The 241,821-nt window shown below is 44.1% G+C and overlaps 5 protein-coding genes across 9 annotated transcripts; 1 reads left to right on the top strand and 4 right to left on the bottom strand.

Moving 5' to 3' along the window:
• Nucleotides 1–17,166: 17,166 nt before the first annotated feature.
• Nucleotides 17,167–140,340, bottom strand: Mub (poly(rC)-binding protein mub). 4 transcript variants are annotated; one of them, XM_076902273.1, is made up of 10 exons: nucleotides 140,038–140,340; nucleotides 112,474–112,637; nucleotides 88,762–88,798; nucleotides 61,058–61,315; nucleotides 46,499–46,555; nucleotides 42,744–43,127; nucleotides 41,699–42,103; nucleotides 29,935–30,031; nucleotides 29,507–29,786; nucleotides 24,342–24,945 (listed from the first exon to the last, which is right to left on the bottom strand). In XM_076902273.1, the coding sequence occupies exons 4-10, from the start codon at nucleotides 61,136–61,138 to the stop codon at nucleotides 24,567–24,569; spliced, it is 1,683 nt and encodes a 560-aa protein (XP_076758388.1). In that variant the 5' UTR covers nucleotides 61,139–61,315; nucleotides 88,762–88,798; nucleotides 112,474–112,637; nucleotides 140,038–140,340; the 3' UTR covers nucleotides 24,342–24,566. The 4 variants fall into 4 exon arrangements, with proteins under 4 accessions (XP_076758390.1, XP_076758388.1, XP_076758387.1 ...); XM_076902275.1 differs by lacking the exons at nucleotides 24,342–24,945; nucleotides 88,762–88,798; nucleotides 112,474–112,637; nucleotides 140,038–140,340 and adding exons at nucleotides 17,167–17,738; nucleotides 73,497–73,692; XM_076902272.1 differs by lacking the exons at nucleotides 88,762–88,798; nucleotides 112,474–112,637; nucleotides 140,038–140,340 and adding an exon at nucleotides 73,497–73,693.
• A 60,571-nt stretch (nucleotides 140,341–200,911) lies between these two features.
• On the top strand, nucleotides 200,912–202,008 carry LOC143428629 (uncharacterized). The gene is made up of 3 exons (XM_076903662.1): nucleotides 200,912–201,184; nucleotides 201,573–201,842; nucleotides 201,919–202,008. The coding sequence occupies exons 1-3, from the start codon at nucleotides 200,912–200,914 to the stop codon at nucleotides 202,006–202,008; spliced, it is 633 nt and encodes a 210-aa protein (XP_076759777.1).
• Nucleotides 202,009–205,339: 3,331 nt separating this feature from the next.
• On the bottom strand, nucleotides 205,340–206,604 carry LOC143427816 (glutathione S-transferase 1-1-like). Its single transcript, XM_076902283.1, has 5 exons — nucleotides 206,458–206,604; nucleotides 206,070–206,128; nucleotides 205,844–205,985; nucleotides 205,573–205,740; nucleotides 205,340–205,506 (listed from the first exon to the last, which is right to left on the bottom strand). The coding sequence occupies exons 1-5, from the start codon at nucleotides 206,596–206,598 to the stop codon at nucleotides 205,363–205,365; spliced, it is 654 nt and encodes a 217-aa protein (XP_076758398.1). The 5' UTR covers nucleotides 206,599–206,604; the 3' UTR covers nucleotides 205,340–205,362.
• Nucleotides 206,605–209,577: 2,973 nt separating this feature from the next.
• On the bottom strand, nucleotides 209,578–213,608 carry LOC143427815 (glutathione S-transferase 1-1-like). Of its 2 annotated transcripts, none has more exons than XM_076902282.1 (6): nucleotides 213,483–213,608; nucleotides 212,275–212,423; nucleotides 212,132–212,190; nucleotides 211,692–211,833; nucleotides 211,234–211,398; nucleotides 209,578–209,750 (listed from the first exon to the last, which is right to left on the bottom strand). In XM_076902282.1, the coding sequence occupies exons 2-6, from the start codon at nucleotides 212,413–212,415 to the stop codon at nucleotides 209,607–209,609; spliced, it is 651 nt and encodes a 216-aa protein (XP_076758397.1). In that variant the 5' UTR covers nucleotides 212,416–212,423; nucleotides 213,483–213,608; the 3' UTR covers nucleotides 209,578–209,606. The 2 variants fall into 2 exon arrangements, with proteins under 2 accessions (XP_076758397.1, XP_076758396.1); XM_076902281.1 differs by lacking the exon at nucleotides 213,483–213,608 and adding an exon at nucleotides 213,179–213,219.
• Nucleotides 213,609–222,942: 9,334 nt separating this feature from the next.
• Nucleotides 222,943–227,747, bottom strand: LOC143427820 (glutathione S-transferase D5-like). The gene is made up of 6 exons (XM_076902286.1): nucleotides 227,569–227,747; nucleotides 227,169–227,227; nucleotides 226,947–227,092; nucleotides 226,789–226,797; nucleotides 224,631–224,785; nucleotides 222,943–223,184 (listed from the first exon to the last, which is right to left on the bottom strand). Exons 1-6 carry the CDS (start codon nucleotides 227,707–227,709, stop codon nucleotides 223,029–223,031), a joined length of 666 nt encoding a protein of 221 aa, XP_076758401.1. The 5' UTR covers nucleotides 227,710–227,747; the 3' UTR covers nucleotides 222,943–223,028.
• Nucleotides 227,748–241,821: the final 14,074 nt, after the last annotated feature.

Below are 241,821 nucleotides of genomic sequence, written 5' to 3'. Positions count from 1 at the left end.
GATCGATTATTCTAAGGTTAGATACTTCTAAGAGCTCGTTTCCTCAATTCCGTTCACCGGCTCGATCTTCCATCGATCGCGTGTCCTACGATTATCACAATACAGTTTCACGATTTCTACACAATAGCTAGCGATTTCTCAGAGACCCACCGATGAACGGACAGCGAAATGATGGCAAGACTGCGCGCTGAGAGAAACTTATATGAATGGTTTCATGTTCGGATAGATCGAAGATTTGAAAAATGACAATGGAACATAGATTGTAAAGATAGACGACGCAAAATAGTCGACGTCGACGTGATCGAAGGGAGAAATGGTTATTTCAAAGATTCGATTGACACGAGTCAGACGAGTTTCTCCATTCTTCGAGATTTTACGATCGATGATCAATTTGTTTAACTAGCACCCCCCGCTTTTTATGGAGAAACAAATTTTGAAGCATTAATAACGACGCTACTCTATTATCTATAGCATATCCCTCTATAAGACTTTAAATACTATATACCTTTTAAGACCTTTATTACAACGCCAAATTGAGCACGTACTTTGCTACTTCACTTTTGTACATAAAATTGTACACTTCTTATTAACTTTCTATTAACTGGTAATGTATTGTCTTCTCTTATGAAATTATAATTTTCAATTCCTCGAGAGTTAATCGTTAATTATTACACGTTATCGATTGCTAATCGAAATAATACGTTAAAATCTCGAAAAATTTCACTGTTTCCGTTTTTCTTTTTCCCGGTTCTTCGAAGCAACCATTCTCCTCTTAAGACATCGCGCGATAAAAGTTCCTCGTAGACCTCGAGTCTCGAGTAAGAGAATTTCACAAGTACGATAATCTCGCGGGTGTACACGTTATAATTTTCTCTCAGCGTACGTGATCGAACGAAAGCGCTGCAATGACGGTAACAATCGAGAGTGTGTGACGAAGGGGATGGAAAAGATGCACGCGATCGTTACGGAGGAAAAGAATCGACGACGATGTCCTTTCGAAAGAGCTCTAGCCTCTCGTTACTTCCGTTACGGTGACTCGGATTTTATTGCAGGCTGGTCGAACTGATAACCGAGAATGGGACAGCTAACGATTTCGATCACGGAACAACTGGGTATACGGGATGATACAGAGTAGCGATATTAATGCTGGTTACAGTTGGTAGCACTGGTAAATAGAGTAGTAATAACTGGCGATACGAGTAAGTCCTTCTAGATCAGACCTGTGCAATTGGTGTCTGTGCGAGCACAGTTCTTGCTGTGATAACGTGTCTGTCTATAATAAAGGGTACCAATATTGGTCTCTTAAAGTCACACACGTATCCACAGTACATTTGCGTCGATTGATTAGACAGAACGATGCACTCAGAGTATGGATGTCGTTATTCTTTGAACAGATGAAAGAATTCGATTTTGAGTGGCACCCTTTACTGCCATTTTGGTTCACATATGGGACCATACGGACCATCGTTTTTCACGAGACGTTTACGCAAGCTACCCCATCGCAAGAGCTCTGTACGAAATGGGGAGACTCGAGTACGCGAGAGCTCCAATTGCACAGGTCTGAGCTAGACTTGGCGCATGGCTTGCATTTTGGGGGAGGAGGGTAGTTTCTAGACGAAGATTTGGCAACTTCGGGAGGACTGTCGACGACTACGTTCGAGCTGGACAGTTCGCAAAGAACCGGTCGACCCGAAATCACCACGAAGAAGGTGAGCACATCGTGACGTGCGGGTGCGGGGAGAGATCGATGGATCCGACGAGTAGCGATTCGCTGGCACAGCCTTGCCTCGGTTCAGCTGGAGGCTGTGCCGCGAATCGGTAAAAATACACCGGGAGATTCGTGCTCGGGGGGGTAAAACGATCGAGGAATCCTTGACTGAGGAGGGGACCTGATGCTAACTAGAGTCTGATATGTGGACTGACAGCTTATTTTCATTCGCTGGGGTCAGGTCTGGGTCGCTTGTGCAACACGTTCACGGGTCTACGCGCGCGTAATCGATCGCACAATCGACCAACGACGCCTCTTCTAATATTGGATTGTTCGAATCGCGCGATTGGTCTTGGCCGTGGATTTAAACGCACATACTCTACGCCTCGACGGGCGCCGCTGAATCGTCTGGCGGACAATGTTCTCGTTCACCAACGACTGCGTTGCAAAGATATGTAACGTCGACTACAAGGTATAGTGTGTATTTTTTTCTCTCTTTCTCTCTCTCCCTCATTCTGTATCTATCTATATTTATTATATATACCTTTTTTTCTTTTAATATTTATATATATATATTTATATTTATATATATATATTGTATCTCTCTCACTCACGCAGTCTCTAGGTTTTAAAGCACTCTCACGCCGGCTGAGACGATCACATATGAACACTCGCAAGCCTGTCCTACATGTACTAATGACGTAGAATACAGCTATATAAATTATATCTCTTATATGCTTACAGTAATTTTATATCGTTTATATATACACATATGCCTATATGTATATATACGTATGTACGCCGCCAGGCCAGGAATAGTAGCCTAAAAGCCTCTCCCAAGTCGCACTCAATTCCAATGCGCCCCTTGCACAACGACCACCCCCTTCTTATCCCAATTGGGCGCAACGGAAAATCTTTGCAACCGTCGATTAACTTGAAGACACTACTCTTGCATGGCACCGTATGCACCGTCAACCTACAGCACGTGCCTTGCTTCGTCCACCCCTATGCTTGCTCGCGCGTTAATCTTCGCGCGTCGAAAGAAATCTCACCCTCGCGCGAATTCAATCGTGTCGCGTAACTCTCTTCGTGCCACTCTTTTTTTTTCACGAATCCCCACACGAACAAACCACGTGCATCGAAGGATTTTTTTCTTTACAAAACTTTACCCTGGAATTGTGTAGTCTTTGATCGTCCGTGGTACCATCGAGTTGCCCCGATAATTGATCTTGTTGGTTCTCGATTAACGAGTTCGAAACATTGCCAAGATTACTCTACACCACCGTTACTACGGTTTTATTCATCGACACGACGTTGAATAGGTGGAAAGCAACGACGTGATCGGTCGATTAATTATCAGGGACTCGATCGTGCCATCGTGATCGATACCGCGATCAAGTGCGGTGTTCACCCTATCCCCTATGCTCGCAGACCTTGCTCAGTTTTGCACCTGCCCCTGCGACACAATATGCAGCTCTATGCGCGCATATACATACATATATATCTTCGCGGTAACACGTTATAAAAAGCGACGATTCGTCCTGTTGGCCAACGAAAACGCTTTGAAAGACGCAGTCGCGACGTTCCCCCTTTTACATACGCGCACCCCTTCGTGGCACTACGTCTATCTGTTATCTCTCGCTCTCTCACTCTCTCCCTCTCTTTCTCTCGCTCATCATTCTCAACTTTAATTTGTTCTGTTTTTTTTTTCTCTGTAAAAATTGTTTTACTCACTTTTTTTTCTCCCATTACGCCTCTTACTTAGTTTGTTCGTCGCACGCTACCACGCTTGCTGCTCTCTTTTCTCTCGTTTCATTTTTTCTCTTCGCCCAACTCGCCGCTTTTTGCTTCAATTTCTTATTACTTCTTTTTTTTTCATTTTTTTTTTTTGGATTTTCATCTCCTTTTGTGTTCTCGCCACTTTAATCGCGATTTTAAAAATTTAAAATACTCGTATTACACGTAAGTATTTGTATGACCCTGTTTTCGTAAAGGCTTCCTAACATAAGTCGATATCGGCCGAGGAAGATAAAAAGGAAAGGCGTCGAACGTGAAGGAAGAGAAGGAATCAGCTCGATGAGTGGTCGTTCGTAGCCTCTATGGTTGCGGGTGTGATGTGCAAAGGAAACAGGGGATGCCTTTTCGTGCGTTTCTTCTATCCTCTTTCGAGTTTCAATACAGGTGCTTCTGGATTGTTTCGTGCAGCGTCTTCTTCTTCGAACGATTATCGAAAGGACCAGCGTAGCATCGTGAATAGCGTTGGTTGCTCTCGACAATCCAAAATGTTCATTTCCAAAAGAATTTCAAACGTTTTTCACAAAATTTCTTGATCGTACCAATTCACTTGTAGCGAAGTGCGTATTTTCTTCTTTATCTCTTTAATAACTTTAAGTTCTGGTACATAGGTAAAGACAAGAGTTGCACATTCAATAAAACTGGTATAATTTAAGGATATACACCTACAATTAGTTTTCAGTTCAATTAAAAAAAAAAAAATACTTAATTTTGTTCACTATTATCCAAGCTGAATTACGATGCTAAAACAGCTTGTCTGCTTCGTATCTAATATTGAAATGTAAGTCGTTCCACGAGCACCTTAACTTATTTCGAGACGAGAAAAATTTTCGAACGATACCAACTATTCTACATGGTGGTCTCGTGCCAAAAAGATTGCGTACAAGGTCTATATTACAACGTCTTAAAATGATACTCCTGCGAAATCAATTCCTCCTAACTTCAGTACGATGGTCTTATCTAATACACGATATCTCGGGGTACATTAATTTTTTCTTCTAAACATTGATATGCGCGATGAAGATACAACGTGCGTTTCGTGTTCGCGAAGCAATTTCTAAAGAACAGCCTTTCTAATTTATTAATCAGACTTTTGTTTCACGTTTAGAAGATATCATCCCTTCTTCGTCGTGGATTGTCGAGCAACGTGCTTGTCGGATCGTCTCTTACGATAATCGCTCTCGCGCAAGTATCGAAGAAGTCGTGGATGAATAGGAAGGAACAGACAGGGTTGTGGGAATCTTACGAACCGGAGGAAGTGTTTCAGTTTGCTTGGTTCCTGCAACGGAAGCGCCGCCACCTCATTTTCTTCGTTAAATAACGCGAGGCGATCTTTCGAATGGATCACGAACATCGGATGCGAACAATTAAAGCTTCCAACGTTAAGGTACGTATCCTCGTATCATATCATTCGAACGTGTCAACGTGTACGAGGGTTGCATCGTATCATCCAATGTATCATGCAACGCGACGCTCGTCATTTGCGTTGATACGCAACGATGATACGACACGAGAATGCGCAACAAGTGAATCACCCGCTATCAGAAGGTGGTGCTTATTTTTTTAACGTAATCCCTGTCTTCTAGAACCCGTTCCCGGGCCACCTTAATTTACGTCTGTATGATCCGAACTATCGTCGAAAACGTATCGTTCTTTCTCTTCTACTTGAGGGTTGTAACTAATGAAATGTCCTTGCAAAGATGCATCGATGAGAATTTAATCGTATTTTAGCTTTTTGCAGACTTCTCGGTTGAAACAATTTGCTAGTTCGAATTTTCCTGATCTCGATTTGCCTCGACAGTCTACGGGTAAGTTACTAAATTAATAAGGAAGACTCGAGAACCCTGATTAAGGGAGTACGATGTTATTTGGCACAAATGGTAAAACTCCGCGATGAGAGATTTAAAAAGCAATAGTTGTACTAAATTTTACGTATGTTTTTCTCTTCTGTTCGACAGAGGTGTATTCAGAAAGTTGGCGACATCTACGAGACGGACATTTCACGAGTTGCATACCAAGTCGAGTCCCCTCTCGCGGTCGATGCCGATTTTCTCCAAGCTACTTGACCAACCCTACTCACGACCCCGCGCGTACAAAAATCCGCTACCCTCTCATTTTACAGACGACGAAATAAAACACGAAAAGATCTACAAACGTACGTATCCTAAATACGATCCATTCATTCACGGATCGAGGAATTCATCTACGCGGCAACAAAGAAGCATGGAGACACGCTGGCCCTCTCATTTTCTCTAAGTACGCGAACAAAAGGGGAACACGAAAGATCGGCAGGCAAAATAGCTCGCTAGCCGAGAACAGCTGCAGCGTTTACTACAATCGTACGTACTTGCACGCGTACGTCTCTCTTTCTACGTGTATCTGTGTGCATGTGTATGTCTGTGTACGTACGTATATACTTATGTAACGACGATTTGGCACACGTAACTAATCAGTCCGCGATTCTTTTTTACATAAAGCATTGGCACACGCTTTTGAGCGGCTCGCCTCGAATAATTCTCGTCATCTCGACGCCCGATCGGGCCACAGAAATCTGCACGCGCTTCTCGAATTTCAGTTTCCTCAAAGGGAAACAACAGTTATTAACGTTTTATACATGTTTCGTTCAGGCGAGAGTTAAAAATTGTAATGGATTTTGAAAAGATGCTGCTCCACACGATTTTACATAATTTTATATCCATCGAATTGTGCATAATTTGTCGTAATAATTGTATATTTGTACTCTGTCAAATCTTAGGAACCATCTACGACGTTCCGTAATTAAATTCGCTCAAATGAAATGACGTCTAAGTGAGGGTAATTTTGTTCATTCATTTTCTGAAAACTCTTGTTTATACTTCCTTTAAAAACGCCTGAAACTCTTTATATTCTTGATTAATTGAAGTTCGAAAAGGCGAGCAGATATCTGTCGGCGATCGTATATATTCTCCTTCTCCCTTTCTTTGTTTCTCGTTCTCTATCGTATTTCCTCTCCCACACGATTTCATCAGTTTTGGCACACGTGAAAAGAAGAACAATTGCACATCCGTCTCGCGCGCATCCATGCATCTCTGCGATTTGATTATCCCGAATACGGCTACCCTCGCCCCGTTCGAGTTCACCCCGATCCCTCGCTCGCGTTCATTACCGTTTCCCCACCGAGAAAATACGCGTTCGTCTCTTGCTTTCGCACACACAAACACACACGCGCATACTCTTTTTCTCTCTCCACCCACCCCCCTCAATCCTCGTTTCGCTTAATCGTTACAGAAAAATATGCCGCCCAAGATCGCGCTCGAGTCATTTTCCCACGCGCCCTTCAGACGAGAGAACTAAAAGGTCCGCTGCTTCTTCCTCTCGTATCTTTCACTTTTTTCTATCTCTCTCTCTCTCTCTCTCTCTCTCTCTCTCTCTTTTATTCTTGCCCTTAATTACGCGCCCTGCCGGAAGTAGGGCGCGTGCGCTTCAATATTCTATAAAAACTAAGTTATTTCTTAGCTGATTGCCTTGCGTTACGGTTAAGGTTGGACGCCTGGCACGGGTCGTCGCGGACCACGCGCCCTCGTTCGCCTCTGAACGCGTCGGTCCACGCTCGATCGACCGGAAATTTCAACCCCCCGAGTCGCTTCGTTCGCCTCCGCTGTCTCCGGCAATTTTTCCCTCGCGATCCTCTCTACCACTTATTCAACTACGTACAATTCGAGTTACGATACCTACGTGTATTCTAATTAAAATTATAAATATTGCGTAATTTACATATATATTTGCGTGACCCATTGTGTTATACGATGCGTTGTTCGAAACAATCGGAGGATCGATTTTTTATCGACACGTGCGTAAGAATTTTTATGATTCAAAAGGAAAGCTTTGACAATACTCCTAATTACTTTGAGCAAACTCGATAACGTTTCTTACGTTTCCTCTCGTGATATGTAGGATTGAAGTGTCTCTCGAAAGGTATCGATTCCATACGCTTACTCTATCATAATTAAGTCTAATAATAAGTTGTCTTTAGGAAAAGAGAACGCGACGTTCGTCGGTAAAAGATACGATAATACTGTCCGGTTGTAATTAATACGTTCAGAATTGCTCTCGATTACATTTTGAGCGTTAAGATACCTCCGCGGTAACGCGTTAACGTTCTCCAGCTGTATTTTTAACGAAATAACGAATGAATAAAACGTACGACCGTCGGAAATCGTACGGAGCGCTTTTAACACGTTGATCGTCGAGCAAAAAATATTGCACGCTTGCTCCTCCGATCGAGCGATTTATTGTGTCTTCTTATCCACAATAACCATGTTCCTCGTTTTTGTTCGCATTGTTTATGCATCGTACATAAAATATAAGGTTCCATCATCAGCCCTTCGGTTCCTGTCTCTTTTGGACACTAATCACGACATCTACCAGAATCTCCAGCACGAAATGATCTTCGAACTTCAATGTAAGAGCTACTGAAAATTTCAAACAGAACTAACTCTCGAATCTATCCCATTTCCCAAGCTCGTAAACTTCGTCTAAAATAATCTGCCTATATACTTCACGTATATAAATGTAACAATTACAGAAATATTCACGTGAATTCTCTCCTCCAATCGCTTTCGAACAACGCCCTCCAAAAACCATTACTCGCTCGTGGGACAGAAATTTCGCTGGTCGAGCTTTCGAAGTGGAGCGTCTCGCGATATTTCAAGACTGGCCGCCATTACGTGGCGAGATGGCCATTAAGTCGCGTGATCTCGCGCCCAGTCCCTGCCAGGGCCCGCGCAGTAAGGATAAGGCCCCTGCACTAACAGATTGCTCTACGCCACAACGATACGATCGCTTTCCTATCGACGTTGACGCGCGCAACGTCCTCGTTTATCTTCTTTTTTTTTTCTTTTTCGTCTATTAATCTTTTTAACGAAATTTCGTGTGTTCGAGGGCAAACGACGAGACGAACAGGGTTGCTAATTAATAGACGGTGACGGGGTCCACGGTTAATATTATTCTCCATGTACACGGGCACTCTGTGGAGAAACCAAAAAAGACCGACACACGATGCCTGTTTCTCCGATCAAGCTGCTCGTTCTTTGCGCTCGAACATCGCTGGAGCTCGTGTGTACAAATGTTCCGACGTGAAAAATGGCGGGAGGAGGTTCAGGATGCAACGATCCCGGTTTTGCATCGTGCAGACCATTCGACGATTGTCCGATTGTCGCTTTTCTAGTCGCTTCCTTCGACGGTAAGCAACGTCGAAATGGTCCAGTTCTTGCTCCAAGTCCTAAACTATCCGGGAGTTCGCAAGTTTCAGCTAGTCGTGGCCACGTTTGGAGCAGTGATCCTGGAGGAAATCGATCGCATCTTCGCGAGTTTCACGAATACTTCACGAGTCCACTCTCGTTGTGGTGTTCCTCCGATCCTACAATCACCATCTACAAAAGTTCGCGAACTCCCCTATAGTCTAGATCTTGAAGAAGCTTGAAATACTAAGGGTACAAGCTACTCCAAGTGCCATGGTCTAACGCAGAGCTGTCCAACCTTGTAACCCAGCCTCCCAAGAGGCAAACAGGTCGGTCTCGCTATCATCAATTGCACGTTTGCCACCGAAATATCGCCCATATTCCCCACTGTCGTCCCCACTGTCGCGATGTTCGATATAAGATGACTACAAGCTCAGAGCCAAGCTCGAAGGAGCAAGCAAACCGCAATTTCGCCTGCCCTGGACAGCTCTCGTCTATCTCCTTCGCCTCTCTGCTTGAATCGTTCCTCGAATCGCAGCGATTGCATTCTCGCACGAGCGATCGTCCTTGGAAAAAGCGACTTGAGAACGGTTAAAGAAAAGCTTCCTGGCACCTCTTTTTCATTTTGCACACCTCTGGACAAAATACACGCGTCGCGCGCCTCGCTCAACGAGCGGAACCCCCCCCGTTTCCGGATCGCCGAGCCGATCTGCACGGAAACGCGGCGACTTTTCATACGCGAGTCGATAACGTCACGAGTCACGACAATCTTAGCGGCTACTAGACACTACGAAAGGGCCGACTGATCCGAAGGTATACACGCTACGAGATACAGGCGTCCCGGGTAATTACAATTGCGTCGCGACGATACACGCCGGTTAAATACACGGGCTTGCTTATTACCGGAGCGGAAGAGAGATTAATTAGTTTCGTAGCCTAGTCATATGTGTCACCGGATATGCTTCTGGAGTACGTACACTTCGACGATGGTTCCCAAAGTCAGCTGGTGAATTCGCGGGGGCACCCAAAAGTGGGTCGTTCTTACTCTCGTCAGAAAATGGTTCGACAGAGGAACCATCGTCGAAGCTTTGGTGAAAATGGGTTTTCTTTTTTTTTCTTTTTTTTGGTTTTTGTTTTTTCTTCTCTGCTTTCGCGTTACATGGAAGATCGGTGAACAGTGGAGGCGATTCGTTCAGTGAAGAATATACGAGAGCGAAGAAACCGACGAGGTTCGTCACTGGTCACCGATCCTTCCGCGAGACGTCGACCATTCGAAATCACTGGGAAACACTTTGAAACACAACCAGCATTCGCTCGTCTACCTCCTTCTCGGGGCTCTTTTCACTCGACTCACGACTCCTCGTAATGTTCTCGCTCTCCATTTTCTCATCTCGTCGATCGTTTCTTCCTTTAAAAAATTGTTCGCCACCGTAGATTTAGAATTGTCTATCGATCGTTGCTTTCTTCGAAGCAGACCTCTTATTAAATAATACTTTTAAATGTAAGACTGTATACCAGACGTGCCGTTCTTCCGTGAAACATGTTCAATGTTCGCTAGAAAACTTATTCGTATAAAAGTATACTACCATTCGGAACACAGTGTTACTTTATATTGAGCATACGCATTTTATATGTAACGTACTTAAATTATTTCAAACAAACAAGAATATTTAAAATATCCCAAATAAATTAAATTAATAATTTAATCATCTTTTTTCTTTTCACAGCCTTCTAAGTAAAAATACTTAACTAAACAAAGATAACACGTACGTATAATTATTGAACACTGAATATAATCTTGACTATCGGAACACTTTGAAAGCACACGTTATACACGTGCCACGAACAAATTTCAAATCAATCTCGCAGACAACCTTAAGATCATCGAACGAAGCAACGTCGATCGATCGTCGTTAAAGAGTCAGTCGAGTTTCTCTTCCGAAAATGCGAGTCGAGTGAATAGATCACAGTTGCGCGGGGGATGTGTTAACCCTTTGCGTTTGAAACTCTTAGAAAAACGGTTCAAACGGGCGTCTAAGGGTTGCCTCTCGGGTGCAAAGGGTTAAGAGATACTTCTCTACGTATACGCGCGCGGCAATCGCCTCTCGTTAAAACCCCATCGCTGAAAAACACGGATTAACCTCGCTTCGATCTCTAGATCCGATGATCGAGGAGGATTACACGCACGCGCGCACGTACCTCACCCTTGATCCTTCGAAAGCGAAGGGAAAAAAGAAAGAAAACTCCCCCAGCGTTCACACCCTCCCCTTAAGACCGATTTTTCACCTTCCTTCTTCTCTCCGTCAACTCGAATCTACGATCCTTTCACCATTCTCTTCCTGTTGCTAAATCCCCCCGCTGTAGACACTCACGCACACATACACGCCCACGCATACTCATCGTCGTATTACCACGATGGTTTTAATTAATAATCATTTGCTCTTTCTACCATTGTTTTTCTTTTTTTTGTTCTTTTCTCTGTGACCACTCGCGTGCCTTAAAAATTGTCCTTAACTACTTACTAATATAATCGATTCTAATCACAGCAATTATTTATTGTTGATATACACAATCATACAGCATCTCTCGCTAACTTTACTTCAGCTTGTTTTCTCCTCGTTATATTATGTATAATTCGCGTGTGTCGCTCTCGTGAGAGGGAGAGCGTTGCTCGTTTCAGAAAGGAAAAGAACACCGCGGCATTCTTCCTCCGCCTTTTCTGTACCGATCTCCTACTTTTTTTTTCGGTTTTTCTTTTCAATATTTTTCACTCAGCGAATGCAACTTCTCCACGCCATTGCTACGTTATCTAGTTTTTTCTCGTTCTCTTTTCTTTCGACGCGTTCAACGACACGTCGTCATCGTACGTTCGACGATAGAGAGCAGGGGTAAAGGGGTTGCAAAGTACCGGGACGCGAGGGGAAATCGGCTAAAGTTTCATTGGACACCAATTCTTTGAAATTAATTTTTAAGCAAACGAAGTACAAGCAATGCTTGTATTTTTATGGATATTGTTTAAACGATCTTGAGACTTGTTTCCTCAATAATTCCGTAAGGAATAGAAATGTCTGATGTTTATATAAAAGAATGGTAATTTTTTAATGATGAAGACGTGTATTTATTAGAACAAGTGTCCATTGAAGCTATAGTCCGATGCAAAATCGTCAAGACGAAGAGGACAACGAGAAGATCCAGCGGAGGGTCGAAGGTACATTGTATTTTTCTCACTTTATTCCTTTCAATTTCTGGCCGTGGGCTCGACGTGTACACGTGTGCGAGTGTAAGTGTGTGATTAAACTGTGAGAAAAGAGAGAAATGCTACGTCGATGCATATGATCGAATTTATCATTTCGCCGTCGCAACCGTATCAACATTATAAATAATAATAACATTAATAATAACATAAAACATAGGTGAAAAAATAAGTTAGTTGTTTCTTAATGTATAGCGTATAAAAAAAAAAGAAAAGAAACAGAACAAACGATTAATCTTTTATACGTTTCCCAACAACGAAAAAAAAAACGAAACCGCTAAAGTGTAATTATAGAAACTTAACGTTTCTGATCGTATAAATATCGTGAACAAATTCCATACGAAACACTTCCGAGTGAATCCATTCGTACGCGAGTGTGTTCGATTCGACTGAAATCACATTAGAAAAGAAAAAAAAGAATAATAATAAAAACGTAATATATAATATATATATATATATATATATATAATGAAAATAAAACGAATAATAATAAATAGAAAGATGATCGCTCCTTCTATCGACGATTGATGAAATGATACCGTTTTCCAACGAGTGGGAATAGCGGTACGAATAAATCGATAAATATGTACAACGAATATTAAGTATTTACACAGATCGAGTCACGAAAGACTAATTAATAATTGTAAGTAAGAATTTTGAGCGATCGAAAGGGGCGAAGCTAAAAACATCGATCACAGACCAACCTAATTCGTGATTGCACGCCTTTCTCACGTCTTTAAAACGAACAGCCTACGCCTAGAGTGCTCGTAAAAGATTTGCTCGCTCGAGGACACACCTGTTCGTCTATGCACGCGCTCTAAACTATGGCTCCAAAGCTCGTGAACTACATTCGAGACATCTTCAGAGGTGTAAGGCCCCTCGCGAAGCTATTCACAATTAGTCCAATTGATACCAAATGATAATATCTACGGTAAACGATCGCATCGATCGTTCAGATCGTTTTACGCAATCGATAGCAGATACGTGTCCTCGAGCAGCGAAATCTTTCAGCCTCCGCTATAGACACAATAAAAATCGGAAAAGAGAATTTGATTCCTCTAAAGGCGACACGGCTAAACGTCTCTTTCTCCGCTAAAAGGAAAGCCAACAGAGCTCGTCTGAACGACGCACGCTGGGACAAACAATTGCCTAAAAAAATAGTCCGAATTTCAGCGAAGGGAACAGCGTCGATCATCCAAGAGGACGAGGAAGAACTTGCGAGGGTCTCGCGGACACTTCTACGGAGATCCCTCGAGGATTTCGCGCGTTTCACATCTTTGGCACACACTGGAAGATTCCGTCGAGAGGATATTCACCGGACAACGCGATTGGTCGACGCGGAAATACATCGTCCGACAGTCTTGCTTCGAATGCTGCACGCATCGCACAATTGTCGTCTAAACAATGGTTATCCATTGCTACGATACGTGTGTACGTACGCGTGTATGCTGACCAACGTACAGAACTGGTGGGCAAACGTGAAGCTTCAATTCCGAAGAGAAACAACTGATCTTCTGTCGTTCACTTGTTGCTGCGATTTTTTCCTTTGTATCCAATTATCCCGTCGTTTCCACACAGAAGAACCACGTCCAATGGGATCTGATAACGTGAAAGCCTCGCATTTACGATTAGACGATCCATTGGAGCGTCTACGATCATTTTACTTCAGTTCATCCTGGAGACTTCACGCTTGCTCGACAGAAATGCACGCCTTGCCAACATTGCACGCCTCGAAAGCTAACACCGCCGCTGAACACATGCGAACGACAAAACGGAAAGACCATGAAGAATCGAATCGAGCCGCCTCAAACACGGCGAGTATCGTTACCCCGTTTCCTTTTTTTTTTCTTTCGCCACGTACACTTCTTCTTTCCCCCCTTTCGTTATAGCTCGCCGTTTCTAGAAGACACTGAATTTACCCTGCAACGAATACACACATAGAGAATAATCGAAAAACGCCCGATTTGGCTTGCCAGTTGCCGTCGAAGCGAATTGAATCGAAGCAACACGCCCCAGGAGCTACGGGGCTGGAAAAAGGAGACCTAACAACGTCGCGGAAGAACAGCGCGGAGGGTCGGGTACGAAGAGATGAAGAAAAGGATGAAGAAGACGCCACCCCGATCGAAGCTGGGCTTTTTCACCTCGCACCTTTTCATCGCTAGTTTATCTCCTCTAATTGCATTTACCTTCTGTTTTTTTTTCATTTTTTAATCGTATAATAATATAATATATCGTTATTTATACTCCACGTAATAATTTCATTTGTTCATCCAACAGAAAACCGCGCCGTCGTCGACTCGCCAAAGAACACTCCCGATCGATTTACGAAACGATCGTAACAGATCGACGACTTTCTTTACAAGTCATAGTTCGACACTTGGCTGGAACGCGCGCTTTTTTTTTTTCAAACGACCCGCCATATCCGAGTCCAAATCGGTTCCAGAGTTTGAGGAACCAGTGAAACTCCGATGGTTTGTTTTAATTCCTCAAATAGGAACGCGACTGGGTGGTCCAACCGTGGACATAGTCACTTTCCAAAGAAATGCAAGAAATTAGAATACCTTCTCCCCTCTTCAGCGTCAATCTCGAAGTCGAAAACTACCGAACTACCGCGATTAGTTCTGCTAATCGTCACTTTCCATCAGCGTCCCGTCGGCCATTACGCTGTCGTGATCGATGCTATGCTGATCAATTCTCTGTCTGAAACAACAGTACAGCTAATTTAATTGAAGCGAAAAGTATCGCTAAAGGTTCTGGAAGTACAAGATTTTGACAAACTTGCCTCGTACGATAACAGTGTACGTTCGAGAACGATGCAACTAATTTTAATAATTGTACATAGGTACCTTTGTACCCTTTAGATGCTTTTCAAAATTTTTACGTGGAAAATTTGATAGAAAAATCAGCATAACATCATCGCGTGTAATAATGGCAACGGAACGAACGTTAGATCGAAGTGTACGAGGACGATAACGATCAGAAGCCAAGGAAATGGCACAATATCCGGATGCTAAAAAAAAAAGTCTAGGCTCCAGTCTGTCTGGGGCTCCGTGCGACAAGTTAATATTAAATCATGTCTATACGTATCTCTGATTGTTATCTGAATGCATTGAGAACTGCAGCCAGATGACGACTTCGTCCCAGACCTCCTCCCTGCCTTTCTCGAGAGTTTTCACTATCGCTTCAAGGAGATGAAGAACTTGGATACACCGAACACCCTGAAGAACAGTTGACAAGAGGATTACCGATTCGGAGGTTAATCAAGTCAAGACCCCTCTGCTTCGCCTCGATTTCTAGAGAAACAACAGAATCCGTTAGCACAAAACAACGCTTCAATTTGCGAAGAGGAAGAAATCAGTTGAAAAGGGGTGCCGCAAGCTTCATTGCTGCGATTCTACAGTGAAATTCCACCTAGTCGAGTTATTCTTATTAAAAAAAAAATAGCACTTTGCAGCAGAACGAAACTTCGTTTCTTTAAAAAAAAAAAAAAAAAAGGAATATAATTATTTTCAACGTTCTAGAAAAATTATTAACGAGATAATCCGAAAGCTGTTTCCTGTTGCGTCCATTAATGTGACATAATAGTAAAAAATTTCAATTATAGAATGGAATCATTAGAGTTCAGTTGAGTGGATCGCTTGAGACAGAATATCAATTTGGAAGAATAATTTCGAGGAATGAGATTGAACGAACGTCCAAAGAGGGGTCTCACCCATTTAGGGCGATTCGACGTTTTAAATTAGCTAAATGGGTGCAAAGGAAACCCATCAGTCTCCATTCCTTCGAATAGCCAGCAATAGAACGAACGCTAACAACCGGCCTAATAATATTATATATTGTTATTCAGCGTTTCACACATTCATGATTAATAATAATTATAATAATAATTCTCTCATACTATGCGGGCCAAAAATATGAGACCGCCTCTTCGCAATCAGCATCTCGTTTTTACGAATCGTTCTGTAAATTATGAAATACCATATCTCTTCTATGTCGAAGAAATTTAATTTCTATTCTAAAATTCTGCCAACATTCGCCATTCAGCAGTGTTAAACTGTGATTAACAATCGTTCACAATATTTTAATTATCGAAGAAGGATATTAATTCGAAAATATGTTTTTTTCGAGAAAATTATTATCAAATATCGAGAAGGGTACGCGTCTCAGGCTTGGCAATGCGTTTCGAATACAATTCTACGGCACAATAGTAAATATGCTTATTTTATAATACGCATTGTACTCCTCAGACGTATCGAATGATAATAAATGTAATTATTAATTATAGTTCAACATTCTGTTAAACGTAGCAACGTTTCGAGCTGTGTTCTTGCCTCTTACCGCACCAAATATGTTGTTAACAGAATTTTCAATAGAAACTTAATTTCGCGTTCCATTAAAAATACGATATTGCACAGGTTTGTCTTCCCGGTTCAAAGACGTCGACAATATCCCCACAAAGAGGTTGTAGAAGCAGAAAAGCCAACCCCTAAGCGGCTGGGCCCAGATTTCCAGCCGGCACAGTACTTTCCACCCGCCACTCTCATATTCTCATTTTGTGTTTTTTTTTCTCTCGTTTTTTTAAATATAAAAATGAAAACTAACATATCTTTGGCTTGTTCCCTTTACCAATCGGCAGCAGCCACCGTGTGTGTGTGACGGGCTGCGGCGTGCATCGTTATTAAATGTTCCATTTTTTTTTCTTTTTTTTTTGTTTCTTTTAATTCTTTTGTTAGCTTGTTTTGTTTCATTTTGTTTAAATATCTTTTGTACAGTTTTGTACACTCGATTATATATAATCTATATATATATATATATATGTATATATGCTACATATATATATATACATGTCCGTGTACGCGCGTGCGTGCCTTCTTCGTCTCTAACTTGCGTGGTATATTTTTCTTCGTTTTTCTTTTCTTTTTTTCTCTCTCTATCCATTTTTAATATCGTTATCGTTAAAGCGCGTGCTCGATTTAACATCCCTTTCCTCGCTGCGTTCTCGCTTCCTATGTACACACCCCTGTGGATTCTCTTGCCGAGAGCGCGCGCACAAAATATTCCCACGTATGTGTGTGTATGTACGTGTGTCTCCTCCCATATACATCCGCTCGAACCTGTGTACACGTGTATCTAAAACTTGTTACCGTACCGTGCTTGTATCCCACGTATGTACTTCCCTCTTTGTTTGACCATTTGTTTTTTTTTCTTTTTTTTATAACCTGCCTCTATATATACCTGTACTATATGTGTGTGTGTGTGTGTCAACGTGTGTAAGTGTATTACGTATAAGTCTCCTTTTCCCCTTCTGACGTGTGTTCCATTTTTGTAGTTCACCTTCTCGCTTCTGTGTACATGTGTATGCGCGTGTGCGCATGTGTGAGTCTATGTGTTTGTTCACCGTGTCTCTTTTTCTCTTCTTTTTTTTTCTGTTTTAAACGTCTGTAGATATACGTATATATATATCGTGTGTATGTGCGTAGATGTCCGCGTCTGTCTGTCTGTCTAACTGTTTTGCGTGTGATAGTCGTGTTACGTATTGGTGTTAATGCGTGTCGATTAGCAAGCTGGTTGAACACAGTGCGTGGCCCAGTCCCAGATGCCATTGACAGCTTCGCGTGCGTCGCGACGCCCCGCGTCCTTTCGACGACGACAACGACATACGTGTGTGTCTGACCACTTTTAGTGGATCGGCGACTTAACGATGTGGTCCGGCGGGATGAAGTGGTACGCGGGTATCGAGAGCCCCGTCGTTTCCTGCGATATCCTGAAACAGAATTGGCCGTGTCCGTCAGAACGGATGTGAACGGTGGGACCAGCAGCCTAGCGCCGTTTCCGCTCGACACTCGCGAGCCGCCCTCGGGGCGACCAAACGCGCCCGTTTCGAGAGATCACGGGAAATTCGTAAAATTTCGTCGATCTTTATTGGATACGCGTTATTGTTAATTAATACGCGGCATATTTCATAAAGATTGCTCGACTTCGGGAAGAAATGGACTTCGTGATTTCGAATGCGAACGTTCATTTTTCTGACCGGCGTTTTGTAGACATAAGAACGGAAACGGTTGATCAGAAATTTTAGAATTGTTTCCTATGAATAGCAATGACAGATAAGTACAATTTATTATTATTTCTAATTAAAGCTAAAAGGAAGCAAAGCATTACTTATTTGCCATGTAGCAATCAACTACTAAAAATACTACCAAAAAGAGATTATAGACACAGACTATTAAGTTATACTTTCTATACAAAGTATTACAAAATTATTTTATAAAACAAAGGAAACTTCTCAGATCGAATTTTTGTATTTGGAAAACAAGCAACGAGCGCGCTTGGTCGTTTACCACGATCTTCAGGTAACATGCGACGGATCTACGGAAGAAGATCCTCGATCATCGAGGCAATGATTATCCTCGACTTTCACTCTCTCGACCTGCACAGCTCGTTCGACGCATCTTTTACGAACTGCCACTGTAAAAAACCTCCCCTTAATGTAAAAAAAGAAAAAAAAAAATAAAGAACAAACACTACATACACTGTAAAAAAATAAACAGTGTCACGCGACCCTCGAAGGAAACAGTTGTCAGTTCTTGCAAAATGTTCGAACAACGCCATGCACGAGTAGAGTGTGTCATCGAGTCAGCAACAGTAATTCTCGTGGAATGATTCCCGGTGGGGTTCAGATGATCTGGTCAGTAAAATTGGTTCTGGTTGACGACTTGGTTCGTCACGATCATCGTCACGGGTACAAGTTTAAAATTAAAAAAGAAAAGAAAGACAAGATACTATAAAAAAACATTTAGAAAAAAAGTGAACTTCAAAAGCAAAAGGAATATATTAATAAAAAAAAAAAGAGAAACGTCTAAATTGAACAGGTATTAATAAAAAAATATTATCCGAAAATAAAGAGAAAAAGTATGAAATTAATAATGTAATATAGAAACAAAAGATCGTTCGTTACCGAAAAAACGGTTCGTAAAAATGGGAAGAAGAGTGTGTCGATTAACGGGACTACAAAGGAGCGGATGGTGCTTACCAAAGACGGGCAGGAGCCTGGGTCAAGTTGTTTGGATGGATACATCTTCTCTCTCTCTCTCCCTCTTTCTCTACATCTCTCTTTGTACGAGTCTCTCCACTCTTGGTACGTACTCTCTCTCTCTTTCTTTTTTTCTTTTCTTTTCGAAAACAATATATGCACGTATGTACACATAAAACAACGTATATGTGGCATGTACATGTACACTTTGCGCGCGTCGTGTTTGCTATACATAGAGATCATACGTCTGTGTGCTACACGCGGGGATGTTGCGATCAATATATGCAGATCGCAACAAGGGGTAGCAAACAGAAGAACGGGGCGCGTGAACGGGGCACGCAACGATTGTTACGCTCCTCTATTTTCGTTTTTTTTTTCTCTCTTCTTTTGGTTCGTTTTCACTTCCTTTTCTCACGGTCTCGAAAAAAAAGAAAGGAAAAAGATTCACCGTGATTACGATCTCTTCAAAGACGACGCTACCCTCTTTGGTTCGTTTCGGGGTGGTTCGCGGTCAAATCGAGCAAACGAGAATGGTGATATGGAAATCGAGAGGATCAGTTTTCGCTAATGCTCAAATGATGGTGCGGTAACGTTGCAACTTTTTCATGAGAAAGTTTTACGGTTTAAAACTGAGTTTCGCCGGGGAAACTTTTTCAGGGTGGACGCTTTCTCGTTATGGTTTCGTTCGAGTAAATTGGAATGGGACAAAATGAGGAAAATTAGTGAAATTTGAACAAATGGGATTGCTTTGTCTTTGTTGCTCCTTTTAGTATCACGTTAGTCGGTATTTGTTACTAATAAATGGTATTACTCGAATTCTACTTATTTTCACGATGATTATTGTACAAAAAGGGAATTTCCTACGTATCCGTAATAGGGACACTAAGATTATATTTCTGGATAAAAGAGAGTCTCGAATATTTTACAGATCAATGGGGATCTCTCCAATTTCTCAATTGCGACTATCAGACATTTTCTGTTCGAGCCTCTCGAGTTCCAGTATCGTTCGATTTGACGCAGACACCACGGAAGGAGGTAGCAATAATAAAATGCAGCACACCAGAAACGTGGTCGCGCAAGGTACTACAGAATTAGTCTCTTCCAGGGTGGCTGGATCGATGGAAATGTATAAATAACGGAAGAACTCGCGCGAACCACCGTCTATTTCCAGCCAACTATACCTGTGCCATACTTCTCTTACCTATCGAGAAGTATACTTATATAAATACCACTAGAATAATAGCAATAATAATACAGTAGCCTCGGGACGTGTGATCATAGAGCTATCATATCAACGCTTAATCGCTTTTTTCTATTATGCTTCCTGGCCTTTTTATCATACTGATTGCGAGTGTGATGCGCGACAGGAAATTTATATACGACACATAATTTTATTTACAGAGATATATATTTCCTGTTCATTTTTCATAAATCTATCATCATGGATTGCTGAGGTTTTTTCGATGGAAACAAGTCGTAATATAATCCAATAGAGTTTAAGTTTAGTTATCCATGAATTAGTATGAACAATTAGTTTCCTTTTATTCGACATCAGCTAGCAGATAATAGTCTTGTGACGATCTAATAAAAGTATTCATTTCTAGCGTAGTGATCGAACACCAAAAAAATAAAAAAATAAAAAATAGTATGATCACACACCCGGAAACTGCTGCAACCGCAGTGTATTGCGGGACCCCGTTCCAAGGAAAGCCGAAACAGTCAATATTTCTCATCTGTTCAATCTTCATCAAATTACTGATTTTTCACAATTATTATTATTATTATTATTATTATTATTATTATTATTATTATTATTATTATTATTATTATTAATTTTTTTGTATTAAACACGCCTAGCTTTATTTAACAAGGTGAGATACAGGGTAGCTAATGTCTTGTTAAGCACACAAGCTCTGCGACATCGTTTATAAGAGACCAATATACAGTTGAAGACTAAACATTACCTACAAAATCCTGTGTGTGTATACTCTTTGAATCTTGATATATTTTTCGTCAACCTCCGTTCTCGCCTTGACGATGAGAAAGAGAAAAAAGAATGATCGATATATATATATACATATATATGATCTCATTGTGATTCTCTCGTTCACGCTGCCTTTCTTTCATACGTCCTCCTCACGCACTCTGTTTCTCTTTCTCTCCTCTTCTTTTTTTTTTCTCTCTCTAACTCGTGGAATCGATCATTTCGTCGATCAGTTCTCGAAAAAATCGCCGCGAAACGTGAGAAATCATTATTGTCTCCAAGAGAGAACCAAATATATACGTACATATATATAAATGGGGCGAGACTACACACGGTGTACAGAATATGAAACGCAATATGAAGTATCGTTAATTACTCTACGTGCAGCTCGATCCAGTTCACGATTCATCTAACCCGATCGCGACACCGTAAATCAATTAGCGATTCGATCGCTGATTACCCGAACAGTTGTCCTCTTGTTCTTTTTCCAAGTATTTTCTTAACAAGTTCCACACTCTATGTACAATTATATTCACCGAAAATAACCGATTTATCGTTATTATATTTGTTATTAACGAAAGCTTTAACAAATCTTCACCGTAATTAACCCCGCTGCGCAATTTGTTGGATGTTGATTCTCAGTTCTTTTTCTGTTCACGATGCAGCCATGGAATGTGTTAAACAAGCGTGGAAATGAATTCATGGGTGTAGATAGATCGTGATCACGATGCAGCGGCAAAGAATCGGGTGTTCGAGCAGTTATCGCTCGACGATCGTAAGTCTAAACCCGTTCGATCTATGCAAAGGTATATCTCCTCTCTCTCTATCTCTCTCTCTCTCATTTTCTTGCTACGAACTAGAAATTGAGCACACAAACATTGATCTGGGAGCTCCTATGCATCAGATCGTCATTAAAAATCGACGTCCGTTCGCCGAGTCTTTTCTTCTTTCTTTCATCGACTCAATATTTTCAACCCCTCTGTTTATATACTTTCTTTTTCACGTGTCTCAATTCAATCTCATTTCGCAAACATCAGCTTTCCCATCGTCGTTTACTGCGGCTCCGTTCTACATCCGTGACTGTCGAGAAGAAAAGACGATCGATCCACGACGACTAACGATTTCGATTTCTCGAAAAAAGAAAAGACGATCGATCCACGACGATTAACGATTTCGATTTCTCGAAAAAAGAAAAGAAAGAACACGATCCCTTCCGTCTATTTTACCTTCCAGTGCCTGTATATATACATATATATGTATATATATATTAATCAGTGTGTACGTGTGTGTGAGTGTGTTGTGTCATGTAAGAGTTGGATAAGTGTGTATACGTATACGTAAGTATCTAAAAATGTTAGTTAACGCTAAATTAATCTGGATTCGTCTGAAAGAGAGAGAGAACCGTTCGCTTATTTCACTATTCTCGTTTCATTCATTTCTCGTGGATATAATTATGCTTCATTTTATTCGTATATGATCGATCGATCACTATATGTTAGTTGCATTTTTTAAATGTTTTTTTATTAATTAGCAGAATTAGTTTTTGTTTAACCACGACGATCGTTCGACGAAGCACACGCTGCCTCGTGTATCGAGGTACGAATAAGCTCTGATTACTCTCTCTCTCTCTCTTTCGAAATTTTTATCTTTCTTTCTCTCTTACAGTTGCAACAGACTATATTCTACGCAGGGTGTCTCAAATGTTTTCCCACAAATCCTGCCAATGTGCTCTTTGTCTAAAAACAAAACTTTCGCGAACGTTCCTCTTGAGTTTGAACAAAAATATGATTTCGGAAATAATTCTTGAAAGGAGAAAATCAGGTGTCTCTGGTAGTTAATGAGAGCTGACCGTCACGATGGATCGATTGCGAGCCGTTCGGGTCTTCGCGTTTTTCATGAAGAAATTTCCAATATTACACGCGCGATCGAAATTAATTAACTAATTTATTGCTGAAGATGAAACTGGATAGGTGTCGCGTGAATCTGCGTATGAAATTTGGTCCACGATCAATTTAATATTACGCTAATGTCTGAACCCGAGCATGATCCGCAAAGATGGCTGACCTAGGTAAATGTAATTAACAATGATCTCATATTTTCGTTAAAACTTTCTCCTCGCGCGAAACATTTTTAGACTCTGTCGTATGATATCGAACATTTTCAGTTCGTAGAACGCACTGGCAGTCTATATTATACGAAAATCTGTGGGACACCCTGCACTTCCGCTGTCGTTCCTAAGCACGGTTACATGATTACGGGCACGTTATATCTAAACGGTCCAATTTCGTCTTGTTTTCTCGTCCCATCGGCCACTCTCGCTCTCTCTCTCTCACACCCTCTTATTCGCGGTCACGCGTAAAGATAAGGACATAATCGGAAAATAAAGAAACCGTAATAATATATATATATATATGTATAAATCACTCACACGCCGTCCCTAAACTCGTATCCTCCTATATCTCGTCCTTCTTTACTAAAACCATATCGCACACTCGCACCATTTAGCTCGCTCGTTCGCTCGATTCAAGTGGTCGGCTATACAGCTACAAGAAAAAAATTACATCGGAATCCCCTAATGCTAGTGAGAAGAGAATCTGTTTTCTGCTTCAAACATTAATCAATTAATAATTCATCGTAATTATATTATATATATATATTATATATATATGTGTACATATATATATATAAAAAAGGCTGTCTTGCGACGGTGCACAAGCGGCCACACGTCCTCCGAGTCGTGTCACGCTGCTGCCCCCAAAGACGGGACACAACGAACGTTTATCGTACATTCAACTAGCGGTATCGTGCGATACTATAATTCTAAAAAAATCGATACTACTCGAGAAATAAAAAAGAGTAACAGACAAGCCTAAGGAAAAGAAAATACGAAACGAAAAAAAAAAAAAAAAACAGAAAAGCGATTACAAAACGCCGCGATGAAGCACGCGACAGGGGAGGGTAAAGACTCGTCGGACTCGGAGGGCGCGTGCCGCTTGGTGTAAAGGTCCGAAGACTTAGCATCGGATCTCGCCGTGACTCGATCAAAAAAAACTCCCTTCTTTCGAAACGAAGGGACCGTATAAAGAAGCGATCGCGGAAAAATGCTAGACAAAAGGAAAGAAAAGAAAAAAAAGAAGTGACTGGGGTGATGAGGGGAAAAAAAGAATTACAAAAAAAAAAAAAGGTGAAGAAAAAGTGTAACGAGGAAAAAAGGAAAACAATAGAGAGGAAGGTTCGAGCCGCGACCGGGCGATAGACAAAGAGGCACACGGTCGTCGCGCGTCTTACCCCTACTGAGAGTAAACTCGTCTGTTTTTTACGTATCACCGTCGCGATGCCTGGTGGCATCGTCGTTCGGTTGGTCCGATCCTTAGCCAAGTCTTGATCCCGGACTCGCGCTACCCTGGCGTCCGTACGCACTTTTCTCCGATGTAAACCTCGTGTTCCGTGTATGTATGATCATTGTCGTGGCGGGGTACTAGGTTATCGTGACGTTGGTTACTGTGATGATCGATGCGTGTACGTGTAATGATCTCCCTGTCGCTACGCTCCGTCGGCTGTCCATCGTCACTTGCTCAGTACGGGTTGTACTTGGTGCGCTCGGATTTGAATTTCCCGCTGTCGGTGGGCCCGGGTGCGCCCGGGCTACGTAGCCTCGGCGTGAACTTGTGCGAGCGGTGCACGCCGGTGGTCTGGACCGGTAGCGCGGATGCAGTAGCGCCAGCAGCACCACCTAGCAATTCCGTGAGTCCGCCGAGGGCGGTGAGGCTAGATAGGGCGTTGAGGGCGCCTGGCTTGCTTAGCAGCTGAGCCAAGGGAATGGCGCTGGCCAAGGGAGAGGCAGTGGTAGTGGTGGTAGAGGGAGAAGCACTGGCCCCGGATGCCCCGGGAGTGGTACCGCTGCCAGGGGTTTGGGTATTTTGGGCCTCTAGGTTAGCTTTCTGCAGTTCAACACTGGGGAAAAGACACAAAATGTAAAAAGGTGAGGGCGGGAACGTTCCTCTCGTTAAAAAACAGTAGTGTGTACGTTTTGTTATTGTGCGTGTAATATAAAATGCTTGGTGGTGTTTTCTTTTTTTTTTTTTTTTTTTTTTTGTGCGGGTGGTTCTCGGTGTGTCGCGGGGTTTCTATCACGCTTTTTTTTTCTGTTCTCCAGAGTTCTGTGTGAATGAGTAGAGAGAAGAAGATTGAAAAGAGAAAAAAAATGTATATATATATATCTATGTGCAGAAAGAATGTCGGAGACGCACACGAAACAGAGAGACAAGGAAACGCGCGATTTTTTGGTGCCAAGCGAGACGTAGTAGTATACAATGATTAAGTCGAGTCGCTAGAAGAACAGTTGTTGTTATATCGATTAACAAGAGACAGATTCTGACAGAGAACGTGGTAGTGGTGGTGATGGTGGTGGCGGTGGTTTGCTAAGTGTGGTATATGTAGGGTGAAAAAAAAAGAAAAAAAAATCGAGTCGCAAGGTTCTTAACAGGCTTCACAGAGAGAGTTATGCCACAGGTGTGTTCTATGGAGCGTGATACTCTCACGTACACCGGCTACGTGGTTGTTCGTGGGCGGTGGGGGAGGTTTTCCCAACATCGGGACGCTATTCTATAGGCGCCTCGAGGCACCGTGAACCGACCACTGGCGTCTGCCTGCGTCGTCTTCCTCGAACGACGAACAGGCAGTCACGTATCGTACGGTCCGTACGAGAGTGCCTCGAGAGTCGTTCGAAGAACGGCGTCCCGACGCGGAGGACCCGCTGCAAGGAGTTCTCGCCATCGAACGGACCGTGTACTCGATCGGACCATTAGAAATTTCTACTGGAAATCGATCGATACTATAATTCGATTCAAGCTTCTTAACTTTGCACAATTTGATCCCCAATGATGACCACGAATACACGGCGTCCATTTTTCCGGCGCGACAGAGCCATAATCCGTTACAGGTGGCACCGAATTCGCAACATTTCACGGGGTTAGAATCCGGCTGGTGAATCGGCACAGAATGAGTTACGTTTATCTCTTTAGATATGGTATCGCATCAAGGATACTTTGGCTAAGCGGATGGAACGCAGCATGGCTCTGCGAGTCACTGAAAAGCGGAAATCAAACTAAACGGGGCTCAGCACCTGCACTCTGCCGTGGCGACGGCCTAGCAGCCGTGTCGCTGATTTAGCGGATCGTGACGCGATAATTGGCTCGTAGATCATACGTGCCGTTGGTTAGAGAAGAGGAGAACGGTGTATTGGACGCGCGGCGGAGTGCAGATCTTGGCCGCGGGAGTGCTTGTGGGGGGCGGTTGGGGGGGTGGATGATAACACGATAATAATTATGACGACCAAGTGGTGAACAGGTACAAAGAAGTAACAAATCGGGATATATATGATGAGTATATATCGGTCGCTATTCAAATGCAGTAGTATAAAATATATATATGAGTGGCAATCTGGAATAAAATATAATATGGATTATAATTCGTAAAAAGGGGGAAGAAATAGAGTGTGAGGAGGTTACGACCCGCGTTCAGAACGGCTAAATATATATACTAGACACTCGTGGTGGGTAGTCGTGCTATTTCGAGGGGTAACGAAAGGGGGCGGGTTGGTAATTTGCTCGTTTTTAGAGGGGTTCGTTTGGACGCGCGCTATTGGACGCGTTACGATCGTCTCGAATCTCGTCGACGACTACGTTAGTACCTGAATTGTTCTCTTTTTTGTTTTTTTTTTTTTCTTTGTGGTTGTCAGTCGTAAGAGAGTGTCGCCATAAAAAGTAGTAAGAGGTATTAGTCCCATAGCACGATATCATTATATATAGTATACGGGGAGCTGCGTCCGTGAATGTTTATTGTTTCTATAAAGACGCAATGATCAGCAGCGAGGGAACGTAAAAATTAAAATATAAAAGATGCGACTGTGGGACACTTTTGGCGAAAGCTAAAGTGAAAATAATCTTCGTTTTTTAACGTAACGATTACGTTGTATTATTAATTCCAATCGCGTGATTTAATCTACTTTGTATGGAATGCATTTCCGTTTTTATTTCGACTGAAATGGCTCGCGTGCGTTAACCAATTGGGTACTCCTAACGAGTCTGATTCGTTATACAGTTTCTGTGCACAAACGAAATTGACTCAGTGACATGGTAAACTAAAATATAGGTCGATGTTCTCGTGTTTGTCGAATCTTATTCAGTGTATAAAAATATAGAAAGGAAAAGAAAACATAGACAGTTATGAAACATTTAGCGATACCCAAGTGGTTAGGGGTTGGGGTTGCATAAACCCTCTGTACACGTCCGTTCTAATTAAGAAAATAGAAAGTCAGACGTTAGCTAAGTTCAGACACGATTAAATCCGAACGAGCTTTCGCCAAAAACGTCACCGACCGAAAAGAAACTCTGTATCGTCGAAAATCGAACAATCGAGGGGGTGGTTAAAAGGGAATTGTAATTGTGATGCATAATTGCTTTCTGCGGGACACTTCGGGATAAAAATCGTCTAATCAACGGAACAACATATTGCTGGAATCGTTCGACTACGTGTCGTATCTGTCATCGTGATTGTATATATTCTTTCTTTTTCTCAAAAAAATCTTGTTTCTATTTCTTTTTTTTTTTTTTTTGTTGCTTGAAAGGACAGCCAGCGACAAATGGGAAACAGATGTTGAGCGGAGTTGTGTCTGCAGGATACTCAGGGTACTGGACCTGGAAAGCAGGACCTGGAAACAAAGGATTAAGATCCTCTTCCGTCGTGGTAGACGAAGATGTCTTCCGGCGACTCCGCGTAGACGGTGTGATAAATCCCTGGTACGCGTCGCTGCGACGTCTCTTCTCTGGCTATGTAACCTTACTTCGCTACGAGAATATCTCACCTGTATCGCTAGAGAGACCGAGGTGGCGGTCCACTATACGCGTTGCACGTACGACGGACCTAAAGTAAGGAGCACGAGTATTTTTCGGCCGCTCGAGGTCACCGTCAAGGTCACCGTTTATCGTGCATCTACGTTCACCGTCGGGGGACAGACACTAAAAACCGAAAAGCGGACACGGGGTTACTCGGGTGACCTTGAGTGGCTTGCATGCGTGGCCCGGACTATAGCCAGCGAGGGGTCCCCTCTTTCCTTCACTCGGACAACATTTACAGAGAGAAGACTCTCGTTGCTGCACCGCCACCTCTTTCGTGATACTTTTCTGGCGTCGATGCACCGGAGAGAACGACATACTCAAGCGATCACCTGTTTAAATCAAACTTATACGGTAACTTACAATTAGAGACAGAGCGTTTGCGCCGTCGCGTGTCTTGTCCCTGTGGACGAGGAGCACGCAACGTCTGTCTGCCCGCTCAGAATCCGTGCAGCTACAAAATTGGACAAAGATCAAGACAACCCCGTGTGGCAAAGATCGAACCGGGGAAAGAAGTATCCGCGGAGTCATTGTAACCAGCGCGTCGCCGCCAGAGGCAACAGTAACAGTAACAAACATGATGGGAGGTGTCGCGATGACGGCAATTCGACTATTCCCTTTAGTCTCACTGATCACCTTCAAGACACCAAGGCTAAGAAAGGTCGATTACGGTAGGAACGAGTGAAACACAAAAAAAAATAGACAGGCGAATCGGGGGTTTTTTTTGGGGGGGGGGGGCGGTTCTCGTGGTGTTGGTGAAAGGGGGTGGCTTTTTCTCCATCGTGGGGCGGCGGGCGGGGACGTGTAAAAAATGTTTACACCGGTGACATATACACAAGTCGAGGCGATCCGACGATCGTCCGTCGTCAGGGTCGAGAGGGAAAGAAACCAGATAGTTACGGGGACTTTTCTCTGGGGCTGGGTGATGGTGATGTGTCGCGATTAATCGCAAAACGTAGCCGGGACGAGTTCGACGTACGTACCGATGGGGATTAATGGAACAGTTCTTAAATAGTACTCCCTCGGACAGAGAGAGAAAGACGAATCTGATTGAAGGAACGTTGAACGATTACTACTGTACAGGATATATATCTCCTAGCATAGATCAGTATTTATATTTTTAGTTGCACATTTTCAGTCAGATATCTGAAGGGATTTCTAGAAGCAAACTCAATTTCTAGAAAACTATCAAGTCACGCCTTCAACCTGTAAGTGAACGATGACCAAGAGATGGCTCCAGACTCGAAACTTGGTCCTCCACTCTACTCCATTACCATCCATCATGAAACGACACTGGCTATGAACTCGCAAGTACGTTTCATATGGTAATGGTACGTGGATAAGCCTAAGAGAAGTCCCATCGCGGGACCCAAGCAATATCTGAACTGGAGGAACAAGTATTGCTTTCATCACTTGAGCAAGCTAACGTGGGTCCACGAAATACTTTTGCCTTGTCGATACTTCCGTTGCAACTAAAAATGAATCGAGTGGACTGATCTAAGTAGAAGACACCTCAGTGCACTGTTTAAAGAGCGAGATACGTTCAATGTTCCCCGTTTCTCTTTGAATACGACGGGGCAAACCGGAGCGACATCGAACTCCAGCGCCACGGTACTCACCTCATGCTGATGAGATACTGTGCCAATGCCACAGCGTCCGGATTTCCTGTAATAGTGATCGTGCGATCCGTTGCGCCACCCTCTCTCTCCTCGCAGTTGCTGATTCTGATCATGGCGCCCGAGATCTGACGGATCTCCGCGATCTTGGTGCCACCCTTGCCGATGATGCAGCCGATCAGCTCGTTCGGCACGGTCATCTCGTGCGTCTGATTGTTCGCCGCTGGCTGTTGCCTGTTCGTGTTGCTGGTGCGCAGCTGGCTACCAGCGAGCGCTGCCAGCGCTGCGTGACAAACAATTCGCGTGTCTCTTTTAACTGTACGTTCAAGTCGAAGTCTGCGCTTCGTTTCTTTTTTTCTTTTTTTTCGCGGTTTGTCGGATGTGTTTTTGGTTAAGAATGGTTGAACGAGGGGAAATGATTGTTCACGTACCTGCTGGATTTAGTCCACCGGTATTGGCAGGTGTGGCAAGGCCCCCGAGGCCAAGAGCCGCGAGCCCAGCCAACGGGTTGCTACCAAGCTTGCCCATCTGTAACAACGACGAACAAAATCCAACGCTCAACAAAAAAACACCAATCGCCGCAATGGATGATCGTATTAAGAAGTGCTTCAAGGGGTATACGAAGACACCGAGAAAATATATCTAAGAAGGAACGTATCGATCTGCCTGCTTCCTCGCGCGTCTCACATTCGAGGATCGTCGATTGGACAAGAAATGAAATAAATAATTAAATAAATAAAAATACAAGACCAATCAGTGGTAAAGTAGAGAATCGATAAGAAACGATCAACGAAATAAATAAGTGAGATGAGTTAAGCTATATCTATGTATGTCATCGTTCGTACAAATGAAATTGTAAAAAGGAGAGAAAGAAAAGAAGAGAACACGAAAAGAAAGAATTCTCTAGATTCATCCACCCCCTCGATGATCGATCGATCGTCTCGGATTCCAGGCTCGTGTTAACGCGCGATTCTTTTTTCAACGTCCGCTCTTCCACGGTCTCTTCGATCTCGACCAGCAGGGTGTCCCGACTTCCTGGGGCTCGATCCAAAGAAAAGCATCGACTTTCCTTCGTCGCCTCTCACGATACGTTCTCACGTCTCTCAATGCTCTTTTCGCTCCTCTTTCCTTCGTTTGCTTCGCAATCTGCACATAATACGTACTGCACGCACGTGGAACTAAAGACACGGTGAAATTATATCCGAAGAAACGCAAGATAAGTCCATGGTACGTTGACGCGCGCGACATTTATCGGATGAAGAGTTTTCCGGAGAATTTGACGAAAACTAAAAAATTCTGCCAATGAGGAGGTGATCGAACAAATCGATGACTAACAATAGAAGATTAATAGAAGATGTGATCGTATCACTCTCTAACTTCGCTTTCGTACGTATTTCCAGATGATTTTCAAAACCAGTAGAAGAATTAACCCTCTCTAATTTTCCACCTAACTTATGAGGCTGAAAATTGCAGTCGATTATAATTTCTTATTTTGGCACTCGAAAAGGGAATTCTTTTAACTGAGATTCAAATGTATTTAATAACGTAACTACTTGAACGTAACTACAAGAATTTCTGATTTTAAAGGGTTAGTTGCAAGTTACTTTTTCTAGCCAAAAAATTCAAATAAAAACGAAACGAGAGAAAGAGAACTACAGTTCACTATTGCGATAACAGAATGAATGTTTTCCAGTTCGAACAGTTTCCTTTATCGCTATTCTGCTAGCAGACTGGTCGCGAGCATGTTACACGGGCCTATATGTACAGCAATGTGCAGCTTGGTATTCTGGAGATCGCTTTGCGCTATTAGGGACCGGAAGCCGAGGAATCCAGGACACTTTGTGATCTGGCCGGAGAATACGTCTACACACGTACGACGTGGATACACGTCAGAGGTCGGATCGAACTCTCGATTCTCCCAGCGAATCCTCGCTGGGGAATTAGTCGATTGGTCGGCGGTGATATCGGTGGCTGGCTAAATTTATACGTTATCACGGGGCGAACAGTGTGGAACGACCTTTAAGGGGACTGGCTAGAGAGACAGACAGAGAAAGTAGAAGAGATGAGAAAGAGAGAGGAGAGCGCATCACAGCATGCATCTACGTATCTTCTCCAATTCGACCATTTTCATCCCCCTTATTTTTACGGTGGTTCGCTCGTTCGTTTTTTTTTTTGAAAGCTTCTCGCTAATTGTATCATTTAGAGAAAATTCGTGGAACAATTTCGAGTTGAATTTCAATTTTCGTTACGTTTGGAAAGAATGCAAGATTGGTTGGCTGCTTTTTGCTCGCAGTCGTCGATTACACGGTTGCTTTTCGATTTGAGCGTTCGAGTTCGAGCTTCGAGTCAACCGACCCATTTTTCTATTTATACTGGCCGCGTATTAATTATGCGAAACGAGCCGCAGTTCGGAATTATTCGCGCGATCGATAAGTTCGCTTGGGCCGCCTCGAAACTTCACCAGCCTCCAGCCTCTCGCCAGAGACTTGATGAACTTCCGCGAAATTTCATGCATACTACTCGTCCCACCTTTGGCATACTTGCGAGGAGCAGCTCCCGTTCGCTTCATATTTTCCGGCTCGCCAGTTCGAAGATGACTCGTCGTTTTCGCGGTGAATATCAATTTTTCCATTTAAGCAGAGGAATTAACGCGGGTCCTCTCGCCTTTCTTTTATTTAGAGAACAGCAGAGGATAAAATAGAAAGTCTAGAATGTTTCACGCTTCACCGATCGCGTTAACCGTTTTATTTTCGCGTGCAATAATTAGGAACAAAACGATCGCACGGTGCTCTCATTAATAATTCATCGTCCGCTAGAATTTTTTACGACTCGACTAAAAAACGCTTCGTACGAATCTCCAGAGACTTTGAAAGAGTATTTTTCGCGACAATCGAAGTAAAAAATAGTTTTAGAAGAATCTTGCCAATTTTCTACAAATTTCACCGACAATTTTGTTTTCCATCGCCTTCCACATTTCGTAAACATTTTAATCGCGATTAATCCAACGATCCATTTTCCATATTATTTCCAGCCACTCGATGGCTGCCTATTAAAACACCACTCATTATCCAGCCACTAGAATTTTCAAACCGTTCAAGCAGCAATTCCCTGACGAACTCATCGATCGTTCCGCGGTCCAACGAAACGGCGAAACACGCGAGGCAGATCGCACAGCGCGGCGAACCAACGTAAAATCCCGCTAATTACAATGGAATTTTCCTCCGTGAAACTCGACTAATTGCTACCGGATCGTAGAACGTGTCGTACGTAAATGCATACCCATGACGATGATACATATACAGTGTCAAAATCCAATATGTAACTCGCAAACTAAATTATGAGTTGAGAGAGAGAGAGAGAGAACAAAAAATTCCTCTTAAAGAAGAAAAACGAGGGGGGGAAAAAATGAAATAAAATAGAAAGTAATGCATTCTCTCTTGCTCCTCGTCGTGAACAGGACGAGATGTCTGGGGTTAAAGATCTAGGACTCTCTTCGTGTATATATAACTGTGTCCTAAAACATGAAAACCGCAAGTATGATTGGTCTTCTATCTGCAACATTATCTAGACTAGCCTACGGTGCACGCGATTGAAAGAAAAATTGTACATTTACGTATATTTATATATAATAACACAGTTTATCGAAATTTGCGAACACCATCGTTCCACTGGACGAACATCATCGACGATAGGAGACGTTGCTCGATAGTGTTCGCAAATAATGTACAGAGACGTTGAAAATAGTATTCGTGTGTCGTACACGTTGAATTGACTCTCTGTTTCTACTGAGGATTTTTTTTATCGCCACACTTGAATGCATATCGCTGAAATTTTATTCTTTTCCGATATGCACACGCTTTCGCAGGGTTTTCAAAGAATTCTCAGTGAAAATTAAGAGTTCCAATGTACGAATACCTTTTCCGGTCACTGTATATAGAGTACATCAGGACGAGTGGTAAAACTGGGCAGGAGATTATTCTACGCGTAGAAATAGGTCAAAAATGTAGAATAAAGCAGTTTCGTTCGAAGCTTCGTTTGCGATAAAATTGAAATTAAACATTTGAGCGCACCCGTGCATTTCGTTGACCTCAAAACGAACGCATTTCACTAGCGTTAACGAACATTCGTTGATTCCTATAATTAAACGTGAAATTTCCACAGCAGAAATTGATTAAGTATTAAAAACATTGACAATACAATTTCGCTCATCAGCTGTTCTCGAATGCACGCGAGTGCGACAAATTTCCAAATTTCTAAAAACCGCGACTTCGAACGAAAAAATGTTATTCCACGTTTTCGACTTACTCTTTCACATGGAACAACCTCTCGAAGCTTTGGAGCAACCACTCGCCCCCAACTACTCTGTATATTTCAAAAGAGACGGAGAGACAGAGGCAAGAAAAAAAATAATTAAAAATAAAAATACCACAAAAAAAAAAGAAAAAAAAGGAGTAGAGACTCAAAGACATGATGTATCGTCACGACGTTGAGAAAAACTTCTACCCTGCTTAAGATGGTGGAAACGTGATGTCAGGGCAGCCCACCCTCGCGCGAACTTCTTGATTCGTAGCTAAAGAGAGTGCTGGAAGCCATGCTGTTTTTCTAATATAGGACGGCGAGAGGACAATGGGCGACTGAGGACCAAGGCGAATAGAAACGTAAACGAAAACTGAGAAACGGAAGACTAAGACTTGAAAAGAGAGACGGAAAAGTAGAAATTAAAAGAAAGAAGAAAAAAAGGAAAAAAAAAAGAAAAAGACAGAGAGAAAGAGAGACAGAGAAATCGCAAACTAACATCGTAGAGATCGACGTCGCTCCTGCTCGACGTTGCTTCAATCGTGGGGGATCGAAGTAACGTCGGAGGAGGCGAGGTGTCGCCGGTCCGACCTCGAAGAACAGGGAAATTAGAGACAAAAGACGCACGAGCGTGTAAAAATACACGAAACGGGATCAGAAGGAAGTCTCTTGCGAAGCCGTGGTGAAGAAAGCGGAAGCGTGTACGTACTTCGAGAGATCGGTTCGCAGCCATTGTATACCTTCTTTGCTCGGGCTCGAAAGGGCCGAATAACGTCGCTCGACGCCGTTTACCCTCTTTACTTCTTGTTACAATACCTTCTTTATACGTCTAGAACGCGTTCTGCGTCGTTTGCGCACGGTCAATTCTTCGTTCTGTCTCTTTTACCAAGAACAATCGCAGAGAAGAAGAACAATTGAAATTGGCTAGATACTCAGGTGAAAACTACGGTTGAAAGGCTACTCGCGGTGCTGAAAGTGAGACGAACAGAGAAATTTTCATTTGCAGCGGTGCTTGGCAAGCGATAAATCGAGACTCTCGTTCGTTTGGCAATTTTTGTCGAGCTTTTTGATAGTGGGCGGACAAGCTTGTTGATGCTCGATCGTGGCAAGCTTGCGAGTAGACACGAACAGATTCGCAGAAGTGTTAAGCGAGTGCACGTACACGTTTCTGGTCATCTTGGCCGTAAAACGGCCTGGTGGTAAGTTAACCCCTTGATTACGATGTTCTTAGGTGAGAGAAGCAAGCTTAATTTATTAATTCATCATTTAATTAATTGTTGCCTTCACTGGAGACACATTGAGCAGATGATAACCGAGCAATTCTGAGGTTACATAAAATTCAAATATTTCGATGATCATTAATTGTTCGTCGTAAAATTAATCATCGTCAAGAGGTTAACCTGATCCAAGAAACCCTTCCAATCGACCCAACTCCATTCACCTAACTTATATCCGCGTCAAAAAACAAATACGTAGTTTTAAACACGTCCAACACATCTTCAAAGGTGGGACTCGTCGGGTTCTGAGGAACGGATCAGAAGTGGAAGACTTCTGATCAGATTTCGTCGAGAAGCACAGAACGTAAACAAGAGAAATCATAGAGACGGTTTACTAAGGACAAAGAAGCCAAGAATCGTAAATCGTGTTCTGTAAGCCAAGAGATACAGACAGAGAGTTAGAGAAAGAGATAGAGAGAAAGTAGATAATGGATAAAATAGAAAAGGCATATAAAGTAATGTATAGTAATTCGTATAGAGGTGTAGAGAGACTTGTCAACCGATAGAGAACTTAGAAAGATATGTATCGCAGAGAGACGGTGGTGATGGGGGTATCGTGAATAGAGTAGAGAAGATATAAAAGCGCAATGTAGTCAAAAAATAATATACCTATGTAAAAATCTACCTTTTCTCGTGCCACGCATGCATACTGGTCTTTGTATATTTGTTGTACAAACTCGCTCATATTGTTCACTGCGTGATACGTCGTGATCGTTCGAGAGACCAAACTCACCCCCGATTAGATCGACTGCGGAGGCGCGTGTCTCCCGTGAAGTGACACGCCTCGCAGGATAAAGGGGGACGCGGGTGAAAGAAGGAACGAGAGACCAACGAAATATGGGAATCAAGATAGAAAACGCACCAGAAACAATGACAAGAGAAAAAAAGAAAGAGGGGGATAGAAAATGAGACAAAAAAATCAGACAAGAATAATATAACGGTAAGACGAAGCACGGAAGATAGCGAAGAAAATTACCAGAACGTAGTAACAGAGAATAGAACAAAGTAGGAGAAACTGGCCCGAGCCCGCGAGTAGTGAAAAGGCAATGGAGCCGTGTGCGCAGTGAGACTCTCGTCGGCCACCTTCTCTCTCGTTTACTGTGTTTCATCTTCGTGCAGATTCGCAAATTTACTCGTTTCATCGTACATACGCTCTTGTCGTTCGCTATAGTCGGCGTTCTAGTTAATCTCGAGTACCGAATGATCGTGGAAGTCGGGCTCCCCGTGTCAGTCGTCGAAAAGCGCAGAGAAACAGAACGCAGGGCAGATGGTGAGGACACGAGTGCACGCCACCCTGAGCTAGGTTTCAACTACATATATAAACTATCTTCGTTAGACGCTGGCAATTTTCTAAATAAACTTCTAAACGACGATGCACTGGATCTACGAAAATGTTACTGCTCGACAGACGATCATCGATGGTCAAGCTTAAACTTTATACGATCTCGCCTCGCAAATGTCGAATCTAGCAACGTTTAATATGACTCTTTCTCGAGGATCGCCCGTTAATAGCAGATTTCATGTGAAAATATAAAAAATTCGCTAAAGTCCCGGCCTCTGTAACAATAAAGAGTCTCGCGAGCTCGTTTGCGCGGCGAGAGATCATGGCCCACCCCCCCAGAGCGAGTCCTCCGCGTCCCTTTGTGTCTGTTCCTTTTCATCCCCGCGTCGCGCAGCCAGTCGGACGCGAATTAAAAATTCTGACGCATACCCAGTTTGCCAGCGCGGCTCTGCTACCGGCTCGGACGGGAGGGAACCCCGAAACGCACCCTTTTAATAATTCAATCTGTCAACAAGCCCCGGGTAGCCTGGCATCCGCGTCGATGTGTTTGCGCGTCGTCCACGCACAAAAAGAGTTCCTAATTAGCAAACGTCGCCGTTAAAGCCGGTAATTATGTTTGCCTGTGCGGCGTTCGCGCCGACAGATAGAAAATTCAGAATCAATTGCTTTGGCAAACGAACCGAACGCGTGCCCCCGCCTCGACTACCCTTCGATTCCGCCCTGTTTTTTTTTTTTTTCACGTCTGTACGTCTGCGCGCCCCTATCAGTCTCGACGCCAGTCATCATCGAGAGGGAAAAGCTATCGTTTGAAGATCGACGCGTCAAAGCTCCCGGCTTTTGCGCGCTTTCTCTCGTCCGTCCGCGTCCCCTTTTCTTCTCTTTCTCGCGTTTCGCGCGCCGAGTTGCGTAATTAAAATGCGTTCCTTTCTGGATGATCAAGCGCTGGAGATTTCGAGGAGGTCTGCGGTATTCTTTGGCATCGTGCTTGGCGGATGTTTTTAATTTCATTGAATCTATTTGAAAATGCGGTAAACTGGAGTTTTTTTATGCACTTTGATTCTTGAATAGATCGTTGTATGATCAAATGTTTCGAGAGATTGAATTCCAGTGTCTTCGTTTTAAAACTACCCCATCGTCGAAACGATGCATTCAAAAATTGAATAAAAAACAGTCTTCAAAAATAATTATCTTCGATTACTCGAGATTTAACTCGTCGAAGCATTCCAGTGCATCGATTCGCCCCTTTTCTACCCCCAAACAACCTGCAAACCTCGTCAAGGTGGCGTTTCATGGCGTCTGCCGATCGACCAGCCGAACGGGTCGCTAATCGTCGTTCGCACGTTAATCGTCGACGGTTTGAACCGTTTTGCGTGGCCACGCGTCCGCGTTTGACCGGATCCAACGACAAGCCATGACGAAGAATCCATCGTGCGACCCGTGAGTAAGCGTTCATGCTAAAGCAGGCTCGATCAATCGTGAGCGAAACCCGACGAAACGCGTTCGTAACCACGTTTCAATCAGGTTCGTTCCACGGGAGTTCTTTCCAGACGCCTTCGCGATGATCGTACTTGACAGAACCAGGAGAAACGTAGCTCGATTACAAACGTGGAAATTGGGAAGTGTAATAACGATACTGAACGAAACGACACGGTGATCACATCGAAGGAACGAAAGAATCATTTCCTCGTTCATTCTCTCCGTCAATTTCATTTTGGTCGCGTTCCACGAGGACTGGTAGTCGTCGAATACGATTCTCGCGAGGAGTATTCACGAATCGACGGGACGCGCGATGACCAAGCTGTTGACCGATTTTTCACGCTGTTATTATTATTATTTTTGGCATCGTTGGTTTGCTTCGAGATTAATTTCTACGTGTTCTAATTGTGGAGCTACTTGGATTCACACGATGACGAGCAATGTCTGACGTCTGTCGAACGGTCTGTCGCAGCATCGAGCAAGCACGAAGCTTCGAGACTGGTCGGACGATTCAAGTAGAAGCACCGTTAAACTTCAAGCTCGATAAACTGGTTTCGATCGACCACTTGACGCTCTCTGTCGACGATTTGCATAATAACGCGGTAATGGCGATCCCGGTGCGGCACAAAGGAAAAACAGTTCGACCGCGATTATTACCATACCGATCGTGAGCTTGAGACCACACCTTGCTCCGTGGGCAAACTTTATGACGGTGGACGGATTGATTTATTCCTCGAGGATTACCGTCACCTATTAGCGGACAGACATTTGATGGTGTGCTGCACTGAACACGCTCGACAAGTGTCGAAACACCGTTTCTGTTCTATTCTCATTTTTCAATTCGTACACGTAGCACAAGCTGTTCTAACAGGTCTCAAATTTTAAACAATCTTCTCGTGTTTCCGTTGCGAAAGGAGTGATCTCAAATTTTAGCTCAGCGATGCACGGTGTTTTACGAACAGTCGTAAAATGGTGAGCAACGTCAGCAGGATTTTTCGAGAGGTTTCATGGTACTTTACAAATCTCAGCTGAATTAAATGAAATAAATATAGAAAACGGAAGACTCGAAGATGCAATCCGTGGAACAGTGTCCGACGACACGCGATCCTCTTCTACTTACTCGCTCGAGCAATGTTCCACGGTGTTACAAAATGAAACTGTCGAGTCGAATTCTTCTTGAACGACATCGAACGATAAATCAGAAACTGGATTGCACGTTGGGAACAATTTCAGCATTTTTTGCTAAAACTTGAGAGATTTATTATCGAGGATTACCATTTCTCAGTGTCGCGAAACGTTCCTGCATAATCACGCCTACGTGTTTCATTCGTCCACGGCAATCTGGCCCATAAAACACCGTGCTCAACGACACCAATGATGCGTTGTCAGTGACGTAAAAACCGTGCGCGAACTGCGATCGATCGAGCGCGATCGAGGAAGTCGATCGCGCGCGAAACGGAAGGGAGCCGGCAGCGGCAGCCGAGGCTTCTCGATTCCTCGAGAGCGTTGAAACCAGTAGAACCAACGGAGGCCCTAACCAGATAATTCGCGCGGCTGTGATCGCGATTATCACGCGTACCGTACGATCGTGTATATCATTTCTGTTCGACATGCAACGAGAAAATAAATTCTCTGTGCACCGTGAAGGACGGCAAGCGGTTCACAAAAGGCGACATCAACCCACTACCAATCGCAAGCACAAGAAAAAGAGGGAGACGTGGATAGATAGAGAGAGAAAGAGAGAGAGAGAGAGAGAGAGAGAGAAACAGACAGAGACAATGTGAGAGTGAGAGATAGAGAGGCACACACACCGAGACCACGACTGGGATGATTGACACAGAGTGGGGTGGACATTGAAAAAAATCGTCAAAGAAACGGAAACGAATGTACCAACGTAGAACAAGAAACAGTCGAGAAACGGCCGAGTAAACACGTAACATACACGTGCGGATCACATAAAAAGCAAAGCGCATACCGCCGCGCGACTTCGACGAGCAACGATCTCTTAATTACAACGGACTCCCATTTCTACATGGGTATCTAGACGCGGTTCTCATCAATCATTGATGAAATAAAGAAACTCGACGAGCAAGACAGTTGGAAATTAACGACGGATACTTAAGAGACGATTCCTCGTGAAGTCACGCTGCCAGGAAGAACACAACGGCGTGTGAAGTACAGCTTCGAGTTCCTCTTCTTGCAGAATAATCTACGTCAACCGTCGCGTTTGTACGTTCGACTATTTCGATCAATCCCGCCCCTCCCTCGTTCTCTATACATCGTGACATTTTATTCAACGTTGGTCCGCGATGTGTACACGATAATTCCGCTCGAAATCGTGCACACACTCGACGAGCTGACCAAATACAGCCTTTTATTTCCACAAACGAATCGAATAGTCAATGGCGGACTCGACTGGCTGACTGCGAGTCGCCTCGAATGCACGCGTGCCCGTTCGAATGCGATAAATAAAGAGTAAGCCAGGCTTCTCTCCGAGGAAGTGTCGCTCGAAGCTGCACTCGAGGATTTCGAGCAGAAAGCCAAGGTGTGTCTGGGTTGGTGGGTGTCGATGCGTGTACGTTGGACCGGGTTCGAGGGGTTGTAACAGGGTTTTCTGGGACGGGGACCAGGTGGCCTATACAACGTCGGAGCGCATTCCGGTACACGCGGGCAAACATTCTGCGCGACGCTACGGCATTTGGTGAAAATTGGATATCGAATGCTTCGATGGTAACCGAGCGAACCGCGGCCGCGTTCACTGCGGAATCCGGTTCCGAACGGGGCCTGTCGTTTGCGAAACATCGCGCGCTGTTTAATCGTAGCTGGCTCGCGGTTTTGCTCGCGGAACACCCGAAACCTTTGTCACATCGCGGCATTTTCTACTCTGCCATCGTTTTCGCTCGACAGTGCCTTCTACAGACACGCCGCTGTTGATTTCTCCGCAGGAAAATGAAACTGTACCCCTTTTACGCGTCAGTTTTCACGTTTTTTCAATTGTTACCAGATTATGGATAGTCAAATATATATCAAAATGTTATTTCGCTTCTAGTTCGTCCGCAGAATCATCTTTGAACACTTCGTGCAATACAGAGACTCGAGTGGACTGCAAACCGAGGGAATTTCACAATAACAATATATGCATGGTTTATTTATACTCTATGTATATACGGTTTTGGAAACAATCGCGAAATGCAACGCAAATTCTATAAAAAAAAAAAATCTTCTCTAATGAATAACGACTGAGCAAGAAAGAAACGACAATCGCGAGCCTCGCAGCGCCACCCATTCACCTAACCCACCCAACCTACCCCTATCCACCGTCTCTCCTCGGAGCGCGCCAGCTACGGACTTCCAGCCAATGTCCCAACCCTCATTTCCACCAATTACCGCGCTCGTCCGGAACGGAGCACGTAATCGACGAGTTAGAACGTAGAAATAGAGAGAAAAATAGATAGAATCAGAGCAACTTCGTCGGGGATGAGTACTCGGGGGTGGGTTCCGGGTATCCGATCGTCGAGAGAGTACCGGGGACCTGCGAGGGTAACCAGAGAGGTGAAGGGTTCGACGGTATACGGACGATACGTGTATTTAAAAAACTGGTCCGCTCGCGCGCTGCTCCGTACAACGTGTACGTGTATGCGTGTGTCACGTATAAAATACTCGAATGAAATACGTGTGCGTACCGGTTCATGAACTCGTTTCTTTTTTTGTTCGAGGAGTCTGGTGGTGGTGGTATATATCTCTTTTCTGGAGGTGTCGGTGGTGTTCTGGTATAAACTGGGAGGGTTGTTTTTGGCTCTGGTGGTGGTGGGGGCAGGTGTGGGTCGGGGGGCGGTGGTGGGTCACGAAAAACAAAAGACTTACGGCGTCTGCCACGAGGTGTGCGGGCGGGAGGGCTGCCTGCAAGTGTCCACTCTTCAGCAGGGGGTCGGCGAGGCCTGCCACGCTGGCGTGTAAGGGGCTCGGGTGGAGAGGATGATGTGGGGTCGTAAGGTGGGCCGTGGATAGGAGCGGATGCCCGTGAGAAGCGGCGAAGGCCGAGGATGAGGGGTGGGCCGCGAAGGGCGAAGTCGTCAAAGTTTGGGTGTTCAGCGAGGGCGGGGTGGGCCCGGCAGCGGGCGCGGGCAATGGCAATACTGTACTTACGTCCGAGTGGGCGGGCACCGCGTAATTACCCTGGATGGTGTAGGCTTGCCCACCAGCCAGGATCACTGGCCCACCAACTTGGGGTTTGGGGCGATAAGGGATCGTGGCACCTTTGGGAGGGGACTGAAACAGAAAGCAAACACATCGCACGAGTGCGAATACACCGGTCGAGATCATTCACGGCGAGGCTAAGAGATGGTATACGTGCTTTTCTCGTATATTCTGGAGGCTGTTGGTTTTTTGGGATCGGTTAATAGTCTATCGTGAAGCCGTCACCCTGTGTGTTCATCAATAGACTACGGATATTTCGATGTATTTCAGTTTACGCGAGTAGATTCAACAATATAGAACTCGCGGAGAGGTTTGCTTTCATCCCCTAAACGAGGACGAAGCAAACCATACGTATTACATAAACTTCACTAAGACTCTCCAAGTATCCGTAGTCTACAAACAAATTAATAACACCTTGCAATTTATTATTAATTTCTCTCCTATCTTAAAAACGATATCACTAAACAGTTGAAACTATATATCAATCAGAAGCCATTTATCAGCAAACGACTATTTCGTTTCCTCAACCCGTTTACAACCAAACAGAGTGACGTCTTCGAGGGTAGGTACCATAGTGGAGTCGACAAGTTTTGACTGTACAAGTTCTACAGAATATCTCGTTCAGCGATGTTCGTAATCACAAAAAATTGACGATGAATGACCACCTCCCAGCAGCCACAACTCGTCGACCCTGGACCATCGATGTACGTACCTCTAGCATAACACAGCAGATGTGGTATATGCACTGCGTGATGGCCTCGCTGGTGCCAGAGATGGTAACCGCGCGTTCCGTCGAATTCGGCAGCATGTCAGAGGCGACCTGGATCGAGGCGCCGGTCACCTCGCGGATCTCCTTGATCTTCGAGCCGCCCTTGCCGATCAGGGAGCCGCACTGGGACGCGGGCACGATCAGCCTGAGCGTGATCGGCGGCCTCGGCACACCGCCGCCACCTTGGATGTCGTGGAACTGCGAGCACCACTCCTCGAACTTCTTGCAGATCAGCGTGAACGCTTTGAAGATCGAGTTCGTCGGCCCGGTCACTGTCACTATTCGCTCGGGGCACGAGCCGTCGGATATGTTGATCTTCGCGCCGGACTGTGGACCAAAAAATCGAGTCAGTCTCGTTTCGAATCGTATTCAGAGAAGGCTCGAGAGAGATTGCGGGACGGATACGATCAAGTGATTCTGTATACTTCGACTCCGTTTAATGGAGTGGAATCTTGGCGATCGCTGGGTAATTCAAGCTTCTTGTCTGACTTCTATTACTGAATCTACTGTAGAGTTACTTGCGCGTTCAGATTAATGGATTTCTATTGTATATTGTATACGAGATGAAGTGAACTTTGTGTATAATTTTACTCGGTTTATCCACTTGCATACTTGTAATTAGTTACATTGTACGATAAATTTAGTAGCTATAAAAATAGTCTGAATTCTATGAACTACAATTGTTTAGAATATTAATAATTCGTAAAGTTTCGTCGATCGTTAAAATTCCAAGATACACCACCGAATTCGAGGAAGAAGAGGATCCGCGTTCACCAACCGACGCTTATCCCTACTGCTTGATTCCCCACATCCGACCGTGTCCGTATCGCGTTTAAACCGCTCGTTCGCAATTACAAAGTAAAATAAACGGCTGCTCTAAAACCGTGCTTTCGCGCGGTTCACGCAGTTTGCTTTTTCCAGCTGCACGTATACATTATTTATAATTTCGCCGCGGCGCTGTTCCGTGCGGTTGCAGCGAGTCATTATCGTGCGCGCGATAACCGACAATCGCGACGCGGCGCTTGTCGCGTAACTCTTTTCTTTTCTTTCTCTTTTTCCTCTTTTTTTTTCTTCTCCCCTCTACGCTGCATCTTTTATTCTGTACACAAGAGAGCGAGGCCCGCGTTCGTAGCCGCTCAAGTGATTAAACACCGGACAATAGGCGTTGAATTAAACTATTGAATACCCGTGTCATTGTTGGAAACCGTATTACGCTACCCGCGAGGAATCTGGATGAAGCGCGCACGGACCTTTTCCACATCCACGGACCGATTTAAACTTCATTGTTCCGTTTAAGCGCGGAGTAATGTTATTCGTTTATCCGGTGAACGTAAAAACAACGCGTACCTTCGACGATTTTCTGGATCTCCTGTAAACGATTTCGATTTTTCAAACTGGGGACAATCGCTTAGAAATTCTTCGCGACTCTTGAACTTTGTGCTCTGCGTAAGGGATGGAAAACGATAGACAAATATATCTGGTAAAAATAAAAGTTTTCTGTAATTATATTGCATAGAAGATGGATCTCCTAAAAACGATTTCGATGTTTCAAAGTGGGAACAATCGCTTAGAAATTCTTTGCGTCTCTTGAACTTTTGTGCTCTGCGTAGGGGGTGGAAAACGATAGCTTGACAACCATAGCGTAGATTATTTAAAATTATAGACAGCATTGTAAGAAAATGAAAAATGATAAATATATTTGGTAAAAATAAAAGTTTTCTGCAATTATATTGCACAGAAGAGAGTGCTATTGAAACGATAAATTTCCAAAAGCTTGGCAGGATGAAAACGAGAGACATGAACGAGAACAGTGGGAATTAAGGGAATGTGGAGCAGCAATGGTACTTCTCTCCAGAGATTTATGCAACAAAATGGAATCTACATAATTTTATTCTGTATCGATGGAACACGCTTACTATCATCCGCTATATTCTTCTCGATGAGACGATGTATTTCTTTATTTATCGCGCAGGAGAAGCTCTTTAAGCGAATACAACAACCTACGAATGTAGGTCGTTGCAGGCTATTTTAAATCTCTTTGTTACACCACCCTAACGCTGTGCCACCTGATGAATTTGTTGCGTCCGTTAGCGAATTAGGCGTGCATCGATTATACGGTGCTCGCAGACCGGAAAATACAGGATCGTTATTAAGAAACGTGCACAGAACCACGAAGAATTAAGAAAGCAACTAAACGATTGAAAGATCGAAACTCGTCGATTTTTGTTCACGTGCAAATAGTAAGGGAATATCGAAATTCAAGATGCGTCTCTTCAGAAACGAAGATCGAGCAAGAGGAGATCCAGAAATGCGCGACATCTTGTTTGAAAGAACATTGCAATTTGTCACGCTGCTTCTTTATATTAGATCACCCTTTGCGCGACTCGTATTCTCAATATCGAAGCGGGAACCTTTCATGCGACAGTAATAACGAAGAATTCAGTCGGCTTCACTGAATTTCCTGAAATTTTCTGGCCAATAAACAATATGTCGCATGAATAAGGCGCGAGGAACGATCGATCGTTAACGCGATCAATCGCTCGCGCGTCGCGCTTAATTAAACTCTGTGTGCTATAACTAATACATTGCAAAATTAGATGATACATCGCGCCACGCCGCGTTGTACGTGTGTAAATATTGCCCGAGCCAATTCTGTGTGAAATGTTCTTGTTTGGCAAACAATTAATCAATTAAACGTGAACCTTGTGCACACTTTGAAGAATACCGATTATACAATTGTTCGACTTCGCGTGGCTGCCAAAATGTGCGATCTGTGCATCCTCGAGGCTAAGGAATGAACGTGGTTAGAGGAGAAACGATCAAATTCGCGTGGTTAACAAATAACAACGAGAGAAAGAGACAAAGTGTGAGAGAGAGAGAGAGGATCGATTAATAGAAATTGACGTCTAAGTACGTAACAGTAACGAAACGTGACATTGGCAACGGTTTCACGGCGTAACGTGTAACAAATCGAGCCACCGAGCACGCTCGACGCGAACTAATTGCCACCGACGAGGGCTGCTCGCTGAGAGTGCAGTTTTCGGGGCGCGTACATCAAAACCAGGGGTGGGACCAAGGATGACCTTAGTTCGCAGACTAATCGCGAATCGGACCACCCACAGGTCTCTCAAACTTTGCAACGGAAAACGGAGCCACGGTGAGAAATGCTGCGACAGCCAGATAGCTGACTCGTTCGACTTAACAACTGAGTGGGCTCCCGTGATTCACGATGATTAGGCGTGTGTCTGGTCATCTAATGAAATGCCATTCCAACTTCCTTTATTGCAAACGCGGATCGAACTTTGAACGGTTCTGCGGCTTGTGAAGCGTTGGAAATTTAGGAATTCGATATGGTATGCTGTTGCACTGTTTGATGCGTGTGACTGGATCTACTGCCAGATTCTTGACGCCTAATCTACTGGCTGACGTTGGTGCAGAGCGTTAATAATGATTGACGATGGGAGGAATCGGTGTGATTTTATAATTGTACGAACTTATCTATTATAAGCGTCGCACGTATCGTGTAAATTAAATAAAATGGTAATTACTAAATTGTATAACAAGAATAACGTCCTTTTTCTTAATTTGAACTCGATAAACGATCAAATTGGAAGCTTTTTATGGCCAAGTAATGAACATTTTGGAATGGTAAATGTAAGGATACTTAACGGGTAGAAATAATAGAAATGATCAATTACCTCTTCTCGGAACCTCTTCACGATCTCCCCTTTCTTTCCAATGATGCTTCCAACCTCCTGCAACAAAGAGAACGGGAAGTACAGTTAGAAACGGGACCGATCTAAGCCGTAAACTTTACGACGGTTAAACGCAACGTGTTCGAACCATAAAGTTCAAAGCAACGCGCTCGATCGCCGTGCGCCGTGGATTACCACGGTAAATCCTGAATAACTGCTAGGAACGAGACCCCCCGTTAAACGCAACCGAGTTCGCCCCACCGTTGGGTCTCTGAACCCTTGGCTCTCGGTTATGCGTGTACCACGATTCGTATTTCATCGTTCCATATTTTCAGCAATTAACCCATTCGCAAAAGATTATCTTTATATCAAATCTCAGCACAAACATCTCCAAATTTATTCTGTTCCGTAGTAAAAAAAAGAAAAAAACATATCCGTTTCGCATGAGAATTGAAGGAATGTAAAGTTGACTCTGGGATCACACCCGTCTACTGATTTACTTATTTCTCAGAAGAGAAATTCCAAGGAAACGGACGTGTTTTATCGTCTGCCGGACAGTATCAGAATTTCGCTGGGAACAATGGTCGATCGTTCGAACGCGGATGTCGCGGGGCGTGCGAGCGATATCGAGGGCTCGTTTCCAGGCGATACGCGTGCCGGTGACACTTGTAATCGCTCGCCAACGTCCAGCTACTCGATTAATATATGCGGCATGCTCGCCAGCAATTAATTCAGCGCGCGTTCAATCAGAAACGATTTTCGCCGCTCGTTCCTGATGTCGTTACGCACGGTCCGTCGCTTTTTACGATTGACATTGAATCAACCCCCGTTTCATTATTACCAGGGTGGGTGGCACGCGCGTCGCGTGGTTCCCACCTCTCTTTCGATTCAATCGCTTCTCTATTCCACATCCAGAATATTCCATTTTTACTCTGCCAATCGTTGCTCTTCTCCAACTTATCGTTGCGCAGTTTTACTCGCCGCGATTCGATTTTATTCGAGCGCGTAATCTCGCAACTGGCGACGCCTTGTGCAACTCTCGCTCAACCCCGGGTGAAACCGAGCGACATTCCCTCGCAAGTGTACCGAACGGTCGAAACCTATAATTAGTCGCGCGTCCGTGGTCGATGTCCAGCCAGATCTCGTATCTTCGTTGACACGGTCTGACCTCACGATAATGTCACCGCTTAGGCTTCTGGGCGGAGCAGGTATGCGTGGCTGTTCCTCCGCTCCCTCTAAACTTAGACGCCGGCTAGAGAGAACGGCCGAGATGCCAGCGTCCCTCGTTCCGCGGGAGGCGATGCCACGAACGCTGCGCGTGTATCGTGCTGAATTCTTCATTTCTCGAGCGACGTCCCGCTGCGAAAAGCGGATCCTGTCTGAGCGGGACGACGCCTCCTTGCAAGGGCCAGGGGCGCGCTTTCGAGGGATGGAATCAGACGCGCGCAAGATTTCTCATTTTTTTTTCAGTTACTAATTGCGGTGTGCTAACGATATCGTTGATAATCGAGATGCTACGGTTTGGCGATGGAGCGATAAACGAGAGAGTTCCTAGAAGAAGACAATACCTCTGACGCGTAATCGCGTTGGTCTCAGTGTCGCGGTTAATCGAAAGCGGCTAAAATAATTACTCGAAATCCCGAGCAAATAACTAATTCCAAGCAAACTGAATTATCCTCCCGAAAAAAGGGAAATTAATGCGACCTTGGTAATTCGATGGCGACTTAATTGGGAGTTCTAAGGGCAAAGATTGCACTTAGTTGGCGTGGTAATTACGTTAAACAACTGTTTTGTGAGTGGAGAACGTGGTCCCTCGAGAGAATACTGTTTAAGGTTCTTCCTTGCGAATAAATTACACGAAGGAAATTACTTTTGCAGAGGGACTAAGTTTCGCGAATATTACCTGAACGTTTTCTTAAGCGAGCTCCTGTACAAGATGAAGCGAGAAAAAATCATTTTTTGTATCCTCTTTATAATTAATAATTGTTCAGAATTCTCTCAGTAGTTGGTGAAAATATTTAAGCTGACAATTAACGAAAATAAATTTCCGTTTGTTTATACGTTCCCTATTGTTTAACAATTTATCTGTTCATATTTTACCATTGCCTGACACTAGCAACAGAGGAACGAACAAAACAATCGCGTTACGCGTACAATAATACACTGTAACCGCTAGCATGCCAAAGTGAAGGAGCCATCAGTAGAAGTGAACCGCGTAAAGTCAGACATCGCGTCTGGCGCGACAAGATTTATTTCCTCGTAACAATTTCAAGTCGATCCACGTATCCATACTCCAAAATCGCACGTCTGGCATCCATCACGTTAGGCCTCGCACCAATAAACGGATCAACCCCTTCACCGCGTTATCAAAGTGAATACAACGTATAAAACCCAACGTCTCGAAGCGCATCGAGGCCGTTTCTCGCGCCTAGGAAGAGAAACACTCGAGAAGACACCCTGCTGCTATTCCACGGAAGGGCTCGAGAACCGTTTCAAAGACGCGGTTTCCACGCGAGCAACCCTGATCAACGACCGTTCCTTTGTCCCTGGAACCGTATCGCGAAATAGACCGCTGGCGAAGGGGAAATGGAAGACGCGGAGGAACCGTGCGGAGGCGCCAAAGCTTCGTAAATCATCGCGAGGCCTGTTCCCGGCCGTGTTCGCGGGGCTGGACAACGCGTCACCGTCGACGAATCCCCTTGGAGGCAAATATAGCTGGAACAAGAAGGCGCAGACGAGACGGTGCTGGCGAACGGCCAATTGGAGGTCGCGATCGAGCTCGCTCTGTGCGCTCCGTGGACGAAGGCTTCTCCTGCGATCCGAAGCGGCGTCGTAACGGAAATCGAGCATTAGGAGTGGTCTGGCGGTTCCGATGCTTCCGTGGGGCGCGAAAATCGCGTCGTCGTCGAATTATTAGGGCGATAGACGCCGTGGGATTGGATGGCGTCCAGACTTTTTCGTTGGAGAACGCGGAGGAAAAGGTGGATGACGTTTTGGGATGGGGTTTAAATGTTTTCGAAAGGGTGCAAGCGTCTCAGAGACATCCAAGTCGTGCTTTTTCAATTCTGTTGTTAATAACTTAAGACAAAAATCGAGACGATACGAAAAGAATGTAGGAAACAATCGTAAGTGCATTCGATCACACCTTTGTTACTTGATACGTCGACGAAACGAGGTACTTGTCCGATACAGACTTATTGAACGGCTGAGAAGTCTCTCGACGGTGTACGCGGGAGAAAAAGGAGGAAACGGATGTAAGAAGCGGAGCAGCGACAAGATAAGACGCGAGTCGTTGGATTTACGCCAGATATTTATGTCGATGCCACGCGATGGTACTCGCGTAGCGGAAGTAACCGTGACATTGCGGTGGTAACGGGAAAAATTGTCGGAGGTTCGGTCGTCAGATTAGATACAACGTAAGTTCATCGTCGATCGCGACGCGTACGATAGTCTTCTTCTTTGAACAGCCAGAGATAACAATACGACCGTACAATGGTCGTATTCGCGAGAACTGGAGCAAAAATAACGCGACGAACGCAGATCCACGCGCGTAAACGAATAAGAATTGACCGGTAACGAACAATTGGGTGCATTCAAAGTCCAGACGGGCGAGTAAAAACTTGTTTGACGCGTTGGAAAAAATCACTGTGCAAACAGAGGCACGTATCGATGAGAGAACAATGTCTGATTATTGTTAAACGAACTGCGTGCTCGCGTTCGTTCACGGCGAATAAAAAAGCGCCATTCCAACTACTGGCCCGTGACTTAAGGCTTAATTAAGTCATGCTTAGGTGGGTTTCACCAGTGCGTTTTAACTTGGGATTAGTTTTATGGGCAAAACGTGGTCAAACATTTGCTAACATTCAATGAACAGTGTATTAATCGTTGATTTAAATACCATTTGCTCTTTTTGCTTCTTTTTTTATAACTGACTCCTTGCATTTAATTTCTAATTTCGAAATAGCGAATTCGATCAATTTATCGACGAAAGTGGATTATCAATTTCGAGTGTCAACGAAGGAACGACACGATTTTTATTTTTATCTCGCATACCGCGTGCGTAGTCCAAATACGACGATTCGTGTTGCAATTTTCTTAGAAACTGGCCAGACGAGGGAGACAATGCCACGAAGTGAGCGACGAAAATAATTTCTACGCGAAAACGATGCAAAATTCAATTAAAAACGTAAACGAGAATGGGAAATATAATTTTACAGCTGGCGAGCTACGAAGCTGGCTGAATCAACAAACTTTTGCAGGAAAGTGAAAGAAATTTAAAACGTACGCTGCGCACACGTGTGCAGGAAATAGAATTCTGCAGTTGGCCAGGCGTGTTTAGAAAAACCAACGTACGAGAATGCCACGAAATCTTGCGTGTTCCTTTACACGCCTCGTGCGCGCAGAAACGAGCACCAAAATGTTCGATGATACCAGTTTCACGATAATTAAATCAGCCAAGAATTAAGCGAAGTACGACAGCGTAGAGTTGTCTCAGTCGTTTAAAGGGACACGCAGAAACTTCAAGAGCTACCTCAGAAACAATTTTCAACCCCTTCCCGCTGAACAAACACTGAAATGAATTTCGCCCGTTTTGTCAGTTCCACTGCCACTAATTCATGTCACAGTGGAGTACAGTTTATTAGCGAGTTATAATAATGTAACGGTAATCAAAACACGATTAGCTCCAGTAATTAATACCCCATAATTTTGATCGAATATTAATTCGATTGTGATGGTGTGCTGGATACTGGTTTAGAAATCAGATCTCACCGTGAAATTCATTATCGTATTTGATTTGATTTTCGAAAAATCCCCGCGCCACTTGGAACGTTAAAATTACAGAAAAACGCACGGTTGATCTTTGCTGATGATAAATACCTTATCTTCGTTCCACGAAACGGGGATGAAACTGAAATAAAACGCGTTGGTCGTTGTGTATTAAGATAATAACGAGACGGCAATTACTATCAGTGGAAATCCAAAGTGTAATCAGACTGAATACGACAGATAACTTTTTACGATGTTTACGAGCGCTCTCACACTTCTGTTAAGATAGCGCTTTATCGATAATACAAGTAAATATCGTTTTTCGGCTGTGAATAGGCGGTTGGAAATTTTTGAGCAACTTCGAGGGGGACTTTATACGTGTCGCGTGATTTCAATCACGATTTCGAGCGTCGATACGCAGAATAAACGATCGTTTTCTAAGTGTAAACTGTAACTCGAGGGAGGCTGAAGCCTCCCTCTCTAAGCTCTCATTAAAGATCAGTCTCCTCGATCGAGTTCGCGAGGGAAACGCGACTTCTTTGAAGCGAGGAACTTCCAGCGCGAAACTCGCGAGCAGCTCGCCGCTGGGTTTTAACGACCGACTGACGTGTAACGAATTAACGAGAACATCAAATTATTAATGCGACTCGCTGAGTGCATCTGCGTATAATATATGCGGGAGTTCTCGCGCTGCTACGCGGAGTTGTGCGTTTCCAGCGTGGTTAAAAATGAAAAAAAGATCCTCGAAAAGCAGAATCACGTAACATTTATATCTGCTTTTTCTACCTTCCAGTGATTCTAACGCAATTTCGAATTATTATGCGACAAGATGAAATGGAAGTAAAATCAGCGAACTGCTTCTACGTGTTTTCTCAATATTTCGTGATCCAATTACTATCATACACGTAACTTAGCAGCCTAACAAAACACTTCGAATTTCGAGCCACTGTTACACAGTCTACCGCTGAAGTTCTCCGCTTTACATCAACAAACTCTTCCGTTTACAATGCGATAGCAGTTTCTCTCTCTCTCTCTCTAAACTTCCACTGTTGTTGACTGGAAAATTTCGCGAACTTCGACGAATGGAAATTTAATCCTGCAAGACCCATCGAGACAGTGTAAAATGCTGCGAGGGTTAAGGAAGCGGAAGCTGAGGGCACGAGGAGGGTGAAAGGTTGCGCGAGACGTCTGCGAACCATCGAAAGGATAATGGAATCATGATAATTCGCGTCGGGGCAAACGATTGGCTGACAGCCCTGGCCGGTGTCCAGCCTGTCCTACGAGTTCGTCGTACATATTCTCCTAGCAGACATAATGGTTCTCCGGCCAAAAACGCGGCCAGACGTATTTATTTCGCGCGAAAGAGCCTGCCTACGTATCCGTTTACTCGGCTTGCGAGCCTTCCAAATCGACCATTTTGCAACACGCGTGGCTACGACATTGCCGTACCCAAAAAAGATCCTACGACACGTGTGGTCACTGTCCACTGTGTTGACGTCTTGCTCCACAAGTATAACATTATTATTTTTCATCCTCTGATCACCACTGCGCGTGAATTCGCCATGAAAATTGTTCTTAACGCTGAGGGTGTGCGTGTGTGAAGGCTAACGTGAAATTCGTATCGATTCTACAGCGTGGAGATGATTAATTGGACGATGGAAAATTATTGAGATTCTTTTTAGTGTATCGCTCGTCCTCGATATTATATTATACTTTATTTCACACTGTGCGCACGAACTATTTGGCAACTCTGGGCGCCGCGGACAGTTGACTATCGCGTGGCAATTGACTGTGAACAAGACGTATTTGTAATTTTGGACGTAAACGCGTCCTCAGAAAACGGAACACTGAACGCGGCCATGCGTCGCGGGAGCGTCGTGTAACGTGCTCGTGTCAGCGTCGAGTTTATTGGTGACGCGTCGCGTCCACCTCGATCAGAGATCTTGCTACAACCGCTCGCGTCCGGGCCGATCAAACTTCCCAAATGTTTCCACCATCGCGAACAAACCAAAGACGCCAGCAAATTCTCCGCAGCTTCCGCTTCCTTGTCTCGCCGCTGAACTCAAGGTACGATAAGAAGGTACCATTAAAAACAGAGAAAGGGAAACAAAAAAGACGAAAATTCAACCGTGGCAATTCACTCTGGCATGGTGCAACGCGCGCAAGAAAGAGAGAGAGAGAGAGAGAGAGAAAGGAAAGCGGGGAAGCCCCATCGACGTCGACAGCGTCGCCATCGGGGCATAAAAACGCGGGTGTAACGAGATTTGTCATGGAAGTACTTCCCGCGAGCACGAAGAAGCCGTGAGGGGTGCCAGGCGAAAGCATCTATAGGAACAGCCGCAACCAGAGAGAAGGAGAGCGAGCGAGAGAGGGAGGGATGAGAAGAGGGTCGGCGCGACGAGCTAGAGGGAAACCCTCCAAGAGGGTGGCTCCCACAGAGAGGGTGCGGAGGGCGCTCGCCGATAGGATAAAGGGAGTCTCTCTCTCTCCGGTCGACCAACCAACGAACCGTCCCTGGAAAAAGAGCCCTATGGAGCAGCGGAGCATCATCCAGATATGCAGAAACGTGCAATAATTTCCGTGCTACACTTCAGCACGAACCGTAGGTAGGTGGTATCGGATACGTGCGCGCAGGGGGTTGCAATTCAGAGGAATCTGTGTGCGCACCGGTGAGTATATCAGAAAACGGGCACAGCGTGGCTGTGTGCGGAGGCAGGAGGGGCAGGAAGACGATGGGCTACCGGTGTGGCCGTTCGGGGGTGGCGAGCGTTCGAGGCTCTCGCGTTCCCGAGATTCTTCGATGATTTCAATGTCGAGCGCACGGGAATTGGGATATTACTTGGAATTGCCGGGAACCGGAGAGATCTGACTGAATTTTTGGGAGTTTCGCGTGGGAGGACTCGAGGATGTCTCAGAGGCTTCTCACGGAGGGAGGATACACGAAGAAATAGAACTGGATATTTCTGTAGCGACAGCGATTACCTTTGCTAGATTTTCTATTACTGACTTACGATATTCAGAATAACCGAGCGAACTGAATCGCTCGGATCTAACGCTGGCAAAGATCGAGTGCGCGATGTATATCCGTACAAGGGAACCAGCAACAATCCTCGACGATTCTCCGAATAATTCGAACGCTCATCGCCGCCCAACTCCACCTAACCCAATAATAGAGACTCCGCGCCGCGTTAACCTCAAACCGGGTCCCGAAAACAATTCCAAATTCACCGGCTCTCGCGCAGCAGATTTAGCTCCGGCGTTCACCAGAGTACCGCGTAACGATCCCAACTATCGTTTTCCCCCTCGTCGACGTATCCGACGCCTGTTCTCCTCCTCTTCCTCCTCCTCGTGGCGTCTCGCGGAGCCAAGCTATCCGAGTGGAACGACACAATGCGAGCCGCAAAAAGATGCGAGGACAGGGCCAAGCGGCCGGTTCGACGTCTACCAGGAACGATTAATCGCTAAGACGGCGGACATTAATTGCCGGTGCCGCGACAACCGGCCGCGCGACAATTAATTACCAACGGGGACGGCGCGAACATGGCTGACGGCGACCAGGTGAACTTCGACACGGTAATGGGATCGTAATAGGTCGTGAAATCGTACGAATGCCTTCTAACTAGCCTCTTTCTCTGCGTATATAGTCGATGGTCCTGGTAGAGTTGCAACTAAGTGCGACTTGGGTGAAACATTCCGATGAATCACGCTGTGCGTCGTCCAAATCGGGTATTTTGAATAATGTATTGGTTCATGGTGTGCAGACGGTAGCGACCACGTTATGAATCACTGTTACGATATTTAGAAACAGAATGGAAGACTGTATAATTTTGACAGAGCGTGTCGATTGTTTTTTGATAACATTCATTTTTGACTGGGGGAGGCAGTGAGTAGATGGGAATATTTATGGGGCTGGTTCTAGATAGGCACACCATAATGGCCCGTCTCGTTTTCTAACGACGCTACCACGGACTAATACTTGCGAAATAGCTCGTCTAACGGGGCATTGTGATTTATTCATCGGCGAAAAAATAGAAATGGAAGGCCGCCGGATCGGCGAAGGGAAGGAAGTTCAAATTGTTGGCAGACGGTCAGATTCTCGGCGGATCACTCTCGCGTTCGCTCGTGCCGTTTCTCGACCAGTTTTCCTTCTCTCTTTTTCTTTTTTTTTTTTACCATCCATGCTTTTTACGTTCTTACCATACGTCGACGAGTGGTATTGTACGAGGTGGAACGTTGTATCGGCGGGTCTGATCAATTCGCGATTGAAAACCCTGCCAATTGACATCGAGAGAGCACTTAGGCGTTTTTACGGTTCAGATGGGGCCGCTGGGAATACGAGTTGCACATAATTAGCGCAGAAACGTGAGGTAGTAATTTATACCGAGTTATAAAAACCGTATACACGTACTTGTACGTTTCATTCACTGCGTTACCCGCTATTACCAACCTTTGGCCATTTTTGTCGCTATCGACGATTGCGCAATTCAGATTTATGCCACGTCATAGAATTCTTTGGTAGGATTCGATAAAAAATTTCAGAGCGATCGGAGATGTAAATTGCATTCGTGACGACTCCACGAAAGGTTGCTCGTCGCGCGTTTATCAGGTACGAAACAGCGAAACTAGACACAATGATTACTTTATCAAGCGAGGGAACGCAGAAATAATGGGGGAACGGTCTTGTTACTCGAAATTGCTATTATCTGAAACAACAGATCGGTATTTCGGTTAATTGCGACAAACATTATTGGAAGCGAAAGATAGAAACGCCATTTCGTACTCGGCCGTTTCTCATTTCAATTCGAAACACCGAGCTCCCTCGATCCTCCGCTCGTAATTGAAGTCTGCATGGGAAACGAATCGAGACCTAGCTATTTATCAACGACTCGTTCCCGTTCGTTTTGTATCACAGTTTAATTCGCCGTAAAAAGTTCAGGCGCTTGAATCGTTCGACTTATGCATTGAAAAAAAAAAAAGAATAATTTATCCCCAATTTCCCCTCTCCGTCTCTCCGTTAAATAAACGTGAAATTAGGCGAGTAATTACGGAACGGTGGCGTGTTTCGATTCTGCTACTTGACTCCCAACTGGCACGGTGAAATACTTGTTACGCAACGATTACCGTGGGGTCAACTTGACGTCAATTATAAAACTAGGTGAAACACGTGCCTATAGTTTATCAGCTTGAACACTTGGCTGTATTAACCAATCGCGAGCGATTAAACAACAGGAAAAAGCGTTACGAGTAAAACTTGGCTGTTAAAAAATGAAATCAGGCTGTGCATGAGGAATGATAAAGCAAGAGGAGTAACATGTGAAAAATCCGCAGACACCGATACGTACGTGTACATAAATTCTCGAGTCACGTGGCGATACACATGGTTAAATATAAAATTCTTCGAGCCGCGTGTCGCTGCCTCGAATTCTCGGCTGGCTCGGAGGTCGGACCGGAAACGGAGCCGCGGGAGGTCGATTTGCTTTTTTTCGCCGCGGCGTGGATGTCGACTCGGTCGTGCCTATCCATGACCCGAGTCAATAATAAATCGGTTAGCGCGTGTGCCAAGAAACGTCCTCCGACCCTCTTCGTTTCGCCATTTTATTCGCCGCTCGACGCGGGTTCGCGTGCTCGACTCGATCCAGCCGTCGCACGGATTGGCCCAAAACGGGGGCGGTGATTGTGGAGTAGAAAATAAGACGAAAACGAGGAATAAATAAATCGCGATCGTGTTTCAGTTGTCGAGAGACGAGAGTTTGAAAATCTACGCACGCGTCAGCTGTGGGTGAACGTTCTCGCGAGACAGTGCAGCGCGCGACGAAGCGCTAATCGCAAGATGGCGGTTGGATGGAACCTTCAAAGTCGCTTTTCTCAAAAACGAACCATCAACCGTAATTTTTCCATTCTTGACTTTAGTTTTATTTTGGCTTGTAGAATCATCCCCCCCAGTTTAATGCAATATTATTCTTAAGTCACTTTTTATTTTTTTTCATGAAAAACCCCATTCGTTTTCGTTTATCCGTGGTCGACTACTCTGTAGACTTGTTCACCCGTTTGACCCACGCGAAACTCGTTTCGTGCGTTCAACCCTTACTAGCAGTCGATACGCATCCCCTACTTGAGGCCGCGATATTATCCACCGGAACACGAAGAGAAGAACGCCGCGAAAGGACTCGCGTTTACACGCGGCAGGCCGCTTTTATTGCTGGGTGGAACCGCAGGGAGAACAAATGGGAGAACAAATGCAGTAGCCTGGCAAGTGCAATTTTGAGTTCCACGCTGGTTTTCGAGCAGTCGGATTCCAATGAACGGCTCGCGCGATTTAGAGTTTAGGATGGTTCTTCTGTAGCCGTTCGCATCTTCAGTCTCCGCATATTAGGGGTTGAAACGTTACGTCGTGCGTCGTTGAATCGACTGCTCCGAAATACGCGAAATTTTGTTAAGATTCCTCTGGTTTAAAATTAAAACTGCGACTTGTGTGCAGCAATTAAATTGCATTTGATGAAGTAAGCAACGCTAGAAAGACATGAGACGCGAGAAGAATCGAACTTAGAGGAGTCTTTTGAAGGACAATGTCTACAGCGATATCAATGATAAGACACGTCTAGCGTGACACGATTTGCATGTGGTGTGTTAGACGGAAACGTGACGGAAAGGGTTGCAACGACGTGCCGCGCAACTAGAATGCGAGGAGAAAATAATGCGAGGCGGATCGACGAACGACGCCGCAGGGATTTACGAGCGGCGACGCGAGCCAAGACGATACTACCCCCGCCGTCGCGGTGCTTCGACAATTACGATTTTTATTCTAGCGTCCGTCACACACAGGGAAGGCTATCAGGTATTTTCGTCGGACTTGGATTACCGTCCGAAAATAACGACCGCCGCGTGCACTCCGCCATTCCGTCAGCGTTGTAATTCGTGCCACGACGTGGTCAGCGATCGATGATCCGCTCAACCCCTTCGCTGCGCCGGAAGCGGTGGTTTAGACTGCGAGTGTATCAAGAAAGTGGGTACGTTGCTTTCTCAAAATAAAAAGTTTTTATTCCCTAATTTTTAACAGTCAGAATTGTTGTCTCTGTCGAAATTGAATAATTTAAATTATGGGTTAGAGCAGCTCTAACGGGTATTCCTCTGCACAAGGGGTTGAAAAATTTCGTCATAACTGTGCATTGAATATTTCTAAATTATGATTATTAATTAAAACACATTCTCTGTCTCTATGGAATGATTTGAGATATTTAAAATCGAAGAACGAAGAGGGAAATTATTTAAGTAAGGTAAAGATAAATTCAAACTATGCCGAGGAGTAAGGAACTTAACATTTTTTCCGCAGCGAATTGTTGGAATTTCAACGAACAATACCTAAGTAGTTAAGCTATCACAGTGATATATATTTTGGCAAGGATCGCGCTCTGTCTAACACTACAATTGTTCAGCTGATGAGTTTACGACGCGATGTAAATCTTATCGATACGGATCTTTCTCAACCCGCCACAATGAAGAAAACGCAAGCATATCTAAAACGAGCGTTTCGTTACGAAAATTGATTTGAAAACTAACACGAAACAACTTCAAAATTTCTTCGAATTCCGCCTCACAAGACTTGTGCGACTTGGCTCGCGACTTAATCTCAAAATCACTATGCTACAAAAAAAAAGCATCGCTAATTGTAACTGCGACGATACTAGATTCACGTTGAACTGATTTTTTCGACATCAACGTTTCCAATTCTGAACGATTCGCCTTAATCAGTGTACCTAAATTCCGATTTCTAACGCGGCAATGTTCTCGAACGGATATTAGAGGAATATTCGCAGGGATTGTGGACGGAAATTTGGCCTGAGAACGCTAATGACGATCTTTCGTACGGTTTGCACACGATCTGCGCACAATTCGCCCGACGGGGCACGCCAGTATGCACCGTGGGCATTGCTCACGGTCTTGATTCGCGTTGGAATTCAAGCAAGAGAGTCCAGGACCGAGTTATGTCTTAACGATGAAATGCTTAATTCCGGCAACAGTTTCTTACCACCGCGTGCAAAGCGCTGCGTCGTTTAAGGGCTTCTGCTTCGACGACATTCTGCCGCGAACTAGGGAAGCCCCTGAACCAGAATCGAGAGCATCGTGGATATAGTTTTCGAGGGGTTGATATACATCCGAGTACTTAGACAACAGGAACGATCGTTAAGGCGAATTTACACGGTCCATTTTGGTTACAGAATAAAATGAAACCAGTGCGAACAGTGTGGATTATTATTAAATTAAATTGTGATTTGTATATGCTGGATCTGTTAGTTTTATCATTCATCGATGGTCTTTTAATGACTCGATATCAATTTTTATCGACACGCCACATTTTTGATAAAAACTTTTTAATAAAAATGTACGAATTCAATTTTAGATAATGAAAGTAACCAAGAATTTATGGTTTCATTGAAAGCGCGTGCAGTATAGGAATTCAAGGAGTATGCTCGCATCGATATCGCTAATAATGGCCGCCACTAGCATCGACACACGTGAATCATTGAATAATTGTAATTATAACAGCAGCGCGGGCTCCGCGGGCTAAACGAGGAGTCGAGTGACAAATGCGTGTTTTTATGTAACATTGTGCAACACCTTACTCTCAGGTTCAACTTTGCAGCTCGTCTTCAATGTTAAATGAATTCTTGTTGAACGCGTCGTATATCATGTTGCACAATTACTTTGTTCAGCTGATAAAAAGAAAAAAATGTGCTGCCTTGAATCCGTATTTAATGCGAGCCAGTCAAAGTGCGGTGCTTATTCAGTAATTGTTGGAAAATATGAATAAGCAAAAAAAAAAAAAAAAATTATACAAAAATTCCAGTGTAAATTCTTCTTTTCTTGTTATTTACTCGCATTCGAAGAAGAATTTCACGGTACACGTTAACGCAAAAAATTGATAAAGATTAGACCAACAACGCATTCCTCACCGACCCCTTATTTACTCTATAAGCCCCAACCGGTAGGATAGAATGTCAGTTACGCAACCCAGCAGGATGCAGTCAAAAAACTAGGGTAACAGTCAATTGCTAATGATGAGTTTAATGTCTTGTAGGCGTTGTACGGACGGTGTGTACGCGTACCAAATAAATTAACCGGCGTGTTTAGTCGAGCCGCCAATTAAGGAGCAGGTTGTCGCAGGCTGGTAAGACGAAATCAACGTGAAACGCTATGAATAATCAACAAATCCCGTTCGTTGCATTTAGTAAGCCGACCCGTTTCTAATTTCAACTTCACCGAAATTACAACTAACGAGAGCGAGCATAACACGTCTATACGATTCCGTTCAAACTATTCCTTTGATTAACAATTCCAATTAAAACGTACAATACAAATTTCTTGCTCGAACGCATTAATAGCTACCAAACACCCAGATACCAACAAACTAAGAACGCTACACCCCTCAAATGAAACTACTTACAATCTTCTATACTTCCCACATTTCTACTCTAATCTCGACAAATAAAACGTCCATCACGCATACCAACGTTAACAAGAGATATCCGCATCGATGTAGCTATTTTTCTAAAAAGAAATCTGGTGAGAAAAAAAAAAAAGAAAAATAATAGCAAAGACACGGGTGATAACGATTATAATAAAAGAAGAAGCGAGGCGCATTATTCAGCGTTAAATTCCCGGCAAGATGATAGATGGATCTCAAAGGGGCATAAGCTTAACGAAGCAAGGCGGTAACGTTAATTAATAACAGCGCGTACCGTAAAGGGTTGGTGTGTGTGTGTGTGTGTGTGTGTGTGCGAGTGGGGTCTCTCTTACCTTGCCCTGCATAATCAGGCGGATGGTCAGGGTGACCGACGGGTCGTCGTTCAAAACTGGTTTGTTATCCATACTGTCCATAATGGAGTCACGGATCCTGCGATTTAGATGGTGGCTCTTCCTGAGAGTTGCGGGGGGAAGGGGGAGGATGAGAGGCAGGATAAGGTGGGCAGGGGAAAGGTTAGGCGAGTGATTTTGGTTGGAGGGGTTCTGAGGGACGTGCTCTTCAAACGCTCCCAGGTGTGTTCAGTCCTTGCACTGCAATCAAACGAGGTATTAGGTTATCGAGTGATCGTTCAGACATGAAATGTTACATTAAAAATAGTTGTTTAAAATTAGCGCTTCGCGCGCATTGATTTATTAATACAGGGGTGGCGCGAGACATCTTCGAGGGAATTTTCAACGAGTTAAAATAGCAGGACAATTGTGAATAATAAAATTGCGTTCAAGGTATCGTTTGCGATAGAAACAACTGTGATAGTTCAGGTGTCTGAACCAATGTACACACTTGATATATATAACTTCTGCCATCGGTGCACGCGTGCTAGATAAGTTTCCAAACTAATTCTTCTTCGAAAGAGAAAACTTTATATTTTAGTCTTATTTTTAATTACGGAGTCTTTTAAAGTTTTTGTTAAGTTTTACCAAACACTTTGTACCGTATATAATATAAATTTACAAGTGCGAATAAAGGAGCTCCGTCGATTAGGGTTCCGCGAGTCTTGTAATTAATCAAGGATGTCAAGCTGTTCCATCCATTAGATTATTGCGCTTGAAGCAGCATAAAACAGTCACTCTCGTCGTTCCCTCTCGATTTCAACAATCGTGGAAGCGATAACTATCAAAGCAATTGTCTTTAACTCCATCTCGCTGAATATGTACACCGATAGGCAACGTATAATAAAGAGGGGTATTTATGTAACCACAAAAGACTGGCAATGAGAATCGGATGTCAAGATTGCAATTATTCAGATAGCACTTAGCACTGGATATCTACTCGAATGCAAATGGTATTTCGAAAATAAATTAGTATCGCAACAAACTCCCACAGAGAGTGCTTCTGGGATCTCTGCGACTCTTTGGTTCTTTGCTATACTTCCCTGAAACTTGACGTTACCTTTCCAACAATGTTGCAATTGTGCGTTTGATTAAAGTTAAGAATGCAAAGTACGTGACACGAGAAATTGCGTAATTTGTTCGAGTTCATACAAATGCAATCGTTACATTAATTTTATCATGCCAACTCTCTAGCTGTACAGCACTATACATATGAGAGATAGTGCTATCTTAGATCGTAATTTCTCGACCCAGATAGTTGTGAAGAATTTCAAGATATCGAGCTGGTCTCTCGTATCTCCTTGATATGTTACAATACCAAAGATAATATCCTCTGCGAAAACCCTGTGGAAGCGCGCTTTCTAAAAGAGGGCACAGGCGTTCCTTTTGAATTTACAGCCAGCCGCTCGTGATTCACGAGACAGATGGAAATATTGCTAAAGAAAAACACGAAATCTCAGTCACGTTCGAATAATTCTAAACACTGTCGCAAGTTATACCTGTGCGCTCGTCGCGTTTAATATTCTCCTCCCGTTTTCTTTGTCAATCGAGTTACGTTTGATCAAAGCGGCGAGCATTTCGTTCCACGAAACTTTCTCAAGACGCACTTGACCAACTCGACGACTGTCTATCGCTAACTTTAGTAATTGCAATTCATAAACACCCTTTATTGCGTTATATCGAGACACCTTGTAAAATTACACACTGGAAATCAAACTTTTAATGAATTAACCGCTCCAGCGAACGATCAAATTGTTCTAATTGTTCTACGCGTCTCTAACTAACGTTGCACCAAGGCTCGCCACCAAGAAGTTTACGACAAAAACGTGCGTTTTACTTAAAAAAAAATGACAGAAACAACATTTCCAACGCGACGATTCAGAATTCTTCAGAACCCTAAGGCAACCGAGTTACGGAACCGATTCGCTAACAATAATCCACCGGGAAAACCCAAAGCAAAGCGTCGCAGAAATAAACAAACCAATTGCGTATAAGACGTAACGAAGTTTCCACGTATCCAACAGACTTAAATAATAGACCACGAGTAACGGCAACGTAACTCTTCCTAGCGTCTAGCTCGAGTTAGAGCTCTATTTTCGCGAGAGCCAGCAGCAACAGCAACAACAACGCAGCTACTCGAAAACGGGGCAATGGCCCAGCGTGATGCGCGCTGCATTTTGGGTGCTCTGGAATGCACGCGACTTGGTTCGCGTTGCCGTTACCCTCGCGTGGATAAAGAAAATTCCGTTTTAAATGGCGAGGACGTCGTTTCCAAGCGCTGGCTACCAGAGATCGCGTCGTGTGTCATTGGCTGGCTGTTCTTTGTTGCTCCTAACGAACCGCTTCCTCATTACGGGCACGTGTATAGAGGCCACTTAAATAGAACTTTCTGCCACAAAGAAACTGGCCGGCCGCGGGACCAGGAAAAATGTGTTCAATAACCGCCAGCTGGTCTGTTTATGGGTGCCTGTGCGCGCGAGGTATGGATGCGCCTTGGGAAAGTACGCGAGGGCTGTCGTGGAATGTCCATTTCCATCGCGAGCATGGCACTGAACGGTACGAGCGCACTTGTTTAATCGTAATAACTGACATATCGATTTATCAGCTATTAATAATACAAAACAATGATTACACGTTTAAAAAAGAAAAAAAATGATTTATATTATGCCAAGAAGATTTAATGAACCAAGTGTCTTGTGAGTGTGATAGTGTAGGCAATTGCGTATCGAGACGTTTTATTGGTAGAAAATTTCGAAATATTTCCTATTGTTAATGTCTAGCCAACTGGTCTCTATTTTTACAGTTTGTTCCAAGAAATTTTTGTCTATTCTAAATATCGACGGTTTGGTATACAAATTTGATAAAGAACGATTTAACTCGATCACGAATTGATTCAGTGGTATAGCGTTGACGTAAAATTAATGCTGCCAGCTACCTTGATGTAATAAAATCGATGAATTTAATATACATAGTAATTCGACATTACTTAACGCTGATAGCGCAAATAATTTCTCAATGATTCTAATTCTTTCGAAGGTATTAATAATTATGCCATTTCACGTCTCCCGTTGCAAGATTTTGATAGTCATTGTTTACGTACACGCGTGGCGTACCGTCTATTGTAATTAATGCATATGGTTACACATCGCGCTTTCTAATTAGTGTAACAATGGAGCACGCATAGCCGTGTGTACTGAATTATCCAAAATTTTCAAATATTTTCTTGTTTTACAGAAAGAAATAATTTGCACGTTGCGCAGCTACGTTACTTTGTATTTCTGTTTCCAAGTTACAGCACCGTAGCCTGTTAACAAAAGAATAATACGTACGCTCGGGTTGTTATATCATGGAATACATAAATTTGATTAATTCACGCGGTTCAAACCCCGGTGTCATGCATATATTAAATATTAACAGAATAAATGGAAACCTGTAATGGTAAATCTGTTTTAAATAATTCCTAGCTAGAGCCAAATGAATTTATAAATAGAGACGTATGAAATACTGTCCTCTATCGAGGATATCGAGATGGACGTGGGAGAAAAGACGAGTGGAAATCCTTTTCGAAGTGCAAGCAGAATTTTCCGATGGAAAATAAATTGGAATATTTACGATTCAATTATTTCATACAGAACGTATTTCTTGACATCACATTCGCCACTTAACATATACAAGAAAGAAATTACCATAAATTCATATATAAATAACAGGTTATTCAAATTTTATAGATTATAAAGCACTACAGTTAGAAAGAAACGGTGGTCGTAAAGTTCTCGTTACGCAAGACGAATCTACGATATTGTTGGACAAAAATGAATAATATTCCCCTCGGTTGCTCTAATGCGAAAACTCGCAATAGTAATTTCTATTTCGATCGAAATGTCCTAACGCAATTTCAAATAAAGTGTGTCAATAGTTATCTCGATATTTTCTAAATACCGTGTCCCACTTTAATCCATGCAGCTTCTCTGCGCGTGGATATAAAAATTCCGCGCCTACTCCAAAGCTGCCACGGTTCACCCTCTAAACTCGAAAACTTCTAAGCTCGTCCACGAATGAGGAGATCAGGTGGGTCGTCGTGGAAATTCCGCCGATGAAATGCTAATAAAGTCCGCGTAAAGGGATTCGCGGTTACGAAATGTTAGTAATTCCGTGGAAACCAAGTGTAATGCCAGCAGGTAGGGCTTCGCGCGTACAGTTTTCAGGTCAGACGATAAATACCTAAAAGTGCCGTAGCGATGTCTTCGAACGAGCAACGAAAACCGAGCGGGACGTAAACGTGGCGGCGCATCTACGCGATCTAATTTGCTTCTGGCCATACCACCTACGCAGTCCTGTTCCTTTGAGCTTCGACGAGCCTCTGCTGGGAATGGCACGATAAAGGTCAATTTCCCCTTAAGACGGTGGCTTTTGAACTACAAAGGTTGCCCCCGTCTACGTATTTCTTTTTACACGTAATAACCTTTTTTTTCTTCTTATTTACCGACTCTGTAAAATGTGTTGCCTTTAAAGCGTAACTTTGTATACGTATCTCCTTTGAAAGCTTGTCTACTTTTATCAACTCTTAATTATTCCCTTTAATAATAGAAAGTCTTTAGTACCTTATCTCGTGTCGCATTTTTCTTAAATTGCCATCTGTCAATTGATAATTAATATGCACGCTTTGACAGTAGATAGCTACCTTGAAACTCATTTAGAAAATAACAAAATATTACGCACGAACAGTCTCCAGTGAATTCAACAGGTTTTCATATGCGCTGTAATCCCGTCGTACCGAATAATTATCATTTAAAACGCCTCCTCTCTGCCAGCGATAAAAAGGAACGTTACACTCTAATAGAAACGTATCGCGAGTCGAAGTTTAATTATGTTCGAGCGCTTGTTTAGTAGCAGTAATTACCGAACGAGGAATTGTTTATTTCGATTCGCGGGTAAGAAAGGAAGACAGAAACGGAATTGCAACAAAACGACGAACGACTTTACGATCGTATCCATTTCGCGAACCAAGGGAGCACGTTACAGCCGGGTAACAATGCGACGATTTATCGAGCTATTGCCGCGATGAGCAAGATAATGAGGAAAATGTCAAACGACCCGTTCCAGGAAGTAATCTAAATATTTGCCAACAAGAATCTGCCGAATGAAATTCATCCTGGCAATTCAGAGAACTATAAATAAAGTTCTAACATTACTTAATGCCCCTTTAAGCAGTCTATCACGTACTCACAATTGGAAATCAAGTGAGTGGCGGTCTCGGCTGTTGTAAAAGTGCATTTCGTGCAATGAAGAATATAATACAGTGTATGATCGTTTCACTGACACTCGAGAAACGGGTGAAAATTCTTCTTAATCGCTGCGTGTCGCATTTTCATTGAGACTCGAATAAAATTTCTTGCTCGCGGACGTGTTCTACGTCAGCTGATTCAAATAATATCAAATTGAATGCAGTACTGAATAATTTTTTCTCTGGCCTTGATAATTTATAATGGAAGAATATTATACGATGAACAAGTTATGTTTGTCAAATGAATTGTGTATTCGATGATAAGAGACGAACGTGGAGCAGAAATGTTTCAGCTTTTCAGATGAACCGATACCATTAGCTCGAGCAAATTTATTATCCACAACAAATTAGATCAACGGCAACCGTGACACAGAGAAAGGAACTCTAGCCATTCCGAAGGACAATCCAGTTTCGATACACGGTGAAACGTTTGAAACGAGTCGACGAGGGTTCGCGTTTAACTTCGACAGACAGAGCGTGCTATCAAACGATACGTTAGATAGTTAGCCCTGCAATTAAACGACGACAACCGCGGCTGATTAGCGTCATTTTATCACGAGGACACGTTTCCATCGATGTCGTTTGTTCAGCCAAGCTCGCTGCGCTGTGTTCACTCGTTCAATTTCCTTCCTCGAAGCTGCTTTTCTTTCCTGAATGTAATTCCACCGTTGATATAATGTGTTTTCAATGGAGACGATTTTTAACGGTGCTTGGTTTGCTTTAAGAATGAGAGAAAAATCATTCGAGACCCCTCTCGGCGATTTTACTATCGTCATTGACAATGAATTACGACAATGGAAATACCTAAGTGTTTTCCTGCGTGTTAAGTGAAGATTTCCTTTCTGACAGATTGTTACAGCTGCAATCTGATCTCAGCCTCTAATTCTTCTGTTATTTACTACGTCGGATCGCGGTGATCAGGATGATGGTGTATGTCAAATTGACATTGTTATTGATGAACAGTAGATAATTAAATTCCAGTGTTTTTCATGCCTAGAAAATTTGTTTCTGTACAACTCTTCAATTTTAAAGTTATTGTACAGTCGTATGAACATTTCGTGTACCGAATGATCTGATTTCATCTTGATTGTTGATGACTATATTTGTGATTTAAATTATTACTTAAATTGGCATGCTCTATATCTATGCTGCTATATTTATTGCTGTGCGCATAGTGACTGAACAAACAGTTATATAGATTGTCGATATAAGAATGTTATTTAGTTTCATCAGAAATGGCCATTTTCCGTTTCCGTGGAACGCCGCGTATTTTGCTAAAAATTATTTATGACCGAACACGATTCATCTGTTTCAGAAATTGACAATACACGAGATACTATCGATAAACGACCGAGTTTTTCCCATTACCCGTTTCCTGGCCGTCTCGCTGAGTAAACAGCGAACCGATTAATCAAACAAAAATTAACGACGGGCAATAATACGGCAACGCAGGGCGCACTTAACTAAAATCCCGTTTTTATTTCCATTATGCAAATCCCAGTAATCTAACATGCCGTCGGCTATTTATTTAGAGACATATTTTATCGATTCGGCCGTCCAGAATTTATAGCTATTTGCGTCACTAATACGTAACAGGCTTATTGCTCAAATCGTTATTTGAACAATGCTGATACACAAACCGGTGAATTATTATTCGATTAAATCCTCATCCATAAATTATTCCGCCGATATAATTCCCTCTGTTCCTAACATCGACGATGCGATGCGAAGAAACATAAAAATTCTCAACCATCGATACAGATTTTTCACACGAATCCCCTTGACGCGATCGATACCTTCGAAATTGAAACTGTCTTCCAAAATTTAACGAACACATAAGTAAAATTTCGCTACGTGAATCGCTAACAAACGATCAGCCACTTATAAGACGCTGGTAGAACCGCCGCGTTTCCCACGTTAAACGCGGTCGACGACGCGTACCCCTTGCAACGTACCACCCGGTATACACGAGAACCGGTCGTATGTCGTACGTACACGAGCGATCCTCCATTCTCCAGAAACGGAAAGGGGCTCCCGCGTTCAATGCTGCGCCCCTGGCTCCCCCCTACGGGCCCCTTTCCAATGCAACCGCGCGCGCGTCGCTAAAAGTGCATCGGACGGGTTTCTTGCACTGTCCGTTGCAAACGCGCTTTTAGCTCGGCACGTCTGGCCGCTCTGCGTGTCTCTCGCAGCGCAGCACACGCACGCACGCGAAGCGAGAACACTTTGTTTCGACAAAGAGACAGTGGCCGTCGCACGCGCGCGTTCGCGCCCGACGAGGAGACGCGGTTATCTCGGCCAGACCTTTTTGCACGTCGTCGTGCCGATATATCGATCCGTAAAAGAGGGACGAAGGCGCGTTCCGCGTTTTCCTCTTTATTTTTTTTTCTTTTTTTTTTTTGCTTTCTTTCCCTCCCCTTTTTACAGCTGCCTGGGATTTTCGCGCAATAACGCCGCGTACGCGTTACGCGATATTACTTGCGCGCGCGTAATATTGACCCATGCTCCATTTCTGCGTAGAGGGACGCGCTTCGACAGCGGAGCTGTTGAACGAGACCGATTTTCGAATCGGACGCGCGTTCGACGGTGGCTGATGGAGAATGGCGGTTAATGAAATTGCTTTAGCCCTGCGTGAGCTACGAACCGACGCATAGGTTCGCGAGTTTTTCTCGCTATTGGACGAACCTGTGTACCTGATTGCTTTACCGCGTATTAGGCATGCGATTTATGTGTGCAGCAAAAGGCGTTGCAATAATTGTATGCATCACGGACTCGTACGGATGTTCTCCATGTCGGTTGTTGCTATTGCGCCTGGATGTAACAATGTATGCAGTAGCAACAAATCGTTCTTTTATGGTTCATAAATGTTGAGGCTGTTCTTCTTTGCGTTTCATTTATAAAAAATTCCAGACGTGATCGATCTTCTGTACTGTGCATGAAAAGCGACGTATTACTTAGCGTAGCAGGTGCTTTATTGGAATAGGGAAGCAGCACTCTAAGTATTAATAATTGAAGATGTGGATGTGAAGGATGGTTATCGTCTATGGTAAAAGAATGTTACTAAGAGTGATCGAAACTTCTCTGTACATTGAATCTTGGTGGCTACAAGAAGTGACGGTATCGCATATGATTTTGAAAGAAAAATTTGCTGAAAACATTCTTAAGCGACTTTAGCCATATGTGTCTAATTACTGATTTGCGAATGTGTTTACACTTATAGCCACTTAACGTGTGCAAAAAATGCAGAACGTGAATGCACTACCAAATACATTTGTTGCATCACTTTAAATACACATTAGGAAGACGTGTGATTTCTGTTTTAGGCATACACAACTTGCTACCCTGGTTAAAATAAATTGGATACAAATTATACTATCACTATATCATAAATCGATATACACATTCGTACAAATAATAAATTGTACGAAACAAGCGTGAAGATATCAAGCGTTCCAAGACAGAAGTGATCGATCAATCGAGATTTTAAACTAATTACATTTTTTCTTCCTGATGCGATTCGCCAGGTACGTGCCATCTGTTTAGATAATTACAAGTAACGATTATAATAATACGTTCGTACTCTGTAATTACTCAATTACCAAGGTGCAAAGTACAGTAAATAGAAACCGGTTAAACGTCATTAAAATTAATGAGCTAATCCGAGCAGTTAAAGAACGAAGTTGCACTTAATTTCGTGAAAAAGATTCACTCGCCATGCACACCCCGTAACCGCATTAAATCAAACGCGAGGGAAACACTCGCCCTTCTAACGGAGTCGAGCAAACGTCAGCGTAACCATCAATTTATAATTACGCGGGAATGAAATTACAAAAACCCCACAGAAATCAGCGAGGAGGGTAAAGAAATGCACGATTTGAATAATCAGGGACGCGCCAACGGGCCAGGCACTCGTGTCATAAATACCGCGGCTCGTGCTTGCTTCACACTGACCTGCCAGCCGTTTCAATACGAAGGGGCTTGATTAATGAAAATACATTCGCGGTCCAACTTTCATCCGGCACTGGCTTTATTCACCGAAATGCACGCGCTGGGACGACGATGACGACGACGACGACGACGACGACGACGACGACGGGCGCAGCGACGGTCTAACGCGCCGTACGCCGTTAATTACCGCAGCGACGACGACGCGACGCATCGCGGGATATCTGAATCGCAAATTGAAAAGCTCTGTTAACGCGAACGCGCTATATATTTAGCCTTCCCTGTCTTTCTAATCGGCCACGCGTCTGTACACTGCGGCGATTGTGACCGTTTCGCTCTCCCGCTATTCGCAATGCAATTGGACTGTGGAATTTAGTGCAATCTGCGTTCCGTTAGACGCGCGCGCGCGCGAGCGAGCGAGCGAGCGCGTTCTGCGTGCGCACAGCTTAATCCCCCGTAACCAGAATTTTATTTATTTCCGGCGAGAAAAACATGGTTCAACCAGACGAGTTTGTTTTGCTCAGATTTATCTTCCAATTAAATTTAACGAAACGTTGCTTGGAAATTTACGGTAATTTAAGGAAACTCATAGAAGTGTTAAAAGGATTATTAAAACATTAAGCGAGGTAATAGTATAAATGCTATTCCATCATCAGCTGCTACGAAATATGGTGCGAATCAGCGTTGCGTTAAAGCAACCATATTATTTGCAAATACTTTTCAGCCAATTTATGTTATTGAATTAAATTGACTGGAAACGAAAATGTAGAAATGAAATGTTATCGTAACACGACGTTAATCATGAATGGATGAACAACATTTTCTTTTTTCTAGCTTATTTTATCGCACAAATTTATAATATTGACTAATTGTTCCTGTTACGAATAACACTTTCGATCATCGATAGACACCGCACTAGCAGTTCAGTTTCTCAGAAGAATTTTGCTACGTATTTGCAAAAGGTCAGCAACCCCAACCCATGCGTCTATAATCGATACGCGATAATAATTTATAAAGTATGCGACTGTCGAGTTGTATTCGAAGAAACTGTCGACGAATTGTCCCTAATTGTCGAGTCGACGGAAGGAAATGTCGAAATGTTCCTCGAACGCGAGGGAACGAGAATACCAACTACGAACGTTTGAAACGCGACGGACAGGCGATCCTTGCGCCGCAACGTTCTTCCCGCTTTGCCCGTAAAAGCGTCGTTTTTCCAATGTAACGTGCGCCGGTCGTTGCACCGGACATTGCGTAACGTTCACGGACGATCCGCTGCGAGCAATTTCGAGCAATCACACGATCCGTCGGTAATCTGTTGGGATCCGGTGCTCGAAATCGCCACGATTTGTCAATCTGCATACACGCCTGCTTTCACGAGGCGAATCACATGCTCCGAAACGATCCGCGACGGTTATGAAATTGTACGACTGGACAAGAAACTCTCTGATTTTTTACCCTCTCCTTTCTATTCCCGTCTGACAATGCCGCGGAGCACGGTTTTGAGGTTATGAAATGGAACGGACCTCGTGGCTGCTTGTCACCGACTCGCTTCAAATTCCCTCTTTCACCGACGGTACACTCGCATCACTAACCTGGCAGTCTTTATATAACGCGTTAAACCTGCTTTTCCATAAACGCAACGCCCAACGAGTCTCGCGGCCCGATAGTTACCCCGCTTAACCCGCGCGATACGTGCACTATCAATTAAAAAGATAAACCGTAATCCGGGGGCGAACGAAAAAAGTATGGCGCGTTACACGGTATTCCGTTTGGTGGTGAAGCCTGGCTGTGTGTACGCGCGTGTACACGTTATCCCTTTCACGGGCTTTCGCGTTCCTCTAGCCGCGTACAGAAATTAAACGTGGCTAATGACGAGCCTCGTTTAAACGCAACGCTCGATGATGGACGCGTATCGCGTGGCAAATAATTTCGCGAGAACTCGATCGGGTGTCTGGAGAAAAACGTGTCCAAGCTGTAATACACGAGCGCGCGTAGCTGTTCACAGGTTCTTTGCTGAGGGAAGCGCACGTTCGAAAGAAACGTCTGTGTGTACAAATGGTATATCCTTTACTTTCGGGATCAAAAGCGTGAAGCGAAAAGCAGCATTGTTTCGGAGGGACGGTAGCACGCGGCTGATGCACGTATACGCGAGCATGACTCGTGTGCGTGTGGAAAAAGGTACGTAGATACAAGTCGACGACCAGAAGCAGTACAGTCAGAAGAGAAAACCAATAGCGAGGCTAGAACTGTCTGTCTTTCTCTCTGTCTCTCTCTCTCGCGCTCTCTTTCAGGCTCCCTCGCATACACGCACACAGAGGCACACATATATAGCCATTCATTCTCCACGTATCTCGCTCTGTAACTCTCCGTCTCTCCTTCTTTCGTTAATATCCGGCGGTAGGGGGGAAAACGAGAACCGATCGTTCGATTCGCCAGCACCAGTTTCCTATCCTCCTCGCTGGTTCGCTTCTACACGTTATCCCGTGCCCGTTTAAATTACGCAGAGGACGAGGCGTGTATACAACAGCCGCAGCGAGCAGAAAAGTACAACGCGAAGATACACGCGCGAGCGACGAAAACACTGCTTCACTGCCACCGTGCCGACGATAAGATAGCAAGAGAGAGAGAGAGAGAGAGAGCGCACCATTATTTTCGTGTCTACGTAACACACGTTGTCCGCGGGCACCGCGAAGGGCAAACGGTTTAAGCAGCGTGTTAACGCTCGCCGCTCCGTTCGCTCGCGAGAGAACCTCTACGATCGACGACGACGTCTCTTTCGAGCACGTACCGACATCGACGCGTCGTCACACCACGCTGCGAACCGTCTCTCCCTCCCGGCGGCACCGTTTGCTTTTTTATTTTTTTCTTTTTTTTTTTTTTCCAGCCGTGCACACCTCGCGTACGATTCCGGCGCGACACAGTAACGGATACGAGACGACAGCCCCCCGTATATTCACCAAACACTCGCAGGGGCAACGTCTGGCACGTAAATCTCGCGTTTAATCGCGTAGAAACGAGCCGATGGTAACGCCGGCGCGGCGTGTACGCTATGGTGGCGCACGGTAGCTCGCCTCCTCGTTGCCGAGGCGTCTCGAAAGGGACGAGGTTCGCATTTTAATGGGGCGCGGCCGTATGAGAATAATTCTTAATTACCTAAATGCACTCCTTAATCATGGGGGATGGGTCCGCTTCGCCTCACCGTGACGCACACTACACTTGATGCTCGGAAACGGGGGAAAGGAAGAAAAACACTACACTCTACGCGACACTGGAAAACTGCACCACCTCGGCGGAACGCGAACGAGTCTGCCTCGTTCTCTCTCACGTCCGGTCTCGCTTTATTCCGTCGATGCGCGGCGCTGTGCGCGCCGCTGCTGCGTGTTCGCCGTGCGACACTGGCGACACCTCGCGGCCACCACCGCGATCGCCGCGTAACACCCGCCACGCCATTGGCTGGCCAATCACGCGCGAGCTTCGACGTTAACCTTTGCTGCGCGCGGCAAATTCGAGCGTTCGTTCCTCGTCCCGGCTGTCCGCGGCACGCGATCCCACGAAATTATGATAGATTACGACTACGGCGAATAGTGTTAAATCACCACGATGGAATTCACGGTTGGATGTATTCGTTTGCATTTGGGATAATTGAATTGACCCATATCGCTGGTCAGATTGATGAGCTCGACTGCGTGGCTTCCCATCGCGTGATTTAAATAATGGAACGAAGACTCGGAAGGATTGTAAGATATAAAAATTGCTACGCTTCGAGGAACTTTTGTTTTCTAAAGGAGTGTCGAGCAAATTTCAGTAACAGTATCGTTCGTTTGTTATATATCAACGTCATTTTTTTTCTATGGAAGGAAAAACTTGTGATTACCTCAGAAGTTATAGCAAGGAACGTTGTGGTTCGCCTCAGCCATAATTCTGCTAAACTGAGAACAGCAATTAGTAGCAATTAAACTGCCATCTACTGGCCACTGTTTACGCTACCAAGTTGCATGAAAAATGACATGCTCCATCTTTTACGATCCCCTGTCGATTTAACATAATGTAACGTATCCAAATAAACAGTTAAACATACGAATAATCGATTCAACTTCGTTTGCAGAGCTTTGCAAACACCCGTACGACGATATTATAATTACACCTCAATTATTGTGTTAATTTCTCTGCGTAACTTCCACGAGCATAAGTTGTATGGGACGCGGATAATAAATAGGGGGAATTAAAGAAATTACACAGTTCTAAAATGAAAAGTCATTAACTGTACGATTATTAAATGTACACCTTTTCGCGGAAGTTAGCGACGTCTGTAATAATCGAGGCGATACAATGCCTGTAATAATCATCGTAAATCACATCTGCGACGATCACCGTGGAAACTCGTTTCACTAAATTATTAGGTGCCACTAATCACACGCTACTGACTGATTTCCGATGGAAACGATGGAGTGGTCCTTGTATTCTACTTGAAATATCATTCTGCTCGACATTCAACTTTTCTTCGTTCAACAAAAGTGAATGCTCGCCGAATCAGTGTTGATAATGAAAGGTGGAGCACGTGGTCGTCCCGGAAGACGAACAGCCCAAGATGAATGAGAAATCCTGACCTCGTACATACGTCTGGACCAACCGTGACGTCGTGTTTTATGTTCTCCTCTTCTTTTTTTGTTTCGAACTCGTCAGAGAGCTGAAAGTTTGTAGCGTACGGGTAGTCGAATTAGCTATTTTTAAACTTGATTGCCAAATCAATTTGAGTGCTTCGGACTGTACTCAGTTATTAAGTGACAATTCTCGGGAAATAGTTACTGCGTACGCGTTTGCGTGTCTACGGTTAGAAACTGAATAAGGAAACAGCATTCTTAGATATACAATAGTTGTATAACTCCTCATTCAAATCACCATCGCTAACACAGCTATGCACCTGACACAAACTACCAAAGCAGCCTTTTACAAACCTTAACTTTTCAAATTTCAATGAAACATCTCATCAGCGTATCTTTTCAAACCCCCAAACATCCCCCAAAAAGGTTCAACGAGGAACCCAGCGTATAATTTCGTTAAGAGTTCCATTGTGGACTTAAAGAATAATCCCTTTACGGGATCAAGCATCGAGTTCCCATTGTATCCGCTTCTGCTCGCGGTACAAAGCAGCGCGTTTTCCGCGAGCAAGCGCAACGTCAATGAAAATTAACCGCTCTGCCAAACAATTCCCCCGCGATTCGCAATGCGCGTGTCACGCGTCGCAAGTCGTCCGCGAAGTTGCGCGTCCCGTTTTACCGATTAAGGGCGATCCACCCTCTGTCCCGTCTCTGGGAACGATCGTTTGCGCGTCAGGTTTGCGGAATATAATGGCTACGACCACTGGCGACAAACCGATAAGCTGTCGTGCAATAACAACGCGCGATGGCTGCCGTGGGCAGAAGAGCCACCCTTATCCGCGCGATGGTTCCGTTTCGAGGGATGGTGGAGCAATCGTTCCTGGTAAACACTCTCCACGATTTGTCCAGCGAATTTTCTTTTCCTCCTCGCTCGGATCGGTTTTTCTCGAACGCGTCGACTGCTCGTGGATCGTAGTGGTAAACTGCCGGCGAACGGATAAAATAATAAGTCCGATTACGAAACCGAGCGCTGTTATTGCTGTCGTTGAAGTGGTTCCAGGGAAGAGGACCCAGTGTCCTTCTGTATCTTTCTCTCTTCTAAAATCAATGAAATTCGTAGAACTGCCACTTCGTTTTGTGATCCACGACTTGGTTCGTATCGAAGTGCACGCCTGAAGTGTCTCTCCACTGATCTGAACGGAGAAACGGAATTACAGTGAGACGAAGAGGAATCACCGTTCAACCGCGACACGCAGTTTGTATAATCTATTACGACTACACTTTTTTTCTTTATCCCCGCAGCTTAATGACAAACAAGCCCAGCAACAGTGCCAGCAACAGCCACCGGCTGTTCCACGGAACATTTACTTAACCGCCATAGTTCCTCGCGTTCGTTCGGCTTGAACAGAGGGGGCTCAAGGGGGTGGACGAGTACGGGGCTTAAAGCGGCAGTATATTCGTCGTCGCGGGGAAAAGTACTTCCTAATGAGCTCGCTCTTTTGCAGTCGAAGCATGGAAAGCGGTGGCAGCGGCGGTGGCGGCGACGGTGGTTGCCCGTCAGTTCACGAGCGCGGTTCCATTGGCCATTGCAAACTGAATTTCCGATAATTGCTTTCCGCGCCGCCTAAAATGATAATTAAATTCCTGGCCGCGCTATTACCCATGGCAAGCCATTGTCGTCGTAATGGCCTTTCACGAGGCGACCTAAGGGAGGCCGGCTGGCTACATTTAAGGATGTTCTACAAACAACGTCTGGTGGACACCCTCTGTTGGTATCGAGCGAAACGGCCCGCCGACTGACGGTCCCGGTACGCGCGAAGTAACGTTTAATTGATCGCGTATTCACCCGCTCGCGTATCGCCCGCCATACTCGAACAGCCTAACCGCGGCCGTTTGTAGTTAACTGTTGAGCCGTGCGTTGGGAATTGTGGCCCGCGCGAGTACTTTGCACGGGCTATTCGTGACAGTTTCTGTTTAACTCGCTGGAAAGAGTACAGCGGACATTTCACCGTGCAGTGGCGGTAGAAAACAGCGCCACGTGTATGTAATACGATCTTTGGTTTTTAATTGTTTCGCAAAATTTAGTGGACACCACCTTTGTTCCTATCCCTTCGACGAGTTGCACAATGTAATGGTAACATTCGATTGCGCACAACAATGGTAATTTTTGTCGTTCGCGAAGAAAATAGAAAATTTCATTGAACGATCCACGAGACCGATAGGCAGCTATTTAGACGATCGTGGTCAATGAAAAAGTTTTACACGCTTTCATTTATTTTCGTTCCATACATTGTACGGAATTGTATTCACTCTGTTAAAAAGTGGAGTACCGCATTGTGCGAAAGGGTCCCACAATGAATGACCTCTATTTCTTCGCAACGCCTCCGCGTAACACGAAGATATAATTGACTACACGCATTCGCCATTTAATAGCTCGAATAAAATCCAGCGAATTTAATGCGTGGAAGAGGGTTCTGCGAGCGACGAGAATAAAGAAAATGCTTCGGATAATACGACACGATTTTTCAATGAAATTCGCGAGAACGGATGGCAGAAATTAGCTTGGCGATGGAGGTTTGAGTAGATTGAAAAATAACGGGAATAACCATCGTAAAAATGATACGAATTTAGGCGAATAAAAATGAAATGGCACGATAAATCTGAACGAGGCGCGAGTCGTATTTTCGTAACTTGTCTGGCCATGATCTTTTCTCGCGGCTGGATCTACTTATACGATCGTCGTGCAGTCACGGAACTCCATATAGTATGCAATCGAGTGGAGCGTTTCGTACGTGCGAAAGTAACCATAAATTTGTGTCTTCCTTTGAAACAAATGAATTCGTTTGTACGAATGATGTACGTTCGTATACATAACATTCAATGCGATAGAAATTTTAATTATCCTTCAGGATGTAAGATAACAAGGACTAACGATAATCTGTTAAGCGTTGAGAGCAATTAATGCAAAATAATTGGCAATAAAAAAATGTCCGTTCAACAATAATTCACGAACGCTTCTTTATCTTCCTCGTTTAAGCGGAAGATGAGCTCGTTAGGAAGTACTTCTGCCAATGAGTACATATATACACTGCGTGTACTTCAAGTCTTTCATAGTAAGAAGAAGACGTAGTAACGTAATGATATGTTAATGGTCGACGATGAAGAATGCTATAAAACGACCTGGAATAAAAATTCCATAACGATTTACTTAGACGTATCGATCGATAATTACGTTTGACGTCTGTACGTGATATCATCGACGATATTAGTATTCCGTTAACGACGAAGATCACCACTATTAAAAACACCAGTTTACATCGCAGAGATTCGAAATATTTGAATTTCGATGGATTTCGAACAACTTTAATCCCAATCGTTCAAGATCGAAGTATCGTGAGCGCACAAAACGATTCGCATTCTCCTCCAACATCGAAACGAGAAACATCCCTCGGAGGAACAACCACGCGGGACATTTAAAAGCTTAAGGGTTAGACTCGTGGAGAATTTGAATTCTATTCGATCTCGCGTTCTGAAAAATTACGGACAGCCGTGTCTTCGTCGCGTCGAACGACGCCTCGTTCGAATCGAGGCGTCAGGACACAGGGGTGGCTGTGGCAGGGTGGCTGGGGGGATGGAGCGAACGTATAACATTTTCTGAATGGTTAGGAGCGGACGTGTGTGCCTCGCGACACAATTCCCGGGATGTTCACCATCGCGGGGCCACCGAGAATGCACTGCGGACTATCGCTTCTTATGTATTTTTCAATGGCGCGACAACCGGCGAAGAAACTATCGGCGACACGACAATGTCCTCCGTGATACGGAATCTTTCTGGTATCACTGCGGGGAAATGCCCCGATGAAACGTCGTTTCCCAGCAGTGCCATTTTTTGCGCTGATGTTTTCGTGCCCCCTCTTTTCTCGACTGGACGTTCACCTGTACTAACAAATGTGTCTACAGCAATAAAAGGCAAAATTTTATCGGAACCAGCGACGTGATTTAACGCAAACTGTTAATTGTTTCACTGCTGACAAATGTTAGCTGATATTCAAGAAACGGTAGCGATTAAACGAGCGATGAAGGGCATTAATAATAATCGCTATGATAATTTCATAGTAAAATAATATGGCTTATTAGGTGTAATTGAATTACGCGTAACAGCAATGGATGTTGTGTGTGGTTTAACGTTGATGGTATTATTATTATTAATACGCGCGAGCGACGGTGAGAATAATTTCTATGAAAAGGATATTTTGCCCGGTCGTTCGTTATTCCTCAACAGTTAATGCTGAAATTACGGCCTAGTTTCCATAGATCAACTTTAAACCTCGGCTAACTCCGACCGCGCGGTGGCATGCTGAAAGAATGCTAATCCAGGGGTTTAAACCTGATTCGAGTCCTGACAGCGTACTGCGCGGAATTATTGTCTACCTATTTCATCTTCCTTCATTTCTTTCCAGTACCACAGAGCCCTGGATAAAAGCTCGGGATTTTCCATGGTCAAGGGAAATGAAATTACGAGGTGTTCAAAAACTAGAAACAATTAAGGGCCACTAATATTATAACAGTTATTGTGTACATAGAGATAAGTAGATTAGAGTTGGTAGATTAAGAAAAATGTAATGAATTTCGTAAAAATTGTACGTTCGCGTTATTCGCGTGATGCTTTGCGACGCTTTCAACGACACGACTAGAATTCCACGGAAACAGAAAGCGGATTTATATTGTAAAATACTGGTTTTTGCCACAAATCGTTCATCTTCCCACCGATTGCGCAACAGCCCACCGCGGATCACTGTGCCTCTATAAATAAAGCGTGCACAAACAAACGGAACGATACGAACTGTACAAGAACTTGCAAATCGTCCTCATTACGCAAGCGCATTACGAAACCGCGAATTGCGTCCGTAACAAAGTTCAATCCCCGTTCCAACTCCGGGTTTCAATTTGCACACAGAAGACATAAAGCTGCCTGGGTCTGAACTTAAAACACCCTGCCGCGCGGCAGGCCACGAAGCTCCTTTGTCGCCGTCGAGAAAGAATCCGGAACGAAAGGGTGAACAACCCTCGAGGCATCGCGCGAGCCGCCCCTCTTCCAAGCCTGCCCCAACGATCACCGCGAAGCCAAGAAGATCTCGCGCCTACGCATCGAATCCCAAAGTCAGCCTCTCTCCGCTCGACCAGTAATTCTACGCTTCAACGTTCGAGCTGACCACCTCGTCGAGAGCCAGAGCGAAACAGACAACTAATGGCGTCACGCGACTTGACCGTAAGAAGAGGACCAGCGACAGAGAGAGAGAGAGAAGAGAACGGGGTTGAGAAGCCAGAAATGGGGCTGGGTGACCTCATCACCCTCCTCTCCCCTCGCAGTTTCCCTCTTCCGAACGCAGACGTCTCCTCTCCCATCCCTCGTGTTCTCTCATTGAAAGCAGCCCACGAGGGCTCGGTCGTGCACGCAGGGACCGCGTCGCGACGTCTAGCGAAGCTACCCCCTCGTCGCTCCTCGTGGTCGAACCTCTCTCCGTTTCACCCTCTCTTTCTGTCTCGCGACGTCTAGGCGGAATCCGCTGGAGAGGACGATCAGCCGGGACGGAAATGAGGCGGCGTCTGCGGCCGCGGTGAGATTTCGAAACGAAAGAGGACGGGGTTCGAGCCAGTCGGCAGTCCTCCGGCTCGATACGGGGGATAACGGCTGGTCGGCTGGTCGATAGGGGGTTAAGTAAGGGTTATTGGCGCCGCGGTAATCGGAACGATATCGAGAGCCAGCGAAACGGCAAGAATTACGTGTGAACGAGTGGTTGTACGAGTTCTTTTAATGCGTACGTAGAAGAGGTAGTGTTCAAGGATTGTCTTAAATCGCGAGTTGGCTTAAAATTGGGGACGGTTATTGTGTGAGGTTTGGTCTGAGGTTTGTGTAATTAGGTGTAGACTGATCCTGCTTTAAAATTAGAAACTCAGAATCATCTTCGATCGCTGGCAAAAATAGTTGCCGAATATATAGTAAGTGGAATTCTATTCAGGCTCGCTAAATGCTTTTTCCTTTAATTACACGGGGTTAGAGAAATAGAAGAGGAACGCGGACAATTACTCGAGTCGCTGTTACAAAAAAAGCGAATCGTCCCCGCGAGATAAACTTCGTTCACAATTACCAGCGGACAAAAAATCCACTATTCAACAACGAAAAGGCAGGAGGGGAGAATGAGACAGCCCTCGTTATTGCACCCCGCCGAAACACCTGGCTATAAAAATTCCTCAAGCAAACGTTTTCCTCCCCATTATTCCATCATCCACGGGTCCTCCGGCTCTCTAATTCCTCCACCGGAAACAGCCGTCTCAAAGCGGAGGGAGGATAAAAACGATGGTCACTGTTTTGTTTCAATTCGCTTGACTAATTGTGACCGTTTCGGTATCAGTCGGGACGAGCATACACGCGGGCACATAGACACTCCAGGACATAACAAAAAGAGAGAGAGAGAGAGAGAGAAAGAGAGAGAGAAACGAAGAGACAGAGAGAGCATAGAAAAACTCCACGTAGCCTGGGGCCTGCAAACTCTTTCATCCAGAAGCCATTGTTCTCCAGCGCTTCTTTGCCTTTCCTCTCCTCCTCACCCTTTCTATCCGCCTCGTTCCACCCCCTCGTTTCCTCCTTGTTTCTTTCTTCACACACCCTCTCCCCCACCTTTCCTTTTTCTTCTTCGTCCTCAGCACTGTTTTAAGGCGGCATCCACGGCCTCAGTCCGCCGGCACCTTGACCAACGAGCATGTAGTCACTTGTTTAATCAGGCCTCGTTAGAAACAACCCCGGGGCAACCTCGTCATCTACGCCCGGCGACCTCCTCTCTCCGCCTCTTCGAGCAGATGCTTCTAATGAAATTCTAACGAGCACGGATATCTTCTTCGTTAAGTGGATTATAATTCCCGGCGTTGTTCGCGTCTCCCATGGATCCGCGTGAAAACAGGTGGTTAAGTCTCAGTGACGGCCCCGATAAACGCTGTCGTCGGATGCCGCTGTAAATTTCAATCTGCCGTTGCTCATACGGTTTTTAACGAGCGTCGCGTTTTAATGGACCATGCGTCACTGGAAGAGATGAAGGAAAGAAATGATTGGCTTTGGGCGTAGCTGTGGCGAATCTTCTTGGCTTATCTCATTTCTGGGATCGATTTTTCTGTCAGCGTCTCTAAATTTGATAAACACAATCATTCTTTCAATATTGTGCTTTGCTCGAAATTTAAAAATTGACGTCTTCATCTTGCAAACGAAGCACTGAACGCCTGTTCCTCGTCAATCAAGACATAAAATCAGAAAACGATATTGTTTAACGTTCAAGTAAGACGCAAGAAACTACTTCCAAGTATTGCAAATTTTAATGCACTCGAATCGTCGTCTTGCGACGAGTAATTTGTTCGCTCGAAGCTGTACACGGCAACGCCATTAAAAACAGCCGAAACATCATTCTCTGCAAGTCGCACGCCGGCGAAGTTGAACATCCCTGTCGATAGCCGAAGAGGGAGGAAGGAAAATGGCAATTTTGCATTCTGTCCACGGTGGACTGTTTCATTAACGAAGCCGTTCCTCAAGGACCGTGTGAAGGTTTCCATTTATTCCCGGTCGAGAGGTCTAAGCGGGGAATTTTGACGGTACCCGGGTTTCCCGGTGTGGCAGCTCGGCCACCGACCTATAAATCACGCGATCCCCCCATCCTCCATTATGGTTAATCTCCGCGCGTACGCTCTGTCTCTCCGCGCGTCTGACTTCGGATTTCCATTCCGCGTCCGACGTTTCATCCACTCCATCTCCTGATGATTTTCGAATCAACGTCAAAACGAGATTTATGAATCCGGCCCCGACGACGGTGCGCGTCGAAGATGTGATCGTTGTTTCGACTTTGACGTTCCTCTGTTTTCTATTCCGGTATTTCTACGCGATTTCCTCTGCTTCAATTTCTTTTATTTTCGAATTTATATCCTTTCGCAGTAAATATTCCTATGAATTTTTTTATTTTTCTTCAATTTCTTCTTAAAAATTCCTCTCTAGACATCCATCGTCCAACTACTCCAATTTCTCGCGTGTACCAAAGAATAAACGAAAGGATTAAATTTGCAACTGAACGAGAATATTTTGTAAAAATGACCATGGCACATGGTATTTGTATTCCTAAATTTATCACATTTTCTTCCGCAACTTCTCGTTTTTCAATGCATTCCAACAGCAGCTACCCCAGGTCTCGCGGATCGAAATCAGCAATTAAAGCAGAGTTAACTGTCGTTGTTCCCGCGTGCTGAGGGATGGTAATTAGTATTGACTCGCATCGTCGTGTTTACCCCCGACGGAAGTTCATCCCCGCGTAGAACGCGGAACTTTCGGATGACGAAGACGACGACGGCGACGACTTATTGGGCCCCTGCGTATTTAGTTGCAAATTTTACCAGTTAACCGTGTCTGCAGTTCGGATGCCTCCCGTGCCTTCCTCGTTCCTCGGTCGCCGGATTCCACTCGAACAATGCGTGCTGATTGACTGACACTGTTAATTAACGGCCCCAGACAGGCTAAGATCCAGTTTCGCGCACGGGGAATTGATCGTTACGTTTGTCCGTTGCGACGGTCGCGATTAATTGTTCAGCGAGACGATGCTGTACTCCAGTCAGAAACTTCGCCTCGAGTACTGTGCTTAAGTAATCCGCGTTCCCCTCATTTTGTATTACATCAACGTTTCAACTGATTTTATTTCTAACGTTTTTCGTTTCAACTGTTTTTATTCTCCTTGAGAATCTGGAGAAGGGTTGAAAAAGTACTTCCTACCAACTAGAAGTAGAATAGATACTATTTTCTAGTTAAATGGAATTGATCGCGCTTGGGATTAAATTTTTGAAAAATATCAAGATAATTCAGTAAATTGAACGGAAAAGGTCATATTGATTTAAATTGCAGATTCGACGAGACACTGTTTATCTCTGTCCAAATATCAATCGAATATTAATGGAACCTCGATTAAATGTCAGCTATTCCATCGATAAGTTTTCGACCGCGAGAAACGACAAATTTAACCATCTTCTCGCGAGAAACTAAAACCTGTCGAGTTTCACAATGAGGTCAACCGTGACGCGCGATATCTGTGTGTTTTCACTCGAAATTATTTTCGTCCCGACATCCATCGCAATGGAAGTTTTCAAATTTTAATGCACCTTCGCGAGACGTGCGACGCGATAAATTCCACGGGAACAAGCAACAAACGTTCGGATCGCAACGAGCGTCTAATAAAAAGCTAGATTATAAAAAATGGAATTAAAGTACGATCAGTCCACTCGGACGCGGACAATTTCATCTCTGAATTTTTTTTCCAAACGCAGCCCCAAGTAAATTGAATTAACGCGTCCGAAATGTTAAGCGCGATATTTAAATTCGCGATCGCCCGCAGGAAGCACGGTTGACAGTCCGCGTTTCACTGGAAATCGCAAGGATCCTTCCACTGAAAATAGCTTTGACGCCCCAAACGCGCTTTTAACTGACAGTCTGATTGACGTTACAGAATACGCCGCTATTCATACACGAACCGTTACTTACGTGGATACGTCCGATGAAAATTGCGAAATTACACCGAGAAAAAAGCTCGACTAATCGAAAGCAGCCACGGTTTACGTACAGTGATTTTCGACGCGAAAAAATACCCCCATGAATCATATTTCAGCGAAATATTCAATTGATATCGAAACAGACACGTAATGCATCACATTCAAGTTCTGACGCACATTTTTCCTATTTCGCAAATAACCATTGGAACAGAAATGAAAAAAAAAGCGAGAAAAATATCCTTTTTTCATAGAATAAAAATAAAGTTACTTTACCGTAAATAATATCCGATCACTTGAAAGCATGCGACACGTTTTGCTCGAATAATCGAGGTTCAACCGTATATATACGGAAACCGTCTTCACTATCAGATACTAAATTCCTCCTCCAACCGTATTACACGAAAGAAACAGGGCAATATTTTCACAACCCTCTGCCACCCTCTCCGCTATCGTTTCAAATACCGCATTTCTTCCAGTGGCAACCAGAAGCAAAGCTTTCGAGAAGAAAACCACGTAAAAATTTCCTTCTTTCTATCATCGAATCACCAGTGGAAGCAAAATATTTCATACGCGATGCCGTCCGTTTCAACCAATCGCGAGTCGAAGACGTTCGCCGCGAATAACGGACACAAGCGAAGCAGACGGGAAATAAATAAGAGGAAGCGTTAGAGGGGCGGGATAAAAAACAAAAGATGGAATCGTTTCTCAGCCTTCGTAGTTCCTTCCCGCCTGCTGCGAAACGGGGCCTCATAATCCTTTTAAGACCGACTCCCACGCGGAGAACACCTCCCTTCTCTCCGCGAACGTGTATTTACCTTGAGAGCAGGCGAGCGTGTAAACTCTCGTCGCGAGCAAATAAATCCACCTTCGACGTGGCTCTTTTTTTATTTATACGCGACGATGTTTTGCAACCGTCGTGCACTGGTGTGTCTTCGTCCGTGCGCGGCTACGAGCCAGCGGCTTCCAGGATAACCGGTGGATGCGCGCAGTCGAGGGGAAACTACCCCTCGCATAAACTACCACTCGACGGTCTTACATGTGTTCAACTTCATCTCGAAGCGCGCCAGCCGCCCCTGAACAGGAGTTATTAAATTCGTCGGCGCGAGGAGGATCTCGTCTCGAAAGAACCTGCGAAATGAATGATCTCGAGGATTCCACGGGGCTGACTCGTAACGCGTCTGTTGCTAGTAGAGACACGTGGGGCGCAGAGGAATCGTGGATGAGATCGTCGCTCTCAGAAGGGTAGATAGAGTGATCTTGCTCTATAACACGGTTGATTCGTCTCGTGTTTCGTCGAAACCCTGTTAACATTCTAGTTAATGATAACTAAGGTCTACTAATTTGTTTCGAGAATAATTATGTCCCGATAAAAAACGAGCACACAGTGGATAATTAATCCGGATGAAACGTGTGCAGCGTCGAATGTCGTTGCAGGAAGGACGCGAGGGGGTTCGAAAGGGATGGTAGGAAATCTCTGATAGGAAAAGCTCGAGCCACTCGAGCGTGCTCGGCTCTCTCGAAGAGTTTCGCAGGGAAAGCCTCTTCGAGAGGGACATTAACAAATACTATTCGGTCTCGTTTCGCCCCCGCGTCGATTTAGTATAGGAGAGGCCAATAATCCGAGCGGATCCCCGTACCGCTGTTAACAGGCTCGTTCGTCCGGGAGTATCGGTCGTCACGGGTGGAGATCGAAGGAACCTTCGAAGGTCTGGTTGGTCCGCCTGGATCTCGTTGAGAAGGACGTACGCGAACGAATCCACGGATCTCGTTCCCATTTGAATGTCGGGAAGAGATCGCCAGCGGATGATACGACGTATTCTGAGATACTGTCCGCTACATACGTGGGATGTAATTTATTTTTTTACTTCAGGGGTTGAAGTTGCGAATGGCATAGTGGTATTCAAATAATCTTTTGCCTTGTGACGAGAGTGAAAGATAGTCGCGTGTATTAAAGAAATTAAATTAATTTACGTTTTTTGGGGAGACGGTTTCTTAAATTTCGAGTTTTATATCTGAAGAGCGTGTTCAGAGGATTTTGGTAATAGGATGGCAGTATATTACTCTATCAATTGCAAACCTCATTACCAGCAACTTCAGAAACCATCCTACGCGCCACGTCCACGCCATCAATTCAGCCTGGCCCGAAACTACTCACTAACCTACCGCAAAGTTCCCCCAAAGACCTTCCCACCATAATTTTCACCAGCCATCGTTCTCCACAATTCGCTGACCGTCATAATACGCGTTCAATGGAACGAAAAGAAAACGCAGCTGTTGGACGTTATCATAACCGCTGAGTAGGTACGTCCGTGTTACCACAAATCATTATTACGCGCGTAAAGATCGAATGTCCCTAACAGAGAGGAGTGCTAAACGATCCCCAAACAGCTTAAAAATACAGAGTGTAACCTCGTTTCTTCGCGCGTCGCTCGAACGCCGCACTGTTCCCCAACGATACGACGCGATGGTCGTGGGAACAGATATTTTCCACGGCGCGAGTGTATTCGATTCCATTGTACCGACGTGCTCCTAAGTGGTCGACCTTAATTCCCGGCCTAATCCCTCCGGAAGCAGACAGGAACCAGCCCGCGAATCTTTACGTGGGCGAGCTCGACGAGGAAAATGGAAAATTCGGAAGGTGGCTAGGAAATGAGAATGCCCGCGGCTGCCGGTTAATAACGCCTCGAAGACGATGAGGCGGAAGTTTCGGAAATCGAAAGGGCCCAGGGGCGGAGAATCGAGCTGTGACGGGGGCGGATAGAGGGCGAGGGTGCACAGACGGCTCCGTATTGATTCACGGGGGCGGAATTTCGGCTGATTACACGCGGCATCCCCCTAAAAAATCAACGAAGAGGGAGAGAGGAGAACCACAGAGAGATATGGAGGCCACGAACGAGTTGTATACCGGGCCGTCTCGAGTGCAGACCCTTCGCGCTCCGTCGAGCTCATCTCGTTTCGCGTCGGATAATTTGAATTAAGTTGGAAGAACCAGCTGGCCTGGCTGAATGCGTACGGCTCCCTTTTATCACTGTAACCGCGGCCGCTGCAGATCTCGCGAGAGGATCGCATTGACCGCCCTTTCTTTTTTTCTTCGATGCTGCGAAACAAACGTCTCGCCAGCTCTTGCTGCGTTATATTTATTTAAAATATTTGTATCTATTCGAGCGCTTTGATTAATGTTTTCGAGTGATTCGGAAAGATTGCGAGCAGAGAGCAGTGGTGGATGTTAGAAATAAATCGTTCGTAGACGAAACGCGAGTTAATTTATCGGCATTTCGACAGTTTTAATTCCTAATGCGAGAAAAAATAAATCGCCGTTTCTGAATGATATAAAACGAGACCAGGGTTCCAGGTAGTCCAGGCGCGAGTGAATTTTCGCTACGCTTCCTGGAGGTTTATTTAATTCAAACCGTATCGAATTTTTCCGTAATTCGCGACGATCCGTTCAATAGGTGGAAAATTGAGTTGCGCTGCAGTTCCTCAAACGATAGTTCCTGCCCGATAACAAAACCATTTTCGGCTCTGCTATCGGTGAGAACGTGCGATCAGATTTCCGGGAATTGTCGAATTTTTTCACTTCGCGGAGATTTACGTTTACAGGATTAAAAAAGCGAACAAGCTTTCGCGGGGGCTTGCTTTCACTTAATCGACGCTCGTTTCGTTCGGTCCAGGAAAATGGTGAATTTCGTGGTAGCTCGAGAGAACTTTGAAACCATTCAACGCATTTTCTTGATCTCGCTCGATCTTCGAAAAACGAAGCAACTTTGGAATTTTCTTGGCTCTCTTTAACGCCGTCAAAAACTTTCGACGAGTTCAACGATTTAGAAGTCAAACTACTTCCTTTTTGTAAGAGGGAGGAAGAAAGCCTGGATTTTCTGAGAAATGAAGGAGGTTTTTCGTGAGACTGGAAGTGTACAGAGCAAAAAGAGGGTGGAACCAAAGAGGAATGAAATCGCGGCGGAAGCTTCGTTTCGAAGGAAAATGGTTTTAAATATTCAGAACGTCACGCGTGCGTTAGTGGTAAGAATCCATAAGACGCGTGACGTGGTATCAGATGGCTCACCCCATTGCACTGGTTTACGAGTTGCCAGCCTGCCATCTCTACCCTCAAACGCAATTTTTCTATAACGTTTGGTATCGCAGAAATGAAACGGACAACTTAAGCGAACCTTCATTGGAAATTTATACTTCTGTGGAATTATCGTAACGATACGAAACGATATATAATTTGTATTTAACAGAGCACTTACCCAGCCTAGTAGTAGATATCCTTTCAATATGACAAATCTGAAAAAAAGGAAAACAGAAAATTGTGTTAATTTTTATAAAGAAATTGGACCAAGGAAATCATTACTATTTTGTATTGCTTTTAAATTAATTCTATTCTAAACATCACACTACCGAATTACTCATACAACAGGAATTTCCTCTATAGTCTATCGACGATATCTCGTTTTTCAACGAGCCGCGCACTTCTCTCGAGTTTAATCGGTTCGACAAACAAGAAACACGATTGCATATTTAGCCAGCGAACTCACGAGCGAGCCTTCTTTGTCCCCGAACTTTTGTTTGCGCGCACACGTCACTCTTTCTTGCGACTCCGCGTAAACGAGGTCCTCCGTCGAGTTTTTCGACAGCGTTCGTTTGGATTCGCGCGACTCGGACAAGCGGACAAAACGGAACGAGTACAAAAAGAAATGGAACGAAGGGCGGGAAAAAAAAAGAGGGAAAGAGAAAAAAGGGAGAAGACAACCGCTTCGCGGGAGCGTCGATACGAAAATTAAACAGGGAATTTCGCGGGAGAGCAGCTCGCGGTGACGCGGTTCGTTTTACATCGGACAGGAAATCGGTTATCGAGTTTTCTCTGACGGTAACAATCGTTTTCAATAATTCGACCGGACCGCTGCGCGAGGTGGGTGAGGGGGTGCGATTGAAAAAAGGAGGACGAAAATTCGATCGACAATGAACGAGAAACAACGTGCTCGCGAACTTCGACTAACGAATTCCAATTCGCTGAAAAAACACTCGGCCTGTTTCGTCTGTCGAATTCTGTTCCGTTGTCGAACGAAATTTCCTCGACACCGGACTCTGCGGGCCACTCTTCGTCGTAACGAAATCGCTGAAAATCGCACGACACACGCGAGTGGATGAAAATTTTCATCCCTTCGCTTCAATCTCTCATTACTATCGAATAGTAATGAAAATATTAAATTTGTAGAGACGTACGAAATTCTCGAAATGCAACAGCAAAGCTTGCTGTATTCGAACAATCATTATCTGCATGTACAATAAAAAAAATATATATAGACATGCAACGATTAAAAAGCTACGATTGAATCTTTTATTCGAGACGATCTTTCAGAAACTCTCAAATGACAAGTCGCGCGGTAGTATCGTGATGTGTGTCAATAAAACGCTGGATAATCCAATTTATAATCTCGATCACTCGAAGCAAGAGTTCGCCAATGCTTACGATGAATTCTGTCCCAGTTATACTAAAATCGTGGATTTCGTAATGAAATTCAGCGGCAGTTTAGGCGCGCGCGTGAAAAACCCACGAAACAAACACGGCCCACCGGCGGAGGGGCACGCACGCGCGCGGAATTTGGCACAATCAATAAGCGGCACTTGGCAGTGGGCGAGTTTGATTCGAAATTTTCCAAGACAGACCACTGACAGCGCTCGCTAACCTCCTAGTGCGTGATTTACGCGCGCGACGTTTCCAGACTGTATAAAACACTTCTGACGAAATTCCATCGAGTCGATCGAACCAAAATCTCCACAACAACGTAACAGAATCTTCGCAAAATTAACAGACCCAGGCGCGATCGATTAAACCTGAAGGAATGAAAGGTCCTAAGATCGTCTACGCGCGGTACACGTAATTGCGCGAGACGTGTTCCAAAGGGGTTGGACGGGTCGCCGCGACGTCTGAATTCTCCATTCACCCTGTCCCCAGGCCGAGGGATTGTTTCGAGGAGAAAGAAATTGGACAGCTATGGAATAAAGATAGCTGGAACCAGACGGAATTGTTCGCGAATTACCGTGCTTACCCAGGCCTAGAGGAGGGTGAGAGGATCGCGGAGTCACGACGAAATATTAAGGGCTGAGAGGCTCACCTGTCGAATGAAATTTTCATTAATGAGAACTATGGCGGTGGGCGGGCTTCGAAAGGCGACGGAAGGTTTATACACTTCGCAGTCATGGTATATACAGGCGCGCGCGCGCATATACCTGGCTGTAGGAGATTTGTATTTTATTTATGGAGATTTTTTTTCGCGACTGAGAGAGAGAGGGAGGGAGAGAACGAAGAGGGAGGTGAAATAACGATGGTCATTAGTTGGTCGTAAAATTCAAAGAATACGAGGGAGTCGAAAGAAGCGGGGAGGGTGGCGATGGGGGTTGGAAATTGTTTTCCTGTCGAACGATGCCGGAAATGAACTGTTCCGGGGGACTCGGGACGGTTTAACGCGTCGAGATAAACGTAAAATGTAGAAACGATCGTTGGAATATTTTTTTTATACACTCGTGCTTGTAGTTTCCACGACCCCCTCTTAATTTCTCTTATTTCGAGATCCTCGTGAGAAATCCTCAAGAAGAGACGACGTGACTAATCCAGAACGAGCAAAGGATTTATGTTAACACTCTGAAGAAACACATGCATTAATTGTACTCAGAAATAGATCGTAGTAAAAAGAATTCGAAAGTACACGCCACTGTTCGAACCCCTGCGTTCGAACCCCTCGCATCGAACCCCTCGCAAACCCTCCGCGGACAGGACGCGGTGGAGGAAATGAGAAACGCGTCACAAATCACGGAACGGGATATCTCCGTGGCAGTCGAACGTTTCCATGCTGGTCGTCGTCGGATCAGCCGATTTTTCCAACAGCTCGGCCCAAGGACTGCGACAAATCATATGCAACGCCGTTAGAATGTTGCCATGTGCATATGAAACGAGAGCGCCCGTGGAAGATAACGCCGGAAGAAGTACGGTATTTTTATTCAAACGGACGAGAGGGATCGGGGGGTGAAACGCGATCGGAACTACCCTCGCACGCCACGAGATATTTACGCGGGCAAGATGTCGGGAGGAAGTTCGTGTACGTTCGCTGGGACCACCCACGGATTTATATTGCCCATCGCTGGAACAAAATGTCCTCCACCGGATCCTCTGTCGAACGGTTCCGACTGTTCCTCGAAATTGGCGCTGTTTCGTAAATTCAAAATAATCTCGTTAATTATTGCTGCCATGGGGATCTTTTTTAGAAGTATACTTTGCAGATACGTGAAATTAGCTGGAATTTGGCGTTTCGTTGGAAGATTTTTGCTTTATGAGATATTAAAGAGCATCTCTTTCGATCTATGTGTAAGGGTAGTTTGCAGGGACGAAATTTGTTGGGACATTTTACCAGGAAAAAGGATGTCGTACGAGTGGGTGGGAATTATCTACACGATGAATTCAAACATCTCCTGAAATTGGAACGCTTTGACGGATCGAGAACGATTTTGCTAATTTGCAGGGGATTATCGGGCGTCGTTCGACTATGAATTATTATTGCGAGCAATCGTCGTTGAAAATGCGTTCGAAACTTTTCAATCGCGGGAAAGAACCGCGCCACTTTCAGCAAGAATAAAGTACGTACCAGGGGGAAACTACGAGCAAAAAGGAGCGCTTTTTTTCTTGGAAGCTTGCGTAACAGGCGTCGTTATACAACAAAATTCCTTTTTCCGGTCGAATCGAGCGAGAAGCCGTCAATTTCCTCGCCGATGCTCCGCGGAGGGAGCGCGATTTCACGTTTTATACTCCGAGATGGATATTAACGCGGGGCGGGTCTGTCCCCGAGGCGCAAACGGCGTGAAAACTCGCCGGAAACTTTGAATTCGCAATTTAGCTACCTCAGAGAGAGAAAGAGAGAGGTCCTCCTCTCTCGTGTGCAACGAAACGAATTCGAACTGGTACCGTGAAAGATTTGCGAGGCAAACAGAGTTACCGCGCGACGTTAGTGATCGCGTGGTTGCCGATGTCAAGCCGCTTCCGCTGGTTTCTCATCCACTTTTTCCTTTCAACCATCTCACGTGACCATTCCGCAATTTTCTTTACACGCGTACACGTATCGTAACCTGGTCGCGAGCTGCGCGAGCGTCGTTAAAAGACTAAAATCCCTGAAAAATCCTCGAGAGAAAAGTCTCGACGGAAAAGAAGAAACGCTTGGACCACCGAGACAAACATCCAATTATCCACTTCCGTGGCGATCTTCCGTGGAATCCGCGCGACCACCCTAGGAGCGAGATTAATCCAACGAATTGTCTCTGTATCGCTGCGCCCTCGAAGTTCTCCTCGAACGCGTGCAGCGGCGGCGAAACAAAACGATCGGCGTTCGAGCACGATGAATTCGTTCGTCGCAATTAAACGGCTTAACGAGATTCGCAGCTGGGATCGGGATCACGGTTGCGGAATTTATTCACTTTGAGGCGGGCGCGCGTGTTCAAGCGGCGTCAGAGGGAGCGAGAGAGGGACGGCGAACGAAGGGTGGAAGGCCTCTGTTCTGATGGAGATATCGAGGCCAAGTGTTGCCTCCTCCACGGGTACCTGAACGGCAGACAAGAACGTAACCCGTCAGGATTTAATGGTATTATGCCACGGGAAGGTCTTTGGTTCGCGTTCAAGAAGAGAGAAATACGACGGCCGTGGATAGCCGGGGCGAGCACGTCGCTTAATAATAAATGTCACCCGCTGCTACCCGTAACCCAAATTTCGCGCGCCGCTCCCTCTCGCCGCGCGGACAATGTTGCAAGAACGCCCGACTGACACTCCAAGACGGATTGAAACGGGAACGTTCCGCGAGTTTCGGGTATTCCACGCCATTTTGCTTCCTTTTCGCATCGAATTCCGCTCGTGCGACGCGCGCGCAACGACAGAGGACGCTACGAGTTTGATTTATTCCGCGATTAGGAAGTTAGATACTTCTTCAATGAAGAATTTATTGGTCCATCTATGCGAATATTGGTGTTTTCAACTTTTAGAGCGAACGCTTGTTCCTTCTCATTCGTCCTCTTCAAAGAAACCGTTCAGCCAATCAACCGGAACCTTGACCGTTGATAATTGACGGAACTTTTCCAATCGTATCAAGAGGCACGAAAGTGCGCTCGATTCATCCCCCACCCTTGGAGAGTTCCTCGATCCTGTCTAAATTATAATTAAACCCCTATTAAGCGACTCGAAGCCCGAACAACGGGCAGCTTTATCGCGACGGACCATTCGAGAGGCGGATCCTCGATAAATCCTTCGACGAGCGGGGGTCGATGTCTTCGAGTTGAATAAAATTCATCAGCGTGACGCCAGTTATTCTTCTGATCGGCTGGCATCGCGACGCGTAGGGTAAACAGTCGTTTGTCAAAAGAAAGCGCGGTTTAGTAGGCTAAAAGCCACTCTCAGGGATTGGCAATTAGGCGAACCGTTTGGGGTAATTGATCAGCGGCGAAATTCCACCCCCGTTGGAGGACGGGTGTGCAGCGATCGGGCATCGCGATCGCTGGGAGATAGATTATCGTAGGTGCTAAGGTGCATCCGCGATCGATCTGACGAAGCAGATTTCGGCAAGGCGGATATCGCCGCGCGTGGCCCACGCTGCGAGACCGGAAATTGGCGGACGATAAGACAAATGTTTGGGTGTTGTCTTGGGGGATATTACTCGTTCCAGCAATTTCGTTTATCGACGGATGAAATATCGTTCGATGGGGATAAGAAGAAATCGCGATCGACAAGGAGTTTCCTTTGCGATCGATTGAAAATCGTATTCGTATTTGGGACTGGTAACGCCGTACTCGAGAACGAAATTGTAAAATAAATCCAAGTAAATTGGTTTGCGATGCATATCGACTAGCGTTCACTGCTCTAAATATTTGGATTGGCATTTTTGAAAAGATTTTCCCTGCTAATACGAAATGAGGGTATATGTAATTTCGTGGAATTGAATTTTCCATTACCACAGCATAGACGTGACACGACCGCGTCATCAATAATCCGAAAACCACCATATCATTCAGCCTATCAACCGCCACAGCTGATTAGTATTGAAATTTCAATTTGAGGACAGCCAATACTCGACCAGGATTATGGACGAGCGGTGAATGTTGTATTCTATAGCTTGTATAGCGCAGTAAGTGTATTAAACCAAACAGTCCGCGCACGTGTACTGCAACAATTACGTTCGCAAGGATCTCGATTAGGCTAAGCATTTTATAAACCAACCTCTTCCTGACGCATCCAAGCAAAATTCCATTACAATTTCACAAATATCTCTCATTGTCACTAAATTACTACTCTAATATTAAATTAATATACCAACAACCTAACGGATAATTTTAATTAATAGCTGCATCGATCCCACCAACTTTTCAGCAATAAAACTAAAACGAAAAATTCCCAATATCCAGCCGCAAAAAGAATTTACAGAATTTTACAGCTCGTACGAGAGTTCCGCGTTAACCTCGGATTACAACATCCACGATACAGATCGAAATCGTTCGAATCGTTTAATAAATACAAATGCCACCGATTCGCGAAGTAAGAAACGACGACGAACGCCGATGAACGGTCGAGAAACAACCCGTTCGGCCATCAGCACCCTGTCACGCCCTCGGAGGCTCGCAAATACCCTTCGCCCCCCCGGGAGCAATTCCGTCACGTCTCGATCGGCCGCGGCGGTCCGTTCAAGGACCATAGTATCCGCCATTCAATCAGACATCACAGCTGATTAGCATTGAAATTCCAAGCCGACGACAGGCGCTATACTCTCGATAACGGAATGCGCGCGGCCGCGTGTCATAGTCGATACGCGGACAGGGAGGGTGGACGCGTTCGAACGCGACGCGGAGGAGAGGGATGCGCTTCAATGGAAAAGGAAAGAGACGGGCTGAGAGGGCGGATGGAGAGCGTGCGAGTGAGAGAGAGAGAGAGAGAGAGAGAGAGAGAGAGAGAGAGACGAACGGAGAGGATTGTCGGATCGTCGATGCGGCCGAGGATTCCATTGCCTGATTGATATGTGTCAGGCTTGCCGCATGCACCATTGCCTCGCGGCCAATACCCCTCGGATTGTGCGCGACACGTTATAGTTCCCGTCGTCGGGTCGCGAATCGTATTAAAGGCGTCGCGGCGGCTGGATTCGTACGAAGAGGGCCGATCGTTGAATACAAAACGAGGAACGGATATAGGGGTGGTTTCCAGCTAGAAATATCGCGGCGTTCTCGTGCAACCCCTTGGTGTGGGCCAGTCGAGATGCGAAAACATATATATACACGGATTGGGTTAATAAAAAATCGAGATGGATTTAATTAACCCCGTTAATATCCTCTTTTGTTTTAAAGTGTGTATTTCCACGAAAAGTGTCTTCGTTTCGTGGGAGGTCAAGCTTGAATGCGTGTTACCACGTTGTTGGCCAGAAGGGGATGAATAGTTCGGAGTTGAGGCTACATTTGGGGTTGCGGATTTTGGTCAGCATCGGGAACGAGATTGTTTTGAAATGGCTCGGATGAAAGGGACTAATTAACCCTGCCAGGATGCTTCAAGTTGGCTCGATTTCGATGTGCCCTTATTTCCGTGAAATATCGAATCAAATGTTGAATACTGGTAAACTGATTAACCGTTTCGCGTACAAAACGTTGAGTATCTCGAGGAGCGAACCAAACGTCGAAGGGTTCATTCGAATAATTATACGCATAGCAATTACAACTTTTGTAAAAGATCAAATTTCGTGGAAATCAAAGAAATCGTAGCTAGGATTGAATACTGTCACGTGTGAGAAAAAAACGGACTCGTGTGGAGAATTTGAGGGGACGTAATCGTCTGGACAGCGAAAAAGCTTGTACCTCGCGTTCTCTACGCGAGGAATCAGCCAGACTGGCGGAGATCAGACGAGCGATTTTTCCTTCCGTCGACGAGGATTTAATTAGGTCCTGGATACTGTGTCGGATGTAAAAACGAGATTTCCTCCGACGAATGCGGCCGATCAGTTTAATGAGAACTACCCCGAGTAATTTTATGAGCGGCGCTGATTCCGCGGAATCAATTCTCGCTTTTCACGGGGCGCGTCCGTTCGACGCTTGAAACGAACGATCCTCGCGATCGCGAGGATCGACCAGGGACGCTGATTGCTTCTGTTTACCGGGGATTCGTTAACGGCGACACGGAAACCCGTACGGTTTGCGCGATCACATTTAATTATCTTGCTTAAACCGATATATATTTGCGACCCTTTCAAGTGAATGCTGCGAACTTCGAACTCTTCTTAAACCAGTGGACGAAGTTCGTTTGGCACGAATATGGAATTTCAGAATTTTAATTCCTTTTAAATAGATGGATCATTTTGTCGTCTAACTATTTTTCGATTCGAAATGTTCGCGTGGTTGTGTATCGCTGTTCATTTCTACTCGAATTGATTCGATTCGCCCCGATCGATACGTGCACGATGTTATTGGAGGTTAACCCATTAAACCAATCCATTAACCTATAATGAACCCCGTTACTATCGTCACGCTAATCCGACCTATCGTTTTCAATTTTTGTTTCCGGTTAATTTACATCGTTGGATCAAATTTGCTGACAAAAAACCGTGTTGGATTTTTTAATTAATTAAAAAATATATATATAAATATATCGAATGTTCCCAATTGATTAATCTAATTAATTTTGCAGTCTTGCGACGAAATGATCGTAAGCTTGACGAGGAAACGAATTTCGGACATATATCGTCAAATTACATATCACGTGCAATTATAACGGAAGTTGTTCCGTTTTGTTTAATGATAACGCGTTCGAATGCAACGCGTTCCTGTTAAACGAAGATTCAATTTTATCAGATCGATGAATCTGGTGACACTCGGCTATCCGATTGAAACTTTATTAGCCCAGCGTGCACGCGGCGATTTCGAATCGCTGCTATCAGATATCGGTGTGAAATCAGTAGCGAGATTTATGCAATTATCCTGACAGGCGTCAAATACCAATCGAATCAAGGAACTCCTGAATCCGAGTGTTTGCTACGATTTTATCGTTCCGATATTTCGCGAGCAGAGATACGATTATCGGCAAAGTGAACTTTCCTCGAACGAGTACAGAACGATCGAGGTCTCGAAAGGAAGAAGAAGAAGGCAAATAATTATAGTTTGAAGCGAAAATATCGTTCGTAATTTCTCCAAAGTCTCTCTGTTACACTTGACCTTTTTTAATATGAAACTAAATTAAATTCAGCCGCGTGGATGGAGGAAAGTTTGAAAGGTGAGCGATACGAAAATATCTAACTATAACTCGCGAAGCGTGAATAGAACTTTTTACAATTCCTTTCGTTTTTTTTCCCCTTTTTGGGACAATGAATATTTCAGAAATATGCGCGTCATACGGGCCATGTAATAAAAGGAAGAACGTCATGCATAGGAATGAGGAAGTACGTGTAGTATACAAATGTCAATTTCAAACTTTCTTCGGCCCGCCATTGTGCGGTGAATTTATAACTTCCCTTTCCCAGAGAATTCAATATAAAGTCTAAATATAAATCGCGAGAAACAACGCAAACGCTCGAATCAGACTCGCGTTGCAAAAACTTTCTAAACTGCTGCGTGTCTGTCGTTAATACACAACAATAAGTAACGTGAACGCGTTTCATTACGATTCGCGCAATACTGACGCGTTAAACGGCGATGAATTACCGATCGAAATGAAATACAATCGAGTTGTTCCTGTGATGCGAATAAATTCTGCAGACAGAGCGAATAAAAAGTATACACGTTCGAGGCTGGTGATCGCGGTGCAGTATCGTTGCATCCATCGTTCGCGATAAAAAAAAAACGAAAGTAAGTCAGGTGGTCTCGTGTAATTTCCTCGATAGTGTATCTTTAGCCTCGACGGCTCTCTTTCCTCGCGATCATCATCGCTGGATCGAGCGACCTGCATCGTAGAAACTATGCCGAGAAAACAAGATAAGTCACGGAAACTACGATAAAGACGCTTCAGCCCTCGAGTTCCTGGACCCCAATTTTCCCGTCCGCCGGAAATTGCGGCATCCCAGCCCGTCTCCGGCTAAGCAACTTTGCATTTTCGACGACAATTATCGGCTACAAAGCGAGTCGGCGTATCATCGATAAGTTTCACGTTTGATTCTCCGCGGATATCGCGTTTGAACAGTTTAAGAAGGTAGAAAAAATAGATTGCGAAGAAATTGATAACTTTCCGTTGACACAATTTTTTCATTCTCTATACCAAGAGGGGTTAAATGCTAGTTTCTTGTGTAACGAGCATGTAAATTAATATTATAATGAAGTAAATACGTTTAATGTTTATTTGACGATAATATCTTTCTGTACGCGATACCACTTCAGTAATTTGCATTATCACGGAAATAATATCTAGGTAGCTTGTTGCGGATGACGCACCCTCTAACACGCAACTCCTATATTTACCCCTCAAAAACGAGCCAATTCAACATCGCTATTTCTATCAAAAGATCGACCAAACGGAAGACGCTGCGATCCAACAGTCCTACTCGCGAGAAATTTAAGTTCAAACCGAACCACCCTTACAAGTTTACCACCCCCGCTGTCTATCGATTTAAAGAACACCTCGAACGAGAGACATAAAGGGAACGACTGAGAAACAGAGACAAACAGTACAGAGCGAGAAAACAAAGATAAGATTCAGTCTGAGGCAACCGCTGGTCCTCGAAAACGTCATTACCGGATGAAACAGCCCCTCGATGTACAATATATATATATACATGGATCATTAACGAGCATTGAACCGATCGAACGGATCGTCTAGACCGCGAAATGGAATGAAAAGGAACGAAAACAAGGGAAAAGACAAGTCTGCCTTGAAAAAAGATATAAGGAGATGGGAATCATGAATACTTTCGCCAATAAGAAGGAACCAGCGAGAGCCTCTCCGCCATTAAGATCCTCTCGCCGAGTATCCGCTCGCTGAAGTTGCCTGCAAGTCCGAGTTACGAGGGTGGGACGTAGACTGGCGGAGAAATTATGCTGGGCTGGTTTATGGCAATTAAAAGCTAAGCCGCTCGCCGTGGCACGAGCGCCGGGGAATAAGCTTCATTGCGATCGCTGTACCTTCCGGGATAGCTCGGCAAGGATAGGTGGAAGACACTTGAACGTACTTTTAATCCTCTCTGTTAGCCGCGGCCGCGGTCTCTCGACACGAACCAGTCCAGGAATAGCGCGGATCCTTACGGTCGTGGGACCACGCTGCGGGCTGAGGAAACCGAGAAGGGTCGAGGTGTTGACGCGATGGCCACGTGGCGTGCTCAGACCTTGCCCAAAAGATTTATTCGCTGCAATTTTCTGGGAATCGAATTACTCGTCGAAATGTTTCTTTATGCCTGGCGAATGGACGCTACAGTAGGGTGGTTTTAACAAGTAGAATTGATGGATGCGTGGATACGAGTTGGTTTTCTGGTTTGGTTACTTGTGACGCGTGAAGATTGAATTTTGGGGCTGAGATTTTATTGTTCTTCGTTTTTTGTTTCGTTTTATGCTATGGCGAAGGCAAATGATAAAAAAAGAGATGATGGAAGATAGGAATCTGTGAAGCGGGTCGTCGTGCACGAGTTAAGGGATGGAACAGTAAAAATGGAGGAAACAATAACAGCCTTGTAAACTACGCGTGAAGATGGCAAGTGCGAGAATCCTTTGCTTTTATAGATGCGTTATGAGGGTGCTTCAATTTTTATTTCGTCGAATAAAAAGTTCTATCTGCAGGGGAAAAATAATTTGGGTACATCATAACCTTTCGCCTTTGCGACCCTTATTCTGATTTTTAGTTTTTATCAACCTCTTCACGCGACCAGTAAAATTTCAAATATCGTCTAGTGATGTCTATTCGAGATGAAAAATGAAAACGAAGAAGAGACTAGTAACGATGGTAATGCTTCACGCGAGTTCTTTCGGTTGGGCGCAGGCACAGGGGGTAGACGAGCTGCAAAGGGTCGAGAATGTGGAAATTGAAGGTAATTTATGGGACAAAATAAAAAGTGGTAACTCGATGAAAAAAAATAACTGATACCAGGTAAATGAAATATTCGAAACGCGAGATGAGCAATTTCCGACCATCTTTATTCTAATATTGATTCTTCTACGCCGCTGAAATGAAACTCCCCTTTATTTCCTTTCTATTCACAGTGCTGGGCAATTTTATTAAGTTACCATTTCCAATTCCAAATCATTTACGTGGTCTACATTCTCTGTCGCTCAGAGAACACTCTTTACGCGAGAATTTCTGCTTCGACTAATCATTATCCGTTCCAAACAATTATGTTTCTGCTAATTCGAACTAAAATTACATATTACTTAAAAACCATTTAAAAAGTAAATCGTTTCATTCAAAATTGCCAATCCAATTGTCAAGAATCTTACACTACATTTTACAACAAAATATTTCAACTCAAAACTCTAAAAACTCACAGTAATGCACAAAACGAACCACATGCAACGATATTTCACCATAAAATTGAGTAGCAAGGTGTTCCATTTACTTGCAATAATATTTATGATGGTATTTGAAACAAAAAAAAAACAGTAAAAAAGAAACACGTCTGTCGCAGATAAACTCCATTTCCTCGTCCACGGTCGATAGACGATCATTTTTCTGGGCCCTTTAATGACAAGGAAAGGTTACCAGGAACGGAAATGAAAATCTCTGCTCGCAGTATCGACTCGACGCTTAGCCAGTCGGCTAGGTGAGTTATGTGGGTGCACGGGGGTGTTCAATACGGGGGTTGGTTCGCCTATTGATACACGTACACGACGTCTACACGTGTACCGTGGCCTGTACCGCAGCCAGAGACGTCTGAAAGCTTTCGAACTTCTGGTTGGTAGCCGGAGAGAATGCCTTCAAGGTTTAGCATGAGCTGGAAGGCGTGCTTCCGGGATCAACTCCAGCAGGTAGTTACTGTTGGTTATCCGTCGATGCGATCTCAACTGTGTTCGAACGTTAACGCACCTGTTATCGTGTCTTTTGAGACTTGTTAGAGTTTTATGTATTCTTTTCTTTTTTTCCTTTTTTCTTTTATGGGTGTGGTTGAGATGGTATTGGAAACCCTTCATCTCTTTCTCTCTCTTTGAAAGCTATATACATATATATAATATATCAATTTCGCGAATGTGGTATGACGCGACTGCGTATAAAAAGCTCTATAAAAATGCAGGAATATTTATTGAATTGAGAGCAGAAAGGATTAAACGAAACTGCAAATATTATCGAACGCTCCGATTCAACGCCTGGTGTACAAATATTGTTAGCGCGTCTGCCGCGCAATTTTCCTATTTCATAGTTACCGCTCGGTTCACCGACTATAGGATTACAATTGTTTGGTTACAATTGTCACGGACAAACTGAAAACGAAGTCTCTCAGCCGCGTTTATTCATCTTTTTGCGATGCATTAAATAAAACTGGCGAACACCTTGTTAATTTATTTTAACACGTGTGAAACGATACGCGCGTACGTTCGCGCGTATTTTCTCCGTTCTGGCAGATTTGAATGAAAAATTTATTTCCTGCAAATTCACCGGGTGCATCGTTTCCGATGTAATTTCAGGATTGATACCAAAAGCGAACTCTCGATAACTGATTTTTTCAAATAACGTAATCACGACTTACCTCAGTGAAATTTCATATTCAGAGTATTTTTGACCGCGTCGTACGAATGCTTCCACTTTCTTATTTTTAAGCGCGACTCATCGTCTCGCGAAAAATGAAAAGAAATCGATCCATCGAAGGACATTATTCCGGTCATCCACTCTGAAAAAGAAGCATCCGATACGTTCACCTCTGACAGTCTCGCGATATCGAGTTTCGATTAAACGCCTATTCACTGAACTCTGCGCAACGACAGAGGGCTGTTTTTTGGTCAACCGGACGAAAAAGGGACGCGTCTTGTCGAACAAGCCGTGCGATGTGACAAGACGCGAGCGCAACGTGCACTGTCACGGATGCGTTTCGATTCGATCACGTATCACGTGTTAAGAAACGTGCAAGTCATTTCAAGACTTTGATATTCTTTTAACGTCACTGCTCAAGGTTTTTAATGTCGTTTGAGCAGCACGAGCTTTTGTACAAGATGATCTCTTATTTTGAGGAAGGGGTTAGAAAGGGGTTGGCCGTGGTACGATCTTTATTAATGGATGTCTTCTTCTTGTATGGAAGTAATAGTTAGAAAATGATTGCATTTTCAAATCTGCAATTCTGATCCCTTTTCGTTCTTTTTTCAAAGATCCAATCATTATCAGCTTGAAATCATAAATTTCCCAGATATTTTTCTCCACTCGACCGCAACTTCACGTTGTCTGTTCCCGACGTTCCTATTTCACTTCCAAATCTACTTGCACTCCTAGCCGGAAAATAAATGACCTATCGATTTTTCTTTCGTCATCCGACGACTAATAATTTCAAGAAAAATGTAAAATTTTCCAAATTCACAACGAAAGTACTTAAAAATACATAATTACTAGTACAGAAGTATATCCATACTTCCTTTTCCCCTACACTGGAGCACTTGTACTAAAAAACAACTGTACGTTGGGCTTGAATAAATTTCAGAAATCATATGCGTGTTTGAATGCAGTCCAAAGAAAAATTCGTCTACGATAATGGAAGCACACATCCTTCGAGCATACTTTCATTCGTATCCCATGCCAAACGTTTCTTCCTCAACAAAACGTCACGATTTCCTCCGCAACGACTGCCATACACACCTGGCCTCGTTCTCCAAATCTAAGGGTGGCGTAGCCTAAGGCCAACGGCGACGACAACCAAACCTCGCCTGGCCTACGGGAGACCCGTTCAGGTGTTTCAACCTTCGCCAGCCACCCTGCCTCTCCAACGTCTCGGGAACCACTTCACCAACGTAGTTTAATCCCGTCCCCTCCAACCCTTCCCTCTTGCTGTACGTGCACGGTTTACCGTGCTCGCGAGCCAGCCGGAATTCGCCGTTGCTTCCTTTCAACGTTTCGTCCCTTTTGTCCAGGCCCGGTTGAACCGGCCGAAACAGGTCTCCGTTCACTGCCGCTTTCCTTTTTTCCCACTCTCAAACGATTTCTCGCCCCACCCCGCGTCCCGAGAAAATCGTATTTTCGCGAACGTTCGACTCGCTTGTCGTGACTTGGCCTGCTTCCCCTCTGCCCCTTCGGCGACGTTGGCTTCGTTCTTCCTGTTTTGTTTTCACCGGGGCGGAGTCTCTGTTGTTCGCGAGGGTCGTTCACGGGATTGATAGGGTTGGGTATAAAGATTTCTGCGATTCGAGCAGAGATAACACGAATTGATCGTTCTTAAGGTTGTTTCTCCGCAGCTCGAGGGTGAAGGATTGTTTTACCAACCGCCTGCTGCTCTTGTCTCTTCTATGTTTATGAACGACTTTTATTCTTACCAGATTTTCCTCTAATACGATGTTATCTACATAAACCTGTATCACGAAATTGTCATTAAATCCTATTTTTGTGAACAGAATTCAAGTCAGAAAGTTCGTGTGCTCCAAGTGCTTCCCCCATCCACCCCCAGTAAACAGCGATCATCGATCGACCGTGCGCGATCACGGGCTTCATCAATCTCCCGCGCAACCGCGCTTATTTAGCATAAAATCCGTGGCCCATTCATTAGCAAGTGAAAACGGTGAAAAAAGCACGCCCCTCCGCCGCCATCTGTTACCCCTCTGTCCTCCTTCGGTGATTCTTCCGCGCAGCCATCGACCCATCACCAGCCATCCCTCTCGCTGACACGTACACAGTCGCACGTAGCCGCGCGGTGTGCCTTCGTTTCGCTCTGTCTTCCAACCCCTCGCGACAGTGCGCGCGACCATCCTTCTTCACCCCTGCGCCCCGCCGTCCCGCGGCTCTATCGGCCATTGTTTCTCGGCCGGCTATTCGCGTCGGGTTAATTAGTCCACGCTCCAGTTAGTGAAAATTGAATCCAAACGGTCTCGAGTCACCGGGCCCTTCGTTTACCGTGTATTTACGCTGTAAGCAGGCCGGCCGACCGTCCAAAACCCGGTTGGCCATTCAACGAGGCTTAGACCCCGATATTCCAGGGCTGGCTAATTAATCGCTCATTTTTGGCGCCTCCTAGCGTCCGAGGGAAACACCGTCAAGTCGAGTCGGAAACTCGGTCGAATCGCTGCCCAGGCTTTATCGAGACTCTTTATTTAGTCGATCGGAGTTTTTTTCTAGGTGAAATGTTAATTGAGCATCTGTGGTTGGGATTAATCGGTTTTTGTACGCTCGTAACCCAATTACGACAAAGGATTTAATAGTATAAGTGAATAATGTAGAGTGGCAATTAATAAGAGATGTATGTAATGTTCTTTATGAGCTTTGCTTGGGAAACTGTGTCTAAACAATATCTCGAACCTAATCTCGCTTGATCCTACCCTCTGTCATCAATAATTGTACCCCAAAACCAAGTCCTTTTCTCCGACTTCCAAAACATCAGCGACAGCTCCATGATGTCGATTAAACCAGCCACCAGACGACGTCTCTCCCCACATCACCCTCTCTCTCTCTCTCTCTCTCTCTCTCTCTCTCTCTCTCTCTCTCTCTCTCTTTACACATGGATTGCCGATCAATAGAGTACGCTAGACTACGCTCCCTGCAGCCAGCCCACTCCGCCCTCTTCCATTCCTCGCGTGTAATAGGATAGGCCGCCACCCCCTACGAACGGGACGTCTCACCGCAAACTCGATCTCGCTCGATACTCCTCGATTTTCGATTTTCAATAGAGCCGCGATAACATCGTTTCGGCCAGACGGACGTCGCCGTGCGCTAATTCGCGGATGCGCTCCGCGACGGCGAACGCGAAAATTGAAACCGGACGAAAAAGCCACCGAGCCAGCTCGATTTTTCCCGCGCTCGCATCCCCCGCCCGCGCGCCACTCGACCCTTCGAACGATGACAAATATGAATGGTCCTGAATGGGAACTTTAATTACCGGCACTATCGAATATCGCGTGGAGAATGAGAGGTTTGACGGGGCAAAAGGAATTAAACGCACGCGATACGAGGGCTGGATCGACGAACGGGGGATGCGGAGGACGGGAGGGAGGGAGAGGGATTTTTTTCGGCTTCTCGCGTGATGGCCAGTCGTTTAGTGGACGATGTACGCGATTTGTTATTGGCCACGATTGGCGGTTGATTGCGTTCCGTGCTTTCTGTTTCCGGGGATTTAAAGCGAGATTGTTACGTTTGGGGATGAAAGGGTGCAGGGTTAATTGTCGGATTAGGAGAAAGTCGATGGCGTTGTTTTGCGATTTTCGATGTTGCTGGTTCTGGATTGCTCGAGTGGGTATTTAATCGAGGATATCGCGGAAAATTTTTGCAAAAATTCATTTCGTAACTTCGATCAATTTTCAATGATTAAAACAGAGACGACGAATACTTTTTCGATCGCTTAACTAACATTGGTTTATTTAATATTCAAGCGGCAGAAAAAACGTTTCTAGATGTATAATTGGATACGAAACAACGTAAGTCTGCGCGACTCGCGTGCATCGTCCAACGAAAATGGAACAAAGCGAAACAGAACGCGGGGCGGGATGAACGAAAGCGACAGGCGGGGACACGGTAACGTGGATTTCAGCAAGGACGCTCGGCAATTCCGATGACAAACATTCACTCATGCGTATCGCGATATTAATGAACAATTAACGCGGCTCTATGGGTGCATACGGAGTCGTGGGCGTGCAGCCGGTTGTTATCTGTCAGAGTGCAGGCACCGTTGATCCAATAAAGCCGACCATCATTTTCGACAATTTATTATGTCGCCGATGCGACGTAGCCTGTGTTACCTACCGCGTAATCCCGCTCCCTTTCCCGACTAATTGTATCGAAATTATTTAATGTACGACACAAGACTCCCGATCGATATTTATTACCCTCTGGCACAGTTCTGGAACTCGATTTTTGGTTATTCGATTAAAAATTATGTTTGTTCCAAATGGCGCATTATATTTAGTACCTCGAGCGTGGCGTTACTCGGTGTATTAAATGATTTAGCAACCTTACGTATTCATGACGAAGGAAAAAATGTGCGCTAAGAAAAACTCGACGAACTCTAAGCAGTAAAGTCTGAAGGGTTGGATCGAAACTTACGAGATTGTCAGTGGTACGCAGAGAAACAGGGAGGAATAATTTTTAGAACCAGTTTGGTCCAGAAAAGACACAATTTACGTTTACTTAAACCCGCTCAATTTCCCGAAGGAAATAGGTCCAGTTGCCGTGGCTACGAACGGCTAAAATATACAGACTGCTTTATGGCTGCCTTTGAAATCGACCTATAAATCCCCCGTGAATCAGTGGCCGTCGACGGTTGGTTTAAGGCAAAGTAGAGGAGAGAGCACGGTTTAATCCGTGAACAGAAAACGTTGTTGGCTTGGGATGCCTGGGAAAGTAAAACAGGCAGGGGGAAAAAAGAGGGCTACGACGAACGAAGAAAGTGTCTCGCATTTCCTTCCTTTCATTTTTTGGCTTGTATGAAAATAAATCCACTCCGCGGAAGGCGTGCGTCGATCATCGTACTGCGGTGCACGAGCGGTCGATCCTGCCAATCCGATTACTGACCACAAGTGGATCCAGAGCAAGCTATTATGTCACCCAGCAGCCCCTACCGACCTCTTAGCAGCCTTAGACACCCTCTTCGTCTTTGACTGCCATCTAACCGCTGGAATCTGCCCGTTTACGAGCTGTCCTCTCAATGAGATCCAAGAGCACCGGTAATTTCATGCCTTTTAGCTACTCCCAGCATGGGACCACCTAGCGAGCCGCCTCTGACGCCCCTGATGAATAAATTCCCTTGTTTTCTTGACCGGACTTGGACTGTTCCTCAAGCGCAAATAATTTTGTTATTCTTTCTTTAGTAGACACTGTCTGTTTTGTACTTTGAACTTGAATAGTTCTTCAAATCTATTGGGTTTTAAATTGAATAAGATTATTTGTTGACTCTGAAAACTGTTCTCTTTTTTAACCAAAGTATGCAACGTTAACCTTCTATCCCTCTGATAAATTTAACCTGAAGAATAAATGCGATGGTGTACACGCTCTTTCGAAAAAAAAAGTGTCTCGATGGTATTAAAAATTGTTCAAACGACGCACAAACTATGTGGAATCGAATCGATCCTTGGACAATCCTGTTCGACAAACGATATTCCCTTTTCCCTGTGCGCTCATTTTTCTCCATAAATCCGCGCGAAACGAATCTGTTCTGGCGATTTTTTTCCATACAGACCCGCGTCCCTATTGGGCGACCGCCGAAAAACTGTGTCAACATACGCGCACTTGAAACCCCCGGATCTTTCACGGTCGACTCTTTGATCGAGACGCGCGCGCGAGTGCCTCGCTTTTTGCCAGCGATACCGAGAGTACGATAGCGGCTATCAGAGCCACGCAGAGCGATCGTAATTGAATTTTTGCGCCGGCTACGGGCTTTGCTCGGATTTAGCTGTGAGCCAGTTATTCGGCCGTCATTACAAAAGCCGTGCGCGAGCTGGCTACCAATTTATAATCGTTCCATACCGTTGCGCGAGAATGCCTCGCGATTCATTTTGCGTTACATTTTCCACATCGAAACGGTCCTTTCCACGACGCGTGCCACGGTTGTCGTTACTGTTTCTCGATCCAGAAACGAGACGAATAAAATATAAACCCGTGCGCGATCTAAATTACCGATAAACCGTTCGATCTCGCGGAATCGAGTTCTGTTCACCAGTCGAGCAAGTCGCGTGTACCCAAAAGTATCGACGATCATCGATAAGTTTGACGTTCGACCCAGACACGTCCCGTGTCCCTCGTTCTCCTCGAGATCGTCTTCGTTTCAAGATCCTCTCGCACCCTTCGTCTTAACCCCTCCACTCTGGTCTCGACTTTCACCGGTTCGTGAAACCTCGCCCCATTGAAATCCTCGACGGTGCATATTAATGCAGCCGCATAAATCCCGTCCTCTAACCGCCCTCCTAGTTTACGGAGAGGCCACCCTCCCGTCGCCCAGCCCACGGCCGTCTGTCTTGTTCACGCCACGGGGAGAACGAGCTCCACTTGATCACTGCTTCAACGGATAATCGGGGCTTGAATACCCGAAACTCGCCCGCCCGAGGGATCCTCCGCAAGAAACCCGCGCCGTGTTTTCCTTCGCTTGTGAGAAATTACGCGCTGACGCCTTCGACCGGTGTCTTCGTCTGATGGCTGGCTGGGATCGTCGCGATGGAAGTCGACGAGTTATCGGGACAGGTGTTTGTTCGCATTCTCGACGAGCGCTCACTTTTTGAGTTAACGGAGGGAGAAAGGCTGGAAGATCGATGTCGCAGATTTTCTTGGGACCTTATTTCATTTCGAATCTGTTGCTCGAGCGAAAAGGGGTTGATGATGATGGCGAACGCGGATTTGTGTTTGTTATTGGAGATATATTGCAATTGGCTCCTGTGGCAAGGATTTTTTCTGTAACGCAGAGCTAAAATTGCGTAAGTTCTCCTAATTTTATATATTTTAAGTAGTAAACTATATCTTGCTTTCTGTATTTTTAAAATTCATTTTATAATCGAATGTGTATGATATAACTTGCTGCTCTGTGTATGCAATTTTTATAGAACGTGGAATGAATCAAAGTGATTTATATTTTGCTTTCTTTTGAGTTTCTCGTAGCACTGTTTCCATATAACACGGTACGAATTAGTCGCGTTATAGAAGTAGTTGACTGTACACGTAACGATTGTCTTGATTTGGTTTCACTACCTCACGTTAAATGCACAGATCCGTACTACTTGCACCAGTGTTCCAACCATTCTTTCTCCACTGTCGTCTTCCACGACAAGAATAAGAAAATAAGCGAAAGGCAAAACTGATCTCAGCGTTGAACAACATACATTACGATTAATCGAAACATTGCGATTGAATCCGTGCCGTCTCCGTTTAAATCGAGATCGATTCAGCGCGCACCGAGTCGACCTGAATCCGCGTTAATGATCGGCCGACAACGTGGCCAGGCGTGGCCGAATAAATCGTCACAACAATATTATTCATTGATGGCTCGATTAGAGAACCTCTAATTGCACGTCAACGAACGCCCAGCCAAATTGTTTTCGCTGTCGCGCCTCGGCGCGGCCCGCTTTCGTCCAAACTAATGAGAGTCTAAATCGATTTACGAGCGTGCAAATGAGTTCGGACCGGCTGCGTTTCCGATATATACATATACATGTGTATGCATGTGGGTGTGTAGAAACGGAAAGGGTGGACGGTGTTTCGCGTCGAAAGAGTAACTTCCTGCGTCATCGAGAGACTTTGACAGCGCTTTGATCGGTATCGTGGAGAGCCTGGTTAATATTCTATCGACGAATCTGCGCCATTATCAACAAAAATCTGTAGACGATTTTAACGTTACTTCGTTCGATTTTAGCGAACGACGATGGTTCTGAGGAATTTTGTGTTTCAATAGCTTGTTCAGTATGGGGTGGTTTTTGCTCGAGCCTCCATCGTGAAATGTTACTCGCATCTGCGAGCAACAACAGATTTCCCTACAATAACCGAGGGAATAATGAAAGAGGAACATTTTAAACAGCCTGAAATCGTATATAACCATCCGGTACGATAGAAATGAAAATAACTCAGTGGCAAACAGTCAGCTCGATTCCTGCAATTCAAATAGCAAGGGAATTGAACCGGAACCTGTGTTCCCTCGGTATACTCGAAATCTACAAAGCAAACGTCGCTCCACCGCGTGATCTTTCGAAAATCTTATCAGAGAGCGATCAGAGCCGGGGCCGGACACGGTTTGAACAGAATATATCGAATCGGGGGCTGGCAAACAGCCGGTAATTCCTGAAACGGTGGTTCTTCGAGCGAGCTGGACCCTTTGGCCCTGGGAATCCGGCGCCGGCGGAAATTCAGCGGGCCAGGAAACGCGGGATCCACGAGATTTGTTTGTACACGTTACACAGCAGACGTCGGCCCGTGGCTAATTGGGATTTCGTTCGCGGATACTACCAGATTTGCATGTTATTATTGCTGCGATCGTCTGAACCAGCGTTACCACCAGCGGCTACGTTTTCGAATCGAGGAATCGAAGGTGTATTTTCAGGTATCGAAAATCTGTTCCATCCGTTGAAACATGGACGAGATACAGAAACGCTTGGTCTGGTTTCAGAAGCACAGGCTAAACGAATGATGTCGAAACGAACTTGGTGGAACGTTGATCACTTGCTTTATCAAACGACACGGGGCAACTGCTTTCGCGTGCAAGATACTTTCGCAAAGACCGTTGAAAATGAAATATCCCAGGGATAATAATATTTTCCGTTCCTATTTAATTTAACCGCTCGAGAAGCTCGCGAACAACGGTGCCCGTCGCTCGCTGGGGCATTTAAATACCCGCGCATTTCGAATATAATACTTCCAAGTACTCTGCAAACGTTATCACGCCGGCAATTCAAAGTTGCTGAATCTACTCGAACAGCGAGCAGTAGAACAGGCTACGTCAACGACGGAACACGTAACATTTGCAAAGCACTTGGACATCTGGATTTGTTGGAGGGCGCTATAGCCGTAGAATTGTTCGAGTAGGAAGTGATACCCTCTCGCAACGCTTTGGCGCCAGGACCTCCTCTCGCCGCCTCAAAAAGCTAACCCGGATGGACCATCCAGCTGCGTGCAATTGTAAAAGTATCCAAACTCAAATTCACTTCCCGCCCATCCAAATGTGTGCCGTTCGAATCTTTAACACTTTGAGAACCCTGGTTATTTTAATGCAGCTGAGCACAATGTCTTCAAGGATTTTGACATTTTTTTGTTTCTTTCGATGATCCATTTGATAGTATTTAATTTTTATTTTTATAGTAATTCTAAATCTAAGGAACGTCACATAACGCCCTGTAAGTTCCAAAGTTTTAATCAACTAACAACTCTTTCACCCCCAAGTAATCATAACAAAGATGGAGTTTACCGATTTTTTTGCTATTATCGAAACTAACCACAATTTGAAGTAAAAGGAATAAATTTGCTTGATATGCGATTACCAATATTCTACCAATTGTCAACTGTTCGTCCAATTTCCAGGCCACCGCCATGGTTGATCAAGAGCGTGGAGGAGGAGCGCGCGTTTATACGAGACGACTAAAAGCCGCGTTTCGTCGAACAATTCGTCACGGTGGAGGAAACACGATTAAAATCACGGCTTCACGACCGTTCGATAGTCTATCCCTCTTAATCGCTGGCTGGGAAGCCGTACGTCGTCGTCGTCGCAGCGATATCAACGTCGCTTTCGGTTCCGCTTCCGATATCGACTCGTCGCACAGTTACGGCTTCCGAAGTTCGCGAATTCCGCCGATCGAGCCCGTCCCCTCGCATTCAGATTGACCCTATAAACCGTTCGACCAGGAAAATACGTTTCACCAGTCGAATTTGCGTCGACGGCCAATTAGACCGGCGATTTTTCACCATGTCCCCGTATCTCGCCCTCGAGTTTCCCGTTTCTGAAGGCTCTCGAATATCAGACACGTCGATATGGCCTAAGAATCGCGCTGTATTTTCTCTACAGAATTTACTTGATCTAATTTTCTATTTAAAATCGATCATTCGAATTTCCTCGACAATTTTCGAAAGCTCCAACCATCGCGATGAAAAGCCACTGATTAATTACACTCTCGATTATAAATGTATATGTATGTAATATAAAAATCGATTAATAAAATTAATTACGCTGCTACAAAGTTAATTATGGACTGATTAATCAGGTGATTGTATTAAGTGGCTAAATGGAACGATCGATGTGTATTCTTTGCAACAATTTACGCGATCTGCTTTTCTGTAAAGCCAATTACACGACTAGAACGAAAGCTGTGGATACTGTATTTATATTGATCGTCACGATGGAAACATTCCGTCAGTAATGCGAATCATTAACTCGATTAACGTCGAGGATGGTTGTACTTACGCAGAACCCTCGAACGTCACGAGTCAACGCAGCTGGTCGACAGTTTTATTCGCACGAGCAACAGACGATCGTCGTCCTCGGTAATGCCTCAGAACGCATCAGCTTCTTTGAACGACGAGCATGGAAGTGGTCTCATAAGTCGCAAGCACGTACGGCTCACAAATCTGAAAAGCGTACGATTAAATTTGAGAAACGAAGTCTCGTTCGCGAAGTGCGCGAGGGAAACGTGGACCCTCGTTTATTTAATAAAAGAGATTGCCGACAATTTCAACGTTCCCCACTCGCACGCTAATATATTCGATCCTCGCTAATTACGGGTCTAGCCGGATTTTCGCGCAATGGCCGAGATCCCACGGCGGAAACTACCGGTCCCCGTGACACGCGAGCCGGCGCAACGCAAACGGCGTTAATTAAAACGCTTAGTAAACCTCGTTATCGAACAAGTCGTTAGCAACTTTGCTGTCTGTCGATGTTCACCCTCTGGCACCACCTCTCACGCTACACCCCCTCGTAGATCCACTCTTATTTTCAACGATATCATAAGCCGATCTCGCGTAAGCTCCAAGTCGACCGTGCGCGCTTCTCTCGTTAATTACCACCGCGCCGGAGATCGCTCGTTTCATTTTATGGCTGACGATCACGGAAAGTTTTAATTGTGTCCAGAATTATGCCTCGTGTGGTATTTATTGAATTTCGAACGGCTCGCGACTGCCTACCGTACGCGCTTACACGAGTTACGTATGTTCACGCGAATTTGTAAATTGCTACAGCAATGAAAGACGATCGTAGATAAATATCAAAGATACAGAGAGCCTCGTTTCTCTCGTTTTAAATATTTCTCGTTTCGATCGTTTGTAACGAAAGGAGAATTCCCTCCTCGCCTTCTACCCAGGGCCGAAATATTTCGTCAACGAGACGAAACGGCCGTTACCATTGAAATTTATCGCGCAGGGTCGTTCTCGCTGGCCGTTAAAGTCGATGCTAAATCAAATTGCCGCGCGTAACTCGCGGCAAGCCGTGGAAAAGCGCGCCGTTTCTGACCCGCTTCTTCTCAGAGAACGCCTGGCCCGCCGATACGTCCATGAATTTTCATTCCCCCGGTTAATTTCAATCGACGATAAATCTTCGTTCCAGTCGACTTCAAAGTTCCGCGGGTATCGTTAAAGGTGCGAACGGAATTTACGCGCAACCTGCCCGGCTCTGTTCTCGAAATCATCGGTTTATTTATCGCCCCGCGCTTGGAGACGATGTTTCCTGACCAGTTTTGCTTGGAGATCGGTTCTGCGTTCGAGTTACGATATCGAACGTGAGATTGATAATAATAATTTATCTTGGATGTGTTCTGGGGATGCAAAACGCTGTGGATATGCAACAGATACGGGAACAAGTATTTTCTTGGAGTCGAAGAGTTTCAGGACTTCGAGTTCCGTAATTCTGAACGGAGTGTGTATCGTCGAATTTTGGTCTTGCAGGAGTACCGAGTTTGAAACTACGAAACCATTGATCCAAATTGGATAGCTTCGGATCTGAATATCTCTAAACTGTTACGTTAATCTCGACACGCTTGAATATTCTAATTCTCGAACTTCGAACCTATCAGTCCCTCCACCATCGACGTTTCAATGCTTCCCACCTTAACCTCGACGGCTCTGAATTGAATTTTAAAACGCACGAATTTTACAATCGCCATTTCATCGAATTCTACGAATTTCCATTTAATTCTGAGAATCTGAATGAAAAAAAAAAATGTCCAGATTCATAGACGAGCGGATTAAAAGAGATTTCAGAGTCGATCATTGAAACGCGGAAAATTGAAAATTCCCCGTCTGGAAGCAGCAGTCGTACACGCAGGCGAACGCAAACAATCAGATTTGTACGTTGTCGGGCGATTATCGTGGAAATCTGTCGCGAACAAAGCCGCGGATTTCGAAATCGAGAGTGGAGCGCCGGGATCGTTAATGTCCGGCGAATTAACTCGTCAGCGCGATTAGTAATTAGGAAAATCCGCGTGCGAGCACGGCGCGTGTGCACGGACAATGCGCAAAAACCGGCGGCGGCGTTCGCCCAGCGGAATTTTCGATCCGCCGGATCGGGTTTGGCTGACACCCCGCGGGATATGTATTAAATTTCATGGCTGATTCTGATTGAAATTACCGCACGGTTTACGCTCCGCTTCGCCCGGCGAATTTTAAATTCGCATCACGTACCTTCCTACCGATACTTTCATCGATTTCAGTAACAACTGTTTACTTTCACCCGCGCATCGTGCGCGCAAGACGGTATTCGTCGGTTTTTTGCTGTCAAATGAAACTCGTTTTTTATGTTATTACAACGAATAAAAACAAATTACGCAGGACTTGTTTGTAATCGAACCTAGATATGTACGATATTAAATACCAATAGGAATAATTATTGGAATAAAATGATTGTTCGACGAATCACGCTTGTAAGACGGACTATGCCTAGATCCATACAAACACCTAATCTCATGTGAGCAGTTCTGAAAATTTGTACTTTGTAACTTGAAAGATTTAAAGAACTGAAAACACGTAGCGCCAAGCAATAGATAATTGACGCAGGAATACTTCAGCTAAGTAACTAACAATTTTATTTAATCACTCGATATCAAACGATGATAAAATTCAAACACACCTAGCCATCCTATTTTACAAACTGAAACCATATCACTGGTCGACAATGGTAGTTAATAAAATTACCCCAAAGAAATGTAAATTAAACATTTTTGTTCTCTTCTAACCAAGATTCTTACAAACCATCAACAGTGAAAATCCAGTGCAAACTTCCATAATCGCTACCAATACTCGCAAAACTCACCAGCAAGCGTTGCGAATGCTCGCTCGCGCGATTAGCGCTGCGTGTCTTTTCCACTTTTTAATTAAACCCTCCATAATTCAACTAGGATCAACTCTCAGCGAGAAGAGAGGGTCGACTGACGGGGGAGGAGATCGTGGACGATGAAGATCGTCGCGACGAGTTGTATCGTTCGTGAAACGGCATAAATGAGCGAGCAACAGAAAGGAGGAGCGAGAGCGGCGACCGATTAAAATTTATAGTATAATTACCGAGCCGGGTATCGCTGGGTAAGCAAAGGGGAAAAAGAAAAGGGAACGAACGGTGAGAAAAATGGGGAGAGACGAAGAAAGCCGGATCGGACGGGACGAGCGTGTAATCGCGGACTGTCGAGGCGACTCGCGCCTTGTTAATTACGCTGGGGCACGAGCCGCGAGCGTTTGGCCCTGGCGTCTTCTTAAATTAACACCAGGGGGTGTAATCGTTCGCGGTGGTAGCTCGCGGAACGCGTCCGCTGCTTCGACTCTATTATGGAATTATGCGCGGTCTCTGAAGTCCAGAAAATTGTAAAATCTTCGCTACTCGGTTCTTTAATCTTCACTTTCCCGTCTGGGATTCAATTTGCGAACAATCTCTCGAACGCACGTGCACTTAACTGTCTTTGCTTAACGAGCGATCAAGGGGTTTATACGAAGTCTTGAAAAGTGGCATTAAAAAATTACGACGATTAAAAGAGACGACTCTGCGTAGTTTTATGCGCTGTATGGTGATAGTAATGTACGTCTATAGGTTATACGTTTACCCATGTAAAACCTAGTTGCACTTAGGCAGAGGCTGAGAAATTAATAAGCTAGGTTGGCAAGGGGTGAGTTAATATTTTCGAAGATGGTGCTGTGCTAGGTAAATGGAATGGCTACGAGGCGGGATCAGAAAATTTCGTACGCTCTAATTTTTAATGATATCGTTGTACAACCTGTCTATACACGTACACGTACAATTTTGTGTTTTAAGTATAAATTTAATAAAAATGCACATCCTCCCTTTACGATTATCAACGAAACGTTTTTCAAATGCGTTATATGACATTCGTATTGGTTGAGAATGTTCGATATCGAATTCTTCTATTCCTCCATTTCTATTTGCCCATACACGGTAAGAGTGGAAATTGTGGAATGTATGGAAATGTCAGAGAACTGGTATTTTCAATAGGACGAGGAAGTTTCGAAAGCTGCTTTTCAGAACCCATAGACTCTCCAGAATCTATAAAAGAAACATGTCCGACCGTATACTTGACGATCCACTAGTAGAAAAGTAAGAACGCTGTAAAACCAGTCGATATTTTTAACTTTATGAATTCGCATTCCAAACATTTTTGTAAATTTTCCAATTTTTTGTAAAATTTCTAAATTAAATTACTTTGTACAAGTAGAAGGTAATTTTGAACGTCATCGAGCTAGTTCTTTATCATATGCTAAGAATTTCTCTACTAATTAATCCCTTTACCATAATGAAAGTATAAAACGTGAACGAAAAAACTTGCTGATTAATTTACACACACCACGATGTTAAAGCAAATCCAATGTCCATCAAAGTCAAGAACCGCGAAATGAAAACTCAAGTAGCAAAGAAGAGACCAATCAGAAGTCCTGGAAGCAATAGCTGACTTGAGTATTTAACAGCAATCGTCCTGGTAACCCATAAAACTCCACGCGAGATTATATTATCGTTTCGCTCGAAGAATCGTGGCCGATATTGTAAATTTCCCAATTCTAAATTCTAATATGCGACTCTAAAGCGAACGACTCTCACCCTCGTCGAAACGCCCTGAAAACCGTCTTCTTGAGTCCATCCTCAACGAGAGACCGTCGAAGGCAACGCTCGAGTTTCGCTGGCAATAAAACGAAATCTCCCAACAAGCAACGGCCAAGCCTCGATCTCGTCGAAACGCGAACTTTTCCAAATCTGTCCAACATAATCGAAGTTCGCGAAACTAAATCACCGCAGTCCCCCTGATTTTTGTATGCCGAGCAGCGAAAAAAAGGTCGAGATGAAAGGTAATTCTCGCGCGGCTGCCGGAACGCGAAGGGCTCTCGAGACAAAGTCGATCGTGACACAATGGCGGATCAGAAAAGTTCGGTCCCCCGCGTATCTGGCGGCCAGCGGGAAACGGATGCGAACGATCGATCTTCCCCTCTTCTTCGCGGCCTCGGTCCCGTTCGACTCTGCGATCTGGCTGCTGGAAATTTCGAAACTTTCCGATCGATACACGAAACTGAAGAGACACGGCCAGGCGAGGAGCCTCATCGACAACCCAAGTGGAGTTCGAACCAGGGTGTTTATGATACGACAATTGCCATTGGGATCGCGATTTTTAAGCTGCAACGACCAGTGCGCACCTCGAACCTTCGTCGACCACCTAAGTAGATCTCGAACGGAAGCGTTTACGATACAATTGCTATAGAGATACAACTCGATAACTGTCATTGGTCCAAGTTATAATACTACATCGTAAGCGGCTTGTTTCAAATTGTTTTACTACTCTCAAAAGTAGCCAAGAATCGCGTCCATGTTATAAACCTAAGTAGTCACTATCCTTTCAATTAGATTCTCAGTTTCACGCTGCGAACTGTCATCACTATAAGCTTATCAATTTCTCTACCCTACCAAACACTAATTTTACTCTGATTCATTTAAAATGTGGATCAAGAAAGAAATAGAGCGTCGCAACTTTAACTTCAACGTCCACCAATGGATTCACCCTTGCAATCACAATTGACGCAACGACGAATCGTTTTTTCCGCGTCAACTTTCTGTATTCTTCCACAGCCACCAGTTGACAAGGGAGTTTCGTCTAAGAAAGTATTTTACAAGGACCAGTTCGAGACCCGAGAGGACGTAGCCGTGGCCAGAGTTAAAAAGCTCCCGCCGCCCCTTCGAATTTCACGCCGCAGCCCCGTTTTATGACACCCCCTGGCCAGGAAGAGGCGTAAGCGCGTTTTATAAACCTCTCGGACTTTTTAGACGTCGTTACGCCCAGCAATAACTGTATCCACGAATTTATGTACGCGACCCCGAGGAGAATTACGGGCACGGCTTTGTTTGCTCATCCACCCCCGTGTCTTCCCTTTTTCGGTGAACAGGAACACGTCGTTACAGTCTCCACGTAGGAATCGCGTGAATTACGCGATAATTTGACTCCTGCCATTTTCATAATCGCCAAAATTTGATTTAAAAATTCCAACACCATCTTCTGAAACACACTTACAAGTTTTTCTGTGTTCAGATCGCGTTGCTACAATCTCCACGTAGGAATCGCGTGAAGTACGCGATAATTTGACTGCTGCCATTTTTATAATTGCCAGAATTTGATTTAAAAATTCCAACACCATCTTCTAAAACACACTTACAAGTTTTTCTGTGTTCAGATCGCATCGCTACAATCTCTACGTAGGAATCGCGTGAAGTACGCGATAATTTGACTGCTGCCATTTTCATAATCGCCAGAATTTGATTTGAAAGTACCTACACCATCTTGTGAAACGCACTTACAAGTTTTTCTGTGTTCAGATCGCGTCGCAAAGAATTTCAAAATTTTATCCACCTTCAAACGTCGAAGGGTGATATCTCACCCTTGGTACACCGTTATCGCAGGTAACGCAAGCGATGCATCGCGTTTACAAAAGTTCCTGCGCGTTTCACGCGGAGTATCGCCGGAAACGATAACGAAACGACGGCGAGCGAGGGGATGCGAACCCTGGCAGTCGCGTTTGTCCATTGTCGTCGCGCGAGAATTCGTATAACTTACCCCGCGTGCCGATTCGATGTTTACGAGCGACCATAAAGCTCTCGCACTGTCGACTGCGTTCCCCGTCGACGGTATTTTTCGCGCCACGATGCTCGTCGACGTTCCGTCGCGGTGAAATCGGTTTGACGTTTCGCGTGGTTGTAATGGGATTGTCGAGGGCGCGGGACCGATTAACGCGGCTCTGCTCCTGTTTAATCCCTTCGTTAATGACGAAGGTTGCAATACCCGCGTCTACGTACAGGAGACGTCTACCGTTTGCCAGGGGATCGCAAGGAGCAGTGATTAAGCAATATTTATGTGCACTGAACGAACGATATACGAGGGTAATAAATTCGTTTAATTCGAAGGAGAATCTCGCCGCTCCGTGGAATAACGACGCGTCGTCAATCAGGAAGCTCTGCTAGAGATTTCTCAAAATCTATCCCCTTCCTATTATTTTTTTTTTTTAACACTCAACCGTTCTATCTCGACAATTTCTAAAGACAATAATTCCATACCATTTTCTTTGATTTATTAAATAGAATCGCGCACGAAATTGCAAAGCGTACAAGAGGCGCGAAAGAAAGCTTCGATGTCACTCGGATAAGCTTCCTTTCACGAGAGAATTGTAATCGCGGTTGTTTCTCAGCCCCACCGAAAGCGGACGAAAATGCGCTGGCGTTGGTCCGAATAAAGCAAACATTCCGACGACGGTTGGCAACAATATTTCACCCGGCTCGGATTTCCGGTCGCCAGGGAAGACCGAGAAACTGAAGCCAATTTAACCAACCGTTCCCAAGTCGGTTATGTATGCAGTAGGGCGCAACATTTACGTAATAATTCGCCCGGTAATTGAACGCGGGATATTTTATTATTCCACTCGGCGACGGGGACGGAGAAGGGGCGGACGAAGATCCGGCTCCTTTATATTTCCATAGAAAGGCATGCCCCGCGAAGAAACAGGATAATAAACGCTGATCCACGCCTCATCGTCGATTCCTTTGTTGGCCCAACTTTCAATGAGAACCAATTTGCAGGATGGTCATTAAGCCACGCGCCGGTTGATCTTTTGAAAACAATCTTGCGAGAGGATCGAGTGGCTGGTTAACTACGCTCTCCTTCCCGACATTTCGAACGAGCACTCGAAAGGGGGATGCTTTCGATCGGTTGCCTCGAATCGAGGAATAAAAATAGGGCGGAGCGTTGGTAACGTCTGCGAGTTGCGAGGATCGAGTAATGCAGGCGTTGTCAGGATGCTAGTCGATTGATAATAGTCAGTGAAGGTAATTATCTGTTCCAGCATCGAAATTTTCTTTCGAACGGATCTATCTCGAACAGTTGATAATTGGACGCTCGATCGTTTCAGAGCGATCGTTTTCGTTTCTATCGTCCCGATTGTGAAAGTTCCATTGGGTATTGTTCCGTTGGGGAGTTTGAATAAGCCGTGCGGGAAGTTTTATGGCTTTGGATCGTCGGATCACGAGTATCGCGCGCCAGTGTCAAAGAGACTGACACACGACGCTGCAGTATGATTTTAAGCCGAAGTGGGAGGGTGCATGCGAGGCTGGGGTGCTTAGTGGAGAAGTATCGGTCGAGATACTCGGCGAAGAAAGTGAAGCACCTGTTATATGGTGCCGCGAGTTGACGCGGGGGCGTGTTAGAGAGTCGTAAAGTGTTACGTGATAAGCTGTTTTATCTCATATGACGTAGAGGGATAGATACTGCGTGGAGTTAGGTGAACTTTGCGTTTAATGTTACGAGATAATGCAAGTTTTGCGAATCGACCAGGATGTTGGAAATAAACGCTTCTAATGAAATTCCACGTTTCTTTTAAATTATCGATCGAGTAGCTGTGCTTGTAAATTATTCCAATTCTGATGCATAATTGCAAGCATAAATTATACACTTCTCTGGCGAACAGTTTTTCCCTGCGTATCTCATTCTCGCGTCATTAATTATTCGCCAATGTGTTTATTAAAATTGTACGTTAACAAGCGCGACATGATTATGCATTTACAACGTAATCGTTAATTAACACTGTGCCACAGAAGCGAGGATTTTAATAATCAAATGGACCTATCAATTCTGTTGGTTATAAATATTAATTGAGAACTGTCGACGGTATCGTCAAAATACTTATCGCCTTAACCAGGAAACTTAATTATCGCTGGAAAGGAAAGCTGATTAGCCGCTGAAAATATAACACCTAAAGTGATCTTAGAATCTAAATCTCCGCACCAACCCCTGCCTCAACAAGGACAGAAATAACAGTATCGATCGCATGACACGGTGCAACTAAAAATAGAGGAAACAAAAGAAGGGACAAACCAAGAAACACCACTCGTACCGCTTCGCTATTGTCTCGATTCAATTTCATCCACGACACTCGTAATCCTGAAGAGCGTCGTTCTCTGTAAGACGAATATAAAGATGAGGGATGCATCAGGAGAAATTTCAAGCCTGACATGTATCATATCAGCATAAATCCTGGTATAATAGTAACGAAAATAGCAAGGTAGACATAACGATAGCTAGAGTCGTACGAACATGGTGCACAGGAAGGAACTTAACGTAGAGTAAACTTCATGATAAGTAGGTCCTACGACCCTCCCCCTGCAATCTAGGTCTCCTTCGTTGCAGAAGTGAAATTTTGCTCTCTCTCTCTCTTTTTCTGTCTCTCTCTGAAATTTCCCTCTCTGTACATACGTATTTCCAATTTTTACTTTTATTTTAGAAACTTTGAAACATCCCACTCGGAAGAAACTGCTACGCGATGCAGCAGGAACTTTGATAACTATCCTTGAATTTGTCGAGACTTTTTCAGAGCGAGAACGGCAAAGGAAGTCGGCCGGACGTGAAAGGCGAAAACTGCAGACGGCAATTTCCATCAAAATATGATTGCAGACTGGGAGATTAAAGGATTAAGTAGCGACACACTGACTCGCGTTGTGATATTTCGAGTCGCGTGTTGTGATATTCTAAATAGCCCCGCAGTAATTAACCCTTTGAGTGTCGAGCTATTTCTGGATACTTGTCAGCCCTGAAACTCGTTCTACCCAGCGACGCGTACGAGCAAGTATACTTTCCAAATCTAAGCTACGAACAGTCGAAGTGAAAGCCTGAAACTGTGCTGGAAATTTTATTCACAGCTACGTGGGTGTACGACATGTAAATTCGACGCTCGACTACCGTCTCGTTAAATCGCGTGGATTGTTAAAACCCCTGGTGCGAATCGCGCTGTTAAGAGATCAAGATGATCCTTATCGTTCAACCTCATCCCCTAAAGTCACGTCGAGTCGCGCGAGAAGGTAGAAAAATTCGACGGAAAGTAGTTCAGCGGCTACTCGAGAGCTACCCTACGCGCCATTCACCCATAAGTCTCGACGATCACCGCAGACATCGAGCTTCGACCATCGACGCGACGTATCAAGCGCGCGAAAAAATCCAAACTTCACGCCAATCCTGTCGTCATCCACGGCACTTTCTCGTCGTTATCTCGCTACGTGTCGCGGAATAACCAATGCGTCAAGAGCTCGAGAAGCAAAACGAAACAGAACTGGCAATAAAACGAGAAACGTAGCCGCTCGAAAATGCTCGTGTCCGTTAAAATTGCAGTTAATTAGAATCGAGAGTGGACTAGCGCGCGTTATTTTCGTCCGTCTAGGTGGCAGCCCTTCGTGGATCTCATTATTAGCCGCGCTCGTACGGGTTCATCCAATAAAGGCGAAGCCATCGCGCGGGCAGCCGCGAAGCGTGACTTAGAGTCGAGGAAGGCCGTCGTCCACGCGACCCGCGCGCGTCCGCCGCGTCGTTTCGCAGAATACGCCTCGCGGATGGAGCGGAGACCGCCGTTGGAGAAGAAGCGGCCGCTCGATCGAGGGAAAAGCGGCTTTAAATAACCCCTTCTGCCTCTCTCGCCCTCCGCTGTGCCTTCTCTACGACCCCGATCCGCCTGGCGCTTGTCCTCCCTCTTCGTTGAGTCTCTTACTAACGCGAGTGGAATGCAACGCCGACGAGAAGCTTCCCCAGCGTGTCGTTGGTGTTACGTTCGAGAGCATCGACTAGAGATATCGTTCTATCCTGTAGTAAAATATGGAATTGTTTGGGGGGTTGGTTCAGGGGTGAATCGGTTCGAATGGAAGGCGTTGGGACACTTGGAAAGAAAATTAGTCAGAATTCGACGAATGGGCGTTTGAAATGGATAATTAAGGAAGATCTTTTTGGAGCTAATTTTCGTTCAAGTCTGATACTTTTGATTTTATAATAACTATGAGGAATTCTTTGAAGGGTGGTATAGAGCAAGGAGTTTATTATCTCTTCTTACGAGACAATATCGATGGTAACACCATGAACAGCGATGGAAGGTTGAGAATCGCAAAAGTAATACACGAGGTCTGTTTTCATACCGGTTAAAAGAACTTTATTTGGTCAGCAGCCAATTTCGTAGACCACTGCCAATGAACGACGAGAATAGAATATATTTCCCGCCCTCTAAAGACGTGCATATAACACAACGTTCTTTAACATTCCTCAAAATCCACTAGTAATTAATCGCACGAGAAAAAAAAAGAAAAAAAAAAGAAGATCGCGTGCAGCTTAAAAGCTCGAACACCCTCTGGAACGAATTTACGGGTAACTTAGTTCCCGTCTGCTCTTATCAATTTCCGGTGGATGAACGTGTTCGAAAGGCTCGACTATTTGCAGGACGCGTACGCAATCACCGACGTATGTGCACAGGTGAGTATGCACGGTGGATCAATTGCATTATGGCGTGACGGTGCTGCGAACTTTCCTGCAGTTCGTAAACTGTCTAATTCACGAGCAGAGACCACCCGTTAATTGCCAGACGATAATTAAGTTTCGAGCCAGAGGAGTACACCGTGTCCTTCCGGCTGCCGTCGTTCGTTCCGGTTAATTTTCTCGATGATCGACGTTCGCCGTAATTTCACCGAGCCCCGATCGGGCGAATGGGAAAGATACGATGAAATTGCGCGACAACACGCCGGAGAAAAGTGAATCGTGCCCTTTGGCAATTACCGCGCTATGATCGGTGCTGCGTCCGCACCGGAGTTCGCATTAACGAGATTTCGAAAGCGGTTATTCATCAAATTATTGGTGCACCTTTACCAAAAGTGATCACGTTTCACGAGAAACTATCTTCTGGTCGCAGCCAATGGCTCGTTATATCTAAATTCGAAACGAGAGTCGAATAGTAAAACTCTGATCAAATTAGCTAATTAGTTGATTTAAGATGCGCATATCATTGCAAGTTAATATCGTTCCAAGGAAACGACAGCGACGAGAGAATCCCTAAATGGAAACCAAACAATAATAGAAGAATGGCTCTATTGCTCGAAATGGTATTCACTGGCTCGATATACCCGACGATGGCTCAGCAGGTGGCTCGTTTGCTCGATTTCCGTCGATTTTAGAACTCTTTTTAGTAACATTCATGCACACCTTTGCTTTCTAATGCTTTCCATTCTGCGTTCGCATTGTTGCGATCTTTTAGTTTAAAAGAACAATTAACAACTATCAGAGTATACACCATAAATATATACTTATACAATTTACGATATTATATGCTCGCAATATTTTATTATCTTCTAAACGCTATGACATAATAGGTGTATTTTCATCCTCTTTCTCACCTGGAACACGTCGACAAACATTGTACGCGGCAAACTCTCCCCTACGCAACCCCGTTTCTCAGCCCTCCGCCATTTTATCCGAGAATTAATTTTAGTCTCGTCAAACGAATCGCGCGTAACAATGCGTTTCATTCACGGTGTTTAAACGGAGGGGCAAAGTATAAAGTTTCCTTGGCCGCGAGATTAAATTATTACGTGGACAAGTGCGAGGAAGAACACAACGATCCGCGCACGCTTCAACCCCCCTGCCTGTAATGCACGTTGACGGCCATTGTTGGCCTTCCCGACTCCCCTGGATTTTCATCAAACTTTCCGGCACATCAGCCTGCCTCGAGAGCCATTGTGCTAAGGCCTGGGCAAATAAAACGATTACACGTAATCGATACGCGTCTCATTTCCGTGCGTCTAGCTAACCCGATACACGTTTCGTATCCAGTTCCAGTAATAATGCCCACCCTGCAGTTCTCACGGAAAATTGTGAAAACGACTACGCAAGCTTCTCGTCTCAGAACTTTATTCACTTTGTATACCGCGTTGGCTTCACTCGTTACGCGTCCAATTATTCTCTATTCGCTCTTTTTTACTTAGCACAAAATTCATATGTAATCTAGGTTGTGTAAGTACAAGTAGTGCGTCGTATACTGTGTTATGTTCGCGTTTATTCGCCTATTTCGGTGCGCACAGGACGACAGCAATGCGAGTAACCATTCCACTGTCCCGCCACGCTCGCACCCCCAGAGGTGAACGCTTATCTGTGACTTCCCTGAAGCCAGTGGGACGTCACCCCGCCGAGGAATCCATCATCTGGGAAGCCAGCTCATCTAGCCGGGTAAATTGACTACGTGCACGAAATATCCTATCTGGGCGTTACCAAATGGCCGTGGGAGAACGTGGACGAAAACTGGCAAGATTAACGCATCTACCGGCGAAACGAGCGGAAACGATGGGAAACCATCGCTTTCCGGCGAGATACGTCCGGGATACGTCGGCGGCCGTGTAATAGGCCGCGAAACAACGTCGCGTGGAATTAAATCGGATCCAAAATTGGCTGCTGCGCGGGGACAGAGAAAAATCGAGATCTCGTGAGAAGAACTTGGAGCCCTGAGGAGCGGTGAAATATTGAGAATCCGGATGTTTAGTGGAGGGTTAAGCGTCGGCAGGAAGCACCGCCAAGGCGTCTCTGGATTATTGGAGAATTTTACGATATGCAGATGCGACTTCGAATAAGAAGAAAATATTTTCGAGTGAGAATAGTTAAGTGTACGCATACTTGGCACAATTTTTCAGACAATTTAAAGAAAAACTTTTTCGCTTACTCTTGCACTGGAATTCATTTTACAACCCTCTCAAATTGTGTCACGATTTTTTATTCACTCTGTGCGATTTTTTGGCACGTTGGTTGTGAAAAAAATAAAATAAAATGGAATAACACCAATAATTCGAAAGCATCGATCGATCCTTTTCATTCAAACCAATTCACCTTCGATTTCACCGGGACAATGAAAATAATTACCGGCAGGTGACGTCGTGGACGCGGCCGGATGCATAATTCATGGCCGTTCGATACGTGCAATCAGCGAGGTATTTGCTAAACGTGGAATTCCTTCCCTTCGATTTACACGGCCCCTCTGTTCACTGTCTCGCCACGGGTGGCAACGGAAGATGTCGGATTACGATCGAATAAAACCAGCCGGCTGAAAGGAAAATAGAAGGGTGGCGGGGCTGGGTTCAACGCGATGCGAGACGCATTAATATTCATTTCACCGAAACCGCCTATGCACCGCGAGTCTTCTTTTCACCTGTTTCATTATCCGTACGCGTAAAAACGAAAACGCGTACGCTCACTTAAAACTGGGTTATTCGCGCGATCCTACGTCCACGTAAATCCGCTGCATCGAGCAAGCCAGGATCATTTCACTTCATCATCCTCCTATTTTTTTCGCATACAATAATCGTCTGTAATCAGCTTTCGTTTAACCCCCTCATACAACCCCTCTGTTTCGCTACACCAGTGTCTGACTTGAAATATTAAAGTTGCTGCTTGGCAATTAAAACTGTGATTTGGTCGATTAAATCGTACGTGCAATTTCGAAAGCGTATAAACTAACGACGAGCAGAAAAGCTTAAATTCGACAGGTGCATATTACAAAACCAAAACGTGAATTTCTCTGTTTTTAGACGAGGACACGAGTCGCGAAACTTTCAAACGCGGGACGCGGGAAAAAAGCCGCGAAAACGGTGGCTGGCAAAACTGGCGTCCGTCAGGAAACAGGCAGCGACACGCGGGACGGGGTTTAAACCATGGGAAGCGAGGAGGATCCACGGAGGACGAGACTGCGTCGCGCCGCGACGCGGAGCAAGTTGGCCATTGTCGGGAGACAAAAGGTTCCGCATAAGTCGTAACTCGGCTGGTGCTCGACCAACTTTCAGCCGGAACACCGCTCGTTCCGTCTCTCGTTCGCCTGGTACCGCTTCCTGTCCCTATGTGCTTTGCATCATTTTTACTCGGCTCTTGTTTTCGCCCCCGCTGATGGAATCACGGGGGACTCGAGGCGGATTTATAGCGTCCGACAAACTCGCGATCGAAACGCAAACGGGTGTACCACTTTGTCTTCGTACGTGTTTTATGAGCACGCTTGTCTGAAGAGCATTCTAATTCTATGGTAATCGCATAATGGCGCATCTTCTGTCTTTCGAGTTTCTCAATATTTTTATTTGAAGGTATTTTTGAACCTTGTCAGAGTAAAACCGTGTAAAAACAGTATCGAGTATAATTACACTACTACTTATAATTATACTCAATACTGTTTTACTCTGACAAGGCTCAAAAATATCCTCCACTTACTTTTTTACACGATCATTTGTCATTCTCGCACGATTCTCATGGATCTCGCGTCTATTTCCACACGACTTCCTCCAGAACGTATCTACCACACAAAAACAGTATCGAGTGCGTTCATATCGCATCGTTAATCTTTGGAGTCAATTAGGACCCAAGTGGCACAAATATTAACTAGAATAATCATCCCTGGATACCTGCAGAAAAGGTTCGCTTGCATCTGAAACACGTCTCCACGACAACGAGCCCAACAGACGTCCTTGGAATCGGAGAACCAATACCCGTATAATCGCGAGACCAGCTAATTGATGTCCAGTTAACCAGCCATTCCATTGTACCAGAATCTCTCTCTCCCTCTCCATCTCTAGTTCTCTCAGTTCGACGATCGATTCGTCTGTGTAGCGTCGAGCGTAGCAAGGGATAGGGTGGAAAGAAACGGGTTCGATGGGAATCGATCGCTAATAAAGGAGCTGGTTCGATAGGGAAACGGAGGCGCTACGTCCCGATCCGGGTCTGACGAATCTGTCCGCTAATTTTACATAATTTTCAAGGCGAACCGAATGGGCGTATTGTTCGCGCTCGGCGCACGGCTCGTGAAGTGCCGTTGGCCACGGGCCTAATTACCTCGTCGATCCGTGGAACACGCGTGCAGCACGGAGTACGGATTGTTTTTGCGCCCGTGTAATTATAGACCAGGCGACCGAACGTAACCGAGGCGTCGCGGCGGAATCCTCGATCGATCCGCGCCTAGCCTTTTCGCGCGACGCCATGGGTTGAGTTCGAGAGCTTCGACGCGGTGGCCAGCTCGCGAGGATGGTCTCGAGCCACTCAATTACGATCTTCGCCAGCGAAACGGATGCCGATCTACAATGGAACTTTCAATTAATTCCCGTTTCGTGTGATCTGTTTCAGTGGAATTCGATACCAAGCTGATCTTGTCAGCTGCTACCATCGAGTCGTGATATATCTTACGACTACGTTCTTTTAACTGATGATGTAAAAAATAGTACATGGACGAATGGAAGAGAGTACTACAAAATAGTATCGTTAAATGATATATCAATTTCAATTAAGTAACTCTTACTTGATAGTCTGAAGCATTTAAGAAACGGTGCACGAAACTACCTTAACATTAGAGCGTCAAATATTAAACTCCGTTCCCATGCTCTCTCGAAAGTAACGAGGAAAATGGGAGAGACTGAATCCCCGATGGCTATCCATAGAAAAACAAACGTGGCCCATATAAAATTAATGGTCGCGGCAATTCTGCGAGTGCCGTGTTTAAAAATGAAAGGAACCACATTTAGAAGTAATTCCAGCGCTCGCCGTCGACGAACATCCGCGTGGGTTTTGATCGATCGTCGCGATGGCCTGATCCATTAAAAGCGTTTCCGTGCGCGTTTGTTCCTTGCGTTTTTCATATCGCTCGCAACGGTGAAATTCGTCGACGCAGTGGCTCGCGCTTGGCGTTCGCGCGCCCCCAGGGACCCGAAAGGGTTGATGGCGAGGGTGGTAGGAATTATCTTACGCGTCGATTCACGCGGATCGAACGCGTTTCGACGGCCGTGTCATCCATTAGAACAAAAGCGTTTTCCAGGTCATCGTCGACGTTTCTCGATGATTGCGAACCTGGAGCGAAGGTATCCCGCGAAACGGGGTGGGAATTTCGCGAATGGTTGTTCCGCGTGACCCTTTGATCCATCACGCGGCCCAATCCATTTATCAGAGAAATGAAAGCTACGCTGGCTCGAAAAAGTCGGATGGGATCTTCCTCGAATTGCTATGATTTTCCCTCGTTTTTTCCATTCTTCTCTATTCCAACGGCTATCGAAAAAAGTTGGAGTCTGTTTCAAAAGGATATTCCAAAGATATGCTAAATAAGATACGCCAAAAGGTACTCGAGAGATTAGCAAGCGATTTTTCTAGATTAATAAATCGCAACGATGGATATCTCACTCAGTGTCAAGCTAGTTATTCCAGTTAGACTACGCGTTTCTCTCGAGATCCGTCTTCATTCTCGTGTATAAAAGAGGAGATCGCATGATCGCGGATCGTCCTTTAAATTTCCTTTTCTCGGCTGAGAGCCGCGCGTATCCGCGTTGAAATATTGGCCGCGATCGCGCGGCACTCGCGAGCGGTATAACGAACGAGAGTGGAATGGATTATCGATCGGTCCATATTTTAGCGCGCGGCTAAATTGATAATGAAATCGCTGTCGATTCGCCTGGCTTCGTTCATCGATACCCTCGACCAATTTCCATTATTATGCCTTTCAAATTCGATCCAGCGGGGGGCGAAGAATTTCGTTAATTACGATCTCGAAATTTTATTCGACAACTTTCTTGCGGAAAATTTGCTCGAATCCGTCATAATCGATGGATTTCGCTCGAATCGAGACGATATCAATCGAATTTTCGATTCATTTTTTTTGCACAACCGGATGGCGGGTCTCGTAACTCGTGCAGCGGGACGTGGACACACTCGAAACGGGTGGCGGATTTCGTTCGAGATGGAAGCACTACGAGTGATTCCATCCGTATAATCGCATCCGTCGAAAAATCACGGGACTCGGTGAGTAACGCGATTACGGATTGACTGGCAGCGGCATTTGAATATCAGCGTGCATAAATTAACGTCCGCTGGCAGTGGCGCCGGCACACCTCGTCCAACGGTGAGTTACTGGCTGAAATTTCACAGATCGTTCGAAACGAGGCAAGCTTGTCAGAGAGCCGCGCGGCGAATTAATTTGGCCAGGAAAAATAACCGACCTCCTTGCTCGTTACCTGACGTCGCACAATACGTTTGGAAATAAACGATCGCGACTGCGCGCGTCAACGGACGTGTACGTTTCGTCGACGAGAATTCAATGTCTACCAATTATAGCTGATACATAATTGATATATCGTATCGTGCGATTAATAGAATTATGCGAGACTTTTTTTTCGAATCTCCTTAAATGAAACTTTAAAATCAATTAAATTGACCCCTTTTAGTGGACCGTGAATAGCCACGATTAATATCGATAAAATATTTCGTTTCGCTGAGAACAAGCAGATCAGACATCGCTTATTCGATATAAAATAACGAACAATTGGCGAAAGATTGGGAATAGATATTTTTCGAAAAATCTGACCGTATCTTTATATTACTAATGGAGGTTTTCATTTCGAACAAATATTTATTAACGAATTAAACTCCAGTCATTGAAGTGAAAGCTAATTTCTGGCTAGAAACGTTGCGTTGATTCATACGCCATAAATACCGTCGAAGCCCACGCTACCTCAAAGTTCACAGTTTATACTGAATCAGGGCCCCGAACCTGTGCTACTAAAACGTAAATAAACTCGATTCGCGAAATCCCAATCAGTCTTTATAGAAGCCACCAAGTCACGACTAAACTCGAATCTCGGAGGTGCAATATTCCTGGCAAACATCCCGAACCTATTAAATATACTTGCGCGAGGATGTCGCGTAACGATGACGAAACTCGAATGCGCCGATTTCGTGTTATCTTCTTCGTAGCAGCGACGATCGCGTGTCGCGCATTTCATTTCGAGGAACATTATCGCTCGACTTGACTCGCGACACAGATTGCGTAACTCGATTAAACCCAAACGAAGATTAACGATGACGGAGCGTAAAAACTGCGAAGATAACGCTTCGCGAATCGAATTCCAAGATAGCTCGACTGAAAACAAGATTTTTCATTACTCGAAACCGCGCGCCAACCTCCGCACCCCTTCTAAGCGTCGTATCGTTCCAATTCTCGCAGCCGACGATTGGTATCAAACCGCTACAGACAGGTAGAGTGCATTCAGCGCATCGAACAAAACTCGCGAGGGCACCACCCACGTCATATTCGCGATACAGGATTTACGCGCGCGTTTATCTTCGATCAGGGACACTCGGATGCCTCTTTCAGAGGAGAATCGCGAGCGAGGCTGCTCCGATGTTTCCACCAGAGTAATTTTCAAAACAACGACTAAAGCCTGCCGATAGAGGGTTGCGTGTCGGTACCGGATGCACCCTTCCTCGCTGAGGAGTGTGTTAGAATTGATACGCAGGGTACAGGAAGCGAGCGAACCCGAGGAGAACTCTTTCGCCGCGATCAGGAGACAGAGAAGGGAGTGGAGGGGTGGTTACACGAACCGAAACGGAATGAGAATACGCGGTGATCCGATTTCGATACGATTTCTATTCCATTCGAGCGAGCTCCCCGCGTCGTTTCTGCTTCTCGTTCGCGTATCTCTCGCAGCTTTATCCGCTGCGACTTCCGTTCAATTTCATCCCTTAAGTACATGTAATTTTTCAGACAGCCAATATGGTCGAACGAGTCTAGAGCAACGCGTTGAGGGGAAAATATCGAACGATCTTAAATGAAACTTCTGGAGGATCCGCAGATTCTTGTCCAAATGACCGTACTCATTAGCGAACGTCTCCAAGTCACAACTGTGCTGCGCGAAATGAAATTCAACGCGATATAACCAGCCGCAGCCAAGTGGGGCCGCGTAAAAAAAATCGGGAGAGCCAAGGTTTCTCGAAACAGACCCTCTGGTCGCAACGAAAACTGCTGGTAAAGGAGCCTCCATTCGAGGTGTATGCAACTCATTTTTGGACGAGGAACCCGCTTTCAGGACGCCTTCTCTATATACCGTGTGCACGCGGGGATGCACAAACATGCACACACGGACGCACAGAGGCACGCGCGCACGTGTGGCAGAGGCTTTCTTTCACTCTGGCGAACAAACGAGCGCGGAGAGGCCGAGTCAGATAGCGGAATTACGCCTCTGGCACTAACGACGCCTCTTTTGACAGACACCTACCCCTGTCCCCCTTCCATTTATTCAAACGTCCGCGCTGCCGCTACTCCAACGTTCCTTCTGGTAAATACTCGCATGGTACGCGCGTCTAACTGGAACAAAAGTTTCGACGCACACCGTCAGCTGCCGCGTCGGAGATAACGCGCTGGTCCAGAAGAGCGTGGAAGGGTGAGAGCCAAAGGGGTGGTGGACGCGCAGCTGGGCTTTTCTTTAAGGGCGCGCGATAAACGCGAGATGGACGGGCGCGAGGCGCGTTCATCGCGACACGGTAATTGCGATTTGATGTAGATTCGCGACGAAACCGAGTAAACTACGTGGAAGGAGGACGTGGACTCGTGTTTTCATGGCTGACACGGGGGTGTCGGCTTCTTGATTGACTGCGCTGGGTTCGCGTTCGGCTATCATACATTTTAATGGTTACACTTTGGTGACGTTATTTGGATAGTAACTTAACTTACATAATGATCGATTGCTTCGTGTTTAACGTCAATTACGTGTCGTGTTGGTATGTTCGTTGTATGTCGATATTCGTTTACTTTTCGGATATGTCAGAGTTATTATAGTTGTTTGCGTGGATGATAGAAATTATTTTTTGTCGTTTGTTAATGAAAATCACTGTGATAATTAACTGCGAAGGGGTTAGATCATTTGTCCAAATGTGAGAGTTGTTGAATGTATCATTCTATAGTCGTTTACGTGGATGATAAAAATTATTTTTTGTCGTTTGTTAATAAAAATGACTGTGACAGTTAACTGCGAAAGGGTTGGATCGTCTGATCAAATATAAGATTTGCAATGTATCATCATGTAGTCGTACTATTGGATGAAATTAAAATTCATCTGGTTCTGAACTTATTTATTGTTACAAACTCAGACTGTGCGATCTATCTAAATGATCTGCGTGGCTACTAAACGATTCAGAGAATCATAATAATCCTGAAGTGTATAAATTCAAGTAGCATCTCGCGGATAATCGAACGCCTTTACAAACATAAACCTTAACGTGTAACATAATTTCGTAGTTTCAAAATTAGCCGAGATAATATTTGCCAGCAGATGTAGAAATTGCTGACGTCTGTCTCGTTACAGTTAATTAAAGGATCACGATTTCGCTGTACATTATCGCGAGCTTATGCAGTTACCGCGACGACTACAATGGACACCTGTGTCAATAAACATTTATAAATACCGCGTAAGCAAAGGAAACGCTACTAGAAGCTATAATGAGCACTGTTTTCTTAGCAAACAAGAAGCGTTCGCGGTGCGCCTCGAGTTCCTTAATTTCATTGAAAAATTCCCACGACAACTGGATGGATATACAAGAATGCCAGAGAAACCTGCCCTCGGAGTTCATTAATTAGGAAACTAAATTTAGACGCCTCTTCGACCCTTTTGTCCCGCGTTTTTCATTTTCCTTGCCCTTTGCGGAAATCTTACATTCAACGACCACCTTTTTAGCATAAATCAAGGCATTAAATTGTAAGTTTAAAAGAGAAGGAGACAAATTTCTTTCGCAAGTGTATTAATTAACTGATAACTTCGATTACGAATAAAAAAAGTGTACAAGTTTACCCTCGAAAGATAAAGCAATAGGATCAACAACCACACATGATTAATAATCCGATCCGGTTTATAATTTCCGGTTTGCTGGATTCTTTACTAGCCACTGTGACCACTAAATGTGAAAGCGCACGCGCAAACAATCTCCGCCAGCTGTTCTCGTAAATAATAACCAATAACCTTGCCAGATCCCGCCAGAAATTATAATGAACGTAAAATATGTGTGCACGATATAATAATTTTCACGAGATGCTCGCTCAAAATGTCCAGCAGGTTTCGTATATGCTGTTCGTCATTTTTAGGAAAGAATCTACGAGATTACGTAGGAAGTTTCTTCTTGAAGAAAGCACTGCTTTGAAAATCTTTCGCACGCACATTAATACAAAAGTAAGAACAAACAACTCAGCGATGACGATGATCGCGCGCAGTGATAACTGATGCGCTGTTGACAACCTGACGTACAAGTAATTCGATTAAAAAATCGGCACGAGAGGGGAAATTGCACGCGTATTGCTCGATCAAACATTCAGAGCATCCATCAACGCATCCCAGCCACGGATCGATGTTTGTACGAATATGAATCACGGGAACTGATCGCAAATTCGCGCGGGAAAGCTTCGATCGATTCGATTGCTTTGCGTTACCAGGGACGGTTTCAAAAATTGACTTCTAGATCCAGAATCGCCTTAAACATTTAAAAATTCACCACTCCTTTTCGACGGACGTTTAATACAATATGCATCGTGCGGCGTCCAGGGAGGAAACGAAACAACTGAGCCATATTAAAGGTAGATATCGCGTTCATGGACCCCAGTATCATGATTAGCGAGAAATAAATAGCTAGAAACTCTTGCATTAATGCAACTTATGGATATGCACGCAACAGTACGAATTAAACGAGCCCAGTGAACGAGTCCACGATAACCAAAACCGAAGAACTCGTCACTGAATGAATCCAAATAATCAGCTTCCGACAAAACGACGTTGCGTGAGATTACAATTTTTTCTGTTGCAAGCGTCATAAATAATGTCACGTTTAATCGTGGCAAAAAGTAAGGATCGAATCCCACGCAACCCTCGATGGTAGCGCAAGGAAGAAGAGGCGAATCGCGCAGCGCACGCAAGTAGTCAGAGTCAACGAAATGGAACGTGGCTGCGAATAGAGGGTAACAAATGTCCCTATCAGTCGAAGAGGACGATGTGCTCGCACGCTAGCAGCCCCCGCGTTCGTCCGTTCGTCTCCAATTTCCTAGCTTCGCCTTCTTTTCCCGCGGGCCGGCTGCAATATTAACGCAACACCCTCGAGGACTGGTGAACGTCTTCGCGCAGGGATAAGAAGAAGGCGGGAGGGATCGAGTCCTCTTAACCGTGGCCATTCCACGACTGCGCCATTTTAATATTGTAACCCTAAAATCGAATGAGATCGTCGACGAGGGGTAGCTTCGCCTACTCTCGTGTGAGCCCAGGTAAATGATACCTTCGACACCGGGAAAAAAGGGGTGGGCGCGTCGAAATTGGACTGCGGCTGCGTGCAAATTGTTGGAGGAACGCTGGAGAGAGGCATCCAGAGCGTTTTACGTTTTCAGTTTCGATATTCGTGGCTCGTGGAAATTGAAGGAAATTGTGCGCTCCCTCGAAAGAGGGATTTCACGGACTCCACCCCCTCCCTGACTCTTATCGCGATTTCAATTTAAAAGGGGAATAATTAAACTAAGAAACTAGTTCTTTATTCGATCGCGCTGGAATTGCAAGCAACGAGTTATCAAACTTTCTAATTCTTACGCTGTTAAAATGCTTAGCGCCTCTTTCCCTTGACCATCTTCTTCGTTTTATCGCCACGGACTTGTTTTAAGTCAAATTTAAAAAGAGTCCATCGCAAATAATTTACGTACACGATTTCGAAACAGTTTGAAATATCGCAGACACTTGCTGAAAGATGCGAGGTTTGTTTCTAACGAATCTGTATCACGGGAATGAATTCGTCGTAGGAAAATCGCGAGTGAAATGTCGCTTTAACCGAACGCTATCGGAAAAACAGAGGGGAGGAGTTCCAATCAAAAGAAATTCCAAATCCAACTACGAGGGGCACGAAAATGAGATAGTCTGTCCTCTCGTTAACGTTGTAGGGGTATGGAAATTCCGATTTAAATATTTGCCTCTCATAAAACTCCGCCGCGGCTGGTCGCGTATATACCGTTCGAACGTTTCTCTTTCCGCGAAGTACAAAGCGAACTTCAGCAATTTTCTCTAGCTACGTCCGCATAGACAAAGGACACCCAACGCGCATGAAAGCAATAACAAGCATCCTCATTAAATCTGTGCTCCCGAGCAATCACCAGATCTGTCATCACCACTCCTTTCACCATGCCCTGTAACCACCGCGTTCCCCATTCTCATTACCCCCTTTCATTGCGATTCTTAAAACCAGATCCATCTTTTCGTATTAACCGCGACTCAGCCAGCGTAACTGAGTTCGTCTAGGGATAAGATGGCGCGACGAACGCGGTCCTGGTTGACGTTCATAGTGATTTATGATGTTACCACGCTAAATGAAATCGATGGCATTCGCTCGAATCGGTTCTCGAACCTTTCAACCCTTCTACTGTGGACTCTGCGCCACGTTCAACCCACTTGCGTTCTCCTTTCTCTACAGAGCTTTCTATACTGTAACGAAATACCTGATGTCTCGTTTAATTAGGACTCGTCCTGTGCCAAGAGCATCGTAATAATCGCGTTCTTCTGAATTGTTCGACGGTTTTAGCGCAGATACGCGTGCTGCATTTGGGCATCTCTAGCAGTCGCGAGGTACGAAACAGTCGGTGACCTGATCTAACGTAAGTGTTCAAGTACACCGTACCTCGTTGTACGAGAGAGCCAGTATTTACTCCTCCCTAACGCGGGTCTATTTCTGTCGGGCGCGAGTTATTAGCGGAATCGCGTTCCAAGCCGACGATGCTCTGTCGCATTTGTTGTCTGAGTGTAATAATAGTCCCCCTAACGATAATATTTGCCGGAACAAACAAGTGTACAGCGAGCAAAAGCATCTCGGCTCGAGGAAACCGGTCGGCTGTCCCAGGCGAAAACCTTGTTGCTCCACGAACGAAACGTTAGAGTGGTCAGTAATTTCTTCGCGGAACTATGTAAACTCCTTCGAATTTCTATTCTCGTATTACGAGGCTCTCTGGCGGTTTTCACGGTGTTTTTTGGACTGTCCAGTGTCTTTCGTGAAAAGGATTTCGAAGATGGTATAATTGCACTGAGCCTGTACTGTTCAGAGTATCGTTAGGGTGAAAGCAAATTGCGAAAACAAATTTAGAAAAATTACCAACGATTTGTAAACGGAAAAATTGTGATACTTGGAGGTGCGTTGCTGGATTTTATTTTAAGGGATGATTCTAGAAGCCTGGATATTCCACGCGAGTTTGGAAATAGGTAGGAAAATTTTGGTTAAATTCTGATATATAGCACTTGAAACTTCGTTATTAATCCCCAATTTAACTAAATACTGATGAAACTTCGAGGTAAGCGCGATATCTAGCACATTATAAACCACATACACCCCCATATCATTACATCCATGTATTACATGGAAACTTGCGCAAAATCGAATGGTAATTAATCAACAATTACTTGACGTGTACGAATTTATTGGTTAAATAACTTTAATTTCAAACACTTGAGGGGGATGTTAGTGATAACAAACATGGAAACGTGTTAGCGAGTACATTTTTTTAAGTACACGGATGTGTATATATATAATCTCAATCGTTCTTGCGTAATATCGGGTGTATGATATGCGATGATATTATTAGCAAAGTATTACAAGACCTACACAAATTAAGAAACAGCGTACACATTGCTGCATCAACTAACAAGAGTCCCAAAGTAGATACAGTCATCGTCATACTGTTGATCCTGCTACATTGTGATATTAATAGTTAAATCTCGAAACTTGAGCCTCCTCTCAGAGAGGATAGGTAATACGGAATTTAGTGATCTATGTCCACCATAAACGCGCACACGCTGTGTTATTTCGATCAGAAAATTTTCGAACCAACAAAATCGACAAAATACATTCTTTCCTAAAATTAATAACGCTCTAGATCAAAATAATCGCCTCAGTTTGGAGAATGTTTGTATATTTATGTTAAAAAGAATGTAAACCTTCCGAAACGAACTGGTTCGTTTACATGGCAAAGGATTAAATACGCGACAGTACGCGTCTTAAGCATCGAACTTGTACGCTTTTTTGTACCAACTCTCGCTTGAAAAAATGTATCTACGATTAATTTATCGTCTGGTTAGCCATTGATTAATGTTCATCCGTCACCGTACAGCACGCGTTGATAAATGTTAATTACCAAAGAGCATGACGTACGTGTCTCTGCATTAATAAAGATTGCGCTCGTCATTATTATGCGTTAGTATGAAGTTCATCAGAGCGCAGTAGCTCGTTACCTCTGATTTGCATTATGACCAACACAAATATGGGATTTAACCTACAGAATGTCTCATTTTAATCGATCCACGCAATATTCAGCAGTGCTGGAACTTCTCGTTTCACACGTTTACGAGTTCGCTAGACCAAGAGACTGTGCGCTACTAAATGGCAACGTTATACAATTTAAAAGTGAAACCACTTTCGTATCCTGTGGCACGTTCGAGTTATTGTTCCGTTGAAATCAAAGTTAACACTTGCTACGACCGAATTCTAGCCAAGACCAATGATTTTACACGCATTCCTCAGTGTACGTAAGAGACACACGTTCGAAGGAAAAGTTCCAGAAGAGAAGATTGCTACAATCCGACTCTGCTGGAAGAAGAACGGAGGAAAATCACGCGACGGAAAAGTTTCATCGCGGTCGCGTTCCCTTTGCTGTAAATTACGTTCCATGGGGTTTTTAAAGAGCGGCCGCGATATATTTCATTTCCCAGTGAAAGGAGGAAAGTTGCCCGTAAACGGCTCGAATCGAAAAAGGAGAGGAAAAACTGTACGCGGCAACTTTTGTAATTACGAGTGTCGTCTCGAGAAAGAAAAAGAAGGAGAAAAAAAAAGGAAACGAGAGGAGAAGAAAGACAGGGGAGAGGGAGAAGAAAAACTGTCCCCGCCGCGGCGCAAAACAACGGGGCAACTCGATTAAACGTTCCGCGCTGTCCCCGGGAAAAATTCGTCCCGATTCTCTTTCATTTCCTTTCGCGGCAATTAACGGCTCTCAACTTCCTCTTCGAGCCCGCGCTAAACGCTAACCGAACTCGCCCGCTCCTTTGCGACTCTACGGTCGTTAATTAATTCTCAAGTGGCGTTTAAATGTAGGCTCACGGCGAAATTTTGGAGCAAGTTCAGAAGACGAGGTGGATTTCTCGGCTCTGAACCGTGTAACGGCCGGATGTTTAATAGAACGTATTCTTGACCCGGGAGAGATTAAAAATTCAGACGAAACTTTGCAGTAAAGTTCGAAGGTTACTTAGGACACGCTTGAGAATGGTCATGGTTAATTTCTAATGTACAATTTTTTACTTCTTGCGTATCTTCTAACAAAATATTAAACTGGTAATCGTGACAAGTTGAAACAGAAAAATGTCTACAAATATCCCTGAGCAACGTTCGTATTTACATTTACAGTTTAAACGTTCTCTTCTACAGAACAGCGTGCACGTGTATTAGCACATCGCCCAGAAGGACATCGCTCGACGATCCGACAACACAACACGTGAACGATCTCTGTTTCTACCGTCGAGCGGATAAAAATATACCCTTGAGTTACCATAATCGGAACCCAGAATACCACGTTCTTCCATAAACTCAACGATAACGGACTCCGCGTATCGCGTAATCAAGAACACGTGGAAACGCAGCAGCTGTCAACTGCACGTACGACGACGAAACGATAGAGCGGTTTTACCGCATCAAGAATTCGTTTCGTCATGGTCGCGTGATCCAAAATCAATGGTACCCAGGATCTACGTCTCTCGACGCGGGTCCGCGTAAGCGCGTCGCCGCGGGAATTCGAGTGCGAGCGAATTCCGGGTTCGACGTGCAAAAGAAAAAAAGAAACCAAAATAAAAACCAGTCTAATTAGTAAAGCAAACAGTGGAGACTTGCCAGTGAAGGTTAATCCAGCGTGTCGACGTGTGGAACGTTGGGGACCACCACTACGATGACCACGACGACGACAACGACGGTGAAACACTGGTTGATCGACTTTTGACTCGACAACGTGGCAATCGAATAAGTTCGCCAGGTTGTGGTGTCGGTGGATGGGTCGATTGGGTTAGGTCGGTCGGTCGGTCGGTGGTAAAAGAGAAGAGAGAGAGAGAGAGAGAAAGAACAGGTATAGGTTCTGGACCTGGATGATGGTACGTGGTGTAGCAGGGCCGGGGGCTGACGCGACACTGTTCGCGGGCGCGTATACACGCGTACTTCATGCGCATCCTGGTGCGCGCATCCGGCCTCGCCGTGCGCGCCGACCGTCGCGGCCAATCCCGTGAACGGGATACAGGACGAGAGGGAAACTCGAATGCCGCCAACCGAGGGGGTTGTTTCGACGCGCGCGGGATTTCAAATCGAACTGGACACGGTCTCGTTCGTAGTTCTGCTGGCTGAATCGTGTAGGCGAGAACGACGCTACTATGGGGGATTAGACGATAGTAAACAGTTTGCGACTTATGCGTTGAGAGTAAGTTAAGAGGAAGAAGGTGGACAGTTTGCTATGGATTCGAAGATTCGTCTCGTGGGGGTGTTATGTAATTTTACTGTGACTTGGTTGCTTGGACAGAGTGTGTTATAAATTGTAAGGTACATGTGCGAGATTTACAAAATGTACGTAGATAATAAAATGGGTGTTGGAGCAGCAAATGTTTTATTTTATATTTTGGAAATATATGGTAGTATTAAATAATGTGTATCTTACCATGCGATGGCTGCATTGCAAGTCCTAATCGCATTCAAAGGACCATGTAGCATAAATTCACTCGAACGTTTCTATTATATTTTCGCTGTGAAATACGTTCTCTAATTTACTGCTTCTGGTAGAAGTATACATTGCTGAACGACTAATTTGCATAATTCAGCTCTCGTTTCTGGAGAACACAGCCAACAGTGTGATAACGCGATAGGGGAAAGTCTCTGGTTCTCCCTGCGGTCGCGGCTTTTAATCAAACGCGGTGATAAAAACGTAAGATAAAATAAGCTAAATCCAGGGGCGCGTGTGGAGATATAAAAGTAGCATAGGTCGCGTTGGGATTACGTCAAAAAAGGTGACCAACATATTCGTGTCCCGGCGTTAATGCCAACGAAAGGACGAGAGGTCAGAGCCAGGAACGAAAGATTATGGCGGCAGTGAACTTTGGCCAACGGAATCTCGATTAAGATCAACAGAGGAGGTCGCTCGCAACAGGTGAGGTCGCACGCCTCGCAGGAACATCGTGTTCTTCCTTGCGACGCGCACACAGTTCGACTATCCGGCGCAAGATAAAACGACCACCTGGTATAAAGGGAAACAACATTGAGATAACGCGTGTGGGTGTGTCTGCCGCGTCCTCCCTTTCTTCCGAGCAATATCGCGGGAAAGTTTCAAATTCTTGCAGATTAAAGGCTCGCGCAATTTTGTGGTGCTTCTTCGCGATGAAATTTCGAGGAAACGCCGTGTTTGTTTAGAGTAATACTTGGTGAGAAAATTTCAAATTTCTGTGGCATCGAGAATCGCACAATTTTACACCGCTTTGAAGGCAACGCTTTACGGGAACTCGGAATTCCCTAGCAACAAAGTTTCGTAAACATTTGGAATTTCTACAGAGGGAAGGCTCGCAAGGATATTAAAGCTTTTTCAACTTTGAAGCGACGTTTCGTATAAATTTCAAATCTCTCTAGCATGAAATTTTAACCTAGACGGTAATTCCCCAGGATGCTTATAAAACCTTCATTCCATTTTGAAAGTGTAAAGCTTTCCCTCTAGCAACGTAAAATCTGCAACTCTGCTTTTATTCTTACAATCGACTTGAAGGAGCAATTAGTGTCGTAACATCTAGGTGATAAAAATACCAGGGTGTGCAGGATGCACGAGACCGCTAACACAGTGCGGCTGTAGGTAAGAAATTCTCAGAGTTATAACAGAGACATTCTAGTTCTCTAGAGATGTTTTACTTTACATTTTTGCCGGTCATAAACTAGCCTTGACGGATTATTCCAGCGGGAAACCGAGAGGTAAAGAAAACGGGAATATCTGTTGGCTGGTAGCGTAAATGTGGAAAGTTTCCGAATGGAAATACCGTGTGAATCACGTGTACGACCATTTTGTTCTCTAACTTACTGCTTCCAGTAAAAGCGACGAAACGAATAAACAAACAAATTACACGAACCCTATAAAGATCCATTAAAGAGAAGAAATTTGTTTATCATTAAAATATACTGCCTGCGCTTGGTATCGAGCTGCACAGGACGTAAACCGACTACGAGACGTACCCTCGAGAGCGATTGAACGAAAGGAGAGGAACGAGGGAAAAAAGGAAGGGGCGAGGGAGCGTCTGATCGTCACGAAAACAAGACAGGCGTGGGTGGCGGTTCCCTGGCAACAGGTGAGAGACTCCCGCGTCGAAAAAGGCACGTAACTTCTCCCTGGATCGACTTTCGACGAGCCTGAATATCGATGCTCGGCTCGTACGTAATTTCGTTCCCGTGGCTGTGAAAACTTCGAACACTGTTCCGCGCCGTGTCGTCGACCGGTAACTTCCCCGTTTCTTCGTCCACAAATCGCCATCTCGTAAAACTGGTTTTACGTTCGCCAGTATAAATTGGCGGGATCGTGAACGGCGCTGCAAACCGTGCATTAAAAAGTATTTGTTGCGGGTTGTTACGCGTTCGCGACGGTCAGACGTTAGTCCACCGGCTAATATCTACACGGTAGCATTAAAACGGCTGTGAGGGGCCTCGAAAACCCTGTTCTCAACCACCGCACGAATTGCCACTCGCGACGTTCGTTCAATTGAGATATACATCCCTTGGTTCCCGTTAGACGTGAGGAGCGGCAACGATGTAATTCGGTGGAAATTAATAGAAACTCGAAGCACGCGCCGCAGGATCCACTCGCGCGGACCAGGACCACTCTCGATTCCCGAACGGCTACAAATTACCCCGGTGGGGTTCTCTCTGGTAACGGCGGGCAAAGGTCGCGGGCGAACAAAGGGCACAAAAGCGAAGAAGATGGGCCAAGTGCGTCGGTAGTCACCGGGAATGTAGTGCGGTGTATTGCGCGTGACACGTACGCACACGTAAGCGTTGGTACACGTGTATCCGGCCGGCGGACGGCCGACATTAAAGAGCCCCTCGCAATATCGGAGGAGGCACAGTGACAGAGAGAGAGATGGAGAGAACGAGAGAGAGAGAGAGAGAGAGAGAGAGAGAGAACGGGCCAGGACCTAGAGGATACGGAGAGTGTAATGTAAACTAATTAGCAGCGAGTCTACGGCAATTAAGGCCGCTGGAGTGCCTCGCGCTGACGCTCCGCCAACAGGCCGTGCCAGACACCGACCGGGCATTGTCGGCCACGCCAACGGGATATATCCGAGGCACCGCAGAACGGGAGAAATCATGGTCCACTCGAACTCTGATGGATCTGCTCTAAACGCAGTCCTCTCGCTTGAATTTTGTCGAAAGTGAGAATAATTTCGTTGTCCACTGTTCGACGTTACCTTGTCACTTTGAAGACGAGTCTAGTGGACTCTCTTGTTGCGTGCAGTTTAAACAACGAGATGTAAGAATAGAAATTTGAGATGCGTAAATCGATTGGATATAGTGGTAAACGTATGTCCATGTTAAAAATCGATATTAATTTTGAAGTGGTAATTGACGCATCGTCTCGATCAATTTCATGGTTCGGAATACATCTTCGCTCTATTGCGAATCACGAGACTCCCATAAAACACTGGAAACATCTGTAGACCTCCGACAAACACTCCATCAACATCAGCCCTAACAGCCCTTTACGCGTCACTCTAAAGTCACTATAAACCCTCGGCTCCTATTTCTATCTGCTCGCCGATCTCAATCCCAGCTCGTAACCCCAAATCGACCTGTCGTTTGCCTTCGGGACCACCCTCGACGCGGCGCCAGCCACGAAACGCGGAAGGGTTGCAACCGACTTGGTCCATTACTTTCGACCCGCCCCTTTGTACCTTCGTCCTTATTAAACAAAACGTGCGTCGCGTTGATCCGCTGCCACCGGAGACGGCCAACGCGCTCAGCGATTTCAACCTCTGATTTATGACGCCCCCACGTTCCCTTCGACTCTTTACTGTAGACGTAGGAACTCGTTAATTGCAACATTGATAATTTGTCTGTTTCATTTTCTTAGTAATCAAACACGATTGCTTAGCTTCAGATAAATAGAATAAAAACAAGAATAGAAATAGAAAAAGAATCCTGGATCCTAGCCTTCTCAGTTTTATGTTTATATTGAGAAGTTTCGAGCGATTAGTTCTATTTTACATAAAGAATCTTCTTTCAACCTCTCAACCTCTAATTTATGACGATCTCAGCTTCCCTTCGACTCTTTACAGTAGACGCAGGAACTCGTTAATTGCAACATTGATAATTTATTTGTTTCACTCTCTTAATAATCGAACACGATTGCTTAGCATCAGGTACCTAGAACGAAGGGTAAGAATGGAAGAAGAAAAAGAATCCTGAATCCTAGCCTTCTCAGTTTTAAGTTTAAAGTGAGAAGTTTCGAGCGATTCTATTTTAAATTAGAGGATCTCCTGTCTATAAAGCGAACTATTATTATACAATCTCTAGACATTGGAATTTCAGCAATCACGCAATCGCGAGCCAGTTCAGGTTCGAACCGACTTGCACGCGAGCAGCCCATCGTTCCCTAGAACGTATGATCGACGATCGAATTGCCTTATATCGAGACAGCGGAGTGGCCCAAGGGACAGTGTACATCGTGTTATCGGCACACAAAGCGGCTCGAGCTGGCAGCAATCGGACTAACGGCGCGGGTCAGAGTTCGACTGCCGGGGGGCGCGGCACGATAATAGGAAAACAGTAAATCGGGAAATTACGCTCGTCCTGCGACGTCTGCCACACTTGCCTGATCGATTCTGGAACGCAATTATACCAGAACAGGACACGGTTGAAAATCGCCACCGCAACGCTCGCGGATTTCCTGATGCACCCCCTTTGAGTCGCTCAGGGTAGTTGCGCGTCCGTGGGCGTCTGCCTCTGTTGTCTGTCCGGTTAATCATTCGTATGGATGAGATGACGAGTTGTTCGAGGAATGAAATAATGGGAAATCTATTTTGGTGAATCATTCTAGACAGAATATGAAAAACTGTCAAACAGAGAAGGAGAGAAGTGGAATCGAGTTCGTTGGAATTTAGCTCGAATGCAATTCGAGTACATCGAATTATTGGTTCGCGAAAGTAATCGTGTACGTCAAAAGTCCGTCGAAACTTTCCATCGAAAGCGTTTCAACACAATTCCAATAAAAGTCCCAAAAGTACCGCGACGAAACTAGCTTGAAATCAAATGAAAATTCTGATTCGAGGTGGAAATAGACGCGTTGACATCTCTAAAAATCGCAGAACCAAAAAAAGTGCTGGATTAATTATCCAGCCAAGGTTCTCCAGCAGTCAGGCGAGCCACGTGATCGGTCAGAATCAGAGCAGAGAAGAACCCAACAGGAGAAATCCATAAACGTCACGTTAAAGGATCTCACGCGTGTCCCGTCACGAGCGGGTCCCCAGATTCGATTACGCCACGTGCAAGTCCCGCGAGCCGGATCGCAGGATTAATCAACGCTCCAAGCAACGATATCTCGCGCAATCGTGCATCGGATCGATATGCTGGTGCATCGCGCGCCGAGACGAATGATATTTTATTCATAATTCGAGATACGATCCCACGACACCTGAACTGACGTCATTTATATATTACGTACCACCAGAAGCTCTACATCCTCTCTCTACTCTGTCTCCCTCTTTCTTTCCATCTCTCTCCTTCTCTCTCAACCCACCCCTTCTGTCCGCGGTGGCAAACGTCTCGTACGTAACGCTCGCGCGACGGCAAAGTGGATTTATACGAGCGAAAACTCCGCGACGTTTTCCGGAAGCCTGCATACACGTTCACCTGTGCACACGCGTATCGAGGTTTATCGGAGGAAAATTTTCGCAAACACGATTCCCGCGATCTCAACCGTCCGGTTTCTATCGCGTTTAACAGCGAACGCGTCATGGTTGCCAGGGCTTCGACGAGGCCATTTACGTCACGGCTGTGTTCCGCAGTGGGTATTTCTGATTGGAATATCGCGGGGATCTATGTTGATTTTTAGGACATATTTACTTCACGAAAGCTATCTGCTGGATTTAAAAACCTTCCGTCATCGATAACCTTTTTTTCTATTGATGTTACGATGCATGAAAATTGTAGAAGAAGTGCGTTAAAGGGAATGAAGTAGTCGTCTGAATATTCCAAACGTAGTATGTTTCGCGATCATTCTCGCGTTGGTTGGTCATGATTTGTCGGACTTCGTACGTACGATATCCAAGTGACACTTTCCGAGAATATTTTCCGACAAGTGTGTCTGGAATTTTCACCGTTGAAGGAAGAGTATTACCAGTACAAATAGAAAGGGAACAGGAGAAATGAAATTGGACAGTAGACAGAATTTTCCAGGCAGCACAAACATTTTTCCACCTCTCTTCAATTTATACCTTAATCTCGTCGTTAGAGGAGCGCTGTTAAAAACTGCACTGTTTCGAAACTGGTAAATCTCTGTTACTTAAAACAATCTAAATATCATCATCGTATTATCACGGAGCCAATGTCTATGCTGTCGAAAACAATGACACAAACGCACCCCAAATCGGGTGCATAAAAATACTGTACAATTTTCGCGATAGAAAATTGCACAGGAGCTTCTTGACCGTTAAAACAGTTCTTTTATAAAAATCTACACACACAACTTGCCTAGTTGCCTCGTCTGAGATCCTCGAACACTGCAACCCCCGCGCACGACCGCTGTCGCGACCTGAAACCTCGCCGAAAAACTATAAATCCTCGAGCTTCGCTAGCTAGCTCCAATTAACGCGATAGGACTCGAGTGCGGCCTTAAAAATGCTCGAAAAAAATCCGTCGGAAAAAATTCTCATAAGTTTCGCGAGCCGCGCACCGAACGGGAAGAAATCTCGGGTAGCGTTGATCAAACAGAGAGAGAGAGAGAGAGAGAAAGGGATCTCTGACGGCGCAAGCCACCCCTTCTTGAAAGGAAGCGCAATATTCCTTAAAAACTCACCCCGATGGGGATAAATGTTTCTCGTTAGCAAATAAAGGGGCGGTGGTGATTCCGCGAGCGTTTCGATGGACAGAGGGTGAGAGGGGGATGGCGATGGTGGAGTTAAAGGGTGGGGGGTAATTCGTAAACTAAAAGTATCGATCGATCCAGCCAGCTTCGAGAGGACTTCTCTCGTCTGGCGGCTTTAACCTCGCGGTTAATAAGGACTTCATTAAGTTAGCGTGATCCGTGGGGGTGAAGTGGCGGCGGCGGCGGCGGCGGTGCCGCTTGAAGGAGGTGGGTGGGCGGAAACTCGACCGAGACGAGTGAGATTGCACGGATTTCGCAGATTATATCGCGAAATTGGCTAACCGGTGCCGGACGGCTGGGTAATCGTGAGCAAATTTGTGGAAAACTCGACACTACAAATTGGAAATAAGAGGAACGACGTTAGCCGACCAAGGAAACCCTCTTAAAAATTAATCCGCGGTTATGGGACTTCCGACGTGACGTACGCGCGCGCCAAGGCCCGCCCTCGTGCCGCGCGATCACGAACATTCGCGGGGATTAAAATTTGATTGCGTGATTAAACGTGAAATTAAAAGTGAGGGGCGTAGCAGCGTGTGGGAATGAGCGGGATGGAGTTTTGATAGGTTTCCGGGGGACAGCGGTAGCTACGTTTTATTAATACGATAATACTCATTCTGAAGCTGTCACCGTAAAATAGATGTAGCGATGATTTCGTGATTCTATTCCTATGAAATTTCAGTGCGAGTAACAACGTGCGTGATGTTATAGTAATGACTCTTCGTCGAGTCTCTTCGCGAAAACATCAAAAATTGTAAACGGGAGGAAACAAATGATCGACCATATATTTTCGATCAATTAATTAAATATCAACATAAACACGTTACAAAATAAAGACCTTACACAATTTACGCTGAAGAAGTAAGCACATCGTTAATTAAATTTTCAAATAAGCTCCATAACGACTATTATACAACTTCGAGTTTTAATCAATCAAACGAACGAATATCAAAGGAAGTGACCAGGAGAAAATCAATAATGACCAACATATCATCGCCCAATTAACTAAATCATCATCTCTTCAGATCGACGAATTTGCACAAAAATGGCACAGAAAGCGTAATTTATAGAATCCACGGGTAGGAAACGAGCGAATTATTAATTAAATTGCTCGTCGAGCATCATAACAGTTTATTACGCAACTCGGAACTTTTAAGCGATCGATACCAGAAAAATGACCAAAGGGCGAGAGTCAGCGATCGTCGACATATTTTCAATCGACTAAATAAATAATTTCAAGCAGCCGATCGATCTCGAACGGAAGCCACACGAGAAATATCGCGAGCAGCCAACAATTGCGTGCTTTGTTCTTAGAATTCCTTGACGCTCTCCACCAGCACGACAAACCACCACCCTCGCCGCAGAGCCGCTGGTTTATCGCCGACAGGCCACCGTTTTACGTAATTCAGCCGTTTCCCAACCCAGACCCCGGTGAAATATGAAGAATCACGGGTCTTTCAATTCTACTTTCCGCATTATCGCCGACCGTAGACTTTCGATCTTCAATCGAGAGCCGGCGTTATTAACGTCGCGATTTCACCCCTCCAGATTAATGGATCCTTGTTTGTCTATCGGCCCGTTCGACACTCCGCGTTCCATCCATCGTCTTCGAGCGAGCACTCTGCCGGCTACTTCGCACGACCATCCCGTCGACCACTTTTAATTAAGATCAAGCGACAAGTGTCCACGGAACTTCTCTATGAATATTGGACGGGGCGAAGTGAGTGTGGAATTTTTTTGCCCTCCATCGGGGGCAGAGTTTGTTCGCGATGAAAATATCGTGGAAACACGCGAACCCCTACACGTTATTCGATATTAAAGGCGCAATTGAATATTAATTATCAGTGAGTTTTTTTCAGTGATACGTGGTAATTATAGATTCAGCTCTTTAAAAAAAAAAAAGGAATATAGAAAAAAAGTTTCGATCATTTTGCATACGAGGCAGTAATTTTCTTCGTACGACGTATGAAAATCGGGATTTTACTGGCACTCGTGATCACGGTTATTTATACAATAAAGTGTCTCGCGAAATTTTCACATCAACTGCATAAAACGTATAATTTCAGGAAATATTCCACTATTAAGAGCGTTCATTTATTTATTGCAGTCACGCAAACTGTTTAACAATTTTATGCGAGAAATGGCTTGAAATAAAAATTTTTAATGCATCCAGCAGTGATGAAAGCGGGATATATAGAGCAATAAATTCCTGCCTACAACGAACGTGTCATAAAAGCAAAAATCACGTGCCAGGCAATAATAAGAAGAACGTGATAACGATCTTATCCATGCATCGTAATACACGAAGAACCGTTCTGTGTTTAATACTAAAATTCCAAATTCTCTCAAAATAAAGCATCAAAAAAAAAGTTCGAAACATAAGTAAGTTGCGTTGAAATAAGTATTAATGAATTACGCAAGTAGATAAGTAAAGTATAAAATACATCTCGCTTAACAGCGAACATTTCGTTACATGGCGTCTTAATCCAGTTGCACCCTCAATTACTCCCGATGACATAAATGATTTTTGGTCCTCGACACCGTAGCCCCGTATTTCCGGATCCGTAACAGTTCCGGGCACACACTCAGCATCCAGATGCCGGGTTAAATGAATTAGCTGCGGCGACAAACAATTTAATTCACTTTACGGAACTGCAACGACGTCGCCGCTATACCGGCTCCATCTAATTAACTTATCTTAACATCAGAATGCAGTTACGATCGAACGAGCGGCACGCGAGATTGCGCGCCCCTTAAAATTACGTAAGTAACTTACGATTATTAGGACTTTTAGCGTTCCCCCGCCCAAGAGCTCCGCGGAGCTTCGTCATTCCCACGGGATCTGGTTAAATAAATCGGAAGCAACATTTCTGCGCCACTTCTCCGTCATATTTCGTATTAGAGAATTTATTAAAAAATTGACGCTTAAAGTGATTCGAAAATCACTCGCAAAATTGTAATTTTAACGGAAATATTTATAGCACGTGTCCATTTTACATTTTTGATCTTGGTAAAATGCGATCAATTTTTTATTGTAAGCGGGATGAAATAAAAAGGGACGCAACAATGCAGCTAGAAACAAACAGGTTTACATTCTCCGAGGGAAGTTTCCCCATTAGGCGGTTTTTCTTATTGCCCCGCGAAAGTACCGGGTAGCTGCAACGGGTTAAACTAAGAACGTACATTCCACTTTTTCTGTGACAAGCTTCATTTTTTAGCAACGAACTTCGTAAGGAGAACTAGTGGCTGAAAACTGTTTTAACCTTGCAAACTCCGCGCACCAGGCTGTCCTTACACATCCCTCGAGCTTAGTTGCTCACTTTTATCTACTTTCAGCTATTTACCAAAGGCTAATATACAATAGAATCTTTCAGCGAGCGGGATTTCTCTCGAGCACGCGTTGCATCCTTGATGAAATGAAAAGTGCTTTCGCTTGCGTTTGAGTTTAATTTTTAAACACGTCGTAACTTTCTCCATCTAGAACTTTGTATACACATTTCATTAAACGTTGATCGCCCATAAATCCTCCATTTCGTACAATATAAATAATCAACAATTAAAATCTTCCTACTTCCCTACTCTTACGATAAAATACCATATAATACAGCCAAAAGCAACCGCAACCCCCTATAATTAGCAATTTCCAATTTGGTCTCCTTATACCACAAGCCACAAATTTTTGAACCAACTCTGTTAACCCAATTAACCCTACTGACAAGTAAAACTCGCGAAACCCGACGATTTCGAACCTGACAAACCACCAGCTAGACATAAAGTCCTGTCTACTCTCCAACCCCTGAAACCCGACAGAAAGACGCGTGCTCGCGTTGTCCAGGGAGCTTCCATGGCTCTGAAGTCTTATCTCCTGCTGGTAGCCTGTCGTCGTCCCTTAAAAGACCGACAGAAACCCTTGGCCGTTGTTTTCAGACGCGCAGAATGCAACGTAGCCCGGAAAGGAAAACGTAAATAATTTTCGCGTCGACGCCACATGTCGGACGGCACGGGGGTGGCGGCGGCGGGGGTGGAAAAGGGAGCAGGCTGTCTGCTGGCAAAGGGTGGCACGGTATGCACGCTTCTCTCATAGCCTGCCACGCCAGCCCGTGGAAAGAGAGTGGGTGGCGAAGAGAAGAACTCTCGCAGGGGCGGTAAAGAAGAGGCTGGAACAGAAGCGAAAGGGGGCTGAGGAAGGGCGGCGGTGGTGCGAGTGGGTGAAGAGCCAGGAAGAGGACGGAAGGGGGCCCGGTGGAAGAAAAAAAGGGGTGGAAAGAGGGAGTCAGAGAACTAGAGGAGTGTCACAATAGCCTGCAGATTGGAGAGGCAGACGTACAGTCCCTGACCTGGCCGTGTACAGTCCGCGTTCTCGAGGGCTAAGCGGGGGAACGTCGCGCGGAATAATGCTTGTCGTCGCCCCTCTGCTCTGGGCTGCCAGGCCAAATCGCGATATTACTACTTGCGACGGCTTCGGATGAAGAAAATTGTCGGTGGTCATTTTTCGGTGTCCCTGCGGTTATTATGTCGATGCTCTGGGATACACGTTCTGTACGAACACTATCGATGCTTGTGCGACATCGTTTGACATCGTTTTGTAATTCTCTTGCATACTTTATCCAACAATTTTATTGTTACAAAAAAGTTATTGCGTTTCATGCGTTATTCGTAGTTCTTTAAATAAAATTATATGTTTCTATGGTTTTTGATATCTTTGGAATATTTGTTGATGATTTTAACCAGTTCTATTGTTTTACAGAGATCATGAGTTCGAAAACAATTTTGATGCCGCACGAAGTTCCCTCGAACGAATAACCACGCGCGTCACGTCGGTCCAAGTTGGCGGTGTTCGATGTCTGTTTCTACTTTGGCAGCCGCAAACTGAAACGACGGGATTTCGGGGCGTATCAATCGGGCAACTTTTTTTCTGTCTACGTAGCCGCGTCACGTGCGTACCAATTGCTCCATCGCCGCATGATAAACGACGGAGGAATTTCCACGCTGACGACCGTGCAGCGATGGGGTCCCATTTGTCACGGAAACCTCATCTTTTTTCAACAACACCGGTTTTCCATCCGAATGGCTTGTTCGCATTCGCCGCGGGAACAAAAATTGCCGGCTGCCAAGTCACGAGCCGCGTTTCCATCGGGGCAACAAAGTAATCCGTGATAAGGATCTATGTACACGCGAGTAATTTCTAAACGAACCAGTTTTTCATATCATCCCCCCATGTTTGCCTTGCACTCCGGCTGCCGCGCGCTTTCTTAATTAAACTACCATTCGTTATATTCGAGTAATTAAACTTTTTTGGTCAAGAATATATTTCCGGCCTTCCATCAACTCCGGCCAGGATTTATTAGCCCTCTCTTAAGAGCTTGCTCGTCAGAGCCAGCAAAAACTGGACGAAAGAGACGTCGAATCGGAATTAACTATCAAATTTTGCAGATACAGCTCCGCTCAGACGATGTTTACTTTCCAACAAAGTTTCCGTCGAAAGGCCTCTCTCCTTTCCATGAGCAAGCTTGCGCGCGCGAGCTTTCAATTCTCCCAACTATATAGCAGCTACAAGCGAACCCTATTTACCAACATGGATGATGGATGAAAGAGGGGCATTTTCGGCTGTCCATTTCGTTCAACTATTTTTTTCCAACTAGTTTGTGGGGTAGGTTAATTACCACGTGATACAGATTTATCATGGATATGCAAATTGTTGTGTTTCACCCACGAATTCTTCTCAATTACTATTTACGCCAGTGGCTTCCGTGAAAAAGCTACGACATTTTGTCAACGTCCAAATTTATCGAATTTTTCATTTTATCCGTGAAAACAACGTAGTAAAAACAAGACATCGAACGACTGTAATTTTACAACGTTAACAAATAGCTGTCTAAAACGCAGGTATAATGAAAATAAAAATCGCTCGCCAAATAGTAATAATAGGAACACGATGACGTCTATCTTGTAATGCACAACGAGCCGTATTGTACCTGTTATTTAAAATTCTGTATTTCCTCGCGGATCGTACTCGAAAACAAATATTTCAGCAAACCTGCAGCCAGACAAAAAATCGCGCACCTATACCCTCAGAATTGAAACACTGAAAACGATCAATAACAGTTACTCGCGTTTCATGCGCGTTAATTTTCCGATTCCTCATTCATCCTGTCAATTATCCAGACTTTCAGAAACCACCCTCTTCCAAATCGATACCTGAAAAACCTTCCGTCAAATTTCTCGAGACAGACTGAAGAAACGAGAAGAGAATGCTCGAGAAACAAAAAAGAAAGAGAAGAATCTTCCTATTTGGCCCGATTCGTCGTCGAAAACTTTCCTCGCGAATTCCTCTCGCTGATCGCGACCGTCTGTCGCGTCTAACACCCCCGCCACCCCTGGCGGCGTGCTTCTAATTTCTGGCTTCCGATTTCGACGGAAGTTTCGCGGCTAAAGTTGCATATACCCGCGTTGGTCGTCGCGAGATGCTTCGAACAGGAAGAAGTCCGTCTCGAGGTCGGTTTGGATGCCGTAGCTCTGGGGCGTAATATTGATCATGGCGTGGGCGGGCTGCTGGGGGGATGACGGGGGTGTCTGCACGACCCCCGTCATCCCCCTTCAACCCCGGCGGCTGCCGTGTGGTGCTGCTTCTCTGCCTCCAACCCTCCTCTCTCTTGAGGGGTAAAGTCGACGGGGCAGCAGCGACGGGGGGGATGGTAGAAGAGGGACTAGCTGAAGCGTTACAACGGGCCCACTCGTTGCATACGCTTGTCGATTCCATACCGGGTGTTCGTTACAACTTTCGCGATCGCTCTTCTCATTTTTTCACCGTCTCATAATCGATCGTAACTGGTCGGAGGTTTCATTCGATTTCGTGTATACAACACGTTATGGTGGATGTGGGGTGCGTGCGAATATTAACGGTTGAAATATGGCGTATGTTTAATAATAAGAGGGTACATTGTTGGTTGTAAATGTTAGAGCACTGCTCGATTTCTGGCAATAGTTCGCGAACGTTTTGAGAGGTACGTGAATTAACGATGAGCCAATGGAAACTCGATGCATCGTGCTCGATGCTATTTTTCCCTGCCTCTGACGTTGTTTAACATATGCAGTTCAAAACGCAATTTATTCGGGATCGAAGGATTAAGGACTCTGTTCCAGGTCAAGCGGATAACTTTTGTGTTCGACGACCGGCGTTCTGTTCAAACTGGAATATTTCCCGTAATAATCGCTTGCGATACCAAAAATGCTACACATTTGTATTCGTAATAATTGTGAAAATGAAAATTGACAAATTTAAGAATCTTTAGTGGCTCAGACAAAGCCCTAGAGTCAGTGAAATGATACTTAAACATCTACTTTCACGTGAACAGTAACACGGTTTAATCCGAGCAAAGACCTAAAAATCGAGTAAAAGAATGATCCACTTCGAGCGAGACGACATTTGTAAATATAGAAAGCATACTCTCCATTCGATTCAACTGGTGAAATAACGTGGTATATCCGATATCCTAAATCGGATACAGAAGTAAAAAATTAATTGGTTCTCCGTGAACGTTAAACTGGATTAATCGGAATTTCGAATGCGAGCACCTACAATTTATTTTTACGAAAGTTTCGAACCGTCCGCGATAGAGCGTTGGCGTAAATACAGCCAACGAACAGCGGTTTATGACCGGTCCATAAGCAGTGGACAAGTTACACCGCGCAAACAGCCGCGTGCATAAAATTAATACGAATATTAAAAGCCGTTCCGCGTATCGCTTCGAACGAATCGAGATGAACGAAACCGCTGTAATGTCGAATCGCGGCGCGCTGTAATAAAACGAACGCGTTCGAAAAAAGAGCACGAAGCGATAAAAATCCTCGCGTTTCGTAACAATGAAATCAGCAGGAGCAACCTGTACGCTCCGTCGAGATCGTCGATAAAACGAAAATACCCGAGAAGCGATAGACACACGAGTATCTGAAGGAGTAATTTTCCGAAGAAGACGTAGACTGGCTTGATAGTCCTCTCGCGAAGTGGAACCTATCGAGCGATCGTTCAACGCGTGTACAAATGGGAATTTATGGCTTCCTGTCGGACTATAAATTCCGCTACGTTGGAAAATACGTAAAGGATTAGCTGATCGACGATTGTGTCTGTCAGTGTGTTACCTAATACCGTGCAACCTTTCGAATGGCAAATACGAGCGCGCAGATTGTTACGTAGATCCAATTGCGAATGAAAAGTGAAACTTACATGGAGATTTGAGTCACTTTCTCGTATCGTTTTTTTTTTTTTTTGGGGACGTCGATGGGTTGACTCGTTTCACGAGAGGAAGCGACGTTGACTTACCTTCAACAATCAAAGTGAATTATGATTCGAGATAGCCAAAACTCTTCTTTTTGGGATCATTAAGCATAGAAATTAGAGAAAAAAATTTTTTCAGAATTTTTCCAACCCCTTTGGGTGTTTGTGAAATTTCAAACTAAAAAAAAAGTACCTTCCCGCGCAGCTAGATCAAAAATTTCAACGGCATTTTAAAGAGCGTTTCCAGGCGCATCTTTTAGCACAGAAATTAGCGAAAAAAAATTCCAAAATTTTATCGAAAATCATCCAATACCCCCCTCCCCCCCCCCCCTTTGGGTGTTTTCGAAAAAGAGAAACAAATGTTTCCACGTCTCGAACACAATCACAGCCCTCGATTCTCGCGTATTTGTAACAGCCTCGTAAACTGGTCTCGTTTACGCGAAATAATAACAGAGCCTGGTTACACCATCGGCCAATCGTAACATTTCTACGAAATAGGATGCTAACTGGTCGCTGTTTTACGACTTCGTATTCGACGTATCGCCGGATCCCGGTTTTTATATTAACCGCGGGGAAGCCGAGTCGCAAACGAAATTCACGGGCCGGAGATTTTTTTGTACGGAAAATCTGAATCGCGGGAATGCGAGAATTCATTAAAGTTTCGTTAATATTTCCGGTCTGGTAAGCATTTAAGTAGGATTTATCAAGAACTTTTAAGATTACTTATTTTTCTCGACAATAGTCGGTGGTGGAACGTAAAACGTGGTTCTTAAGTGATTTCTCATTAAAAGAGAAAAAACGTAAAGAATTGCACAACATACACTTGAAATACTATAAATGTACCAGTAAAATACACCAAGTTAATCACATACAACATTTTGACAATCTCCAGTAAAAAGCCATCAAGAATCTATATTCTAATAAACCAATTTCGACCAGTTTAATAGTACCCAGTGCTCGATTCTGAAACGACTGGAACACCCAGGTCGCGCGTCGATCGCGCAACGCTGGCCTTCCATAACCAGCAAGCTCCAGCAGGCTGAAGCGAACATTCCGGAAGCCGAACCAGCCCGCCGTCTGATTTTTCAACCACCCCCTGGGACGCGGCTGGTTCAGGTCTCAGCTGAGAACCGCTGCGAGCCTCTTTCGGGATCGAAATGACAGTCTGGCCGAGAGGCGCGAGCTTCGAAAGCACTCCTCGCCCCCGCGTGTGTGTGTCGAGGGTGGCGGTGGCGGGTTTTCCGTGCCCGCGCGGAACGATACGGGATATCGCGGACGCGTGTACACACGCGTGTCTGCGCGCGCTGCCCTATCGAGGGTGGAGTGATCGCGCGCGCTGCCCGCCGTGCTGGAGCCACGAGGCAAAAAATTCTCCGCCGCGAGGGGCGAGGCTGCACTACAATACAGCTTTGCAGGTGGAGGCCATAGAAAAGCCTGTCTGGCTTAAAGGGTCAGGCCTCGGACGAATTCGCGATGCCTCGTATCGTCATATCGACGGAGGGACGGAGGTATGGATACGGTGACGGGGGTTGGAAGGGGGTGAAACCAGCCGAGGGTGAGTATACAGTACCGTGCAAAAGTCTTAGGTCCACTCGTGTCGACGCTAACGCGTTGATTCCTCGAGCAATTTCGAGAATCAGTGAACGTTGCTGGAGTCGTTCGAATTTAACCCTTCAGTGAACAATTCTCTTGAAACAAATGTAGAAGTACATGCTTTTTAATCGTGATTTTATTATACGTCCGGAGAATAGTTTCGAGGTAAGGTTTGAGGGATGAGTATTTGGAAGTTGTAGTGTTTTCTACATTTGTGGTTTGTAATTGCTTGAACGACTTGGAGCATCGATGAATGTTTGCTTCAATCTTTTCACGAGCAGCTATTATCTGGATTTCGTTTGCAAAATTCTCGCTGGCTAAGTGGTTCGAGAGACTTTTGCGCGTTACTGTATGTCGGAGACGGGAAGTGGGTGAGTGCAGGGGTGAAAGAGCGAGCGAGAAGACGAGTGCATATGCAAGAGGCTGCGCGCGAACGTGCAAGCGGACGTACGAAGGAGCGAGCGAGAGGATGGATGCACGCGTGTGTTAAAAAGCGTATACGTAGATGAACGGAGATGAGGAGCGAAAGATAAGTGTGGATGTTCGAGAATGTTCGTATAAATGAACGGACAAACAGGTGGAGGTGGTAAAAAAGAGCGTACACGTTAAAAACTACACGCGCGTTTATTATATAAGCCGAACAGCCCAAGGATTGAGCGAGAGGACGAGTGTCTGTGTTTAAGAAAACGCGCGTATGAGTTAGCGCATAAATGAATGAACGAGGATACGTGTGTACGTATCAAAAAAAAAAAAAAAAAAGAAAAAGAAACACGAGCGTGTGTAAGAAACGCGAGTGTGGGCAGCCGTGTAAGTGAATGACGGAATAAGTACACGTATGAAAAAGTGTGCTGGCGTGTGCGCGGATAAGTGAGACGAGCGAGCGAGTGGGCAAATGAGAGTGCGCGCGAAAGAATGAGGAAGTGAGCGAATGGAAGGCACAGAAAGTGGACGAGGAAACGGGAGAACACGCATCGGAAGTAATAACTCTCTGATTAATGGCTGCCTCCTGATTTCGAGGAAACACCCGGGGACGTGGATCGCGTTGCCGCGTGCCTGCCTCGGTTAATTATTATTCATTAACGCTGCGATTTAGTTTGAACGAGCGCGATAAACGCACGCGTACAGAGGCGCGGAATGGCGGATGAAAGAGAGCTTAAAAGATAAGCGATACGCGAAACGTTAGTTTAGTTAGAGGAGGAATTTCATTTCTAATTAACCCTTGTTGGACGCGTTGGCTAGGGTGCCTCGGGACAAGACCGCCCCCGAGGAACAACTAATTGCAAGTACGCGACTGACGAGTGATTTTTGTCTGCTATTCTATGATTCTACTTATTTCACTTATTTTTTATCTCAGTTTGATTTTTAACCAGCGCTAACTTTCTACATTTAAAGGTACGTCTGGATGGACAAATAATAAAGGTTAATGGCAGGAAATATTGTCACGTAACCGAACTGGCCGAGTTCGAACCTGAGCGAGGAAGTAGATCAATGCCTGGTTTATGTAACCAAATACGCGTCTCTACTCTTGATTAGCTTGTTACGAAACTGAACAGCCAAGTTAACGTATAAAGTTAGGAGAACCGAAAGAAAATGCGAGATACTTAAGCCACTTTCGATATTAACAATCGAAACTTTTGCTCTGCCACTGTGTATCAGATAGAACGTACGCTTGTCAAATTGAGGAACAATAAAGAGATCCGAAAAATGCTTCTTATTTAATCCAACCGATCAATCTGTTTCCTGTTGATTAAAATTATCCAAAACGACCATGTCTTTTCTTAATTTTTTTTTACCTGCAATAAAATTGGCATCGTCGATACACGCGGCAAAGACGTAGCAGTAACGATAATTTCTGTGCAAACAACATTCAATGGTAACCCAAATACTCATCCCTTTATCCTCGCATCGACCAACACGACAGACCCACTTGCAGCACTTGTCAATCCCCCAGCGTATCCCAAGCGTACAAACATATCATCCCGCTGCGGCGTATCGATACCTCATCGTTTAAACATACGTACGTACAGTTTTCGCGTGAAAATTCACGCTTTAATCCCGTCAATCTGAGGACGTGCTCTTAATTGACCATTCAGTTTCCATCGTGGCCCGCGTCTCCCCCTCGAAACGCCGTCCGCGCGCAATGCTGGAAATGTAATTATTATTTCTCACGATATCGGAAGTAAGCCGGTTGGTTAGGCGACGCTGACGCACGGCCACGCGTGGAAAACTGGCGGAAAATTGAGTTTCCCCGGGCAACGTGTACCCGCGACGACGGACGCGTCCCACCGAAGAAAATGAAGTTCCCTCTCGTCGGCTCGTCGATCGCGCGATAGGAAACGCGCTGAGCGCGTGATTAAAAAATTTCTCCCCGCCAGGCACCCTTCGCAACCCCGTATCCACGGTTTTTCTCTCGCTGGTACTCGCGGAACACACTGTTTGAAGTTTAATTACAGGATCGTGGCTGCGACGGGTTGCTTTTAGGGGGTGACACAGGGCGGGGGTGGAAAACCGTCGAGACATCGTGACGATTATACCGTAACTGGGTCCCTCGAGGTTCTGACGATCCATGGGATTTGCGTCTCAGTGGAGGACGAAGATTATCGAATAAATTAATTGCGAATATATATTTGCGTAAGCGACTGTTGTAAAGTTTCCTGGATAGAATTTTTGTAACAGAAAAACGTACAGGAATCACATTCTACACGAGAGGCGGCACGTTACACCTTAAGATCATAATTTATTCTACGCAGCCCCAAAAATCAGCACGTCCCATTTCGGTCATTAAAAAGAATGAGCTGCGTCCAGTATATCCGTTCCATCAGTCTCCGCGAAACCTGCCTGTACGCACAACATCAACCGCAACGCAGACACCACTGGGGAACAAGGCGAAACGTGCGTGGTCGCTTGCCATAAATCCACTGTTTTACCAAAAATGGAGGAAACTAAATGGCGAAGAAGAGGAACTAGGAAAGAAAAAAATAACGAAGAAAGAGTTCCCCTGCGAAACAGTCACGTAGAGGGAAACAGAGGAGGGTGGCGAACGGGAGTGCCCCATGGGTGGCGGGAGAGGACGCGAACAAAAGGGCGCGGAACTCCCGCGGTTCAGACCTCTCCAATTACCGAGCTCGCCTCTCGCCACGCGTGGCGCGCGTAGGTGTGTTTCATTAATTTTAATTAAATATTTTTAATTCTCGCCAGCGAAAGAGGCGGCGAGGAGACGGGAGGAATCGTCGGGGTGCAGGTGGAATCGCTCCACTTACGAGAGGCGAGAGCAGGGGGCGATTCGTCGTGGCCAAGACCGAGGATACGACACGCGTACACCCGTGGTGATGCACGTAATCGCATTGTTTGCGTCCCTGGTGACCATCCTGTTACGAAAACGCGGAAGATTCTTACAATTACAGCGAAGCAAAGGGGTTGTAGGACGTGGTAATGCCACGTTTCCATTTGCGAGGTTTGTTCGCGTGAGTAAACGCCAGTAACAAGAAAAATAATACGCAGGTGCATATTTTGGTAACAGTTATGAACAGTTGCCTTAAAAATCATGCTTCTAGTAACAATACTCGTGATTTTCATAATATTTCACTGAATTTTCCTAACGTTTCCCTGTACTTAACCAATAATAATAATTTGATTAAACTGCCTCACTCTCAAAGGTTTTAATACACCATTTCCGCCTGATCGTCTCCAAAAAGGAAAAGAATAAAATATTGAATAGACGGAAACCAATTCATCACTTGTACCAGGATCAAACACACGTTTCATTCGCCAATCGAAAATCGTTCGATGGTAGCGAATGCGAGAAGCAACGAAGCACGCTCGAATAACAAACGCGAACGTGCGCGTAAAGTTAACGATAACGAGTTAATTAACGCGTTCGAAACGCGGCGGTGTTAATTAAGGTAATTGACACGCATTAACGAAAGGGTTCGATCGGCCGCGTGTGTTTATGACGAATGCCGCCGCGGTGCGATGAAAGCCGGGGCGTTAAAATTATTTACCCGCCTGGGTGAATAGAAAAAGACAGAGGAAAGAGAACGTTTGGTCTCGCGGTTGCAATTAATCCAAACGAATGTTCATCTAAGCTAACAGTTCGCGTCTGTTAAGTAGGCCGTTAATAAGGCGGCTCGCTTCGTCCTGGCTAACTGGGACGCGCGGAAATCCTTGGGAGTACAATCTAACGCGCGGCACTACCAGCAAAAATGGGAACACGATGCTGGTTCTGAACTGGGTTTCAGGCCAATCGCTGAATCTCATCGGTTCTAAGGTATTAACATCCTATGACATCTTGCGCTTCTTGTCTATCAGCCTGGAGCATTAGCAGCCGCATCAAGGAATCAATTTTTTACCATCTGAGCTTTGACATAATAAAACTGCGAAAGCGTTCAGAATATCGATCAATGTTGGATTATTTCCACATATCAACAAGAGAAACATAAATGAATCTTGTGTTAGGAAATAGAATGCAGTATATAAACTGTGAAATAGTTCTATCGGTTCGAATAAAGTCCCTGACTGTTTCTACCTAGGGGCCTGAAAGAAAGGCACGTGCAGACTTTGGATCGTCAATTTCTTTAAAAGGGAGGACCCTAAATTTCCTATGCGAGGTCCTCGCAATCAGTAGAGTCTTCAAAGCGTGCGGACGTTCCATTCAAGGCTTACAAATGAAATTATAGAGCATAATAAATAAAGAACATTCGACTGCTTTCATTTATTATTACCCATAATTTAATAACGAACAATGAAGTGTACGCGAAACAAATCCTTCCATGTACGCGCCGCTGAAAATCGAACCGAATTCGAGCGGCTCGCAACGGCCTTGATTCACGTTATAAACGTTCCGACAGGCCGGAGTAAAGCGAAACTATGTTACTTCGCGCGATTTGATGAACTGCAACGCGGTGAAATTCCATTACGTCCTAATTATTTCTCGCAGCGTGCTTTCGGGGCGCGCGCAGCGCCGCGATATTTAAACGGCGTCGTCGCGCGGTTAACGCGTTTCAATTATTTTCCGCGGGCAGGACAAGTTATTAATGTTTCAGAAAATACATTAATAACGCGTTTGATGCACACTGGGGGCATTAATTGTGCCAAAGTGTACTTTGTGGCTCCGTTCTGCGTGTTACCGTTTTCACTGCCCCTCTCTCTCTCTCTCTCGCCATCCCTGTTTGTCTCGAGGTGTTCTCCCGTTCGGTTTAACTTGGCCACTATTTAACAGAAAGCCTCTAAAGCATGATACAATGGCATGCATGACCGTGTCGTTGTGTTACACTGTTTGAAAACTGCCACGAAACTTCTGTTCTGCCCTGCAACTCTGACACGCGTTCGTTGCTGCGAATTGCAGGACGGAGGGTAGGAAAAAAAAAAGAACTCCGTAATAGAAACCCTTTGTTTTATTGTTGTTTCTATTCCTTTTTTGGTGCAGTTCAAGTTCCGGAAGAATGTTAAGCGGTGGTTAAAGTGTATGTAGGGTAGCCGTGTTACAAAGAGAGAGTGGGCGAACAAAGTTTCGAGTGTGCATACAGGCATACGTATACGCATTTCCGGCTCACAATCATATCCTAAATCGAATGGTAAAATTTGGTTCACGCTTGGTGAAACACGTTGTACGATAATATTAAACTAGTTCCGAATTCTAGCATACAAAGGGAACTTAATTACCTCAGATCGGTACGAACGCTCGCATCCGCGTTATCATCGAGAAAGCTAATTTCCCTGTTTTATTTCTCATCGTAGAATTAGAACTCTCGAAGGCGTACCCCCCCCCCCCCCTGTATTTACCGCGTACAACGAACTGGTAAAAATTTATGAAAATTCCCGTCATTCAAACTTTCCACCGAGCCCCTCGAACGAAAAACTTCACCATGAATAGATAAAACGGATACTCGAGTGAAGCAAACTTACGTTTTTAATTCAGTGGAGGGTACATAAATTATCAGCAGGAAACTTCGAACAGCCCCTCGTAAACAATAATAAATACTTGATCGGAAACTACATCGTAAAGCTTTTCGCAACCCCGATGAAGAATACCCATAATTCACGGTCGATCGAGGCTAGTCCCCCATAACGAGCGAACCGCGATGAAATCGATAATCGTCGCGAAGGCTCGCGTTCGCGTATTCATAATTAACGGCTGGGGAATCTGATTAAGAAGTATCCACGCGTCAGCGTGATAATTAGTTTCATAAGAAGCACGATGAATTCCCCCCGTGTTTTTCCGTCCGCCTCAGCTCGCCAGGCGGAGACGAAAAACGATCTCGTTAATGGCTCGATTTAATTCGATCACGGTTTAATTATTCAATCACGGAGGAGAGTCCCGTAGCGGGAAACGTGGCTGGGATCGTCCACGAAATCCCTTGTATAAGCCAGCCGTGAATCCGTCTACCCGTTCCTCGAAACGAGGAAAGACATCATAAATATGATAATCGCACGGTTTAGACGTCGCGTGTTCGGCATACCGATCAGTTTCTCATCGACCCGCCCCGTCTATCGTTCTCCCCAGCCTCAACCGCGGCTCGTAATTCGCCTGCCCGCCTGCTGATGCACATTTAATGCTCGCTACCGGATCGAGAAAGACGTTCAATGGTAAACTCGGAATCGTTGCTCGCCAAATGTTTCAGCTAGAGTTTGGTTAAACGAAGAAACGACTCTCCTCACTTTTCTTTTCATATCTCCATTTTTCCTATTATACACAACAATTAATAACCACTCGCAAGGTTCTACGCTTCGAACGCGAAGCTTGGAATTTTCAATGATAGCCACATAAATCTCGATAAAAAAAAAAGAATAGAGGCAGGTTAAAAGAAGGATGCAATTTTCTGCATGTACGGTCGAAAAGGAAGAAACGACTCTTCACACTTTTCTTTTCATATCTCCATTTTTCCTATTATACACAACAATTAATAACCACTCGCAAGGTTCTACGCTTCGAACGCGAAGCTTGGAATTTTCAATGATAGCCACATAAATCTCGATGAAAAAAAAGATAGAGGCAGGCTGAAAAAAAGGATGCAATTTTCTGCATGTACGGTCGAAAAGGAAGAAACGACTCTCCACACTTTTCTTTTCATATCTCCATTTTTCTTCTTACATACAACAATTAATACCAACCACTCGCAAGGTTCTACGTTTCGAACGCAGAGCTTGTGATTTTCAATGATAGCCACATAAATCTCGATGAAAAAGAAAATAGAGGCAGGCTAAAAAAAAGGATGCAATTTTCTGCATGTACGGTCGAAAAGGAACGGGGCTCAGCGGCGAACCAACGGGCACCCCCGACGAGAAGCGTAACAAATTTCGACGCAACAACGTAGGGGCGGGTTCTGAGAGACGCTCGCGAGAGAAATCAAGGCGGAAAACCACGTAACCGCGAAATCGTTTGAACGTGCCTATATCACCCTCGCGCGGGTTTGTGCATTTTTTGCACGCAGTTTTAAGCGGTGTCACGGTGGCGGTGCGTCCGCATGAATGTTTCATGAGCCCGTGCTCTCGTTGGCGCACCCCTTGGCGTGGCGGGCACGCACCTGCGTGCGCCCCCGCTTCAATTTAGAACGCGTAAATCATCGTCCCGCCTGCCGGCGCAGGACTGCGTCGCTTTCACCTTATAAAAACCTATCGCGCCTCTTTTTCGTCCCATTGGCTCCTGTCGCTGCGAGGTAACTGTGTAACGCGAGTATAGCGATTCGCGACGAGGTGTACTTATGAGGAAATTTGGTAGCAGCGTGAATTTTTATTTTTTATAGCGTCGTATAATTTACACGCCGTGGACAAATGGTAAAAATATTTGTATTAAGTATGTACTATACTCTATTCGTTTTTATATAATGCGATACGAATTATTGTACGGTTGATAGTATAATATTGTGAAAACATGGTTTCAACAGATCTTCCTATAAAAAAAGTTAAATAAAATGATTGGACAGCTCTTGAATGGAATAGAACAGAACAATAAACGATATTCTCTGTGTAAATTTTACTGCTGGTGTGTACTTGGTAGCTTACTTGTCGAATTATGGTGCGATGCTCGTTTATTATCGGTATTGCCAATTTAAAGCGCGCTGGAAAGGATGCAGCGGGACGATAATAGATGTGTAAGAGGGAAAAATCACTTCCGTGAAATGAATCGAAAAATAAATAAGCTTCGGGTTATATCCTTTGGCGTATAACGCGAAATCGAGCGTGGTAGAATTGGGTGGAAGCGAAAAACAGTTTGTTGAAACAGACGCGGACGGGAGGACGCAATGTTACGTTACGAAATGAAAGAGCTACAGCGGTAAATATTTATACCTGCGAGCGTACGGAGGACCTGGGTAAAAAGCAAACGAAATAATTCGGGTAAATAAAGAAACGCGCGTCGAAAAAGCGAATGGCGGGAAGTTAAAAGTCTGCTTTATTGCGTGGCAATAAAACCTCTGTTTAAATGAAAGCTAGATCGCTTCGAAATCTATCTGTGCCCATAATTCACCTAGTAATTCGAATCTAAGATAAGCGATATTTCGAAAGTGTACATTTCTCAAATACCTCTACTAACCACCAACTTTACCAATTCTGAAAAGGTTTGCTTTAAGCCAACCACTAATCCCGTACTCCTTCTGACTGGCAATTTCACTATTCGTATAAAGAATATGATCTCGAGTGAAGCTCGTACGAACCACCAAGAACAAAGGTCGACTTCGAGCAGCGCGATGACTGTTGATCGAGAATAACGACGGGGAATTGGCTGAAACAGGGTGCCGTTGGGATCGACGAAAATTGGAACGTTCCACCCTGGCATCGAGTTCAGCCGGGGCACCAACAAAGTAAGTGTCGGATATATTGCACGAGTTGCGCCACGGCCACCTTTCGAGAATTCCTTTGGAAGCACGAGACTCTCTGTCTCCTGCAGAGTCGGAGCGGATATCGAAGCGAGGCGGGGCGAGGCGGAGCTGAAACACGCGCGGCCGTCTGCAAACAACGTCGACGAAACGTTACACGGTCCTTTGACGCGGCCTCGAATGCTTTCTGCTGCTCTTTTCCGTCATTTTTTAACGAACCCCCGCGTGCGCGGACGTGTCGCGACGACATTTCGAATTCCATTTATACCAGAAGGAAACTACTTAGCCTCAACTTGTCACGCCACTTTCTATTACACTTAATTCTCTTAGCGAGAAAACGTATCTCCACTAAAAGAGATCGTGAATATTCAAAATTAATTTACACAATTTCGTACACGATGAAAGCTATGGGAAGAACCTAGCTGGTGAAAAAAGGAAGCAAACATTCGATACTGTAAATGGAACGATTTCCACGGATAAAGTCAACGAGCGAAACAACGCGGGTCCCAACAACGATCGCTGAAAATTACACGACCAATTAACCCCATATATTATTCATCGGCTCGATATGGACGCGGACGGACCGTTTAACCGGGGCGAGTGGAAAATCGGGAGCTGCAGGAGTGCATCGTTCGCGATGCAGCAGTCGAGAACGAACGAGTTAGCCGCCGCAATCCCGCAAACGTCAAACGCTCGCGCGTCGAGCCCGCAGGACGTGGTAATTAATAGCCTGGCGAGGATCAGCGGCGGACGGGTAACTGCGCTGCTATCGATACATCCTCCAGTAACGGGGATCGCGCATTAGTCAGCCGGCCAACAACTTCAGGCGGAGGAATGCAAATAGCACCGGCGCGGCGCGATGCGGATTATTAACGTCCCCGCGGTGCCGGTGTGCATTGTGCAGCGGGACGCGTCGCGCATCAGGTGTCGACCGTCGTGCAGTCTGGTGTATCGCGGAAATTTCTGAATTTCCCGGCTGAAGAGCGTCAAGACGGAATGGAGACGGATAGCACGCTGCGGATAATCCGTCGTCCTTGCTATGGAGCCATGAACCTGCGAATTTTGACTTCTACCCAACGAAAAAGTGCAACTCGCATGCAACTATCTAACGTAGGAATGTTTGGAAGTAAATTCGATAAGAAATGACAAAAATAATTTGCTGTAATTGTATAAAATTGTATTGTTTGAGTGAGATATTTGTAAGCTAAAATTTTTCTCACACAGCGAATATCAATATGGTAAATAATTAATTAGCTCTACGAAGGATGTCGAAGCTGTTAACCGGAACAATGCCACGCGTTCGTGCCAGTATCTATACCACGATTTCCACTCAGCCGTACACGCTCATGTTTTTTTCAAACTTTTTACGGTATCAATTATTGTCGAGTAACATATCGGACTGAAACGTCGATTTCTCCATTTAACCCGAGCTTTACATTGTCAATTGCAGAGATAAAGCAACCGTGTGCTTTCCCCGGCACGGTGGATGGCTCGTGAACGCCGGAGTCTTGTAAATTTATCACGTCCGGCTTGTCACGGGCGAACCAGCACGCGAGCGAGAGAAATCAAATTCTCCTGAAGGGAAACAGCGAAGAATGTTGAATGGCGCGTACAAAGTGCGTCTTTGAAATCATGCTTTAGACTGTCGCATAGTTCACCGTGGACAGCTTCGATTTTAGTCGCCTCTTACGACAAGCAGGGGATACTGTGGGTGTATTCTGATCCCCACCGCACAGGGACAACTTCTGAGAAGCAATCGAAAAATAATCTCGACTGAGAAAACATCCATAGTAACCAACAATTTATTTCGCAAAATAAATTGTCTCGATGAAACAAGAATCAGTGCAACCAAAACTACCCTCGAGAAGTTACGAAGAATACTATTCCTTTGCGCGTGAAAGCTCGCAGACTCGATCCAGCAAGACGTCTGCCAGAGCAGAGCCGTGATCGTACAATTCACCGTGGACAGCTCCCCTTTTAGTCGTCTCTTACGACAAGCAGGGGATACTGTGGATGTATTCTAATTACCACCGCACAGGGATAACTTCTGAGAAGCAATCGAAAAATAATCTCGACTGAGAAAACATCCATAGTAACCAAACGATTTATTTCGCAAAATAAATTGTCTCGATGAAACAAGAATCAGTGCAACCACAACTACCCTCGAGAAGTTACGAAGAATACTATTCCTTTGCGCGTGAAAGCTCGCAGACTCAGTCCAGCAAGACGTCCGCCAGAGCAGAGATGATCGCGGTAGCGGTCTTTCGAGCGCGTCCTGGAAACCAAGGGGAGGAACGCGGCCAGAGAGGCATCACGCGCCGGGAATGCAATCTGAGGGGAATAAACGCATTCACGGCGACGGGACAGAGCAGCGTCGGTTTATCCGTAAACAATGAGGCGGCGCTGCGCGCAACTGTGTTCCGGTCTACGCTGTCACAAGTTATCTCTCTCACTTTTCGCCCATCCCACCACCCCAGCTACCGCCGCCGCCGCCGCCGCTGCCACTGCTACTCTATTCAATTACACCGGAGACCAGACCTGGCACACAGGTTGCAACTGCGCCGGGAGAGATGCATTCACCGAGTGCGTATAGACTGCTGCGCCCGTCTGCGTCTTCGAGTGCATTCAGCCGCTCTCGCTGGTGAACGACGCACCCCCGGCAAACTCCGCAGACGCTTCGCGATGATGGTATCGCGGAGAGCGTTCTCTTAATTGTCTATGCTGTACGGAAAAGATCGCGTCCAGTTGCTGATGAACGAACGCTAAACTGGAGAACGTTCACTCAAATTTTGTTTAAGTCTGCGTTACAACTTGTACGATACAGTAGAACTTGGATTATCCAAATCTAAACCTGGCGCGTGTATATTTTGGAATAATAATTGAATCTGAAAACTTCGAAACAGCGCGATATCGTTCAACCATTCACACCTTTCTAATCGACGAATTCCATCGCCATCCGATTGTACGAGGTTCTAACTTGAATCTTGAAGCGAGATGCTTCGTGTAGCTATAGAATAGAAAGAGGAGGAAAGAAGGAAGGAAAAGAGAGGGGAAGAACGTTTCGTCCTGGGCCTGCTAGTGGACTCATCAGTAAGGCTTTCTAGCAGACCCTGCCTTAGACGCTGGGATATTAGGGACAGTTCAGAGCTTCTATATATTGGAAAGGATAGGTTAGCGAGTACTTTCAGGAAATTGTAGGCTGTGCTGTCTCTCTAGTGGCGATAGTCGAAAGGCCGCCACAATCTAATACCGAGAGACTAGCGCTATGATAAAAGGAGCGAATAAAAAATATCGGGAACCGTTTTCGATAGCCAGCGACTCGATAAAGGTCGATCAAACAACGTTTTAACAAGCGCGTAGGTCCCACAATGTCCCACGGCGGCAGATTCGCGGACACGTATCACTTGCGCCCGTGTGGACTCGGGGAGAGTCGCGTGAGTATCGGCGAACGGCTGCGAGCCATGATGCTTCGCGCAAATTAAATTTTATCGGACAAGTTACGCCTCGGGAGGCGAGTGAATTACAGCGGATGAGCGCGTTGAACATTTTTCAGCGATGGGACAAGAACCACAGAAGGAGAGGGTGCAAATGGGGCGTTGCGTTGAAAAAAAAATGGGGGAAAAAGATGCGACGACGGACGGGAACAGTGGCCGTTTCCATCCCCATTAAAACGAACAACCTACGAGGCAAAATTAAAAATTAACTGATCGTCGAACGTGCCAGCGAAAGAGTTCTATCCTCTGATTCGTTGAAACGATAATCCCGTCATCGATATCCTTGCCTTCTAATCATTTCAATATTAGTATGCATAGCGATCGTCGATCCATTAAATTGTACTTCCGACAAACACGTTCATAGCTCTAAACAGCTCTCTATTTACACGTCAAAGAGGGACACCGATTCTTAATGAGCAAATAGATCGTATATTGCACGGATCATCGACGGCTGATTTTCCAGAGTCCAATTAAACTGTTTATAATTGTTGACTAATATTTGCGATTGCCTGTCGATACATTTAGTATTGCGACTGAAACCACTCGTAATCCGTTGTTTCGGGAGCGAGATCTCCTGTAAAAGAAGCTTCGACATCTAAAAGAAATATTAAAGATTCGAAATAAAAGAAGCTCTTCGCTATCGTAGCTGTCTCTCGTCGATTATCATGAAATTTAGAGATTTAACACACGTATATGCACGCGCGTACACGGAGAAGCGCGCGCGTAGTCGAGCGCGATCGAGTCAAAGCGCGGTGAAAAAGGGAGAAAGTGAGCGACGCGAGTTGCAGCCGGCTTAAATATTCATCCGAGATCAATCGAGGATTTGCAATTTCGGAGCGTTTGTACTGGCACGAACAAGCCGGAATAAACTGTCGGCTACTTCATTTTACATGAAACTTTCTTCCGCCGCCCTCGTCACCAGCCCTTTTTATCTTCGTTTTTTTTTTCCATTCCCTCGTATAAAATCCTCTGTCCAGCGAAATCAAGATGCAAATAGAATTTTAGAGTAGTTAGAAACGCGTTTGCGAAGGGACAGTTTCCTCGTCAAGAAACGATATTAGTTTTCACTGTTTCGAAGAAACGTCTGCTTAAGCGTGAACACATCATTCGCTCGATTATTATAATGAAAGGCTCGCATATCGAATCGAAAATGGTAACGTTTAAAAAATATGGAAAATTGGCACGATCTAGCCTATCGAATTTCGCGATCTAACAAAGACAGCCGTCCACAATTTTATTCGCCTCTATACCATTTTTTTCCTTTTACGCCTTTCTGAACCATGATCTACCAGTTAGAGCGGAAAATAGTTCTTCCGTGAAAATCCCGGGTATCCGCGCGTTCCAGTGAGCGAGTCGCTCATTCGTTCATCGAAAAAGCCTCGATTTTCATTATTTGTTCCCCCTTTTTGCGCCAGTTATCGACCGAGCTAACCCGTTCCCAGCCCATCTTCGACGAGCGTACGTTTTCACGCGCCAAACGCTAGCAGAGAGAGAGAGAGAGAGAGAGAGAGAGAGAGAGATTCGTATCTCGCGCCAATTGTAAATTTTATATTAACGTTCATAAAATTCTATAAACCGTCCATTTTCGAGCGTTACTAAAAAATAATGTCCATCAGGGTATCATTTTATATACCTTTCGCTCCACATAACGACGCGCCTAACAACGTGTCGACGACCGAAAGTTTCGCGTTTCCACGAGCCGTTTCCTTTGTAACCGCGATCCGTGATACCCGAAGAAGACGATCTTCAGAAGCACGAAGAAATGGAGGACTATCGTTAGTCCCCTGGAAGACCCGCGCGACTTTAATTATGATGTAACCGGATCCTCGCCGTTTTCACGGAAAGTAGGACGAGCAATAAAGGAATCGGAGGCTGGGAAGTTATCGAGATTCATATTTTCCGTCTGCTGGATTCTCCTCTTGTACGGATGAATATTAATCAAAACAACGTTTAACGGGGCTACCAAAGGAGGAGATCGGGAAATCAAGGCGAAAAATATTCGAACTGCGATAATTAAAGCAAGGCGGCTTTTCCGCGAATAGCCTTGGCGTTCCGTTCAAGTTGTTTGCATAAATTTCAATGAGAAGAAAAAGCACGGATCCAACGATTCCCAGTTGAATCTTAATTCTTTATTAAGCATTTGAGAACGCGAGAGATATACCATACCCTTCAATCGTTATTTCAGCTAGTGACACCCAGCAAAATTGAAACCGTTCCGCGTGTACCCGAACTCTTGTGCGATACCGTATGTGAAACTGATCACAGCGTTCACCATCCATCACCATCAACAGCCATAAATGCAACTGCTCGTAAATGCGTTATCCGCGTACAAAGTAACGCCACCGACAGGCGTCGCGGCGTCCATTTTTTTTTCAGACAGCCGCGCGATCGCACCCTCGCGTCGCTCCTCTAACGGGCGCACCGTCGCGAGTAAAAAGGGGTAGCAAAGAAAATCGCCATCGAGCAAGAAGTGAAGATAGCGAGCAAGCGTTCGAGGAATAGAGGAGAGATTGCGGGATGAAAAGAGCGGACACGCGACAGCGAGCAAGAAAGGCTCTCCGAGCGAGTGAACGGAAGGGGTCGTTGTGGTGGGGGGTTGTTGAAAAAAAAAGGGAAAAAAATAAAATCATTCGTCCAGCGCGCGGGGGCAACAAAGAGAGCTGGGCGCGGGGAAGAATAAGTCGAAACCGAGGAGAGAAACGTTGAAAAGAAACGTGCTGGTGGGGGGGTTGAAATTAAATAGGGTAAGAAAAAGAGGAGCTGCAGGAGCGAAAGAAAGGGAGACCGCGGTGCTACAATTAGGGGAAGAAAGAGCGAGGCTTAAACGAGCAGACTGACGAGGAAACCTACGCGAAAGACGAAAAGAGAGGGGTGGTAAAAAGAAGAGGAAAAAAGAAACGGGACAAAGAGAAGAGTCGAGTACGAAAGAAACTGGCGGCGGAAGAGAAGAAGGGGGGTTGTGGCAAGATAGAGCGAAGGGCCACGTAGAAGCGAGACGTACCATCGAATGAAGAGAGAGAGAGAGAGAAAGAGAGAGAGAAAGGAGCATGGGAGCAGACTATAATAGAGACTGAAAAAGGAAGAACAAGCAAGGGAAAAAGAGAAGTAAGGGTAGACAGACGAGGTGTGAGAAGGAGAGGCAGATCGTGAAGAGCGACGGAAGCAGAAAGAGAGAGAGACGTGACGCGTGGCATCACGTGGTGTATTGATCGTCGCGCAGCATCCACGAGAGCCATTCCGGCTGCCAACCTTCCTACCTACCCCAAGCACTACCCCTTTCCCTCATCCCAACTCCGCCCCACCCACTTTCCTCCAGACCACCATTCTCCTCCGACCTCCTCCTACTTCGTTTCATCCCCCACGCTTGCTCCTGCAACAAGCTCACCCCCTCGCGCCCCTCTGCTCGCCCGGAGCGAAACCCCGTCAGACATCCATCGTCGTGTATCCAGCGAGTTAATTATTAAATGCATCGTCGTGCCTGCCAGGCCCTGCAATACGTCCCTTCCATCCGCCCCTTTCCCCCCCAGACCGTCCCACGCCCTCGCCCTCGCCTTCACCCTCGTTTGTGGACCATCTCGCGCGCTCCTTCCCTATCGAACGTCCGCCGCCGCGTCTCTTCCTTTCGCCAACCGCTGATTCACGTACAGTCGCTTCGTCTTCCTGGACTGGCTGGTGTAAATGCTGGAAAGGAACGCTCGATTGGGAACTTTTGGTTATTGAGCTAGCCTGGACCCGGGTCGATGCCAAGTTGCGTAACAGGGGAACACCGTCGACTTTTAGTTAACCCTTTCGAACGGTCTCGAATGATCGTTTATGGTACAGAGGGGATTATTTTCTTTTCATTTTTATGGCGGTAGTAATAAGGTGTAGCTTATGAATGTTAATCGGTTTGTAATTACCGTGGTTATCTTAGCCCATTGCTCATTAAGCTCTTTGACGGGCCTGCTTCGAAGATTGAAAGGATACTGCTCGCTAAAATTACACGACAGTTTGCGCGACACTTTCTTTCGTTTTTTTTTTTTTTATCAATATGTAAATTTTGTAAAGCCATGAATTTTTTAACACACCGTGCAGCTTTAACTAGATATTTTTGTGTAACATCAATTTGTATAGAAAGTGGATTGCTCGTCGATGTAACTAACAAAGAACGACGGATCTAAGTCCAGAAAAACCAGGCTCCAATTGTAGCAGGCGATGAATATAAATTACATTCAGAGCCGCGTGAAACGAGCGAAATCTCTTAAACTAGCGTCGCGTTTGAGAGTGCTGCGAAGTTACACGGGTCGATCGAAAGCTTTTGCAACGTCAATTTCGTTATAGAATTTTAAACGTACCAAAGGTTCAAAGAGGATTAACAACGGGACACAAAAAATTGCACATCTGTGATCGCGGTGAAGAACTTCGGTTCGCAGAACGATCCTCGGCTGTTGAATAATTTATAATGTACATTAAATGAAAGCACGCTGAAAATTGTCATCGAGAATATTGACCAATCGGTAATTGGATTGTAAAATCGTATGCAAATACGGATGGTAATTATTTTCGTTAAATTTGCAAATAGGGAAACGAATCGGGACAAATTAGCGGTCATTAAAATGTCCGATTGTTTTTACATTTGTAAACGATGAATTTCTCGTTAATCTTCATCCATTAATAATTCTCTGTATTATCGCTGTTTCGTCTTGCACGTAAATGCGCGTTTTATCGGCTGTTTAATATTTAATATCGGATAACTTCCCGATAATTTCACACGGGCTCATAGTGGTTCATGAAAGAACAATCATTTCTAATAACTATTTAGCATCGTAGTTACGCGTCGAACAAACCATCGTTCGTGGAAAAAATCGACTAAAACAGTGTACGTGAAATTCCATTGAAACGCGAGGCGCTACGCTCTGGAACGAGGTCCCAACAACTCTTCGATGGATTCTCGCGCCTTCCAATGGGCTCTGCCTTTGCTCGTATATAACGCGTTTTCGCCTAAACGACATCGACAATGCCACGCGGAACAGACGTCAGAAACAGGCCACCGTGGTGCATGTACGCACGCACGTTCGGCCAACCAATCAAATCGCCTCGACGCAGCTTTGCGTCGGATTGCCAAGAACGTTATTCACCTGCCGCGGTGAATTGCCAAAATGTGCTGTTGATTAGCGGTCCGAAAGGGTGTCCGTTGATGGGGGGCCTCGTTAAGATCGTCGACGAAAATAATGCATCGCTTCGCGTAACGAACGCCCCGTCCAGAAAAACAATTGACGATTTAATTACAATCTGCCACTTAGTAACGAACTGATCTGCGATTAGAGCAAACTTTTGAAAATCGAGAAAAAGGATGCCACGAATGTAGCTAATTGTAAGATAAATTTTCATTCAAAGCGATAGATATCGTATATAAATAATTGGAATCGCAAATAATATTGTAAATACTTCCACTTATGCAATTACAATAACTTCGAATGAAATCGAAATGAAGGACTGAAGTGGAGAACACGATCTTGGAGAACAAGGAGAAACAGACAATCTGTGGTCAGACACGTACTCTACTATCCACGACGGAACGTCCACACGCATTAATGCAAGTAAAGCAGCAAGTAAAAAAGAAAAATAACCTTGAACAACATAAGAAAAACAAGGAAAAGTGTTCTCCATTACCTACGAACTCTGGGCCGACTTAAACACTTGAAGCGTCAACGCGAGCCGACAGCGACTTTCCAGCGGGTCGCATAAAACACCCGAACCATTAACACGTAGCGGAACCTTGACCGTCTCTTCTCACTGTGCGCACTAAATAAACATAAATCGTAAAGAGGGACAGGTTGAAAGGCCCGGGAAACGATTATCGCAACGGCCAACTAGCTCTGGCACCGCGACGTGGATCGCGAACGGCGGCGCGGGCCGCGCAAGAAGCGTAAGAGGAACGATAAATATTGCGGAGGCGTTACGGGTGAATTTACGAGACGTAAGAAATCAAAGTGAATGGAGGGCGATAAGAAGAGCAAGGGAGAGAGAACGGCGCGAGGCGCGAGGACGTATTTGCGGGACGAAAGGGCTTCAAGACACTCGGTCAACAGGCGGCCCGGGTCTAAGTCCCTTCTTCTTTTGACAGCCGCGTCGCCGAAGACGATACTTTAAGCTGCTGCCAGTAGCGCTTTTTACCTTATTCAAGATACCGTCGCGGCGTTATCCTCTTATTTAGACGTCGAGTAGAAGTCGACGGCTAGGGAGAAAGCGGGGAACAAAAAGAGAAAAAAGTCGTGCTCGTAGGATTCTTCGGGGACGGCTATAAACGTTTTGCGTCCATCGAATTAGTTCTATGAATTGCTCGACGCGGAACTTGCACGGTTAATTCGAGGTATAATCGACAGAAAAAAAAGTGTAGCCAAGTTAACTCGTTTCGAAGTCAAATAAAAGTGAACACGAGTCTGGACTTTTGCCCATTTAAGCTTCTGCGACTATCCCCAACGGTTCTTGGAAATGGAGTCTCGACGTGTTATGTTACATGGTTTCAAATATATTTGTTCGACTATCTCGTTCATTTCTTCCGTCTTTAATTAAATTTTCCAAAAGTAATCGCCCCAAATAAGAAACCACATATGCCTCAGACTTGTCAGATACGTTGCTATGACTGTGAAAAAGTGTAAAACAACAGAAGCCACTCATCAGAAGCTTCTTCAAAGCCCGCGAAACGCATCGTCTCAATCGAACCGACTTCTCACTCAGCACACATTTAATCGAGACATTCTACACGCGATGCACACCGCTTAACACATCAAGCAAGACCAATAACGTGGCACCAGAAGACCTTGCTCCCGCGCAGAGGCAAAGAATCCCTCCAGCTCTTGCCTTATCTCCTCGAGCGGGAAGAAATTAAGACGGCGCTGCTGGAGAGATAAGTGTAGAAATAGAAAACACGAGGAGACCGAAGGAAAGTCTTGGAGACGAAGAGGCGCGGAAAGGAGGGCAACAACGAACGAGGACCCGAAAGAAGCAGAGGAAGAAGAAGAATAAGAAAAAGTAGAGGAAGAAGCGGCGACAGCAGAAGAAGTACTCACCCCCTGAGGCCGGAAGAAGCCTTCTTTGCCAGCCTTGGCTTGAAGACACTCGGTCAACAAGCGGCAGAAGCCCGCGTCGTCTCTGCCCGTTTTCCTCTGCCGCGTACAGAGGAAGGTCGTTACACCGTGAGGCGGTTGTTATCACTTTTTTCACTGCGACGCGACGACACTGTCACACGGTGGTTCTCTTCAGCGCGTGGGCCCCGGGTAAATAGTCGATTGACGGAGGACTCACTCCGTTACTCGGTTTTTTCTACGGACGCAACCCCAACGGCCTCGAATCCGCTCCAATTCACTCGATTCGAGCGTGGCGAGAGGTTAGACGCGACTGGTACACCAGCGTGCGTCCGCGGAGGAATCGGAGAACGAGGATACGAATCGGCGACGAGCAACGCGACTCGCGTGTACGACGCGGAGGAACAGGGCACGCGGACGACAGGGGGAAAATTGAAGACGGAGGGGCTATGTTTAGAGGGCCGTAGACGGACCTAAACGAGACGGATGAGAGGAGGACGAGAAGGAGCAGAGGCACCACGGCGAAGTGGATACGATACACCTTGCTCGCGTTCGCTCCTCTTCGAGGTTCGATGCAGCGGTTGGAGGGGTGGAGAGAATGATTTTGGATTCAGTGCCAGAAAAATCGCCGACCAATCGCGATGGGTCGCGAAGCAAATCGAGATCGCCATCTCTCGGCCAACTGGGACCGTCGAGTGTCTTTAATAGACCTATCGGGCATGCTAATTGCGGCGGAATCATTGTCACCGATGATGGTGGCTCGAGGCTTCAGGCGCCTTCGTACCAGAATGAAATCCAGTTGAGAATAACAAGAATAGAGGTCGAAGGATTGTACTTTGTGTTACTGTGAGAAGTGCACGATCAAAAAATGCAGATGCTCTCGATGTATATTTTAGCGTCTTTTAAAAGCAGAACCCTTACAACCCTCTATAGTTATCGAAACAATGCGAGAAAACACAGTAACCTCCTCTCAAAGTTCCTTTTCTTCGTGGTAACTGATTCTGTATTGATGAATGGCACCAACGAGATGGCGAGGAGCAATACTTCTTCGTTTAAATGAAGAAAGGAAGTCGCAATATGGCAGTTCTTCCAGAGATAAAGTTCGAATCGAACTTCTTGGACACGGTACATTAAAGAAGCGGGAAGTAAGAAGATACGTTCGTGAGATAATAACGATAAATGATCGTGTCGCTCCAGCAACGAGAGCGTCATTAGTCAACGCAGCTCTGCAAAAGTTTGCCACGGGTAATGGGGTGAAATCCGCCTGACGTGTTTCGTCTGGCTGCGTGTGAAATGCGCTCGTGGAAGAGTGAAACTTCGCGATCTCTTTAAAGAGATGTAATCAGCTTGTAACCGTTCAAAAGCATACGAACGTGGAAAGTGATTCGTGCGTGCGAGTCTGATCAAAAATATTGGAAGACTCGTTAGATAAAATTGAACGATAATTACATACCCTCCTAGTTCCGACAAAGTTACAGAATCTTCGTATTCACGTCGAAACCACTGACAGACGGAATATTCTGTTATTTCTGCAAGGAATTTTATGAAATATTCCTGGGATCCAAGATAAGACGAAAACCAAGAATAAGGAAATTGCGTTTAAAGCATCGTTTCTAAGAAAGAACTTTAAAATTCCGCGGAGCACATACCCAATATGGCTGCACAGAGACACCCACGTTGCACTCAGTTATATATGGGCCTCTTACCACTACTGCAACGACTGCTACTAGTTTTTCCAGTCATTTTCTCTTGAAACCAAGTCGTAATATCGTCTTTCTTGAGTTTCGTCTTATTTTACTCCATAGAATCATTTGTTTCATTTAAATCTTTCTATATTTGTAAGATCCATATACGCAAGTCATCAAACCTTCAATGACAATTGTACGTCTCAAAGAACCATCGACGTGCAACGATCTTCGCGCATTGTTCGCTTTGCTAGTTTAAACAGCAGTTCCTGCGCAGTATTATCCCTCGAACATCTACCTTACGCTATAAATAAGACTTCGAAACTGGCTGGGATCGTAAAATTGGTCGCATTTCGACGACGAAGACACGCGAGATCCCTGGATTCGCCTTGGGTGTACGCGCAAACGTTTGTTCACAACGGCGGGACATCGTTGGATGCCGGTATTGAGGCGCATATGACATTATCTGCGCTGGAATTTTCACTTATTGTTCACCAGCTAGCGTACACGTACGCAACGTGCCAGCACTGTCGTGGTTGCACGTTATTATCAGTATTCATGCTGGTGCTGCTGCTCGTCGGATTTGTATTTATGCGCGTGTACCCGTCGGACGTGTATTTCTAACTTCGTTTTTGCAATCGATCGTTAATGTCACGCCCAATCCCCGCGATTTCGTGTCGAGCATTTATTTTTTGACCGTGATTGTTTTCCCACGAATTTTATTTCCTCTCCTTGTTTTTTTCTTTTCACGTATGATCGACTGAACTGGAGGAATCGTTACACGGTTCCTCTTTCGACTAACCGATTTGTTTGCGAAACTGAATATTGTAAAATTGTAATCAATCAATTATAACAATGCGCGAGGATGAGAATTTGCGGAAATCTAATTTGACTGAAACATGTAAAAAATGTCGCATCGTTTCGATTACCGCGCCTTTAATTGGTTTTTCAATAAAAGCCAATTAAGGCGCGAATTGGGACAATTGGGAGCTTTGATTCCGCACAGACACAAACGCATCGCGTAGGCGTCCAGCGAGAAACGATAGCACTAGATCGAGCCACTTTTCGTTCGATCACCAGCTGCGCGTTTGTATTCGCGGGGCAAAAATCAAACCTCCCAATTGCATATTGTTTGAAGAATTTCCCCCATGTTGATTACGATGGTGTATTTCATACTGCTGGCTCGATTCGTCTCAATAAAACAGAATTTTCAAACACGAAATATTCTCTGGAGTGACCTAATACCATGAATAAATTTGCTCTCGACTATTTGAGGGAAAGGAATATCCCAGTTTTTTTTTAAAAAGGAAGAAACACCAAACTAAACAAACCAGACGATATTAACAAGTCTACAATAATCAAATAAATAATTACAATCACGATGTCTATTTTATATCTGCACTATGAGCGAATCCGCTATCCAAGGATCGTAAAAGGAAGAAACCAGATGATATTAACAAGTCTACTATAATCAAATAAATAATTACAATCACGATGTCTATTTTATATCTACACTATGAGCGAATCCGCTATCCAAAGATCGTAAAAGGAAGAAACCAGACAATATTAACAAATCTACAATAATCAAATAAATAATTACAATTACAATGTTTATTCTATATCTGCACTATGAGCGAATCCGCTATCCGAGGATAGTAAAAGGAAACAACCAGACGATATTAAAAAGTCTACAATAATCAAATAATTAATTGCAATCACGATGTCTATTCTACATCTGCACCATCCGCTATCCAAGGATCGTAAACAAAAGGTACCACAGATATTAAATCGAATTGCGAGCCCAGACGAAATAACAAATCAGTCCACGTAGACGGAAATCCGTGACAATTTGTAGGGCCTGCTTATATTCGTCGCGGGAAGCTGATCGAATCGTTGCAACCGGCTCCATTGCCAAGGCGTCCGAGGCGATAGAAAATCCGAGACGGAAGGAGCCCGCGGAAATTACCAGCCGTCAGAGGAAGAGGTCTGGCCGGCGGGACGCGCTCCTTAGAACGTAATTTCTTTCTGTACATGCACGTAACCGTGGTATTTCCCGTGGGGAATTTCAGATTGGAGATTACGATGCAGTTATCTTCGTTTAATCCTGACCGTCCCTGCGTCCTCTTCCCTGTGCATATCCGTCGCGTTGTCCTGTAGCTCTTCATTACCACTGCGCCCCCTGGGATTCCATCCGCGTTTATTAAATCCATCGTGGCCCCGGCTATTGTTCGACTCTCGATCAGAATTCTCCGATTACGAAATCATCCTGGTCACGTTGCAATGCAAACTTTGAACTGTTCCGAGACCTTCGCGGTTCTTGCGTGTTGTCGATAGATGGATTCAGAGAAAACGCGTGTTTGGTCCCACAATGGAAATGTTTGGATACGATGTTTGCGAATGTAACGCCGATTTCCATGTATGATTTACGAGTGTGATGTTGGGCGCTGATGTATCGTTTTAATTTGTGCGTGCTGCGAGAATCTTTTATTCAGTTGCTTCTAAAAATGAATGTATGGAACTAAGAGTTATGTTTATATAGTGACGCATGAGTGTACGTTGCAATTGCAATTTGGCTTCTTCGAAATTTTAAGCAATGATATCGCTGTATCAAATCACAAGTAAATCACAAATGTCTCTTCGATATTTTAACAGAGGGCAACAGATTGATCTTAGAATTGCAGACACAAATATAGCTAATCCACACGTGAATTCATTGCATTTGTAGCGATTCTAATTGTTCGAGTCAGCATTTGCATTACTATGTACATTTCAACCGACTCTTTGTTACGCGCTGCTATTTCGCTCATAGTTTATGGCGCAAAGTTATCCCATTTACCTTTGTCGGAAATGCAAGAACAATGTTGAATTTTCGTCGATGCTTATATGCATTTACGATCGCGCTGGGACAGTGCCAGTATTAATGCGTCCTACAGCTGCACTTACGACTTTACTTACACCGTTACTTGCAACTCGATGCGCGTGAATTCTGATCTAAGTAAGGAAGGTCTTCACACTTTGAAGCACAGTAATGTTAAAAGTGTCCCACCTTTTTTATGGATAAACATGCATAATGGGATACTTTTACAAAGCTCTCATTTTATTTTATACTATCCTATTCCTTTATCAATAAAAAGAAACCAACTTCGTTCAATTTTTAAAAAATAAAATTTCTCTGCAAAATAGATCTGTTTTTATTTTATAAAATACTGAGCCTCACGCTGATAAGTTAAATGAAATGACAGTATTTATCTGCTATGCTAGCAAAAATAAAGGGAAATTGCATGCATGTTATCGTCCAAGATAAATGCAACAGCAGTGAAGAAGTTAGTGAATAGGAAGTCTGTTATCCAGACATCCTAAACGTGGCGTACGCTGCGCCGAAAATTACAGGGAGCCTTCGTTGACGATTACTATGAAGACGAGGACGGTCTCGTTCCGTAATACGTGCCTATATACGCGCGCCCCAAGTTTATGCAGGGTGTAAATCGTTCCGCGTCCACCACGCCCCCGCTTCCTTATTGTCAAATCATCTCTCCAAGATTACTAAATCGTGAGCCTACACGAGATGGAGCCGTACTTGCGCTGGCTCAAATAACTCGAAAATGAATAAAACATGGAATGCTAAAATTGTCTGCGTTGATACCAGATTGCACCGTTTATTGTCCTTCGCTGGTGGAAGTGATTAAAACGTTTAAAAGCTCGGAGGGAGCGAGAGAGAGAGAGAGAGAGAGTTCGAAATGTACCTTCTCATCGAAATTAGTTTGGAGAGATTTCGTGACTTGAAATGTCCACAAGTCTCAGTTAATTTTAGAGAGATACAAACTGCCAAGAGGGATTTGCAGAGATTGAGTTTGTTTCCAAAAAGTGAGACTCGCCGACTCGTCAGAATTCTCTTCTTAATTATTATTTAACTTTGAGAGCTATTTGTGTGCAGTATAAATTGTTGAAAAAAAAAATACGCGTTTCAAAGAATGTCCCATTGCCTGTTTTCATTTCCTACGCTTGGAAGATAATACAGCCAAGCTTTCGTTCGCGTCTGTCACGGAATAAAAGAGATTTCAATCGCCACTTTCCAAGGAATCGACCGTCGACGAATTCTCGCGCGCAGGGACGCAGGAAAATTTCTGGAAAATCCGTCGTTCCCCTCGATAACTCGCGAAATCTTAAATTAATTCCCAAGGCAACGAACGGCGCTGGTAATGAGTGTAGGCGCCTTCACGAGGTTTGTTTCCCTTGACTGGATAGCTAGGACGGGCAAAATAACCGAAAACGAGCAAAAGGCAGAGAGGAAATGACAACACGCCGCGCGCCAGACGAGACGAAGCAGAGTGGCGTGAAAATAAACTCGACTCAAGCAGTTCCGACAAAGTTTATTGCATACGACCGATTTTCAGACGGGGCGACGGGACGGTGGGAATAGACTAGACGGATGAGCGAACAAGTTACTTTCTAGAAGGAACAAAAAAAAAAAGGGAGTACGCTTCTCAGACGACGAGCTGGAATGAATAAGAAACGTCGAAATTGTATAACCACTGGTTGTTTCAAAACTTTACACTTTATATACTCGTGCTTCGTACTTCATCTTCTCTTTATGGTGTTTTAATGGGTTTTGCGATTCTTCTCTTCTATCGCGCGTATATGGAACGTAGCGCTGAATGCTGCTGCTCATAATTATTTGAACGAGCTCCAAAAGTTGATGGACACTATAAAAATATCATTATGTCGTACATCTGCTATTCCCTTTGAGAGAGATATTGGAGCGTAGAGAAGAGATTGAAATATTCGCGAGCCAGGAGAGAAACGGAACGCACGCAGTCAGACACACGTTCATACGTAACATAAATATTTTTCAGTTCGAAACATCAACGCTTCGCATCCATTTTTTTGCGATATAGCATCCCCCAAAACAATTATACTACGAAACCGGATGCATTCAGTCGGAAAAATAATAAACAACCACATGTTTTAATTACTCAGCTGGTCTCTTTAGTTGCGCTAATTAAATTCCACGCGTGAAACTTGACGAGCGTGGAAGGAAAATTGAAATTTTTTTTGTACGATGCAAATTTACAGCAAACCAAACAATCTGGCAAAAAAAACATTCTTGTTGTTCTGCATTAAATATAGATAAGAAATTAAAGGGAACAAGACGACCAATCGTGACTTTTCGATCGCGCCGTCGACGACGTTCCCCATATAATCCTCCTACGAGCTGAGAGAGCGTTACGCCGCTGTTTCGTATGCAAACGGCGTAATTTCGTTAATGGGCGTTACCTAAAACGCAGGTGAAAGCCTGTTATAGTAATCGCGGGAAATACGTTTGTCGCACAACAGTGCGGATAATCGATTAAGCCGTAGCGGCGGGGGCAGGGAGCGGGCTGGGGGTTGGGGGTTGGAGGTGATCCACTTATTCGCTCGTTGTCGCCGCACGCGGAGCGCGAATTTCGGAATTTCAAAGGGAAGAGACACGCGAGCTTCCTAAGACGGGGCCACGCGGATCAATTTGCACGGATTCACGGCTAAGCTTCTACGCTAATAGAAATTCATCCATTAGCGTGCACCCGCACGCTCGGATCAACGACTTCTCGCAGCCGTTGCTACCGATTCGAACCGACGTCCGACGATTCTGATGCGATAGAACAATTTTTGCCAATTGGTGACACCAGATGACTGAATTACAAAGAGAATTTCCGCGTTGAAAGCGAGAACTGAGTAATATGCGAGGAGTCAGGTTGACTCTTTAAGTTTTGTATGAAATTATATGTATACTGTACGAATGATTTTCTTCGTGTGATTAAATTTATTAGATGATAGGTATGCGGAAGGTAAAAATAGAATACCCTTTCCATTCGATAAAAATTACGCCACTAATGAAATTTCATATTTCATCAAACACGACAGGGAAAAAATTTTTATTATATTAACTGACCACGCGCAATCAAGGATGGAACATTTTAAATTCAACAGACTTCATGGAACTCGCATCGATCAAAGCTTCCCCTGACTAAAAGTGCACACTATCGGAGCGTATCGATTTTACGTAATCGATTCCCCGGAATATCTATTCGATGGCGCGTCTATAACAACGCGTCCAAGGTATTTTTAATTAAGGCGAACGTTTAAAAATGATACTCCGTTCGATGTTATTAATTATTCTTTGTATTACGTTTTTAATTAATTCTCCACTTTGTATTGGCGCGCGCGAGTACGCGTGATCGTTAAAAAAAATTGCAATATCGAGAACAAATTTGCGTTGATTCTGTTGTTCGATATTCCATCGAAACGTCATTCAATGGCGTGTCCGGGAAACCTGTATACAAGCGGACGTTAAAAAGCTAAGTTTTAATAACGAAGGCCTTGAAACATCGATCCATGACCTACATATGTATATTCTGATTCCAACGGCAAATAAATTAGCAAATTTCTTATCAATATCCAGCCAGTTATTTAACAAATGCTTATTACAAGTTTGTTTGCACGCGATCAGTTTTACCGTTTTTGCAATTTAAATATGTCTTAAACCGACATTCGAAAATACGAATACCAATCACTTTTATTTGAAAGTAATTAATATTTTTGTCAATGATATCTAAAGCAATATTTAGCGAAACTTGCAAAGGAAGCGACTACAAACTGAACAGCAGCGCAATAGGTTCATGTGCAAGGGAAATCTGGGACAAGTGGACACAAAATAAATAAACGGTAATAACATTGCATTAATATAGCGTGCACAATATTGCAACGCATTCAATTTCAACGTGGTTACGATGATATTAAATTAAGGACGTTCAATTTTCATTGCCTGCATCACGGTGAACTCAATTAATGGAGCTCTGTTACTTTCAGTGATAAACCGTCGCGCCTTCGTCTATCATTAATTTTTGGAAAATGTATCTGCATAAATTCCCGAAATTGAACGTATTTAAATCACAATAATCCTTGAAAATGTTCATTTTTCAGGAAGTTCTCTACTGCTAATCGACTTTGTACCGTACTGAAATATTAAATTTCTCCAACAGTCTTCAATCACTCAATGACATAATATCCGTACGAAATTGTTCCCACCAAGTATCCAATTACAGCCTGGCACATTTATCCCAGCGGAAAACTTTCGCGAAAAACTGATTCTTTCATGGAAAATGGCGGAAACAGCGGCAGCGGCCACGTTTTAAGTATCTTTAAACAGCGTGGCGCGGTCCAATTTTTTTCCAGCTTAAATATTTCTGTACAATTCCTTAATCACAAGACAAACCTCCCTTAAACTCCCTGGTACGGTCCACTTTCGTCGTACGAGAGCCAACGAAACCATGACAAAGCGTAACCTACGAACAATTAGCCGTGACGTTTACATTTCGGGGTATATGCGGGAACCGAGTCCCGAAGCCAAGGCAAACACGCGGAATCTTTCATGAAGGGCGCGATAAGTCGCGAGACCGCGGCTGAAAATGATTGAAAATTCAAGAGGTTTCCGGTCCCGCTTAAATGACGGCTCGTTGACGCTTAAACTTCGTAATTATCTGAAAAAAAAGCTAGTTTACGCGGCTTAAGGTTGAAAACTTTCACGAAACGCCATCTCAGGACGCGAGGCGGGGAAAGTATGCATAAAACAACGAGGAATATTGCAATGGCGAGGAAAGCCGCGACATGATTCAATTTTAATCTTCACTCCGCTGCGACACTTCGTTAAGGACGCTCGTTCGAATCCTCGCGACTCCAAAGAGCGAGTATAGTCGATGTAAGAATTCTAATACTGTCATGCAAACTCATGGGGGTTGACAAAGTCACAAATGACTTTGCAAGATTACGAACCTATTAATCTGTTATAAAAATTCTCTACCTAGACTTCTCAGTAAGTTTCTCCCTGTAGTTTCGCATCAGACATACGTTTTTTTGCACGCAAGCGAACATTGCCCGCAAGCTGATCCTGCGTTTCAACGCATTAACGAATCCCAGCGTGCTAGGCTTTAATTTACGTTCTCGCTCGAATTCTTCCGCCGACTATACCTGTTCTCCTTCTTCACGCGGTCTGGATTCAATTTTAGTGCAAACCTGTTCGCGTGTGTTTGTGTTATGCCTCGCTTGCTACGCTAAACTCTCTGTCTCTACCCCTCTATTCCTCTCTCTCTCTCTCTCTCGCACTCTCCCTCTGTAGAGTGGAGAAACACTGGTCCAGACGAAACTTCGCGGGTAACGCGATTTTCAGGTAAATTTCACTCGTCAACATTGCCATTAGGGCTACACGCCATGGCTCTTAGCCGAAGTACTGCGGATTTAGTCCAAACACGCCGCCTCTGGTACACCGCCGCACTATAAGCCACTTCTCAGCCACTAAGCGGTCGGTGTGCGATCGCAAAAAGCCGTTCGAACCAGGCATCGTTCATTCCTGGCACGGAAATTGCGCGCGGCATGTGTGACCGCGCGAAAGAATCGACTGCCGCGGTTCCCGCGGACGGAAGTTCACGTTTCAGCTAGTTGTTAAGGCTTTAAAGCTCTCTGCTAACTATTGTTACTGGAAAACGGTTAAAACTTTACCTCGATCATTGCTCTCTTAAGTTCTACTTCTCTGAAATTTCATTTTTAACGCTCAGATTTGCACGATTGTCCACGTTATACTTCCATTCGTTCTATTTCTGATGCTTGCAGATTTAAAAATAATTCTCAAATAAAAATCGCGAAGAACTCAATGACCCGCTTGAAGAACGGGCTGCGCTTTTTTCCAGCCTCGCATAAAACCATTCCGAGGACCACGGAGTGGAAAATGTACACCGCGCAAATATGACCCAGAATTAAACTGAATACCGCGTTTCTTTCGTTGCAAATATTCTTAATCCCTATATCGCTTGAAAAAATACTCGATATTTGTTTCGATGATATTATATATCAAGTTCGCTTCGCACAGCCTGCGCACGCGAGGCTAATGAAAATCCTACGTTTAATTAAACTGGACGATCTAAGAATCACAGAAACCGGATGCGCGGCTCGGAACGAAGCCCTGGAAACTACTTCTGCCCGGAACACGACTCTAATGGTCATCATTCTCGGAAAAGGTGGACGCGTAACGGATGAACCGTGTTTAAAACAACGTAACGACGGTCCTGGCAATAATTCTGTTCACCCTGTATAATGTTATGCCGTAACTAACATACGCGTCCCGTGGATATCACCGCGGGACTTTATCGTCCCGGGCGCGGGATGGGAAACTCGTAGAAATTGAATGAGAGGCGACGCTACACGACAGGACCGTGGTTAGATTATAATTAGACGACCGCAGCGGCGAAGCTGGCCCGTGTTAATAGCGAAAGGAAGGAAAAAGGAGGGTAAAAGTTCCGATTCGTGTTTGCGCGTGAACGAGCGTTGAATTCGGCCTGAACGAGGGCCACCGCGCAGGTAGAATTCGTGTCAGCGAGGAGTAGGAAATTAAGCGGTTTATCAGTCAATTCAGCGTTACCGTTTCGTTCGTTCCCGGCTAGCTCATTAATTATACTGTTCTCATTGTTGGGCAACGGGGCAAATTACCAGGCAAATGAGAATGCATAGCAGTTTGTGCGTTTAAATGAATTTATTCGACGGCTGGGTGCGCGGAACACCGGATCAATTGACTCTCAGATGGGGCTAGTTAAAACTTAAGCGGAATTTAAATTCGAATTCGCGCCTATATCGGACGCCAGCTTAGAGTCCTGCCGGAAATTTAATCGGGAAATCGGAACTGGCGTTCTACCCTTGACGAAGTCCTTCGATCGACGACCAACTACTAAATAATCACAACAATATCGTTATTCCAATCGCCATCGATCAGTCTGCTAACAATTACAAAAAGTTTCGGAAATCTATTTCGCTAGCTCGCAAAACGAAAGAAGTTCTCAAACAATCGTAACGTTGGTCGTGATGACTTTGACAGGCTGTACTAAGATCTCTGAATGAGGCCAGCAAATGGCTGCGCACGTACCAGCAACCCCTCGCACCACCGAATCCTCCTCGACTTACATCGACGAATGCGAAATTAAGAGAACGCCGCGGAGGTTGGCGCGGCGAGTGTCCAATATTTAGAGAGGGGTCTACTTTTCAGACGGTAAGACAACAGGGGGAGAGCTCGATATCGATTTTCACGGGGACAGATGAAAGAGGCGGAGAGGAGGCAAAAGAAACGAGCAGAGAGGAGAAGAAGACGATGAAGAATAAGAACATAATGGTCCATTCTTCGGCAAGCTGCGGAATAACCGGCGCTAGAGCGAAGGGAAACATCGTGACGAGGCGGAGAACGTCTTCAAAGTCCCGTGGCGAGGATCCTTTTAGGGAATTACGAAGTTATCGGTAAAGTTCCGAAAAGGGGGGCACGCCTCGCGGCATTACATTTAATAACGTCCAATAAACGCTCCTCATCCCCCGTTTTTCTTTTATTTCACTTTTTTTCCACTCTCTCTCTCTCTCTCTCCCCTCTTTATTCATGTTCCCTTCCATCCTTCTTCCATTAAACATCCTACCTGCTCGCCCACCGCCTCTCCAGCGCCGCGATCCTTAAACGTTCTTACCCGTGTCACGTTAAGACGATCGATTAGGCTGCCCCCGCGCGATATTATTTATCCGACGCGAATCCTCCGTCAGCGGCCGGGAAACTGATGTCGGCCAGCATCCGATCAATCGGTTTTATGAGCTGTCGTTGAAGCGACGGTACCTGGCAACTTCCGCGAAAGATGGATGAAGAAATTTCGAATATCGTTGTTTTTAATAGAGAGCCGTGCATTGCCGCAGGATTCTGTGTACGTTTGCGTCAGCTTAATTGCTGGACGTGAAGCAGCGACGATGATTTATTAGGCAACTTCCAAGTACAGCATTTTTCAACCCCTCGAATATCTGATAACGAAGATAGGTACGAATAATCCGCGATATCGTTCAGCCTAGCTCCACTTCCAAGTGTTCAGGAAGTTTCGATTTTCATTGATCGATTAGCTACTACGTTAGATAAAAAATATACTCTCATCTCTCAAATCACAACATCGTACCTCGTGTACGATTAATCATCTCTGCGGCAGGACTGTACATCCATATCCACGAGTACCGTTAACGAATCAAATTACTACTAAACGACACATTGTCTCGAACCAGCGGGACTGTCACTCGAGCGAATTTTGACTAAGCGTGCCTATTTTTCACGAACCCAATTTTACCCTGCGCGGAACACAAGTCCAAATGACAACGTCTTCGACCTCTCTGCTCCTAACGAAGATGTTACTCTTACCAGTAATGAATTATATGAAAACGTACGCGTCGCGAGTAATTACGGGCAGCGACAAAGTAACATACAGATATTTAGTCCGCGCTTCTGAACAGGTTCCAACTCCGCAGTGTGCATCGACTGGGCTATTCGATTCCGCTGTTCTCATTCTAAATCCACGGCGGCGACCATCGAGCTTGGTGTTGAGGCTCGCGATCCCTAGGTGGTGTTCTCGCCTCCGCCTCGCTCTACTTCGCGTTACTTCGCGCGGATCGAAATTAGCTTGGAAGTGAAGCGAGCGGGGTCCAGCGAGGCATTCCGGGCGGCTTCCGCGCGCGAAACACAGCCGCGCCAAAGTGATCCGAAACGTTTTGCCCGTGTTAACGTAGCGGGGAATGCACCCTGGATGAAAAAGTTCGGGGACGGAGTTAGTCGCGCGGAACGGAATGAAACGACGGCCCCAGGGTGGGACAGCCCGCTGGTGTCCGCCTGTATTTATAGCGCGGATTCTGCCTGCCTGGCAACCGGCCATCGCACTGACATCTCTTGGGCATCTTATGGGGAATGTCTTCCGAGCTGGTCGCGAACGCCATCGGCAACCATCAATTTCGAGCGTCTGCGTCGCGCGATGAACACGTTTCGCTTTCTGATCGAAGTGTTCCAGAATGAAATTCTATTGGACGAACAAGTTGCGTTGCACGGCTCGTAATTATGGAGATGGATAGATCCGTGATAGGGTGGGTAGGATTAGAATTTTTCGAGGAAGATCGATGGTTTCGACGATACTCGCGACGAAGTGCACATAATTCTGTGTAACTTATGGTAGATGGTTTGCAAGGTTTATTTGGAAGACGTAGTAATGTGGAGAAGCAGTGCGATGTTGTACGGCGGAATCTGTCGTTGATTTCCAGCGAAGCCAGATGTAAGACGCGATGCACGGTATTACTTTCCAGAGCCTCATCGGTGCCCCGGTAACTCCTTTAAACCACGTTCCAGCCAGAAATGTATCTGGACGATATTACTTTTGAGACTATTCGGGTACGTTTCTCTACCAACGATACAGGACACGACGCATCGTACGATCGGGTCTGTTGCTCTTATTTTTTCCATTAAGAAAATGAAATCGCCATCTCATTCGGAAGCCACAATAAATTTCGAGAAAGCTAAAAGGAAAAGACCAAACTACTATATATTAGAATAATCCAAATGTATTACTTCGATTACTATCCAATCAAATTCTTAAAAAAAATTCCATTAAAATGTTCGCCGTTTCCTTTACTTAAAGAAATGTCACTGTTGAGAACTTTTCAGCGAGCGGACATTCACCCTATTTAACAAAAGCTTGAAGAGACACACGTTGGCGACAGATAGAAAGCTAAGAAAACGACAGACGACCGGAAGTGGTCGGACGATTAAGAGATTCGTGAAATCGCAGCGAACGATCCCGCGACGGATACATTTGGACGTCGTATTATGACGTGCAGTTCGAAGCGGGTCGTTTATCCAGGCCGTCCCGTAGCCTGTAGGGATGAATCAGAGTCGAGTCCGATCGGCAGCCGTTCGCGAGCCCGACCTGGCTTTTATTAGACCGGCTGACACCGAGGATCACTGCCAAACTAGGACCGCGCGAACAATGGCTTCCTCGTATCGGGCCGCGGCCGTTCGAAAATAACCACGACCACCGTCTTGTTTCCCGTCCTGGTCCCTCGCGCGCGCAAGTCCATCGACGAAAAAGGAAATGCCCGATCGCGCGAGAAATACCATGGTTGAGCGACGATCGAGCAACGGCACGAAAGTGGGAATACAAAGAGGAACGACGAGGATGAGAATGAACATTACTGTCGTCGAGTCGACGGACTTGAAGAGGAAAGGGAGACGAGAGGTTAAGTGGAATTCGAAGATTTCTGGACACTTTTTGGGTGAAAAAGTCCGCTCGACGAAGAGTGCGTGTCCCGAATTCAGCGTCTATGCAGTCGTCTCGATCTTCGATCGCGTCGCAGCCTGGGATTCCCAGACTGGCCCTGGGAACGCGATCGATGACAGAGAGGTTCCCAGAGGCTGGAATTTCGTGGACGTTGCGCTCTGGCATTGGAACTCTTCGACTTTCTGCTCTGACAATGAAACGCTGAGGCATTGAAATACGAAGCTGCTACGAGATCCGTCTTCAAGATTCCGTATAAATTCTTTAATAATTCTTTAATGTGAATAAAATTAGTAACCGAACACTCGCATAGATCTCTCGCTTCCAACAGAAAACTAAAAATAAAACTAATTGTGAAATCTAGATCTTCTTTTATTCTGCATTTAATATTCTTATCTAAATCTACTTGATACAAATGGCTTTGAACAAAAAATAATTTCATTCATTCGGAAGCCACTTCCATTTCTACAATAAACGTCAGTTTACTGGAACTCTTGCCTGACGTGCACATAAATTGATAGTCCTCGAAAGGTTGAGAGAGGATGGCAAGAAGGAGTATGCTCGAGCCAATGGATTCAACGACGAATGACGATTTTCGTTGGAATGCGAAGAAAACGTGTTATTACGCATTAGAGGAGGGTCGATTGGAGTCGATGAAATTGAAGGTATTGTGCGCGGCGGAAGTGCACGTGACCTGCGACAATGTTCTGCGGAGGGCCGAGAAATCCGTCGGGAGAGAGGTAGGAAATGACGCGGAAGGAAAGTCGATGGGAACTTCGAAAATGCCAGGTGATTCGGTCAATGGCCACTTTTCATAGAGCAACACGGGAAATTGCCAATTGATATGTACATAACTGAATGCACGAGTAAATCGTGGCGACAACAAAAGAAGAACATTCTCGATTGGAATCCAACGCGAGGTCCAATCGAGTACGATACTCGATTTCTATGGCCGCGTCCTGAAAAGATTACGAGTATTATTTTATTCGTGGCATGAATGGTCGTCAGAAACGAACACGCGACGAGGAAAATAATCAAGGATTAATCCCAGATTCGTGTTGTCTCAAAGCGAATGAAAATGTTCGATGCTGTTTCAGATGCGCTATGCGCTCACATTTACATTCGTTTCAGTATCAAATACATAATACGAGAATCTTAAATATTAACCAATAGAAAGACTGTTATTATACAAATATAATCCTATCGTTTCTTAAATGAGGATTTAAATCACTACAGATCGATACACTCGACCGGAAGAATTTAAGTATAAGCTACAAAAGTAGTATCTCACACTTCTCCAAGTAAAAACCTGGTTCCCAAACAGTTATGAAACTAACACAAACCAACACTTGTTGATACCCACTCTATAATACCATTCATTCTACAACTTTGCCAGCATCAGCGCACCAAAACCGGATAAACGAAAGCACTTTCCCAAACACATCTTTAGCATCCGACAAACACAATACACCAGGTACAGCTGAAATTAAAATAAGCCGAGGAACAAGCAAAACGCAGCAACTGAAACAAGCTTAAACTAAACGAACTCGCGAAAGGAGAGAGAACCACCCCGCCTCGTCGACAAATTAAACAGGACCCCGTTCGTCGATGTGGAAGAGCCGAAAGATCGTTAACCCTGTCAGCGCTAATTATTTTTTTTTATTATGGAAAACATCTGCTTTTTATTCGTTATTAATAATGGAAAGCTGAACGCGGTTCGCGAACAGTGATTCTAGGTTGTTACGAAGGGGATGAAGCCGCATTCCAGCATGTTTCTCGTTCGGTTCACAATGACACGAGATATTTCGTCGTCGAAGCGGAGACACTGTTACCGTTTTACCCAGTTTTCCCTTTTTTCTTCCTTCTTTTTTTTTGTATCGATTATCGTTACCCCATAGAGGATTCTGCGAAGCTTAGCGGCGGAACGAGAGGGCTTGCTCGTAGCGACGCTCGCGCGCAATGTCCCCGGGATTAGTTCTGGCTTTAATGTCCGACGACAAGGGATTTCAAAGGTAATTGAATCGAGTACACCAATCCGTCGCGTCTTTTAAAGCCGTGGGACACCGTCGCCTAAGGACACCACCGCGATTATGTAAAAGCTATCGACTGGTGAAGTGGTATCCTTTGAATTCCAGGATCACGTTCAAATTTTTGACAGAGGGATCTTTTGTCCAATCATTGCACAACATAGAACAAACTATAAGACATATCACTGACTAATTTCCCTAAAAAACTTTTATAATTCAGACGTCAATTTTGCATATAATTTAGAACTCGAATTTCTCCAACTATCACTGTCCAAACGACTTGAATTGAAATATGTAATCTGACTAATCTGAACTGTAACGAAACTTTGAATTTCAGGATCAGGTTGAAATTTTTGGCGGATTTTTTGTTCAACCATTGTACAACGTAGAACAAACTATAGAACATATTACTGACTAATTTTCCCCAAAAAGTTTTATAATTCAGACGTCAAATTTTGCATATAATCTAGAAGTCGAATTTCTCCAACTATCACTAACCAAACGACTTGAATTGAAATATGTAATCTGACTAATCTGAACTGTAACGAAACTTTGAATTTCAGGATCACTGAAATTTCTGACGGAGGGATCTTTTGTTCAACCATTGTACAACTTAGAGTGAACTACGAGACATATCGCTAACTAAAAAAGTTTTATAATTCAAACGTCAATTTTTACATATAATTTAGAACTCAAATTTCTCTTTAACTATTACTAACCAAAACAACTTGAATTGAAATATATAACCCGACTATCTGAACAATAACGAAACTTAAGGTCACCGAGAAGATATCCTGCTTATAGAAAGAAGAGGGTCGCGGTGAGTTCAAGTGGCTTCGATGCACGGACGGGTACATGCGTTATCCGGTTAATTCTTTCTGGCTGGCTCGACGAGCAGAACCGGAAGCGATGTCTCTCTTTTCGTGTCAGATGGCCCGTACTCGTTGGGCATGTCGATTCGGCGGGCCTAGCCGTTTTGATCTGCCATGCGGAAGGAACCGATCGCTATGAAACGAACGCTACCGTACAGCCACGCGAACCGAACCTCTAATCGAGTGGCTGAAGATCCGGTCCTCGCCCACCCCTTCGCCTCTCACCCTGTTTTTGTATACACGTATAACGTCGCTAGAAGGAAAGGTAGTCGCTCGTGAACATAATGAACGACATTTCGCCCTTGCCTACTCTCACCTTCTCTTCCCTTCGAAGGCGAGAGGGGGTGGGAAAAATCTGACGGCGTAAATGAAGCGTCATCGAGCGTAAATGTGATCGAAGGATGGAAGATTATTGACCGGAGATTCGAAAACAGACTTGATTGCAAATTGAAGAGAATAGTGATTACAACGTTATGCAAAGCGTGGAGCGTCCGTATTATGCATTGGATGGTGTCTGTCTCGAACGAACGTGGTGGAAATGTTCGTGCAAAAGGTGTTTGGAATTCATACATTCTCAATTTAACGGATGAATTTTAGCTGTGATCTCTTTTGCGAAAGTTAAGCGAATAATTTGTCGAATAGAGTATCGATCAAGGGTTATGTCTTACGATTCCATTTTCAAAAGTGGAAAGAAGGAACGAGACTATAAGAGGGAAATAGAGAAAGTGTAGTATTTGTTTTGTTTTCTCAGGATTATCGACTGTATATTTGATTTCAAGTTTAATTGTCTGTCTCTCTCGCGCGCGCTCTCTGGCTCTCAAGTGAGTTTACGTGTCTATTGGATTGATTTCGATTAAATCCTCTTGAGCGGCGCGATAATACGTGCACGTATGGAACTGGACGGGGCGGAATTTTATTAATTAATTTCATCGCATCATCGGGCGTAATGAAGCATTATACGCCTGCGGAGCTTCGTTATGCATAACTGTGAATATTATTCAAATTTAAACGGGTAATCGATAATGTCGCGTGCCTGGCTACATTCGAAAATATCAAACGATTTCCCAAAGTAATGGAAATACCGTAATATTTTGACTGAACGTTGCGATTTTAAACGATCGAGCATGCAAGATATTTAATCGTAAATTGATTGAATAACGGCACAATCTTCGTTATTTATCGAATGTAAAATAACTCGTCGGTCAATATTAATTTAACTATACACATTTATTCCTCAATATTTCAATTCAACTCTTTTGTATAATATCTAAATAAACCGCTATAAACATTACACGCGAAGCAGTCGTATTATAGAAAATATCGTCTCTTCCCTTGGACATAAATAAGGGGAAACAAATAGCATATGGTCAGACACGCGATGCGATCCTTGCAACAAGAATTATCTTTCTTCCAATTAACAAGATCTCTATAACACTATTATCGTGCAAGTAGATTCGTATAAGAAACCCAGTCTTAAATGAAAATACTGCTCCCAGGGAGGTTGGTTAATTTCTCAACGAGCCGATACGTCCTCCAATGGAGAATCGGCTGGACGAACGGTGCTCCAAATAAATCCATCGGGGGGGCGGGCATCAGAGGAGGTGCCAAGGGAGGCACTTGACGCGACACGGAGGTAGGTCATGCTGTAAAAACGGCAGCGGGTACATAATTCGCAGGCCTGGAGAGTTCCAATCGTCTACACATCAAAGGGAGGCCCCCTGTGGTGTGCACGCCGCGCGGACGGTTCGAGGCCACCTTCGCACGCACGGATAGTCAGGTGGCAACGGAGCGCGAACGGTTATTTTTAGTAGAAAATTTGTCGCTCGAACGATGCCATAAAGCGAGCCTCGACGCCGTATGTGTACCGGCCTATAGAAATTTTCACGTGTTTGTACCCACGACTAAACGCCAGTCGCCGTCGTTAAATGTGTCGACGGCGAACGGTACCGTGGAAAAAGAGCCCCCGTCCGCTTTATAATCCGCCCCGTTTGGCCTTTCGTATCATCTGACCGCCCCGTTAGCCCACCATTCGCGTTCGTTTCAAGGGATTTTCGATCCTATTCTCCCATCCGTCGACGGAGTACGAAGCCTCCAAAGAATCTCGAGGCAGGGATTGTTGAAATAGACAGTGTTACATGGAACGTGGACGTGAAAACCATGAAGACTGTATATTTGTTTAGAGTTTATATTTAAATTTGTAAGACGTGGCTCGTGCAACTTGATCATTATTTATCGTGACACTCCTTATCGCGAGCACACGAGGAAAATCGTTTAAGTTCGTTAAACAAAGGTTGAGAGAAATATGAGAGAAATAGATTGTTATCTTTTACGGCACACTGGCAATAATAGCTGTACGTGGCAATGATTGAATAGAATTTCTTCGAGGGAAACATTCAGTCGCATGTTTGCAACAAGTATAATTAGACTATCTCTTAATTACCTCGTCTCTCACGGATAGAGACATCAGATGAACTGGATAACGCATTCGACGCGAATTCAGACGCCAGACACCGGAAGATTAACAGCTCGAAAAGGAGCAAGAAAGACGTAGAAGATCGTCTTAGCTAAGATATTAAGATATTCAGCTGATCTGGCAACCATGATGCAGCAAAGATCAAGTAGCAAAGGAGCGTGTACCGGTTTGGCTACCGAAAAATCAATGGAATGTTAGTGTCCTCGTTTCTTGTCGTAAATTTGTTGCTACGCAAAAATGTAGCTATCCTACAAATTGTTATTTCCAGAAGTAGAAGCTTGGTGGATAGTTACGACGCTATGACTTTATTCGAATTCTCTTTAGAAACTTTCTCTTCGAATACTTCAAAGTTTATGCAAAATTGACGTCAGGAAACTTCAAAGGATATTTTCAAACGTGAACTTCAGTTCCAATTAAAATTCTATTTGCTTCTAACCATTTTACTAAGAATTCGTTATACCATGCACACATACAAACCTCGTAAAGATTTCGTCATCGAATGATACCTATTCTAAGCTTCCTCTCTGTAAAGATTTGAAAAGGCTGACAAGATCATGAACAAAACTAAGCAACCCTACCCGAGATTTATGGCAAATTAACGCCTACATCATTTGCTACTTTTGCGCCCCGAATCCTCCGGAATGCCGCTTCCCCTATATTAGGAAACAGCCTGTGCACACATCTGGATCACCGTTATTCGGACGTAAATTCCACCGCGATAAAGCATTCGCCCTTCCCCCAGCGCGCACCCCTATTTACAGAGGCGCAAAGCGAGTGACTAAGAGTAGCAATCTCGTTGGGGTACGTGTCGCCACGGGACAACACGTGCCGTGTAACAAACTACGTTTCCCACGTGTGTACAGGTGGGCGTGTGGGACGGTGTGCAGGCATAGAGGTCCTCGTGTATGCAGGTGCACACTCGACCGCGTGTGACGCACACATGACGTAGGTTAGGACGCGGTCAATGAAGCATCGGATACGATAACGCTGACGGTCAGGGACGACACTGGATGACGTCCACTTTACGCTGTCATCGAGATTGTTTTGCTTCGAATTCCGTTAAACAAGAACGAATTGTTTCGGTAAATTACGTTGGTGATAAACGTGAAACTGTTTAAATGAAATATTTCTGGAATAGAACGAAATAAACTATGTGGTACTGAATTCTTTCAGACTGCCATCTATTTTTTTTTTTAACAGTTTTCACTTATGATTCGGTTGGAAAGTTGAACAAAATTGTCCGAGCAACTGATGAACGATAACGAATTTTGAAACAGTCACCCGGCCAGATTGCGGACTTAAACCTTTCAAATCAATCGAGCTGGCCGAGCGAGCAACGAATTCTTTTTGTGTCCAGGTTTAATTTTCGCAAATGGATATCGTTTGCTGCTCCACCAGCCTGTGGTTTGCAGGTCAATCCGTATTTTGAGATAACGAACAAACCTGTCTTTGGCCATGTATGAAACTCGAAATTTGAAACATACCAGAAATACGAAACCACAGACACGATCACTTTTGAAGAGTTCTGAATGAAAATATTTCATTACTACCCTTTTTATAATTGTTTAGTACTCTTTTCTTTTGCTAAACATTTCCATGCTTCCAGAACTGGTATACTGAATGTAAAGCATTCATAAAGATAAAACACTTTTTTTAAGCAACATTTATAAATATGCAAGAAATTTCGCCTCACTTTTCCTTCTGTTTCTTTTAGCTTCTCTGTGCCTTTCCTTTGGCACCCTCTCTTCAGCGCAATAAGTGGCAAAAATGAAAACATTTCTCATTACTAACGGCAATACTCGTGGAACGCGGATAAAACGTAACCGAAATTTCAAAAAATTCCCAACTACAGAGATTAATTTCAGCCATCGTGGCAATTAAACAGGATCAAAGCAATCACTCGCGTTTCAACGTTTCGTCTGGGGAGAAACGCTGGCTCTCCTGCTGGACGACCGTGAGAGAGCTCGCGCACGCATTGTACGCAAGGGAGAAAAAAAAAAAAATTATTTTCGAAGTTTAAATTGCAACTAATTAGCGCGACGTTAATATCCCCTTCTCGGTCGGTGGAAAAATTCAGAACGAGCCGGTGTTTTAACAAAATCCAACCGGGTAGATGGGGAAATTAAGTAAAACACGGTGGCAAATGAAACGATTGCTACGCAGTTCATACGATTAATTAACTCTCGGCGAAATTGAAATACGTTGTAAGATACGAGTTTCCAATATTAATTTCGCCCGCTGCGCCAGCATTGCGTCCAACGAATTACGAGCTACACGTTTTTCTTGTGTACAATTGTTTTTTCCAAATGATATCCAATGCAATAAATCTCCCTATGTGATCACATCTGTGTTCGTTATATCCATACGCGCCTCCCGTTTGTTTTATTCAAATTTCCTTTAAATTAACTAGAAACTTATCGAAAATATCCTTCCACGTAACGACTAATAATTCGATATGCAAATTGTAATTTACATTACAATCAATTGAACATAAAACACAGGACTCTCTATCCAATTCGTATATACAAAATAAACATTCGCTGCGCAGAACGTAACTTTGAGTCTACAAAAACAAAGATACGACACTAATGCAATCGACAAAAACGTTTTCAATCAAACGGATTCGCCAGACCAAACAAAAAGGTCACTTTTACTTAGGAAAATTAAATTACTCCCCGTTTTAAATACCACGTACCGATCGTTCACCCTCGAGGAAAGAGGGGAAAATAGAAAGAAAAAATGAAAACCAGCCCGTTTCGCAGTGGTCCCCATGCGCGGAGGCTCGATTGTCGATTAAAAAACGCAGAAAACGTTAAAAAAAAAAAAAAAAAGAAAGAAGAGCGCGTCGCGCCGGCTGGCTAGCTGTTGTGGATGGTACTTTAGCCTCGAATCGAAATCAATAAGCCGATTATTGGTCGGGCTGAACGGAGATTACGTTGCTTTGAATTGACAACCCGACACGGGGCTCGCCGTGCGCCGATTGAATTTCGCGGACTTTCGAGACGGCCGGACGTCCGCTCCAGTTCCTTTTTCCACGTCTGATAGCGTGAAATCACGCTCAATGTAATCCTCGCGGACACTCCGCGAAGAATCGACCCTTTTGTTGCGCTCCTCGGCCAACCAAGTTTCCAGCCATTATGCGACCACGTTATTTGCTTACACGTCGCCAGACAATACGACACAGCCGCGCAGAAAAAGGAAGGGAAAAGACGCTGGCCTGAGAGGAAGAGGAGGAAAAAACGACGCGTCGATATTTTTTCAAACATCGACTATGTGTTTAACTCGTTACGACCTGATTGAATCAGGAACTATATTTTTAAAGAAGACTGCCGTTTACCACTTGCGTTATTAATCAGGGAGAATAAGAAACGATGTACAGGTAGATTGCATTTACATGTAAACAGTGCAATTATTTTATCGCTATTCGACGCAAACATGTTTCATATTCGCATATATTTGATAGAATTATACGATGGTCGTTCGTTAAAAATTCAAATCTATTAAAATTCTGCGAAATGTACGTAAAATATCGTCACAGCTATATTCCCCCAAAATGTCATCACTCGATACTCCTGTATTTACTGAAAGCTAATTTCTTTATTCGCAAGTTTTTCTCCTTGCAACGAGCGTTTTTGTGAAAACAACCACGGAATCTTGTTATAGAAGCATGTCAAAAAACAATACAGAATTCGATTGCGAAGCTTTGAAACACAAGAGAAACCCTCTGTTAATTTTACCCAAAGTTTCACGTGATAGCTATGGACCTAATTTTCAGACAGTGTCGTACGCCAAAAGTCTCTTCTCAAAGCACCACGTTATACAAGAGGATTATTCCTTTCACACTAGACTCTCGTATACCACAAATTTCTAAGTATCAATCACTGACAGACATCCAATGTATTGAAACTGACGAACACGTAAATACATTCACTACTTACGCGCGAAGAATATTATTGACGCTTGTTCACCTGACACAAACTCGACAATAGAAACGAGGAAAGAAACGAAACCGTACGACATTGCCAAACAAGCCTAATGACACTGCTATTGTCGTCAGATTTCGGTTAAAATCGATGCGTAACCCAACGCAAATTCTGATCGCTGTATTTACTTGGCTGTTAGACAGTGGGCGCAGAACCGATAGATCATCGGTAGCACATTACAGGTTTTGACGGTTACAACAATGGGACAAATGGTGGGACGTATGCCCGACACATGGGATGGTTTATTGGAGGAAAAAGATCGTGTTTTGTATTGGAGCGGCGAAGTTCTGTCGAGGGTGGCCGACAACGTAAATCAAGAAAACTCGTTGCTCATGGAATACAGCGACGAGAGCATCGACAAAAAGATCGACTCGTGGATGGAATCGAATCAAGCGCGGGTCGATCGAATTTTTAGCAAACATCCGGACCTGCCGGAGGCGTTCAAAGTGGAAGTGACGAACGAACTAGCGCGAGTGATTATCATCATCGAGATCCTACATTTCCATCGATTATTTTAACCCTCTATAACTGTAATTGTGATTGGTTGAGAGAGAGAATTACTAGTGACTACAGTGCTTCAATTTGACTTAGAAAATATTAATTAATAATTAGGACAAGGTAAAGTGTATTGATTCAGCGGTGTAGTAATGAAATGTTACGATACAGTGAAGATCAAACCAAGTGAGGGTTAAAAAAAGTAGAAACTTTCAAATCATATTACGTTATAGAGGGCTAATGTCACGTGGTAACAGCTACTTCTACTGTTTTAATTTGAATCGAAAAGATATTGACATAACATATCTTCATCAATTAAAGTATGTGAACAACAGGATGATATTCATAATTTGTGATTGTCTGTAGATACGAGAAGAATGTAGACTAAGGATAAGAAACGATTATTACCGTGGTTACAAGAACGTGAGGAAGTTCACGAAAAGGGTGGACGCATTGGGAGATCGACAGCGTAAAGTACACGCGAAACTGCAACATCTTGAATGTGTCTGCAATAGGGACGTGAAGAAGTTCCAAAAGAAATTTGGACCTCTCAGACTGAAAACGTTCAGAAACCTTGAAATAGGCGAGAAAATTATGTTTCAAGATAAGAGGCTGAAATCGCAGTTTGAAAAACGGGTATTGATTTTAATCTCATTTTTATACTCTTCCTCGGAATAATAATAATTACCTTGCATTTCTTTCTTAACACTAGGTATACGATATCGACCATAAAAATGTAGAGGAATGTGCCAGATGCGTTGACAAGTTGATAAAGATTATTGAGAAAACAGCGCTTAAGTAATTACAGTATCAATTACGAATAACTGTAAGTGACGACAGACATACGAATAATTATAAGTATAAGCTTGAAATGTGAGAGCGTCTAACAAAAGGAAACAAAACTACGATGTAGAATTTGAAATAAATTTCCTTCCTAGTGTTATGTATGTGATATTAACTATGAAAATATCGAGGAATATGCCAAATGTGTTAAAACATGTAAATAAGTAAATATAAGTGACGAATAAGATAGAAATGATTGTAAAGGAAATATTGTGAAAATGTTTAGGAGAAATTAAAATGTACAATTAATTTCCTTCATAATGATTAATATGTGATGATGATTATAAAAATGTAAAGGAATATGCCAAATGTATTAAGGAATTAATAAAGATTATTAACAAAAATAATGTTTTTACACATCTGTAACTAATCAACGACAATAATAAAATATACTGAGCTACCACGATTGAAATTACCGAGCAATACTTATATGAACGTATCTACTATCGATAAGGTTGTGACCGTGCGATAAAACAAGGGATGAAACAAATAAATTATATGAGGACAATAAAATATGTATTGCAAATACGATTACGGTTTAATATCTTCTACTGGAGATACTAATTTTTTAATGCCAATAGATGACATTTGGAGGAGCATAATGCTCTTATTTTGTCAAACGAAAAACTTTCTTGTATCATTTTAAACAACTATGTATATTTTCTTTTCCCTTCTACTGCTTTTCTCATTGCATGAACGCTTGCAATTAATATCTTTGCAAAAATTCTCTTTCTTAACCAAAATTTGTTACTCTTCCCTACATCTTCGATACCCCTTTCTTCCCCCTTTTAGTCGCCTCTTACGACAAGCAGGGGATACTGTGGATGTATTCTGATCCCCACCACACAGGGATTATATTTTAAATATCTATTAAGGTATAGAATTTAGATTTGATAAGTAATAATAAAGAAAGATTTCAGTAATTTTCGCCATCAAAAATAAAATGTTACGTATTGCTCAATATACACCTTAAGAAAAGCAACTATACAATGTTCACTCACGTATTTCTCAAGAAAATGTCTATTTCCTTTTTAACATTCGGTACTTAAGAAATACAATTTAATATCACAATAAAAAAAAAAAATTAATGTTTACTTTGTGACAAGAGATATACTCGCAACGAGAGCAAGAAAGGAAGGGGGAATCGACTAAGATGTACTGCGTAAATAAACGATTATGGTTGGTCGAGTTCAAATGCAACTTTTTGATAAAGGTGGTACGAACTTTCTCTAATCAAAATCTGACAATTGTTATCAAATATTCTTTTGCAATTCATAACAAAATGCAATGTATTTTCGCTTACCAGAAGGAGATGACAGGAAGAGGCATTCACGAAGAAAGTACGGAAGATAAGAGAAAATCAAGCAGAAATCTGTTGGGGTAGACTCTTAGAGATTCTTGTGACCAGGAAAGCAGACAGCACAAGACATCTGTATATCACATACAGGATTTCTGCGGGCTCGTGGCTGCACGTTCATATGTAACGAAAATTATGAAAAGTTCCATGAATTAATCAATACCTTTAATTATTAAATGCATGCATTCCAATAATTCATACACCATATCAACAAACGAAAAACGTATTATAACTTATTTAATTTATGTATAAATTCAATAATAATTTGTTGTTCGTGAAATAACTTTAATATACATGTGTATCTCTGTTTTGAAATTTATTCCCGCCTCAAGCAGGTTTATATATGTATATTGAATAGTTAAGACAACATAACCGAAATATGCAATCAGTTTTTCATTAAAATGGATATTTACCTGCACAGAATTCTGCATATAATGACGCTGAAGATTTGCGTACTGCGAACACTATTATACACGAAGTAATTTTCACACAAATCCAAAACTACTGCCAAAACCACGACGCCGCAGTAGCAACGGCGGTTGCCAAAAGCCGGACACTACCAAGAAAGTAGAAGAGGCGAAGAATTATTTATTCTCCTCTGTTGGAGCTGCATTTACCGCCATCTATGAAAAAGCGCAACAATTAAATTATAATTTTAAAATATTCCACAAATAAACTATTATTTTGGAGAGAGATAGAGAAATTAATCGTAAAATTTTGATATCGCTAAAAATTTAAAGTCATAGGAAGGAGATTATTACAATTCTTACATTTCTTGACATAAAATCAAACAAAAGTATATCTTTTTCACAATCGCATTAAACTTCTATTAAAAACAGTTATTTACTATTTTAATAGTAAATAAATACAATGATAAAATAATATATTGTTATATATTTGTATAATAACGGCAGTGATAGACACTAAGCCAACACACGGCAAAATGCTGTCGACACGATACCAGCACTGAACTGCTACTTGCGAGGAGTGTCGGTAAATACGTAGCCTTCTATGACCTGATTTGTTAGCTAAAATATCGACACGTGTACCAGCAACAACACTGTTCTATCCAACAGTGTAACACGCCGTGTAAATCGCACGATGTCAGTACCAACGTGATACACTTGCCTACGTTCCATTCGTGAATCTTATCAGAAAGAATTTTATCTCAAACTTGTCGCACAGTGTTACCAACAGCGAAGTAAATTACTAAAAAACTACTAACGCCATTTCTTGGAGGAGTGATGAAACTGGCTGAGCAATAGTTTTAGTACCTTCCATAGAGATAACGCTAGTAGTTCTGGAGAAGTTTACTTCGCTGTCGATCATTATGTGCGACCAGTTTGAGCACTTTTTACTGAGATAGCGCCAGGAGATCTTGAGTAGGGTAGATAACACCTGTCTCACTCTTTCTTATAACTTTCTTATATATCTTTCTTTCTCTTACCTCTAAAGCGGGAAATATACAAAAAATTGCAATAGTACTAGTGAGATATACAATAAATTACAATAAAATTAATGAAACATAGAATAAATTACAATAAAACTCAAGTTTTATATAATACAAATAGTTATAATATAACATTTCTTCAATCTATCGATGCAATTAAATAATCTAAGATATATTTACATAAAAAATACAACAATTTCCATAAAACTAATGAATATCGATACAAAATTAATACATGTAGATATCTACGTACAATTTTTACTTTTGTAATTATCGGAGAGAAATGTTGAATATTTGTGGAAAAAATTATAAATTTGATAGTGCGATATATAACACATTACGATCCACTGATTTACAGAAGATGCATCCGCGACGGGATTTCAGAGACGAGACTCAACTGGAAAATTAATAAATTCGTCAAATGTCTGTTCACAGATCTCATTTGTGTGCCATTTATCTTATTTCAAATTTAATCGCTTATTACCTTATAACAGTACACGATTAAATCACTCTTTGTTGGAATTCTCGGCCATTTTCTTCAGTATCTCCAGACCTTCGCCATTAGCCTTGCGATAACCAGGCGCAGACGACTTTATCCTGTCCAACCATCTGGCAACGTTCGCGTATGGTTCCACCACGAAACCAAAAACCTGCAATCAGTAATCGCCATTCAATTCTCGAATTGTCGCCTAACTTTTCCGATAACCCGCGTTCACCTCCATCGTCGATACCGTAGCTACCAAAGCGAGGTCAGCGATGGTCAAATTACGACCAGCCACGTAATCTTGACCGTCCAGAAATTTATCCAGAATTTCGTACGCGTTCTCGACCATCTTGTAGTTTTCCGAATTGTACTCCTTTTCACCTCTAAATACAACTGGGTACTGCAACATATTTTTTCAACGAGTTTTATTCACGCAGAAATTATTCATCATCACTTCTGCTCGAAAAAAAAAATATTAGATAATTGAATAGTTACAAACTTACGTAATAATATTTCATTGCTTTGTACAGAGTGCCAATGTCGAAATACAATCGATTATTGATCAAAGCTCGAGCCATCGGTGCTTGAGGGTACAGTCGGTCGTTCTTGCCATATTGGTCAGCCAAATATGACATAATGGCACGGCTGGGCTCCAAGAATAAAAAATTGATGTAAGTATATTTATATATTATTTAAGATGCATTTAGCGCATGCATATTAATTGCAAACCTCTCTGATAGTTTAAAGTCGCCGTCTACGAGGAATGGAACTGTTTTCTGTGGATTTAACTGCAACAAAATGGTAAAATCTTAAAGGTATTCCGATTTTGCAAATTTAATTCACGGTTCAAGTTTGAAAATGAGCCATGTTGTATAGAATTATAGCCATTGTAAGTCGATTAGTAACGCGATGCACTGCGAGGCCGTTTGGCTGGTTTTAAGTAGATTCAGCAAAGTGCGCTGCCTAGTCAGACATACGCTTCTGGCGTTGCAGAATCCATCGATCAACGATTCCTTCGTAACAGTCGACATAGTATTTTTTTAAAGTTTGTGCAAATTTTAATAACACTTTGTTACGAATAGAAAACATGTTACACTTTGTCTAACAATAAACTAACCTCTTCATATTCCGGTTTCAGATGTTCGCCGCTGAATAAATCGACCGTCTTCAAGTTTAAGGAAATTCCAATGGCCTCGGCTGTCAGTAAGACCGCTCTGCAAGGCGAACTTATCGCGATGTAATACAAATCCACGGTCATGACTATTTCTCAGCTGGAAACAATCAAGAAACGTGATCTGAAAAATCAAGAATCTGTAGCAAAAGAAATTCACGATTCTTTTCGAAGTACAGGTGAAAGAGTTGAATTGTAATTTAATAATTAAGGATCCAAGTAAGGTAAGATTAACATTTTTAATATTATATATTATCGAATAAAGAGACATTCTCGCGTCCACTCACGGCACAGTGGCTCACAATATCGCCGCGATTGTTTTTCTCGTGTCCCAACTAATATCATCCCAGCGATATCGAACAGAAACGAGCATTTCAAAGCAACCACGAAAACTTTCTAGACAGCCGGCGTCAAGCAAATTTCAAGTATTGAAATATTCCTGTACACGGTCCCACCGTTTTTAGCCGCCGCCAGTTTCAAGCGGAACGATTTTCGATGGAATCAATATCGCGACTAAATCAATATCCTCGCATACGAATGCCGCGGAACCATACCGTGTATACTTTTCCCTCGCATTTATTGCGCATCGCGGTGCATTCTCCCCATGGTTGTTCGACGACGAGCCAGAAGGGTTATCGCGCGATTTCGCCGCCGTCGATGCACAGATACGGCTCGAATACTCGTTGAAATCGTTCAGATACCTATCATCGAGAATCCATGATACGTACCGCGTCGTGCGTGCGCGAAGAAAAGGCAGAGAGGGAAGCGAGAGGTGCGAGAACGAGGAAGGAGAGGAGAAAAAAGAAAGAGGAGACTGAGATCGACCTGGAAAGTGAATTCATTTGCACCTGCGATGAACGACGAGCGATGGCGATGTCTGCCGCCAAAATTCACGTGGCTCTGGGGGTGGTTCGAAACGACGCCGCTATGAATCTCATCTCATTGAAACGTGCTCCCAATAGTTTTGTTTTCAATCGAGCGTAATCGATGGAGCGCTATTTTATCACACGGACGAGATCACCATGGGTACGTGACTGCTCTGGCCGCGTACGGTTACGTCTGTCAGTCATTAACGAGCAATCGATACAGGCGAAATGGTTCGAGCACACGTACGGACAATGAAAAGAAGGGGCTCCGTTGGAGCGCGTAACGTCGAGAACACGATAAATACGATCAACTTGGGAATTTCGTTCGCCACGTATCGAGAGATCCTTCGTTTAAACGTTATTTCTTACGAGAAATTCGATCGAGAGTGTGAACCGATGTTGGCTCTCGTAGCCAGCGTGAGGAACGATGAGGGACATCAATCGTGAATGTCGTGCGCGATGGCCTTCCGTTTGCTTGCTTATTCTAACGATGTGCGATCATACTATTGGCTTTCTATTATTAATTCTCGTTATTGATGATTGTCGTGATTATTTACGATTATGCACTTTTTGTCGCCACGTGCATATGTAATTGCGAATAGGAAAGAAAAGGAGTGGTACTTACTGGTCTGTTCGCGCGGGTGGACTGAGTGGGACTCGTATGCTGACTCGTTCGATGTACAGTGCGCGATGTGTGTAGAACAGGTATATATAAATCGTCCAGTTATAGCCTTTATTAATTTTTTCACTTGATTCTGACGTATAATCAATATCGCCGTTGGGAAATTATCACGGTTCGAAGCTCGAGCAACGGTGATGGAAGTGGTTTCATTTCATGGAGCCCATTTGCGATCCTTGACAGGGGTAGCGTTCTTTCTTTTATTGTTGAGTCGGAGCTTTGGAGGCAAAGAGTCGTATCAACAGTTTTTTTTTTATTGGCGTTGAGTTGGAGTACTTTCTGACACATCTCGAACGGTTTCGGTTAATTATCGGTGGTTTTCGATCTTCCTGGAATTAAATTTGATTAGACTCGTAATTATTGATGACAGAGATTCCAGTGAGGAAAGTTAAATTTTATGATTCTCTATCGCCAAACGTAGTCAGAATAAGTGCTGTGAAATATTTATTTGAAAAGTATTAATTCTAGACGGGTCATTTTAAATAATAAAGTACAAAGTAATTCTCTTGAAAAAGTCTGACAATGGAATTGAAGCGATATTTACAAATGACAGCCTTCTAAAAGTTTAATAAAAGTTCAGAAACTTCGGTTATATCGTATTTGATTGTCAGTGGTAGGTATATGCTATTAAACTTGACGGTCTTGTAAAGGCTAAGATTAAGTATTTGACGATACCTTGTCTCTTGCAAAAAGCGACAGGGATTAATGCTAATTATACGTATCTACGTTTATAACGTAATTCGTAGTTCCTTCGTAAGAGGTGGAGCCGTTTACGCCGTGTTACAGGCTAAAGAAAAGGAAGTATCGATTAAAGGGGGATATTGGCCATTACGCAGTAATTAAAACGTACGTGGAACCCAGGTCGAGGATAATTAGCAAATGAGCATCGAATCAGAAGGACGGTCACCGTTGAAGTAAATTGGCTGGCATTACGAACAACAAGCAACTATCGTCATTACAGAGTTCATTAATTCGTATTCAACTCCGATTGCACTATCTACCAGATCGCATGTGGTAATGCTAATTGCACTTCAAATGGACTCGAGTTCAGTCTTTTTCTTCCATACACGCGAACCCTATAACCGCGATGACAATTAAATCGCATCTTTGGTTCCTAAAGAATAACAGTAATTTATTTAAACGGTGTTCGAGAGTCTTCGTAATATTAGAATCATTATATCTACAAGTTTTCATCATTTTTTTTTTTTGAGATACGTTAAATGTGCAGAAAAAAATTTGTATGATTTTATTCACAGCGATGAACGCGTAATTTATTTTAAACAGTGAAATGTTACTAACATTCGTTTATTACATAGCATGTTGCTTCGAGTTCAATTTAGCGATATTCAATTAATTCCGTACATTATGAAGCACCATTTATAGCGAAATTGGTAATAACATGTTAGTATTCAAATGGAACCTCCTCGATGAAGAAACAATAGTTAAGTTTATTTGTATAAAAAAGTAGCGATTAACATGGAATAAAATTAAGCTGGAAGAACGATGGAATTTTGGAAGGCTGGCAAGTGTTTGCTATGCCATTCTATTCTTCACTTCTTTGTCATATTGTTTACAAGTTCTTTGAACGCCTTCACGCCAGCGTTGTTCGCCTCTTCGTATTTTGGTGCTTCTGATTTCATTTTCCCGTACCACCTGACAATGTTCTTGTATTTGCTGAGATCGTAGTCCATAGCCTGTTGGACAAACAATTAATTGAATTAACAGAAATCCACAGGAAAAAATTACAAAAATCTAATATTCTTTTGCGTGTCTTCGTTTTACAGATATTTTTTCACATTTGACCAACGTGTTTTCGACCATTTCGTGCAAATTTTCCTTTCCTCTACTGAACTGTTTGTAAGTAGATTCAGTTATGCGCGTTGGCTGACCACGTGACGCGTCTCGCTGAATCTACTTAGAACTGCGTACAAGACGCATTGAGGCGAAACGAGACGATTTGCGTTTGGTTAACGACAGGGTACACTTATTCAAATCGAGAACAAAGCAAACAGTGTCAATTACCACCAACGAATTAACATTCGTAACCAAAGCGTAATTTACACCGTCCGCTTTCCTTTCAAACTCTATTGAATTAATTAAACTGAACCGTGTAATTTCGCATTCACAGTAGCTGGGCATCTTCGAAAATAAAAGGACGATATTACAAAAGGCCGCGAGGGAAACTGCTGATTACAAACTGCATATTTGATGAACACGAGTTCCATTTAGAAATGAAATTGTGACATTACTGCTACTCTGCTTTACAGAGTTAAATTTCTGTTTGTACCGTTTGTTTTTCTCGTTCACGCGCTTATTTTCGTTTTGTCCGTCAGTTCGTACTTATTTCGTTTCTTGGGTACACCATGCAGATCGTAAATCAACGCCTTGAAACCGACGACTGGTTCACAAAGCAACAACTGCTGTTGAATGTTATCAAAAGTCGTAAATTAGAACTAGTAAGATTAAAGACCTTTGCCACTTGACTGATTAATGATTCTACATAAGCATTATACAAAATGTCCCCTATTCCCACTCAACCGTAGTAATTACCGGAGAAATCATAACTCCTTCTCAAAGATCGAGCGTTTTCCCTTTACTTTCGCAATTTTTTCTGAACCATGTCCCACTTTAACATACAACCACTGAAATCCATTATTCGAAAAATTCTATGCACAGTTTGTTCGATTATAGGTGGCAGTTATTCCATAAATTAAAATAAGTCAAAGAAATTAATACCAACGAAATTACGTTGGATAGTTCGTTTCGCGGTGAAAAAAACTCTGACATTTTTTAGGCGGAAGTCCAAAAGCCACTGAAACGTTTACAGTCGCATAAAGATTCGTCACGCGTCGCTGTTTCTCTGTATTTACATCTATCATATGCATGCTCGCATTTTTGAAAGTCGTTTCTCTGGACGAAATTCCGTTTAATTCGATTTTATAGAACCGCAATTTCATCCGCGTGTACTCGAAAACCCCGTACGGATTAGGATTGTTTAGCTGGTCGGTTACGAGTCTGGAAGCTCCTCGTGGCACCCGGAGCCTCGAGGGAGTCGAGCTTTCGAGCAGACGATACCGTAGGTATACAACAGGTGGCGATAGGGATACCACCCTGAGCTAGCTCTGGGAATCGCAAGCTGATCAGGCCTGATTTAGATGCTATTGTCGAATTCGTTACCTCCAATGTGGAGATGGTGGCGACGATGGCCAGATCGGCGAGGGTCATGTTCTTTCCCGCCACAAAGTCCTGTCCCTCGAGGAACGTCTCAAGGAAGGAGAGAGCCGTGCCGATGGCCTCGTATTTCGTCTGGTCTTTGGGTTCTTTTGCGAAAATTACAGGATACTGAAAGGAAATCCAACGGTTACTATCTACTCGAACTAAATAAACATAATATAATAATTAGCTTGAGATGAAGAAACGTCTACGAAATTAATTTATTTAAATTTCTCTTAGAGAGCAGTTAGTTTATTAATTTAGATTGAGAACAAGATTCATTAAGTATTGTAAAGTATGTATAGACGTATGAAATAGTTTGTAACAATATGAAGGTCTATAATGTCTCATTGAATAAAAGTGAGAACATACAAATACAATTTGTGCATGCCAAGAATTATTAAATAATTTTTATAACTTACGTAGTAATCACCAAAGGCTTTGTACAAGGTGCACGCATCGTAGTATAATCTTTGGTTAACAATTGCGCGTTTCTTCAGATCCTTAGGGTATAAGGAATCGTTCTTTCCATATTGATCAGCCAAGTATGTCATAATGGCTTTGCTGAGGAGAAAAGTGCTCGTTTAATATAGTACACGGCCTTGGCGATCATTGATTGCGTTCCAGGCGATAGAATAGACAGAATGATAAAAACTCGAGAACACGTCCTTAACAGTAATTTGCACGACGCAAGAACATTTACCAATCAAATGTTTCAAATTTCGTGCAACACTTTTTATTTCGAGTATCTTTAAAGAATTTTTTATTACTGTATTCTCACAGTTAAGTCTCAAATCATATATCGTCTTTACTCGATTACGAAGCGCACAAAATTGCGTAATAAGTCCTGAATAAATGTTACCTTTCCCACAGATAAAAGCCATTATCGTCGATAGTGGGTATCGTGTGCTGTGGGTTCATCTGTGAAAAGAGCGACACCGATTGTATCATCAATTAGTCATATCTACGCTTAATTCTCTTTACTATTATCGTCGATGAACGTACCTTTACAAATTCCGGTTTCAGGTGTTCGCCATTCATCAAATTAACCATTTTGAAGTTCATCTCGACGCCAAGCGCGGCAGCCGTCAGCGCAACTGCGCGGCACGGAGCGCTTCCGGGAAGTTGATAGAAATCGATCGGCATATTTATTTCTGCAACGAGACGAGAGACGTTGCTCGATTAATTCTATCAAAAACCAAAGAAGCAACGATACAACAAGTAACAACATTCGGCTAGAGCTTTCAAGCGTTTCGATACTTTTAAACAAAAATTAGAAGTTCGAACGCGCATCGAGCAGAAGGATTTGCTCGACGATTAACGATATCTCTACGATCGATCTACGTTCGCTCGCTGGATCGAGTAACAGAAATTTCCGTCTCCCTATCGCGATATATACGTAATCGCGAGGCAATCGCGATGCCCGTGTAGCAACGGCGTGAATCGATTTCGAGTTCGTGACAATTACGGGGAATAACGAGAACGTAATGGTTTATTAGGTCAATCGCGATACCGAGCAACGTCGCGTTACGCCGCAATAATCGTCCCTCCTTTTTTCCACTGACAAATTAATTACAGCCATCGCCGCTGTTAACGTAATCAAACACGATATTTATATCCGCCGGTTTATGTGTTCGGTCCCTGCCAAGTTACCGCGCGACCTTGTACTGAATAGGCTACGAATTTCCTAGAATATTCCCGCCAGAATGAGAAAGACTGAAACGAGGCCAACGTCAACTATGAAACACACATAACACGGGACAATATCGATTGTACAAACGACAAATGATGCGATTAATTCTCTAATTTTGCAAAGAGCACGCGTACGAATTCAGAGATCGGTTCCAGGAAATGAAATTCGAAAGGTAAAGTCGACGATATCGTTGCGAGAGCGTTCATTGCGCATTACCAGGCGATGGCGCACCGCTGCTGTACATTAACTCGATCACCGTGTTGGAATAAAACATATCAACGACGACCTCATCGGTATCAATCACCACCGTCAAACAAACGAAATTTCGTTCAACGATCGCGTCAACCGACACCTGACATCACATTGAATCGCGCATCGAACGTCGCCGTAGGAAAGGCGTCGCGATGGTAAACGCGATGGTGAACGCGATGGTGAACGCGACGCGGATACGTCGATCGATCGTTGGATTCTGTATCGAGAACTGAAAGCACAGCCGGGTGAAACCGGTGAAACTCCGTACCGGGCGGACTCGAAACTCGACACGGGGAAAACAAGGATGATTTGTGACAGATAACCGCGCGAAGACGTGAAGCAAATCCAGCTACGTGCTCTCCAAGGACGCGCCACTGGGATAATTGCGAACTGTCTAAGAGAGTTAGCTGAACAGTCCCTTTATAAGTGCCAGCGTGACTGCCACGCAGCCTTCGTTTCAAGCGGCGAACGGCAGGCTGTTGCGCGCATGCGCGACCGGCTGCAACTTGTTCCGTGGCCCACGAAGGCGTCGTCTTTTCCGGTTCCCTTTTCGTCGATCATCGTGAGACCGTCGAATTCGACGTGTACACGGCTACCACGCAGAGAAACGAGCGCGCCACGATCGTAAGATCAATATTGGCGTCGAGATAATCGTATCGTCGCGATTGCTGCAGTCTTTGCTTATTGCAAGGCTTGTTTGGTCTGCAGAGAGACGACGTCTGCAGGTTTTCGCTTGCAGTGTGGCATCATGTTTTCCCGGTACGAATTATCGATCGTTAGTGCAATTAACGACGGTAGAATTAGTTTAGAACACGAAGAACTATTATTAGATGTTTGCAGTTTTATTTGTGAACAATGCGGCCGCTCCTCAGCGCTTCGATAACGGTTGCATAAGATGCAAAGTTGCATAAATGATTCATCATAAATGAACTCAACCTTGTACATATGTATTTTTACGTGCATATTCTTTCTTTTTATCATAACCGATGTTTATAAAAGATTGCGCAAGTTGTTTAAACATGTATACAAATAGAAATGCAGAAGAGATTTTGCGATTTTATTTTTTTATTTTTATTTCTAAACGATTTTAACCTTGTTTATAACCTTGTTATGTTACTTCCAGCAATTATACTTATCTGATAAGTTGTATTAAATGATGCTAAAACTTGTAGATTAGAGTATACCTTAAGTCAACAAGTGCTGATGGGGAATATATAACGTTGGCAAAATTTGCAACAGTAAACGAAAATAAGATTACTGTTTTTTTTATAAGAATTTTATGCTCGTTGCAAAAAATATTTGCAACTTGTAGAATATCATCGAAAATTGAATAAAATAAAGGAAGGTAGCAATTAAATTATATCAATTTAATTTGTGTGGGCTTGACATTGAACATTTAAGGATACGTGTATCGAGAGGATTGTGTAACATTAACAGCATTCCTTGATAGCATGAGTTGGTTATATTTGCCCACTGAATGCTTCTCCTTTTTTCGTCCTGACATGGATAAGAATATGCAACATCATACTGGCGGAGATATGACGCATTCGTTTCTTCATTCACTCCCTATTCGTACTGTCATTATGACTTTGCGATAGGGCTTCAACAGCAAATACAAACTTGCAATTAACTAACGTTGAGAAAGAAACTAATTTGTTAATCTATCTCGAATTACTTTTACCATGTACAGTTTATCAGAATATAAATTAATACTTGTAACCTTCGCAATACCTTCATAAATAAAACTAATTAATTGAAATTAAATCCACAGGTAATATACCACTCTCGTTTCAAATATTTACTTCATCGATGTGCAATCTAGAAATGTTACATACGAGTAACGCAGACTTTATTTCCACGCTGTTTTCACTATCTAGAAACGTCAATCATGCTTGTTGACTTCCTAGAATCTAATTACCTTATCACAAGCCATTATGTGTCCTTTTTTAAGAACTAAATTTATGGAAAATTATGGAAAAATTATGGAAATCAACATTACTTTCATGAGTTTTGTTCTATTTCAAAGAATCCGGTGATTTTCATTCCTAATTAAACATTTCTTTAGTATTATAAGAGAACTCATCTACCTGAATCAAATAAAAATGTTTTTTAGTTACATAGAACACGTGGGTTACTGAAAAATCTTTGAAAATAGCCAGTTTCTATCGAACCACCCGATACGCATACCTTCCTCCCATCGCAATAAGCTCGATGCCTGAAATTCCGTTTTGTTGTTCGATTTCATCTTCTAGCGGGTAATATTTTTGCCGGGAAGGATGCCATTTCAGACCAAGAAATATTGGAATTCCATTGTCGGACGCGATCACGTTTTTCAGACAAATCAGGCGGCCCTGTTCGAGGTGAAAGTAGCCAGACTCTTAGCACGGCCTTCGACAGAGACGTGAAGGTCTCAGGAACAGGAATTTTTATTCGTCTCGGGGTTATTGTATCCGTTATGGGCAAAGCGTAACCGTGACAAGTGCAAATTTCGTTTCCGCGTAAATCATAAGTATTCGAGCGAATAAAACGGTGAGGAAATCTTTGAAACTGTGCAGGCTAAGCAGCGTTAATTGGAATACGAGCAAATCAAATTACTCTTTTTAAATTTCCAACGTAAATCGTTCAAAAGCAACGCATTTTTATTCCACGAGGCAGATGAGACAATATTTAATAAAATGAAATGAACTATGTTTTACGTAATAAAGAATTTAGTTTAAGTACCTACTTCGTCTACACCGTGTATATACGTAGTCTTTTGTGAACGTGCTCTAACAGGAAACCTAATCTAAAGAAAATGTTAATCGAATACGCCTGTGTAGAGCTCAATGCAGAGTCGCAATAGATATTCTCTGTACGCGTGTTAATGAAAATTGTTCCGTTGTAGTTGGTGAAATTACCCTCACCTCGTCTACGCTTTGATATCGCTCAGTAATGAAACAAACGCTATAGAGTTAATCGTGTAATTCCATCGAGTCGCGTGTAACGGACACGTATAAACTCCTTTCAAAATGAAAAGTGTGAGAGGACAAAGAAAGAATGGACAGGAACTTCATTATCTCGTTCACTGTACTGCGATTTTGTTGTGGTCTGATCGTGTTGCGCAATCCTTTTACTAACTACAAATTGTTTCCCGAACTCTTAATTAAGACATAATATAAATTGAATTACGTGTGAATGTGTTATGGGAATGAAAATAAATTTTAAATTATCGTAAGATTATATATAAAGTTCTAAGACTTTTGCATAAACAAATATGCTTAAAAATAATTGAACAAAATTTAAATAAATGTTGAGACCATCGAACAAATTGAGATCACCAAAGGTGTTTCACAACAAACGATCCGATTCTCTTGTGACTCTGCTTTCTTTCTACTCAAGCTGTAATCTGTTAGTAAAGATAATTTGAAAGTCAGGAGATGTCACAAAGTAGGCAGTTTTATCGAGACCCTCATTTTCGTGTAATCTAATCAGCCTGGAAACAAGCCAAGTCATTCGATTCTATCACAATTATGTACGGTTTCCAATGACTCATTACAAAATTTACAAGTTGAATAGAGTACGCTGACAATAAGAAATTTTTACAAAATGTAGACTGCATTGTAATACCATCTCTACCTTTTTTACTCGTTAATGGATGTAACTATTTTGTTAGATAAAAATATCGCAGGTAATAGTGATTGTAGCATAAATACCAGCGAGCACACATTTCCTCCACTTCTTTTACTGCCGTCTGTAAACTTTCTACTTCTCTACCGATCAGTGGGGTCCACGATTTTTACGCGACGAGGAATTGCATTCGAATCGCAAGTGCGGCGCAAACGTTTCGTGCCCGTGAAAGGAATCCTATCCACGAGCAGGTTACCGATGCGCTTACGAATGGTTCAAGCGAATCGATCACGAGATTGTAAACGGTCACGATCCACTTTTCCCTCGTTAAACAGCCGATTTTCGCGAATGCTCGTCACCGTGGGCAGAAGAGGTCGAGCTGGGTCCGAGGAAACCGCAAATCCTTCGAACGCGTCCACGCTATCGGAAATGCAACCCTAATCGTTTGCGATTACGACCACGAGTTGGGCATACGGTACCACGCGCTCTTTGAAGACGCGGATTAATTTTCTTCGAAGACGCGGGAATGATTTGCGAGCATCCTGCTCGACGTTTCGAGTCGATTTTGATGGACATCCTGATGTCCATCAAACCTGAACACCACCATTTCTGAAATCGAATAATGTGGTGTCGTTACATAGTGATATGCGCGCGTAGGGTGTGTAATTTTTGTTATTGCGGTATATCGATGCACGTGATAGGGCCATTCTCTTAATCTTTCAATTCGAAATGCTACGTGAATAGTTTTCAAACTATTTTATTAGGAGGAGTGTTTGAATTGGAGCGATGAAAATTATTCCTTTGAATAAGAAGATCGAATCATAGAAATGCTAGTATGTAGATGGGCGATGGTAGTTTGGAGAACGTACAATTGCATGGAAAATTATAGGGGACTTCAACATCCACTTAGCTTTTTCAAATCATTTTTATCGGGAGTAAGAGAGGGTTTCTTCCAAAAGATTCAGCAGTATTTTACATGAAGTTATACAGCTGAAAGTCACGAATTGGTGAGGCTTCAAGGAGTCGAATTAGCGCCTATCGTAGGTCGTCGGATATGTAATCATGCCACGGACTCAAATCAGACCACTTAGCTAGCCGACGATCCGACTCTCGCTAACCTCCAATTTTACTAATATCTGACTTACTACATTTGAATAACCTTGTATAATAGACACTGCTGGAACTCGACTTAAAAAACGCTATCGTTCCACAAGGTAAAGCTTCAGAAGCAATGGTAGCTCGTTAATCGCGTAAAGGACATTTGAATTTAAAATATTAAGTAAAGGAAACGAGGTTCACTATACTTAAACTCAAGAAATACAAACAAACACAGTGTAGCTAATAGAAACCTAGAGATTACATAAATCTGCGCACACTGACTGATGTTCTTCGAGCAGAAGAAGATAAAAAGAAACGAAACTCGAGAACAGTGTCACCAGAAAAATAACTCAGATATGTTTGCAATAAGCAGACATGGCGCTTAGAAACTTATCCGCAAAATCCCAGACGCTTCGATAATTCGTTTCGAAAATGACAGGAACCTAAAGCGTTATAAAAAATTCTCTTCGACGCTCGCTCTGAAAATCGATTCACCGATACGCGCGAGAGTGCACAGTAATACGAGGCGTGCTATAAGCAACGACGAAGCGATCATCGACATGGACGGCACGTCATTCCCATTGTCGAGAGAAGCAACGATCGACGCTCCACGAGCGTCATCCCGTGGCGAGTGATTTAGCAACCCCCTTCGACGGACCACGGCGCGAGTCCACGGAAGAAAATAATAGCAGGCGGCGAGGAGCGCCGGGAGGGAAGCCCGTCCGCACGAAATCTCGGTTAAAGGAGCTCGAGAGAATTCAGCGTCGGGACGCGCGGTTCATTTTCCGTCCGGCGAAACTTTCTTCCCCCGGCGTTCTCAATTTCGCTGGTAAAAACATTATCTTCCCTTCAATGATTCCTCGAGGGCGATCCGCGCGGCCGCATCCGCGAAATGGACCGTGAGTTAATTAAATTCAGGAACGGTAGAATGCCGTGGACCGTCGAACAGGAATTCCGGGAACGGAAGCGCAACGGGTTTTTCAGGTTGGCCCCCGGTGCTCCGGTCGGGATTCCGCAGTTTCTGCTGCATCATCGTCGAACCGCCGCGCTCGAGCGAAATTATCGTCCGTTGCGTAATTCCCGGCACGTAGCCTCACGCACGGACGCGGACCATCGTGAAGGAGAGAGGAAAAGGAGAGAGAGAGAGAGAGAGAGAGAGAAGGTGAAGGGTAACGTCGCGAACGAGAGCCGAACGGGGGACGAAACAATCAGTGAAAGAGAAAAATCAGTGGCGAGGGTGGAATAAGAAGGAACAACAATGGGGGCGGTCGGTGATTCGTAGGGGTGGGTCAGCCACGTCGCTGCTCATAAATGTATGGATACTTTGGTCCATTTGTAGTTACAGCGGGATCTCCTCTTGCGTTTTCTGTAAATATACAACGGAAATTTAATATATGGTACCGAAGTAATAGAAATTGTATGAAGTAGTAAAGGCTATATAGAAATATACTTTGCAGAAGATGCGCTGGGCAGTAATGTTCATTAAATTTTATGGGAAATTAATTATTTAAAGATTGATCGATAGTGTATTGAAATTGAATATGGGACTCGTTTGCGTGGTCGCCAGATGCTGTACTTTGGAAAGAACTGAATTAATTTTAATGATTTTCGTTTTGCATAACGAACAATGTCAGATTGATTTAGAGAAAAAAAAGTCAATAATTTGACGCTGCTATCGGTGATGGAGTAGTGCTAAATATTGAAGTTGTGGAATATTAAAGAGATTTTGGATTCATCGAACGCTGTGTAATAATTGAAGCATAGCTAACACGCGGCTAGAAGATAATTAGCAAATGGGCATCGAATCAGAAGAACGATTATTATTGCAGCAAATTGGCCACGCTGAGAACAACGAACAAGTACCATAATTACAAGGCCCATTAATTCGTGCTCGATGCCGATTATACTATTTACAGAATCGCGAGTGGCAGCGCTGATTTCACTTTGGGTACAATTGAAACAATTCTACCTCCGCACGTGTTCGTTCAATCCATTGGGAGCCATTGAACTCGGTTAACTTTTATCATCATCAACTTGTTTCACTATTTTCCCAACTATTAACATAGCGCGAAAACGAAGAATTACTTTTAGCTTTTCAAAGATATGTGATGTGTTCCATAGTAATTAAATGAATTTTACCATATAACTATAATAAAACCACAAGAAAATTAAATTAGATAATGATTTTTACATTTTATATATATAAGAATCAGAGAGTAGTTAAGTGGAAACGGATCGCCTATCGTCAGACGCATCTCGTATCATACTACTTATTCACTTATTTCTCTCTTAGCTACCGCGCGCAAATTTTCTTAAATAAAAATTCTCTCAACTTCCTGTACATTGCATACGAATTAATTACACGTTTTAAACATACAATCGTCTGACACGTAACGTCCCCATCTGCGTGATCCATCATGGAATTAATAGAATTATTAATACCTTCGGAACAATACTTTGCACCCAATTTAATGGGCCATTCTGTGCGTTATACCTCTAACTTGCAACACTCGCGTGCTTGGTTAATTACAGAGCTTCAGGTTAGAGAAAGAAGTGTACAATCGATCACTCGGAATGGATAAACGCGCGATCTAAATGGGACACGTGAATCGAGAGTTCAAGGTAGGTTGTTCACTTTCATTTCACGCCTGCATCAGTATCACGTTCAGAATCGTGGAACATCGCACGCGAAGGCGATCAATTAGGATATTTTCTGTGCAAAACAAATCTTGCATCGAGGCGCGTTAACGAAGATTTATGTTGCAGCTGTAACTGTATCAGTCTGAAATATTAATCTCACTATATAATATTTGTACTCACGATAAAATTAACAAATATTTTCTGCAACGATAGTTCTCGTTTGCCGTTAAATCTTCGCGGGAACTGTTTCCCGTTCGCGTCGAAGTTCCGACTGTTTACAGTTCACATAACAGGCGCATGAATTAATATATGCAAATTTGGTTAAACGAACCGAAGGGGAATAGTGCGTGAGCCCTGTGTTTATTGAAAGTGACTTAGAACTGTGCCAAGCTAATTGGGAGTTGCCAGAGTGTTCCGTGGCGTTACACTAAAAGGGAAATTGCGAGGGTAACATCATGTGATCTGTTTGCTTCGGGGAACACGTCATTTGAACATGCTCCCGCGAAGCAGGGAATTCTACGAGAACTATCGATTAAACCCCCTGTGCCTATCGTTTAATCATTCATTCCATATAATACCTTCTTCACCTTTGAATCGCTTCAAATCACAGACATTTTATTCCAGACAAAATTCTTTACTCTGTAAGTGGTACTTATGTGAAATACTTATGTGAAAATTCAATAATCCGCGCTAATTTTAGCAAAACGATTAAGGAAAGTACATTGCACTGTGCAACATTTATTTCTCCATCACGCATAACAAGCGTGGCCTTCATTTCCCATTGTTTCCATAATGGAGACGTTGTGACAGATACCTGTAACCATCTGACTAATTTGAGGTGCTCAGGGAGTCCAAATATTCATCACCAAGATATCCTGTCCTGCTCGCAGTGAGAGTTCACCCTATAGAGTCCCACTTGCAGATGATTTCATTATTTCCATGGGATGTCTCTCTGTTCTATCGAAATCCATGCCATTTAGATACCAGCAAAATAAAGAAAAAATTAAACGCCAAAGAAAATTGTATCAAGAACTGTTTCCTTAAATCAGTGTTACCATACCAAACATTTTCTAACACGTGGCTCTTATCCACTGGTGTCTTCATTACTCAAATTCTAATCATGTGTGCACACACACACGCTCGTCTCGGTGAAAGGATTAAGTCTGCCTAAAGCAAACATCGAACCGTTCCAACAGGATCCATTTACAGCTCTGTTTTTCGGCACAATCGCGTTCCGCACGCGGACAACAGCGGCGAAATTTCCCGGATAGCTATCGCGTCTAATGGAACCGCCCGTTTCGAGGAAAACTGTATTTGAACGCGATCGAACGACGGATTTCGGGAGGGTGCGGCGAAAACTGGTGAAAGGAACGGGAACCTTCTGGCAGGCGCATCCGCAGGCTTCACTCGGATGATTTCCGACGAATAATCAGGAAAGGAATCGTGGCAGTCGGCGGAGATAAAGAGACGGAATGCAAAGCAAACCTGACTACTGTGCGACGCTGGGAAACATGTCTAGTGGGACGACGCGGTGGGACGCTCTGAGACGCTGCAGCGTCGCTTTGAAGCTCTTTGGGTCGGCAGCGCTGCACGATCCCATTCGCCGCAGTCGAGTCCTCGACTGATAATTAACGGTAACTCTTTGGCTTTCCGATGAAATCGCATTTTCTAAATCGTACACCCAGGTAACCAAATTATTTTTAATCTGTTTAGAATTAAAAATGTGTATCCTATTTTTTAATAATAATTAAATCCCTTAGACGTGGGATATAATCAGTGGAAAGTTTCTAATCGTGTGATTGTCAATATTTAAGTGAGATTGATTGCATTATGAAAGTAGTAAAATAGTAGACAATTAATGCAATAATCCAATATGGCGTTGGTTCCGCAGGGATATTATGGAATCCGTGACTTGGAAAATTTCTTTGTTGCACCCTTCGTTTTGTATACATATTGTGAAGCAGTAGCTTCAGAGGCAGGTGGCAAAATATGGGGTTGTTTTCATGCTGCGCACCCTCGAGGTCTTCGCAAACTTAGAATATTCAATTTGCAGCATTCCTGGTAGTCCATCTTTAACTGTCGTGTATTTAGCGTTACGCCATGGTTCAGCTGTTGCTGAAATCCTTCGCAGTGGATTTTTAATGTTTTCGAACTTGAATTTATTTTCACAACTGTACTTACAAGAGAAATATTATAATTCGCCAACAGTACACATTATGATTAATTAAGATATTTTTGAACATTTGAAAAGTGCATATTGCAAATGAAAGGTTATACAGGTTATAAAGGTTAATACAGGCATAATTAATTGCAAACTCCAATGATACTCAACTTTTTTTCACGACAAGCATTACCTGGAACGTGGTAAGGCTCACGTTTTAAGCGAGGCGATGAATTACAGCTACCGGATAGATTCCATGTCTAATCTCGATCACCGATGCACCAGTAACGACTCCACTGCTCTACGACGTTAATTGGATTCTTGTAAATTCGCTCGATACATCTCGCTAAACAGTCTCCTTCCAGGGCCGTGCACCTCCTCGAAACCGAATTTATCCAGAAGCTGTTTGCAACGATTGTACCAGCTCGCCACGTTATCGTATCGGTCGATATCGAAGTCGAAACACTGTCAACAAAATATATTTCGCAACGCTGATAGCATTCGACCATTCGACTTTTTATATTATCGATCTCGCATAGCCCGTACGTTTCACAGTGGTTTCATCGTGAGATCGTACCATTTTATTCATAGCTTCGAAGCGCAGATAAAAGTGCATTTAAAGGCGCAGCGAGAGAACGAAACGAAAGAATTGGTTATGACTAGTCATTTTTCTTACAAAAAGTAAGATTTCATCGACTTTGAAATGTAGTTGATTATCATTTTTTATATGGATTGTTAATTTTTTTTTTTTTTGAGATGCTGTAGAATTTAGAAATCTTAGCGAGGTAAGCGTTCTTTAATAGATTCGTGTAATCTCAGGATAATCCGTGGAGCTGGAATAACCACCACTTTCCTTTTCAATGGTTTAACGAGAGCTCGAGACGAAGATCGATGTATCGTTAAAAGGATCGCAGCTTATATTATTAAGCGCTTAATATTTCCTCTTCTATTTTTCGTGCATCTTTATCACTTGGACTTCAAATAACGTAAAGCAAGTTAATTCTCAGATTCGCTTTTAACTTCACATTTTTTTCACTCCTTAAATCAATGTACCAATAATGTTGCGAGATTGAATTTCTCAATTTCTACAATAAACTACGACACTACATTAAATGATCTACACGTTACAGCTGGAATTTCATCGCAAGTAACGCGAGCACATTCCCTCGAAGTGGTATCTTCCTTAATTCGTACATAAATCTCCTCGAACATTACGAGAAATTTTTATCGCGGGGAGTAAAGTTGACTTCTGGCTCCGCATAAAGCGCATCACCTTTCTCCCCCGTATACAACGCTATTCAATAAAATCAATATTTATGGCGTTCGAAAGTAATTTCGGTTACGCGAACATCTCTGTATATTTCTTCAATTTTTATCCATCCAGGATCGTTTTTGATATATTGTCTGGCCATAAACGTTTTTCACTGTCACGCGTACTATGTTTTCTTCTTCTTTCCGCGTATCGAGTGTACTTTTTAATAAACACGTCCAATAGAATATGAACGTTTTTCATTCGTTGAAATATTACACGTCTCCTTTTTTACATTCCGCTGTAACGTGTACGTACCTTGACGTTAAATAAAGTTAGAATATAAATCGCGCGAAAACAGTAGCCTGCACGAAATAAAAGGAAACCAACAGAAAAGTAAAATGAAATACAATAAAATAGAAATGCGAAGGAAACGATATATATTCGTTTGTAAAATTAATTTCCAAATTGATATTACAATGCACGTAAGCTACTTGCTGAAAGAAAAAAATTAAACGAACAAGTATACCATACTGGTGCACGTTGAATGAATAAAAACGTTAAGGGGTGGCGAAACTACCCCTATTCAGCTAAAAGTGATAAAGAATGTGCTTTGATATGGTTTTATTGCTCGACCAAGTTTTTATCGTTTGAATACTTACTAACAACACGCAAACAGTCGTATGAATTGCAAAATCAGCGATGGTAAGGTTATCACCAGCGACGAACTCGCGATCCGCGAGGTACGTGTTCAGCAAATCGCACGCTTTTTCCACATCTTGCACATCTTGTTCGTTCAGGGCACGTGCCTCAAATACTACGGAAAACTAATAAGGAAAAAAATAATTATCAGTTACATGCTATCCTATGCGTTCATTAATTTCTATCAATACTTTTGACAAAAAAATTCGCATTTATTTATCAATTACCAATTTATGAATTTAATTCTTTCTATTAGATTACGTTTAATATCTATTGTTTAATTTTAAGTGTACATTTGTCGCAAAATTGATGGTTCCCAAAGTAATCGACTTGGCAAATCCTCTCATTTGCATTGTAGCACGCAAGGTGAACCTTCAGAGTGCACCCTTTACGCGCTGCGCGCGTGAGGTGCCATTAGTTACAGCACGCACATCATATCTACTGGCTCGTCTACTGAAAAATTCATGTTGACAACGTTATGATGGATGAATGGAAGGCCTATTAATATTAAAAGATGTCGCGAGTTTATCGTATTCGTTGCGATTCGAGGATAGTGGATTTTTGCCAAATATCCTGTTGCTCTGGTAACGCCAGTAACCCTCTCGAAGTGCACTTAACGAAACATCCATCTCGTGCCTTTTGATAAAAGTATATATGTGTTGTTTGATTGGCCAAATCGAATATCTCAGAAGTGACGAATTTTATGATAAATTATATCTTAATAGCTTGTACTTTTGCACTGGAGAATTGTTAATTTATGAACCCTCTGCACGCTTTTTTCATTAACTGCTGTATATTGTGCTGTTCTTTTTACAGGTATGGCTGCAAATTAGAAAGGAAAGGGAGTACGCGCGAGGGTAGGTTTTTTTTTGCTAATTCCGGCTTCGATCTTTTCCATTAAAGTGTACGTTAATACATTTATTATGTTAGTACATTAATTCCATAACATTTCAGTCTAACAGGCATAAGTCAATTATACTCTGCCGTCGTTCCATTAGGCACACAAATTCTGTTTAATGTATTCTATCTTTCGTAATCAGATTAACTTGCGTATTTAATTATTGTCTTTCTTTTAACGTTATTACCGTGCAATATTCGTTAGCAGAGCAGAATAATTTGGTTTAAAAAATTTCTTCATTTTCTATAGGTAAAATTACCCAGTGAAGTGTATGTTTAATTGCTTTAGAGTTGCACTTCGAATATTTACAAATATTGTTAAACCGCGTATTTTTTATTGATACTACGGGGCGGCATTGTTTATTTGATTAACGTAAATTGAATTTTCGGCAATCTGATATATAATAATAACTTGTGGGTGCACGTGAGGCTATCACACCACAGAGATACACGTGCATTTACGTATCGCTTATCTTGCAATATTTCCAACATTTATCAGAAAATTAATGTATTTTGCATCGCTTTGATTTTACGCGACCTTTTGTTCACTCTGCGTGAATCATCGATCATCCACCTTGATGACTTTGTGGCACCATGCTGTATTACGGCTTTTACAATAGCTTCTGACAATAGGTATATAATAACCGTTTAAAAACGATGGTATAGAATATTCTAAAATTCCAAACTCTTTTCATATGCGCACACATAAACGTGTTTCGATTTATATCGAATATACGTGCGTTCTATTAGACTCCCTGGCCGATTATAGACACATATATATAGGTAATAAAACAGGCTATAGTAGATTAAACTAGTATATAGCCCTTGGCTCAATATAAGGCGAATGTCCATACATATTCGAGCGTAGAGCATACATTGTGCGATGTCATGCGAACATGAAAATCGATTACTTTCGTACTCGATGTATCAAATTTGTTGAAATTGACGTGCGTTGTAGATCACGCGAAAATAGCGAGTTATATTCGGAAGTTTTATCAATTTAAGTCCAACAAGATTAAAAAGGAAGATACTTTTATATTCCTCGTCGTTTCATCTCAGAATTTTCTCTTGATAAATTTCGCGACACTCCAAAGTTCTATTCAGAACAGGCTAATGATGCGCTGCAGTCTACGATGGTGCAGATGCCTTTAAGTAGATTCAGCGAGGCGCGTCGCTTGGTCAGACACTCTCCACTGAATTTTTTAACCGAACTGTAGGTACAACATAACCCTAATCCAACTACTCTGACCATCATTTTATAGTTTACAGCTTGTACTCAAATTTTTTTAAACCTATATCCTTATTCTTCTATAAATAATTGACGTATGACCTATCAGTCATGAAACGTGAAATGCATCATTTAAAGAATACAAGTATACGTACATAGCACTTGGCCATGTTCTCGTGAAGCGTTCCAATATCAAAATACAGCATCTGGTCCACCAGGCCCCTCTTTTTAGGATCTTTCGGGTACAACGAGTCGTTCTTCGCGTACTTGCCCACCAAGTAACCCATAATTGGGCGGCTGTAATCACGCGGCTGCTTTAACAAAACGAGGCCAAAACATTTTTGCGCGAGAGTAAACGATAATTATCGCATACCTTTCGCAGAGAATGAATCCGCCGTCGTCCAGCGTCGGTATTACGTGCTGCGGATTCATCTGAAAGATGCAATTATACAGCGAACGACGAAGCCGCGTATTAAATAGCGTCGACTGTTATTATTTGTAATCGTTATTAATTACATTTCAACCGTGTGTTACTACTATCGAGAAGCTTCTCATTGTTGCACAATAACGCGAACGACATCTCATAACGTACCATTAAATATAAAACTTTTGTTTGGAAGGTTCTACTCTTCTCTTCTGTTGCTTCAACAATTTTAATTATTGGAAGAATAGCGTGGAAGATTCAATTTCGTGAACAGAAAGAACCGAGAAGTGTGTTAAAGGGTATCTAATATTCTTAAAAATAGACAACTTTACATGGAAATAAAGCAAACCTTAACGAACTCTGGATTCTGAGTGTCCTTCTTAAGCGGATTGATCGTTTTCAGGTTAAGATGGACGCCAATCGCCTTCGCCAGCAGCATAACCGATCTGCACGGCGGGCTATTGATAAAGTAGTAAAAATCAATCGGCATCTTGCGTCTTCTCTTCTCCTAGCCGTTCTTCTTTTGTTCCAGTAACACCGCCGCGGATACGAGATTTTTATACGGTGGGACCTGGGACAGCGGGAAACTTTCGAATCTCCAGGCTTTACGTCCAGCGTGTACCTCGGCTTGCATACAAATTTATCCGACTGGTTGTGTTTGAGATCCTATGGATCGGAAGGTTATCGGCCAGATTGCACGGATTCTTATGGATGTCCCTTCTGATGCATAAAGCTGCTCAGACGGTGTGCCTCGAATGTGCGAACGAGAGATCGGTCGTCGAGCAAATCGAGCGTCCTTTAACGCGATCGTTACACAGTTACTGCGTGTCCTACGTTCGATCGGTTCCGTTGCTGTAAATTGGCGACGCGATCAGAATGTTTCTATGGATTTGTCGTTAATTTTATCGTCGCGCACGGCGCGTTGTGCAGGGTGAACTGTAATTTTTGCTTTCACCAGCTTACGCCTTTTCTATCTCGACGAATAAAACGTAACGGAAGAAAGGAAAAGGGGAAGCGGTGGCGTAAAGCTGAAATGCGAAGCGGAAAAAATTGGCAGCTTGTTAAAATTGAAAATAAAATACCGTGGATGGTATTGAACAATATTTGCGTTTGTGTATGGTGATTTTCATTCGTTACAATTTTCCAAATTTATTCGTAAACTTGTAAAACGTTACACGCTTCGTTGGTACTTGGAATTAATCGATCATTCGATTATTATCACTTTGCAAAGTGTGCCATTTATACGGACATCAATTACCCTGGAAAATGAATCGCGTTAATTAATTTCAAATGAGACTAGAAACTGTCTCGTAAACAGTAATAACACGCTGACACGAGTTACGGAGGGTTCAACATTAACCAGGCTGAACATGAATGAAAAATTTGTACCAACGACGCGTGGTTGAGAAAAATAAATGAGACGAGGCTCATTGTAAATGATGACGCGACGAAATATTCGTAACAAGCTCGCGGGCATGATTACGAGAAATATTCGTTCAGAAGAACGCATTGTTGTTTCCTTAATTTAACCGTTTCAATGCTTCGCCATGGATTTCGTAATTTAAATTGGTCTACGGTGTGCGCACACAAACGTATCATATTTCTGAGAAATATTAAGCAGCAAATCGATAAGGAGATAAATCGTTTAAATAAATCAGTGACGATAAAATAATAAACGTAAGCTGGAAAATTGTTTCGCGTCGCGTCGAGGAAGGTGTCGCGCGGTACTTGGTGTTAAATAACTTAAAATCTCTGACAGCAATCCCCAAAGCGCGGTGCCGACCTACATTCCGACGCTTCGATTTTCATATTTCACGTTCCGTCGCGCTAATGATGCATCATTACGAACTTGCATCAATTACGATACGAATCCCGTGATTGCGCGGCGCGACTGTAGATCGGCCAGAGGTACAAATTAGAAAACTTCACCGGGCCGCCAACACAGCGGGGGTGGTGTACACCCGTCGAGGAGGAAGACGGGAGACGATAAAAGGGGAAAAAGAGGCGGAGATCTTTCTGAAACAGCCCCGGAGAAGATGAATGTAACGAGCTCTCGAGGCAACCTCTTTCTTCCGCGACAATTCGACGTAGCTGTCGCATGCCGAATTAATTAATCGCGTTAAGCTATATAAAGATCCTCCCCGAGTCGCGGCGCAAATAATCAATGTTATCAGGAGACGTTTCAGCGTTACTAGAAGTCATTGCTGCGTTCGACAGCCAATTAGTGCGCTGCTAGAAATTGGAAGCCGATTAAGTATGTCGAACGCTTGAAAAGGTAGCACGGATCTTTGGAAATCTGATCTGCGAGTTTCGAGTCCAAAACCCTTGGTAAACACTGACTTAATGACACACTCGGGTGTAATTATTTTCATACCCTACATCACTGTATTATCGTTGAATATTTTACTAATTTTGATTATTTCAATATCGAACTACGACAATAACAATGTACAACCGTTACGTTCATCTGGCTGAACATACACAGACATTAAACGATTAAATAAATACAAATATTCAGTCACATCGAATCTAATTAAATTTATACATCGTCAAGGGGTTAACGAACAATCGAAACCCATTATCACTTACCACTTACAACGATCCAAGCGACCAGGTGTAATAACAATCACCAACTAAAGTAACCAACATTTTCTACGACGCGAGAGACCTTTCCGCCCCGTTTCTACTTCCTTCCGGCCGGCTGACACGTATCGAAGCCACCCTCGAGTGACACTTTCGCACCCCCCGGTGTCCTCACGCAACTCGACTGCACGTGTAGGGCCGCGCTTGCGCCGGTGCCACCGATTTTCTAATTGATTAGCGGATTAACGAGCCAGGGGACATCGTCGTATCACAGGCGGCAGCCGATTAGCTCTGGCGGGAAATCGCAAGCTATCGTACAGCAACGGAACAAATACACGCGCGTACGTCGAATGGTACACGTCGAGTTACCATAGCGATGCCGTGGCGGCAAACACGAGCGTCGAAGTGTAACGATGACATTGTAGGACGCGATCGAAGGCTGCGCGATCGATAGGAGGACAGCCCTATCCGGGGGGGTGGTCGAGCGATTGAAACTGAAAAGTTAACGCGTTGACGCGCGGCTCGGAATGCTGGTTGTTGGCCAACGCTGGCCCACCGGAACCGGGGAAAATCGTATTAATCCGCGAACAACGCTGCGACCGGCTGCAGGCGCTCGCGATTTAAACTGAACACAGCCGCGATGTTACGCGACAAATCGGCCGGAAAATTTTGTAAATCGTGGCCAGATGTTTATGGTGAACCGACAAATTTTCTTTGGGCCTTTTATTGTATTTAGTTTCACAGGTATCGCAAAGAGGAGGAATAATAGGTAGCGTACTGTTAACCTTCGCCGTTGATTAATTTTTAATCAACCACGGTCGTCATTTAATTAGCAGCACGGTGCTCGAACAGTAGATAACTCGTATGGTGCAGGTATATAAATACTATTATATAATAAACGTCAATCAAATAAATTATTCTAGCACGGAACGCAGCGAATGTCCGGTTGACTGAATACTCGTCTGACTCGTTTTATTTAATCTAAGGCCGACCGTCGCTTCGGCATGAATAATCATAGCCAATGGATACCAGCATCAAACTTTTAATACACACGCGAAAGTATGCTGTTACGTGAACTGCTTTCGATCGAACTGCCTCAATGAGCTCATATAAATGGTGTTCCACTGCGTAGGCGTATAAATGTGTACGCATTCCAATCGGTGCATGGACGACTAATCACGGTGCGTTTAACCAGAAGACTTTTCAGTACTTTTCTCGACATCACTTCGAATTTTGGCACTTTTCCACGCAATTAGCTGGTGAATGGTAATGCGAGAGCAATATTATGCATCGAGCATATTCTACAGCTGGATGTTATTTGCGAGAATCAAACTCGTTTGGACGCAAATCAAAATTATTAACTAGTCCGTGCCGTACTTCAGCGGCGAATGTTTGTTGAGCTACGAATGTTCCACTGCTTTCAAAGTGGCAACATTTTAGTCGTTTCGATCGTTTTTGTAATTTGTGCTTGAATACATTGATAAATATTCGGAGCACTGAAAGGAAATTGAAAAAGTACTGTGGCGTGTTCGATTATGGATTTGTCGGTTTCGTTCGCGGCGACCTAACATGAACAGTGAATTACAGGGTATAAATGATTCAGCTGTGATGATTATCGTGGATCACGCGACGCGAAACGCGATATTAATTTTAATCAATCGTGAAGTAGGCACGGCTGTAGTTTCATATTATTCTATCGTGTTCGTGTTTTGAAATGTACGTAAAAATGAATGTGCATTATATTCCTCTGTAACAGTAATCGCGTTGTAATAATCATCACAAGAGTTAATCGTTACGTAGTTTAATTTTCAGATAATAATATATTCATTTAGTCGTAATTTGATACACGTGCATTATATCTGATATTTCTTCGTAGAACTAATTATACGACCAATTTCCGTGTCGTGAATGAAATATGAGCATACCTTTGTGACAATTTTCAGCAATTTCGCAGCCTGACAATTCTTTTACATCGCACGCTTAAATGATTCACAAGATAATTCGATAAAATTATTGGGCTCGCATCGAAATGAATAGTAAACGAGGCCTGGAATGATACAGTTAAACGAACTGGCAATAATTAATGATACGTCTACATTTCGCTTCTTTTATTCATGTGTGGAGCGTCAAGCTGTAAAGTAGGAACGCAAAGTGAAAGGAAACCAGTCACGGAAAAATAGAGAAATACCGTTTCTACTTGGTTCTATGAGCGGTCTCAATAACCAGGTTACTTTACAAGCACGTGCCTTACCACTAACAACAAACATATTTCTTTGCAACAGTCAAAAATCCGAAAAGACCAACTAAGAGGACATTAAAATCAAAAAATCCCCGTCGACGAACCACTGTCGTACCCCATCGATTGCCTGGCGTGCGCCAAGGCAGAATCAGGGTGGTCGTTCATAAAAACGGAAAAGAATCTCAATATCCAGGTTACTTTGCAAGCACGCGTCTTACCACTAACAACAAACATATTTCTCCGCAGCAATAAAAAAATCCAAAAAGACCAACCAAGCCGACATTAAAATCCAAAATTCCTCGTCGACGAACCGTCCTACCCCATCGATTGCCTGGCGTGCGCCAAGGCAGAATCAGGGTGTGATCGTTCATGAAAACGAAAAACGAATTAAGACGCAATTCCCCTGGCCGTTTGTACGCAACTCGAGCAATTTTTAAACGGCGTCGCGACGCCGTCCGGACACGCGATACGCGGGAATTGTCGGGTGAACGGCCGCGGTCGTCCGTCTCAATAAATTTCCTTTCATTTACCGTCGTCACCTGGGAGGGCTCGACCAGGGGTGGGCTCGCGACGCTCATTTCCCGGTTGACAATTACACGTGACTTGTTACCGCGATATAATTTTAATTGGCTGCGAAAATAACATCGCGGCAATGACCGCTTGGCGGGCCAGCCGGCCGCAGTCGCGGGGCTCGTTCATAAATTCATAGCCGCGTCCGCGTTGCCGCGGCAATTATTCCTCCGTCGGGGGGGGCGTCAGCGGAACGCGGCCGTTTTAACGGTGTCACGGGCAACTAGAAACATCGATTATTCGACGAACGAGCATGTAATTTCGCCGCGAACGAATGCGTCCGCGCCGCGGCCACGGCCCTCGTCCAATTTATTCGGCCGCGTGCCCGAGCTTTCGTTTAATCGCCGTTTAAACGATTATCAGCGGACGCCACCCCCCGGATCAACCCTGCCTGGGCCCTAACCGCCCACCTGCCTCGCGGCTGGCCCGCCCGATCGTAAACAAACGCCACCGTTAACGAACAACCAGATATTTTCTATTAACGGAAACAACGATCAATTTGTGTTCATTATGCGAATTGATAATAATTTTGCAGGGGGTTCGCGTGAAAATTTCGTTTCGAGTGGACGCTGGTTTATTAGATATGTTTAGGGACCAGTGAAGTATTGTGTCTATGTGACGTTTTTATTTTTATACGCGTCTAAGAATTAGAGATTGTACGGGGGGGCAATGGAATTATATTTCAGAAATAGAAATTTCAATTGGTACCTATTGTAATTTAAAAATTACATGTTTGTGAAAACAACCAGATATTTTCTATTCACGGAAACAACGATCAATTTGTGTTCATCATGCGAATTGATAATAATTTTGCAGGGGGTTCGCGTGAAAATTTCGTTTCGAGTGGACGCTGGTTTATTAGATATGTTTAGGGACCAGTAAAGTATTGTGTCTATGTGACGTTTTTATTTTTATACACGTCCAAGAATTAGAGTTTATAGGGAGGGAGGAGGGGCAAGGGAAGAATATTTCAGAAATAGAAATTTCTATTAATAGTTATTGTAATTTATAAGTCACATTTTTGTGAGAACTGATTAACATCTTGTTTGAAATTTAGTATATTACATAGTCAGAGAAAGATTATTTTTTTTTTAGAAAGAATGCAGTCATTGGGAAAATTCGTGGACTTGTCTGATTGATGATTGAGCGTGGTCAAGGTGCTTGAGGTCAAAGGGTGTACTTTATAAGTGTTCCATGGTGAATATTTGTCGAAGAATCGTATCGCATGTAAATCCCATCAAAATTTGTAATCAATATATTCCCCTGATGGGTGATAGAAAGCATCGTTGCGGAAATGTGCGAATATACAGTGCTGCCAGGTATTAAATGCAGAGTTGATTACAATAACTTCAGTAAGTTCAATCAACTGGTTATCCAATCGAAACGCGCAAAGCCCGATCGCTTTCAATTCTCGTTACCAGCCCACTCATCTCGTTACTTTGTTGTTATTTGGAAGCTATTTGCTTTTGTTTATTACTCTCGTTTAATTACCGGGCATAGCCGATTTCGGCAACGAATTGCTGCGCCAGGACGTACATGCTATTCCTTATATCGTTCGAAGTTAAAATGTTATGTTGAATGTAAGTTCTGATTTTTTGTTTTTTTAATGTATTCACTCGATTTATAAAACATCAAAATATTTGTTCACTACGTTTTATTAGGCGCAAAAATAATCCTGTACGCGAAAATCAATTACGAGTTCACGTTGAAAGCAAGGACTTAATCGACTGCGTTTAATTGTGGCCACATTGATTTTTCTGCGTTTCAAATTAATGAAACGGCTATTTAGTCGAAATTAGCACGATAAATTTCAACCAGCGCCGCAAATTTTTCGTGTACGCTGGTGTACCAAATATTTTAGCTGGGATTACATGCGCGTTACACATTCAGAGGCATTTAATCGACTACGATATTATAAAGGATCGAGAAATTTTGACATTTTGAAAGTACGATTCATCGAGACGAAAAGAGCAACATCGAACGATACTCGCAATCCCCAATTCCAGAAGATAGATAGCATAAATAAACAGAAATAAAATAAACTCTAAAATCGTTCATTGCTTAATCCTTCTTTCATTCCCAATTTTTAAACACTAACTAAAGTACACACACGTACCAATCAATATTAAAAAAACGACCAAAAATCCGTTGCAATTTCTGCTAGCTTCCTCAAAAAAAAAAAGAAAAAAAGAAAGAAGAGGATCCTTCATTTCCGCGGAACAGTACGAAACAACTATTACACATTTACGACTTATTCCTGGCGGTATAATCACCGTGCGGCCAATCAAGCTACGAATTACGCCCTGTATAATTGGCAAAGTTCGGCCGGTGTCTGAAAACTCGAAGACGTACGAAACGTTTCCACCGGCGGTCGTTACCGTCTAGCCCAGCTCGCCTTATCGCGCGAAAATCCAGCGAAAAGAAAATCCGATGCCAGCTGGCTTCGCGGCGATCGCTCGAACCGACAACCTCCGGGCGGCGCAACAGCCGGAATTACCTGTAATATGTGCCAATCGCTCAGGCGCCATCAATTATTTGCGCGTTGCCGTTCGAATAGCTAATGAATGTCGCGGGGCTCGATTCGTTCAGACGTGCGCGAACGATAAGCCCACACCCGGCCCACGCGTGGATCCGGTACCAACGGCTGGTACGACGGCTCCTTTGATCCCAGCCAGGCGCCACTTGCCAGAGATCGAGAGGGAGGGGGATCCTCGATCCTCCAAACGATCCTCAAGATTGCCGTGCGGTAATCAACGAATTTCGAAAATCCAGCTCGACGCTGAGCTCGTTCAACTCGGTAACTCGCGAGATAACAGTGGTACGAAGAGGCTGCGGAGCGTAGACAGTTGATTGGATGCTCTCGCGCGACTCCTTCAGTTCGTGCGCTGGATCGATCGCGCGCGGAACCTGGTGTCCCGTTGATCCTCTGGCTCGACAATATCGTACAGCGACTCGCGGTTACGATTCGCAGGGATTAAACGAGAATAAAAAACCTCTACCCTAGCCGCGATTCGTATCACTGCGAAGTCGACGAACCCAATTAGACCTGCCTAGTGTGCGTGTATATATATATATATATATCAGAGGATAGCAGGGGGATGTTTAAGGGCTAACGACTCCGCTGCTAACCAGGGCACGCGCCAGTTCCCAATTGAAATCGTATGGGAACGGGGTTAAACCCGCGGAATGGCAGTGACAAACGTTATCGCGTCTGGCCGACCGTCGATAACGTCGTGGAACGATTTTGCATGCCCTCCTCGGCGGCGGCACCCAACGGCCCGGTCTGGGTCCCGTCCTCGCTGCTGACCGAGTTATCGCGGCTAGCGCCGGGCGTGTCTGCGCTGTAACTATCGATTAGGCGAGCGGATCCACTCGAATGGAAAATGGAATGGCCGCGATCGTTCTCGGCTCATCGGCGCCCCGTCATGGAAATGCAGCGCCCATCCGAGATAGCCACGGAACCCTTTTCGTTCCGACGCCAGTCCCAGCGGCGAGTGCAGCCGCGGCCAGTGATTGCCCGCGCGACCCACACCTCCGCAACCCTCAATTCCCCGTCCCACCGGACCTCCTCTCAACCCACCCCCGGTCGCGTTGTTCCTCTCGCTTAGACCACGGACAGCCGATGATGGATACGTCGGCTCGGAACACACAACGCGGAATCACCCCGCGCCGTGGCTCGATGTTTTATTCCGAGGCGGAGATGCCACGAGGGGGTGGTCGACCCGTTGTTGTTCGACCCGTTGTTTTTTTGCCCCCTTCTCGGGCGGCCAATGAAATTTTCAAATTTATTTTCGACCCCTGCTACGACAGGGTGCCACTGTTGTCTCGTAACTGGAAACGGGATTCGGCTCGATACGCGGACGGGTTCCAGGCCATTCTCGCGCGAAACGTTTTGCTTCATCGGAGCTGAATAGTGGTTATGCAACGTCGACTGCTAATTGGGACTATTATCGCGGGATTATGGAATGTATACCGTGTGTAGATAGTGAAAAGTAGCGGTTTCATCTGTCGATGCAATTAGATGGAATTTGCGGTGTTTGCGTATACTTCGTGTAAGAAATAGCTGGTAAGAGGGTGCATTTCCTTGCGGCATCGCCTCTCTGCGGGGACTTGTCTAAACGGATTCGAGTGAGCCATGATGTTGGGGGTGTCCTCTAAGAAGGCATTCTTGGACGAACCTTTGGGTCAGACAGAAATAAACTCGCCCAGCAGACAGTAAACCACCTGAATATTTCTATATTATCCAACTTTTCTTACATTTGATATTAAGTTAAGAATTTATTAGTGAAATGAATTTGCGACAGTCATGGGAACTTTTTGGAAATTGTATCCTGAAATCGACAGTTAAAATCATTAACAATATTCGCTGTAAATGACTATGGCTTCACATGCTTGGCACGTAGAATCGTTGAAGTTGCGCGTACGCGATGTACGTATAAGAAGCAACAGTGGATTTTGCCTTTAATATTAGCGATTTAAATTAGCAGAACGCGAGAAACGCTACAACTCAAATATAATATTGTCGGATCGGTCTCATCGCTGTTCACATCAGCGGCGAAACTTATACAACCAGCCTTTGATGCCTGGATTTCTCCGGCAATCTCCCCCCAGCCATCGTGAATGTTTAATTTGTAGAAATAGCTTTGTTCAATAGGCGATGAATAATTCTGACGGATTTGATGGACTGGCGTGGTTGAATTTTTACGATCGTCAGAGAATTTGCGCGCTGTCGGTGATCGTTCGAGTTGTGGAAAAGGCGTGCGCCGGAGCCTGTTGATAGCTCCGTTTCTAGCGACGATTGACGGGCTAAATGGGGTTTAATTATTCGATACAGAGTGTACGCCGACCATAGCCACGACTATGCGCTGCGGTCGGCGAACGATATTATTTATAAACGGCAGCTACGTGTGGGTTTCAGTGGAGAGTTTAAAATGATTAAGGAGAATCGTGCTTCGCAGAAATTGCACACTGACATATCGCCCGCGATGGTGATATAAATCAGTTTGAAAGCAATGAAGATTCCTGCGTCCTCCCTGTGGTAACTTAATCGTAGCGCAGAGTTTTTAATTTAAAGCAGACTGAGCAATGAATTTTTTAAATGCACCAATATTTCCTTTCCTATGATTGCGCCACGACACGCGATCGATGCAATTAGACGTACAATTTATTGGAGCTTCGTTTTACTTATTTTACGCGTAACAAATTTTTTCTAATTTTCCATAACACTCCACAAGAGACTGAAAATTCTGAAACAGTAAATTTAATATTGAATGAAACAACGTGAGCGTATTTTTAAAAATTCGATGAATTTTTTACCAAAATTGGAACACAATTCTGTTACTCCATTTTACATGGTACTCGCGAATCCGTGGATTACACGCAAATGTATATTTTTATAAAAAAAAAAAAACACCAAAATGTGATTTATATTTGAAACTTTAATTGTTCGTTCGTTCGTATCCTGAAAAATAATGAATTCGATCCAAACAAATAATTCCCCTCGGCAATATTAAAGCAATATTTGTCTAAATTAAAGTGTCAGTCCAGTGGTCGATATTGACCAAACTGATTAATATTTAATTAATTAGAGACTCGCGCGTTCTACGGCGATAATTGTTTTTACGTTCAAGAGCGGTGAAACGTCTCGACGATATGAATCTATCGCCACATTCGAACGCCATCCGTACTCCACGGCCGAGGGTTAATTAACATCTAAATTTCCGTAGTTGCCCGCCTTAATTGATCCACTTCATAACACATTTCACGGTGGCTGGTTTATGCGCGGCGGTCGACCGCCGTTCTCGAAAACACGCGCCGCGATCGCTTTCATCGATATCCCGTTAAGGGCAGATGTATTTTACGAGCACGGCCTCCAGCCAAAAGTGATAAATTTCGAACCAGCCAGCCGTCGATTATACAACCCTGCTAACCCCTTTCTTTTCCCTATCCCCTTCGACACGCTTCCGTCTCTGCGTATTAGAAGATCGCCAACAAGTTTCCACCCCCAATTTACCAATAATCCCAACACTAAAAGACAACATGCCCAAAATACAGTATATCTACGACGAATCTTCAAACGCATCCCCAAGAGCGTTCCCAACTCGCAACCCTTTTTACACCCGCGCGTGGTCCAACTCGAACACAATTGATACAGGCATTTCTCGACTTCTGGTCGCAGAACTGGCTCAATTTTCCGCGTCAAAGGATAAACCTCGCGAGGCACTCAGACCGCTCGACGGATATCCTGTGCAGCGTTATGCGACGATACGAGAGGCTTCTGTGTTAATGAAATCAAAGGCGTCGCGATAAAAGTGGCGGTGCCGCGGCGGGTGTTCGTATATCCGTCGTTCAGTAAGGGAAGCGGTATCGCGACGGCCGATAGGAACGAGCGAAAGGCGAGAGATCAAAGGGTTTCCACGACTAACAACGACCACCGTCGCGGGATACGAGGGGGTTGCGTCGAGGGCGCGAGGGCGCGGGTGGGACGACGGCAGTCCGTGGGAGACGCTACGTTTCTCTCTTGCGTACGTCTGCGAGCTGTTCCCGTCGTTGTCGCTGGAGAAATGGCAAAGATATTACGAGTTCCAACGAGTTTCACAGAGTTACGAACCGTCTTCCCGGCGACCCGTTAGTTTCCGTCTGCTTTCTCGAGCTGCGCCGCCGAGGGAATTGGCTGTTACGAGACACGCTCGTTACTCTGTGCCCGGCGTGGTGGGCCTGCTTGAATTTTAAGCCGTCGCTCCATCAAATCTGCCTCGCGACATGTATAAACCGGATAGGCGAGGATAACGACAACGTTAATTGATGCTGCCGCGTCTCAGCCGTTGCTCGACACCGCGGCCGTCGAAAAACAGTTAGGCGAACTTCACGCGTAAATGGTAATCTCGAATTAATACTGTTGGGTGACAACTGTAACAAAAATTCATTGAGATAATTGGATAATTGTGATAATTGGAGAGAAATTGAATTGAGAAGATACGTTTGATGTATTATAAGATAATGTGCGTAGATTTGAACTTTGTTTCTTCTTTACTCGGCGAAAGTTCGCCATTTCTAGCGAGATCAACCTGAAGAAGAAATGTTCTCCGTTTCTTGTAATCGACAACAAGCTAATCGCCTTCGAGTCACTTGGATCGAATTAACCCATTATTGACTTTACGTTCGTGCAAATCAAACCATTCGTCGCGAAATCATTCAGACGCAAATAACGCGATTCCACGTAGACGAGAACTTGATCAATTCTTCGCGATTGCCCTCTGAAAGCGACACGCGCCCCTGTCGAACGTAATTCGAAGTTCACGCCGTGAAATACAGTTGACAATGTATTCGAAGTTAAGAAATGGTATTAGTAGGAGCTCGGATTCGCCTGTAACTCGAACGGGTGTTTCAGCTGCAGTAAAATAACCGGTTCACAATTGTAAAGTAGTTCCGCGCAACCCGGACGCGGCGCGAGCCACTCGAGTCCAAGTAATTTAACAAACAATCCGAACAAAGTGTTACAACCATCTGGCCCGCACTACATAAACAACTTCGACGAACTTGCCCGCGAACTTTCGCGCCGCGAACGGAACTGGTATTTTTCACGTTCGCCCCGTGAACCGTGTCGCGATATTACGAGCCAGGCTACTAACGCGATCGACGACCGATCTCCACGTTTTTCCACGCCTTCCGTCGTTCGCGGAACGGCTAAACGCCACGGTTTTCCCTTCGATTCAGACAGGGATTTCTCGGCGTTGCGCGTAGCTTGCGGCCAGAGAACCAGCTGAAAGGGCCGCGCGTCCGCGTTTTCCGTCCCGTTAATTAGAAAGAAAAAGCTTACGGGTTCGCTCGTTAACGTTCACGGCCGCGTAACGATTCGCTCGCAAAAGAGGCCGTTGGAATTTCATAAGCTTCTGAAAGTACGCCAGTTGCGCGACTTTGATCCGCGAACGGGGAGCGAGAAGTCTGAACCGGTCGTGTCATGCGGGACCGTTGCCATCGCGAGTATCGAAGTTCATCGATAATGGTCGTCCACGCGCTCTGCGATTATAGGTCGCTGGTCGAGGACGAGCAGGATGCGAGGATTCGAGATATCGATGATGTTTGCGAGCAATGAACCTGTTGTGGGAATCGAAGTGGTATTTTGGAGCAAAACCAATTTACATGTTGCGTTGTAATTTTATATGTAAAGCTGATGAATTGTGATCAGTTAAAATTATAGTTTGCGCAATCTACTATATCTTTCATAATAAATTATTTTTATAGTGAAAAATGGTGCACAGATATGGTAAATGATAATGGAATTTTAGCAGATTAAAATAGTGTTAAGAATGGTGTTTACCATCAGTGGATTAGATATTCTATCAGTTCAGAGTATCTGAAATTGAGGAGAGCAGAATGGAGTTAGGCAACTGTAGTTACTTGAATAGTCCAATTTTAAGCTTGCAGTGGCCCTTGGGCCGCCTTCCATTCAATTGCGTTCCATTTTCTCATTAGAAAGTTTGCGAAAGTGTTCGAAGGAAGTCATTGATAACGCGAGTGTTCTTCTGCTTTAGTTCAGTGTACGAGAAAAAATTTCGCACACAATAACGCAGTATTTGAAATGGTATCACATACGTATCATGCGTTCGTTGAGGAGAGTTCCGAGTTCCACGAATAATGATCGTCGTGTCGTTTCTTCCATAGAACTATCGGACAGTTATCTTCAACGTTTTTCCGTATTTCGTTCCCAATTGAGAAAAAAAGATAGGGGAAGAGATACGAGGAACGCGAATCCCGACGAAACTCTTATCTAAAGTTCCATTAACAACTTCAACATTCTACGCACAAAGCACGAAGAGAAGTTTCGATGGCTGTTAAAAACAATAATTGGAACGTATAGTAACGTGTAATTAAATTATTTGGTACGATGTTGCTCGAATCCAAACAAGAGCACCATCCTAGCAATAATTACTCAAATAATTCTGTGAGCAATTTAAAAATATTGAAGAACCAACATCGAATCGCGAGATGTCTCATCGAAAGTAACAAAAGGGTTGAATGTTCTTACATACGCGAGATACAAAATTATTATAGAAAGTTGAAGAAAGATCATTTTACTTTTATCAAAGTCGCTCACACAGAGGGGAAGAGAAATTATTCTGAGTAGATATTAGGCTTTGTATTGCATCGTTTTAAATAAGATCGTCGATAAATAATATTAAACCGACAGCTAAGGAGACTTTTCATGGA

Source organism: Xylocopa sonorina, chromosome 10 (assembly GCF_050948175.1).
Source record: "Xylocopa sonorina isolate GNS202 chromosome 10, iyXylSono1_principal, whole genome shotgun sequence".
NCBI classification, from domain to species: Eukaryota; Metazoa; Arthropoda; class Insecta; order Hymenoptera; family Apidae; genus Xylocopa; species Xylocopa sonorina.
The sequence above is the reverse complement of the archived record's forward strand: the minus strand, read 5'-3'. Positions and strand labels throughout refer to the sequence as shown.

What these genes read in the sequence shown, in the direction of transcription:
- LOC143427820 (XM_076902286.1), bottom strand. Translation starts at nt 227,709, where the DNA reads ATGCCGATTGATTTTTACTACTTTATCAATAGCCCGCCGTGCAGATCG. An exon ending in AGAATCCAGAGTTCGTTAAG is followed by an intron (nt 227,228 to 227,568) that starts GTTTGCTTTATT and finishes TGCATCTTTCAG; the next exon opens with ATGAATCCGCAGCACGTAAT. An exon ending in CGACTGTTTGCGTGTTGTTA is followed by an intron (nt 223,185 to 224,630) that starts GTAAGTATTCAA and finishes TTTTGTTGACAG; the next exon opens with TGTTTCGACTTCGATATCGA.
- LOC143428629 (XM_076903662.1), top strand. Translation starts at nt 200,912, where the DNA reads ATGGGACAAATGGTGGGACGTATGCCCGACACATGGGATGGTTTATTG. An exon ending in TGACGAACGAACTAGCGCGA is followed by an intron (nt 201,185 to 201,572) that starts GTGATTATCATC and finishes GATTGTCTGTAG; the next exon opens with ATACGAGAAGAATGTAGACT. An exon ending in AATCGCAGTTTGAAAAACGG is followed by an intron (nt 201,843 to 201,918) that starts GTATTGATTTTA and finishes TCTTAACACTAG; the next exon opens with GTATACGATATCGACCATAA.
- LOC143427816 (XM_076902283.1), bottom strand. Translation starts at nt 206,598, where the DNA reads ATGACCGTGGATTTGTATTACATCGCGATAAGTTCGCCTTGCAGAGCG. An exon ending in TGAAACCGGAATATGAAGAG is followed by an intron (nt 206,129 to 206,457) that starts GTTAGTTTATTG and finishes ATTTTGTTGCAG; the next exon opens with TTAAATCCACAGAAAACAGT. An exon ending in GACTTTAAACTATCAGAGAG is followed by an intron (nt 205,986 to 206,069) that starts GTTTGCAATTAA and finishes CTTGGAGCCCAG; the next exon opens with CCGTGCCATTATGTCATATT.
- LOC143427815 (XM_076902281.1), bottom strand. Translation starts at nt 213,206, where the DNA reads ATGTACAGCAGCGGTGCGCCATCGCCTG. An exon ending in TGAAACCGGAATTTGTAAAG is followed by an intron (nt 212,191 to 212,274) that starts GTACGTTCATCG and finishes CTCTTTTCACAG; the next exon opens with ATGAACCCACAGCACACGAT. An exon ending in AAGCCTTTGGTGATTACTAC is followed by an intron (nt 211,399 to 211,691) that starts GTAAGTTATAAA and finishes ATTTCCTTTCAG; the next exon opens with TATCCTGTAATTTTCGCAAA.
- Mub (XM_076902273.1), bottom strand. Translation starts at nt 61,138, where the DNA reads ATGGACAGTATGGATAACAAACCAGTTTTGAACGACGACCCGTCGGTC. An exon ending in TCTGCTGTGTTATGCTAGAG is followed by an intron (nt 42,104 to 42,743) that starts GTACGTACATCG and finishes TTTCTGTTTCAG; the next exon opens with TCCCCTCCCAAAGGTGCCAC. An exon ending in CGGTGGACTAAATCCAGCAG is followed by an intron (nt 29,787 to 29,934) that starts GTACGTGAACAA and finishes TTTGTCACGCAG; the next exon opens with CGCTGGCAGCGCTCGCTGGT.